We start from the raw sequence: 288,358 nt of genomic DNA on the forward strand, positions 1-288,358 counted from the left end.
TAATACGGAAATAGATATAGATGTGTGTGGATATGTCTGGAACAGGGAAAGATTCAGAAAGTACACACAAAAAAATAATTGTTGCAGACAAGAGTTCTCAATGAATCCTAAAATTAGTAGACAAAAGTTGAATGAGAACAGTATATTTTCATATTTTTAGAATTGTCTCCCTTAGATACTTAATAACTATGAAGGGGAAAATGTAATTTTGAAATGATGAAACCGAGAATACTCCAACTTATGCTAAGGATAAATTCAAAATTACCAGCAATGTGACATATTGGTACCACGTCTCCAGATATGATTTACAAAAAGGACATGTCACTGCTGCTATCTTCTTGCCAAAAATGCATAACCTGAATTAAGTTATGAAGAAATACCAAATACCTAGGCTGAAGGACGTTCTACAAAACAAGTGGCAGGTAATCTTCAAAAGTGTTAAAAACACGAAAGACAATGTAGATTGCAGAACTGCTCCAGAATGGGGCTGGGGGGAACTAAGGACTCACGCCAACTTGTACAATGTGTGACCCTGGATTAGGTGGGAATCAATAGAAAGCACATTAGTGGGATAGTGGGAAACGTTTGTCCAAAGTTTCTTGATTGGCCGTTTGTGTTCCACTGATGATATTTTCCTGGTTATGATTATTGTACTGTGTTTATATAAGATGATAAAATTTACAGAAGCTTTACAAATGTAGTTAGGTAGAAATAATTTCAAAATGAAAAGTTAAAAACCATACAAACTGGTGGAATCAACTTAAACGTGCATCATAATTATGGTCTAAAGACCTACCCAAAAGATACAGTGAACAGTGTTTGGGTGATGGGCTCACTCACAGTCTCGACCGAAGCATTATAAAAACAATCCAAGTAACACCACCACCAACAACAAAAATTATGGTGTATCCACCCTGTGGATATTGCCATGCTTATAAAAAGAATGCAAAAGATCTACATAGATAGACATTAAAAAAATGTTGGTGAAATATATTCAATAACCAAATATAGTTGTGACATGTATAATTTTTCTTGTATAACAAACAAATTATATGTATATGGGCATATAGGAAAAAATTCTTAAATAATTCAAACTATCCACTACTTTTATCTTGATTAGAGTGAGATGTGAGGAAAGTGAAATTATATTGTATGTTTCTATATTCTTCATGCTAATTTCATAACAAGTAGAAAATGCTCTCTTTTAAAAAAAGAACAAGAGAGAAAAATAAATCTTCAATTGATGCTCATCCTAAAATATGTATCCTACCTACTTTATCCTTTAAATTTCAACCTTATATTTCACCATTTGATTATTTCGACTTTAGCTATTTATCGATGTGAAAAATTAATTCATTTGTTGTTTTACTAGAAAATCTGACAAAACTTAAATATCTGTTTATAATAACATTTTTATATGTCATTGTTTGTCTCTCACATTTATAAAATAACAAAGAAGTGTTTTAACTTATTGGGTCGTTTTGTGAACTAGATACTGTAAGAACTTACTTTTCCCTGTCTCTCTCTTCTCCTTGTCCTGCTTTTATCTCCAACTACATCTTCTTGAGCCAGAGAGTGATGATCTGAAGTGATGAAATGCCAGGCTCAAGAGGCCCTGAATGCTTCTACGTGCTCTGTGTTTCTCTCTCTCAGCCTCTGTCCCTACTGACTGAAAATGTCATCTTCCCATCTATGTTAGTGTATTCCATCTGGTCTTTCTGCTGTCTATTCTACTTCAGCACTAAATTAGCTTTTCTGGCATTTATACCAGTGTTCCGTATGTTACCTATTTAAGGTATGTTGGTGAAATGGCATTCCAGCTCACTTGGCCTTCAAAAAATAATTTTTGCTTTTCTCTGGGAGAAAAGGACACATAAATTCTTTCCATTTTCTTTAGGACAAAGTCATCCAGTCTGAAGCGCTGTGAGGCCCTGTGCCATTCAGCATGCCTTTTCACGCTCAGCCTTTAATCTACCATAGAACTTAGCACGGTACCATGCAGGAGTACATAGTGGGTACTGAGTGGCTGTTTATTGAAAGAAATCAAGAGCCCTTTCCTTTAGGAAAGGCGAGAACACGTGGTATAAGGTGGAAGATTCTTATTCACTGTACCTCACATTGTACATGGCTGAGAATTTTGCAGAAAATCTCAGAATGATATTATGGAAAAATACACTGTAGGAACATGTTGGGAATTGAAAAAATTGAATAGAGTCCAGAAAAAAATATGTAAGTATATAAGAAGATTGAGTAGATGTATCAGTTAGCCACTGCTGTTTAAACCTCAGTGGTTTTAAATAATAAGCTTTTATTATTGACCGTGAATATACAAGTTAGCTGGCAGTTCTGGTCTTGGCTGGACTAAGAGGGTTGGCTGCCTGTAAGTTCATTTACAGTGGGGAATGTGAGCTCTGCTCTGTACACTCTCTCATCCATTCATTGTCTTCAAACGATTTAATTTCTTTCTATTATATTTATAAATTGGAAACTTTCACCACAAGGGAAAGAGCTACAAAGACTACATTATCACAATCTTTGGGAGTTGTGATAATTGTGTTCAGTTATTTCTCTAAGACCTTTGATATCTATAATTTCTTGAATAGTGACTGGCAGCTCTTGAGAAAGTGCCTATTTTTAAATGCAATCATTCAGATAGTCTAATTGTCTCAACTCATTATTCTTCTTGATAATGCAAAAAGACCATATGTCAAACCTCTTTTACGGAAAGGCAAAGAGAGTTCCTTCAAACACAGTGCAGGAAAATTCCAAGTGCATATTGATTTCTTGTTTGCAGAAGGATTTATGTTAATATATCACTCAATACAAATAATAAGTTTAGATATAAAAAGCAATTTCAAATTTATTCTCTTTATTTGCTTTTATTGAAGAGACGGTGGTGTTTTTAAATTACAAAATTCCAAAAATCTTAGCATATACAATAAACATCACTTCATCTCATAATTTCAGAAAAAAATAAGAATAAAAAATCGTAAGTGTTTGACGCCAGGTCTGCCTCTTACATCTTAACGAGTTTCTTTTGTAAGAAAGAAGGTGATACATTTTGTACTCTTAAAACACTTCCAGTTTAGAGGTGAAATTTTATCCACGTTCGTTCTGTGACTAATTATATTGCTTATCAATGACATAAATTTTGCTTTGCTACTACATCCAAATCACACACAAATTCTTGAGAGTTAGGACACTGTTACTATCTGCCCCTCTCTTTTCCTTGCTTTCAGACCCAAGAACTCTTTCTAATGCTATGGTTCAAAAATATTAGAAATTTCTCCAACCCTCCCTAAACTTCAACCCTCAGAATAAATTTCACAGTTGTATCCCTAAGGAATTGCCAAAGAAAACAACAGAGGGTTTGACACTTGGCAGAAAGCAAATGAAGTTTCTATTATTAAGACTTTTTTATGTGTAAAATAAAAAATAGGAGAGCAAAATGATTTTCAGTTTATTTGAAAGATTATTGATAAGCTAGAAATAGTTTAAGATGTCTTTCTGAAGCTAAATAAAAACCTCCTTTGTTTATCCCTTTCCATGTCTACATAATTGGTACACGTGAAGATGATAATCTCATTTTGCCCAACAGAAACTGTTTAGTTTCAGAGCGTATGTTACATTGGGTATGTTTCTACTATCAGCGGTAGAAGAAGAGAAGTAATATTAATAATGATGAATTAAAATATCTGAGCTATCTATTTCATCTCTTAACTTGTAGGATACATTTTTAAATAGATTTATTGATGTAAATTTACATACAATAACAGCTTTCTGTTTTTTAGCTAGTGTTCAGTGATTTTTGGACATGTTTACAGTCTTAAAACCACTACCCTAAGAGAAAGACCATTTCAAGCACCCCAGGAAGGTGCCTCAACTCCCTTCCCCCTTTCCCAGTACGAAGCAGCTGTTGAACGTACCTAATCACTGATCTTTTCCACTCCCATGAGTTCATCTTTTTCACAATGTAAGATGGTTGAAATCACATAGTATGTAAGTTTTCAGATTGTCTTCTTTCACTCAGTAACACACACGTAAAGGTCCTCCATATCTTTTCATAGTGTTACAGCTCATTTCTCTTTAGTGCTGAATAATACTCCATCGTCAGGAGGTATCAGAGTCAGTTGATCCTTTTGTCGACAGAGGAATATCTTGGCAAGTTTTGGCAATTATGAATAAAGCTGCCATAAACATTCAAATGTAGGCTTTTATATAAATATAAATTTTCATTTCATTTTCACATCAAACTTCAAGAAGCACAATTGCAGGATCATACGGCAACCGTATGTTTAGCTCTGAAAGCAACTGCCAAATTGTATTCCAAGGAGAATGTGCTACTGTTTGGGACTCCCACCACCTATGAATGAGGTGAAATCCTCATCCTCTCAAAGATGTATTGCTTGTTCCTCTTTTGGTTTTTTGCTTTTTTTTCTGGGACCTGTGGTTTTAACTAACCATTTAATATTCCATTTTCTTTCCTTTGTTAGCAAATCAGTTATACTTTTCTTTACATATTTTAGTGGTTACCAAGAGTTTGCAATATACATTACAGCTAATTCAAATCCACTTTCAAATAACACTATGCCCGCCAGTAAGTTGAAGTGAACGTACCTTATAACAACAAAATGTTCCTAATTCTTCCTTTGTGTCCCTTGTATCTTTGTTGTCATTCATTTCACTCACACATCAGTGTGTGCTTTACATAAACATATATGCTGCATAAACATACATAATTGAATACATTATCTCATGACTGAGATATGAGCTCAGCTCATGAATGAGCTGTTCTCAGCTCCATCAAAGATAAAAAATAAAATGTTTTTACATTATTTTCACTTATTTGTTCACCCCTCCCTCTCTTCCTCTCTCTCTCTCTCTTTTGTCTTTCTTTCCTGACTCTCACTTTGTTGCCCAGGCTATAGTACCATGGCATCAGCCTAGCTCACAGCAGCCTCAAACTCCTGGGCTTAAGTGATCCTCCTGCCTCAGCCTCCTGAGTAGCTAGGAATACAGGCACCTGCCACAACGCCCCACTATTATTTTTTTTTTTTGAGACAGAGTCTCACTCTATTGCCCCAGGTTAGAGTGCAGTGGCATCACAGCTCACAGCAACCTCAAACCCCTGGGCTCAAGAGATCCTCTGTCTCAGTCTCCCAAGAAGCTGGGACTACAAGTGGCTGCCACAATGCCCAGCTAGTTTTTCTATTTTTAATATAGATGGGGTCTCCCTCTTGCTCAGGCTGGTCTTGAACTCCTGAGCTCAAGGCTTCCTCCTCTCTCAGCCTCCCAGAGGGCTAGGAATATGGGCGTGAGTCACCAAATCCGACGTTTTTTCTTTATGCAGATGTGAGTTTCTGACTATATAATTTCCCCTCTTTCTAAAGAACTCCTTTTAACAATTTGGGAAAGCAAGTCTACTGGCCACAATTTCCTCAGTTTCTGTTTGTTTGAGAAAGTCTGTATTTCCTTTTCATTTTTGAGGGATAATGTTACAGGCTACAAATATCTAGGTTGTTGGTGGTGGTTGCTTTTTTCTGTCAACACTTTTGCTTTATTCTTAACTTGCATGGTTTTTGAGAAGATGGGTGTAATTCTTTGATCCTCCAGTTAAGCTGTATTTTTCCTCTGACTGCCTTCTGGATTTTTTTTCTTTAAAATTGATTTTCTGCAGTCTGAATATGACACATTTGGGTGGTTTTTTTTTTCTTCTTTTACTTTATCCCGCTTGGTATTCTCTGAGCTTCCTGGATTTAAAGTTGGGTGTCTGATATTAATTTGGGAAAATTCTCAGTCATTATGGCTTCAAACATTTCTTCTCTTTTTTCTCTTTCTTCTCCTACTCCCATTACTCCTATGTCACACCTGTATAGTTTCTTCCAGGTTCTTGGATATCCTGTTTTAAAGTATGTATATTTTTTTCTCTTTGCTTTTCCATTTTGGATGTTCCTATCGACACATTCTCAAACTCAGAGCTTCTTTCCTCAGCACGTTGTTCTACTAATGAGCCCACAAAGGCATACTTTATTCCTATTACAATATTTTTCATCTCTAACATAGAGATGAAACATTTTCATTTCTAACATAGAAAAAAATTTTTTCTCAAAAAACTTCTACCACATGCTTATCCCCAATATTGCTATTTCCAGGAAGTACTGGCACATCTTCAGGAACAATCAGAATTTTCCATGACTGACTGTGATCACTCTTAAGTCAAAGAATAATAGTCCATTATTTAATGTAAAGCTTTCTAAAGACTGCAAATTTAAAATGACAATTAACAGCTATAAACAAATTATGCACCACATAATAACAGACACTGCAGACTTGGGCGGGGAGAGGAGGAGAGATGAAAAGTCAGCTATTGAGAACAATGTATACTATTCAGGTGATGGGAACCCCAAACACAGACTTCATTATACAACATGTATGTGTAATAGACTTCAAGTTGTACTTCTAAATCTATTGAAATAAGATAAAAAACATACAACGCAAAAACCATTATTTTAGAATTTCATCTCTTTGCTTTCCTATAGTCTACTTTTGCCTTAAAGCCCTTAGTATGTTAATCATAGTTGTCTTAAATTTTCAGCAAAATAATTCCAACATCCATGCCATAGCTGATTGGTTCTTACGCTTGCTCTATTTCTTCATGCCTTTTCATGCTTTTTTTTTTTTTTGCCTTTTAGTGTGCCTTGTATTTTTATCTTGATAGCAACATATGTATTGAGTAAAAGGAAGTGCTATAAATAAGCCTTTAACAATGTTGTGGGAAGAACTTTTAACTCTTGGACTTGTTGACTCTGAGCCTAAAGAAATTAGTCAATTACAGTTCCATGTCTTTTTCCCTACTCCAGCACTAGTTCACTCCAAGGTTTTTGCTGGATGGCTTTTGCTCTAGTAAATTATGTATTTGCTTGTATGTCTCTCCACTTTGAAGGGCGGTGGTTTGCCTTGTGAGTTCCCTTCTCTTATGGCTCTAGGAAGAGTCTTTGGTTTTTCAATTCATTTGGCTCTTCACTTGATTTTAGGAAGGAAGGATGACTTCAAAGCTCTGACCTGAAGGACCAGACACTGAAAATCTCCAATTATGCTTGAAACTTCACTTTATCTGTTGGCCCTTTCACTCTAGGCACAAACAAGTTGCAGCTTTTCTAATGTTCTCTCTCTCCTTTCAACAGTGTGGTTACTGTTGGGGGTCGGGAGTCCCAGTTCCCCAAATCCAGTTGACCTGGTCCTATAACTCCACTGAGCTAGAAAGTTCAACCAAGGCATGGTGATAATGGAAAGCAAAAATTAATGAAAACAGAAAATAAATATGGAGCAGCACAGGCAGCATGAATAGAAAGCAAAAGTAATCTGCACAAGGTTCAGTGTAACAAAGAGAAATTTTATTTAGGAAGAAAAAGAGAAAGCTTAGAACCCTTCCAAAGAGAGTTGTAAGTGGATGTCTCCCATGAAGGAGCAGAGGTGAGAAGATAGAGATGCAAAGGCCCACAGTGGGATAAATACCTTCTACATTTGAAATTGGTTGCAAGTCTTCCACTGGTCTCTCTGGGCCTCCAGGCCACATTGTTCTTTTCTATTGATCACTGGTTATCTGGGTTACTTACCCCCATTCTTACTGACCCTCCAGACTTCCTCATTCAGCAGGGCAGGTTTTCCTCCCAACCCTCCCGCCCCAGCTCCTTCCTTTGTGTCCCTTTTCAGTTACATTAGAAGTGAGAAAACTTGAGAAAATTAAGTATGAAAGAGAAAAAAGAGAGTAGGGAGTAGTGGAAGAATGAACGGGAAGACAGTAGGGACTAGTGAGATCAGAGTCAGGATTGGATGAAGTAAGAATAGGGGGTGTGGTAGAGAAGAGCCTTGGAAGTCACCAGGAGAGAGTCACTAATGGAACAGGACCCAGGAGAAGATTAACTTGATGGAGCTTTCATCAACAGTGGATACAAATTTAAATATTTTATTATTCTTAGATGGGTATTACTAGTTATGATTACGGAGAAAAGGAACCAGAGGGTCAGAGAGGTTAAGTGATTTACTTGAAGTTATAATTGCCAATTTGTGTAAGAAGATACTGATGTACCAAATACACTAGTGACTACTGAGATTCTATTTTTAATATTTTACCACCACACACAGACATTATGCAAAGGAGCTTTCTTCAAGAGAAACTCTGCTCCCTACAGTCACTACTGTTTTTTCCAGCAGTGTAGTTAGTTTTTAAAGTTTTTTTGTTTGTTTGTTTTTTTAAACGAAACTGTCAGAAATATTTTTAAGAAAACCATCAGGCCATCACATATTTATTGCTATGTCTTCCGTTTAGACTTTTATTCTATAAAACCATTTCTTCTGAACATGAAAGGACTTTTGTTTGAAGCAGTATTTCATCTTTATTATACTGGACATGATAAAAATAAATTTATACACAGAAAAATAAGAAATGGTATTATATTTCAAAATTATCATAAATCAAATGAAATAGATATAAATAGTGGGGAATCCTATATTCTAATAATGAAGGAGAAGCTGAAACCATAGCATTTATTCTGTAGATTTCCTTTTGCACAACAATGATGAAATTGTGCAGGCACATGATATAATAAATTAAATAATATATCAACTAAGTACTATTAAATCACATTTAAATATACTATCCTTGATTGCTAAAGTGAAGTTTAGAGTATTCACTGGGGAAATCAAGTTGTTTTGAACTAGTTATATGGTCCTTAAATAAATTACGCTTTGCTAATGCATTTGCATTTGAATAGCATTTTTACTCTAGACAAAAAAAAAAAATGATTCTAATATAAATCTCCAGTCTAAAATAAGATTACCAAAATTTGCTCTTATCACAATGAGAAATGTAATCATTCCCTAGGTCAGAAATATGATCTTGGTAGTACTCAATTAATAAAGGCAGCATTGTTCTAGAGTAAAAAAAGCATTAGATTTTATTAAGAGAAGTGGATTACAGAAAAATCTTAGTTGCTAAGTAATTATATGACTTTGGGCTAGTCATTTAGCTTTGCCAGATTTCAGTTTCCTACTGGGAAGTGAGAGAGTTACATATACTAACTTTAAGATTTCTGGTTCTAATACTTTTGTGAGGAGAGAGCTTACCTTATGCTAAATAATTTATAAACTTCCAAATTTTTATTCACAAAAATATGAACAAATATGACTATTACTAGCTTTTACACATGAAAAGCCAGGCAGTTCTAAAAGATTAAGTAATATACTCACAGTCAGAAGACAGATAATCAGAGGTAGAACAGGGATTTGAATCTGCCTTTCAGTCTGGAACACTTGTGTTTTTCCTCACTACATCATACGCACTGGCTTTGACTAATATTACCTCCTGCCTTTCTCTGAGCTGACAATTTGCTAAACATTTTAAAGAGAAGAAAAAAACAGATGCATATCTTCCTCTTGTCTTTTCTGAGGAAACAACAAAAAAACTTCTACAACATGCAACAGAAGGAAATCATCCCCAAAGGGCTGCCAATGGACACATCCACAAAGGCATAGTCTCTTTTGGTTTCCAAAACAACAAAATAATGCTACTTTCAAAGGTACAAAAACTGCACATCACACATACCTACTTGTAGTGGGACATGCTTGCAGTGATTTTCAGCCATTGTATTATGTCTGCAAATTCTTGTTTACTTCTAGAAGTAATAGTGGAGGGAAAAGGAGATTGAATTGGAGAGGTTCTGGTACTTGCCCAAGGCCACAGCTTTCATAGAAGAGTGAAGAGATTCACAATGAAGCATTTTTTGACCCCGAATTATAGACTGTCTTCAATTAATAAATGGAAGAGCTGAGAGGAAATACAGTTCTATATACAGATACCCTAATTAAAATCGCAGCATGATAATCTACACACATCAACTACACTAGGAGCTGTTCCACGGGTAACAATAGGAACAAAAATAGTATAAAAGGAAAATCAGGATTATAACCATCCTAACATTGAGTTTATTCTAAGTTATATTAAATAAAATAATTTCATTTAGGGCACATTTTGAAAAAAATTCAAGCTCTTTAAAAAAATACAACTAGCACATTAAAAAAAATCATTTCTATGAAAAAGAAAGAAATAACTAAAGGCCCATTGTACTGTCAGTATATTGTTGGCAGTTATTTTAAAATCCAAATTCTAGAACTGAATGTTCAAGTTACTGAAGGGAAATGCTGCCCAGGAGCAATTGGTCTGGGCCTGAACTGCAGCTCAGGCCTCTCCACTGGCAGGGTAGTCAGTGGTGAAATTGCACAGTTGAAGGCATTTGCGGGAAAGCCAAGGTTGGAGGTGAAGGGAAATGAGATGGAGGAAATGAAATGGCTGTATTATTCAAATGTGCTACAGACAAATCTTCAGCTCTGGAAAAATGCACTCTGCATTCCAGGTAAGTGTATTAGCGTAACTGATTCCAGTGTTCTCAAGCATAATTGATTCATTCCATAAACATTTTATAAGATCCTACTGTGCGAAAAACAATGCTATAAAACAAATTATATGAACACCTTCATTTCGGAATTCTTCCCAATTCCAAATCATCAGTCTTTATTTTGTTTTCGTACATTTACAAAATCATCACTTTCTTCAATATAATTGTTTAAGAAACTGTTCTGTATATTTCCAATCTATGCTTTTTATCTCAAAGGTTTTTCTCACTTTCCTCACTACATTGAAATAAATTTATTCAGATGTTGTTTGTGGAAAATTCCATGTCCAAAAATGCTTTTTGACTTCACTGTTCTCTATAGAAAAATATTCAGACTTTGCCTAGAAACTTGTGAGGTAGAGCACATTACAAATACTAAGAGAAAATTTGGTTTCACTACATTGTTCCTGAAGTAGAAAATCCCCCAGTCTGGGGGAAAAAAAAAAATAATACCATACATCATAGTATTACACTTTGTCCTCAATTCTTTGTGACTACGGGAAAATAATTAATACAACCAAAATAGAATACATGGTGCAGGCCCCATATACCAAGGGTGGCGGGTTCAAACCCAGCCCTGGCTGAACTGCAACCAAAAAATAGCCGGGCATTGTGGTGAGCGCCTGTAGTCCCAGCTGCTCGGGAGGCTGAGGCAGGAGAATCGCGGAAGCCCAAGAGCTGGAGGTTGCTGTGAGTCCTGTGACATCATGGCACTCCAGCAAGGGCAGTAAAGTGAGACTCTGTCTCTACAAAAAAAAAAAAAAAAAAATTAAAACAATTAAGGATATTTTGTTATTATTTGCTAATTGCTTAATCATATTGTACTGAAACAAAATTCCTCCACCAGAGAGCATTTATCTTTTAGAATAATAGATTTCATTTTAGTGTGTTGGAAGTGGAACATAGTAGTAGTAAATTCACAGTGGTAATATATCAGATATGAATATCAGTTCTTCCACTTCATATTTTAAAATAGATTTATAAAAGTAGAGTGAATAAATTTAACTCACATCAATATTTAAATATGCAGAAAATTAATGTCATATCATCATTGGGGAGTGGTCTCTAAGCAATTGGACTTTCTCCAATACCACCTGCTTGTGAGTAGTCCAACCTGAGCCTTCCTCTGATCTGATCATTAAAACAGTCCCAGGAAGTTCACTCTCCTAGATGAAATGATCAGCCTCTCTGCCCCTTGACATGCACTGGAAAAAGCCTGAAATATGGCCCCTTCTTATGGATCCAAACAGCAAGTTAGGAAAGGGCCCTTACTGTTTTACTACTATGACTTTCATTTTATTTAGAATGCTCTTCTCTCTGCATTAAACCTCAGGATAAAGCAGGGAAAATACCCTTTTCCTCCCTTCACTTCTCTATCTTGCCATTGCCAATGCCAGGAATGCTGGTGAGACTGTCTTTTTCTCCTTTCTTTCATATCCTCTTAACTACCTTGGAACTAGGCCAGCTGTCACAGACAAAAGACACATCTTCACTATGTGTTAGACCCGCGTTTTCCCACCTTTTTTATCTTGCGGCACACTTAAACCTAAAGTTAAACTTCCATGGCACACTTAAATTATGTTGATCAAAAAAAGTTAAAAAAAAAAGTCTACTTAACTGTGCTTTGAACTTCTTTCAAAAATAATTTCATTAATAATGTTTAAACATTTTCACGACACACTGAAGATCCTCTCCCGGCACACAGGTTGAACACCACTGTGTTAGACTCTAGTGAGTTGTGTCCTGCGGGATTCCCTAGTGATACCCTAAATTGAGAAAAGAAGCAGAGGGGTCATGGGAAATCCTCTTTCCAGACTATGGTCTTGTGGGAGAATTCTATTTTTTATCAAAATCTGAATATAACTTTATTCTTTCCATTGCAAATTCTAAAACTCTCATCCATCTCTCCTCTATTAGGTAGGAGACACTTTTTCTCGAAGGTAAAAGTTATATGTTATATATGTTAACATAAAAATATATGTTAATGTTTTCCAAAATATTACCCATTACAATTAAATGCTTGGGAATATAATGCACTCTGTTAGTATTAGAGAGTCTGTCTGTACATGGCGGCTTCAAACTGTTCTTCACATAGTTTCCACCTTTGAGGACAAATTATTTTTCTACTTTTGCCCTCTTATTTTCCTCCTTCAATCTATCAGTCTTTCCTTTCAGTTTAACATCATTACTTTTAATACACGTTCCATAGGTTCGTTGATTCTCCTTTGAAAATATTAATTTTCTTTTCCACTTGGTTTCAGCTGGATTCAGCCACTGTGAACTTGATTATTCTGTTTCTCACTGTAATAGTCTGTTTGACTTGTGTAAACTAGAAATAAAGGTGAAGATAAGAAGGTATATGGTAGAAATGTATCATTTGTCTTATTCAATCCAACTGCCTTAACGTGGTATCAAAAGGCCTCCTTCATCCTCTGGGGAGGCCCCACCCACCTGCCAATAGCTCTGTGTGTCCATTAACAGAAACTTTTCCTTTTGAGTATACTTTGCTGATATATTTCACACAATTTTCCCACTTCTAAAAATATATTCTTAATTTTTAAAAACACTTGCTTCTCCTTTCAGTCAATCCAAAATCAAGTTTTAAGATATAAGCCAAATTCAGTGTCTTCATAAAATAGTGTTTACCAAAAGCTAGGCTTACCTTTCCCTTCAGCCTCCCTGCAGCATTTCACAACAACTGCAACAAGAACAAACACAGATACGGTACCACTTGGAGCCAGACATCTAACTTGACATTTGGCATATATTCATGCCTCTAATCCTTACAATAATCACAAGAGAAAAGTAATCAAAATTTTCAGAACATACAAATGAAGAAACTTAGGCACAGTGAATTTTAGTAACACATTTACAGTTATATAGCTAGTCTAACATCATTTTTTTCAGGATTGTATAAGCAAGACATACCTTAAATTTAAAGAAAACAATGAATTCCATCAAACTGTATACAAAATTGTGCTTAGGTGGGCAATATATAGATTTTCCTCCAGAGGTCCTACAGACCTCCATGTTCACATTAGATTTTTAAAGTATTCTGTGTTCTAAGAAAAGGGCACATACTATAAGAAAGAGTATTCATTCTGTTCTCTAGCTATCCCAAAGTGTACTTTTCTGGATTCCTTTTGGTGAATGTTAGGAATCCAGTGAATACTTCTGATTTGGCAGAATATTTTTCTTAATTAAGGAGAAGCATTGGAGGTGGCAGTAAGAGCAATTGAATTAACCAAGCAGAAGGAAATAAAACCACAGTTCATGTGTTCATCATCACTGCTAATTTATAATAAACGTAATCTAGAAACATAATAGTATTTATCTCAATATTATAGTAAGTTTGTATTATCAAAGGATACACATAGCAAAAACATTTATTATTAAGTAGTAAATTATAATATGTTATTATAACTTGAGATCGCCTTTTACCTTATAATGAAAGATTTTTCTATAATTTCTATAGAGTAGATATGATATTGAATATAGATAGAGTAGATGTGATATGGAATTACAGAATGCATTTAAATCTGTTCTGTGAAATTACTTAGCACCTTTTCTAACACTCATTTGACCCTATGTTGACATTCCATTAAATATAATTCAGGCACCTGAGGTCATGATGAGCTCTAATCATGCCACATGCAGACATACACATACACATTGCGCACACACACATCTTTAACATCTAATTCATTTAAAAGATGCATTTTATAATATATTCTTTATAATTTACATACACACACACACATATATATACACGTACACACATCAAAATGTGAATTAAAATACCCCATGCCTTTAAAAACATTGCTTTAATTCTTCAAGTTGTCTGAATGGTTCATAAATATTCAAACTTAGCATTGTGTTGCCACGATTTTTTTCAATAAAGTAGATGAGAATGATATTCATTCATTCATTTATTTTAGAAATTGTTGACCTGATAACTTGAGTGGTCAAGAATATCTAAAAACATGAAATGAGTTGTTTAGAACAACTGAAGCCCAGGTGCAACATCTTTGGTGGAAAAAATTATAGTCCTGAGATGGTAATGAGTATAGTTTATGTTTACGATTCTGCATGATATTGCGAGCTTGTCATGAAAACAAATTGCTTGCAGTCCTCTGCCACTTTCTATTTCTGTCTCATCATGATAAGGCATGAGGTTTTTAACATTCAATATATTCTGAAATGGAATTTCATATAAAGATGTGTTGACTTCTAAAATATTTGTCATCTACATTTACTTATAGACTCCACTTACATGCATATTTCTGAAGGCATTGCTTGCTCTGTTTAGTAATAAACAAAAATTAAGCCACAGTTCTGCAATATGAATGACTCATTGAAAATAACATAGTAAATAGTAACTGCCAATCTTGCTTTCATCGAGAAGTGAAAATTTTTCTTCTGAATTTAAAAATGCTCAAAAGTTTATTTTGTAAGCATAAGAAATTCATATAGTGGGATGGGAAAAGGCAGTACATTATCATAGCATATTTTAAAAATAACATGTATACTTGTTGGGTCACTTACTGTCTTATTATTGCTTCCTAAAATAGTCCCACTCACCAAGCCTTGTGTTGAAGTTAACAACTCCATTAATAATAAAGAACACAGTTGCAATAGAGCAAATAGTATTTCTTAGGAATAAGAAACTATGGGGTTCAAAAATTTTAAGATCTTAAAGATCAAGAAGATAGGTTTACCTTTCAGTATATGGTTAGACATTCTGAGACCAGAAAAATGTCAAAAAATGAGTAAAAATCAGAAAAACAATAAATATTTTAAAAACTCTTTAGAATCATAGGAATAAGTACATAAATGTCAGATTAAAACAGTCTTTGGGAGTTTGGATAAGAGCAAAGTTCTTTGACTTTTTCTCTGCATCCTCTGTTATTAAACTTCTAATAATCTAATCGTGTAGTGAATTCTGTTCTACATCCCATCATTAGCTTAGTGAGAACTGAAATCCTGACTGAATCACAGAGCTTCATCTCCAGCCTCTGATACTATGTATGTCTGACACACAGTGAGTACTGAAAAATGTTTGCTAAATTAGTGAGTATTCGTCCTTAATGTCCAATAAAGAAAACTGAGTGGAGACTACAGAAACATTAGTAGGTCGTAAAAGTAAAAATAATGACAGTATTATGGCATCAAATATTTAGGTAACAAGAGAGGAACACAGGATAGTATAATGACAATATAAATATTGACAGCATGATGGCAATACAATATAAACATTATAAATATAATATAATATTAGAAAGTAAAAAATTCAGTATGACATTTGTGACCCCTGCATTATAGCCTCAATATCTTTTGGTTTCTAACTGGAATTATAAAACCTATTTTAATCGTGCTGCTCTATTCTTACTCTAAATTTCCTTTCTTGCTACTGAATCTCAGCCCTTTGTAGTGAAAAAGAAACTTTTCTTACACAGTCAACCCAACACATCACAGTTCACTTCAGGTCACCAGAGTGCATGGAGAGATAACCCCAGTGGATAGCAACTGGATGTTCTACAATTCAATTCAATTCTCACACTCTCTACCCAAAGTTAGAGGCAGATCCTACAAGTTATGGGCTCAGTTCTGCAAGACTGCTCTTATTTCAGACTCCAGTAATGAGTAGTAGTTGTTACCTATACTTCTAACCAACCAGTCCCACATCCCCCTCCTTGGGTTCAATTAATTTGCAAGGGCAGTTCAGTGAACTCAGGGAGACACGTGTACTGGTTTATTATATTAATGAGGATGTAACAAAGGATACTGATGAACAGCAAATGAAGAGGTACAGAGGTGGAGGTCTGGGAAGGTCCCAAGAGCAGGAGCCTCTGACTCTGAGGAGCTGGGGTGCTCTACTTTCTTGGCCTCTCAATGTTCATCATTCTGGAAGCTCTCCACACCCCATAGTTAAGAAATTTTCACAGAGGATTTATCACATAGGCATAATTGATTATTAATTCAATCTCCAGCCATTTCTCTCCTTGCTAGAGGATGAGCAATGGCACTGAAAGTTCCAAGTTTCTAAGCATAAGGTTAATATTTCAGGTGACCAGCTCCCATCCTGAAGCTATGCAGGAGTCCATTGAGAGTAGCTTCATTAAAGCAAAAGTCACCTCTGTTACCCAGGAGCTCTAATCCCTAATCTTCTAATCTCAAGGTATTAGGAGCTCTGTGCTGGGAATCCAAGGCAGAGATCATATAAATATTTCTTATTACATCACAATATCACACCCATTTTCTCCCAACAGGGGCAAATTGGCTTAATCTCTTAGCCAACCATGGTTGATATGTTGACTTCATTGACAAGGATTGCAAAAAATACTTTCTCCAAGTTTAGAGGGCTCTGTTATCAATCCTAAATGGTCAGGTTCTTATGAAATGTCCTATGACAGATGTTTGCTTTATTTTGTTGTTACTATTATCTTTGTATAATTTTATGTCTTTTCTGAACAATAGAATTACAATATTTTTTAAAACAAAGACTATATTTTGTTTTTCCCATATTATTTAGAATATCACAAATTTAAAATCTTGCTATAATCCTATTAAAGAATAGATTTGTATGTGTAGAATTAGAGACAACTTCCCTTGGTTTCTTCTTTTTCTAAATTATCATTAGTGAATTGTAATGAATATATAAATCTGTGAAATTTTATGTAATACCATAATATTCTACTATAAACATGCTTTATTCATAAACTTTTCAAAATTAAAATTTGTTGCTAAATATTATCTGCATCATAATCTTTTCCTCCTTTTGGGACACCTCATTATTTTTAATTTATATTTTTAAATATAACATATGTAAGTAAATTATACCATAATTTCATGATTTTTTTAACATGGTATGATATGATATGTTTAGCTGAATCCTTCACATCCTAAAATATTTTCCCCCTCCCTAATTTTTTCCCTAATTAGGTAGAATTAATTTCTTTCCAATTCACAGAAAGAGTTCTTAATGGACTCTTACCATAAATATACTATATGAAAAATTGTCAGGTAATCAGAAATCAATGACTACTTTCTTCATAATTCATCTTAAAATTAATCCAATTTTGAGGTTTGATATTAAGATGTCCCACCTATGCATCATCTTTGACCTGAAAATCTTTCTCTTGCCCTTATTCCTAGTTTATGCTTCATATCCTCTGGGATATCTTTTGTAATCACCCAGTTCCTAAGCCCCAGGTGAAGGCTGGAACCTTTCCTGTCCACATCTCCACAGCATCTTCTAGTGGTTTTCATTAGAGCCTTCATCATCTGCATTGTGCCTGTTGGTTTACATGTGTATTGTCATCACATAAATCTCTTTTGGAAAACTATACTTTCTTTTACTTATCTTTATATGTATAGAGCTTGGGACCAAACAAATAATGAATAGAATAAAAAAATGAACAGAAAATGGATTCACTAGGTGCCAGCAGAACTTGCAATGATGATTGAGAGTAACCCTAGGGTTAACAGACTGAGGGCTAAATTGTTGCTGACATTTGAGACCTTTGTGAATTATTTAATGTCTCTAAACCTCAGCTCCCTCATTGGAAAATGGATATATTACACCTCAAGGGGCTGTGAAGATTAAATTAGGAAATGTACACAAATTTACACGGCATCATGCTGAACATATAGTATGCTAAAAACAGAATTTTGGGGGTATTTTTTGGTTTTTATATTGTTATTAATGCAATAATTATGATATAAAATTATTATTATAGACTGAGTTTTGTAACATATGTTTAAGAGAAATTCTGGTTAACAGGCAAAGCCAAAACTCTGAATTTCCCAATCTCTCTCCTTGGGTGTGTAGGAGTTGGGGATATGGGAATATGGTGGTGGGCTGCTAAAGGTGTTGCAGTAGGTTTAATAAAGTTTAGGAATGAGCCACTTTTCACTCAATATAGGAGATGAACCCTTATCTTTGGACATATACTGAGACTGAGAAATAAAACCATTCAGCCACCAGTTACTACATTTCTACTGTCTCGGAAGTGAGCATCATGTTTGGAAAGGATACAGGAAATCACAGTTGAAACAAGTTGGCAATTAAAGGAGATGACAAATCACAGAAGCAAAATATGTGCTAAGGAAGCAGGTCAGCTAAAAAGTGGGGCAAGAGTGTCCAATCTTTTTCTTCTTTGCCTTACATCAGAAGAAGAGTTGTCTTGGGCCAGACATTAAATACATAAATACTGACTGGACCCCGTGAGTCATTCCTGTTAACCTAGCACTCTGGTGGCTGAGGTGGATTGTTTGAGCTCAGGAGTTTGAGACCGACCTGAGCAAGAGCAGGACTCTGTCTTTATGAAAAATCGGGGAAAAAACTAGCTATTTGGGAGGCTAAGGCAAGGGATCACCTGAGCCCAGGAGTTTGAGGTTGTTGTGGGTTATGACGTCATGGCACTCTACCCAGGGCAACGAAGTGAAACTCATCTCAAAAACTAAAATGAATAAACAAACAAACTAACTAAAAATACTAACAAGACTGATGAGCAAAAAAGAAAAGGTACATGCAGAATTTTTGTGATGTCCAACAGCACAGATAAGCAAAAAGCTTCTCATATAATCAATATGTGGTCCATGAGCTGCAAGTTGAATAATCCTTGGGTGAAAATTTGAATTGGGCCCAGAGGAATACCAGAGATACAAGGTACAGCTTGCTTGCTGGAGTATTTTTCACCATTGACGTTGATTCAGATCTCTGAGGGAACATTCCTTTAAGAGGGTTGAAGCAGAATAGCGTGTTTGGGTTTTTTCTTTTGATCCAAATACAATTTTTGAATATTTTCAATTCACCTTTGAAGTAATTAGAGCTTTTAATCAGCCCAGAGTGAACAAAATGTATTAATGAGCTAACATGTCTCCAGCTCATGCTGGTCCTCCAGGAGTCTAACAGACATGCTCAGTGGCTTTTCATGTGACCGAGTGAAGAAGACCCATAAAACAGATGGGAAAGATCAAAGTCTGACAGTAGAATTTCAGTTTTTCCTATTATTATTTAAGAAATTTCAATTGGGTTTCTTTCTTAACTGTATTGAATAGTTTCCTTCCTTCATAAACAGAAGATATTTAGTGTAAGGAAAATGTTTTCTCATAATCAACATCATCAACATCGTTGGATATTCTCTGATACAATAATGGGAATAGGCTCGGCGCCTGTGGCTCAAGTAGCTAAGGCGCCAGCCACATACACCTGAGCTGGCGGGTTCCAATCAGCCCGGGCATGCCAAACAACCATGACAGCTACAACCAAAAAATAGCTGGGCGTTGTGGTGGGCACCTGTAGTCCCAGCTACTTGAGAGGCTGAGGCAGGAGAATCGCTTGAGCCAGAGTTGGAGGTTGCTGTGAACTGTGATCCTACAGCACTCTACCCAGGACGACAGCTTGAGCCTCTGTCTCAAAAAGAAAAAAAAAAAAGGTAATAATGTTTTTGATGGCAGAAATAAATCTTACTGATTTTTATTTTTAAAAGTATACAGATACTGGTAAACAAAACAAAACAAAACAAAACCTAACAACTGTTGAAATAAGGACTATCTTCCACTACATTAAAGATCTCTAAGGTGCTGGGAATTTTCTGAGCTCTTAAATAATTTTTCCATCTTTCTGGCTGTCAGCTCTTATACTAATTTTATAGGACCCATCACTTTATCTTCCATCCAAGTCATTTTTCCAAGTTTTGATTCTAATTTTCTGCAGACCAGGAGATTAGACAAATGTGTTTACTAAAATCTACTTGAGTTCATATATTTCCAGTGAGTAAAGTTTGAAAGCAGTAAGTTATTCATTTTACTTTGACTTTAAAAGCCTTTTCTAATTTGGTTTCCAAATAGTTGACATTCAGAGTCTTTTCTTTTTGCCTTTTGGTTTGTTATTATTTGGTTTCCAAATATTTGATATTGTCAGATAGATTTCATGTCTGAAAATGATGTGAATACAATTAAAATGTGTGATTAAGGGCAGCAGTATTTGGTGTAAGCTCTGCAATTCATTGAATTCCAAAAATAGAAAGCTCTGTGAAGTCTGCTTCATGAGAGAAGCCATTCCGAGTCGACAGTTAGTACTCTCTGTGTCTCCTTTATTCAGGTAGATACTGGAAAGAGTCAAAAAAACAATCTAGACGCACAAAATTTCAGGCAGACTGAATTCCACATACAAAGGCACTCAAAAGGCAGCAAGAAATTTGGTGTGATTAGAATAGTGGTTACATGAAGGGAAATAGAAGATAAGGAAGACATGAAATGATGGAGATAGGATGGATCCAAATGGAATACACTGCCTGGATTGTGGCTGTTATTCTTTTTTTTTTTTAATTGTTGGGGATTCATTGAGGGTACAATAAGCCAGGTTACATTGATTGCAATTGTTAGGCAAAGTCCCTCTTGCAATCATGTCTTGCCCCCATAAAGTTATTCTTAAGAGCAATTGTTCTTAAGTATCAGGAGATATGTTTCAAAATCACCTGTGAGTTTGTTAGTAACTGTACCTGCAGTTTTTGTTATGAATTCCCACAATTAAGAGCCACTAGTTTAGAGAATAAGAATTCCAGTGTGAGTTTAAAAGTGATGTAATTAAAGCTTTGTTGATTTGTCTAAGAAAATCACTAAACTATAATGGATGAAGAATTGTTAAGTAGGAAGTATACAAAAGCCAAATCTATATAGGAACAAATTGCTAAATTTTGGCCTGCTTAAATAGGCTGCAGATTATATGAGATGGAAAAAGGGAAAAGCCAAAGGAAAATAACTTCTCAAAAATAAATGATTAAGGAATAACCAGATACAAAATCTTAATTACTGATTGTGTATGATTCCTACCTCTAAAGTAAAACTTTTAATATAAATGTCATGAGTTATGTTATTAACTGATATTTAAAGTGACTACAGGTGATACAACAATAAAATATTATAGGATATGATTTTTAATCTAAAGATTATCAAGTAATCTACTTAATTTTTTTAAATTCTGAAGTATCAAGACATAAACAGAAACTTACTATGAACTTAATAAAGAGGCAAAAAGGTCACAGTTTGGGGGAAAAATTACAATTCTTTTGAGAGGTTAAAGCAACTTTTCTTCCAATGTCCCACAATTCACTGCTAGAATTGAGAACAGACATCAGAGAAAACAAGTACTGTACTTCTGCCCGTGTGAAGAAGTAGCCTGTCATTCATGAATTCATTCAGCTGAAGTTTTTTGAGGAGTTACAATATGCCAGACATTTTACTTAATGTACAAAATTAATGTGAAAAAACAGATATATTTCCTATCCTCTAGTGTTTGTTCTTTATGGCTAAAGATATCACTAAAGGGAGAAAAACTCTGATTAAGGGCTACACTACAACTAGCCTAATCAAACTGATGTGATGTCTTGTGTTCTAAATATCAAATTAAGAAAAAAGACCCATTTGTAAATGAGTGGTATAGTGGCTGGGAGCAGGGGCTCACGCCTGTAATCCTAGCACTTTGGGAGGCCAAGGCAGGTGGATTGCTTGAGCTCAGGAGTTTGAGACCAGCCTGAGTGAGAGTGAGACCCAGTCTCAACTAAAAGTAGAAAAACTAGCTGAGCTGGAGCCTGTAGTCCCAGCTACTTGGTAGGCTGAGGCAAGAGGATCTCTTAATCCCAAGAGTTTGAGATAGCTGTGAGCTATAAGGCTATAGCACTGTACCTGAGTGAGACTCAGTCTAAAAAAAAAAAATATATATATATATATATATGTGGGGGGGATATGTTTATACTAAAGAGAAAGTTAAGTATTTGCAAAACATTTGGAAAAAGAAATCATTTATTTGAGTATAACCTGGTTTTTCCACTGTTGAGTCATGTAACTTTAGTCAATGTACTTAATTCTCTTGACTTACTTACATGTAAAGTGAGAATAAATATAAAATTTTAATTAGGCCTGCCAGATTATGGCAGATAGATAAAATAATGTAAGATAAAATACATGAAAACATTTTGTAAATTATGAAGGACTCTGAGGATATTACTGACATATAAGCAGAGTGCCAAGTGAAAACTGCGTAAACACCACTTGAGCTTAATCTATGAACACTCATTAGTAATGGTCTGTTTGAAGTATTTTATAGAAGCCCAGATCTATAAACTGCCCATTATTTTTGTAATTTAATTATTGCAATAAAATGATCAGTTATTAAAAGATTAAAGTCTGCAAAATGGCTGCACTTTTAGAACTGATCTTTTTGGAGGCTGTTGAAATTTCTCCTACCTGTTAATCTGTCACTGAAGGATTGTACAGTTAGAAATTCCTATCCACATCAACCTACCTTTAATATAGTTACTGTTTCATACCTTAAGTTATGGAGATAAACTCAGGTTTCCAGAAAACGTTCTTCAACCAAAATATAAATATTTAGCCTTTCCAACTTTTATAAAATGGGTCAAAATTAAATTTCGGGAGTGAGATGTTTCCTTAAAGTTTCCTTAAATGAACTGTTGACATGACTTTGGAACCATGCAGAATTAAACTTGGCTTTCCTCATAAGGCTTCTTCTGTACAAATTGTTAAAATCTAGTCACCACACAACCGTAGACCCAGAATTTTCATTTTTGCTACAAAATGTCACTGGAAGGGATTTTTCCCTTGCAAACTACATAAAATTTACAGTAGAATATATGTAAAAAGCAGAATGTTGAAATAGATCTGCTTTGATTCCTTGGTAAAGAGAAAAGAAGGACAAGAAGCTTCAGCTTCTGTTTACCCTGGCATTAACTCAAGAGAAGCCTTAAAATTACTTTTTGGTGTACAAACAGTGTGGTTTCCCCATCAAAAGGTTATTTGTTATAAAAGGGTTTTATTCTGTAAGATATTGAGTACATTCACTTTTAATTAGAGCTGCCAAACGTTAGGCCAGTGTGAGGTCAAAATCATGTCTTTTTACGACGTTCTTTTTCCTGATTATAAAAGTAATAACAAGTGCTGTTGAACCAATTTTTCCCCCAGAGGATTTTCTCAAGTTAACTGTAGCATGAAAAAATTAACCACAGACAGTTGCCCTGATTTTGCCCTTTAAATGTCTTGAAAGGCTCTTCAAACACTACATTGAGGTACAGAGAGACTGTGTGGGGGTGAGAATGGGATTGTGTTGGTGGTGGTGTAGTTCTTTTCCATATTCATCTGGCACTGAATGAATGAATGTGTGTGTGAGTGGATATATGAATAAATAAGAGAATGAACTTTTACATGAGATGGTTTTATTTTCTTTTTCCCTGACAAATGGGTGGATAACAAAATACATGGGCGATGAAACGCAAGTTTTATGCTGCTTCTGTGTTTCTTGCTTAGGATTATGGGGCAATATCAAGAACACAGTGACTAAGAGTAAAAATTTTTACCCCTCAGTCTTAATAATGAACCATTGATTGTCTATCTGACACATTAAATCAATTTTTTTCCACTACACCTTCTGGTTTTCCCTGTGTCTCTCCCTATTTAATTCTTTAATTTTTTATTTCACAGGAGAAATAAGGTGAACAAATTTTCAAAAAAGTGGGTACTGCTCAATTTCAAGTTTTGTATATTAATGTTTTTAAATATATACGTACATAGGGAATGGAAAATTTTGAAATTAGTCTGGGTTGAAAGAAGAAATCTTCTTCCACTTCACAAACCTTCCCACCATAAAGCCTGAGCAAGAGCTTGAGGAGTTTTCCCATAAAAGCCACAACAGAGAGGATGGAGGAGTGTAAGAGCTAATACAGTTCAAAGGGAAGAGACCAACTTTTGACTTTGGATCAGGGTTGGAGAGATTTGGAGGAGAAGGCGTCGGAGTGCAGAAACAACTCCCTCTTCTCTCAACCACTGAAGTCCACTCTGGAAAGGAGATAGTATGGTCCAATGAGAGAGCACGGGCAGGGTGACAGGGGACCTGAATCGAAGCCTCTTATGGGGCCCTGTTTCTTGTTGGGAAAGATAAGAGAAGAATATATCATTGGGTACAGTGTAACCAATGTAAACAGGTTGAGCTGAGGCAGAGCACTAGAAGAGATTTCAAGTTTTGGAGCAGCATGGGACGTCTGATCCACATGGCACACATATAGAAGGGAGGGAAGGCTGTGTGGACTCTGATTTTCAAAGTGGCGTACTGTAGGACATCCAGTGACAGGAGGGCCCCAGCAACACCTCCATAGAGACAGCAAGGACTGAGAAAACAGCAGGTGAAACAGAGGTCCTTGCCTCCCCCATCAGCAGAAATATGATCTCTGCTATGCATCACTGTTGTACCATCTTTAGAAAGAAAGGGGAAAAGAGAAGACCCTTCCAGAAGTTTGAAACGATGAAGAAAATATTAACAATAGGAATAAATCCTGGCTTACCAAGATTAAGTTCATATTTTTTTCTTTTTTTTCTCTTCTTATTCACTGAGAAAAGTGCTTGAGATCAAGATAAGATTAATTATAGGAAATAAATCATGTCGCAGTTTAACCTGAGTCATAGGGGATAAATTCTGACCACATTAAAGAGGCATTACCTAGACATTTCATGGCACCCTACCCCTCCATCCAAGCTTTAGAAAGTAACAGTGTGGTTAATATACATTATGTAAATATTTCTAAGTATCAATTATATGAATACTTGACTGCCTAGGCACAATGGTGTGCTTATAGTCCCAGCTACTTGGCCGGCTGAGGCAGAAGGATTGCTTGAGCCCAGGAGTTTGAGGTTGCTGCAATGATACCACTGAACTCTGGTGTGGACAGCAGAGCAAGACTCAGTCTCAAAAAACTGAAAGCTTTAGATTACCGTTAATTTTGCCTCATTTCCCTTCTAAATGCACTGACAGAATTTCCACATTTAGATAAATATAATTCCTTGAATAAATAAGAGAAATTAACCTCTTGTTTTTTATCCAGACAGTAGTTTTACAGGCAGTTTTGATGTCTCTTCTCAACTGTGTATTTGAATAATCTGGATAATGCGTATAGACTTTATTTTTCAGTGAAGATAAGCCCCCCCAAATGGAGAAGTGCCTGTCTTTCAGTTCTCAAGTTTCTAACCTGTAAAACTATGAGTTTGAACTAAAATATAGGTAAATATTTCAATATTCTAAAGTTCTGTGATGTGGGGATTCCTTAAAATTTATGCATGTTAGTCTTCATTACTTACATTAAAATTACAGAGAATAATTATTCCCACACACACACATATATAACCCTGAATTAAGATCCACTATATCCTTATACTTCAGTTATTTCAAAACTTCATAAAAATTATATAAGCTATTGCTTAAATCTTTAGTTCCACAAGGAAGGAGAAAACAAGCTAAACTAAATTTCAATTCAAGAAAGGGCCCATATAGCCATCTGGTGGCTCTTGGGAGAAATGCATCTGAATCTTTCCACTGTTATTACTGAAATTGGTGCACAGTATTTAAAAAAAATAAATAAGTCATCTTACATTAATTTAATATTTAAATAATTCTAAAATATCATCCAAAACATTTTAATTTCATATAGGTATATATTTTCTTTCAGATTTTTTAAAGCATAAAGCTTTCTCTCTTATATACTAATTACTAATATACACATCATTGTTCTTGCTATTCATTACAAATTATCCCATCATTACATTTTCAAAATCAGGGGCCCTTTAAAATATTAGATAGTAAACAGAATGAATGATATTTTATAGCACAACAAAGTAACTATGATAAAAAGAAATTTAGCATAGACCTTAAAATAACTAAAAGAGTGAAAATGTAATATTTCCTACACAATGAAATGATAAAAGCTTGAAGTGATGTATACCCCCAATCACCCTGATTTCATTAACACGTTTTGTATGGCTGTATCAAAATAGCACAGACACCCTAAAAAGATACACAACTATTATGTGCTCATAATAATCATCTACACTGGTAAGTGTTGGGTTTCACAATCATATGAAAAAGCATAGCCCAGGTTTAAATATTTAAAATAACATAAAGCAATATCTGAGTAGTAACATATAACCTAGCACTGTTATACTTAACTAAAGTATAAAAACATCAAAATGGGACAGTGCCTGTGGCTCAAAGGGGTAGAGCGCTGGCCCACATGCCGGAGGTGGTGGGTTCAAATCCAGCCCTGGCCAAAAACTGCAAAATAAATAAATAAATAAAAATAAAAACATAAAAATGAAAGGTTATATGTTGTCTAAAGGAAGGTAATTGTGGGGGGCGGGAGGAGGGAAGATACCTAAGGATTATTTTCAGAAAATATAGCTTATTCAGAGAATTTTACAAATACTCTAAATATGTCTTTTAGAAAAATAAACATTTTTTTCAATGTGAAATAAGATCAAATATATAATTTAATATTACCATTGTGAACTGAAAACATTATTACAGATATTCTTAGAGAGGTTTTGTAGGCAGAGGCAAAATAATTGTGTCAATTTACCAGAGGAAATGTTTCACTGTCTATGTTTATGTTTTTAAAAATAGGAAATAGTTTTAATAGAAAAACTATGAAAAATGATCCATGTCACTTTTTTCCCCCAAAAGGCAATGATATCATCAATATATTAAAATGTAAGAATGTTCAAAAAGTAAATTAAGGCCAGGAGAGGTGACTCATGCCTGTGATCCTAGGCACTTTGGGAGGCTTAGGAGGGTGAATTACCTAAGTCCAGTTCAAGGTTGAGTTCAAGGTTGCAGTGAGCTATGATAACACTGCTGTAACCTAGCCAGGGCAACAACAGAGCTAGATTCTATATCAAAAAAAGACAAAAATAGAAGAAAGAAAGAAAACAGAAAATGATGACATTAGCAGTATATTTGCATAACACAATAATTTTTTTGTTAGTAGAGTATTTTGGTAGGCATTGGACATTAAATCTCATTATACATGAGATTTGATGGATTATTTATTTAGTTAGTTATTTGTAATAGAGTCTTGTTATGTTGACACCAGCCTAGCCTTAACCTCCCAGGCTCAAGAGATCTTCCCACCTCAGCCTCCCTAGTATCTGGGACTAAAGTTGTACATCACCACACCCAGTTCTAACTCAATGTTTATTAAAATATGGAGGCTGGTCTACACATACTGCTCTGATAAAACTCATGCTCAGAATTGATTTACAAAGGTGTGATATTTTTCCTCTGTGTAATTTCATTGTCAACATTATTAGTGGTGAATGCTTCAGTCAATAAAGTGTATAGAAGCAATATACAGTTTTAGTAAGGTGATGATGGAAATTTAGCAATCAGTCAATCTGATAACCAAAGGAAACATTAAAATAATTAACACTAACTTATCAATTTCAACATTTCAATATAGAAATATTAATGTGAATAATAAGTTATAATTAAAACAAATAACTTTTATAATCATTTAGTAGAATAACTCATAATGTCCTGCACAGTGGTTTACACCTGTAATCCCAGCCCTCTGGAGGACTGAGTCAGAAGGATCTCTCTAAACTAAGGAGTTGGAGATCAGCCTGAGCAAGAGCAAGATCCTTCTCTACTAAAAATAAGAAAAATTGGTCAGACATTGTAGCAGGCGCCTGTAGTCCCAGCAACTTGGGAGGCTGGGACAGGAGGATCACTTGAACTCTCAGACATGCTTGAGGTTGCTGTAAGCTAGACTGACACTTGGGCAACTATAAAATTTTAACTATAAAAAAATAAGCAAATATTTATGGGAAGAACTATAACCACATGTATGAAACTGAGATTTATTAGCTACACCTACTTAAGTTTTTTAGTCCAAAATGTTGGTATGAATATTCTACACCAAGAGTTTTGTCCCCTTAGTACTATCCTCAGAACCATAAGGTATTTGCACACGCACGCACATGTCTATGTGTGGTTTTTAAATATTTTCTTATTTTTATTTTTTAGGATACACAATAGTTATACGTCTGTGTCTTGGTCATGTGTGTTTCAGTGAATGAATAACATTAAGATGTTAAGATATTCCTAGTCATTAAGATATTCCTGGTCTTGATGTCAGCGCCATTGCTTAATACCTATCTTTTGAAAATATTAAGAAAATATTGGTAATTCTTTTTTTATTGTGAAATTAGAGATTACATCGCATATATTCATTGTATCTAAATGAATAACTATAAAATGAACCATAAAATAGCTACCACTCAAGAAATAGAGTTTTGCCTATAACCAGAATCCCACCATTTGCCCCTTTCATATTATTTTCTTGCTTTTCTTGTTAGCTCTACCACCTCAGCAGGAACATTTCACAATATATTGTAAGTTTTCCTGGATTTTGATTTTCATATAAGTGAAATCATACATATGAATTTATTTATAACTGGATTTTATTCCCTCGACATTATATTAATAAAATTAATATAATGCCTCTCTTCCCTTTCTCTCCCCACCCCTCTCCTCCCTCTCCTCTCCTCTCATATTGCTCATATATTTATTATTTCTCTTCCTGTACTTACTTTGGAATTAATTTTTTTATTCCTAGAAAGTTTTTAAACCTTTTATATTTTCCAATGTAATCTTTAAACCCACACATTTTCCTCTAAGCATGGCTCCAGCCACATCCTCTAATTTCTGACATGTTGTAGACTATTACCTTCTAGTCTGAGATATTTTCCAGTTTCCATTGTCATTTCTTTTTGGATCCTTATATTCTTCAAAATTATATTGTTTAACTTTCAAATTTTGTGCATATCAGTTGTCCTTTCCTTATTGATTTTTAATGCAATTTTGTTGGGTTCAGAGAACATATGTAAAGTCAATCTTTTTTATTAATTAGTTATTTCATTTTTTTGAGGCAGAGTCTTACTTTGTACCCGTCAGTAGAGTGCTGTAGTATCATAGCTCACAGCAACCTCAAAGTCTTGGGCTTAAGAGATCCTCTTGCCTCAGCCTCTTGAGTAGCTGGGACTACAGGTGCCTGCCACATTTAACTAGCTTTTTTCTATTTTTAGTAGAGAAGGGATCTCACTCTTGCTCAGGCTGGTCTTGAATGCCTGAGCTCAAGCAATCCACCTGCCTTGGCTTCGTAGAGTGCTAGGATCACAAGTGTGGCCCTACCACATGTGTATTATCTTACAGATCAATAGATCAGATGTGCAGCACAGGTCTCACTGGGCTAAAATGAAGGTGCAGCAAGACAGCAATCCTTTTTGCCTTTTCCAGCTTTCAGAGGCTGCTTACGTTCCTTGGTTCTTCTCATTCTTCCACCTTCAAACCAGCAGAATGGAATCCTTTTAATCTTGCTTATGTTATCACAACTCTTTCTCTGACCACCTCTGGGAAAGATGATCTGTTTCTATGGACTAATAAGATGAGAGAGAAGCCTCTCAGATAATGCAACATAATCTCCCCATCTCAAGGTTCTTAACTTAATCACATTTACAAAGTCTCTCTTTTTTTTTTTTTTTTTGCAGTTTTTGGCCGGGGCTGGGCTTGAACCCGCCACGTCTGGCATATGGGGTCGGTGCCCTACTCCTTTGAGCCACAGGCGCCACCCCTACAAAGTCTCTTTTGATAGAAATGAATGTATTCATAGGTTCCAGGTTAAGGCATGGAAATCGTCAGGGGATATTATTTAGCTTACCACAGCATCCAAATGTACTGTAATACCCTACCAGTTCATAGATAGGCTTCCACAAAGACTCGTGATTTGACAGTCTCATAATTACATATTTATAAATGATAACAAATATTACAGAAAAGCATTACAAGAGTCAAGACAACATATAGCAGAAAAAATTTCCTCAAAGAAGTGTGAGCTACAACGGAAGGATGGGTAAAAGATAAATAAGCCAATACTCTTGACCACATAGACCAGGCATCCTCAAACTTTTTAAACAGGGGGCCAGTTCACTGTCCCTCAGACCGTTGGAGGGCCGGACTATAGTTTTTAAAAAAAAACTATAAATAAATTCCTATGCACACTGCACATATCTTATTTTGAAGTAAAAAGCAAAACGAGGGCAAATACAATTCACCACTTCATGTGGCCCGCGGGCCGCAGTTTGAGGACGCCTGACATAGATTATAGAATGTGCTGTTTTTAAGAAGGGAAAAGAAGGAAGGCCAAAGTCACATGCAAGGGGAAGAGTAATATAATCTACTACAAGCCAAAGGACCAGGGATCGTATCAAGCAGGCTTTTCAGATTTGGTTAACATTTTTTAGAAAACTGTCTTAAAGGCAGTGAGAAATTATTTAAGGTTTTTAAGCAGGAGAAAAAAGTATTAAATTAAAACTAAGGGTTTTAGAAGATGATTCTGGCATCACTGTGGATAATGGATCAAAAGGGACAAGAACTAAAAGAGTTGACATAAGATGATGTAGATTCATCTACTCTTAGAGGTCTCAAAGTCACCTTGATATATCCCAGGTCTTCCACACAGCCTGCTTTTCTTTAGTGTCTGCCATATGAGTGAATAACCACCTAGCTCCATAAGCTAAGACATGAGAGTCATCGATGACCTTCCCTTTCCTCATTTCCCAATACCCACGTCTCATCAGTCCCCAAAGGGCACTTGCACCTGTATTTCGATCCCCACTGCTCCCACTCCTGACACTCTAGGACAGACCACTCTCATTTTTTGCCTAACATTGCAATAGGCTTTTAAATGATTACCCAAGTAGATTTTTGTCCTCTCTGTAATCCACACTGTAGCCAGTGATCTTTCAAAAGTATACATTTTGTTAAAACCCTCTACTGTTCTTTATATCCCACAGCTTCCCCACTCCATACACACACACTTGGGACCCGTGGGTGGCTTCCTATGGCTCGGAACACAGAGCCCTGCAACCTGACACAGCTCTGGGTCCTCCAGGGCCTGATGACTGTCTACCTCCCCAGCCTACGTACCCCACAAAGACCCCCTCACCCTCAAGCTTTATCCCCAAGGTCTTTTATCTCTTTGGGTGTGTTGGGCTCTCTCTCTAGTGACAGAGCCTTACTAGGTGCCGATTTCTTAGTCTCTCTGACTAGTTTGTTTCTCCCTTGGGCCTTGTTAACTGATTCCCATTCTTATCACAAATAACAAAGTATTTACTCCAGGATGTATTCACTAATACGCCAATTCTTATTTATGTTTTTATATCTTTTAATGTGGTCAGGTAATGTTGACACCCAGATCCCAATCCAACTGAACTTTATTTCCTAGCCAGGCTTTTAATCAGGAAAATAACTGCTACTCTCCAGCTTAAGAGTGTCCCTCTCCAATGTCCCATATTTCAAGAAAGGCTACATCATTGAATAGATAATCTATTTTCAATTTTATTTTCAGCAAGAATATGAACCTAAAGAACAAAAACTTGACCAAGGTTGAATACAAAAATGAATTTTCTATAAAAATAATTTGAAGTTTAATAGTCTTTGGTTACACTACAGGTAGACACTTAATAAGTGAGGATTCCATGATAAGAATTCCCGAAGTTGTGCTTTGAGAAAAATATACCAAGTGTACTTGTTAGCTTGAGTATTGTCTGGGAGCCAGGAAACAAACAAACCTGGGTTTGGCATTGGGACAACTCTCACAGCCATTAACCTTCATGGGAAAAATTGCAAACACAATAGATAATTTTATAAGTCATCTCAGCAAGTAAAGGAATAAGTAAGAAATCTTCTGTTCTTAGAGAAAAGACATGCTAATGAGGCTACTTGGAGAGGTTTGCATTTTCACTATTTGTGCAATGCATTAAATTAAAAAGGGTCCAGTCTCCAAGGCGGTCACTCCATCACCCTTCACAATACTAAATTCACTTATTTTTTTCCTCACATTAACAGCTGAGGATGTTATCACTTATGCTGAGGTCACGGAGAGGGTAATCCTACTCTTGGTGATGCTAGTGAAAAGGTACAGTGGTGACATGAGTTAATTGCATAGTTAGCACACAATTGCCAATTTATTTTCCACTGACATTAACAGGGAAGGAAGAGAGCTCCCATTATTTGTACTGAGCACTGCATGATATGATAATACAATATGATATAACAACTGTGCTTGGTAGTATGTGACATTTTCATAGGCCACTCATATAAATAAAGGGAATTATAAAAATGTATACTTTCTCATATTTACTGTTCTAGTGCTGTTTAAACATGAACCTTATGACAATGATGTTTCTTTCACTCGTCCCTCTTAATCATTCAAGTCTCAAGAACCTGGCTGATAGACTTTTTTAAAAAAATAAATTTAATGTTTGTCTACAAAAAAGTGATTTTACTTGGCTCAGTGCCCGTAGCTCAGTGGTTAGGTACCTGTAGTCCCTGCCACTTCGGAGGCTGAGGCAAGAAAAGCAACCAAGTCCTGCTTTTCACTGAAACCATACTTCAGAGAGTCACTAAATAAGACTTGTTTCATCTTATAAAAATAATAATAATAAATTATTATTTTAAATAATAAAATGAATAAATTAATACATATATTAATTTTATGTAATTAATACATCACATTAATTATTATATTATAATTGTCATATTATAACTATTAAATATATTAATATAATTAATAAATATATTAATATAATTAATAAATTATATATGTGATTATAATATAATGATAATAAATAAATTATTTATTATAAATAATAAAAAAGTCTATCAGCCAGGTTTTTGAGACTTCAATGATTAAGAGGGATGAGTGAAGGAAACATCATTGTCATAAGGTTCATGTTTAAACAGCACTAGAACAGTAAATAACGAAAAAGTGTACATTTTCATAATTCCCTTTGTTTATGTGAGTAGCCTATGAAAATGTCACATACTACCAAGCACAGTTGTTATATCATATTGTATTATTTTATCATGCAGTGCTCAGTACAAATAAATTATTATTTATTATTATAATTATAATGAATAATAAAGTGAAACAAGTCTTAAGCCCAAGAGTTTGAGGTTGCTGTGAGTTGTGATGCCATGACACTCTACCAAGGATGACATAGTGATATTCTGTCTCAAAAAAAAAAAAGTGATTTTACTCCTGAACACGAACTTCAATTTGACTTTTTTTTCTGTAAGTGACATATAGTAAGTACAGAGGGAAGAAATATATTAGGTTGTGTACTTGGTTGAAAATAATTTCTAATATAATTTCATTTAGAAAGATTTTATTAGACTGAATCGGTGTTTTAGTTCAGTGTTTGGTTAGTTCTTTACTTCTACGTAATTTTCAGAATCTTTGAATGTGTTTTATGTTAATTCCTAGAAAAGTAAAAAGAACTTTTTTTTTTGCTTTTCAAATCAAATACTTGAAGTATAAGTACATATGATAGAATTAAGTGTACAGTTCAATGAAAGAATGCCCACTTTAGAACAAGGCTTATTGTCTGGGAACAGTGGCTTATGCCTGTTATCCCAGCACTCTAGGTGGCCGAGGCAGGCGGATTGCTTGAGCTCAGGAGTTCAAAACCAGCCTGAACAAGAAGGAGACCCCATCTCTACTAAAAATTGAAAAAACTAGCCAGCTGTGGTGGGTGTCCCAGCTACTAAGAAGGCTGAGGCAAGATGATTTCTGTGAGCTATGATGATGCCACAGCACTCTATCCAGGGTAATAGAGTGAGACTCTGTCTCAAAATAAATAATAATAATAATAAAATGAAACAAGTCTTATTTAGTGACTCTCAGAAGGATGGTTTCAGTGAAAAGTAGGAATTGGTTCCTTCTATAAAATTATATATAGCATCTCTATTCATAAATCTTACTGTTAACACCAAGCAGAGACCTTATCTTACTTATTTTTTTTTTGCCCACACAGATGTAGAATGATGTAAGGGTAAACTTTTGCCAGAATAATTTAAACAGTTTTAAGTTATACCCAACTATAACATTTGCTGGTAATGAGTTACAATGAGCAGAGTGAAAGAAACTGGAATACAATTTATTAATTCTTTGGCATTAACCAACCAAAATCGTATTAAGTACAAGGTACTTATAGATACTAGAAACACACTAGTAAACAGGATAGACATAGTCCCTAAAATTTGTTTCTTTATCCTTCCTAATATGTTTGTAATCTATTTAACACTGCATACTAAATCAATTCCTGCTTAAACTAGCCAGAGTAGACTCTGTTCTCTGAAAGCTGATCAATGCTTTATAGCTATTAATGCTTTCTTTTCAGTTGCTTGGTCCAAAATTATTATCTTTACCTGAATCTGCCTTTACTGATGACTCAGTATAATTTCTATGCTGGAGAGTTCATATGGGAAAAGAAGTTTTGCAATTGTTCAGGGGCTGAATAGCATCCCTATTGTGCAGAAAAGTACCCTTAACTGCTTCGTGCTCATAGTTACGTAGGCTGCAAAATAATGTTAAGGTTAATACTTGTATACATTGGGATTGTTAGTTCTGATTCTCAAAGTGTGGTCATTAGACCAGCAGCAAGAGCATCATCTGGGAACTTCTTAGAAATGCAGATATTGGGGTCTCATCTACTGCATTAGAAACCCAGAAGGTGGGGCCCCGAATCTGTATTATAACCAACCCTTCTACGCCTATAATCCTACCACTCTGGGAAGCCAAGACTGGTGGATTGCTTGAGCTCAGAAGTTCAAGACCGGCCTGAGCAAGAGTGAGACCTTATCTCTACTAAAAGTAGAAAAACTAGCTGGGCACCTATAGTCCCAGCTACTCGGGAGGCTGAGGTAGGAGGATCTCTAGAAACCCAAGAGTTTGAGGTTGCTGTGAGATATGACACCACAGAAATCTGCCCATGGTGACAAAGTGAGACTTTGTCTCAAAAGACAATAAAAAATGAAACAAATAAAACAAACCCTCCAGGTAATTCTGATTCACATTTAGTTTGAGAAACTCTGGGCTGAATTATGCTCAGATAAAAACTTCCTAAAGCTTGAGACACCAAAGGTTTGTCACCCACGAAGGATACATTTTGTGTGTCATCTGGCTGCTGTCTTTTGTGATGTCCTCACTTCACAATACAGGCTGAAGTAACATTGTGCCACCATTTTCGAGTGAAAAAGATATTTGGCAATTACCCTGGCCTAGAAATGTACATTGCACTTTCACTTACAACTTAATAGCTAGATCTGGTAACTTGGGCCCACACAGTTAGAGGAGGGCAAGGAAATTCTATGAAACATTTCTGGAAGGCAGAGATAAGAAACAGTGAAGAGCTTTTATGACCATGACCATGCATAAATCTGGTAAGCAAATATAGTAGAGCCTCCATAGTTAACCATCTATCTACATCAACCACCTTCTTCAGTTGAACGAATTTTCATAGACTGGACAGGCACCACATGGATTTAATGGAAGTTCTTTATGTTGACCACTTCCATATGTTGACCAGTTTGTTATAGTCCCTTAATGGTCAACTTACAGAGGTTCTAATGTATTTGATTTATTCTCTCTTCTTTATAAAAAAATGTACTCACTCACTAATCAAGAGAAATAAAACAGAAGTCTCATTCAACATGTTACTGACCTTAAAAGCTCATATTTTTGAGATTGAGCATTTTAGTATTAAAAGTTGAGGGTGATGTATGATAGTCTTCATACAAGGTCTTGATGTAGCTCTTTCTGATCCAAATAACTGTGAAGAAAGGACAAGTTACTTTCACCCTACCAACAAAGATGGAAAAGAACAGTTTATCCACAATGAGAAAGGATAAGTTACTTTCACCCTAGCAACAAAGATAGAAAAGAACAGTTTATCCACAATGAACACTCTCATCTTATAAAGGGAAGAGTGAGAGTCACCAGCCATTCCTAGTTGATAACAATTCTGAAATCCTGTGGATCATATTTTGCAAGGTCTCCTACCCTAAGAATACTATGTTCCTTCAGATCCTTCAAGAAGCAGATATCAAAGTGGGAATAAACATTATCTCCTCCTGCTGATCAGAAATCACTCAGCACGGTAATTTCCTTTTCTTATCTGTTGGTCTCTGGGCACATACAATTCAAATTGTCCTGGTTAGCAGCTATACATTCTAGTTCAATGGCAACTTTGCTGTGTTGCCTTCAAGGACCACACTTCTTTGGGGATCAGGACTTCTAAACCAGGAGAGCCCAGATTTTGTGGGACAGGAAGCACAGTATTTCCCAGTGTGCCACTGAGAGTGGTAATATAGACCCCACTTCCGCTTCCACCTCTTGATTCTCAGATCCAGGTATCTCTCCTCTTATAGGCACAAGCATCGTGCAGAGGTTGGCACCCTACAATTTCAGGTGTGTCCTCCAATGTGGTGCTTCAATTATACCTCTGGAAGGTTGATGTAGAGTTCGGTGAAGCTGTCTGCCTCTGGATCATGTAGTCTGTTACATGACCACTAGATTCCAGGTTCCTGCGTCTGCTCCCATATCCTTAATTAGATACACTGTTGTGTGGGTTATGCTAGAAGATAACTCTACTTATTAATATCAACCTGGCATGCAGTCAAGAAAGTGTGAGCAGCTCCTAAGTGGGCAGGGATGTACCTGTTCCCTTGAGTATGAGAGTTTTCTGCTATATCTTCTAGCACAGAGGAAAGAAGAGCCACCCACTTCTGTAACCCCAGAAAGTCCAAAGAAGTTTCAAAGACAACATTCTTAAGGTCACCAATTTGGTTAACTGTGAACCAAGACTCAGGATTCAAAACTTTCCCTACCAGTGCCCTGACTTCTGATAACAGATCAGCCATGGCTGAGCATTCAAATACCTCTGAAGTTCTGTGATTCTGACTAATTAGATCCTCAGTCTACCCTTAACTTTTTCTGCCTTTCCACTCCAGGTGTAAGAGCATTTTTGTAAACCAAGATAGTGCTTTCTGGCTTTCACAGGTATTTACTGCAAATTAAATTTGAGCCCATACTTGCTCAGGTGAATGCAATTTAGACGTCATCAATGAGCTCAGCTGTGCTCACAGGCATTGTTAACTGCAATTTTTTTCAAAGGCTTATATTATTTTTGTACCTTCCATAATATTCCATAATATTCCCCTCCCCTGGGAGATTTTCCCAGGTCACCTCTGCTAAAATCTTTAGCAATTACTCTTTCATCTTTAGGGACTATCTGTACTCTACCTGCCAATCAGGATGGTGTTCTCCTCACCTGCCAGGTGCTGGGCAGGGTATGTTTATCCTTAACTTGGAGTTAATTCCAACTTTACAATTTGCTGAATTTTTTTTATTCCTTTTCACCTCTGCTCATAAATCATCCAAAACATTTTTTCTTATTATACACATATTTTGACAGACATAGCCAACAACAGTTGACATTGTGGCTAACATCTATTTTCAAACCATGTTTTCTGAAGCTCAAGTTCGTTAGGTATATAATATGAATCCCAAGTTAATGCATTCAAGAGTTTATCAAATGCTTCACTGACACATTTTCTGGATTTCAGTTTTTGAAACCGTTTTCTCACCACCTGCGTATGCCTAATCCTTTAACTACTGCCATACACTTTGGGTGTCAGCATCTCTGTAAAGTAGTGCCCTACTTCTGGTACAAAATTCTGTTTCAGTTAAATTGGCTAGTGTACACAACATTATCGGAAAAACCCATAAATATAGCTTAAAACAAGAGTTTTTTTTTTGTTTGTTTGTTTTTTTACTTCCAAAAATATGTCTAGTGGAGCAACTGGAGACTCTTTTTCATGTTGTGCTTGTTTTTTCAACCCAGACTGATGAAGCATCCACTATCTATTTGTTGTTTGTTTTGTTTATTTGATACAGTATCTCATTCTGTTGCCTTGGGTAGAGTGCCATGGGCAACTCTAGTAGCTCACAGCAACATCATAGTAGCTCACAGAAACCTCAAACTCCTGGGTTCAAGCAATCCTCTTGCATTAGCCTCCCAAGTAACTGACACTACACACATGCACAACCATGACCAGCTAATTTTTTTCTATTTTTAGTAAAGATTGGGTCTCACTTTTGCTCAGGCTGGCCTTGAATCCCTGAGCTCAAGCTATCCACCCTCCTTGGCCTCCCAGAGTGCTAGGATTACCGATGTGAGCCACTGTGCCTGGCCTCTAGCATCCTCTATCTAGATCATGACTATCTGGTTCAGTCTTTCTCATCACTATGGTGGCTAATTCCACAAGGGCGCCCCTCAGGTCATAACTAAGGCTACCAAATGTAAATGGGACTTATTCCAGTCCACACAGGGATACACTTAGGCCTCCTGAGACAACCACTGAGTTTGTAATTCTTTCTATCACTATTAGACCTGAATAATATAGCTTACCCAAAAGCTCCTGAAGGAAATAAGAGACACTGCACAGATATATGGAGGTACTCCCCATGAGCTAAACAGTGGATGTTGAGAATTTTAACCAATGGGAAACAATAATCAGAAGAAAACTCACAAATAAATCTCTCCTCTGCCTTTCCCTGTACTAACTTCTTTTATATCTGTCAGAACCTACTCATGGGATTGAAACTTCAGCTGCTATTTTAACTAAAGAAAAACTTAACATAAAGAATTCTTAATTAGATAAAAAGTAGATTTATTAGTCTGCTTGAGCTGCTATAACAAAATACTAGGTACCTTAAACACCAGAAATTTATATTCTCCCAAAATCAAGGCTTCCGCCACACCGGTTGCTGGTGGTGGCACTCTTCCTGGCTTGCAGATGGCTGTCTTTTCAACAGGCCTTCCTGTGACCTTTCCTCAGTGTGTGTACATGGAGAAAGAGAGAAGGAACTCTCTACTCTTTTCTTAGAAGAAACTAATTCTGTCTTTGAAAGAGCCTTACTCTTATGACCTCATTTAACCTTACCAACCTTCTTAAAAGGCCCATCTCTAAATACAGCCACCCCAGGAGTTAGGAAGTCGACATATGAACTTGGGAGGACGCAGACATTCAGTTTATAACACACCATAACTTTGATCAGATTTTTGAAGTGACTCAATCCTAAGAAAATTTAACAATAACTGATGTGGAAGTTAGGAAGTTATGAGGATGCTCAGACTGCACAGACTTTTTTTTTTTTTAAGTACAGGTTATCCCTGGATTATGGACAAGAAACATTCCTGAGCCCATCTTTAGGCCAGATTGGTATGTGACTCAAATCCTTAATGAACAACACAAATATAACATCAACAACAATGATAATAATTATTATTATATAATGGCTCATATGTGGTCATAATAATACAGTGTAATACTATAATGTCAATATTGCTGTACTGTAATAACAAGTTACAGAAACTGGAACTCTCTGCTTTTTCTTTTAATTCAAACCAACATAACATAAAAACAAAGTCCCACGAAAAGTTTAGATAGGAAAAATTTCAAAAAAGAATATTATAGTTTAACATTCATGAAATATTGCATTAAAGTCTTGCTTACTAGAATGGGCATTTTTGAAGCTAGAAAGTCAGCTCATATTCAGCAAATGGTGATGATGAAGATGGTGCTGGAGAGGATGGAGAGAGCGCAAAGTGTTAAGAAACGTAGAATCAGGATTTGATTTTCTTGCTAGAGGAGGGGAGGTCACCACTGAAGTTGATTTCCTGAAAAAGGTATCAAGGGTTTTGGGCACAACCTTTTTCTTTTTATCATCATAAATGGCCTTATAGCAGCTGATGTTCTCACTAACTGTGCCATAAACCTTTGTAAACAGCTCCATGTTTGCATCTTGCTCTTCAAGCTTAGCAAATCCTCCTTCAATGAGAGGAAAGCCTTCAGGTAACTTTTTTTTTTTTTTTTTAAAGACAGAGTCTCACTCTATTGCCCTGGAGTTGAGTGACATGATGTCATCATAGCTCATAGCAACCTCAGACTATTGGACTTAAGAGATCCTCATGCCTTAGCTTTCCAAGTAGTTGGTGGCACTACAGGCTCTGGCCACAATACTGGGCTTTTTGTTGTTTGTTTTTAGTAGAGATGGTGTCTGTCTGTTGCTCAGGCTGGTCTCGAGCTCCTGAGCTAAGCATATATCCATCTAAGCCTCCCAGAGTGCTAGGATTACAGGTGTGAGCCAATGCACCTGGCCCAGTTAATTCTTTTGTTGTAAACTTTCTTGGATCGTGGCCAGGTGCAGTGGCTCATGCCTGTAATCCTAGAACTTTGGGAGGTTTAGGAGGGAGGATTGCTTGAGGCCAGAAGTTTGAAACCAGCCTGAGCAACATAGTTAGACCCCCATCTCTAAAAAAAAGTAAAAAAATTAGCTGGCATGGTGGCGTGCACCTGTATTCCCAGCTATTTGTGAGGCTGAAGCAACAGGATTGCTTGGGCCCAGGAGCTTGAGGTTGCTGTAAGCTATGATGGCATCACTTCACTTTATTCAGGGCAATAGAGCAAGAATCTTTCTCAAAAAAAAAAAAGTCAATTCCCCCATCTCCCCAAAAATAAAACCCAGAAACAACTTTCTTGGCTGTACATCTTCTGATTCTTTTTGTTCTTGTGTTTCTGTTAGCTGCTTTTCTATCTGGGAGACTGGCCACTAACATAGAGATTTGTATAAATGAACTATTTCCATTATATGGATTTGTTTACCTGTGCAGAAGAAACTAGTTTCTGAATTATTAATTCAATTATTTCATTATAAAGTATCCGTTGGAGAGCCTGTTTGTAAGTATGGAAGGCAGTAAGCAGGGTTGTCCATAACCCAGGAACTGCTTGTAGTGTGAAGGTATTGAAGTTAAGGAGGTTGAAATATGAAAAGGGGAAGGTCATTAGTTTTTTCTATCCAATATCTATTTTCCTATAGTTTCTTATTGTGGTGGATTGGGAAAAAATGTCCATAAATTCTTCCCATTTCGATAATCATTGTGACTTTTCCATCTTCCCATTATCTATCCACCTCTTGGCTTGGCCATCTAATTTGGTCAATGGGACGTTAATAAACATGACATAAAACAATGCTTAAGAAGTACTAGTACATTGGGACTTGCTCTCTTGCTTCTGGGAGCTCTGAGACCATCATGGCAAAGACCACTACCTTCCTGGATAATGAGGGGAAACATGAAGAGAGGGGGTGGCACTACAGGCTCTGGCCACCCATCCCCACCTGAGGTCTTTGACACAAATTTGAGAGCATTGCATATAATCCAACCTCAGCCAAGCTCTCTCAGTACTGCCCTGCCAACCCCCCAAATTGTGAGATATACAAACTGTAACAATTAAGTTCATAAACTCATTCTAGAAAAAGTGCTACATGCCTTGTTGCTGAATATCACTAAAGTCACTTTCCAAGTACTCCCCTTTGAAAGCTCTGGACCAATGCCAGCTCCTAGTCCACGCTTCAAAGCAATTTTGGAACTCTTTTTCTAGAATGGCCATCAAAACTATCCTTATACAAGTATTACCCTTGATGTCCTTCATGTCATCAAAATGTCTTCCTTTCAACATTTCTTTTGTCTTTGGATAAAGGAAGAAGTCACTGGGGGCCAGAATAGGTGAGCAGGGAGGGTGTTCTAATACAGTTATTTGTTTACTGTCTAAAAACTCCCTCACAGATAGTGCCATGTGAGCTGGAGTATTGTCACGATACAAGATATACCTTTCTTCTGCCAAGATTTTCAGTGAAAATTTTCCTGTTTCCTATTTATGCTTTTCACAATCAGCTGGTGATTTTGATGCACAATTCAATGAATTTTTGCAATGTTTTCATCCCCTCTGCTCGTTACTGACTACCCTGACCTCTCTTTATCAGTAACTGTCTCCCCTTAGAAAAAAATGTTTACTCCATTGTACACTGCTGTTTTCTTCATGGCATTATCTTCATAAACTTGGACTAACATGTCCCTGATTTCATGTCCACTCTTGCCAAAGTGAACAAGAAATTTACTAATGTTTGTTGTTGCTCTAATTCAAGCTCTGACATTGTCAGGACCATACACAAAAACACTCAACTACCATAATGAATGCCATTCAGCAAGACACCATTACATATCAACACTAACAAAACTATGCAACGCTGATAGAACAAGGTTATAAAACTTTACCAAGCTGTTTGTACAGTGCTGCCAACATAAATGCACAGTGGCAAATTTGCAAACTTAATTGTTGTATACACCACTGAGTTCTAAGGTGGCTTGTTATACAGCAATGTCCTATTTACTTATATTTAACAAAACCCCAAATATATTTGGTTTAGCCATCTGGCTACTAAGAATACCTTTGATGTGGGCGGCGCCTGTGGCTCAGTTGGTAAGGCGCCGGCCCCATATACCGAGGGTGGCGGGTTCAAACCCGGCCCCGGCCAAAACTGCAACCAAAAAATAGCTGGGCGTTGTGGCAGGCGCCTGTAGTCCCAGCTACTCGGGAGGCTGAGGCAAGAGAATCGCTTAAGCCCAGGAGTTGGAGGTTGCTGTGAGCTGTGTGAGGCCACGGCACTCTACCGAGGGCCATAAAGTGAGACTCTGTCTCTACAAAAAAAAAAAAAAAATACCTTTGATGTGGTTTGGATGTTTGTCCCTTCCAAATCTCATGTTAAAATTTGATCCCCAGTGTCAGAGGTGGGGCTAAATGGGAGGTGTTGGGTCATGGGGATGGATCCCTCATGGGTGGTTTGGTGCCCTCCCTATTATAATGGGTGAGTCCTCACTTTATTAGTTCAGGCTACAGCTAGTTTTTAAAAGAGCCTAGCAACACCTCCTCCCTCTCTTGCTTCTTTTCTCACCATGTCACTTTGCTGCTTTCTCTTTAACTTCCACTTTGGCAGCTCCCTGAAGCCCTCACCAAAAGCAGATGGTGGCTTGATGCTTCCTGCACAGCCTGCAGAACCATGAGCTGAATAAATCTCACTTCTTTATAAATTACCCAGCCTCAAGTATTCCTTGATAGCAGCACAAAATGGACTAACACACCTTGCTATAATCTACGGTTGTAAATGGTATCTTTGTAATCTGGTTCTGGCCAATGAGGCATAAACATACACTGCTGATTGGTGTCTAGTAGTGAAGCCACCTAAAGGACTGGTGTCTAGTTGGCATGAGTCTTTAACCTTTGCTCTTCCTCTTCCTTCTTGTCTGAAATACAGGTAAAATGAAAGAAGCATATTGTAACCGTGAGATGAAAGATCTACCTAAGAATGGTAGGACACTGGAAACTTTTTCTTCCATTCTACTCAATACTATTATGAAACCAATATATAATCACCTGTACATTCATATGAATGATAAAACACAACTATAGTTCAGAAAGAAGGAGAGAACAGGAGGCAGATGAGAGGAGATGGAGGGAGGTTGGGAGGAGGGAGCCTTACGTAATATGCACAATGCAATAGTACATTTCAAAACTATTAAGAGTAGAGTGTAAATGTCTTACTACAACAAATAAGCGAGGAGATGCTTACCTTAACCAGTTTGATGTAAGCATACAGTTTGGTTTGATATAGCAAATCAGCACTTTGTATACCATAAATGCATTAATGTACACAGTTATGATTTAATAATAAAATAAAATATGACCTGGTGCTGAACAGGCATGATTAAAAAAAAAAAAAAAGAATGGTAAGACAGAAAAATAGAACATGTGTGAATCCTGATGGTGCTGTTTACCTGCTTTACCAGGCTGAGACTACTTACCTTCAGATTTTTGGTTATGTGAGAAAAATGAAATCTTTAATCCACTGGAGTTGATGATGCAAATACTAACTTAAAAAGTAAGAGAAGGGTGGCACATGTGGCTCAAAGGAGTAGGGCGCCAGCCCCATATACTGGAGGTGGTGGGTTCAAACCCATCCCAGGCCAAAAAAAAACTGCAAAAAAAAAAAAGTAAGAGAGAAGATGAAGTCACTCTTCATATTTTGCTGGCTTTGCTAACTGGGTGGATAATGGTCCTATTAATTAATCCTAAGAAAAAACAAGTTTGGAAGAAGATAACCTTTGGAAACACTGAGCTTGAAGTGGCTGTGACAGGTATGGGAATCACCATTTAGAAGGAGATTAGTAAGCCAAAGGTTTTATAATACTTATGCTTCAGAGACAGTTCTTCGTTTGAATATAATTTCAACAGCAAATTTAGTGGTAGGTAAAATTATTAGAGTGCATAGGACTGCCCAGGAAGAGTGAGAAGGAAAAGAGTCTAAAGGAAGAATCTGCGGAAATACCAGTTGTTAAAGGATGGTTGGAGCAAGGTGTTAAGAAACGCAGATAAAAGAACATTAAGAGGTTTAGACATAGACTCTGGTGAGCTTAATATAAGGATTGAACATGTCCTGATTGGATTTACCAATCAGGAGTCCACTAAGGCCCTTTCCGAGAGCAGAGTCCTTGTAGTGGAACCAGCTAAAGCTGGATTATGGTGGGTGGAGGAGTGACTGGAAGGTCTTGATAAGGAAACCATAAATCGCCTTGGCTAGTGAATGTTGTCTGCAAAGGACAAAAACTAGGGCAACTTCAGATGGGGACGGAGTAGAGAGAGCAAATTTTGTTTTCACTTTTTAAAATTTTTTTGGTTTGTAGGTAAGATTTGAAGACTACGGGGGAAGAGGCCATTGGAGAGGGAGAGTTTGAAGATAGAAGAAAACGAAATACTGTAATTGCTAAAACAAGGCCAGGCATAGGCAGGGATAGGATCAAGAACACAGGTGTGGGGATCAACCTTAAACAGAAGAATCTCCTCTTCCTGTGAGAGCATCAGTATTTCTTCTTGAGAAGGGGAAGGAGCACTTAGATCTACATGGATACATAGGAGAGACGCAAAGGGCCTGATTGCTGTAGTTTCAGCTTTTATCTACTGTCTGATCTTGATTGGAGGCATGTGAGAGATCAGGAAGGCAGAACTGGCGACTTCTCCTGTGAGTATTAAACCATGGCAGGAATTCCAAGCCAGCTGCTGTCAGCTTTTGAAAATATTCACTATTCTCAAATTAATACCTACATACTACAGTGCTACTTAATCATTAATATTTCAAATGCTATGGATTAAAACCAAACAAAATATCTTGTGACACCAACTGATCATTAACCTATAGTTTCTAAAATGATCAATCTTCTCCCAGAAGATAAATCTTATTCTCATAGCACAGAGTTATAGAAGAACTGGAATACGTTTAACTAGCTCATATTTATAAAGTAATTGTTCTGAAAAGGATAAAATATTTTGTGTTAATAGAGAATAGAAAAACATGTTCAGAACATATTGACATTTTGTTTAGGAACAAAATATGAAATTAGAATGAGGCAGGGTGGGAAGAAAATTGAGCTGACAGGGCCAGCTGACTTCAGGGACAAATCTTTGGCATCATGTTAGAGGACTTTTCCAATGCCTGAGCACTAGTAACTTTATCACTTCAAATTAAAGTACAGGTGGGCATAGACTGTTGGATAAAGCTAAAATAAAGGTATATTCAATCTACAATAAAGGTAGATTTGCAAGGTATCTGTCAAAAATTATACTAACATGGGATAAATGAACATATTATTTGCATTTTGCAACATAGTTTTCTCAGTACTTGATTTTTACAATGAGTAGTAATAAAATGATTGTTTTTTTCTTTTCATTGGGGTGTCTGATATGTTACAGACCATGTGCCATCTGGCAAATACTTCTTTTAGATGTATATTCTATTTTATCCCACAAGATGAACTGCAGTGGTTTCTTTCTTCCTCTTTTCTATCTGGAGGATGGATACTTGCTTGGCCCTGGCACCATCTGACCTCTGCACTTACCAGCTTCATGATTCCTTGATTCCTCAAGCTTTTGTGATCATCTATCAAATGGTGTTAATGATACCAATCTTCTAGGGTTGTTGTAAGTATTCAATGTGTTAACTAATTTAAATTCCTTCCAACAATGCCTGTCACATTGTAGGCACTTTCCCAAAAGGAAAGCAAGAAAGTCAAGTAACATTAAATATGGTGATAATGTTTTAGTATTTAGTTTAGTAAACTTTAATAAATATTCTAAATATTTTATAATGCAGACCTCCACAAAACATAGTTGTAAGTTGCCACACCTTGGAAATTCTATCCCGGTTTTTGATACTGTCCTCTCTCAGTATCCATGGTAGATTGGTTCTAGGACCTCCTGAGGATCCCAAAATCTGTAAATGCTCAAGTCCCTGATATAAAATGGTGCAGTATTGGGTGGTGCCTGTGGCTCAAGGAGTAGGGTGCCAGCCCCATTTACCAGAGGTGGCAGGTTCAAACCCAGCCCTGGCCAAAAACAAACAAACAGACAAACAAAAACTGCAAAAAAAAAAAAAAAAAAAAGGTGCAGTATACAGTCTATACATATCATTCTACCTATTTTAAATCATCTCTAGATTACTTGTAAAACTTAATGCAAAGTAATTGTTACATAAATGATTATTATACTGCATTGTTTAGGAAATAATGGCAAGAAAAAAGTCTATGCATTTTAAGGACAAATATAGCCATCCTTTTCTTCCCTGAATATTTTGACTGAGCTCGGTTGAATCCATGTAGACTCCACCGTTAGAAAGGGCCAACTATATTTGATGAAGTCAAATTTTGGAGTCTAAAACTTACAACAGGCATCAAAAGCAAGCATATAAGTGTAATCAACCCCAACTTTCTTTTTTTCTTCTTTACTTTCTTTCTCACTCTGTTTCTTTTGTTTTTCACAAATGTTGGTGATGGTTTTGTGTGCACATTTTAAGTGTCCAAACAAAGGGAATACTTCTTAGCTGCTTTTGAGTTTTTAAAATTTACATATTAACTGGATCCAAAGCTGATAGTAAATTTCATCCAAAAAGAAGGCAAATAGCATATATTCTACATGAAAAAGATATGCGAAAGAAAGACTAATGTATAAAAACTAATGTAATAATAAATTGATTATCTGAGCACAGATCAATACCCTTAATGATTACTAAATGCAAAGGAAATGAAGTGAAATTGAATGATTATGTTATAAAACTCCCTAATGCAATTATTTATTTCCTTTCCTTTAGCTTTCAAGCTACATTTTTCTTTCATGTCTTAGACTTATTTTGGTTTGTAAAGAAGAAAACAATCTTTTGAGGATGCCTTGAATAGGCATTTTCTCTATATGTCCACTAGATGGCAGGTAGAGGATTCTGAAAGCCTTTCAGAAACCATCACTTTTTTTTTTTTTTAAGCATACTATAATAGCATTTATATAAAGTTCAAAAATAGTCAAAACTAATTGGGTCAGAAGTTATGCCAGTGACTGCCTATGGGAGAAGGTAGTGACTGGATAGTTTTCTGAAGTCCTAGGAATATCCTATTTATTCTTTAAGTTGATTTATTTTTTTAAATTGACATAAAAATTTTTATGTATTTATTGTGCACAAGATAATGTTTTGAAATACATATACATCATGGAATTGTTAGCTTTATTTAATTAAAAATGAACTACCTCAAATAATTATAATTTTGTGAGGATACTTACACTTAGCACTTTTCAAAAACGTACTATATTGTCTTTAACTAAAGTCACCAAAGTCACCATGCCATATACAATAGTTCTTTTGAAGTTATTATGTCACCCATTTTTCTTTGCAGTACTAGAAAAGAAAACAGATTTGGTTTTAAGTGTGAAATATTAGAAATGAGACTCTCCCTTCCCCAAAGTCTCCTACACAGAGCTGAAAAAAAGAAAAAAGAAAAAAAAAAAAGGACTGGTAAAACTGGTAGTGGGATATAGAGTTTCTAATAAGACTTTTCATGTTTTATCTGTTAGAGATTAAAACAGCCTTTTGTGTATTCATTTTCTTTATTGTAAATTTGTTAAATTAAAATGCAGCAACGTGTTTGTACTTCATCATGTATTTTGATGTAAAATATTCAATTTTTTCCCGCTCCTTTAGACATGTACAATCCAAAATTGTGTGTTTTTGTATATATTCTCAATCATTTTATTTCCTCACAATGGAAACTTCTGTGGATCTAACTGCAAGGGGCAGTTAGTTAGATATTACATTGCAAATTGCAATCAATTTCTTTCTTTTTTTTAATAATAAAAAGAGACAATAGGAAACTAAAGAATTTTAAAGAAATTCTTTTTTGGTTTTCCACAGTTTTGTTTAGCAGTTTTTTTCCCTGGCCCTAAGTCAAGTTGAATTAACTGAATTTTCTGCTTTGAACATTTGTATCTTCCCCCTGAAGGACCAAGGCTCTGGAACATGCAAAGGGCCAATCTCTGTCACAGAGGGGTTCATTGCAGTGAAGGGCGTGTTCTGCGAAGACAAACAGGTCTCACAGATAGTTGCCAAGGGCACCGAATACATCTTTGCATTACACGTTGAACTAACGTGCTCATATCACCTGTTTTTATTGCCTGCCTCATAAATGACTGTAAAAGTTTGCAAATCTTGCAGAGACCTGGGCAATCAATACTTCAGCAGGAAATCTACAAGGGTGGGGAATCTGGGGAAAAGAAGAGATCCAGCCTAGTAGTTTGCCTATTGGCACAAGAACCATACCTTGACACTGGAAATCGTGAAGTGTTCGATTTTCACAGTGCTCAATTACATGCGTAACAAAGGCAGAGCGGTTTTCAATTTAGACGCTCAATTTGAAATCTTGGCTTTGCTTTTTTATTAACAGGTTAAGGGAGACTGGGAACATTTCCGTGGCCTTACTTACATGAATTTACTGTGGTGTTTTTGATCTGTAACTTGAGCGCAAAATAAAGACTAATTTTTATCTGGGTCAATTTGGGGCCAACTGGAGTGGTCAGTACCAAAGGCCATGCCTGCAGCTTTACTGTTTTCAAACTCCTGACCCTCAGTGGGCAAGGCAAATGTCTGGACCAGCCTTCCTCTCTCCTTCCCTCCTTCCAACCCTCCCTCCCTCTCTCCTTTCCTCCCTCCCTCTTTCCTTCTCTCCCTCCCTCTCTCCTTACTCCCCCTCTCTCCTATTTAGGATCTACACAGTGATGATAGGGTTGGAAGAACAAACCAATCCTCGTGCCACGTTCGATAGGCTTGTTCTATTCATCTATTTTCTTGTTTTAGCATGTTAAATTCAAGTCTTTAAAATGTGAGAGCCCCACGGAATGTCCAGCAAATCGTATAACAGAGGATGGTTCCAAAGGCCCAGGATCCGAGTCAGTCTGCTATTGCTCCAGGCCCAGTGTGGAGAGACCTCGCTGGAGGGGACTGTGCAGGCTCTGAGGAGATGAAACGGGCCCTCATCCCCTCTCCCCGGCGCTGGAGTCGGCAGCTTTACAGCTCGGGCGATCTGCGCCCTCGCTTTGGGTTGCGCCAGGGAGCTAAAGGACTGTGCTCTCCCAGAAAGAGGCGGGGCAACCAAGACAGCGGCCACCAGAAACAGCCCGCAGCCCTGCGGGAGGCCTGGATGGCTTAGGGCTGAAATTGCCCCCATACCCACCCCCACCCTCGCCTTTACTCTCAGCCCGCCCGCCAGCTTTCTCACCCACCCCTGCCCCCCAGTGCCCGGAATCCCCGGCCTTCCCTTCTGATGCATAAAACATTCAGTGGCCTCCAGGGAGTTTTGGAAATTCTGGCGGAGGTAGTTTTTTCAGTCGTTTCGCTCCCCGAGTCAAACAAGATTCGGTAGGTTGGGTTGGGCGCGCGTTTAGCACAGCTCCAGACTCAATTTCATCAGAGTCCCTGCGACCCCTTACCGTTCGCGGTGTTTTATATATAGGTGGCTTTGAAGGTATCACTGGGCTTTGCGCAAATTTAGAAAAGAACAGAATGAGAACTCTGTTAGCTTTCAATTTTTTTTTTTTACTTTTATTTCTCCCCTCCTGCGGGTAAGTGTAAGCAAGAGTGGGTAGTTACGCCTATTGGCTGAGTTGGCGCGCGGCTGTGCAGGACCCTGACACCGCTGCCACCGCCGTTCTGGACCAGGGATGGGTTCCGAACGTGGTCAGCAGAGGTGGCAGCGGTTCCAGCAATGCCTCGGCAGGAAGAGGACACTTCCCATTCGTGTGCAGCGATGGTTTTAAGTACAGAACGAGGGGCGGGCAATTGCCCTCGGAAACAGGGTCTCTGGAGGCTTAAGTCAGAAGGACCTTTTTCCGGAGTTGGCGCGCGTCTACCCGCGCGCTCAGAGTCCTGAGTTTTCTGCCCAAGGCCACACTACCTTTAATTAATAGTATTGCAACGTTCGGGGGGGAGAACCCTGAGTTCTTATCAAGACAATCTAGGTGGCGTTGGGAAGCAGAAGAAAGGTGTAAAAGAAGATTAATTACCAAAGTGAAAAGGAAAAACACAGGATAAACGAGATATTTAATAGAAAAGTGGAGGAAAGGATTTTTTATAACACACTTTGTGTTTAGTTTTACCTTAAATGAGCAGATGCAACATAAATACATGTTTATAATGTTCCTCTAACCACTAAGTAGCAAAATGTGTACCTTCTATCTCCTGAGAACGTTGTCCTGAGAAATCATCCCGATCTCCTCCCACTCCCAAGCATCAGGGAACAACTCTCCATAGAGCACATTTTTCATCTTCAGCAGCTTAAAGGCATGCCATGGAGAATCGTAATAAATTAGGTTCAAGAACAATATCAGTGATGCTCTACAACTTGGTCGTTTGGCATTGGTGTATGTAGTGAAAACTGCCACGCTCCATAGTGGACCCAACTCCTTGTACCTTTCTCTGAGTTCTCGAAGTAGCTCCTTCGTTCATGCATCTGAAACCACTCTATTTTTGCTCCTGATACAGGAGGACTGGCCGCATTACATAAACTCTCCTCACGGATTTTTTTTTTGAATTGAACAAATGCAATGCCTCTCTTTGATAATAGCTAAGACTTCACAGAGTTTAATTCCTTGACTGCACGACCGTTTCATAATTATCCCATTGTTCGTGCTGATAAAATTCTCTCACAAAGGTTCTGCATATTGTGTCAAAATAATTTTGAGCACAGAAAATGTGGTTATTTCCTGGCAGATTAGAGATTCTATCACCCATCAGTAATGAATTGATCACCACTGACCTTGCGGATTAACAGTGAAATAAACCTAGATTATTGAATTAAAAAGATTTTTCCTCCATTGAAAACAAGAGATGTTAAGTGTCAGTGAAATGTCAGTGACGGGGATGGAGGTTTTTATCTCCAGACTGTCACTGTGTTGTGGAATCTATACGTTTACATTCTGGCATGGCAGAAGACAACCTTCACTATTCAAATATCTGGAAATACTTTAAAAGACAATGTCCACAGGTGATCTGTCAGCAACACACCGATGAACGATTTACATAATAATAACAGCCCATTCATTGTAACTGCTTCACATCAGCTGTGTCTGGGCGGTTTCCCGGGAGCGACGTGAACTGAGGCCACTTTCTGGACTCGGTTTGCCCATCCCGTGGGCGGCGATGACCCAAAGAATGTGTTTTGCTCAAGAAAGTGAATTTAAAGAAAATAGTATATGATCTCTTTCCTTTGTTCTTATTTCTAAAACATCCAACTACTTGTTTTTAAAAGAGCCTTTCAGCAAGATATCCAGGAGGAAACTGAGAAAGTTAAGTAAATCCTATCTAAAAAGAAAAAACACCTAGCCCTTTGATCTCCTGGCATCGTTATTACAGTCTTAAAATAACAGCCAACCCTCTGGTCGGAAAAGAAAAACCTTATGGATTAAGTAACTATTTATCTCATGAGGATAATTACTTGTTTGACCTGAAGTTATTCATTCCTGAAACCACTAAGTTAAATTGTTGAGATATTTTTAAAAGCCACAGCTCTGCCTATATTGCTGGGGAACAGACGCCTGATGGAGATGAGCAGAGCTGCTGGGGAGGGGTGGGGAAGGTCAGGGCAGCATGTTTTCAAGTCGCAAGGAGCCTGGAGTAGGGGAAGAAGAAAAGGGAAGTTCCCCGCAGATACATATGTAACGAGGTACTTAAACTGAGATCACCCGCAGGTGGAACGGCCCGCAGCGGAAAATCAGTCTTCCCAGAACTCTCAAAGCAAGGCGGTCAGGGGCATCGGGGTAAATGGAAGCCCAGCGGCCCGCGGTGCGGACTGAAGAAGTGGTTACAGCCTCCCCTGGCGGTGTGGCTTCAGCTGTGCCCCTGGAAACCCATTTATTCCCTTTTAAGATACTTCCGGCCCTTTTCTGGACCTCATTGGCTCAGAATTGGACCCGCATTCTGGGGTCAGCAGGCTTCTCCAGCCAGAGTTGACACCGCCCAAGACCAGGCGTGACCTGGGGCTGGAGAGGGGGACAGCGCCCGCGTCCCAGTAGGGGCGCTTTGGCCCCGGGCTGCGGACGCGGAGCCCCGCGGGGCGGCTCTGCCGCTGGAAGCGGCTCCCCGGGCTGTGCGCCTCTCTCGGGTGTGGGAATGTTGGTTTGTGGCCGGTGGCAGGTACCTCTGGGCGGCCTCGCGGAGGCCCCGAGGGCCGCTGTGGTCCAAGGAGACCGGGGTTTGGTTCTAGCTGGCCCGCCCGCCGGTCGCCCTGGGGCCTTGGGAACAGGGAAATTAGCACGCCGGGGCAGTGGCCTCGCTGCTTTCAGTTTTCATTGAGACTGCTGGTTACTGTTTAACATCCCCACCCACGTTTCAGTTTGTTTAGTAAATCGATCAGACTGTGTGTGAGAGTCAGGCCGCTGCCCTGTCGCCATTGAGCAAAGCTAATATTCTCCCAGCATATGGTCTAAAGTCTTTGCTAGAGACCGGGGAAAACAAACAAACAAACAAACAACAAAACCCTTAAGCCTGCTCTCCCAGATCACCTAGCCCCACCCCCATTTCCCACCTCCCAACTTTCAGCAAACTTCCCAGGCTCGGAAAAGTGCGGCGCAGGACACTGCTGCTGGGCTGGGTGGGGGGACCCGCCGCCGGGAGATGCGGCGCCTGCAGCGCAGCTGATTGCGACGCGGGAGTTCCGGGAGCCGCTCGGCGCAGGTAAGTTCCTCTGCCCGCGCCCGGCGCCCGGGGCTGACCGCGGTCCGCCCGCCCCGCCAGGCGGGGGTCTGGCTGGAGGAGTCTCGGTTCCCCTCGGGCGGCTGGAGGAGGAGCGGCCGCGCGGGAGGGGCTGCGCCTTAGGACCCCTAGGCCAGGCAGTGTTGAAAGCAGATACCCCGAGGCCTCTGCAGCCCTGCGGTGGAGAGAAGAAGAAAAGGCTGGAGGGGAGGAAGTGGAAGTGGGTGCAGGGAGAGTTGTGCAAGTCGTTCACTCTGGAAAAGGAAAAAAAAATTGTATCTGTTTGGGTGCAGAGAAAGCTTTCCTAGTTGTAGCTGGTCACGTGAGCCCCAGGTTACTGGAGGATGGGGGTTTAGTGGAGTTATTTTGTGGCCTGGGGCAAGGCCAGGGCACGTGGATGTCCGTGAATCCTGTAGGTTTGGGGGTGGGGGTGGTTGGATGGTGTTTGGTCCTGCAGCATCACCCAATGGCTTTTTTGCTCAGGTCTCAGCTTGAGTTTCCTCCCATAGAGACATTTTGGGACAGGGCATCTTCGGTGATGCTGTGCTGTTGGGAGAGATTTGATAGTATTTGACTCATCTTAGTTCCTTTGGGATGGACTGTCCTTTGGAAGCTCAGTTAACGCGTACCAGCTAAGTAATAATGATTCTGTGTATAACGGAGTGTAGTTTGCGCTTCATCCCTGATGCGCGTACTCAGAACTGAGGCCGGGCGGCCTCGCCAACGTGCAAGGCCGGCTTCACCAGCTCGCACTTGAGGCCAAGAGCTGGCACAGGCAGAAGACAGAAGCTGAGAACGTCATGGGGTGTCCTCAAAACCGAACACTTCATTGATACCCACACTTCCTGTTTTAGTTTTTACTTTTCCCGCACTTTCCCGTTCATTTTGCAGGTTTCTTCTCTCTTCGAAAGCATTTATTCATCGTAAAAATATTCTTCCTCTCCAGCTATCAACATTTTTCCATTATAGTCCTCCTGTCCCCACCCTCTCACCACACCTCACTGTTTTCATGTCCTGTGTAGACTCTCAGTCAAGCCACCTGATCTGCTGTGAGTTTGAAATAGGTGACCAAGTAGTGCTGGGCTCCTTCCTGGTACGTCCTGGGGCGTGGAGCAGGAAAGGGAGGAGGTGGTGAGTGCTGGTAAACTACTCATTTTTCACTTTTCTAAGTGGAGTGGAAATTGAGAACCATTTGTCTTCTGGTTTCTCCTTCCTCCTAAGTTCCATCATGGGCCTACAAATAGGGATATGTTCCCAACATGCTTTATTAAGGGACAACCCTTTATTAAAGCATGTCTATTGAAATCTCATGCATGTTTTATTCTGTAAAACATGGTTATACGGAAATCTCATGCATGTTTTGTTCTATAAAACATGTGGTTGTACGCATATGGCATAGCACAAATTAATTTTAATGAATATTAAGATTTTGTAGTACTTCTCATGCAAACAACTATTTTTGAGTGCCTTCTTTCTTTTGAAAATTCTTATTTCTATGAATTCTAAAAGTTATACTCATAAAGCAACATAAAAATTATTGTAAGATATGAAGTAATTCCCCCCTCTGTATTCCACACCATGTGTTCATTTGTACAACCTCTGTGGATGTTTGGGTTTGTGCCTCTCCAGTTTCTATGTGTATAATAAAATTTTTTCTTTCATTGTTTTAAAAATTGAGTAATGGTTCATATACAAGTATTCTGAAATTTATTTTTTATTTATTGTTTTTCAAATACTTCTCTGTCAATATATAGAGATCCTTTTTAATGTAACTGTTCAATGTAACCAGCCAATATCCTCCAGAAAATACACTTGGATATTTTAGTTTCTTAGTATTACAAACAAAGATGTAGTAAAAGTCTTTATACATTATCTTGCATGGGTATGGCTGAGGATTTGTTCTGAGAAGAGAGTGCTGGCTCCAGGGAGATGTTCACTTTAAATTTGATAGATACTGCAAAGAGCCTTCTCAGGTACCCACAGTGTATTTACCATGCTTGTGGTAAGTGGATAATGATGATCTGCTTAAAATGTTGCCAATCCATTGTTGAAAGATTAATTCCTCGTTGTTGGAATTTAATATTTGGAAATCGTGTAAATTAATCCTGGAATATCTGAATTGAGGAGTTTGAAAATTTTGCTTTAAAAATATACTAAGATGGGAAGATCATTAAATGCATTTCAAAATACTATCTTACTTTGCATTTGTAGAAGACACTACTTCATTTGTTATTTTTACTAAATTATTTGTATATATTTGCCCCAGGAGTAGAGTGTCATAGCATCCGAGCTATGAGATACTAGTACATGCTAACTAAGAATTTCTGTATTGCAAACATGTGAATCATGGTTGGTCAGTGGTTACTGTTGTGATTTTATGGTTCTTTTGTTTGTTTTTGAGATAGAGTTTCTCTTTGTCACCTAGGGTAGAGTGCATCATAGCTCACTGAAGTCATCATAGCTCATTGAATCCTCAAACACCTGGGCTCAAAGAATCCTCCTTCCTCAGCTTCCCAAGTAGCCGGGACTATAGATGTGCACCACTGTGCCCAGCTGATTTTTCTATTTTTTGTAGAGGCAGGCTCTTGCTTTTACTTAGGCTGGTCTCGAACTCTGAGCTCAAAGGATCCCTCTGCCTCAGCCTCCCAGAGTGCTAGGATTACAGGTATGAGCCACCGTGCCCTGCCCAATTTTATCGTTCTTGGCTAAATGTTTGTCACCTTTATAAAAGAGGATTCACAACCCTGGGACAGTACCATTTAATAAGGTACCATAGCTTTGGGTCCTTTAAAAACTATAGATACAAAAGAAACAGCTAGGTCTACAATGATGCATCCTTGCAGAGTTACTTCTGTCTTCTCTCTTCATTGGAATTTACACCTGTTGTACCTGTTGTTATTAGTCCTGTACATAAAGAATGCTTCAAATATGGCTCATACTCATACTATTATATTTATAAGAATCAAAAAAAAAAATGGCAAAGAATGGTGGCTCACATATGTAATTTTAGTATTCCAGGAGATTGCAGTGGTTGGATGGCTTGAGCTCAGGAGTATAAGACTACCCTGAGCAAGAGTGAGACCCCATATCTTTAAAAAAAAAAAAAAAGGTAGAAAGAAAAAGAAAAGAAAAATTAACTGGGCATTGTGGCACACACCTGTAGTGCTAGCTACTCGGGAGGCTGAGGCGAGAGGATTGCTTGAGCCCAGGAGTTTGAGGTTGCTGTGAGCTCTGATGCTATGGCACTTTACTCCTGGGGCAACAGAGTAAGACTTTTCTTTTAAAAAAAGAGAGATAGAGGGCAGTGCCTGTGGCTCAGTCGGTAAGGCGCCAACCCCATATACCGAGGGTGGCGGGTTCAAACCCTGCCCCAGCTGAACTGCAACCAAAAAGTAGCCGGGCGTTGTGGCGGGCGCCTGTAGTCCCAGCTACTTGGGAGGCTAAGGCAAGAGAATCGCTTAAGCCCAGGAGTTGGAGGTTGCTGTGAGCTGTGTGAGGCCACGGCACTTTACTGAGGGCCATAAAGTGAGACTCTGTCTCTACAAAAAAAAGAGAGAGATAGAGAGAATTAAAAACTATGTATTTTAGCTAATTCTTATTGGATACTTAATATGTGTGAGATACTATTCTAAGCAATTTACATGCATTTTCTTTTTTAGATTCTTGAAGCAATAAATGAAATTCATATTAATATTATTCCCATTTTACACATGGGAAAAATGAAGTAGAGAGAGAAATTAAATAATTTAATTAAGGTCACACATCTACAAGACAGAGTAGGGATTTCAAGTGCAAGTGCTCTTGCTCTAGGTCATGAGAAAAGGCTATTTCACATAGACCTTGGGTTGCTCACTGCACAGAGATGCTTAATTCATAGAAAGTGAGGCCTGTAACCCAGACCCTACTCTACAGACCAAGCCTTGTATCTTTGCCCTTGGCTAAGTATTCCTTGCGGAAGGTACTTTTCTGAGTCACAAAATATCTGTAAGTGATAGCAGCACCCTTTTACAGCTGCTATTGTGTCATTTGTCGGAGCCACATGTCTACATTTTGTTTGCTTATGTGTCTTTGTAACTCAATACTATCTTGCCCACTCTTTACACCTTAGAGAACACACATGCCTTGCTGGTCAAACTTCCTGCCTTGTATTAATATGCAGTGACAGAGTATGCTCTTTATATGGTAGAACTAGCTGATGGCATCTGATGAAATGGTCCTGTGAAAACTTCATTTTATCAAGATTGTTTTCTGGAAAATGCATAGGAAGTTCATTTTTTCCTCCATTTTTGTGACTCTCTTAACAAAAATTCATTTTATCAAGATTGTGTTCTGGAAAATGCATGGGGAGTTCATTTTTTCCTCCATTTTTGTGACTCTCTTAACATTTTGAGGAACACGAAGGTCTTTGAGGATCACCAACATCACGGCTAGATGCACAGCATAAAATGAAGCGAGCAGGCTTGGTTGTCAGATGGCAAAGTTTATATCCCTGTTCCATTCTTTATTAAAAGGACAGGGAGTGCTGCTTGGGAAAGTCATTCCTTTGAGACACTATTTCCTCATTTTTGAAATGATTTAAATTATAATATGTATGTCATAGAATTAGTGGGATAATTATATATTTTAATCCATAGGAAACATTTAGAATAGAAGCTGGCATATTGAGTATCCAATATGTGCTCTGTGTTGTTCTTGTTATAACAGAGTGAGTTGATGGTTCTAAAACACTGCTTGATTTGCAGTAAGTTTTTGGTGTTCTGTCTGTTCTTACTGACCCTCTTTCTAGAGATTATTATACTTATAGACATAAAGTACATGAGATTTCCAGAATTTTTGGACCCCTAGAAACATGGCCAAACCCTCTGATAGAGAGTTCCTAACTTCATGGAGCTCTAAGCTAAGCTGTGCACACAAATATCAACCTACGTATAGTCCAATGAGTACAACGTGGGCTGTGGGACCTTTGGGACCTGTGTGCAAATCTCAGTTCTGTCCCCTGCCAGTGGCCTATCCCAGAGCAAGTGACTTAGTGTTTCTTTGCTTCAGTTTAAAAGCAGGTTACTCTCTCTCAAAGTGTATATGGTTAAGTCTTGTATTATTTAAATAAAAGTTTCTTTTTGTTGAATATTTCACATTTTTCCCAATACATTTTTCCACATAGAAGAATCACTTTTGTATTCGATAATAAAAAGTTAGCGTAGAAATTTAGGCAGTGTTTCCCTCTCTCATTTAAAAGTATCAGCTGATGGCTCAGCGCCTGTAGCTCAGTGAGTAGGGCGCCCACCACATACATGAGGCTGGCAGGTTCGAGCCTGACCAGGGCCTGCTAAACAACAATGACAACTGCAACCAAAAAAGAAAAATAGCTGGGCATTCTGGCGGGCGCCTGTAGTCCCAGCTACTTGGGAGGCTGAGGCAAAAGAATTGCTTAAGCCTAGGAGTTGGAGGTTGCTGTGAGCTGTGACTCCACGGACCTCTACCAAGGGCAACAAAGTGAGACGCTGTCTCTTAAAAAAAAAAGTATCAGTTGATAAAATCAAGACATGGTAATTTAATTTTTAAAGATCTTGTGAATCTTTGAGTATTGTTTTTCTAGACTTGCACACTGTGCTATGTTTATGCTTGTGGCTGACTGACTGAAGGTGGGGATGTCTATCCTAGTTTTTTCTTTTTTCTTTTTTGCGTTTTCTTATTTTAGTTGTCGTGACTATAGGCTACAAATGAATTTAGTATATATTCATCTGGCAGGAATTAAGTTACAGGGACTATACAAGATGCCTGGAATGTAAATACAAATAAAGCAGTGTCTCTGCCCTCAAACACGTATAATCTATTGGGAAAGCAGGCATATACAGTCATACAGAATATAACTACTATATTAGCATAATACATAATTGGCATTAACATCATACCATGGAAAATGGAAACAAAAAGCACACATTCAGCTTGAGTATCCTGGAGAGATTTCACAGAGGAGTTAAGAATTTTTGGGTTAGAACTTGCTGAAGAGAAGAATCAGGAAAGTATTTGGGGCAGAAGGGCTTACACTTGGGGTAGGAATAATGGCAAGAGATAAAGTGGAATAGGAACTCGGGGCCAGGTTCTGACAGTCGTGGCTGGAGCTATGTCCCTTAGGCTGTGGGAAGCCACCTAAAGTTTTCAGTAGCTTGGCTGTGAATTTTTGTGTGTGTATGATTGGCAGCATTTTTGAGGATGAATGAAAGACGGAGAGACACGAGACAGGGAAATGGTAGGGACCATCCACAATAGTCCAGTGGCCATGAAGATGAGGACAGATTCTAGAAATGGTCTGAAGGTCTTTAAATTCAATTTCATGACTATAGAAATGGGAGATATGGGAGAGGGAGGTGTTGAAGTTAACCTACATTTCTGTATTTCTAAGCAATGACTAAAACAGTTCTCTCCTAAGGTTCCCCGTGAGCATATAACAGAATTATAATTCCCTGTTGTAAATACTGTTTAATTGTTGTGTACGGGAGAAGTATTATAGAAACCCCTTTTCCTGGAGTAAGTTACATAAGAGAAGATTATGTTCTCTTCTCTGTGTTCACTACAGTCTTTTTTCATGCAGATGCATCAATGAGTTTTGACAAATGTACATGCTTGTGTAAACATGGTCACGATTTAGCCCTAGAACACGTCTGCACCCACTCCCCCAAATGCCCTGTGCTCTTCTTTCGCAGTCAGCCTCCTCCATCAAGCCCTAGAGAGCCAGCAATCTGATTGCTGTCTCTACTGGTGCCTTTTCCAGAATGATATATAGATGGAATCATGTAGGATGTAGTCTTTCGTGTCTTTTTCATTTAGATTTATTATTCTGAGATTTTTCATTTTATATGTATCAGAAGTTTATCCTTTGAGGTGGAAATCTTTTAGGTTTATACGGTGCAAATGGTGTACAATCACTTGCATATGCTGTATTTAAAGTATACAACTTGATGTTTTGAGCTGTGTGTACATCCGTGAAACCCTCACCACAGTAATGACAGTGAATCATGCCAACACCTCCAAACATTTTATAACCCCTCCCCTCTTTTCCTGTCCTCAGGCAAATATTGATCTGCTTTCTGGCCTGTAAAATACTTCTCACTTTCTTCTTTCACTTCTGGCACATTTCATTGAGCATGATTATTTTCAGATTTATTCATTTTGTTGCATATGTTTCATTTTTCCAAACTTTTTCTTTCTGCTGAATAGTATGACATTGTATGGCTATCCACAGACTGTTTGTCTATTCACCTGCTCTTGAACATTTGGAACATTTGGGTTATTTCTAGTTTGGGTGTTACAAATAAAGCTGTTGTGAACATTTTTTGACCGAGTCTCGGTATGGACATACGCTTTCATTTGTCTCATATAGTTCCTAGGAGTAGAATGGCTGGGTCATTTCTTCTATAGAAGAAATTGTCCAACTGGTTTCCAGAGCAGTTGTTCCATTTTACCTTCCCACATGTAGTCCTTGAGTGTTCTGGTTTCTTCATGCTCTTACCAACACTTAGTGTGGTCAGTCTTTTAATTAAATTAGATCAATTAATTAATTTATTGCTGAGGTTCTTGCTTTGTCACCCAGGCTGGAATGCAGTGGCACGATCGATCGCAGCTCAGTAGCTCACTGCAGCCTTAAATTCCTTAGCTCACGTGATTCTTCTGCCTCAGCCTCTGGAGTAGCTGGGACTACAAGCATATGCTTTTGTAGAGATGAGGGTCTTGCTGTCTTGCTCAGGCCTGTCTCAGACTCTTGGTCTCAAGTGATCCTCCTGACTTGACATTCCAAAATGCTAGGATTACATGCCTGAGCCACCATGCTGGGCCCGTCTTTTTAATTGAGACATTTCTAATGAGATGACATCTCATTGTGATTTTAATTTGTATCCCTAATGCCTAATGATGCTGAGCATCTTTTCATGAGTTTATGTGGCATCTGTGTATTTTCTTTAGTAAAGTTTTGTTCATAACCTATACATTCCCCCTTTTTAAAATTGAGCTTTTTTTTTTATCAAATTGTAAGTATTCTGTTATAGACATAAGTCCTTTATGAGATATGGGTTTGGAAAATATTTTCTCTCCACGTGCATTTATTTTTGTACAAAGGGTAGGACTTGTTCAAGAAAGTAAAGGGTGTTCCATTCATACACAGGAATAACATGTGCAAATGAAAAATAAAGTTGGAACCCCAATATGTAGAAAAATAGGAGAACATAGTAGCAAGTGATTTTACAAAAACAAGAAGACTGAGGATTAAGACCATTTTGTGTCATGTTGTGGAACTTAATCTCTTTTTGTGTGAGCACTGATACTCAACAGTTATAATGTTGTTATAATAATTGAGCTTTATAGTTTATAGAATTCTTTCACATGCATGATATATAGTGTTTCCTTTTATGTTATTTTCTTTAAGTCCTGTGATAACCATGGGAATATTAAATACAGGTTTTGGGGGTTTTGAACTATGTCTTTGCAACTTGTATGTGTGTGCGTGTGTGTAAGTTTAATGGAGTGTGAGGATAGAGTGACAGCTGGAGTGGTCTGCAAGGGCTCAGGAGGGCACTTTCCCAGTAGGGCAGGGAACAGTGTCCTGCTGAGCCCTGGCAGATGGTACAATAGGCTCTGATAAAGGTTTGGATGCATAGCTGTACTCTGAAAATGACAATTCACAGTTATTATAGAACTAACTGTTCACAAAAATCCCCAAATCTCAGAGGACAATCTAGATTCTGTGAATTTTCTTTTAGTTGACCTTTATTTATAAACTGACTCTAGACAAAAAAAGTGAAATTATTGTATTGATTAGCTAATTTGTTAAGAGAAAAAAATAGTATAACCAAGTTCTTTTTGTTTTTTTTTTTAGTTTTAATTTTTTTTTGGGGGGGGGCTTCTTAATATAGGTTCAAGGAATTTATTTGTGCAATTCTTTGGCTCAACATATTCTGTTTTTATTGGCCTACATAGGGCCCTGACTTCTTTTTTCCATACCACTGAGATGCAATTTGTACTTCAGATCAACTTTAGATACATGTATAAAATTCCATGCTAAACAAACTCATGATTGGGATTTCTCTCCTTCCTTCCTTCCTTCCATTCTTACCCATCTATCCCTACCTTTCCTTTCTTCCTTTCCTTTTTTCCCTTCTTTCTTGAACTCACTTGGGAGTTTTGAAATGTCCTCATTAGCTCCTTTTTTGAAATTTTCACCCATTTTTAACTACTGTGGATTCTTGTCATGATAAAGAAACAGGCTTACAATCCAGGAGAATTGAAATATACCTGCAGCTGTGGAGTTATCCTTTATCAAAATACTCTACTATTACCAAGAAGGTAAAAATGAACTCATAAGGAATTATGTTGAATGTGTTCATACACTTACTGTATGTTATTTATAGATCTTTTGTGTAATCATTTCAAAACCACTTTAAGAACTTTGCTCAAATATTGTGCAGTACGTCCATGTAGACTTAGCCTGGGATCTGTTATTTTCTCATAGGTTAATGTGGAACGCTTGAGCGTCTTTTAAAACACGTTGCAAAACCCTTCTGGTTTGCTGCAATGGAAAAACATGCAGGCTTACCTGAGCCCTGCCTTGCTCAACACACAGTGTGCTGTGAGACTTGAACAGGATGGCATCTAAAGAATTCAGCATAGAGTTTGAAACAAGGCAACTGCACTGGCCGGCATGGTAGCTCAGGCCCACAATCCTAGCACCCAGGGAGGCCAAGCCGGGTGGATTGCTTGAGCTCAGGACTTGAGACCAGCCTGAGCAAGAGTGAGATCCTATGTCTACTAAAAATAGAAAAACTAGCTGGGTGTTGTGGCAGGAGCCTGTAGTCCCAGCTACTTGGGAAGCTGAAGTAAGAGGATTGTTTGAGCCTAAGAGTTTGAGGTTGCTGTGAGTTATGATGATGTCATGGTGACTCTGTCTCATACAAAAAACAAACAAAAAAAATCAAGGCAAATGTACTTAATAAATCTTGCAGTTGCTTGCTATCTTGACTCCTCTGTATATAAAGTTAATATTTCTATATATCTGTCCCTACACACACACAGAGTGGTACTATTATCATTAACTACCATGAGTAGTTAATGTTTATTAAGTACTGCTTTCTGTGTGCTAGGCACCAGCTGCTTAACATATATTAAACCATTTCATTCTTACAATAACTCTATAAGATATAAACTGTTGTTATCTCTGTTGTACAGTTGAGAAACTGAGGCAATGAAAGGTTAAAAACCCACTTGGGACTTTACAACTAGGGTCAGCATTAACTATGGGCCAAGGCCATTTGACCCCAGAGTCCATATGATTTCTTCTTCTAATGACTTTAATTCCTGGCTCGGCACAATATCTCATGCCTGTTATCCCATCACTCCTGGAGGCCTAGGTGGGTGGATTGCTTGGGCTCAGGAGTTTAAGACCAGCCTGAGCAAGAGCAAGACCCCATCTCTACTAAAAAAAAAAAAAAAAATAGCTGGGCATTGTGGCAGGTGCCTGCAGTCCCAGCTACTCAGAAGATTGAGGCAAGAGGCATGAACTCAAGAATTTGAGGTTGCTGTGAGCTATGAAACCATTGCACTCCATCTAGGGAGGCAGAGTAAGACTCTGTCTCATAACAAAAAACAAAACAAACAAACAATAAAAACATTTAATTCCTAAAATGTTAAGCTATTAATCACGTCTAAATTTTCATAGTATCTTTTAAAGCTGAAGATGAGATAAGGCATTTTATTTTCCTCATTCTAGGTGTCCTGTCACTTATAAGAAGCATGAGAGTGATTTCATTAGATTTATTTGATCACCTGTTAGATTCAATTTATCTGATATTCTTGCATAAACAGAAAATGGCAGATTGACTTCTGAAATATGTTACAATAGATTTTTTCAAACACTGAATTTGAGTTTTTAATTGAAATTAATTTTTTTTTTTTTTTTTGCAGTTTTGGCTGGGGGTGGGATTGAACCCCCTACCTTCAGCATATGGGGCCGGCATCCTACTCCTTTGAGCCACAGGTGCTGCACAATTAAAATTAACTTATTAAGTCAGTTATAAAAATCATAGTTACACGTTTGGTCAAATAAAACATAATGCACATGGTATCAATTTTTAACTTATCTAGTTTTTTACAACAAATTGAAGCATTTTGAATATTAGGTTCATTATAAATGTGTCTACATTATGGTGTTCTCTGCAGGAATCATAAAAAAGCATAAGTTTCTTGATTAACAGGTAATAAAACTTGGGAAATAAGGCTTCAAATTTGAAAATTCTGGTGTGTTTTAAAAGCTGATTTTTATTTTATTTTTTTTGGTTAACTCCTTTTTGGACAAAAAATCCTGGTACCTCACACTATCCTAATTAAACAGGAAACATGAGTAATATTTGCATCTAGGAAACAGGAAACATGAGTAATATTTGCATCTAGCATCTGTAATACATGTTAAACTACTTTTTATTACCACATGGCTTATGCATTTTAATGGTTATACTTTTCTTCTATTTATGTATAGATCTCAGAAAGTTAAAATTTATTTAACTTGCAAAGTAATTGTTGTCTAAGTAGAGAGTATTTTTTATGTGTTTTCTCAGACATTCAAATTGTAATGAGGAACAAACAGTGCACTCATGACATGGAGTTTTATTATTTAAGCCAATTTTGAATAACATTGTGCCTTTTCACCTGCATAAAGCTCATATTCTTTTTCTTATAAATAAATTCAAAACCAAAGGCTTCTTTTTGCTATTTGAAATAAGTAGCTGTGATGAAAATGTACCATTTATTAAAAAGGGTTACAGTTCATTTAGACAAGAGTTTTTGAATGGGTATTATGTGCAAAACATGTAGTGGTTTCAGTGATTTAAAAATAAAGATGATCCCTAGAGTTTAGGAACTTGCAAAGTAGTTGGGAAATAATTACAGAAAAAATTCTTATTCAAGTTGGCTTATGGTAAATGAGCAATGTACAAATACCAGGATATTAAGGATATTAATACCTTATACCAGGATATTAAGATACATACATGTATAGAAACATGTATTATGTACATTCATATAATATGTATGTTTTGAGATGATTCATTCCAAGTTCAATGGAACTATATAAAAAAAGTAAGTGTTCTTAATCATTCACTGTATTTTCCATTACCTGTGATATGTTCTTATAGTTATTATTTCTTGAATAATTTGTCAATTTAAAAAAAATAAAAAGCAAAAGGAGGGTAACTATTAAAACTAGTGAAGATGGGCGGTGCCTGTGGCTCAAAGGAGTAGGGCGCTAGCCCCATATGCTGGAGGTGGTGGGTTCAAACCCAGCCTAGCCCAGGCCAAAAAAAACTTCAAAAAAAAAAAAATAGTGAAGAGAATTTTGGCAAAAGAAGACAATGGGGCAAAGTGTGGGAATTAATGTAAATTCCTTTCTTTTTTTTTATTAAGTCATATACACATAGATCATGAATACATTTATGCATATGTGGGGTACAATGTGTTGATTTTTTTATACAATCTGATGTGCTTACATCAAACCAATCAACATAGCTTTTGCCTCATTTACTTGATTATTGTGTTAAGACATTTATGTTCCACACTTGACAGATTTGACTTGTACCCTTGCAATATGCTGCATAGGTGTGGTTGTATCGTTTGCCCTCCCTCTCTCAAACCTCCCCCCTCCCTCCCCTCCCCACTCCATTTCTCTCCTTCATCCTGGGCTATAGTTGTGTTCTATCTTTCAGAAGAAAGTGTGAGTAAATATAAGTTGGTTTCATAGAAGTACTGAGTACATCGGATACTTTTTCCTCCCTTCTTGAGATACTTTACTCAGGAGAATATGTTCTAGGTCCCTCCATGTAAACATAAAAGAGGTAAAGTCTTCATCTTTTTTTAAGGCTGCATAGTATGTATATATAAAAATATGTACACTATGCCAGGCGTGGTGATTTATTTATGCCTGTAATCCTAGCACTCTGGGAGGCTGAGGCAGGTGGGTAGCTTGAACTTACAGATTTGAGACCAACCTGAGCAAGAGCGAGACCCAGTCTCTACTAAAAATAGAAAAACTGAGGCAAGAGGATCGCTTGAGGGCAGAGCCTGTGTCTCAAGGAGTAGGGTGCTGTCCCAATATACCCAGAGTTGGCCGGTTCAAACCTGGCCCCAGCCAAAATAAATAAATTAATTAATAAATGGATAAATAAATAAATAAGAGGATTGCTTGAGCCCAAGAGTTGGAGGTTGCTGTGAGCTATGACACATGACACTCTACCTAGAGTGACAGTTTGAGATTCTGTCTAAAAAAAAAAAAATGTACACTAAAGATAGTGTATATCACCTTTTTTGGCTATATTTTATTGCAGATATAGGGAAAATATACAGAACTTATTTTGAAAATACTTTTTTTCCCTATGTGAAGAAAAAGAATGAAGAAATTTTTATTTTAGGTAGATGTAGTAGTTTTCTAGGGTTACCATAACAAAATACCACAGACTCAGTGGCCTAAACGACAGAAATTTACTTTCTCACAGATCTGCAGGCTAGGACCCTATGATGGAGTTTTCGCAGCTTTGTTTCTTCAGAAGCCTCTTTCCCTGGCTGGCAGATGGCTGCTTTCTCCTGTGTCATCACATGTTGCCTCTATGTCCTAATGGCCTTCCATGAGGGCACTAATCCTAGTGGATTAGGGTCCACCCATATGATCTCATTTTAAGTTAGTTTTTCTCTTTAAAGGACCTATCTCTAAAAACACTAACATTCTGAAATCCTGTGGGCTAAGATTTCAACATATGAATTTTGTGGAAGGGGACACACAATCCAGCCCATAATAACAAGGCAGCCATAAACTGATTTAGTCTTTACATACAACCTTGGATGTTCCACACCTTTCTTACGGTTCATATGCATGTTTGTTTTAGACTATAAATGAAATCAACCCAATCCAAATAGAAATGGTTTAGAACCCAAACCACTTACGATGAGATCTAGAAAGCCTTCCTCTCTCTGAAGGCCCATCCCCATCCACATTTTCCCTGCTGTGTTGGCTTAGTACTTTCTTCCTTTTGACCAGCTGCTCTGGCAAGGACAAATGGCAAAATTGATGTGGCTGTGGATAATATCTGGAGTCATTGAATAATATCTAGACAGAAGAGTCTCCATAAATAACCTATAGATAAGTCTGTTATTTTTCAAAACATGCTTCTTTTGCAGGTTACTTATGTACGAATTACTATTTCCCCATCTTGACCTTTGAGTAAATGGTGCAGTGTTTTGATTAAGTAGCAGCAGAGGGAAGCTCTGTGGGCATGTACACGGATGTTTGTGTCCCTGAAACGATCAGAAGTTAAAAATCAATGCCTAAGTAAGCTGGACTCCAAGCAAGACAGAAAAGACTGTGTTTGCATTTTGGAGAAACAATTTAAATATGTCTTTCCTTTCAGGCTTCTCCACTCCATTGGATCCAGGTTTTCCTACTATTTATGCATTACTTTCATTTATAAATGTGGAGTTTGAGTAAGAAGTGTTGAATTTGTGCATATGGTAATCCAGATACTGCTGAACTGTATTCCTCTTGAATTAATGGGAAAGAGACATGCAGAGTAAAGAAAGCAGCCTTTATATTAAAGTTCTAAGATGTCAGACCAGTTACAAGGGACGCTATCTATGGTGGCATCCCTCTGCCCTGGTTGGGGGAGAAACATCCACAAGACTTTATGGCACAAAGGATGGTTTCTGTATTTGAAGTTATGCATTAAACAGATTGTTTCAGTTCTTTGGGGTAGAATCCTAACGACTTAGATTGCTATAAAAGCTCCACAATTCATTCTTGCAAACACTTTTGTTAGGTAATTGCCCCAGAGAAAGCCCCTTCCCCAGAAAAGCCCCTTCCTATTTTCTACAGACCAAGATTAGCTGTCTCACTCTTAAAATTACAGCTACCCTGATGATTAAAGATGATGAGCATTTTTCATATGTGTGTAGGCTGTGCGCCTGTCTTCTTCAGAGAAGTTTTTCTTCAAGTCCCTTGCCCAGCCTGTGATGGGATCACTTGTTCTTTTCTTGCTTATATGTTTGAGTTCTCTGTGGATTCTGCTTATTAAAACTTTGTCGGAGACATAACCTGCAAATATCTTCTCCCATTCTGATGGCTGTTTGCTTGCTTTACTTACCGTGTTCTTGGCTGTGCAGAAGCTTTTTAGTTTGATCAGGTCCCAGTAGTGTATTTTTGAAGCAGCTTCAATTTCCTGGGGGGGGGGGTCCTCCTCATAAAATACTCGCCCAGACCAATTTCTTAAAGGGTTTTCCCTGCACTCTCTTCTAGTATTTTTATAGTCTCATGTATTAAGTTTAAATCTTTAATCCACTGAGAGTATATCTTAGTTAATGGTGAAAGGTGTGGGTCCAGTTTCAGTCTTTTACAGGTTGCCAGCCAGTTCACCCAGCACCATTTGTTAAATAGGGAATCTTTTCTCGACTGAATTTTTTTTTAAATGGCTTGTCAAAGATCAAATAACAGTAAGTAGCTGGATTCATCTCTTGCTTCTCTATTCTGTTCCAGACATCTACTTCTCTGTTTTTGTGCTAGTACCATGCTGTTTTGATCACTACCGATTTATAGTATAGTCTGAGGTCTGGTAGCATGATTCCTCCTGCTTTGTTTTTATTTCTGAGTTATGTCTTGGCTATTCTAGGTTTTGTCTGATTCCATATAAAATGAAGTATTATTTTTTCAAGATCTTTAAAGTTTGATAGTGGAGCTTTAATAGGGATTGCATTAAAATTGTATATTGCTTTGGGTAGTATGGACATTTTAACAATGTTGATTCTTCCCAGCCATGAGCATGGTATGTTTTTCCATATGTTAAAATTTTCAGCTATTTCTTAGAGTTTCATAGTTCTCTTTATAGAGATCTTTCACATCCTTTGTTAGATAAACTTCCAAATATTTCATCTTCTTTGGCACTATTGTGAATGGAATAGAGTCCTTAACTGTTTATTCAATTGACTATTGTTGGTATATTTGAGATACCATCTAATTCCAGTAAGATTAGCCTATATCACAAAATCCCAAGACCAGAGATGTTGGCATGGATGTGGAGAAAAGGGAACACTTCTACACTGCTGGTGGGAATGCAAATTAATACATTCCTTTTGGAAAGATGTTTGGAGAACACTTTGAGATCTCAAAATAGATCTGCCATTCAATCCTATAATTCCTCTACTAGGTATATACCCAGAAGACCAAAAATCACATTATAACAAAGATATTTGTACCAGAATGTTTATTGCAGCCCAATTCATAATTGCTAAGTCATGGAAAAAGCCCAAGTGCCCATTGGTCCACGAATGGATTAATAAATTGTGGTATATGTACAGCATGGAATATTATGCAGCCTTAAAGAAAGATGGAGACTTCTTTCATGTTTACATGGATGGAGCTGGAACATATTCTTCTTAGTAAAGTATCTCAAGAATGGAAGAAAAAGTATCCATTGTATTCAGCCCTACTATGAAACTAATTTATGGCTTTCACATGAAAGCTATAACCCAGTTATAACCTAAGAATAGGGAGAAAGGGAGGGGAGGGAGGGTGATTGGTGGGATTACATCTGCGGTGCATCTCACAATGGTATATGTGAAACTTAGTAAATGTAGAGTGTAAATATCTTAACACAATAACTAAGAAAATGCCAGGAAGGCTATGTTAACCAGTATGATGAAAATGTGTCAAATGGTCTATAAAACCAGTGTATGGTGCCCCATGATCGCATTAATGTACACAGCTATAAGTTAATAATAAAAAAAAAAATTACAGCTACCCACTGAAAATTTCAAACTTATGGCCTGCCCCTGATAGCTCTTCTGGCCAGAGCAGTAACTCCTTATTATCTATTCTACCATCCCGTCACCATTCTAAGACTCCCCCTAACTAAACTTATATAAAGGTGTGTGCTCTCTCCCCTTCTCTCTTGGTCTCTCCTCTCTCCCCCTCCTCCCTTTCCTCTCTCTCTCTTTTCTCCTCTCTCTCTCTCCTTTTCTCTCTCTTTTCTCTCTTCCTTGGTGCTGCTCTGCAGCATCCCCCTTCACCAATAAAAACCTTTCGTATAAGCCTTGGTGGTCTGTGAGATCTTTGCTGGTCGAGTGCCACCCTTTCAACTTTAATTTCACTAAGAGTTTAACTGTGAATCATGGGTGTGTGGAAGAGTGCGCTCACTCTGTGAATCTGTTTTAAAACACTGGATAATTAATCACGTCTTTTTAGCCATCTTGCAATAAATATCTCAGGAACAGTAGTTCGTTGATTGAGAGAAAATTATCAGGTCCTGGTACAGGGTGGTATGGGTAAGGCATTTCAATCAAAGGGAATTAGACTCTTCTTTTTTTTTTTTTTTTAAGACAAAGTCTTACTCTCACCCAGGCATCAGCATCAGCCTAGCTCACAGCAAGCTCAAACTCCTGGGATCAAGAGATCCTTCTGCCTCAGCCTCCCAACTAGCTGGGACCAGACATGCACTACGTGTACATATCAGGTAGGCCTATGTACCGTAGGCCTAGTTTCTTATCTTGATCACCTCTGTATGTTGACCAGTTTGTTACAGTCCCTTGAGCTTACTTAGAGGCTCTTCTACATTACCTTTAAGTGAGCCTTCTGTTTTCCACTTATTGTTACCTTTACTGCTATTACATCATCCAAGCCATAATTATCACATACATGAATGACTGCAACAGTCTGCTGACTGCTCCCTCAGTTTTCATATTGCTCCTTTTAAGGATGATATTTTGGGGTTTTTTTTGAGACAGAGGGCTAGAGTGCCATAGCCGTCAGCTTAGCTCACAGTAATGTCAAACTCCTGAGCTCAAGTGATCCTCCTGTCAGAGCCTCCTAAGTAACTAGGAATGCAGGTGTTCCCCCCCACCCCCAAGCCCAGCTAATTTTTATGTTTTTAGTAGAGAAGAAGTCTTGCTTTGCTCAGGCTGGTCTCCAGTGCCTGACCTCAATCCTCCCACTTCAGCTTCCCAAATCGCTAGGTATTACAGGTGTGAGCCATTGCGCCTAGCCCTAGACATTCTTAAAACATAAATAACAACTCATCCTTTTACTGCTTAAAACTGCTTCCAGCTAGTTTTCCATAGTACTACAGATTAGGTTCAGACCCTTCAGATGCCTATGAGGCCTTTATGTTCGGGCCTAGGCCTTCTCTTCTTCCCTCCTGCAACTCTTGTTATTCCAGAAGTTTTAGTCACATTGAGTTTTCTCAATTCCCCCCAACAAGCCCAGTTATTTTTCATCGCAGAGACTTCTCCCTTTGCCTTTGATAGTCTTTCCAAACTCACAGCCACCTGCCACACATAGACATCACGTGAGAATATTTCATCCTTTAGTTATCAGTTTCTATGAGTTTTAATTTTTGCAGGTGTCTTCCTCATATTTATTGATAATGGGAGATAATTGAATAGACCCAGCTGGTCGGGAGGTCTCAGCAGAAGTTTGATTGGATGTTTCCAAAAAGAAAAACAATACAACCAGGGAAGGCTGGGGAGCAAGAGGAGAAAAGAAATGAGGATAGTAAGTAATAAAACAAAAATAAAAACAAAAAGTTTGACACATTCTTTTTTCTATATGTAAGTTGAAATTTATATATATATGTATTTTTTTAGAGATAGAGTCTCACTTTGTCCCCCTCGGTAGGGTAGAGTGCTGTGGTGTCACAGCTCACATAAATCTCCAGCTCTTGAGCTTAGGCGATTTTCTTGCCTCAGCCTCCTGAGTAGCCAGGACCACAGGTGCCCGCCACAACACCTGGCTATTTTTTTGTTGCAGTTTGGCCGGGGCTGGGTTTGAACCTGCCACCCTCAGTATATGGGGCCAGTGCGCCACCCACTGAGCCACAGGTGCCACCCAATTTATATGACCTTTTTATTTGGATTAAGAAATAATTATTAAAAAGGACTAGCTGAGTACTCAGTAGCAGCACTGTGCAATAGAAATCTAATTCAACCCCATGTGTGCTTCAAAATTTTCTCATAGCCACATTGTCTCTGAATAGAAACAAGGGAAAGTCATTTGAAGAACCTCTTTTAGTGGCCATTGTGTTGGCTCACAGGCACTTATGTCTGTGATCCTAGCACTCTGGGAGGCCAAAACAGGAGGATTGTGTGAGATTAGGAGTTTGGGACCAACTTTATCAAGAATGAGACCTTGTCTCTACTAAAAATAGAAAAATTAACTGAGCATGGTGGTGGGTGCCTGTAGTCCCAACTATCTGGGAGGCTGAGGAAGGAGGATTGCTTGAGTCCAGGAATTTGAGGTTGCTGTGACTTAGGCTGAGGCCATGTTACTTTAAGAAAAAAAAAAGAATTATTCATTTTATTAACCCAATATATCAAAAATATAATCATTTCTTATATAATTAAGATAAATGTAAAAATTATTAATGAGATATTTTACATTGTTTTTTACATAGTAACTTTTAAAAATCTGGCATATTTTACACCTGCAGTGCATCTCAACTTCTCCTCGTCACAGCTCCTCATGTGGCTATTGGCTCCCTTTTTGGTCGTTCCGGGTCTATAGGTTTAATGTATACCCCTCTTTCATTGTCGGGATGATTTTTGATTGAATTTTGTGACAATTTAACTTTGAATTGTTTTTTTTTTTCATTAGCTATATCAGCTTTCTCTTTTCAATGGCTTTTAAATAGATTTATGGGAAAAATATTTTCTTACATTTATGAAGAACCCATTATCTCTACCTTAATTATGTTCGAAGATAAATAAAGTTGATAGGGATTAGTTTACATTGGAGAGTTGATCATACTGCTAGGCCTTCCACTACATTTAAGATTTAATTATGAGTCATTTAATTTTTTTATTTTATTTTATTTTTATTTTTTATTTTTTGCAGTTTTTGGCTGGGGCTGGGTTTGAATCCGTCACCTATGGCATATGGGGCCGGTGCCCTACTCCTTTGAGCCACAGGCGCTGCCTCGTATGAGGCATTTTATACAGAAATGGCACATTCAGGTGGTTCTCAGACTTGAGTGTGGATGAGAATCATGAAGAAGGGTGGGCTGCATCCCCAGAGATTTTGATTCAGGAGTTATGGGATGGAGCCGAACACCTGCATTTCTACCAAGCTTCCAGGTGCTGCTGCTGCTTCTGCTGGGAGGGAGCAGATGGTGACTGCAGACCATCCCATCTCCCTACATGCACGGTGCATGTGGAGATTCCCTAAGCAATACCTTTCTCCTTTCTTCATATGGTTAATGGCGTAGATCCTGGAAACCTCTCTTCCTTTGTTTCTATGTGGGTGTATGTGGGAAGTGGGGACAAAGTTGCCTATCCATTCATTACTGTGTTGGGTTCCACTTGAAGAAAAGAAGAACAAAAGAAACTTACAGAAGCACAAGAACAAAATAAATATCAGAAAAATAATCTGAGGTCAGTTGACGATACGGGCTCCCTAGTGACAATTCCTTATTTCTCACCACTTAGGGTATATGGGGTGGGGAAATAGTAAGGTATTTTACCTGAACAATATCTATTTTCTAGGTCCAGATGAAAGGCTAAAGTAATAAGATACCTGTTGAATACTCAGCCTAAAAGCTAATATTTCCCGCACTGTGATTGATCAGTTTTTCCAGCCCCTATGACACCTACTAATTTCCAAGTCTTAAATTTGTTTTGAGGCTCACCTGGACATAAGTTCTATTGTTTATATGAAGAGGGCAGCGTCCACGCAGCTACTATATCATGCGGAATTCCTACAAAGCTTTAATGTGGCAATCAGACCTTATTGAATACTAGGTTCAATTTCTGAGTGATGAGAAAAATCATTATCAAATTAACTATATTAATTTTGAGAAAGCTATGAATTTTGAACATTTTTTAAAAGGCTTATTTAGGAAAAAATCAAGTGAAATTAATCTTTCATTTTCTCTGAAAACTTTGAATTTCCTGTTGCATTATCTAATATTTACTGAGCATGTGTTATGGGCAGGCACTGTTTGAAATGCTTTACCTGCCTTAATTCATTTAGTCCTCCAACAAGCTGATGACTCTGTTATTATCAGTGTGATTTTGCAGATGTGTGTCACACAGCCAGTTAGCAGGAGGGATGGTATTCTGGAAGGCTTGACTTCTACAGTATATCCTCCTCCATGACATTTAGCTACCTTAATTTTTTTTTTTTTTAATACCTGCTCTTTTTCTTGACCTCCTTGTAGTCTATAATTTTTTTTTTTTTTTGAGACACAGTCTCTGTTGCCTTGGGTAGAGTGCCATGGAGCCATAGCTCACAGCAACCTCAAACTCTTTGGCTTGAGCAATCTTCTTGCCTCAGCCTTCTGATTAGCTACAACTGCAGGCACTGGCCACAATGCCCTGCTAGTTTTTTTATTTTTAATAGACCAGCTTAGGCTGGTCTTGAACTCCTGAGCTCAAGCAATCCACCTACCTCGGCCTCTCAGAGTGCTGGGATTACAGGCGTGAGCCACTGTGTCTGGCTCTAGTGTACAAATTTATACCCAACTACATATCCATTTAAATTTTTGTTTGGTCTGGAATTCGTCCTCTTTTTCATAATTTCATGCTCTTACCTCCGTCCATGTTTTCTCTAAACCATTTTCTTTATCCGAAAGTATAATCTTTCTTCTTTTTTGCTTAGATCTCCCCTTAATAACATTTTACATTTATTAGTTCTTATAACTTTCAATATATTTATTCATATTTCTAATTTTAAAAATACATTTTTTATAAAAACAAAATAGAAATTAAATCATCTAGTACACACTTTTTGCACATACCTGTCCAGTTTCTATTTGTGTGTTTTTGTGGGCCAGGTGTATGTTTTATATTTATTTACCGTGAGTAATTTGTATTTGGATTTTTTCCACTAATTATTGAATTAGTTTTTTTCTTCTTTGAGTAATCTTTAGGATTATCTTTTTTTAAAATTATACTTTTATTTATTTTATTTTTATTTTTTTACAGTTTTTGGCTGGGGCCGGGTTTGAACCCGCCACCTCCAGTATATGGGGCTGGTGCCCTACTCCTTTGAGCCATAGGTGCTGCCCAGGATTATCTTTTTAATATTAAATTAAGTGTCTGTTAAACTGACATAATACAATCTACCTGTGTTTATTGTTGAACACATTTATTTTAATTGTTTTCTGTTCATAATTTTGTAATGAACACAGCTTTTTAAAAATACATTTATCTGTTGTTAATTTAGTAAATCAACAAGTTAGTCTTTTTATGTGTTTGACATTTTTATACTGCTTTTGCTTTTAACTAAAGACTTTGTTGAGTTGTAGCAAATCTTAAACACTCAAATTTGAATCTGCAATATACTATGTAACCATTGTGATGTGTGACCCTCAGTCAAAAATTTCCAGTGCACTAAAAGTATCATCGGACTCTTACTATGATGTGGATTAATTTTGCCCATTTTAGTGATACACTGATTGTAACTGTAGCTCATTTTTTTTTCTTGTTCTGTGTTATGCCTTTGGATGAATATACAACGAATAATTTACCAAATCTGTTGACACCCAGTTGAGTTGTTTCTAGTCTTCAGCTATTACAAATAAAGCTGTCTCGAGCATGATTTATGTGTCTTTTATTAAACCTGAGCTCTCATTTCTGATGAATATATTCCTATGAGTAGAATTACTGGGCTTCAGGGGATATGTATTTTTTTAAGTTACAAAATCTATTTAAAATACTGTTAGATATCTTTCTATCCTGTAAATATGTAAGACATATTATCATTCAGAAGGGGAGACACTCTAGAAACTCAACATGTTCTACCCATTTTTGCTCATTTCTTTCCCAATGAGTGTAGCACACATTCAGTTCTGTAACTATTCATTCACATAAGTGTATTCCTAAATTGTTAAACTTTTATTGTCATTACTGTTTTGTTATACGTACTCTTCATTTCCATTTCTGATGGATTTGGTTTATGCCATTGTGTCTTCCCAGAAGTACATTTTCATTGTTTTTGTTTTTTTTTTACATTTTCCTATTACACTTTTTTGTATCACTTCTCACTTAATAAATACTGAAAACACGCTATTCACTGACATATAGGTATTTCTTTATGACAATAAACCTAATAAAACATTACCCCACACTATGCTTAACATTGAGTTCATGTAAATAGTTCAGATGAGCAGGCCCACACAGCATAATCCTGTGTTTTACTGTGTTAGTGACCATCATTTTGCAAACATACTTTTTATTTAAGTAAGGTTATAAGAACAGTAAGTTTCAGAAAACAAACTAAACATAAACATAAACTATCTCTTCTGGTCATTATATAGCATAATTTTCTCTAAATTAATCAGACACTTCTTTTATATTCTCTTTTATATCTTGGAACCGGGAAGTGAGCTTTAAAAAAAAAAGAAAAAAAAAAATCCTTCAGCCCAGGCTTTTATATGTAGTCAGTAAGCAGCTCTTATTTGTTAGGGTGTGCCAGCAATAAATATTTTCTCTCTGGGACACCTAAATTGTGGCCACCATTTGAACCTTAATAATACGGTTGAGGTGCAGACTAGACAATGTTTCCATTATTGCAAATCTTATTTATTGGAGGATAAAAGGTTGTTAGTGAACCGAGTAGATGGGACTAGATAATGATTGGCTAAGTACTGTGGAACTCCCTGACACTGATCGAACTATGTTAATGTTTAGTTTAGTATCTGAGAGTGTTATAGTCACTTGTGAAAAACTTCATCATGTAATACCATTTCCAGGCCTGGGGATGAGGATGAAGTTAGAAACAAATGCAATGATTAATTTTTAATGAAAGACAAAAATCCAATTTAAACATTTCAAATCTGTGTGTCCTTTTCTATGTTGTTATTTAAGTGATTCTTGTTTTGAAAAAATAAAATTAGAGTGAAAGCTCAAAGGTATCGCTATTACATGAGAAATAGGCAACGGTAAATAATCTTTTTAGAATAGTTTAATCAACAATTTACAACGTAGCATGTTCTGGATATTTGCATAGATTTTTAACTTACAATGTCCCTGAGATTCTTAGTTTCAGAATGAACTGAAGATCAGTGAGTAGGCTGTGGTGTCGGACGTCTAACAGGCATGTCACAGGCCACCGCTGCCACCGCTTGTCAGTGCCCGGGACTGGCCAGCATTCTGCAGGCAGGAGAGGAGACAGAGTCAGAGTGAGTCTGTGACAGAATGCGCATGCTCCCGACTGCCTTCTCCTCCAGCCTAACATAAGGCTGATCTCATGCCGCTCAACACCACAGGTGTAGAGACTGCCAGTTCACCAATGCTCTCATCTCGTGAGCTCTCATGCTTGTTAGGAGCACTAGATCCCTCTCCTTGTCCTTTTCACCAAGGTGTTCCATTATTCTGCTATACAGGTATTTCTTATAACTCTCACTCCTCCTAGCCATAGGCTATAGGAGCTGCTACACAGGCATCTAGACTAATTAACTATTGGAGTGATGGTATTAAAAATAAGAGTATCTTGGCTTGGCATCTGTGGCTCAAGCAGCTAAGACGCCAGCCACATACACCTGAGCTGGCGGGTTCGAATCCAGCCTGGGCTCGCCAAACAACAATGACGGCTGCAACCAAAAAATAGCTGGGTATTGTGATGGGTACCTGTAGTCCCAGCTACTTGGGAGGTGGAGGCAGAAGAATCACTTTAGCCCAGGAGCTGGAGGTTGTGAGCTGTGATGCCACGGTACTCTACCCAGGGCGACAGCTTGAGGCTCTATCTCAAATAAAAAAAAAAAAAAAAATTAAAAAAAATAAGAATATCTTGGCATCTCTTACAGTATCTGACTCATAGTGGATGCCTTGATAGATAATTGTGGAATGAATGAACATATGAATGAAATGGGTTAATTTTTAAAAGCGTATGCTTCTTTGATTAGATGATAGCAGGTTTGTTGAAGAAAGTTTAGAAAGTAAATGAAATTTATAAAATAGTCCTATAGATGCATATATATGTTCTATATAGCATGTAAAAAATAGCTTGTATTTTAATAATTTAAATGAAAACTGAAGATTTGTGTAGCACTTTCTTAGGTTTATCCCCTCGACAAGGTCTTACAATGAGAAGGAGGAGGCATGTGCAGTGATACCAGTCAGTGCAACATGGTTTTTAATAATAGACATCAACAAACAACCCCAGCGTCCATCAATATAGGAATACATAAAACAGTGTGTATATAGAGGATTATTCTTTGCTGTTCACTGTGGTTAAAATTATACTGTCTCTCATGATAAAGCTGGAAATATCTCATGGAAGTCTTGTTCCTGGATTAGTGAAGATCTTGAGATTTCATAAATGTATGGTGGTTTAAAGGGTAGTTCTGTATTTCACTCCCTTTGAAGAGAGAAAAGCTTATCAGAGCCAAAAGTCTGAGTTTAAGAAAGAAGGGTAGAATCGTAGCATTTCAAGATATCTTTCAATAAGAAATCCCAGGCTCTTTTTAACCTTTCCCTTCTCTCTCTCTCTCTTTTTTTTTAAACAGCCCCTGGCTAGGGTGCCTTGGAGTCATAGCTCACAGCAACCTCAAATCACTGGGCTCAAATGATCCTTTTGCCTCAGCCTCCCAAGTAGCAGCAACTATTGCCCACCCCAACACCCAGCTAATTTTTCTATTTTTAATAGAGATAGGATCTCACTCTTATTCAGGCTGGTCTTGAACTCCTAAGCTCACGCTATCTACCTGCCTTGGCCTCCCTGAGTGCTAGGATTACAGGTGTGAGCCCCTGCTCCCAGCCTAACCTTTCCTTTAATTTTTGGCAATATGGTGGATTCTATGACTACAGAAGTCTTGCCACTGGAAAAACATAAAAATGCAGACAAAATATATTTTTAAAAAATTTATTTAATTGTGTAGGTGAGTTGGTGGAAAGTAAGGGGAATTCTTAGAGTTCATAAACAGCATGAAATCAAAAATCAAGGAAAGTAAGCAAGCGTTGAATCAGACATTTCCCCTCAAGAAACCTGGCAGTTCTTCGTTGTATATAGTCCAGTATTTAAGGGACCACTTTGATTAACAAATTCAGTTTTGGCTGGCAAAAGTTGGCAGGTTTTACTAGAAACCCATCTGCATAAATAGGATTTATAAAAGGCAACACCTATTGAGAATTAAATAAGCAAATAAAAGTGTGTGTGTGACACAGAGAGAGAGAGGAGAGTTGGGGAGATAAAAAAAGAGACTGTTCTTGAAGGAGATACTTTTCCTAACTTCACCTTCATGTAAGCTGGATTCATAGCACATACATAAATTGGAAACATCTTAAAGCTTCAATTTCAGCTTTAAGTGTTTCTTGATTAATAGTATCCCCCAAGTACTTCACAGAAGCAAGCAAAAGTTCTGTGAAAAGAAAAACACTTTAAGGTCTCAAATAATTCTCCCTGATAAAATTTAAAAGGGCACAAGATTACATTACCAAAATAATCACTAAATACAGGCAGAATAAGGCAGCATCATGAGAGTCATCAAGAAAAACAAGGTGTGGGCATGAATTTAAAAAGATGGTAGCCATTAGAATTTTCATTTATAGAATGCAAATTAAGTGTGCTTATTTTGTTTAAAACAATGTAGATTATCAAAAAAAACCACAAAAATGTAGATTATTAAAGATATAGTAAAAGACAAAATACCGTAAAAATAAGCATATGTTTGAAAAAGAAACAAAAAGGATTTTGAAAGATAAAGAACAATTAACAAATGAAGGTTGATTTACATTTATTTATTGTATGGACTATCTAGCAGAATAGACATAGGTGAGAAAGGATTTTTTTAGTTTATTTTTTTTGAAACAGGGTCTCTGTTGTCTGAACGAGAGTGGTGGCATCCTCATAGTTCACAGCCAACTCAAACTCTGGAGCTCAAGAGATCCTCCTGCCTCAGTACCTCCTGGGTACTACGGGAGTGTACAAACATGCTTGGCTAATTTTTTTTTTCTGTTTTCTCCTAGAAATGGGGCCATGTTGTGTTTCCCAGGCTGGTCTCAACCTCTTGGCCTCAAGTGATCCTCCTTTGACTTCCCAAAGTGCTAGGATTATAGGCATGAACTTCACGCCTAGCCTGAAGCGAGGATTTTTGGAATACAAGATAAGTCTAAAGAAATTACAGTAGAGCAGGGAGACAGTAGAGCAGGGAGACAGAGCTAGAAAATATAGGGAGGAGAAAGAGAAAGTGTAACATGCACCTACTTGGAGAGCCAGGAAGAGAGAGAGCAAAGCAAGGTGAGACAACATTGAAAGAGATAATTGCTGAACTATTTTAGAATTGATGAAAGAAAGACAATGATCTTCATCGCCTTCTGGTGTTCATGGTTTTTTTTTTTTAGTCTTGTCTGAAAATAAAAAGGCATGGCTGTTTTAAGCAATGAAATATTTAGAAATGACCATGCGTGACTTCTTACATTACACTGTGAAACCCAACATAGCCTTGAACTTACTCTCTTGAAGCACTGCTCTGGGGGATGTCAGAGCAGTGCTACGTGGACACTTAGGCAGTTCTCTGGAGAGGTACGTATTAAATAAATTGAAGCCTCTTGCCAATAGACACTATCAATTTACCAGCTATTTGGGTGAGACGTTTGTAAAGAATCCTCTGCCCCAGTCAAGTCTTTGCAGATCTGTGCCCTGGCCAATATCTTGAATGTAACCATACGAGAGAATCACCCAGCTAAACTGCTCTCAAATTCTGAACCCATAGGAAGTGTAAGATAATACATTTTTTTTGTGGTTTTAAGTCATAGTTCTTGAGGCAATTTGTTATTTAGCAATAGATAACTGATATATGCATAGAATTTCAACTCAGTAAGAAGGTGTAATTTTGAAACTTTACACATGCTAGTGTGACTTCAAAATAAACTAGGTGATAATTTATAAAATTTTAGTATATCATAACAGCGGGAGACTTTAACACAACTACACCAAAAATTCTAATATAAACCAGCCAAAACATAGTAACTATATAGAAGATTTCATAAATTTTGAAAGACTAGAGTCATACAACTATATTCTCTGACCAGCGCATTTAAGATGGAATTCATTATGAATGTAAGAACCCCTAATTTGGAAATTAAAAACATACACCTATAAATAAATAATATTTCTAAGGAGAAATCATAGTTAAAATTATAAATTATTTAGAAATAACGATCATGAAAATGCCACGTATCAAAACATTTGGAATACCACTGAGATAGAAACAAAAGGGAAATTTAAAGTTTTAATGTGATTTCAGATCAAAACAAAACAAGGCTATCCTAACCTTTGAAAACATATAAGGTAAATGTCAGACTAAAGAAGTTAGAAGCAGAACAATGGAATAAATCCAAATAAACAGGAGGAAAGAAGTCATGGTGATAGGACTATAGTGAATGGGGAAAGAATAATACCGTAAAGCAAGAATAACAGTGAAAAACAATCTTAGAAATTTGAAAACCCTTAACAAAAGAACTCAAGAAAACATAAAACAATATGAACACACACATACACAAATTAATAAATGGGGGATATAATTAGGATATAGCAGAGATTACAGCGATAATACTAGGCTGTCATAAATATAGATTTATACCTATACTCTTAAGAAATTAAGGCAAAAGATTCAGGCAATCTGAAGAGAAACTAGAGTATACTCTTAAGAAATTAGAAAAGTAGTTATGTCCACAAAGGTATAACTTATCTAAAATGGCATACAAAGAAGTAGAAAATCTTGAGGTCCAATAAGAACTTGAATCCATCCATAGTCAAACATCTCTCCATAAAAAAATTAAGTCAGGATAAATAATTTTACAGGTACAACTACCTAAAAGTTAAGGAACCCATAATTTCAATCTTAATTAAACTCTGTAAAAGAATAAGAACACTTGAAACGCTGTACAGCTTATTTCATGAGGCTAGCATGCCTTTCATAACCAATCACCTACATGTACAAGAGTAAAACCGCAGGATGCTCCGAATCATGACCTCATATACAAGAGTCCTACACAAAATAGTAGTAAACAAAACCAAATATGCTTTAAAAAGATAATGTAAGTTAATTATAGCAGTGCAAAGTTGATTCAGCATTAGAAATCTACTGATGTATTTACTATATTCATAGATTAAAAGTAAAATTTATATGATTATCTTATAAATATAGAAAACCATTTATAAAATTCAGCATCTATTCATGTATATCCTTTAAAAAAATTAACAATCTAATTTTACGAGACACCATTTTTAACATGATAAATGTAGTGCCAATTGTTTTTAATAAACATCTGATTCCGTGGTGAAACAATAAAATCCAGAATAAATCAATGATGCCTGTTTTCACTATGCCAGTTCAACATTATAGTATATTAATTTTTAGTAATTTTTGACTATAAAATCCAATTATACAATGAATGTATATTTATTAGTTAATCTTTTAATACGAAATGTCTTTTATTATAATAGCAACATAATTTATAAGGTATCTCAAGTTTTTTTTATGTGTGAGATTAGAAAATTGTATTGATAAACATTGGAAGACAACTAAATAAATGGAAAATCATACTATATTATACTTACGAAGATACTGTTTTTATAATTACAGTTTTCCTCAAATTAGCTTATGATTTAATGCAATTCCATTTAAGGCTTACCAAGACTTTTCATGAAAACTGACTAGCTCATTTGAACATTTATATGATGGATCAAATGGGTAAGAATTGTGGATTCACTCCTGAAAAGGTAGAAAAAAGGAAAGACTTCTTACCTTATCAGATATTAATATCTATTTAAACCTTTTATTATTATTACAGTGCATTGTTAGTTTAGGAATAGATTGCTGGAACAGAATGCTTAGCTCACTTATGTGTAAACTCATTCTCTGAGCCAGTGTTGCAAGTCAGTGGGGAAAGGGTAGTTTTCCTAAACACAAGGTATTGGGAAAATTGGCAATTAATATAGAACAAAGAAAATTTCATATTTAACACAAAATTCCATTCCAAGTAGATTAATAAGTTGAGTCTGAAAGGGGACATACAAGAAAATCTTTCTGATCTCTTTGCATGAAAGAATTACTTTTAAAAAGAAGCACAGTGGTAAAGAGAGAGATTGAAACATTTTCTCATTTAAATTAAGAATTTTGTCTGTGGAGAGGCACTATACTGTAATTGCATGCCAAAAGTTGGGAGAAAGTATTTTCACTGCCTATGACCAACAGAGTTTAGAATCTAGAATGTGTAAAAAGTTGGTATCAGTAAAGAAAAAAGGCAAAGGAGCAGAAGCCGGGGTAATGCATGAATAGGTATTTAATAGAAAAGATATCAAAATAGCCAAGAATTATATGTAAACATACTTGCACTAATTTCTAATAAGGGAAAGGCAAATTTAAAATATTATGTTACATTTATATTTCCAAGAATCGGATGTGTGACAATAGCAGCATTTGTGAGCCATAAGAACGGGCACACATTGCAGGCAAAATTGAATCTTTGTACAATCCCTTCAGGAATCTATTTTTTTGTTTTGTTTTAAGACAGAGTCTCTCTGGGCTAGAGTGCAGTGGTATCATCACAGCTCACAGCGACCTCAAACTCCTGGGCTCAGGGATGTTCTTGCCTCAGCCTCCCAAGTAGCTGGGACTACAGGTGCCAGCCAGAACACCTGGCTAGTTTTTCCATTTTTAGTAGAGATGGGATCTTTTTCTTTCTCAGGCTGATCTAGAACTCCTAAACTAAAGCAATCCTTCTTTGGCCTCCCAGAGTGTTAGGATTATAGGTGTGAGCCGCAGCACCTGGCCTAATACTTGAGAGTTTTCTCACCTAATGTGCACAGTGCAAGGTACATTTCAAAACAACTAAGAGTATATTATGAATGTCTTACGACAAAGTAAGTAAGTGAGGTGATGGTTATGTTAATCAGTTTGATTTAAGCATTCCACATTGTATATCAAATCATCACATTGTACCTCATAAATGTATACAGTTATGATTTAACAAAAAAGCAAAAAGAAAAAGAAAAATGTGAATCTTCAAAAATAGAATAAGAAATAAACATGTACATATATATAAAAAAAGTTTTTGATGTGACAAATTAGCTTTGTTAATTACGTCATATACATATACTGATGCATATAAATAAACATATGCAAACATTTAGGGAATTGAGAATTCTTTCTGATATTTTAAATTCTGCTTCATCCTCACATGATTTTTCTTGCCTTTCTCCATTCTCTACCTGCCCCCTTTTTTACAGACAGAACCTTGGCTCCCAACAACTTTAAACATTAATTCCTTTGCTTAGTCCTATATTAAAATCTAACATTGTTTCAGAATTGCTTTCTCTCTACCACTATAAAATCTAAAACAGGTTCAGGTTATGATTGCACTTTGTCCTTCCCAACACCCTACCCTGCTCCAGACTGAGGGAATGCAGATAAACAGGGAGTTCATGAGAAACCTGGGTTGGTTCCGCCTGCCTTGCTGCCTTCCGTCTGCCCCGCTCTACCCCTCTCATTTGCTATACAATTTAGCTCCATTTGTTTCACCTTGCTTTCAGTTTTCATTTCCCCCCATTTCCATTCTTATTTAAGTAAATTTTAGAATATATATATTGTGCTTTCAAAAGTAAAAAACTATATATAAAAAGGGATTCCCACAAAGTCACACTCTCTCTTGTTTCTTTCCTGTACCACCCTCATATGTAAACAATTTCATCGGGATATATTTTTTTTGCAAAGATACTTCATATATGTATAGTAATTTTTCTTTCTTATGGATAGGGTTAATATATATGCTTTCTGTACTTTTTTTTTTTTTTTTGAGACAGAGTTTCACTATGTCGCCCTTGGTAGAGAGCTGTGGTGTCACAGCTCACAGCAACCTCAAACTATTGGGTGGGTTTAAGTGATTCTGTTGCCTCAGTCTCCCAAGTAGCTGAGACAACAGGTGTCTCCACAATGCACAGCTGCTTTTTTGTTGTAGTTGTCATTGTTGTTTGGCAGGCCCAGGCTGGGTTCGAACTGGCCAGCTCCCGTGTTATGTGGCTGGCGCCCTATCCGCTGACCTATGGGTACTGAGCCTGCTTTCTGCACTTTAATTTCTCCCTCAATCATATCTCTTGACACTTATTCTATAAGGTTGGACAATTAACTTCTCTAACTCGTCCCAGAAAAGTGGTTCATTGCTGATTATCACTTGAACTTCTCCTTGTGGGAAGCTGTGCATTGATACCAGTGCCTAGTCTACCTTTCAAAGCAATTTTGGAACCCTTTTTCGGGAATGGCCATCAGTGCTGTGTCATATGAGATCTGCCAATAAAGTTTGTGAACTGTTTTCCTAGCAAAAGTGCTGCATACCTCATCATTGAATATCCCTATAGTCACCAGAAGGTTGGGGCGAGCACTGTAAGGTGATCATAGTAATATTCAACAACGAGATATGTTGCACTTCTTTACAATGAGTTCTAGAACCTCAAATGGGTGAATGTTAGCACATAGATTTTTTAACTTTTATAACAATGAACCTAGTCATTTAATATTTTCAAAACTCTTTCCAAACACCCATCAATGACCTGCTTTAATTTAACCAATTTTCAATTAATTTCTTATATGTATGTTTTTGATAAAAAAAATCTAGAGTATTTTATCAAATTCTTAAGACCTACTGACAACTTTTTGCTAATATACAATCTCAAGATCTTCACTTCTTTACTAATCATTTTGTTACATTATAGGACATGCAATAATAATTTGGAGACTTTTCTCTTTTAGGTTTCTTTCATTTGTCTTTATCTGACATTGAGAACATACTGCATTCCTTTCTTACATAGAAGGATAAATAGCATTAAATATACCAAAGATAATTAAACATATCAGACAGTCTCAATCATATCTTTAAGTGATTTAGATCAAAATGGATTAATAAATTGAAGAAACACTAAGATTATATATATTAAATTTATGTAGAACTTCATACATTCTTTACAGAAAAATTTCCCTTATAAAAAACATTGTATCTCCACAGGAAATAAGGAATTTTTCTTAAAGATTATGCTGGTATATTATATCATAATAAAATAATCTTTCATTATTACATTAAAACTCTATTCTTTAGGGAATTTATAAATTTTTCCTACCTCACTAAGGCTTTTTCTTTTCTTAGTGAGCCTTTTTTCAGTGAAAAAAATCAACATCTTGATCTATATTCTAGTGAAAGCTTCTTATTCTGTACAACATTTCCCCATTATTTTCTTGTTATTGCAACTGTGCCAGCAGAACATCCTCTTAATGAAGCTGGAACACTAAACTATTGTTTTCTCAATGTAATGCTTTATAGCTTTGCAAACCCAGAGCTGGTTTGTTGTAATCAATAAAGTTGAAAAAAATATTTCTCTGTATCAATATTCTGTACAGTTTGTACATGTATTAAAATAGTTGCCAAGCTAGTGATATCTTTGCATCCATCAACTTCCTAGATGTTATTTGTTCTGTGATTCATAGAGTGTTGAGCTGTGTTGTCATTGAAAAGTGGTACTTGAGATACCTTCTTTAGATGGAACATGTCATTTATAAGCACACACTATTTTTTTTTTTTTTAATGGAGACAGACTCTCACTTTGTTACCTGGACTAGAACGTGGTGGTATTAGCCTAGCTCATAACAGCCTCAAACTCTTAGGTTCAGGCCATCCTCCTGCCTCAGCCTCCAGAATAGCTGAGACCACAGGTACCCACTACAACACCCAGCTAATTTTTCCATTTTTAGTAGAAATGTGGTCTCACTCTTGCTCAGGCTTGCCTCCAACTCCTCAGCTCAAGGGATCCAACCACCTTGGCCTCCCAGAGTGCTAGGATTACAGGCAAGAGCTATTGTGCCAGGCCCTAAGCCCATACTTTTTTGTCTCAGTAACTGTTTATAGATTTTTAGTCTTTTTATTTATTTATTTTTTTTTGTAGAGACACAGTCTCACTGTACTGCCCTCGGGTAGAGTGCCGTGGCATCACACATCTCACAGCAACCTCTAACTCTTGGGCTTACGCGATTCTCTTGCCTCAGCCTCCCGAGCAGCTGGGACTACAGGCGCCCACCACAACGCCCAGCTATTTTTTGTTGCAGTTTGGCTGGGGCTGGGTTTGAACCCTCCACCCTCGGCATATGGGGCCAGCGCCCTACTCACTGAGCCACAGGCGCCGCCCGATTTTTAGTCTTTTTAAAAAGTATCTAAATATGAAGTGTTAGTGTTTAGATAGGAATTATTGAATATGTATAGTGTCACATATTACCAACAACTAAAGCTAAAATTCTAAATCATATAAATGAGAGGTAATATCCTAGGTAAAACTTAATGTCCCCGTAATCTTCATTTGTTTGAAATGACTTCTTTTTTGTTCTGTTGTTTAGTGCTATTTCTACATTCTGAACAGGTGTGTCTTGTCCTGACCAGAAATAAATAAATAAATAGGAAAAAAATCCAGTAAAGCTTATATTGCTATCAATAAAAATAAATTCACAGATTTTGCTACCCTAACTTAGCTAAAACACTAAATTATAAACTTTAAAAATAGCCTTCATTATAAGTTAAAAGATTATACAGATCTTTATAAATATATACTCATATTTTATCCATTTTTATATGCTTTCATAGCTACCAACCTGATCTTAAATATTATATTGTCTTATTATGCATGACTGGCATGTGTCTTTTTTAAAATTTTTATTTCATTATCGTAAGAATAGTTAACGTGAGGTCTATTCTATAACAAAATTTCAAGTATTATTAACTATGGGCACAATGTTGTACAGCAGTTCTTGAGAACTGGTTTTTATCATATTATGAGTCACCCCATCCACATTATCAAACTTGTAAAGCCCTGTAAATAATACGAGTTTGCTCATTCTGTGCAGCATTTACTGCAAATATTGCAGAAAAGTTGAAATACCGTTAAAGCTTCTGAATATATGTACTTACCCTCCATTTCTGTGAATACTCCATCACAATCTCAGAGCAAACTATCTAAGAACTGGCTCAGGTTCACAGACCACACGTCAGTAATGTGCACCTGGAAACAGATATCAGAATATTCACAGAAGCATATTTTTCAAAGCAAAAATTGGGAACACTCCAATGTCCACTGATAGAATGGACAAAGGAATTATGGTATATTCATGTGATGATTTACTATAAAACAGAGAGAATAAAGTATTCCTGTATCCATTAATATAAACACAATATTCAGTGAAAAGAAGTCAGGGAAGAATGTACCATATTTTGCTTTGTAAAATGTGCTACTGGGTATAACGCACCCCCATGTTTTTTGCCCGAACTTTCAGGAAAATGCCCCTTGAGAAAGTGGTCAACTCTTGGCCACGAGAGACACATCTGGGTAGGGCGAACATCTTTCCCCTGATGTGCTGATTACACCACCTTCCTGCAGCCCACTGCTCTGTGAAGAATGCCCCTTCCCTCTCTCCAGTGAGCCCTTCCTTCCCTGCCAAATTGGGGACTGCAGCTGAGGTGGCCTCACGTGTGGCCAGTGTCGGAGGTCCTAAGGCCACTCTGTCCACAGGCAGCCAGGCGGGTCCCTGGGCTTGCCCGTGTGGAGCTCCTTGTCCCCTTTACAAGGCCAGTCTTAACTCCAACCCCCACAGCCATAGCCTTCTCCACTAGGCCCTAGATGATCGCAGTGATTGCAGAAGGCTGCTTGGGCCCACTCCGAGATCCCTAACCTTCCTGTACTATAACCCTGGTGGGCCTGGCAGGTCCAGGTGGGAGGACATGGTGGCCCCAGGAGGCCTGCTGGGCTCCCCCATCCCAAGTAGTACCATTCGTGTTTAATGTGTGTCCATATCAGAAATGTATGCATTATACATGGCTAAATACAGTATTAAAGTAATTACTAAAAGACCCCAAAGAGAAACAACTAAATAGTGTAGTAATTCATAGATAAGCAGTAAAACCCAATGGAAGGAGTTATTATTGCAGGTTACAAGTTTAGTCTGAGAGTGTAGATTCAATCAAGGAAGGGTGCCCAGGGCTCTTCAAAGTTCTTGTTCACATTCTCCATGTCCTCTGCAACCCTTAATTATCTTGTATTGTTAGTCATAATAGCTATTGTGACAGATGGAAAGTGAAATCTCATTGTGGTTGTAATTTGCATTTCCTGATGGTTGGTGTTAGGGTTTGAGTGTGTCCCTCAAAGTGCTGGAAACTTAATCCTCAATGCAACAATGCCGACAGGTGGAACCTGTAAGAGTCTATGGGTCATGAAGCCCGTGCTTCATGAATGGACTCAAGGAATGGACTAACTTCACTCTCACGGACTGGGTTTATCATCTCTAGAGTGGCTTGTTGGAAAAATGAGTCTGGCCCTCTCTCTCTTGCATATTCCCTTGTCCTTTCACTCTTTTCCACAGGATGACATAGCAAGTCCCATTTGTCTGTGTTTGCTTTTGTTACTTTTTGCCTTTGGAATCATATGTAGGAGCTTTAAAATGGGACTTTCCAGCCTCCAGCGTTTTGAGAAATAAATTTATTTTCCCTATAAACTACCCGGGCTGTGCTATTCTTTTACAGTAATATAAAATGGACTAAGACAATTAGTGATACTGAGTATTTTTTATGTAACTGTTGGCCATATGTATGTCTTGTTTTGAGAAATGGCTGTTTTGGTACTTTGGCCATTTTTTAATTGGGTTGCTTTTGAGTTGAGTTCTTTATATATTTTGGATATTAATCCCTTGTCAGACATTATGATTTGCAAATATTTTCTCCCCCTTTTTTGGTTGTTTCTTTAATCTATTGGTTGTGTCCTTGGCTGTGCAGAAGCTTTTCAGTTTGATGTTGTCTCATTGGTCTATATTTGCTTTAGGAATCATCTAAAAAACAAATTGTTGCCCAGACCAATATTATGGAGTTTTTCCCTATGCTTTCTTCTAGTCATTTTATACTTTCAGGTCTTACATTTAAGTTTTAATCCAGGTTGAGTTGATTTTCTTGTGTGATGTGACATGGGATTCCAATTTCACTGTTTTGAATGTTGATATCTAGTTTCCCCAGCACCATTTATCAAAGATACCCTCCTTTCTTGTTTTTTTTTTTTTTTTAATTTGTTTGTTTGCTTGTTTTGTTTTGTTTTGTTTGTTTTCTTCCTGGCAGCTTTGTTCAACATCAGTTGATCCTAATTGCATTGCTTTAGTACCGGGCTCTCTATTTTGTTGTGTTGGTCTATGTGTTTGTATTTATGCCACTACCATGCCATTTTGATTACTATAGCTTTGTCATAGATTTTGAGATCAGGAACTGTTGACTCCTTCAACTTTGTGTTTTTCTAATAAAACTTTATTTACAAAACAAAACAACTTCGAATTTTTATGCCCTTTGTGCTAGCTAGGCTGTCAACTTTTTTTCTCCTTTTCTGCACAGTAGAAGAGTTGTTTTTGGTTACACATTAAATGTGCAAACACTAACAAAAGCTGATAAGTCAAAAAAGAAAGGTCCATACATAATTTTCGTGGTATCCAACATTGCAAATAAGCGACACAGACCTCAAATAATCCACATGTTGCCTGGAGGTAGCAGGTTGGACACTCTGGCTCTGTCCTTGTCTTGTTTTGCTTAATTGAGGCTCAATCCACAGGCAGATCTGTATTCCAGCTTGTAGGAAAAAGTGAACATGGAGGATTTCATGCAGGAGTCTGAAGGTGCAGGCATATCTGATCACACGATCACATTCCATTGATTAAAACTTAGTTCCACAGCTATGCTGAGCTGCAAGAGTGGGTGGGGATGTGGTCTCCAGTCCAAAATGCCTAATTATAAGTCTTTTGTTGTAGAAGGAAGGAGAACATATGTTAGGGAACTGCTGGTTTCTCTACCAAACTAGTATCAAGTAAATTAAACATAACTTTACAATAATAAATGATATAAATAAACATTACCAAAGAGCAAAAATTATAATATCCAATGTTGGCATTATGTCTTTACTGGTGTTTGTAGTAATATTTACAATGACAAATAACTGTTGCTATGTTAATATGGGTCAAACGCTATGGTAAGTGATTTATATATTTATCTTCTTCATCCTTTATGCAACCTTAAAAGTTGAACATGTTTATTGTCACCAATTTCCAAATGAATATTTTAAAATGTTTAAAGACTAACATATGCAATTAGCAAGTGTTTGAGCCATGATTCCATCCCAAGCACTCCTGTTTTAAAGCTTATGTTCTTCTCTAGTGGATAATCAAAATAAGAACACTTTTGTGCAGAATGGATATGTTTGTTTTTCCACTTGAATGAAGGATTGTTGATAGCACACCCTGTTAACATTCATTTTGGTTCTTGAGCACATTGCTTGGTCTATATCTGGCCTTTAATAGATATATTTAGAACAAATTAATGAGGAAATAAATGATTATATAAATTTAAAGAGTTTAAGTGATTGCTAAAGTTCACCTAGTGAATAACAATAATGTCAGGGCTTCTCAAATTCAGCTTTCTTCATTTGTTTTTTTTGTTTGTTTGTTTGTTTCTTCTTTGAGACTAGGTCTCACTTTGACATCTCACCTAGAGTACAGTGGCGTCATCACAACTCACCTCAAACTCCTGAGTTCAAGCAATCCTCCTGCCCTAGCCTCTCAAAGTGCTAGGATTACAGTCGGGAGCCACTGCTAAACTTGACCCTTTTATTTCCGACCCAGGCTGTTATCCCTGCAGCCAGGCTCTTTGTTTCAGCGCTGCAGGGGTGTGTCTGTGCTGCTCCTTGCTGAAAGCAGGATAAGAGGGAGAATGATAATATTGACTGGGGCCTCCTGATATCAGGCCCTAGATCTGCTTCCATCATGGGCAAGTTATTTCATATCTCTGATCGTCATGCTTTTTGCTTTGTTTTCTAAAATGAGAAAAGTAATATAGAGCACACAGAGTTGGTGCTATGGGCTCAATGTACCCAAGTTTATATGTTAAAACCCTCCCCCCCAGTATGATGCATTTGGAGTTGGGACATTTAGGAGATATTTGGGATTCCATTAGATGGTAAGAGTAGAGCCCTCCTTTAGGGATTAGTGGCTATATAAGAGGAGGATGAGATCTCTCTTTCTCTATCTGTCTCTGTCTCTCTGTCTCCTCATATATACAGAGGAAAGGCCATGTGAACGGAGGTGTCAGCAAGTCAGCAAGAGAGTCCTCTGTAGAATTCAGCCCTGCCTTTGGCCTAACATCAGACATTTAGCATCCAGATTCATGAGAAATAAATTTTGGTTGTTTAAGCAACTCAGGCTGTGGTATTTTGTCAGGGTAGCCCAAGTTAGGACAGGTAGTACTGAAGATTAAATAAGATAAATATATAACACTAGTACGTTTCCTAGTAAATCACGGGAACTCAATACATGCACTTATTATCCAAAGTTTCTAGTAGAGTGCCTGGCACATGGTGGGTCTTCACTAATAGTGACCCCCCAATAGGTCACTTATTACCCTTCTACCTCATTTCTATTTATCACCCTGTTCTCCAAACACACTGGCCTGCCTGAAGGTTCCAGAAGACATAGAGATTGTTGCTGCGTCAGTACTGAGCTTGCTGTGCTCTCCACAGAAGCTCTCTTTTCTGTAATTATTTGCTCAGGTCTCCTCGTAAATGGCATGTGATCTTGTAGAGGTCTTCTTGAGGAAACCTATCAAAAATAGCCCTGATTACCCTACCACCTCATCTTTTCATTTCTCACCTCATCTAGCTTCATTTCTTTTTATTTAACTTGCAGTCATTGACATTTTGATATATAAGTTTAATTATTTTCCTAAAGTTCCATTCGCTCACAAGAATAAGGCCCAGGAGGGCAGGAACCCCCCCAGTGCTGAGAAGAGTATCTGGCCGATAGCATCATTAAATCTATTTTTCACTGATTGAATGAAAAGAATTGTGGGAAAAAAATGCTGCTAGTCAAGAATCAAACTACATAGGAACGTGTGTTTACATATATATCACCATAAATGTTGGCATTTTGGAAGGAATGGTTGAATCTATACATAAAAAATGAAATACAGGAGGCGGCACCTGTGGCTCAAAGGAGTAGGGCGCTGGCCCCATATGCCCGAGGTGGCAGGTTCAAACCCGGCCCTGGCCAAAAAAAAAAAAAAAAAGAGAGATACAGGTTTTGGGTCTCTCCTTTCCTCTTGCTCTCGAATCCATCCCCTTTGTGTAAAACACATTGCATAAGTGTATTTTTCTATTTCATCAAAAAACAAGCAAATAACTCATATTCCAAATTAACTATGTCAGTCTCCAGAGCAATGACACATTTACTGCAAGTTTTTAGAGACAGATTTCCTGAGAAATTAAAACTGGATCACTGTGTTCTTTTTTTCTGAGAAAACACAATGCATTTTCTGAACACAAAATTTATGAAACTTTTTCTTAATCTAAATGTTATATTCCACATAACTCTTCCAACTGTCTTTATACAGAGAGATTTTATTTATTTGTATTTAATCGTATTGCTTTTAGATGGAGAGGATGTGATAAATAATTCAAAATTAAGTTTACTAAGGTGTTGGCATCTTTTGTTACACATGCATCCAACAATGACAATCAATGTGGCCGTATAAAATTTATGCTCTAGAAGCAATTAATCAATTGCTACAACCTGGTGTTTCCTGTTATGCATAAACTTGAAGAAATCATTTTCTGGATAATTCAACTTAAAGTAAAAGGAAAAAGAAACTATCATTTTCTGAATAATTCAATTTAAAGTGGTAGTAAAGAAAATGTTCTTCTGCTAACATTTACCTTGATAACTTATTTCAGTCCTGTGTCTGATTTTACAGACACCTCTATGTCATTGAATTACTAAAATACAATAACTCTGAAAAAGCTCAGGAAGTGATAATTACCTCTATGTTTTTCAGTAGGATGTTAAAAATTTTTTTTAAAAAAATAACAAGGGTGAGAAAGTGAGACTCTGTCTCAAAATAAATAAATAACATAAAATAAAACAAAACAAAACAAAAATCCTATGGAGCACTGTGAAGATAATTTCTATTCTATAAGTTACTTTTGCTGCTTTTAAAAATATTAGCACTCTAAATGTTTGCAAACTTTCTACAAAGAGATTGATTTAATTTCATCTCTTGATCTCATTTTAAAAAACGAAAAAAGCCTTAATTGAATAAACTAATGGAATTATTACTTTTTCTATGGAATTAAGTGTTGTAAGTCAGAAAGGGTCGCAAAAAGTTGTGTGAAGTTTTCCATCTTATGAATATAATTGACTAAGTGGTTATGGGAGGTATAAAACATGTTTCTTAATTGGGTATTGCTGAGGACTTCTTTGTTCAAAAGTATACAAAATTTTAGGGTAGCACCTGTGACTCAAAGGAGTACGGCGCTGGCGCCATATGCCGAAGGTGGTGGGTTCAACCCTGCCCCGGCCAAAAACTGCAAAAAAAAAAAAAAAAAACCTGCAGAAGTATACAAAATTTTATATGCCTATCTAGAGTTCATATATCTAGTAGGCTAATTTTATACATATCTGAGGTCTTATTTTCTGTATAAGATCTTAAGTGGGTTATTTGAAATTCAACATAATATTTATATCATTACTGAAGAAATAAATAGAAAAGTATAAGATTAATCTCAAATGCATTGAGTAACTAGTAAGAATTAAAATAAAAGTATTTGAAGTGTATGGGGCCTGAATATGACACAATTCAAGAAGAGATTTTTGGGAATATTACAAGAATTTGATGACTCATATACTTGAGATATTGTGTTAGAAAATCCTTTTCCTATTTCCCCGAAAGTGCAGCCTTCTAAACAATATATAACTTTCTCTCTGTATATTGGGTTACCTGGTTTTCATTTCAAGTTATTATTTAATGTTGTATCTTGTCTGGGCCATATTTAGGCATGCATTCTTTTATTTTGAAATAGAACATAAAGAAATGACTTGGAGATATTTTTCCTTAGAAAAGGTAGAAATGACAGTCTTTTCAGGATGGTAACTACTTCTAGTCTTCAAAAGATGATAAATCTTCAAATCTACTTCTAGTCTTCAAAAGATGATAAAATTAACATTCTATATAAAACCCACAAAAATAATATTTTAACTAGTTAGTTGATTTGTTTAAATATTTCCAAAGTTTCTATAATATCCAGAACACATCTGTTGACTGATTAATTAATTAATTCAGTCATTTACCAAGCATCTCAAGTATTCAGAACAGATTCTAAGACTTCATGTTACAGTCACAGATAGTTCTGCAGTCCACTTGTAAGAAGGCTCATGTATATTGGTTCCCTTCCCTTCCTTTCCCTCCCCTCCCCTCCTTCCCCTTCCCTTCCCTTCCTTTTTCTTTCTTTATTTTTTGAGACAGAGTTCTCACTCAGTTGCCCTGGGGTTGAGTGTGCCGTGGCGTCATAGCTCACAGCAACCTTGGGCTTCAGTGATTCTCTTGCCTTAGCCTCCCCAGGAGGCTCTTCTGCAGTGGGGACTACAGGCGCCAGGCACAATGCCTGCCTATTTTTAGGGATGGGCTGGTCTGCAACTCCTGAGCTCAAACAATCCACCTGCCTCTGCCTCCCTGAGTGCTGGAATTACAGGCGTGAGCCACCACACCTGGTCTTGTACATTGGTTTTCATAATGAAGACCCGCATCTCTTACATGCTACATCGTCTAAGAAAAAGTGAGAAAATGAGGATATGTATTACCACCTTGGTTCCTCTTCCTTATGTGACACCATCAGGCAGTGCTTTGTCAGGTGGCTTTATAGGATTCTTTGGCTTGGCCTTAAGATAAAAGAGAGGTTGATACCCACCAGGCTGCACACTTTATATCTTTCCTTTCTATACCTCTGTGATAATTTTTTTTTAGCATCATTATTTAAATAAACAAGCTGAAGTTGTTCAGAATGAGATAGCAAGTAATAAAGGCAGAATTAAAATCTGACTGTAATGCCAGTCCCTTAGATTTTAGTCTGGATTATTTGAGTGGAGAGGTAGTATCTTTTTTTTTTTTTTTTTTTTTTTGTAGAGATAGAGTCTCACTTTATGGCCCTTGGTAGAGTGCCGTGGCATCACACAGCTGACAGCAACCTCCAGCTCCTGGGCTTAAGCGATTCTCTTGCCTCAGCCTCCCGAGTAGCTGGGACTACAAGCGCCCGCCACAGCACCTGGCTAGAGAGGTAGTATCTTAAAGAGGTTGAAACTTCCTTGGGGCCTGCCATGTTGCGCTGAATGGAATAGGAGGCTCTTCTGCAGTCAGCTATAGAGAATGCCTCTGAACATGCCTGGGAACATGGAGGATCAGGATGTGGGTGGGGGGTGGTGACTGGTCTCAGCTATCTCTGCAAGGGGTAAAGACCAAGTCTTGGTTTAAGGATGGGAGGAAAATATGAAACCCAACTAGGAAAAAGGGGAAGGAAGAAATAATCTAAGAAAGGAGACCATAGTTTGTTTATATTTAGTGATTTTACCTTTATTATGAGTAATAGTCATGAAAATGGGGGAAACCCAGGAAACAGGGAGATAATCAGACAGATCTTCAAAGACTTCATTTTCCCAAAGGAAGGAAGGATCAAATTTTCAAACAAAAACCTGTTTTGTCTTCAAAGATTCAAAAAAAGAAATGTAAGAATGTCCCCTTTATCATGAAAACTCCTTGAAGACAGGAATTTTATCTTCTTAATTTCTTTGTTTTCTAAATGCATGGTGCATGTGGTACATTGATTGAGTTGAATTTATACCTTTGTAAGAAGAAGCCAAAACCTCTGCGTACAGGTCAGGTTGGCATTTGGGGGCATAGTTCATGTTGCTTCAACGCAACATTGTAATTAGGTCAAAGTTGAAAACAGTTTCCATCCGTGTACGCTTTTTAAAAGTGAAAACTAAAGAGAATAATGCTCTGTTTTTCTAATGACTTTTTGATATTTTAACCACTATTTATTGGATAGGCTATTAATGAAAACATACTGGCTATCCTTAGAAACGGATATGATTAAGAGTCGATAATGATCTTCATCTCAGATGATAGATATTACGAAACAAGTTATTGTAATTGTATTCAAAATAGAACAATATAAAATATCAGGTATCTTAATTTGCATTCACTTTTTATTCGCTTATAATGAATGACTGGATTCAATCAGCGAATGTCTTGCTGTCTGTTTATCCATCTGTCTTTCTATCATCTCTTTGTACATCATCTTTCTGCCCTTTCAGACAGTGGATTTTGTGAACAGAGGGCTTTCTATTGGTGAAGTGATAGAAACATATTTATAAAATTGAATAGAATGCAAGCTAATGTGTTGATCTACAATGTGTCTCCTAGCAGTATATGACTGCATCCCTAGTCAGAATAATACTTTCAAGAGATCATGAGTTCTTAGGAAAAAGAGATCATTGTCCTACTGGGAATATGAAGCCTAAAGTATTTGCAGAATTTCCATTATTATGTGCTGAACAAATAAACTATACAAAATATGATCAATATATCATTAGGGTCTTAAAAAAATAGTTGATTTGTTGGGTGATAAAATTCTGGATAATAATAGATGTCTTCTGGTCTTGATGTTTTAAGTCTTGACTTCATATTGGTTTGTGTAGTGATGTTTGTAAATGACCTATGGTGCTTTGACTTCATTATTAGCAAAGAGAAGTAAACTCTACTATATCCTCATGTGAAACCCAGGAACTACTCATATATATGTTCATTTTAGAACTGTTTGTTCGTTTACACATTTACTCATATACACATTTACTCTCACTTCTTGTCCATTGACATGAGCAGGGCACTGATGGGCAGGCCAGCACTAGTCTTCAGAATGCCAGCTGTCTGGAAACACTCTCCGTGACTGTGCACAGAGTCCAAAGCCATTGTTCTCAAATAACACAAATTGTGTCTAAAGTAACTCATATACCAATGAAAATTTGCACATCATAGAATAGAGCAAGCTGTTTAGTAAATCATTTTTCTTTTTTTTTTTTGTAGAGACAGAGTCTCACTTTATGGCCCTCAGTAGAGAGCCGTGGCCTCACATAGCTCACAGCGACCTCCAACTCCTGGGCTTAAGCGATTCTCTTGCCTCAGCCTCCCAAGTAGCTGGGACTACAGGCGCCCACCACAACGCCTGGCTAAATTATTTTTCTATAGTCATTGTTTATACTTTTTAGAATGAACATGGTTTTCCATGAGATTTCACTTGGTTATGGGGCTGTGTGGATACTGATTAACTCTTGTTGTGTTATAAAAGCTTAAATCAACACATTGCTTCTGAAAGAAAAAAAAATTTTTAAATACGGTGTACAGGAAGAGTATCTGAAAATGACTGGTAACTCAGTGGTTTGAAAGAACTGGTATTGTTCCCTACAGGCCTAATTAGTGAAGACTGTATCTAACCCTATATTGAAAAGATGGGTGTGATTTTCATTCAACTTCAGGCCTATTTATGTGGGGAGACTGTGGTGACAATAAATGTTCCTTTTTTAAAAATTCAGTTTACCACTTAATCTGTAAATGCGAATCATGTTAAAAGAAGCTTGGAAAAAAATGTGAAAAGTGAATTAAACTCCCAAAGTAGCTGGTAGTGCTCAAATGACAATAAGGGGAAAATTTCTTTATACACAGTTCAAGTGGGTTCTTAAAAAAATCTGTAGCCTTTCCAGCTAAAATGATGAATGCTGTTCTGATTCTAATTGACAAGTGTTATATATAAAAAAGTTCTTGTCTTCATTCTTATCAAAACTATGGGGATTTCCAATGATAGGACAATATTATGTGGGTGGAAACTTCTCTGAAGAATAGAGGACTTATCAGTATTTACTTAGGTTCTGTAACATTCAAAGCCATAAAAGCAACTACACTCATAAATTTATAGACAGTCAAGGATATTGCCTCTTCCCCAAAGAGGCTGGATATTAAGGGAGTGGAGTGAATGAGCTTGAATCATGAAGTGGTTTCAATATTGGAGCAGTTTTCCTCCTTCATATTTCAACTTGTAGCCAATATGTTATGAAGAATCACTGGCAAGCTGAATTTGGGCATTTGGAAGTGAAGAGCAATCTTCACTATTTTTTCTTAGAAATTTTATTTTCTCTTCCTTCTATAATTAGCACTTAATAACTAATGATATCTACCTCTTACTGTAAGTTAATGATCACCACCCTTGTTCAAATAAAGATTTTTATCATTTCAGCTTTGCAGATAAAGAAACCAAGTTTTATAGAGGTTAAGAATCGTGCCCAAAATCATACAGCAAGGACAAGACTTAAGCCTGGGTCCTTCTTAGCTTCCTTTTTCTCCTGTAACAAATTTCCACAGAGGGTTGTAAAGCAACATACTTTTGTGTGTGTGTGTGTGTTTTATTAAATCATAGCTGTGTACATCAATATGATAATGGGGCACCATACACTTGTTTCATAGGCTATTTGACACATTTTCATCTCATTAGTTGACATAGCCCTCCTGGCATTTTCCTAGTTACTTTGCCAAGATATTTACATTCCACATTTGCCAAGGCTCACATGTAAGATGAACCACAGACATTCAATCCTGTGTGTGTTTTTTATAGTTCTGGAGGTCAGAAATACAAAAGAGGTTTTATTAGGCAACATCTAAGGTGTTAGCAAGGCTGCACTCCTCTGGAACACTCTGAGAGCGGATCCTTGCCTTTTTCAGCTTCGAGGGCCTTTCTCCATGTGGCCCCTTCTATGTTACAGCTTCAAAGTTAACAGTTCCATCCCTCCAACTTCTGCTTCTGTTGTTACATCTCCTACTCCATTTGGATTTGAAGGACCTTGTGATTAGCTGAGGCTCACTTGGCTAATGCAAGACAGTCTCTAGTTTAGGATCCTTATTCACCTACAAAATCACTTTTGATATGTAGTCACAGCTTTTAGGCTTATTGGGTCGTCTTTGGGAAGCCATTATTCCTCTTGCCATAGAATTTAAAGAAGATCTAGGTATGTACAGTGTAACTGAGTGTATCTAGCAGCTCCCCCTCATCCACGGGGCATGTGATTGTGAGAACCTCAGTGGCTGCCTGAAATCATGGGTAGTACCGAATTCTGCCTGTCTTTGTTTTATCCTATACACAAACACGTACTCTGAGATTTGATTTATAAATTGGGCAAAGTAAGAGATTAACAACAATAGCAAATAATAAAATAGAAAAATTATAACAAAATACTGCAATAAAAGTAATGTGCATGTGGTCTCTCTCTCTCAAAATATCTTGCACTGTATTCACCCTTCTTATTCCTTGGCATATTCCGAATTGCCAGCATCACTCCTGTTGCACTTGGGGCTGTTAGTAAGTAAAGTAAGGGTTACTGGAATGAAGCCACTGGGAGACCCCCGAAGCTGATCTGATAACTGAGAGGGCTACTAAGTGACTAATGGATACGGTGTGGGGACGATGACAAGGGGATGTTTCACACATCCCAGGTGGGACAAAATAAGAAGTTGTGAGATTTCATGACACTATTCAGAATGACACTCGATTTAAAACTTATAAATTGTTTATTTCTGGAACTCACAGTTGACCACGTGTTACTAAAACCCTGGAAAATGAACTCCTGTAAAAAAGAGAATTGCTGGACGGCACCTGTGGCTCAAAGGAGTAGGGCACTGGCCCCATATACCTGAGGTTGTGGGTTCAAACCCAGCCCAGGCGAAAAACTGCAAAAAAAAAAAAAAAAAAAAGAGAGAGAATTGCTGTATTTTAATGTTAATATTTAGGTATGATCATTTAGTAGACTAAAAATATAATTGTGGATATTAATGGTCATAAAATGGCTATAGTAGTATTATATTCTAGAACTTGTTGAATCCAGAAAAATTCTTGCTCCATCATTTTACTAACTGTAACCTAAGGTAAATCTGTTAGTGCCATCACTTTAGAGTTGATGTGGAGGTGATTTACAGCAAATTTTATTCCTCAGAACAAATGGAAACGTATTTAAACACTTCACTGGTGGGTGTTCTGCAAATGCTTGTTCTTTCTTCCTCAGTTTTAGAAAATAATAGAAAAAAGCAATATGTAGTACATGAATGTTGTAAGCAATGTCCAATAATCCAATAATAATTAAACTTTAAAAACAGTTTATTTCTAAATGTGTTCAATATTTTTTAGCCCTTATTTATATTTAACAAATAATATTCTGCTGTTCAATATTCTTTTTCTTTTTTCTCTTTTGGTATTCAAAGTCTGCTTTTTTTTTTTTTTTCTGTAATGTCCCCTAAATTTGGACATTTGAATTAAATCTGTTAGTCTGATTATGGCTTTTTCTCATTCCATTTTATGTACGTAATGTTTTTTTTTTGTTTGTTTGTTTGTTTTTTTTTGGTTATGATAGTGTACAAGTAGTAGCTTTATGGGAAAAAAAACCTAGGACGAGCCTCTCAAAAATCATGTTTTATAATAAATCACAGTCTCATAGGAGAGTTACAGTACAATCTCTGCCTCATCTTTCCCTCACTCTGATCTGATTCACAGAAGAAAATCTTAGCTGTTGGTTTTTAATTTTTTTCTTTGGGATGTTACTCCGTAATTCTTGATCACATGCATGTCAATATGAAAGTCCAGGATCTGTCCCACTTAACTACTTCATCTTTCCCTGGGCCTCTTTTCAATATTTGACATTTATATTTTTAGTTTTGTTCTTCTATTGATTGCTTTTTTATTTATTTGTTTATTGATTATGAGACAGAGTCTCAAACTGTTGCCCTGGGTAGAGTGCCATAGCATCAAAGCTCACAGCAACCTCCAATTTTGGCTCAAGTGATCTTCTAGCCTTAGTTTTTTTTTTTTTTTTTTTCTTCTATTTTTAGTAGAGATAAGGTCTCACTTTTACTCAGGTTGGTCTTGAACTCCTGAGCTCAAGCAATCCACCTGCCTCAGTCTCCCCGAGTGCTAGGATTACAGGCGTGAGCCACTCTATTGATTACTTTTACAACTTAAAATAATATGGTTAAAAGTTCATTTCTTCTTTTCAATAGGATCTATAGTATTCCCTTTGTAAGATAAGATATTAATACTCATACTCATTTCTTCAAGTTTTTCTTTGCCCTATAGCTTATTTTGGTCAGCTAAATTCTTATGTTGTAAAGCTTGTTTATATTTACACTTCATTATATAATCACCACCAACTCTTTTTAAAAAATATGTTGCCTCTAAAGTTAGAAATGTATAAACAACACTGGCACTCTGCCCGTACCTGCAAGGGGGAGTCATGTAGTGTGCTGTAGTCTTTGTCATGGGTTCACTCTGAGGAAACTGATCACAAGCTTTGGACAAAGTTCACCATGTTCAAATGGATCCTCTTTTTTTTTTTTTTTTATTTTAACTCAATGGCTTGAAATCATTTCAAATTTGCATTTGCTTTAAATTTATATTTGCTTTATATAAAACCATTACAAAACATTTTATTTCTTTTTTTGGTCTTTATGTTTTTAAATTTGTTTTTATCTTGAAATTCCAAATTTATCTTTCTTTTTGTTTCTTGCACTAGATTTGCCATTACCTCATTCTCAATTTTTATACCCTCAAAGTCTTATATTGTCTCAGATTCTGTCTACCCCCCAACCCCCCCCACCCCTGAAATTTTCCTTGGGGATCTCTATGTATTTTTCCGTGTCAGCCAGAATCAGTAGCCTCTCTGATCCTCCTATACGGAGGCCATTCTACAATCCCTTCATTCTGTTTCTTAGTGAAGTCCTCTGCTTCTTTGAGCCCAAGAAATTTTGTCTATTATTGCTTTAATTTTCTGGAGTCCAGCAAATTGTACATTAGTAATTTGAGATGTTAGCCATTGATTTATCTTTTACTCATGACTGCTATCCAACACCTCCTATTTTGATCATGGGGGATAAGACTGCTCTTGTGTCTGAAGGTGTTTTGGGGAAAATACGAGGAAACAATATTTGACTGCTAGGTTCAAAAAGCATCATCCAAATGCACTATGGAGGATTCATTAATAGCACACAAATAACAAGCACAGGAGAACAGGTTGGGAAAGGAAAAGGGATGAGGCATAGTGTAAGGGTGATAACCTTTGTTTCCCTCATCCCTGTCTTGATTAGGTAGAATAGAGGCACAGCACAGTTTCACTGAATTTTCCAAGGCATCTCTGACTAGAGGCAATAGTCACCTTGTCTGTGCTAACTGGAACTCTGGTATTTGGTTGAAGTCTAATGATGATGATGAGCAGTAACCTGGTATCCCGAGAGCCCACAGATAGCCTCATATGAGACCCTGCAGATGACCTCGTATACCCTCCTTACAGAAAGTCCCAACATTGAAGATGATAAAACTATATGGAGGGATAGATTATGTTCATGAATTAGGTGACTCAATAAATTAAAGTTGTCAACTCTTTGCAAATTAGTCTATAAATGTATAGTATTTTCAATAAAAAATCTAAGCATGATTTTTAGTGGCTATTAATAAAACCTGTATGCCCATTAATAAACACCTGTATGCTAATCAAAAGGGTAAGGAGAGCCAAGAAAATATTGAAGACAATGTTGTATTTGCTCTTACGCATGTATGGATAGAGACATAAGTTTAAAAATTAAAAATAAATAAGAAATAATTCTAAAACTGGAAATACTTTTAGAAATTAAGTATCCAATAAAACAAACATAAAATGCACTAGAAGACTAAAAAATGAACAGTGAAAATATTTGTTATGCTAAGGAGCAAAAGTAGAAAAGATAACAAAAATCTGAAATAAAAAAAAAAACAAAAAAACAAGGAATAAAGAAAATGAAGTCTAGGAGATACAATCAGTAGAAATGAAAACCAGAAAGTGAAAACAAGAAACTGGGAAAGAAGAAATAATCAAAGAAAAGGAAAACTAGAACATACCCCTAAACTAACAAGCAAGACATAAGTTTCAAAATTTAGCTTTCTCTCCTAAATCAACCCTCTATTTCCTTACTGCTCTTTATACCTCTTCTGGAATCTTTATTCTGTTGGAAGCAAAGGAAGGAGTCTGGGATAATAGAAAGAGATAATTCACTTTATATCATGTTTCTTCCTAGTTATGGTGTGTGCTTTTTCATCTGATGAAATATTGTACACAAAGTATACATTTTTAATGTATATACACATTTTTTATATAATGCATATATAAATATACATTAAATACAATATATAATGTATACATAAATTTAATTAAAATTTAAAATTTTAAATTGCTGTGACTTTAAATACCAAATTATCTGGCTTCATAACTCTAGACTTCTGTTCTGCATACCAAAATTTTCCTTTATGAGGATTATTTTTAATATAGTCTTCTTTCCTCATGTCTGCCACCAAGCAATTACTTCTTCTCTGGCCTCCAACTTTTTTCTGAAATAGCTTTTTCTCAAATTACTAATGTCTAAGTATCACATCTATTTTTATGGATTTTATTTATCAAATTAATTTTATTAGATTGTTGTGCTGAATTTTCCCTTGTAAGGAATTCTTTCTGTGAAAATTCCCTTCCTTAATTTTGTTTGACTTTGTTGGCCATTACTTCTTCTTCTTCTTTTTTTTTTTCCTTAAACTAGAAGGTGCAGTTTTCTTTCACTTCCTTAGAATATTTTTAGTCTTATATAATCCATAATCTCCTGATACATTCCCCATTTTCCTTCCTCCCTTCCTTCGTTCCTTCTTTTCATTCTTTTTTTTTTTTTTTTTTGACTCAGTCTCATTCTGTTGCCTAGGCTAGAGTGCTATGGGGTCAGCCCAGCTCACAGCAACCTCCGACTCCTGGGTTCAATCAACCCTCCTGCCTAAGCCTCCTGAGTTGCTAAGACTACAGGCACCTGCCACAACACCCGGCTAATTTTTCTGTTTTTAGTGGCGATGGGGTATCACTTTTGCTTAGGCTGGTCTCACACTCCTGAGCTAAAGGGATCCTCCTGCCTTGGCCTCTCAGACTGCTAGGATTACAGGAGTGAGCCCCAGGGCTGCCCACCCCCCTTTGCTTTCTCCACTGAGGATGATTTCTAGGTCTATGACCAGCTCACACATCTCTCTGAAAAAAGCTTCTCTACTAAAACATTAACTATTTATTCAAGAGATATGTGAGTGCTCATTATGTGCTAAGCATTATACCAAAACATTCTCTCCGCCACTGTCCTTTGCCTGTGCTCTGTTTCACTGCGATGGCCGTGTCCTGAACATGTTCTCATTCAGAAATCACTGGGTCACCTCAGAAATTGTATACAAAGAAATGGGACATTGAGATCACAAATTTTTATCTTTCCACATTTTTTGTTTTATACATCAGAAAATTATATTTTTTTGAAAAGCCATTCCTAGATCATTTTCATCAGATACACCTCTGTGTGTTGTTAAAATTGAGAATCTGGAATCCTAATCTGGACCTTGGAAATTAAGTTACTGGGGTGGGCTTGTGGAATCTGTATTAGTAGATGATTTGTATTCACATTAAATTTTAAAAATCCCTGATGCAGGTTAGTTATTTTTCTAATTATTATACATAATGTCATCATACACAAATGCACACCCCGGGGTAGGAAACCTGCTGCTTTAAGGCCACATGTGGACTTCTTAGTCCTTAATGTAGCATTTTCACAAGTCCATGTTTTCCAAAACAAATCTTTTTTTATTAATATATATTGTTCATATTTTTATTTTTATTTTATTTAAAAAATGAATGTATTTAAAAAAATCAAAGAATAAGTTTCAACAAAATAATCCTCCCATATTTACTAGCACAATTAGAACATTAATAAGCCGTAAGGGTAAAATTGATGGCTAACGCATGATTTCGTTCTAACTTTCCCTTTTGACTGGTGCCACTACTGTATGAGGCTGATTATGAGAGTTTATGGGGGTTGGTTATGCCATTCTTTTATCTGCTTTTGACAATGGTGTGCTGTGTTTCTGTTTGAAGTGGAATTTGTAATAGTTGCACAGCTCAATAGTATTTCAAACTCTGTCTGCTAAACAACTCATCTGTCATATATATTTTTTTTTAATGAGGATTGGGAATTGCAATATTATCTTGTTTCTGCTAAAAGAAAAGGGAAAAGATGATTTGCTTTGTTTATGATACTGCAACGTTGACATTAAAGAAATTTCATGCTCATCAGCATTATAACACTCATAAGGACCACAAATATTTTAGATTAGAGAGACAGGCATGAAAGTTTGTACTACAGAAATTAAAAGATGGAAAGCAAAGCAGAGGCATTTCTTTCAAGCAGAAATAATATTTGGAAATAATGCTAATGAAGCAACTTATAAAGTAGCTCATATATTCAGGAAAAAAAGGAAGTCATTCAGTGATTTAGAATTGGGAAGCTGGGTGTAGTGGCTCACACCTGTAATCCTAGCAATTTGGGAGGCTGTGGTGAGTGGATTTCTTGAGCTCAGGAGCTCAAGACCAACCTGAACAAGAGCAAGACCCTCTCTCTACTAAAAAATACAGAAAAACTAACCAGGCATTGTGGTAGATACCTATAGTCCCACATACTTGGGAGGCTGAAGAAAGAGGATTTCTTGAGCCCAAGAGTTTGAGGTTGCTATAAGCTATGATGCTGTGGCACTCTACCCAGGGTGACAGAACAAGACTCTGTCTCAAACAAACAAACAATTATGAAAGTGTGAATTGTCAAAGTTGAAAGATGCTTAGGTCCCAATAATGGTTCAAAGCACCAAATAACTGTCTCAAGGAGAACTATAACTGATCAGCAGCATGAACTAACTTTCAACTTAACAGAAGAACTTTATGCAATACTTCAGAAAGAAAATATATATTATTCAGTCACTTTGGATGAATCAATTGATACTACTGACTCAGCACAGGTTTTATATTTAATTTTAGTCATAATACTTCTATGACTTTTTATATTTAAATTTAGTCACAATACTTCTGATTTTCTTTGCTACAAAGAGTTTCTCACTTTGGGTACTCTTGGGAACAGAACACCGAGAATTGATATCTTCAGTGACTTTCAAGGTGAATGACATGGTGTTGGACTGAATTTGGTAAATTTAGTGAGTGTATGTGCAGATGGTTTACCTTACATGACAGGAAAATATGAAGGGTTTATTGCACAGAAAAAAGTATTAACAGATACACAGATGTTCTCATTTCTTTTCATTGTATCTTGCATCAGCAAAACCTCTGTGCTAAAGCTACTATTTTAAGTGACACTTTGCAACATGTTATAAGTGTTGTTAACTGTATTTGTGCACATACAACATGGCATTATCAGTTTTGTAATATGTTAACTTGAACAGGAAGATATTTTATTGTGGATTTACCATACCATTCTATAGTATGTTGATTATCACAGGGACAGGTGCTAGCCAAAATTTTATCTTTGATAGAACAGATGGTTAAGGTTCATGAAAAACATAATCAGCAATGTGAATTATTAAAAGGAGATTTCTATAGGAATGCAGCATTTCTGTGTGATAGCATGTCAAATCAAAATGACTTCGATATTTGTTCTCAAGGTAAAACTAAGTCTAAATATATGTGGCAAAAAATCTAAGCATTTTGAGAAAAGCTCCCCAGATAGCAAAGGTCCTTCATGAACAGATGCATGCAAATCTGAGCAAGAGTACATAGCTGTTATAGTCCTATTAATTGGAGAATACAATAAAAGTTTCACTGACTTTGAGAATCATGACATCACACTCAAATTAGCATTTCAGCCTCACCTAGATGATATCACCAGGAACTACAGTAAAGGACTACTAATTGAATTGGTGGAGCTCTCAGTATGTGAAATGTTAAAGTCACTGTTTGATGCTATGAAAGATCCAATTGAAATATGGAAAAATGCATAGAATAGCCACACATTAGTAACATGCCTGAAAAATGCTTTCTTGCTTTTCAACCCTTTATTGCTGTGAATCTACATTCTCCTATCAAGCTCAAATCAAGACACTCTTCAGGTCACAAATGATTGATACCCATCTAGAAGATCAACTAAAACTGTGGACCTCTGTGCTGCAACCAAATATTTAAATGCTTTCCAACAAAAGGCAGACATAACAAAGTCATTAAAACATTATTTAACTTTAAAATTAACAATAGTTTACATTGTTTGAAATTATTAAGTATATAGTAGTTATATTTTTTCAAAACAATGTACATTTGAAATTATATTTAATTGAAGTTCCTTTAATATAGCCTTATTTGATTACAGCTGAATTAATGCAGCCGGCTGGGTGTGGTAGCTCACACCTGCAATTCTACCACTCTGGGAGGCCAAGGCTGGTGGATCACTTGAGCTCAGGAGTTGGAGACAAGCCTGAAAAAGAGGCAGACCCATCCCCTCTCTACTAAAAATAGAAAAACTAGCTAGTGTCATGGAAGACACCTGTAGTCCCAGCTACTCGGGAGGCTGAGGCAAGAGGATCTCTTGAGCCCAAGACATTGAGGTTGCCATGAGCTATGATGACACCAGGGCACTGTACTCAGGGTAACAGAGTGAGGCTCCATCTCTAAAAATAAAAGAAATATATATATAATTAATTAATACAGCCTTTCAATATGAATGTTCCCCACCCCTGATATATATACATTGTATATATGAAGTATATATATATATATATATCTACACACACATATACATACATATAGGTATAATTATATATTTGCAGTAGAAGCCTGAGAGAGGAAATTATAGTTAAAAAGAAATAACATTTTAATATTCATCTATTATTCTAATCTCTTCTACTCTTTCCTCCCTTTAATTGTATAGTATTGTTTTCCTGGTTGTGTAGCTGCCACTTTGTGACCATTTCTTTCCAGTCGTTCTCACTGGCTTTCTTTCAACCAGCCAGTTACCTGCTGGTGCTCCCCAGGGAGAGCTCCTCCTTGAGCTTCCTCATCATTTCTTCCACACTCAAAGTTCTGAAGAGGTGACTTAGGAATTTCTCACAAACCTGCTTTACTCTGTATCTTCCAGTTTAGGTTCACTTTATGAATTGGAAGTAAATACAAAATATCTTTAAAGTGTTTAAATACTAAACAGTATAATTTACTCATTGAGTCTTCTTTAATATGAGAATATCACCTCTCTATCTCAAACAAGTTGAGACATAATATCTAAAAATTATGATTTTATAGGTAATTACATTTGAGAAAAAAAAAAAAACAACTCTGTTCTCCACTCTGAGGTAAAGGAAAAGCTGTATCAGTCAGCTATTGCTACAGTAATGCTGCATAACAACAACAAAAAAAGACAAAACTTTCAGTAGCTTATGGATATTTTAGCTGTTTTTATACTCACAGAGCTGTAATTTGGCTGACCTATGATTATAGGCTTCTGATTAGGTTTCCAGTTTTCCCAACTCCTCAGTAAAGAATTTATTTCATAGATTTCTTTACATTTGATTACAAAAGTTTTAAGAGATCCTTATAAAATCCCATGACATACAAAGAAAGCCTTATTGTAATGACTGTTCTCCACTTAAGAGAATATTGACAAGATTTTATGGTGGTGGTTGGTTGTTCTTAAGGCAAGACTATTTCATTTTACAATATGGCATAGGCATTTCTCAATTATTTTCTACTGTAAAAATTAATTCAGCTGTTTCATTCCCTCTCTAGATCATACATTTCCTCCAAGGAACATCTTTTCTTAGCGTATGCCCTATTTCCAGTGCTCAGTGAAATGCCTGGCAAATAGAAAGCTTTTAATTAACAGTTTTGTGAATGTTAAATGAATTAGGAATATATTTCTAACTCCAAAATAACTCAATGAACCAAAAAGGTGTAACTATATTCAGTGAAATTACAAAATAGATAATATTTACTGTCTGGGCATCTTGATATATTCCATATTATTTTTGGAATCTTCACGCAGTGTCAGGAGATAGTCACACTATTATTCTGTGTTGATTCTGTTTTCCACTGTTTTGACCTTTGAAAGTTATTTGATATAAGGAATTCTGTTACATATGGCTTTACATATTGATCAAGTAATGCTGCAGCTTTAGCGCTGGTAAGAGATGCAAGAGGTTAAATCACTCTAGTCCTATGCTTCTTTAAAGACACCAGTATGCAACTCCTCTGTCTAATCTCCTTATGGTGCTTGTCACAACGGTATGGCTTTTAATCACTCATACATTCGGTGAGTTACTGCACTGCTGGAACCTTAATAATGGTCTAGTTTGTTTGGATGATCTTCCTGATAAAGTCCTGACAATCTCTCAGCGTAATGGGAAGACAATCAAAATAAAAAATGCTTTAGGAGTTCAGGTAGTGGAGCATACTGTTATTTTTCACATGGTGCCAGGATATTAAAATACTGACTTTCATGCATTTGATTGAGTTTGTGATGAAATCCAAGAAAAATTGAAAATTTGAATTATTCTGCTGCCAGTAGGGACTGTATATCACGAACAGAAAGCAGGCATTTGTAACCAACTCTTGTATCATGATCTCGGGAGTGTCAGATTGCCCGTCTTTTATATGAGTTTTCACAGTTTGTGTGAGCAATTAATTCATGATATAGCTCTTTTATATTTGTAATTACCACACAGAATTAAAAAAAATAAAATGTCATTTTCAAGTCACACAGTTTGAATAGTTAATGGCAATGCCTTACCTTGATACAATGTTTTGAATTTTTCAAGGTGCTTTCCATTAAATTATCTCATTTGACTCAATAGTCCTCTGAAGTAAGCAGTGGGATTCTTCTAATTTTCCAACCTGTCCCATAATTTTCTGTATCTTTCCTTTTTAAGGTTTCTGTATGTCTCTTGTCTTTGTTTTAAAGGAGGCAGTTTGGTAGAAGGAGCACAGACTATGAATTCAGGTATTTAATTCTGTATTTGCTTCATCAATTACTTTGGAGAGATCACTTCCACTTTTCTGAACCTTATTTCCTGGCAACATACGAATAAATACTGAATCATACTTCCTAAAGTTGTCACGGTTAAGTCGGGTGAAAATATGGGGAAAATGGAAAAACCCAGTGTAGTATCTATGTTAGCTTCTTTTAGGCAGCTTGGGATAATGGAAACAGAACAGACCTTGGCCTCACTGCTTCTCAACGAGAGTGCTTGAGCAAGTTATCTATCCTCTCTGAGCTTCATTTTCCTTTATATAATATGGGCATAATACTTGTCTTTTGAAGCTGCTGAAAAATAAGATAACATGTATAATAACTCTACCTTAGCTCCTCACACACAGGAGTATTTTCTATTAAAAGTACAATCCTGGCTCTCTTTTTCCTTCTCCCTCCTGCCATGTCTTTTTCCATATCTTTTCTTCCCACTGTATTTTTCTTCCTTCCACCTCTACTTTGTGTGGCACAAAAGGTGGGGAGCATGGTTGCAGAACCTTGGGATTTAATGATTTAAAAACCTTTAGCATTAAGGTTCTTCTTTCCTTTGAACAAAATTGTAAGCTTCAGTTGAGGCAAAGGCAAGGATCCAAGCTTCCCTCTTTCCCAGCTTTTGAGGGAAGACCTCCATGTTGGCATGTTTGAAACCTCCAGTGAATCTTGAAAACTGCACTGTAGAATTTGAAACTGCTCATGTAGCCTAACCCTCTCATTTTACCTATGAAGAACTTGAATTTGAGAGTTGAGTGTTACCCAAGCTTGCAAAGCTGGTAAGTCGTAAGCTAAAACTAGAACTCAGTTGTTTTTTGCCTTTACCCTATTGTTTGATTAAGTAAAGGTAGAAAGTACAGACATTTATAGTGAAGATTCTTCTCTTACAGGATGTTACAGTCTCTTTGTGTACGTGAAACTAATGTATAGAAGGTGAGGAGATATAAAATACCATGATATGGGTGTGAAATTGGTAAACACATCAAGAAGAGAGGACCATAGATGATCACTGACTCTGGGGAATGGGAAAACTTCATGAAGATGGCATTATTTGCTTTGATCATGGTTATTTTACTCCTACTCTTTTGATAGTGCTTGACTTTCAATAGGGAATTAATACTTTTTAAAAAATATTAAGTAAATTGATGAATGGCTAAATGAGATACATAATTGAACCAGTTTTAGAAAAAGAACAAGGATTTAGAAAATCTAGATCTGAGTGTTTATACTGTTCATTATTGGACAATGAAATAGATGTAAGCATAAATTGTTGAGTATCATTATGTCATGAAAATTGTTTAGATTTGTATGTGATATAGACATAAACAAAACACATATGGATCAATATACTTATGTGTATATTTAGTCACAAATTCAAACATAAATCTCACTATAGGTTATTATTAAAAATGCTTGAAAAATACTGTTTTAGACAGAAGAAATACTCAAGTTTGAGGCAGACATGTGAATGCTTTGAGGAAAAATAGTGAGCTTAATGGTTTTACTAAACTGGTGGTGAAGAGAACAGTGAAGTCAAATTAAAGTCTATCCAAAGGAAGAGGAACCCATTTGTTCTTCAGCTAGTGAAGAATCGTTAGGAATCCTTCACGCTCCCACTGCTCTACCCTGCACACTAAGGAGATCTAAGAAAAACTACACATTGAAGAGATGAGAAAGGATAATCTGGCAGAAGTGGATAAATTAGATCAGAACAAAGGAGATCAGATAGAGAACTATGCAGAAGGGGCAGCATAGGGTAAGAAAGTTGTGGCTTTAACTGATAACAACTGGTTAGGAAAACCAGTTTTGGGGGGCATAATTGGGCAGACAAGGGTAAAAAAGTAGTGAGTGGATGATGGTGGAATAGAGACCAAATTATAAACAATTTTTCAGAACTACTTTCTGAGAAGAAAAAAAAACATTTAGAAAAAAGTCAGAGTTAGAAAAAGGTTTTTGTAAGATGAGGTAAGAATCTTTGTGGTCAACTTCGAAGAGTCAATAGAGGTTTCTAGACATTGACTAGAAATGAATCTAAGGAAGACTTCAAGGTCCTACTTAAAAGCTTCCTTTGTGAGAGATTTCTATTCTTTAAAGTCTAGCAATTAAGAGCAGGGAGGAGGAGAGGGATACTGGGTGGAGATAACAGAAACTTAAATATACTAGAAAAACCATAGTTGCCCACCTCCCTGCATTGGCTACCTCCTAATTGACCTAATTTTCATAAATTGGATGTGCACCACATGTACGTATCAGTATAGGAGACCTAGTCCCTTATGGTGACAACCTCCATATGTGGACCAGCTCGTTACAGTCTCTTGGTGGCCAGTTTACAGAGGTTCTATTACAGTTTGTCAGCATGTCTTTCTTTAAATTGAAGATTGACTGGAACAACAGTTTTAATCAACAATGTGGCACTAGCCTACTACTGTTGTGTTAGTAACAGGAGACAATTTTTAACTTTGTAAAAATATGTACTGCATAAGAAATATATTCTTTATTTACCCTAAATCTGTTTAACACACTTCTGTCACATGAGAAACTATGTATCTCTGAAATTATATATTCTTCACATTATGTATAAATTAGAAACTTAGAAAGAAAATCGAGTGTGAAAGTTTGGGATTTTATGTCCTTACTACTTAAAATGAATTTGATACTGACAAAACAAGTTGAGAAAGCTAGAAGCTTAATTATAAAGGGCTGAATATAGGTTAAGCCTTTTTTGGGGTTTCAGTTTATCTGACATTCAGAGAAAATTCAGAAATCAAGCATTATAAATAATCATGATTTTTTTTTAAAGCCATGGCTTAAGTTAATTATTTTTTAAAAGGAGACCAAATAGCACTCCTTTGTTGTTAAAGGAAATCTATGACTGCGTTATAGATGCTGTGCCATAAACGTGTGCATGCGAGTTCATATAATTGAGAGCGAGCATGAGCCTAAGTGTTTCTATGTTTTTGTGTGTCTATATGTGTGTGTGTGTAATGAAACTCTGTCTCCAGGCATGGTCAGGTACAAAGGTCCATCATTTAAGTCTCAGAACTAAATAAACACATAGGTTATGATTATTTTATTGAGCTTTCTTATTTTATGACCCACTAATGGCTCGTAGATCAGTTATATTGATGAGCACTGAAAACCTACAGCTTCAATGGGGTTTTTTATTTATTCATTTATTGCTTTTATTTTAAAGTGCCAGGGAAAAAATGCCTAGTCCCCAGCCTTATTTTTCATTTTCAATAAACCCTATGTTGCAATTTTTATTACAGAGAAAGAACAAAAATACGTGTGCACTGTATCTAACTGACTTTCTCATTTGTTTTCATTTTCTAATGTAAATTGTAGGAACTTCCGAGTTTGAATATATTCCTAATGCCAACTATTCAATATCAGGCTTACCTATCTTTTTTGCACATTTTTTGGTTGAACTTAATGGCAAAGTTAACCCTGTTCCGACATTTGGCATTTGTGAGGAGATAATGTAATTTAGGAATAGTTTTTTAAATTTGTAATTTTATTTTTGCCTATACTGTACGTTATTCATGTCATACTTCATCAAGAGTTCAGATGATAGGAACTCTTTTCTGTGTAATTGCCTGTGGGAACTTGCATGTGGCTTGCTCCCCAAAGAGGGGCTGGGTGGGGCTACACTTCCCAGTTTAATCTTCCCAGATTGGCCAACCAGATAAATCCCTTTACCTCCTCAAGGGCCAGGTGAGTGAAACAGGTAGAGTTAAGTTGGGAGATGGCTCCACTTCTATGGAAAGAAACATCACGACTGGGTGCAGTGGGCACATGCCTGTGTTCCCAGCTCCTCGGAGGTGGAGGTAGGAAGATGACTTAAGATCAAGAGTTGGCATCCAGCCTGGGAAACATAGCAAGACCCCTCTAAAAGGAAAACAAGAATGAGGAGTAAGTGCCTGTTCCCCTGATACTGATGATTTCTAATTTTCACGGATAGATTCAGTTGGAAAACTAATCGTAAAAGTTTTATTTAATGTAGTGTTTGATAATCCGGCTTACTTGTCTATTTTCAAAGTAAAACCAAAGACTGAGTATTTAACTTCAGAATTAACTGGACCCTCTCAAACTCCTTGTTTCATCAACATCTTGTCAATTTTAATTGATAGCACTTTTAGTGGAGTTTGGTGTGGTGAAATAGGAGAAGCATTTTTTAGTTTCACCTCAATAATCTTAAATATTTTGGTTATCTAGACTAGTCTGGAATTAAAAAGGAAACTGCTTGACTTGTATACATGTGTTCTCTAAGATCAGAGCCTATCATTACATTTTGAAAATTATTTTAGGTATTTTTTTTGAAACTGTAGACTTTTAGTGCTCAAATATTTATTGAAATAATACCATGAAGAATGAGGAAATAATTGACCTTATCAATACCATCATCAGTATGACGGACTCTAAATTTGGGATCAAATTCATCAAGTCTCTGTATGTGTATGGAAGTTGAAGAACAGTTAATTTCTAGGTGATCAAATCTGAAGACAAAGTCTAGGGAGCAATGGATAACGGAATCCCATGCAAGAGGAAAACACCTATGTTCTGAGTATGTAAATATTTAAAATAGAATTCATATTTAAGTTAAATAAATTCAAGGTACATGATTCTGTTAGACCTTACATTTCTTTGTATTACTATTTGTTCCATTATTAAAAAATATGTTAAAACAAGTTCTCATGATTTACGAGCTTACATAAATATATATTGAAATTTAAGTGATTCTGGGAGCAAAGGGATGAAAATTTTAAGGGAACTCCAGCATAGTAGAACTCTATAATAGACATGTAAAGTCCTTGAACTAGTTACTAAGTGGATTCTAAAATCTAGGTCTTTCGTACAGTAGATTTCTGAACAATTTTTTTTCTTTCATTGAAGACTGGGCAATTTATAACAAAGCAATAGATAGTTGAGTCTGGGAACATAGATGCTGAGGTACCCTAAAAATTAAAAAGTAGCCAGGGGCTGGGCGCGGTGGCTAACTCCTATAATCCTTGCACTCTGGGAGGCTGAGGAGGGTGGATAGCTTGAGTTCACAGGTTTGAGACCAGTCTGAGCAAAGAGAAAGGCCCTGTCTCTTAAAAATAGAAAAACTGAGGCAAGAGGTTCGCTTGAGCCCAAGAGTTGGAGGTTGCTATGAGCTGTGACTCCATGGCACTCTACCCAGGGCAACAACTTGAGATTCTATCTCAAAGAAAAAAAAAAAAAAAGTGGCCAGGTCTGGGTGGCTTATACCTATAATCTCTCTTTGGGGGACCAAAGTGGGAGAGTAGCTTGAGTCTAGGAGTTAGAGTCCAGCGTTGGCAACAATAAAGAAACCCCATCTCTACAAAAAATTAAAAAAAAAAAAAAGAATTATCTGGGTGTGGTGGTGTGTTCCTGTAGTATTAGCTACTTGGGAGGCTGATGCAGGATGATCTCTGAGCCCAGGACTTCCTAACTGCTGTGAGCTATAAAAGGAAATTGTCTTGTTAGTCTCTGGAGTTCCATAGTATGATGTGGTGATACAAGAAAGCATATTTTGGTACAAAGTAAATTTAGATTAGAATCTTTGTCAATAGTACATATCTTTCCCAAGTTACTGTACTTTTTGAATGTCCGCTTTTTTTCACCTATAAAACTGGAGCAAGTAACACATATTGTATAAGATGTGCATAAAATGAGAAAAGGGGTATAATGGGCCTTGCAAAATGCCTGGCACAGAATTGGCTTTCGGCATGTTTTATACACAGTATTCTCCTCTCAAATGGAACTCTCTAAATCTTCTCTGACCAGTCTACCACCATTATTAGTAAGAGATAGACTGATTTATATGGCTTAGCTTTGCTCTTGAATGAAGGAAAATGCTCGTTTTGTTTAAAAAAAAAATAGAAACGATTGCCCTTCAATAGTCAGTGGGTTCTTGCACCTAAAAAAGGGTCTAGATGTGGGACAAATCAACCCTTTTTTTTTTTTGTAGAGACAGAGTCTACTGTACCGCCCTCGGGTAGAGTGCCGTGGCGTCACACGGCTCACAGCAACCTCTAACTCTTGGGCTTAAGCGATTCTCTTGCCTCAGCCTCCCGAGCAGCTGGGACTACAGGCGCCCGCCACAACGTCCGGCTATTTTTTGGTTGCAGTTTGGCCGGGGCTGGGTCCGAACCCGCCACCCTCGGCATATGGGGCCTGCGCCCTACTCACTGAGCCACAGGCGCCGCCCTCAACCCTTTTATTTCTTGCATATTTTGCAGATAATGTGATTTTCAAAAGTTGATTACATGAAATCAAGTGCTTGATCTTTAGGAGATGACTGACTTTTAGCAATATCTGTGAAGACTGTTCTGGAGAACCAGGATTTGAACTAGATAGGGGAGACTAGACTGCTTTAGAGCCATCCATGCACATACTCAGGACACAGGAAATAATTAGAGGTAAAGACAATCTCAAAATTAATATCCAGGCTATGTCATCAACCAGATTCTGTCACTTTAATTGAAATTTTTTTTTTTTTGGTGTGTCTATTTGTCTTATATAAATAACTATGCTGTGTATGACTACTTATTTGTTAAACAAATATTTTGTTTATTAGAAGCTAGATAACAAGAAGGAATAAGACATTTATTTAACTAGTGTGAACATGAAGAAAGCTGCAAAAATATTCTTTTAAATTTCTGTATCTTCTGTAATTAGTTTTGAGAAATAAAATATTTCTAGAAGATTATCCATTTTATCAGTGTTTTCAAATTTGAGGAAAATAGTCTTTCATGATACTTTAATTGATTAGATGACACCATATTACCTGAAAGAAGAAAAACACATGACAAAGGCTCATGATTTACATAGCAGAAAAAGCCCTACTATTTTGGTTTTTTGGTATTTAGGTTCAGAATTTTGTTTTTGGAAAAATTCCATGCAATTTAGGAACAATGCAATGCTTACTGAATACTGTCTTAATTGCCTAATAGGTAATATTTTTGCTTTTTATGTGTTATATAAAGTAGCTTTTAGATTGTTAATCTAAATATCAATAATAAGAAGTTTACCAAGAATGAACATAAAATGAAACTTTAATAAGGCTAACTAGTTTGTAAGTAGCGTGTGCAGTACAATTAAATCAAAATTTGAGAAAATTCATTCTCATTTCTTTGAACAGGACATAGCGTTTACTTTTAAAATTTCAGACTATTATGGGGGGACAGATGAGCAAAGGACACTGTTTTGATTGCACAGTGTTGCAGCCAGAATGGAGTCCCACATATTGAATGTCGAAAATATCAAAAATAGCAAAGCTGGTGGCTTACGCCAATTCTGCAGCAGGGCTGCGCTCTGATAAGTGATTACAGTTCTTCTTTCTGACTTTTAGTTTTATATTAAAAAGTAATTTTTATCAATAAAACTAAGAGTAAAGGATAAAGAAAACAGCTGAAACAAAATTCCAGGAGACGTTGAAAAAAGTCCAACATTATTAATTTTTTCATATTGAAGTGTGATATCTGAATAATATTTTACCTTATTTTCCATGAACCTTACCAGGAAGTAAAGAACTCCTCATTTTTCAACCTAGTAAATGACCTTGAACAAGTAACTTCAGTTTTCAAACATTGTTCTCTCTCGTGAATCCTATGGGCTGGCAATGCTTCAGTCTCCCATACAATTTTGACTTTGAATTTACCTTTGGTTGCATGCTTGAAATTTCTTTAGAAGGTACTTCCATCTAGTAAAGCTTTGAAAAGCCCTGGGCTACAATACATCTGAAATTCCTTCACTTTTAACATTTTAGGATTTATCCCTTCTTTCCTAATTTCTATGCTTGAGTCAGACACATGAATTATCATATGAGTTTTGTGTTTTTCCATTTATAGAGCTGCCTTATGCTTCCAAATTTCCCTGGAATATCCATCTGCCCATTTCTACTAGTCAAAATTCCACTTGTTTTTCAAGGTCCAGCTCTAAGACCATCTCTAACATGAATAGAATTATCAGCAAGGAAAAAACTTTCCTCTCCTGGAATTTCAATAACAGCATATTACTATTGTTTATGAGGCACTTAACCTGTTCTTCAGTAGATCGTGGTTGTTATCTATTTGCAAAGTTGCCAGTTCTCTTTCTTGTAGAATATTGGCACTGCACTTAAGCCAGAGTAAGGAGATGAATAGAAGATAATGGTGGGAAGCGAGGGTACTCCCTGGAGCATATACATTCCGCCAAAAGAGGGGGGTTGTCACAGCCTCAGTGGGATTTCTGAAGACATCAATATGGCCTAATTCTATTTCAATAAGAATTGTATATCCAAATTTCTAATAAATTTTTTAAATTTTGAAACATAAAAAAAAAAAAAACAGCCCAGGTGCAGTGGTTCACACCTATAATCCTAGCACTCTGGGAGGATCCCTTAAACTCAGGAGTTCGAGACCAGCCTGTAGAAAAGTGATACATGGTCTCTACTAGTAATAGAAAAACTAGCTGGGCATCCTGCCGCTGGTGGGCACCTGCAGTCCCAACTACTAGGATGGCTTGAGCTCAAGAGTTTGAGGTTGCTGTGAACTGTGATGATCTACAGCACTCTACCCAGGGTGAAAGAGAGAGACTCTGTCTCTAAATAAATAAATAATACAAAAAAATTAAAAATCATGAACTATCAAAAAAATGGGAGACGGCCATTTGTATACACACCTCAGGACTGCACGTGCAGTGAGTGTCTTCACCCTTTAACATGAACATTATTTACCTATACCTTTGTGGAGCAACATTTAGCAGATTTTATCAGCTTGGATAAAACATTGATATTGGTTGAAAAAAACAACTAGTCTAAATTTGACTGTCAAGAGCAATTTGATAAAGTCCTCAAGAAGATCAAATTGTTAAGTGGATCTGTTAAGTGGCTCCTCTTCAAAGGTACAATCTTTTTTTTTTTAATTTTTTTTTATTAAATCATAACTGTATACATTGATATGATCATGGGGCATCATACACTCGATTCATAGACCATTTGACACATTTTCATCACAATGGTTAACATAGCCTTCCTGGCATTATCTCAGTTACTGTGCTTTTGCGTTATAGTCCAAAACCTCAAGCAGGATACACTCTGAGGTTAAGAACAAGAGTGTTTCCTGCTTGAGGTTTTGGACTATAACGCAAAAGCCTTCTAGAATAAGAATAAGGTTAAAAAACATTTCACAGTTCTGCGGTTATGTTAAGTAGCAGAAAGATTAGCTGGTTACTAAAAGAAGTCAAAACTTTCATTGGGAAATTTGGGAGGATTTTAATAGTGTGCTGGTCTTGAAAGAGATAGTTTATATTAAATTCTGGTTTACTTTTAGATACTTTCCTTAAGCACACAAAGTTTACATTCTTTTAAATATTGCTCGGGCTGGTCATATGCTTTCTTTTCCCCTAAGAACGTGTTTGAATTTTAAACAGTACAAACAGAATTTGAAACAGTCATATCTTGATTCACATAACGGTGGTAGTGTTTATGACATATTTACACCATCATGTTATTATTGTTGGCTGTTTTAAGTAATCCCTAACTAACTTTTCACATTCTGTTTAAAATTTTATTCTAAACTCTTCGTCTACTTATCATTCAATAACAGAATATTCAATAGTGACTGGACATGAAGAAGAACAATTAGACACTTCTAAACTCAATGACATGTGAACTGAAAATGTACAGGCATCAAAAAATAAAATTTGAAATGATTTGTTGATGATAAAACAACAGTGTCTTCAATGATGAAGAAATAGACAATAGTTTATGTGTTACATTTTACGAAAATAAATATAGAATTGATCACATTTAAAGAATAATGAGTATAGATATATTAAAATGCTTTTTCATTTATTTCAAATAAATCAGATAAAATTGTTCCTGACTTTATCTTAATAAGTCAGTCAAAAAGTGGTCACTTTCTCTCTTCAACACAAAACATAATTCCTTAAGTGTTTTGATGGCCCAGAGCAGGTCCGCACTCCCAGCTTCTTTTCTCTTTAACAAGAAGCCCAAAGAAGTGTTCTCTTGTTAAAAAAGAACAATTCACCTGTTTCCCCGGAGGAATTTCCCACTGGTACCTAACTCCTCCGTGCCCTGACTCCTGCAGTTCAGGCATTTCTTTTCTCAGCCTTTGTTACACTGCCCCCTACATCTCACCAAGTGGCCTCACATCTGCATTGCTCCGCTTACTCAGCCTTTTTTCTCCCTTAAAAGTATGTCATCTATGCAACCTTTCTTTGAAGTTTAACATCATTCATCTAAAACTGGGCTAATGTAAAGATAGGTTTACTCTCTTCAAAACTAAGAGAAATTATGTATTGAACAGAATATATATATATATACTATGTTTTAAACTAAGTGTGTGTATGTATCAGATTTTCTTTTAAAAACATATTATAATATGAAGCCATGTAGGCCTTTAGAAAAAAATGTTTTATAAAAATGCCCATTATATTATTAAACAAGTTTATATCTTAATAAGTATCATTAGTTATAGTTCCTCAGAAATATTATCCCTGTGTTAATATGTTTTGGTGACTAATAAATAGCATTGATAGAAATAGCAGGCCTTTAATATAATTTTTCTGGACACATGGACACTTTCACATGAAGTACCTTACTGGAGTATCACAACATTACGATTATCATCATTATTATTATTACAGATTCAAAATTATAGCTAAGGAAAATGCAAGGTAAGAAGTACAAGTAGGGGCAGGGCCTGTGGTTCAAGGAGTAGGGTGCTGGCCCCATATACCCAGGGTGGCAGGTTCAAACCCAGCCCTGGCAAAAAAAATAAATAAAAAGAAGTACAAGTGGATGGCTGTTTTTCCCCGTGTAAATTTGTACTCTTTTAATGAAATGAAATTTAATAAAATTTACCATATTTCTTTTTTGACCTATTGTATCATTATGAGGAATTAAAGTAAATCTGAATATTTATGCCAGCATTTATTAAAATAGAAATGATTTAGAACAAACCAAGTCACTACATAGGAAAATAGTTATATATATATTATGGTACATCTTCCTGGTAAGTGTTAAACACTCATTACGTATCATGATTTTTAATAACATGAAAAAATGCTCACAGGTTACTGATAAATGCAAAGAACAGGATATACAAATATATGGTGCATATGATTGTGACTGTGGAGGCCCATGTGAGTCCTGAGCCTGAGAACTCCATTGCGCAAAGCTACTGTCCATCTCAGGGCCCTCCCTAGAATTCACTGTTTGGAATTTGGGTCCACCTCTTTGATGGGCTAGTTCTATTTCAGGCTCAGATTAAATGATACTTTGTAAAGAAAGTCTTTGCTAATCTCCTGGGTCGCTTCAGATCAGGTTATGGTCCCCACTTGTATGTTCTCATAACACCTTAATTTTTTATGGTATTGATTGTGATTATGATGAATTGCCTTATGTGTTCTGTTTCATGTCTGTCTTCCCCAGTAAACGATCAACTTCATTAGACCAGTAATTGTGTCTTTGCTCAGTGCCGGTCACAGTGACGGGGACATAAAGTGAGTGCAGTAAACATTTGATGAAGAAATGAACCAATGAATAAATGAAAGGGACAATTTGAGCACTTTCTATGTTATCTCTTTGAGACCCCACTAAAAACTTACAAAGTGGGAACCATATTTATCACATTTTATGGATAAGAAATCTAAACCTTAAAGAAAGGAAATTGTCTGAAGTTATATAGCAAGTCACAAAGTCAGTATAGACGGCCCAAACTTATACCTGATGTCTCCAAATACATTCAGTGCCTAGACTCTTAGCCGCCAATTATGTAAGTGGTTGTACTGAATGTAACTAATAAAACAATAATATCTCGTTGAACTACATTAAATGTTCATGTTTTAATATAAATGTGCACAAATATCATAAACTATATTAAGCATTTATTAATAATGAATTTATAAACATGTTAAATTCAGAAGAAAATATGTGAAAATGGAAACAGTGATTAACTAAAACATCCAGAAGCCAATGAAAGTTTTGTCTTTAAAAGATGGTGAAACTTAAAAACCCCAGTTTGTTTTCTCTTTGGCGAATGACAAATGATTTCAAACTCATTTTCACAGTCTTTAATTTCTATGACAATAGTATTTATCTTGGGATTGGTTTCTTTTGTCAACTTGCAGACAGATTGTTCTTTTGCATATAATTGTACGTGTGGACCAGTTCTCTTGCCTCAGCCTCCCAAGTAACTGGGACTACAGGTGCCCATCATGGCACCTAGCTGGTTAGTTTTTTGGTTTATTTTTTAGTAGAAATCGGGTCTCGCTCTTGTTTAGGCTGGTCTCCAGCTCTTCAGCTCAAGTGATCCACCTTCCTCGGCTTCCCAGGGTGCTAGAACGAACGCCTGAACCTGGCCTATTTTTTTAAACTTATTTTATTATATTTTTAAAATGTATAAGATGGCCTTGATTCTGGAACCTGTCAGTTTTCAGACTTTCAGAGCAGATACACATTTGATCTTTTGTTATGTTATTGAGTTTGTACACATTGGATCACCCATCTATTCAAAAACCTTTAATGGGTTCTAATCATTACTATAAACAAATCTCAAATTTTCTGCCTAGTTCTCTATAGGCAGAAGGGTTCTCTCTAAACCCTCCATGAAATAGGCCCTCTCTTACTGTTCAATAACACATTCTACACATCCTTCAAACACCAATGGCAGTAGAACCTCCGTAGTCAACCACCTCCCTGCATTGACCAGCTCCTAATTAGTGACTTAATTTTCATAGACCGGACATGCGCCATGTGTACAGATCAGTGCCATAGGCCCAGTCCCTTATGTTGATACCTCTGTATGTTGGCCAACTTCTTACAGTCCCTTGGGTGGTTAATTTACCAAGAGTCTACTTTATTTGCTTTTCTTCACCCCAAACATCTTCTTTACTTTTGCCCACCAATCAAAATCTGCCCATTCTCTAACCCCCTGCTTAGACCTAATCGCCTAATTACCCCAGTTCTCAATTATAAATTTTCCTCTGAATTTAAACAGTAACTAGAATTAGCATGATTATTTTCCCTACTCATTCATGCTTATTAACCTCACCAATATTTCTCTCCACAAAGAGATCGACTTTTTAAGGATAGGAACCATGTTTTATATAGACTTTTATGTTCTCAGGCTCTACTATTAAGAACCACTCAATAGAAAATATAAAACTTGCTGCTGTTAAATACAGTTTGAAATGTTTGACTTTTGGACAATAATCTTAGAATCATGCAATCTTAAGACTTCACAACATTTGAGACTTTAGAAATTAATATAACAAATTCTTCATTTTACAAATTAGAAAACTCAGGTTTAAATGGAGGCAGAATGAATTAGTCTTGTTTTATGGTTTTTACCTCAATATCTTTGCTATCCTTTTTCTTTCTTTTAAAAATGAAGTATCTGTGGTGTGATGTTTTCTGTCTATTAAAATATGTGAAAAGGCACCATCTCGTCCACGCTTGGTCAGAAAAGCAGAAAACACTTTAGGAATTTGAAGTAGAAGTTGCTTAATTTCAGGAACAAAGTGCTTGCAAAACCATTGAAAGGCCTGGAGAAGCAAAACTCAGCCAAGGCCCCTGTCGGTTTTCAGGTTCACCACTGAAAAGTCAGGGAACCATCCAGTGTGATCAAACAGCCTCCAACATTAAGGTGGAAAATACCCAAAAGCCACTATAGAATCCTGTGTGGAGGAGAGCCCAAGCATTTATTTGGCTTCTAAATTTTGTGTGAGTGCATCTAAATGGCAGAATCTGTACTGGAAAGGAAACTAATTCTTATATGTATTTGCACCTTAAATTTTTATTCCAGAAGTTTGATGCCTTTGGCCACACACCTCAATAGCTCCTAAATTATCAGTGTCCTGTAACACTAGATTAATGCTTATAATAATAGAATCGTTAAGTGCTTTAAGGGACTAGAGCTAAATTGAGCCCTATCTCCGAATTTGAAGTCACATAGCAATGTGGACTTCATTGCTTCATTCCAACTTTTTAAACCTTCCTCCATGGCTAAAATGAAGTGCTTTCCTGTTGTGTTTGCCTCTGAAGCTGCCCTCTGCTTTATACTTACATTCAATTTAATTCCATAGCTTTCTGATTTAATGAGATAAGGATGTGTTATACTTAATTATTTAGTGCTAAGACTGTATCTGCATTTTATGACATGCTTAAAGTTTTTTTTTACATGGGTACATACACATAAGTACAAGTTAAAAGGGAGCTAGGATTGCTCATTGCCGTTCCAAAATCAAATCGCCATTTTATCTAATGACTTTCGAATGGAAAAGTTGACCAATAAATCTACTTAGTCAGATCTCTCAATATGGTGAGAGAATCTCCCAGTAGGCACACATGATAAGTCTATCGTGACCACTTATTTCCACTTGTTCTGTCTGTTAACTTGCTGTGGCAAGAGAGTTTTCTTAAGTATAAACCATTCCAAACTCACACTGTTGTTACGGGTTGCTTCATCCTCAGGCTCTCTACTATTCCTTTTGGGCCATGGGTCTTTCAACATGCAGTTAGGGGATTAAAGTAAATCATTTAATCCACGCAGCTTGTCACTCAATAGAATGCTTTTGGAAATTGTTTCTACAGGAGTACCAGGGAAAGCAGCCAGTCTTGAGATATTGACACTATAGAAAAAACTGACAGCTTACTCCTTGTATTGATTCTACTCTTCTCTACAAATATAGACTCCGTTCCCTACCACAACCTTGTAAGTGGTGCCTGCTGAGGTTGCTAAATTGCTTTGTAAATTATTTATTACTTGGACACCTTGTAAAGCTCTCTTTGTTGCTTGTCTGTCTTGGTTGTGCTTTCCAGGGGCACGTGTATATGTATTGAAAGGTCTCAAAGTGTATACTGACCACAATGTCCTCATGGAATCCTTTCTGCCCTATTTTATATCACAAATGTGACTTGTCCTGCACATTTAGTATGATGCCTTTTGTCACTGGTTCTTACTTCCTACATAGGACTTAACAAAAGATTCTAAATGTTTATATTATAGGCCAGATTGAGCACCAGACAGGTTGGCAATATGGAACCCAGTACTAGGCAATTAATTAGCACATCTTCAAACCAAAAAGCTTAAAGTATTTGAAGAATATCGATTTAATGATGGGGAAAAAGTTTACATTAATAAAAATTGTTTGCCAGAGCCAATGCACATATTTAATTTACTTGCACTGATGGAGTTGTGTCAGTGATCTGGAAAAAAAAATTGTAAATGCTTTCTCTCTCTTCTAGATAATTTTCTTCTCATTTAGGTTTTCTTTTTTAATTTTCTGAAGCAGAATTATTTTAATGTTTGATATTAAAAATACATTTTTTTAATATCCGGTAAACAGAGCAGACTGTAATGGACTACTGTTAGCTAGCTGAAATTACACACGCATATGCGAATACTTAGTAGAAAGAGGCCTATGCTTGGCAATTTTCATTTTCCTCTTCCCTCTTCTGACTTCCTGAAGTAGGAGGCTCAAGACAAGGATAATTTAGTGAATTTGGTCCAGAGTTATGCCCTTGGCAGTTTAGAAACCCGAGAAGCTACTCTTCTCATCCTTCCCTTAATAATTCATTTGATTATTTTTGAAGAATCTGGGCTTTTTAATACCATCTGTGCCATTTATGAGCTCTGTGACTTTAGACAAGTAACTCAGTTCTTGTAAACATCAGTTTCTTTTACTATAATAAGAAATAATGGGCTAGGCACCTGTAGCTAAAAGGTTAGAGCGCCGGCCCCATGCACTGGGGCTGGCAGGTTTGAACGCAGCCCGGCCTGCTAAACAAAAATCAATCAATCAATCAATCAATATAAAACAATAATAATAAGTCTCCAATTATTATTGAGGATAATATATTTGGAGTGTTAGCGCAGGTATCTATTAATTGTCAGTGAACATGTTAGAACATGCTACTGATAAATTTTTTACTTACAGATTCAATTTTATAATAATTATATTTTTATATAACACCATTAGATGTATGTTGACAGTAAAAAATGCAAAAGTAGAAAAAATAGTCAGGTGTTGTGGTAGGCGCTTATAGCCCCAGCTACTCAGGAGCCTGAGGCAGGAGGATCACTTCAGCTCAGAAATTCGAGACCAGCTAGAGCAAGAGCTAGACCGACTCTCTCTACTAAAAACAGAAAAAGTTAGCTGGGTGTTGTGGTGAGCACCTGTAGTCCCTCAGGGAGCTGAGATAAGAGGATCTCTTGAATCAAGGAGTTTGAGGTTGCTGTGAGCTAGGCTGATGCCACAGCATGCTAGCCTGGGCAACAGTGACACTGTCTCCAAAAAACCCTCCCCCCCAAAACAAAAAAACCCTGCAGTTTAGTAATTACATATTAATATTGTAGCATTCTATGGAGTTTTTTTTAATTGTAGAAGTTTGAGGAGTATAAAGACACAGTTCTAAGATCACTATCACTCTTAATGAAAGGGGGAATGCAAATCTATTAGAGGACAAAGGATTAGATCATAAAGATTATGAACAAAGGAAGTCAGCTACTTCTTGACAGGCCAGTGTGGTAAGAGTTGAGCACAGGAATGGCAAAGCTGGAAACCAGCTAGAGGATTTAGACGGTTTGTCCCTCAGGGCCACACACTTCCAGCCTATTTCTCAGATCCCCTGGGCCGACAAGGTTGGTTCCAGCACAGGGCTGCTTTTCTTGTCCGCTGCTTTGTGCCAGAGTGCATTGTGTGACCTCATTTCATCCTTTCCCTGCAGATTGAAAGCAATCTCCTTTAATATAAGTTTTCTTCAGCTATTTTCATACTCCACTCCAGCTTGAAATGCTTTTCTTAACATTATTCCAAAGTTTCCAAGGCCTACCTCAGAAACATAAATAGAATAAGCATAAATTTATTTTGTTCCAAAATCACTGCCATTTTTCCTTTTCTATGACATTCATCTCATTCTGTCCTCAATTTTACTTGGTGAGATACACTAGCTTATTTTTGGCATAATTACTTATTGATGGAGACCAAACTATATAGTTTCCTTAACACCAAATTACCTTGCTCAGAGCTGGAAGGACATAATTGTCAGTCAATTTAAATAAAATTGCTATTAATATCTTTTTACAGTAGATGTTTATTGTTAAAGTAAAATACATTTTTCTATGATTTTGAGTTTTAGAGCACATTTATTCCTACACATGATGTGTTAATGGCATTATCTAAAATTTGATTCTTTCAAACATTACGTTTCACCACCATTCATTCATCCAAAAAAAAATGACCACTTATTATGTTCGAGGAACTAATCTAGGTAATAACATCAAGAATTAATAAACGTCAGTACCTACACTTGATAAGATTGTTTCTAAATGCACGTGATTCATAATATTTTAATGTGTAATCATTATTTATTGCATTCAATAAAAACAAATTTAATCTCTAGTCAGGAGCAGTATTCTCAATGGTCACAAATTAAAGCCCAATTTATGCAGGTATAATAAAAGATCTTATTAATGTTCATCTCATTATTTCAGACAATAAAAATGACTTAAATTTTCACTTATCTACCACACGAGTTTCTCTTAATCTCCTGCGTTGTCAGCCCAGCGTATGTGTGTGTTGGAGAGGAGGAAGAATACTTTTTTCTCCTTCTCTGCAAAAATAACATTTTATCTGATTCTTTTATGTCTTTTATTTCTTGCTGCTCATTAATTTATAGAATACATCTTTATAAACCCATTTCACTGTCTTCTTTTTGGAGAAAGGTTCACTGTTTCAGATAACTTAGATTATTTTACAATTTTTCAACAAAGTATAGACTCAGTGAATTTCATGAGTGGACTCTAACTATAATCATTTAGAATTCCTAATATATACGTATAATTATTCAAATAACAATATAATGCTGCTCAGAGATTTCAGGTTTTAAAAATATTAGTATGTAGAGAGATTAATAGGGATTCTACTATTTAACATTGATGTCTATGTTTGCATGTTTGCCTGAATTAGGAAAAGTAGCAAGAGAGAATCAGAGAAAATTTTTGCCCAATTGCTTGGGACCAATTTTTAATTATTATTTTTAAAAATCACAATGAAACATCAGATTTAAAGAAATTAATAGGCACAGCAAAGAAATTTTCTTTTATGCAGGGTGTCCATAAAGTTACTTTAAATTGCACATGAACTTCATGGCCATCCTCTATAATCAATGGAAATTACATATGCTTATCAGATCTTGATTAAACAGGTAAAAAAACAAGGTGAAGACAGGGCCTATGGCTCAAACGAGTAGGGCGCTGGCCCCATATTGCGGAGGTGGTTGATTCAAACCTAGGCCTGGCCAAAAAACTGTAAAAAAAAAAAAACAAAAACACTGTGAAACTTAAGTTGATTTAAAACATGTTAAAAGCGATAAAACAGAAAAGTTAAGAATATAATATTTTTTAAAAAAATGCAGTTAGGGAAGAAATACATAGAAAATGTGCCTCCTAAATTGAACATTATAAAGAATACTCTTTTTCCATTTCGAACTTTAAATGTCATTACCCAGTACTGATAAAGATGCGGAGAATGGATATCTTACATGTTTATTGGAAATTCTTTTGGTACAATCATTGTGCAAAGCTATTTGCAATACATCCTTTTAAAAACTTTCCCCTCAATGATTCATCTGTGAGAAAGCAAGGCTTTTCCTAGGAACTCTTCAGGATGGAGAAGTTTGTGTCCAAAAATCCTCATGTCTTCCCAGGACATGAAACTCAATATCCTTAGTATAGTTTAGTCTAATCATTCCTTTCCCCAGATATTTGCCTTGTTTTCTCCTCTATAATAATTTAACATAAATTTGGCTAATACCAATGTTGAGATTTCCTATTTTATCCCCAATTTTTCTAAATGTATATAAATAGAGGCTCCGTGCTTGTAGGTCAGCTGCTAGGAAGCCAGACACATACCCCAGGGCTGGCGGGTTTGAACCCTCCCCGGGCCTGCCAAACAATAATGACAACTGCAACAAGAAAATAGCTGGGCGTTGTGGTGCCTGTAGTCCCAGCTACTTGGGAGGCTGAGGAAAGAGAATGGCTTAAGCCGAAGAGTTTGAGGTTGCTGTGAGCTGTGACGCTACCGCACTCTACCTAGGGTGTCATAGTGAGCCTCTGTCTCAAAAAAAAAAAGGTATATAAACAGAGATAGATAAACATGTTTTCAATACATATTTTCACATATATTTTAATACTGTATGATTCATACATAAAAATATATGTGTTAATATGTGCGTATATTTCTTTTTTTATAGAATTTATGTTCCAACTCTGTTCCCTCATGAATCTCTTACAGGATGTCTACAGACTCCACTTGTTTTTTTGTGTCAAACTAATCTTATTGTGCAGAGAACTGCACTCTCTCTGCCCTCCAAAAGGGAGAGACTGCCTGATGAGTGGCTCTTCTCTCACTTGTTCTTAAGAGAAATCAGCCTTGTTGCTTATAAATCAAGACGAAAAGCTTTCTGGCCTTCCTCATGTGGTTCTGGCAAGGATGAAGTGAGCCCTTGTGTGAGGTCAGCTGGGATGGATAACAAAGAAAAGTAATGGACTTTAATGTGACTCAGGACAAATCACGGTTAGAGATTTTGGTTTTTCTCTACAAAATGAATATAATAAGACTCTCTCATAGAATAGCTTTGAGGAATAAATGAAATAAAACGATGTGAAAGTTGGGACTGCGCCTGTGGTTGAGTGGGTAGGGCGCCGGCCCCATATACGCAGGGTGGTGGGTTTGAACCTGGCCCCAGTCAAACTGCAACAAAATAATAGCTGGGCATTGTGGCAGGTGTCTGTAGTTCCAGCTACTCGGGAGGCTGAAGAAAAAGAATCACCTAAGCCTAGGAGTTTGAGGTAGCTGTGAGCTGTGATGCCACTGCACTCTAGCAAGGGCAATAAAGTGAGGCTTTGTCTCTAAAAACAAACCAAAAAAAAAACTATGTGAAAGTTTTATATGATCTACTAAGCAGTGTGGTAAAGTCAGTTATTGTTGGTGAGAACGGGGCCCTTAGGTAAAATATGCACAAACATAGGATGGGGCTGGGTCATGCATTTTATCTGCTTCAACCAGCCTTTGGCTTCTCCTTTAATCTTTCAATATGTCGCTACTGAAAAGACAGCAAAAGAATCTTTCCCCTTCATGTTTCTAGCTGAATAGGTAATTTTATGTTAAGTAATTATTAAATCAGATAGCACTGTTTCTAATCTTAGATACTAGGGAGGGTAATTCATATTATCAATGCTGAAAGAATTTAGAAAGAGAGAGGAAAAAGTAGGCAGTAACAATAAAAATAGAGCAGGTTGGGGAGGTGGGCCTGGATTAGTTCCTTGAACATAATAAGTGGTTGTTGTTTGTTTTGGATGAATGTTTTTTGGTGGTGAAATATAATGTTAGAATCAAATTTTAGATAATGCCATTAACACATCATATGTAGGAATAAATATACTCTAAAACTCAAAATCATAGAAAAATGTATTTTACTTTAACAATAAACATCTACTTTAAAAAGATAGTACCCTGTTTCCCCGAAAATAAGACATACTTACAGGAAAGATAAGACATCCCTTGAAAATAAGACCTAGCGCATCTTTGGGAGCACACCTTAAAATAAGACACTGTCTTATTTTCGGGGAAACAGGGTAATAGCATTTTTTATTTAAGTTTGACTGACAATTATGACCTGCCAGCTCTGTGCAAGGTAATGTTTTTGGTGTTAAGGAAACTATATAGTTTTGTCTCCACCAATAAGTAATTATGCCCATAATAAGCTAGTTTAAATCATCAAATAACAAAATTGAAGACAGAATGAGATGAATGTCATAGAAAAGGAAAAATGGCAGTGATTTTGGAACAAAATGAATTTATGCTTATTCTATTTATGCTTCTGCCACTGATGTACACATCATGTTTTAAGATTTAAAGAATAAATAGCATCTTCCTACCTTTTTCATCATGTTCTCTTCTTTGAAATCACCAACAATTGTATTTCATACATGCGAAGTCACAGAAAAAAACTTTAATACAGTTTTAATATCTCAGAAGTCTCCGTTTTAATATTGCCATGTGATAGCATTCAGGATTATCACTTTTATTTCAGTTATTAAGGATGGGAGATTTTATTAAACAGGACTTCAAGGTATTAACCAGTAATGTTACTACAGGCCTCACAATTCACTGTGCTCAGGAGCTCGTATGATCCTGATATTTAAGTGTCTGCCTCTGGTTGCTGTGACTTTTGGAACTTGTTTTTATAAATTGAGTGACAAGAACAGATGCAAGATTCTTTAAGAATTCTAACATTTGACAGTAAATTCTCTCTGTGTGTTAAGAGATGGGGAATTTTGGTACAAGCCATCCAAAATAACTAGAAGACTGATAATGGCCTAAGAAAAACTATAGTAACATCAACACTTCATCTGAGTAAGAGTTGAAGACTATAAACATAAAACAGAAATATCTCAGTGTTTTAAAGTTAATGTAACATCAACTGAGTTGAAAAGAAATTACAATTTATAGATATATTCAGGAAGGTACTAGAACCCTGCCAGTAGGTGTCAGGTGGAGTTCATTACAAGAAGAGAATAAAGAATCACAGTGGTCAGTATAGTCCTTTTAAAAAATTCTGAAATGTTTAGCCTTGTTATGGAATAATTGTATTATCCTAATTTGTGCATAATAATTGATCAATTTGATATTAAAATTTGATTTAAATATAAAATTACATTTGAAGAAATAACTTTAGGATATTAGTTTTAATATTATGTTATTTTTCCATGGATATTTTATGACCTTCAATTATTAATTATTAGTAGTATATGGTCAGAAATCTAATACAATAACTTACAAGAGAATCTCCCAGCAAAGCTTCAAGATGTATAAGTGGTTGTCATGAAAGAACTTTTTATCACACTTGATTTTTACTTCTTGCAAATCAACAGAATCAATGTTGCTATAACCAAAAAGGGAGGGAGATATAGAAAACACAAAAGTAATGTCATATGGACAAATATCAAGCATTGAATGTTGTTATTAATACTATATGTATAGGCAGTGTAAGTCAAGGAAGGTTGAAATAGTATAAACGTATATAATTATGAGAATTATAGTTGTATAGTTGAGAATTATACATATATAATACTATATGTATAGGCAGTAAAGTAAGTCAAGGAAGGTTGAAATAGTATAAACGTTTATAATTATGAGAATTATAGTCTACTAGATTTAGAAACGTTATCCTATCAATGAAGTGCAAATTTTGTTCTAGAAGGGGCACATCCTAAGTGCTAGTGTCCGAAATTCAGAAAAGCCTGGTTTGGCAGGGTCTATAGCTTGCTGCTCACTAAATTTGACAGGGTGGGTAATGCTGTATAGATGAGAAGTATTTAATGGCTCAGAACTAAATCAGACAGCATATTTGTATCTGAATCATTTTATTTTATTTTTGTATTTTTTAATTAACTCATAAAGAGGTAGATATGTATACGTTAATGCATTTAGGAGTACAAAGTGCTGATTTCATATATAATTTGGAATGCTTACATCATACTGATTAATATATCCCTCACCTCATTTACTTAATTAATGTGTTAAGACATTTATACTCTATACTTAATAGATCTGACATGTACCTTTGCAATATGCACCATAGGTGTGATCCCACCATTCACAGTCCGTCAATCAAACCTACCCTCTCCCCTCCCAACTCCCCTCCCTCCTGGGTCATAGTTGTGATGTATTTTCATAAGCTATTGAAAGGTCCATAGGCTCATAGAATAGCTATTTTAAAACAAATTCTGCTCTTTCTATTGGCGGAAAAACATGTGTTTGTGTGTCATTAAAACATACTTATTTATTTATTATTTTTTTGAGACAGAGTCCGACTATGTAGCCCTCGGTAGAGTGCTGTGGCATCACAGCTCACAGCAATCTCTAACTCTTGGGCTTAAGTGATTCTCTTGCCTCAACCTCCCAAGTAGCTGGGATTACATGTGCCCGCTACAACACCTGGCAATGCAGATGTCATTGTTGTTTTAGCTGGCCCGGGGTTGGGTTCAAACCCACCATCTTCTGTGTATGTGGCTGACGCCATAACCACTGTGCTACGGACGCCAAGCCAAAGCATATTTATCTTTGTCAGGCAGAGCCTGATTCCTTGTAGAAGTAAGTCCTAAATCCTGCATGTAAAAGAGACTAGGAGAGGGCTAGGCATAACAAAAGAAATTAAGAGAGAGATGAAGCTTAGTAAATAATACATCTATGAAATTACTCCCAAAGAAATGATAACATAATTCCGTTAATCTATTGAAGAGGAGCAAATCATTATAACTTCAGGGCAGAAAAATTTCATTTCACCTTAAACTTTCTTCTAGGCTGCTCCCTGATCTTTTCTAGACATCATAATTTTTTTACAGTATTAAAATAGTCTGTCTAGATATTTCTGGTTTCTGGCTTTTGTTACTCTAGGATAGAGTTTGTTTATAGGATTCCTTGAATTTTGTTTTAGTTAAAGGAAGATTCTTACAAGACTAAGTCAATTTAGGAACTAAAGTTAAATTGTATTAATATTGTCCCCGTGTTTTTGATTTTCAGGTATAACACTTTTCAAAAAAAAGTACAGATATTTCTTAAAATGCACTATAATATTATTAATATAGTATACTTACTAATAGAGACCCCACTGGAAATTTAAAAAGAAATTTATTCTCACTGTAGGCAAATATTAGGACATTTGAGAACCAAGTAGGATCTTTAAGTTTTATTATAGAATCCTTATATCATCACACAACACATGAAAAGGGCATGCTTAATACGAGAGATACACATGTTCCTATTTCAACAGCATTTTATGTGAATGGGATTTCATTAAAAATAGTATTTTCTCCATTATTACTTTTTATTTGGGAGCATATTATTCAAAATGCATACCCAATTCTTGGGTCTTCTACTAACTTGTGTAAAGTTAACATTTAACAGAAAAACATTGAAACTCCATAAGGAACAATTGTGTGCCAACAAATTTGACAACCTAGATGAAATGAACATATTTCTAGAACAACACAAAGTATCAAAACTGACATAAGAAATAGTGGACTGAAGAAGAATAGCAATAGTAAAAGAATAGTGATAATACGTAAAATGATTGAATTAGTAATTTTAAATATTCTCACAAAAATTTAAATTTTAAAATATTAAATTTAAATTTCAAATATTCTCACAAACATTTCCCACTGGGAATTCTAGCAAGTATTTAAAGAGAAATTAATGTGAATCTTTTGAAAACATCTTTAAAAGTGGAGAAGGAAGGATTTCTTAAGGTAAATGAGTCCAGTACCTTGACACCCAAACCAAACACATTAAAAGGTAAGACAACTAAAGACAAGTAACCCTCTGAACAAGATGCTTTACTAGCAAACCACATAGAAAAACAAAAAAGGATTATGTAGTACATACCATAACCAAGTGGGATTTATCTCAGAAATGAAAGGGTGATATAACATAAAAAAAAAAAAAACAGTATTTACGAAACTAATAAAAAACACATGATCATCTCCGTAGACACACAAAGAGCATTTTACAAAGTCCAACACAGTTTTAAGATAAAAATATTGAATAAGCTAGAAACAGAAGTAAGCTAAGTTAACCAAATAAAGTGGATCTATAAAAATTATACATTCACATCACATAAATGAAGAAAGAATGAGAATTTCCTCCAAAATATCAGGAATAAGACAAGAACATCCATTTTGTGCTAATTCTTTTAATATATATTTTTTGAGATTCTAGCCAGGGCAATTAGGCTAAAAAGAAAAAGAAAAGGCATTAGGATCGGAAAGGAAGAAGTAAAATTATTTCAGTTTAAAAACACCATGATGTTGGACATAGAAAGTCCCAAGAAATTCCACAGGAGCTATTAGAGTTAACATTGGGTTCAATAGGTTTTCAGGATATAAAGTCAACATACGAAAATCATTTTTATTTCTATAAATGAAATTAATAAATTGAAATTGAAATTAAGAAATTGATTTTATTAAAAGAGCATTAAGAAGAATAAAATACTAATAATAAATTTAACAAAGGAAGCACTAGACTTGTACACTAAAAACTACAAACATTTTTGGAAGAAATCGGCTAATATCTAAATAATTAAGACATCCTATGTTTGTGCATTGGAAGATTTAATATTGTTGACAATACTCCTCAAATTAATTTATAGATTTGATAATTCTGCCAAAATGCCTGCTCTCTCTCTCTCATTTTCTTTTTGCAAACACTGCAAGATGATCCTAAAGTTTATATGGAAATATATGAAATTCCAAATAGGTACAAAAGAAAAGAAGAAGAACACAGCTGAAGGACTGACATTTCTCAATATCAAAATTTCCTACAAAGGTGCAGTAATTAAAACCATAGAACTAATATTAGAATAGGTAGATTTAACAGAATTGAAACCCAAACATTTATGGCCAGCTGATTTGACAAAGACACTGTGATAATTCAATGAAGAAAAAATATGTTGCTGAGACAATGGGAAATTTACACCAAAAAGAATGAAATTGAACCCTTCTCTAACAGTACATACAAAAAGTAATTCAAAGTGATCCGTGACCCATATGGAACAGCTGAAACTATCAAATGCTCAGAAGAAAACATACCACATCTTCTTCACCTGGATTAGGCAATGAGTGCTTAAGTATGACACTAAAAGTACACAGATAAGAAAACATAAATTAGATTTCATTAAAATTAAAACCTTTGTGCTTCAAAGAACATTATGAAGAAAGTAGAGAGAAAATTCATTTGTCTGGGAGATGATATTTTCAAATCATTTCTGATAAGGGTCTAGTGTGTAATAAATATAAAGAACTCTTACACTGCAACAAAGTTATTCATTTATTTTTTAATTGACAAATAAAAATTATATATATTTGTGGTGTACAACATGATGCATTGCAATATTGTATGCATGATGGATTGGCTGAATTGAGCTAATTAGCACATGCACTACCTAAATACTTAAGTTTTTGTGGGGAGCATGCCTAAAATCTCAATGATTTTCAAGTATATATTAAATGTTTTTAGCTACAGTTCACCATGTTTACAGTAGGTTGCTTTGACTTATTCCAAGCAAAGTTTTAAATATAAAATAGTGAATATGTAAAAGTTGTATGAAAGAAAAAGTAAGAGAAATTAAGAGAATTTTTTCCTCTAACCTTCGTGAGAATATCTGCATAAATACAGTAAAATGTAAAGAGACAAAATATAATAAAGATTGGCTATGTGATAGTTTTAAAAGTCTGCATAATAAAAATAGTTTATAACCTATTTTAGATAACTATTAATTTTAATATATAAAGAGTATCAATAAGAAAATATCAACCAGCCTGATGAGCAAAGGACATAAACATGTAGCTTAAAATTAAAAAAAAAGTTTTTAAAAATAATAATGAAATTCCTAGTCCACAAATAAAGACACTTAAGTGTGAATAGCAATGTAATGTACTTTCTATTATTGGCATTAGGAAAAGTAAAAATCTGTTTTGATATTTGGTATTGGTGTGGTTGTGGAAAAGCAAGTATTTTGTTATCATATATTGGTGTGTGTGTAAATTATTATCATTGCTTTGAAGTAATCTTAACTCAAGGAGAAAAAACATCTGTATCCTTTGACTTAGAGATTCTATCTCTAGAAAGAGTCAGACATTGCTAGCAAAGATGTTTGTAGGCTACTCATATCATTGTATGTAATAGCAAAAGTCCAAAGATAACTCAATTGTCTGTTAGTAGAGTGGGCCAGTATTCACTGATATGTATATATTTCCTGGATATATTTTCAAACAGAGAAATATGCAGAATGGCAAGTATATTATGAAATATTTGTATTTTAAAAGTATACAAGCACATTTAAACACAGGTAGTTTTTACATGGATAAACTTTTTTTCTCAACAGAATGTAAGATCTCCAAACTAGGGAGGTAGCCACCAGGAAGGGCAGTCGGGGATATGGAAAGAAAAGATTGCTTTTCATATTGTAGAATTCTCAAATACTTAGAGAAATTTCCTGTGGTTAAAGAAAGCACTGGTTACAGGGACAGACTTTGACTTTAGGGAACCCTGTACTTATGCTTAGTTTTGTTGCTTACTATGTTTGGCTAATTGTTAAACTCTCTAAGCCTCAGTTTCCCTTCTGTAAAATAAGGACAAAGAAAAAAGGTCACCTACAGCACTATTGTAAGTATGAAATAAGACAAAACATGTAAAATAACACAAGGCCTGGGATATATTGATTATATGATTAATGTTGTATGTTCTTTTTATTAATAGTAGCTGTGATGATGCAATATAGCTGGGTATATAGCATAGTGTTTTTGGCTTTCATTGAGAAACGTGGTCAAGATACTCTGTCAGTAGCTGCTGGTCTAGATTAGAGCTTCCTAGCTGTGGTGTCATGACATGCTACTGTGTCACAATCATTGTTTGTTTTGTGAGTAATTTGTTACTCCCAATTTTGAAGTTTATGCTAGAGCTGAATCAGTGTTGTACTTATAAAATCTCTCTTACTTTCTTGAATTATGGAATGATTTTTTTCAATGGGAGAGAAAGTGGCGTTACTTATAACTATAGTTCTGAGAGTTGATGACATCCCGGGTGTGCCAATGGGAGTGTACCACGTATGGCAAAATCATATAGTTGTAAGCCATAATCCTTTTCTGTGGATGAGAATCAATTTAAAGTTAGTAAATAGGAAGCTCTGGGTCATTTAAGGGCAAGGACTCATTGTAGACTATTTTCAGAATATAGGAGTATAAGTTGCCTCCACAATCCTAAAAGCCAATAAAATTCTGGGCACGGTCAGGAAAGAAAACAGAAAATGTAACCTACCCTACATAATAACCACAGTTTTTCTGCCTTAAAATTACGAAGTGCGGTTCTGGTGATTAAATCTCAAGAAAGATGTCATCTTAGAACTGGAATTACGAGGTCAAAGTTAGGAATGTTTTAATACTTCTAGGTTTATGCATGTATTATATAGATAATATACATACACACACAACTATAGGTATATGTTAGATGGAAGGCAGTTTACATTATTAGATGGAAGGCAGTTTACATTATTAGTGTTGTATTAGTGATAACAATCACACCTGTGGTGCATCTTACAGGGGTATTTGCGAAACTTGGTAGATGTAGAATGTAAAGGTTTTGGCACAGTAACTGAGATAACGCCGGAAAGGCTATGTTAACCACTGTGATAAAAATGTGTCAAATGGTCTATGAAGCGAGTGTATGATGCCCCATGATCATATCAATGTATACAGTTATGATTTAATAAAAAAAAAAAACAATTGTCTGTAGCATAGGTTGTCATTTAAAAAATGAGCTAATTTTCTAAGTATAAAATTATATTTTGAAGTTAATATACTGTAATTATTACCAAATTTGAACATTTCCCCTGTTTGGTGTTTTCTGTTTATATTTTCCTTTGTTTAAATTGCATATATATATATATATTCTGCTGATGACAGGTTTTTTTTGTTTGTTTGTTTGTTTTTTTGTGGTTTTTGGCCTGGGCTGGGTTTGAACCTGCCACCTACGGCATATGAGACTGGCACCCTACTCCTTGAGCCACAGGCGCCGCCCTCTCCTGCTGATGACAGTTTTTTAATTAGTTTTGATAGGTATTTTGTTGTTTTGTTGTTGTTGTTGTTGTTGTTTGAGACAGAGTCTTGCTGCCTGGGCTAGATTGCCATGGCATCAACCCAGCTCAGAGTTGGGTTTAAGCAATCCTTCTTCTTCAGCCTCCCAAGTAGCTGAGACTACTGGCATGTGCCACAAAGCCCAGTTAATTTTTCCATTTTTAGTAGAGGCCAATTTTGTTCTTTTTCAAACTGGTCTTAGACTGTTGAGCTCCAGGGATCTCTTGTCTGAGCCTCCCAGAGTGCTAGGATTATAGGCATGAGCCATGGCAGCCCACCAGTTTCAATGTTTTATTATAAATTAAAATGATCTTTCATTCCTTATCTATAAGTAATCCTGGGATTTTTTTGCAGTCAATTGTGAATTTGGAAAGCTAGTGTGACTCTACTAATCTGATTCCATAATACTGTACTTTTGAATTATACCTGTTATATTTGGTGGTACAGAGTGGAAAGGAGAATGGGTATTTCTTAATTCTGCTCATTAATTCAGGTAATTATAAAAATTTTACCAGAATCTGCGATATACTCATCTTTTAGCACTCATTCTATCATTGAGAAATTTTCTTTTCAGTGGAGTTTTGAATAATTTATTAGGGTTTTGAGAGAAAAAAGGTCTCTGTTTTTCTATGACAACCTTTTCTAAAAATGTGTTAGTTTTTGAGTGCAGGTGTTGGTTTTGCTCACTGAATATCTGATAGTTACTGATTTCTAAACTCGATTCTTCTGCTAACTGGTTGGTGGACTTTTGACAAGTCACTTAACCTCTTGTTTCCACAACTGCAAAATGAACCATTAGTCTGAGATATCTCTAAGCTTCTTGCTAGCTGTGCCTTCCTGATTCATTTGTATTACGAACTTTTTGTCTCCCAAAACATTTTTGGAATATGCAAATGAATTTGGGAGAGTTTATGGCCTACCATAAGTTGGTTTCTCTCTCTATCCCATTTTTTAGCCCTTTTCCTAGCCCAAGATAAACAGTACAAAGGTTTCAAAATTCTGGGAACTCACAACCAGACTGTTTTGAATTTTTTTTGATTCACTAAAATATGGACAAAGTTAAAGCAAAGTATGGGAAAAAATTAAAGCAAAATATGTGAAAACATTTTTTTAATCTTCTCATCTTTTTGCTTCAATTTCACTGTCTTGTTATTCATAAACAAATATACATGTCCCCTAAAATAGGGTTATTTTGCAAACTCTATAAGAGTTCAAAAAAGTACATCATACAAGAGTGGCAAATATACATATTTGGACATTCTGTTTTTTAACTCTAGTTTGAAAGTCCTCTGAAGAAGGATGTAATGAATCCATTTAACTGTCAGTTGCATTTTAAATATTTTGTAGAGGCATGAACCCTGAATAATTAACTGTTTACTACTCTATAATTTTAAGTGGAATGACCTTTGATAGTCTATGTGTAATAACTAACAGTGCATTTTAATTCATTTTTTTTTTTAATTAGGAAGAGACAGCTCTAGAGTTTGGGGGGCAACATTGAACTTTTAAAATTGGTTAGTTTAATTTTATTTTGTAATGAAAATAAATGGTTTTGCCTTTTAAAAATTTGGATACACTTAAAAATGATTACGTAAATAATTGAAGATTGGGCATACACATAGTACAGAGAATTGTATCTTATATTTCTACCACTTCATACCAATCTTTTAGTGTATTAGACACTATGTAACCTAGAAGTTAAATAATAGATATGAAAAGTAGGAGATTTCGTTCACTTTAAGAATCTTAACATGAAAGTTTAGTCTCTATAACTGCAAGGATAAAATCTATCATAAAATTTACAAGCACCTTCAGTAATAATTAAATGCTAGGTTTAACAAGCAGGAAATGCATCCCTCATTTTCTCTGGCTATATATCTTACACTTGACCTCTTCCCTCATTTTATCCTCTTTGAATAACATTGTACTAAAGTGAATCTCTGATTAATATTTAAATGTGCATGGGAGAAATAGGTAACCTAATCAGAGAGAATAATTAACAAGCCATCTCATTCTCGTATCCCTTGATTCCTACAAGGAAGCATATATTTTTATTACTACAATATCATTCCCTTTGACCTTCTTTCTAATTTAAAGCTTAATAGATTCATGATTGACCTGACTCACTAACATTTAATTGTAGTTTCTAAATATTTTTTCAATGTGTTGCTTATGTGATGGTTTTTCCTAGATTCCATTTTTCTCCTCTCATACAATACTAAAAGGCAAACTTTAAGGATTATTTTCCATTTCAGACAACCTTGTGATAGGAACCAAGGCAAATTCCTATTGCCTGGGTGGGTGAATGTTTTTATGCAGTTGCTAAAAACTAAAATGTGACTTCATGTGCTAATGTAGAATGATATTCATGTTTTGATAGTCGAACTCTATAATTTTATCTGGGCTAAAAATTCTATGTGTATCTGGAAAGAATATATATATATGAATATATATTTAAATTCTAATATGTATATGTATGTTTATGGGTGAGTGTCCGTTTATGAAATATATGTTTTGCCTTTTCTATATAGATTATATAGCAGAGTTACAGATGAATAATTATCTATTTATTTATATAGTCTGTATACTTACATTTCTACTTATTGTCTTACAATCTCTTTCTCTCTTACTGATAAGTGGCATTGGAAGGGAAACTATTGACTTTTAAATTTTAACTTCCATATATTGTAAGGCTTGCTCTTATGTTTTATTTACAATCAAGCTTATATGACTTCTATAATTAAAGACATAAATGAACAGGTAATGATGAGCATTATTATTCTTTTTACAAATAATACATTTTATAAAACTATTTGATATATAATAAAATTAGAAACCTAGTTCAACAAGTACGAACTATGTCCATCCAAATTCAACTAGTTACGTGTTTTAAAACTATATGTGTCTGGAAGTAATTGTAAACAGATGTGTTGAGTTTAAGACAATTTTACATTTATTAGGTAATTTAAAAGAAAAGATTTTTTTAAAATTAGAATTACTAGGTCTTTGAGTAAGAAAACTAAAACATGTAGAGGAGTTAGAAGTTTCAAAACTAATTTACGGTTCAAACAAAACTTGTCAAAAGGATTCAAAAGTTAATTTATCGTGATTAAACAGACTGTAGTAGTAAATTTGAAAAAGGATAAAAAAAGTGAAGGGAAACTAATCATATCATTTTTTAAACAATATTATAAGGATATGATGATGGTATTGGGGCAGGAATACACAGAGAGAATATTGTAACAAATAGAGATTAGACAGAAACCCTTTTCCATATGCAGGAAAAGCTCATCATTCCGGGATAAGTGGGGAGATTTTGCAGACGCTCCCCTCTTCTACTCCTGACCTGGACAAGAAGTTTCCCTCATCCTATTTGCAAAGGATGGGCTAGCCTGAAGTCTTGAGCCATTTACTCATCTTGCAATATAGAAATAAAATATGTTTTTATGAGGATTTACTACATATCTATATAAAATTAACATATGTGGGTACAAAAGTTTTTCAAAAAAATAAAAGGAAGTTAGACCTTCATCATACCATGGCCCCAGATAAATTTTCATTAAGGAGTTAAATACAAAACTATGCCTTAATAACTATAAGAAAGCTTATTAGATCTCTTGAGGAAGATTTTTCTAGGTTGGAAATCATTCACCTATTCAGAAACTATTTATTGAAACCTCATTTTTCAGCCAGTAGGCATAAAGGAGCAGGAATACAGAAGTACCAATTTTCAAATGGTTTAGAGTCTAGCTGAAAGCACAACGCAAGGAATAACAATAATGTCTGTCTTTATACTGTGGGGAGAACAAAGTAAGATAAGAGGGGAAAGAGGAAAGCTGTAACCATGCCTACAGACACAGAGGCCAGAGAGAAGAGTGGCAGAGGAAGGTCATTTATCCCGATTCTTACAGGGGAAGGGAGAAATGACAGAGATTACCCTGAAGAGGAAGGCCAGAACTCACTTTGAAATGTCCCCTAATCCATATTGAGGAATTTGAGCTAAGAGCAGTGGAAAGTTATTGAAAAGTTTTAAGTGAATGATATTGTCTGAACTGAAGTTTAGAAAATGCAGTTTGATTGACTTGTAAGATTGAATAGAAGCAACTGTTGGGCTGAAACTACAGTCGAGAAGACACTTAAATAGAAAATTCAAAAAAAGTATGTGCTGAGTGTAAGTATGAGGTACCATGGATGCTGGCCCATCTATAGGACTCTGCACACTTATAAGTCACTTGAAGCCGATAAGCAGAGAAAGAGAACAAGGATTGGATGGAGCAGGGGGTAGTATTTGTAGCTAGACTTGAAATTGTTTTCCCAGTTCTGGTGAATCCTAGATGGCTAACTTGTGATGGGGCAGTTTTCATTTGGAAGAGGCAAGCCCTGAGCCAATGTGAGAAAGAATGTGCAAAAGTTTAGGAGTCACAGAGGTCCATATTTGGCCTCTTGGAGTTAAGATTTGTCTGAGGGGAGCTGAGGTTAAGAGGAAATGTGTGTAAAGATTGGACAGAGGTGGAGGGAGGGTAATGGGTGGGGCCACACCTATGGCGCATCTTAGAATGGGTACAGGCGAAACTTACTAAATGCAGAATACAAATGCCTACATACAGTAACTAAGAAAATGCCACGAAGGCTATGTTGAACAGTTTGATGAGAATATTTCAGATTGTATATGAAACCAGCACATTGTACCCCTTGATTGCACTAATGTACACAGCTATGATTCAACAATAAAAAAAAATAAAAAATAAAAAAAAAGATTGGACAGACCAACAGGAATTCAGCAACTGGGGTTGGCTGTGAGAAGCCTGAACATTCTAATGCCTGTCATGTGGTGCGGTATGGAAGACTCATACAGTTTGACAGTCATTGTTATGATGCATTTGGAAATTGTGGCAAGTTAAGACTTTCAGATAGAGATCATAATGGAACTTAATTCTCTCTCTCTCCCTACCACCTATGTGTGTGTGTGTATGTCTTTATGCATATGTTTACACACATATATACCCAGTTATGTGCCACATTTAGGTCAACAATATAGGATAATGGTCCCATAAGATTATAATGGAGCTAAAACTTACTATTGGCAGGCAGGTATGGTGGCTCATGCCTGTAATCCTAGTACTTTGGGAGGCTAAGGTGGGAGGATCCCTTGAGGTTAGGCTTTGAGACTAGCCTGAGCAACATACTGAGACCCCATTGCTATAAAAAATTAAGATAAAATAAATAATCAGGGCGTGGTGGTACACATCTATAGGCCCAGCTACCTGAAAAGATGAGGCAGGAGGATTGCTCGAGCCAAGAAGTTTGAGGGTTTAATAAGCTAAGATGATACCACTTCATTGTAGCCTAAACAGAGGGAGATCCTGTCTCAAAAAAACAACCAAATTCCTGTTGACTCATAGCCATTGTAATTTCATGGGACAATGCATTGCTCACTTTGTAGTGATGCCGGTGTAAACAAACCTACTGTGTTACCACTCATATAAGCAATACTGGAACTCTTTTTCTGGAATGACCCTCAAGAGCTATTGTTGTACACACAATTAAGTTCATGAACTCATCGGAGAAAAAGTGCTTTGAAGGGTGGACTGGGTGCTGGCATCAGTGCGTAGGTTCCCAAGTGGAGAACTTCGAAACTGACTGTGGTGATACTAAGCAATGACGTATGTAGCACTTTTATTAGGGTTGAGTTCACGAACTTAATTGTGAGACTTTGTATAGACACTTTATATAGCTGAATTTTATGTAATTAGAAATCAATATTTTGTTTTTTTCTATATTTCTAATCACATCAAATGTTTGCCTCTAGTTCATACAGTTACCACTTTTTCTTTTTGTTGATGGTGTCTTTTGATGCACGAAGTATTTTTTTTAAATTTAATATAATCAGATGTGTCGACGTTTTCTGTATGGCTTGTGTTTTTTCACTTTTTATTGTGATTCCTTTCCTTTTCTGAGACAACAAATATATTTAGTATTACTGATTATAATTCTTTCTAAATGCTTCACTTTTTTACATTTAAGTCATTAAGTATATGTATGTTTTGGATTTTAGTATATGATTCTGTATGTATAATCAATCAGGATTGTTTTCCCACTGGCCTAGAATGCCATCCAGAGATCAACTTTTTGCCCAGACGTAGCTATATTTTGAGCTCTTTCTTCTGTTCTACTTATATCCTTGTGACAATGTCATACTCCCTTTATAATGTGCACATTGCTTTAATACGTAATTAAGAAGTCCTTCCACCTTCAGAATTGGCTTCCTTAGGTTTTCTTCTCTTCTACATCTATCATAGAATTACCTGTTAAAATGCAATTAAAACACCACTGTTTGAATTGTAGGTTAAAGTTGAATTAAAGTTGCAGATTAACTTGAGCAGTGTTGACATCCACGAACATTGTGTATGTCTCCGTGTATTTAGATTGACTTTAAATTTCAATAAAGTTTTATAATACCCTTCATTGTTCCCAAGCATTCTTCAATTTCTGTTCCTTTGGTGCATGAAAAAGATTTTTTTCTCTTCAAATATAATTATTTTTATTAGGTTATTATCAGTGTATAGGAATACAATAGATTATTGTTCTTTGATTTTATATCCAGTAAATTTGTTGAATGATTCTTTTAATACTAATCATATATTTATAAATTCTTTCTGGTTTCTCTTTGGACAATGAATTGAAAATAATGATAGTTTTCTCTCTTTCCAATCTTTAAGTTTTTAAAAATTTAATGACTTTATATTATACTCTTGATTAAGGCCTCTAGCCAAATTTTAAATAAAAGCAATGATAGTAGCCATAATATATTTTTCATGACATTAAAGGGAATGGTTCCAATGCTGCAGTATAAAGAATAATAAGTGATGTAAATTTGTACTGAAGAAGTTTGCTCTTACTTGTGGTTTGCTAAAAGTTTTTGTTATGAGAGAATATTGAATATTCTACATGATGTTAGCTTAATATCTTTATTATTTTCATGTAGTGATTTACATGAATAGATTTTCAAATACTAAGCTATTCTAACATTCTTACAACTTTGTTATGTTATATTATGTTTTTATATATTGCTGGATTTAATTTGCCAATTTTTATTTAAGAATGGCATCTTCTGGATTGTCTTTGCTTGATATTGGGTTTAACAATATATTAGTATAGAGTTTGGTTTATGTTCTAAAAGGTTGTATATAGGACTGAGTTTATGTGTTTTTTGAATGTCTAATATAATTTGCTTATAAAACTTCCTCAGCCTGGAGTTGCATTATTGGGTAGGTTTTAAGGAACAGACATAGTTTTAAAAATAATGATGGCTTCATTCACATTTTCCATTTCCATTTCTTCTGATTAAGTGTGTCATGTTAAATATATTTAGAAATATGCCCATATTGTCCAGATTTACTATACATTGCTGTAAAGTTGTTCATAATGTTTACTACTATTATTTAAATATTTGCAATCATTTCTGTGTTTTCTTTTAATTCTAATATTCTTTGGGTCGTTTTCTGTTTTTTTTTCTTCTTTGGTAAGACTTTCCAGATGCTTATGCCAATTTTTATCTTCTGAAAGAACAAATTTGACCTTGCTGAATCTTTTTATTTAGTTTTTGCTTTTGCATATGTTTACTTATATGCAACAGTATGTGTGTATAATGCAAGAAACAAGTTAATGTGTCACATCAAAAACTTTAAGTCTTAGGCTGGGCACAGTGGCTCCCTCTTGTAATCCTAGCACCCTGGGAAGTCAAGGAGGATGTTTGAGCTCAGGAGTTTGAGACCAGCCTGAGCAAAGTGAGATCCTGTCTCTACTAAAAATAGAAAAATTAGCTTGGTGTTGTAGCAGGCGCCTGCTGTCCCAGCTACTGGGAGGCTGAGGTAAGAGGATCGCTTGAGGCCATAACTCAAAGTGCTATGAGTTATGATATCATGGTACTCTAGCCTCGGTGACAGAGACTGGTCTCAAAAAGAAAAAAAATTAAGAAGAAAAAAATTATGTACCATGCCCTCAGTAAGTGAAATAAAGCTGGAGTAGCTATATTAATTTCTGACAAAGGAGACTTCAGAATAAAGAATATCAAGAATAAAAAGTGATTTATATAATTATAAAGGGGTCAATTCTTTAAAGAGACTTAAGGATCCTGACTATGTATTCATTTAATGAAAGAACTACAGAACAGTGAAGGTGTAGTTGACCCAGTCAACACAAACAGGCAACTTTACCTAATTGACGTTTATAGAATACTCCGTCCAGTGCCAACAGAATAAACATTCTATTGAAATGCAAAGGGGACACTCATCCAGATGGACTATATTCTGGATCATAAAATAAATGCTGAAAAATAAAAATTAAGAATAAATGCAAAAAGTGTGATTTTTGGACCATAAGAAGACAACTGGACAGAATTTGCTGTATTTGTTAAGACTATATATAACTTAATATATCTTATGTATATATGCAGTATGTGGGTTACTGGAAGAATGATTATATTAAGATAAAATTAGGGAAATCAGGAAGAAGAGCTTTGCATTAGCAGTGAGCAGCAGAGTTCCAGTTTATATATGTGCATAAGTGCAGTTTATATATGTGCATAGCGTGTTTGTGTGTGGGATATATAATAAAACTTGTAATAATATGTATTATAGTTTGGAGCCAACTGCCCACAATGATAAGTGTGGGCAGTTGGCTCCCATCCTTTCTATAACTCCCATTCTCAAAATACAAGTGAAGATAAGAAGATAGGGGAAGTCAATGGAAGTTTGAAAATACTGAGAAGTACATCAGAAAATAAGGAGACAAACAGTTGTCACTGTTTTGACAGTTCTAACCAATCACACCTTCTAGAATCTGCCCATTAATATATTCATCCTTAATGAGCAAATGTTTCCCTGTCCGTACCACCTTTGGGGCGTGGATAGCGTTAGACTATGCCACCTGCCAACTCACCTTTAATTCAGGTAGTTCCATAGGCTCCCCTGTGATTTTTTATCAACCTCATAGTAACAAGATTGAATTTTTTGGCCTGAACTTACATTATTGTGGTGACGTTTTCCTGTATGTGATGAGAAAAGCATTCTAGACAAAAAAGGTAATCAACAACAGAGGATTTAAATTTATACTTTGCAATGGTATAATACAAATTTGAAATCATATTTCTATATAGTGATGGTCAATTCAAATGTCTGAGATTCCAAAAGAAAAGAGAATGGTAGCAAATGAATGAACATTGGAAGATGTCTGTATTTATGATGTGTCTGAGGAAGTGGAATAAATAGGGAGCTGCCAATAAGGAAGAAGAGGAATCAGGATAATATTAGTTTAAATAAAAACAGTTATTGTACTTTGTAGGTTGAAGGGAGATTTCAAAGGAAACTAATAACTCTGAAATTTCAGGGCCATCAGGTGGGTTCATGAACCCCTGTGAGTCTCCAGTTGGCAACGTGTCTCTTGTAATTCATTTCTTTTCAAGAAGCTCCTCAAACTGTACAAGCATCAGACTTAAAAGAACTGAATATGCAACTGTAAGCAGCTTTTTCCCACCTGGTATTAATTTTTACTGATCTTTATTTGAAAATTGGAATATCATGAAAATTATTTTGATATGCTCTTAACATTTAGGTAACACATAAAATTATTTTTACTGACAGCATATTGACATAAATGCATATTGAATTTATTTAAATTCTATATATTCATGGCCTACTTAAACTTTTCCAGAAGTTCCATATTTGTGACCTAAGTTGCTTTTTTTCTTTTTCTTCCTTTATTTCTCCTTTTTTTTTAAATCTTTCTCTCTTGTTTGCTGTCTTTCTTTCTTCCTTTCTACCACAACTGAAGAAAAACAGAAGAATATGATATCTGTCATGAAAATGCATATATATCATTAAAAGATTAGATTGCCCTAACAGAATGTGGATGGAAATGCATGGCTGAACATGTATTCCATTTACTGTCACAATCCACAATCCACAATATCACAGTGATATTACTGGATGAAGTTTTTGCTTGTTTATTTTTAATTTCAAATTTAGTAATAGAGTTTTTACTCTTAGGGTTCAGGAAGTGAAAAGTCCTTGTTTTGTTTCCCAAATCAAACAAAATTACTTTGAACTTTTGAAGTTTAATTTAATAAAAAATGGAGAAACCTAAAAGGAAGTGGATTTGTTAATAGATATCAATTTTTCTTTCCATTTAAAATCCAAGTACTACTCACAAAAATGTATTCATGTAGCTTTTTTAGTTTCCTAATCTCTCAACAAATTAAACAATTTTTAAATATTGGTATTTGAAAGGTTTTTGCAATTCTCAGGAAGTTTTCTTTGTCTCAAGATGTATTTAATATGTTCCACAGCCCAACGAATAGCTTTCTTTTTATTACACATGTAAAACTTTAGTTATAATGTATATGTATAAATAGAGTTGATCTTCATTATTTGAAGATTCTGAATTTATGAATTTGCCTACTTATTAATTAAATTGACTTATTATGTTATTTTTTTTAATTGACTTTTATTCCCCAAATCAATACCTAGGACACTCTGGCAACCATTTCTGGACATGTGCTGTGTGGTAAAAAGTTCGAGTTACTCAATATGCACATGCCCAGGTGAAACCAAATCAGGCAATAGTCTGTCCCTTTTTGTTTCAGCATTAATGCAAAAAAAAAAGTGTCCATTTTGTAATATATTTAGTGCCATGTTTTCCTCATTTTTGTGTTTGTGTTGGTGTTTTTGCTGCTTAAGATGGTCCCCAAGCATACAGCTGTCGACTGTTCATCAGAGCAAGAGGGCTATGATGTGCTTTACAGCGAAAATATTGGGGTATATAAGCTTTATTCAGGGATGAGTTATATAATAGTGCTGTTAGCTGTGAGTTAATGAATCAATGATATGTGTTAAATAGGTGTCCTAAGGGGAAACATATACAAAAGGAAGGTTATATATTGACTAGTCTATGAAAATATTGTGACCAAGAGCTCCCAGGGCTGAAACCTTCATTTTTCCTGGGAGCAATGATTCAGCATTTGCTAATTCAGTGTTCATGGTGACTGTATAGAAAATAATTACTGTGGATAAAGAGAATTGACATATATACACATATACACACACAAGTACATACAGAGAAGTATATCTTTGTTTTGTGTTTAAGAAGTTAAAATACAGAATTATAATATACCAATATTAGTTAATAGTCTCCAAGAATACAACTGTGAAAAACATATTTTGACCCTTAGGAAATTAATTAAATGGTAACTGTTTTTTATTATATCACTCATAATCTGAATTTAAATAATTTTATTTAATATTTACTTCTGAAATTGGTGCACTACTTAGCTGTTTTGCTAATACGAATGTTTATTTCATAAACAGACACTAAATACATTTTACAAATATTGGTATATATTGGTCACTACAAAATTTGAGACAGACTATGTCATGGTCCATTATTCCCAGAAATACAGTCGATAGTGTTCTTTCTGATTCATCTGTTCAAATTTCAGCTTGCTCGGCTTATTGGTGCTGCTGGGAGGGCTTCGTTTGTTTTTGTCCACGACTTTACATTTCCTGATTTTTGTTTATCTCAAAACTTTCGTAATAACCCACCGTAAGTTCTTTATATATTATTTCTGATTCTTATTTATAAAATGTATTTTAAGTGAGCCTAGATTAGGATTTCTACCTTTCTTTGTAAACTAGATGAAATTCATTACTTGCTTTTCTAACTTTACTTTTAAAATGTATCTTGAGCTCTCTGTCTTTTGGTGTGAATTAAGTAGTTCAGAGAAATCAACTCTTCTACTTAACTTTTTTCTTTGTGAAATCTTCAATAAAGGCTTTAAACCTGATGTCAATACATTTATCTTTAACCCTGTTCATGTGAGAAGGCATAACTGTGCATTTTGCAATTTCCTTGTCTAATTTGTTCTTTTGTGTGTTATTTACCTGCTCAGTCTTACACCTGGGAAGAAGGATGGTATGTGAGCCGCACTCATAGTAAGTGAGAGGCGTGGGTGAGTCCTGGGGTATCTTATTTATGTTTGGGTTCTATGGGCGTGGTATAGTACTGGCCTACCAAGGCTCTCAGATGATTTTTTTCAGCTTTAAAGTACTTTGTCAGATACCAAATATAATATGAGACTAAGCTATAGGAAAGATTATGGTGTGGGAAAATGTAAGAATGATTACATTCAGATGTAGCTATTTACAGCCTTAAACTTAATGTAAAACCTTGGTGAAACATATTTCCTCTACTTTTAAAATAAAAATTACCACCACTCGATCCAACTCTCTCACACCATTACTGTGATTATTAAATGAGCTGAAGACACTTTTATCAGTCTGTATTTTCTTCTATAAAATATTTTACTTTCTGTATAAAACGTGGAGTCCTGGGTGGTGCCTGTGGCTCAAAGGAGTGGGGTGCCGGCCCATATACCAGAGGTGGTGGGTTCAAACCTGGCCCCAGCCAAAAACTGCAAAAAAAAAAAAAAAATTGAGTCCTTCATGGAATAGGCCAATATTATGGGGAAATGATTCTTTTAATTCTAAGTTCTAATCCCTATATTACAATAATTTGTCTTAAATGATGAGTTCAGGTTGGTCTGCACAGGAAAATTCATAAGGAACTTTGTTATCCCTAAGTTTGGAGATTGTTACCCAGTGATGACTGGAGCTTAAAGAACCTAAACTTCTTCCTCTATTTTCTTCATGTTTTTCTCAGCAATCAGCAAAAGTTGGAGTGTCAGTAATACTACATGCAGACATATCCTTCTTCTTGTACTTTTTTTTTTATAGGAATACCATCCTATTAAATATGGAGGTTGGGTACCATTTTCTCCTGTAGTGGACATGGGAATGCTTATTCATTCTAGTAAACTTCTGCAGGAAATGGACAATAATCATGTAAACAAACTTAATTACATAACTGAAAATTGGACTATAGAGAAGAAAAGGGTGCTAGGAGAGAGAACTATACTCACCTAGCAAGGGATATTCATTTTAAAGTAGATGCAAATTTCTTTTCATAAATTTTTATTAGAATCTATTTAGGCACTCAGAACTCCCATTTTTTTTTTAAATGTTTCTGAGTTTGGATCATCTGTCTCTTCAATATTTATCTTCTATTTTTTGAAATATTTAATTTTCTCACCTCCCAACTTTAATCTAGTCACCATCTACTTTTTCTCAAGAGGAAAAGTGCTAAGGTAACTGGCAATAAAGCCAGGAGGGTGTGAGCAAGTCAGATAGAGTGAGTGGGTAAGAGCCATTGTCCCCTTGTTCTAGATATGAACCTAGAGTAAGTGAGAAATATGTGTGAGTTTCTTGGATATCTTATTTATGTCCCTGGAGCAAGAATAAGAGTTCCAACTAAGAAATCTAGAACAACCCTATTGCCTTCAAGGATAGGTGTGCCAGACTGAATGTGTTATCATTAGAAGAGCTTCTGGTGTTCTAGGTTTCTGTGGAAAATAGGAAAGCTGTGCTATTAATCTAAATTCCCCTATCTCTAATTCTCAAAACAGTGGTCTTTGTAACTGGAGACATTACCTCTCACCTTGCAATGGAACTGTCTGTCACCTTCGTACCTGATCTGTCACCTACAGGTGTAGGTATAGACTACTGTACCTTCTGTTTCTGTGTGCTTGTTCCATTTACCATACTCAAGGAGGCTGATCTGGGACTTGAGGGTGAATGAAACTACAAGTAATCAAAAAAAAAAAAAAAATTCACCTAAGGAATTCCAACAGCCAGAGAAAAGGAAAGATGAGAAAATGTTTAGAACAAGTAACCTGCGTTTAGGCAGAACTTCTGGAGCTGACTGATGATGCTTAGAACAAAAATAATGAATATGTAAAGCAGCTTTAGATTTACATAATTTTCTTCCATCCAAGTACTAACCTGGCTCAACCCTGCTTAGCTTCCAAGATCAGGGTGGGTTCCAGGCAATATGACTATACGTGGTCTAAAACTAACATGTATCATTTAAAGAGTTAGAAGAGGTATTCTGTGAGAATGTGGTCCTTATGGGGATCTAAATTAGTGGTTCAAAATAAATATCTGAACAAAAACCAAGCCACAAAGAGATGGTAATGATAATGGAAATAATAAAGGGAAAAAATAAAGAAGAAATACAGTAAAATATAAATTAAAAAATAATACAAGAAAACATATGGGACTTGGAGGATGGATAACATAAACATATTTTTGGAAGTCAACAATGTGGCAGGTATTGTTTAATATGTTTTCCAGCTTTTAATTTAGTTAATCCTCTTGTGAATCCTTTGAGATAGAACCTTTATAACATTCAAGTAATGGGAGGTTTTGGGAAAAGAATAAAGAAAGAAAAGATGATACAAATGTAATAGAAGGGTTCTCTCTTGACAAATAAGTGTTAAGTAGAGATAAAAAGAATTTATCAAGTCGATGAAAGATTGATGAAAAGATATAATTAAAAGAGGCACTTCTAGAAATACTGTAAAATTTCTGAATTCTGAATATAAATAGTCAAATTTTGTAGTTCAATATAAGAAGTTCTAATTGCTAAGAATTATTTACAGAAGTTTGAGATTAAAGGTCTTTAACATCTAATTTTCTCATCCAAGATATTATTTATCTATTGAGTAAAGGAAAGATATTTTCTTTTCATTTATATATTTTTATGCATTATATTCTTATGTCATTTTTATATAAATGTATAGAGTTTTTTTATATGTAGTGTGGCATATAAGTCCCACTACTTTTATCTAGAAGATTAAAATATCCAAATAATTATTTGAATGAAATATCCTTTTACATACTGAACTTAAATAAATAAATATATAAATGTCTTTATAATACACAGTCAGCCCTTCCTATCGGTGGGTTCCACATCCACAGGTTCAATCAATCATGAATTGAATGTATTTTTTGAAAACAACAAAAATAACAATATAACAAAAAAAATAAAATTATAACAACTATTTGCATAGCATTTACATGTATTCAGTATTATAAGTAATCTAAAAATGATTTAAAGTATATAGTAGGATGTATGTAGGTTATATTAAAATATTATGCCTTTTTTATTATGTGGGGCATGAGCATCCTTAGATTTTGGTGTCTACAGGGGTCCTAGAGCAAATAATCTCTGGATAAAGAGAGATGACTATATTAATTTGCCACATATATCAGATAATTTAGAATTTTTCTTTTGTCTCTTGATTTATCTATTCTTAAAGACTATCATACTGTTTTTATTCTAATGGCTTTGTATTGTTTTTTCATATCAAATTAGATTACCCTCACTATAATTTAAATTTCTGGCTATTTGCAAAATTTTCTTCTTAATATGAATTTGAACTCATGTCATCTAAAAACTTGTACCCCATCAAAAATAAATAAAAATCACACCTATAACTAGCTTCCTACTTGGACTTACATATGTTATTTTGAGAGAATAGTTATTTTATGACATTAGTTTTATAGTGACTAGGTATTAGGTTCACCAACTCATCCTGGAAAAACTCTTTTTCTGGAATGGCCATCAGATCTGTTGTAGGAGGCCTGACAATTAACTTTGAGAACTCATCGTATTACCCTTGATGTTCTGAATGTCATCAAAATGTGTTCCTTTCAATATTTAGTTTATCTTCAGGTAAAGAAAACAATTATTTGGATCCAGATCAGGGGAGGAGGAAGTGAATTTCAATACAGTCTTTAGTTTACTGGTAAAAGCTCCCTCACAGACAGTGCCATGTGAGCTGCTGCCTTGTCATGATGCAAGAGCCACACATTTCTCATGCCACGATTTTCAGTTAAGATTTTCCGGTTTCTCTATCAATATTTCCTTGATCTGCTGTGCTTCTCACAGTCAACCAATGATTTTGGCACATAATTCGAAGAACTTCTGTAATTTTTTTTGTCAGTTCTGCTTGTTACTGGCCACCCTGACCCCTCTTCATCAGTAATGCTTTCTCTCCCATCAGAAATCCATTTGCACGCTGTCATTTTCTTCAAGGCTTTGTCCCCATAAACTTAGACTAACACGTCCCTGATTTCACTTCCTCTTTTGCCAAGTTTAATGACAAATTTATGAATCTTTGTTCATTGCTCTAATTTAAGCTCTGATATTCTTACAAAAGCACACATAAACACACAATAATGAACAATAATGAACACCACTCAGCAAGAAATAGCCACCTGTCAACACCAGCACAGCTCTAGAGTGCTGACATATCAAGGTTATGAAACCCTTCTGAGTTGTTTGGACAGTGCTGTCAAGTTACACAAACAGTGCCAAGTTCGTGAACTTAATTGTCAGATCTCATTTAAGGAAAATGAATTTCTATTATTGCCTTCATTTCAGGATGATTATTTTCTAAAGACCATTTTCATATACTGTCACTGTACAAATTATTTTATTTATTTATTTTTCTTTCCCTGTTACAAGTTTTAGAACCTAAAAACAATGTTGATTAGCGCTGGTGAGATTACACACTCATGTAGTATCCCTGGGTTAAGAGAAATGGCTTTCGTGTTTCACCATTTACAAACATGTTTAATGTTCAATGTGGTAAGCATTTTTGTAATATTTACATAGGCACTTCCAGTGCTTGCTCTTTATACCACACTGCTTCATGTTTCCCAAATATTACTTCTGATATTTAACCCCATAGTGGAAATGAATGGGGCAATTGAAGAATGTTCATGGCACTCTGAGAAATCAGAATTGATATCATGATGTAGAAACACAACAGCATAATAAATTAAGATGAACTTTCCTTTTGATTTAAACTAGTTTCAGGTTAGTAATTCAGTATGCACAATTAGTTACTTCACACTGAACTACCTACAAATTAACTACAGTGCAAATTAAGACAGGCTCTCAGAAGTCAGTATGAGAGCTTACCCTCCTCTCTGTCGGCAAACTCATAAATTTGCTCTGCTTCAGAAGTCTAAATGTGTAGAATATTAATTATCTTTCTCAGTCTGCCTTCATGGATCCTGGGGGAAGATAGTGGTTCAGCTATCCATCTCTTTATACAGATGTAAATCATCACCATCGCCATCATCCATCATTGTTATTTTTGTAATAATTGGTTGATTGTAAGATCCATGAGGGCAAGGGTTTTCTCTATTTGTTCATGTTGAAATATCCGATAACTAGCAAACTGCTTGACACATAAAATGTACTCAGGCACTCAAATAAAAGCTATACTTTGTCAAAGTTAATTATTTGCATATGTATCTTTTTACTCACTCATTTCAGTGAGTATTTGTGGTGTGTTTAGAGCCAGTGTTGTAGGCATTAGTAACATAATCATAAATAGAAAATATTAATAGAAATTCTTTGCCTTCATAGAACTTACATCTTAAAAAGCATGCATTACTATACCCTAAAATCACCTAAAGACTTTTTAAAACAATGGTATCCAGACTTTCTTTCTTTTTTCTTTTTTCTTTTTTTTTTTTTTTGAGACAGAGTCTCAAGCTGTTGTCCTAGGTAGAGTGCCATGGTGTCAGGTCATAGCAACCTACAACTCTTGGGCTCAAGCAATCCTCTTGCCTCAGTTTTTCTATTTTTAGAAGAGACATGGTCTTGCTTTTGCTCAGGCTGGTCTCGAACTCCTGAGCTCAAGCTATCCACCTGCCTCGGCCGTGCAAAGTACTAGGATTATAGGTGTGAGCCACCATACCCAGCCTAGATTTTCTTCTTTAATTAGTATCTGATTTATGTTGGACTTTGGGCTTTTATAAGTTCCCCAGATGATTCTAATATGTAGAGAATTTTAAATCACTGGCCTAATATGTAAGTTAGGCATTAAGCAGTTCCAAATTACTTATTTGACAGGGATAATGGCTTAGGCACAAAGTGTAGTTCATGTTAGATTCATGTTTTCTATTAGTAGTATTTTATTATGTCTTATATTTTACCCTAAAAATACTTCACTGTAATCTATAATTAAAAAATAAAAATCAACAGTCTTTAAGAAGTTATTTTTTAAAAAGGGGGTGAAATAGTCCAAATTTCAATTGTGTCCACTGTGTACCTGCCTTCAGTAAATGGAGATGCAAAATTTTTTAGTTTTATCCAATTTTAGCTTTATAAATTAAAATGTTGACCTCTGTTATCGAAAAAGCTTGAAGGAGGAATGTTAAGCAGTTCTTGACTGAATAACTGTACATGTAATCTATTATTACATTTTAAATGGGGAAACTATAACTGCTACTTATTTATTTATTTACTTGGCTTCCAAAGACTAAAACGTATGCTCATTGTGGCACATTTGTATAACATGTTCAAGCCTAAATTGCAGTGAGCAAGTAAAACTGCTGCTATTTTTCTTAAACATTATACCTTTTTAGAACGTATTTGAAATAGGTACTGGCCCAACCTGATAACTTCCTTCCCTTCATTCTGCATAATGCAGCAACTTTGGTATTGAAATGACACCACAATCTTAAATATTCCGGTTGGTTTTGCTGAGTTTGCAGTAGCAACCAGTGATAATACCCGTTATAAAAAAAGAAATGCAGAAATTGTGGCTGTCACATCCTAATATGTTCCTTATGTCCACACTTTCTTATTTTCCTTACCAGTATAATCTATATTCCAGTTAATAATTTAGTACTAATCAGCTCTTTATCTTTTGAAAAGGAGAGTCTGTTTTGAATCACAAGGCAACTGACCTTGAAGTGGGTTTAACGTATGCAGATTTCTTATATTACCTCTAAGCTTTTGCTCAGAGTATTTTCTTGGTTACATTCAGAGCACAGCTACACAAAGCTCATTTTGTCTGCCTTCACAGTAACTGATTTAATTATGATGCAGTATTTACTCTTCTGCTGTTTTGGATTTTACATTTTTATATATATATATAACTAGTTTTAAATAATAATCTAATATGTTAATGAGCAAATGAAGTAAATATGAATAGTTAGGGTAAATTATAAATATTAGAATAGTAGGGTGGCACCTGTGGCTCAAGGAGTAGGGCGCTGGTCCCATATGCCAGAGGTGGTGGGTTCAAACCCAGCCCTGGCCAAAAAAAAAAAAAAAAAAAAAATATTAGAATAGTAGCATCTTTCTAAACTAATTCAGCTATTCACAAGGTGCTGTGTATCTCTGTTCACTTTATTTAAATTTTATTATCAAATGACATTTTCTACTAGTAATGTGATAAGGATTTAAAATTGATTTCTTGAATAAGTTTTATAAACAAAATATTATTTGAGAAGTGAGCTCTGGAATAATCATCATTCTTTGAGGGAGATTATAAAACAATGTAACAAAGCCATAGAAGTTCAATTTAAAATTTCAACAACCACAGGAAAATGGTATGTTCAGAAATAACTTTAAAAATAGACCTTTTTTTAAAAAGTGGGACTGCCTTTGGTTTAAATGCCTTAATGAGTTAATGTGATTCTGTTGCCACTGCATAGATTGAAGAACAAACAAAAAGATTTAAGATAAAATTATTTTTGTTTATATAAAAATTGTATATAATCTGGATCTTAAGACATTTATGAAACTCTTTGAAACAGAATATATCATTTCAGGCAATTTCAAACTTCTTTATGTATCAGTGATAGTGACTTGCTTTGGAGAATGAAATGTCAGTCTTTGGTTGCTGTAATTTTTAATTTGCTTGTTTTCTCTCATCAAAATTAGAATGAAAGACAAAATTTCTATTTCAAAAGAACAATGATGTTTCGGTTAGGGCAGTGGCAGCAAGGAAACACAATGATTTTTTTTTTTTAATTGAGTTTTTTTTTTTGTGTGTGAGGATGAAAGGTGACTTTGCTTTAAATTTATAAATGATTTTGTTAGGTAGAGCTCTTCACATCATGGTTTCCTGTTTATCCTGAAAAATACATTAAGTTGATTTGGATTGTTATTCTTCTTCATCTGGCTTTTAATGATCATATTTGTATAATCATCAACTTAAAAGATAGAATATGAAAACAATAAAAACTACAGAATGCTTTTGGAATTAATTCATAGTACTTTTGGTAATGAAAAATAATCTTAAAGGATAAGTTTAGAGGACAAATTTTATTAACTATGCTTTAAAATAAGATTTTTTATATTGGTATTAGCATTCCAATAAAAGAATTTTCATGAAAATAACCTTGATTTTTATTAGCCTGTTTTCTATTTTAAATCATGCAATGAAGGAATGATTAAATCAAATACATAGAACAATTTAACAGGCTTAATAGTCTTACAGATAAGATAGAAATGTTTCTGCTATTACCTTGAATAGTCAATAGCGAATTGAGATGCTGTTTTCTTTAAACATCATGCTGTTTTCCTGTTATGTTGCTCTAAAGAAATTTAAATATTACATTTCACATTCCAGTTTAGAGAACCATTACTCTGAAAGAAACATTTTTCTAGATCATTAGCTGTATTTTTAAAATTTACCTTTTATCTACAAATAATGTTGTCATTTTCACTGGAGTATTTGATCTGACTAGGGCTAAAATGACACATCAGTCTATAAAACATGAGATTACACTAAATAATAATATTTTTGCTCATCTAAAGAACAACTTTTGGGAAAGTGATGTCTGTTAAGAGATTTTTTTTTTTTTTTTTTACCAGATCACAGTTTGTCATATGTAGTTGTATTTCTGGATATGGATTATTTTATGTATTTTATTTTAGAAAATGTGTGATACTTATTATAAATTAGTTTTAAGTTTAGCATGCATTTTGATGTTTTTCCCAATTAAGGCTTTAGAAGTAAATTTAAAAAAAAATCATAAATTTACATTGACTCCAGGGCTTAGGAACATACATTCCATTTTTTTAAGGATAATTGCTTATGTATCACCTGAGCATAAAATTAATACAGTGTTATTATTACTATTTTTTTTTTAACTACTTAAACTCTTAATCTAATCTAATCTTGATGTGGCCTTAATGAGTTTACCCACCAGAAGTACTTGAAGCTATAATGAAAGGCTGCTCGGCTGATAGCCATCTGTCCCCTTCTTGACAATAACTGAATTTTAATGCAGAAGAAAAGCAAACACCCTAACTGTTTCATGTATCCAAGGTTTATGCAATTTAATTTTATATATATATTTTTTGTTCATCTGTGCCATTGATATGTTTCTTGAATTGTGAAAACTCCACAATCACAACACAGGAATTCTAAAGACTTACTACTCCTTTTGATTATGATGCCTGCTTAAAAATCCAAAATGGACTGTAACTAAAATTGCTTGTACGTGACTTGTTTTCTTATTTTTCTCCTCTCTTTCTTTTCTTCCTCATTCTTCCTCTTCATTTTCTTCTTATTCTACATGTATTAAAACAAATGAAAAGATTTTGAATATAAATTAATTGGTTTCAGAAGTAGAGAGGTGGAATAAAGAGGAATATAAGTTAATTTATAAATCCTGGTTATCTCAAGTTCAAATCAATACAAGAGATACTCTAAGTAATCTCCAAATAGCCATCTCCTGGGATTCATTCAAGATCTCAGTTTCCTTTGAGGGTCAGACTTTTAGTTTCCAGGGACGGCACATATCACCAAGTTTGTACACCTCTCAAGAGTAACTTGGATTTGTTATCTGGCTTGTTATTGCCTTTGTTCTTGTTATTTCATTTTACAATTTAGTTAAATATTGTACACTATAATGCAACTTAAGTGTTAAAAGAGTTTTACTTTTTCTCTCTCATAAAAACCAAGGGGAATACTTTGGACACGAATAAAAGCAAATCAACTGAAATATATAAAATGTTTTTAAAAACGCTAAGATTCTAGAAGTCTTTTTCACTCAGATTGCTTTACAAGTAGCTTTGACTTTTTTGTTCATTAAAAATAAATAATAGAAATCAAAGTGAATGAGATTTATGCAAAAAAAGTTAGTAAAATATTCCAATCAGTGAATTCTTGCTCAAAGAGAAGGTCTTGATTTTACAGTACAGTAGTATTTATAGCTACTTAAGTTAAATAAGCTATTAAGTAAGCATATTTCCATTTTTATGATCCTCTGCTTTAATTATTTTATTTGCTTAATCAGTTCAATAAACTACAAATCCTAGAATTTAAGAAAAGAAGGTTTTCACTATACTTTGTAATCTCTTTGAAAAAAAATCTAGAGAATCATTCTTTTGCTAGTCTGAGCTGGCTGAATTCTGTGGGTGTTTCTACATCTGAATATCATTAGAAAGACTAACTGCCCCATTGAGGAGACAGGCCTGCTATTCGAATCTAACATATCTTCTGGAATCCTCAAGTTCTTATTCTATACAATGAACAAAATAATTCACAGTAACATGGACGAGAAACAGATTTCATCTTGAAAGCCATCTTTGATTAATTGCTAATGGCAACTTGTAGATCTGTGCTGAGATGAATCTGTATCCCCCTTCACCCTGTTGTGGTTCTCAACCTTCCTAATGCCGTGGCCCTTTATACAGTTCCTGTGGGTCGCGACCCACAGGTTAAGAACCGCTGCAGAGCGGAATGCCCTGATTTGATTGTGATGTCAGCTGTAAAACGCAATGGGTTAGGACAATAAAACCGTGATCTGTAGCAGCATTGTTCTCCGAAGCTATAGCCACATTTCTTTTAGTGTTTTGCAGACCTATAAATGAGCAGTTCCCTTTCTTTTTCTTTTCTCTTTTTCCTTCTGTTGAGACACTCCCTCAGTGACATCCCTCAGTTACCACACAGATGAGAAAGATTGTGGGCTATGTACAATACGATTCAGCCCTTTGCTTCCCACAGAAAACACATTTGCTACCTCAGTTCAAATGAGAACTCCTTTACGTAAGTGAAAAACACAGGATTTACCTGACACTGACTTCTCCCCAAACTGAGTAACTCTGTTTATCCTTTATTACAGAAAATCAGTCAAAAAAGAAAATTTATCCCAAAATATCAGCCTCATAATTATGAGAATACAGAATATGAGGGCAAGAGGATGATTCCAATGGTCACTGTTTGATTTAGGGAATCTGGCCACCAAAATGACTCTGCTATTTTCTTTACAGTTTGTCAAATGGTTTAAAGTATTTTAAGAGGCCAGCTTTCCTGCGTGAAAATTGTAATAATTTCTAAGTAGAATATTCACAAGTTTTATAGTATCAAGAAATATTTCTTTGCTATCATCTTTAACAAATGTGAAAAATGAAATTCTGAATTCATATTGTAAGTGGGGTTGGAGTTTTCTTGGAAAATAAAATCAATAAACATATTCTCAGAAGTAACATATGCTCATTAAATACTATCATCTAAAAATTTCCAAAGTCTAATTGTTTGTCATCACATATACATATAAAAGTTACACTGTGCTCTATAAGTGAAGGTTGATGATCGCAGGGTGTTAAGATCCACACCCTAGGGATGGCTTAACCTCAATATCATGCCTAGAATGTAATAAGCATCAGCACTCAAAATAAACTTTATTCATGGAACAAAGAATTATTAATTGATCATCTACAATATGCTAGCAACTCTACTGAGTCTGCCCTCGAGAAGTATACAAACATGGAAGAAACACAGACCTTTACATTGATAATTAAAAAGAACACGGTAGCCACGCATGTTGGCTTACACCTGTAATCCTGACACTCTGGGAGGCTGAGGCTGGTGAATCGCCTGAGTTCCAGGAGCTGGAGACCAGCCTGAGCAAGGGGAGACCCCCGTCTCAATTAAAAACAGAAAAACTAGCCAGGTGTTGTAGACTCCTGTAGTTCCAGCTCCTCGGGAGGCTGAAGCAAGAGGATCTCCTGAGCCTAAGAGTTTGAGGTTGCTGTGAGCTATGATACCACAATACTCTACCCAGGGTGACAGGTGAGACTCAGTCTCAAAAAAAATAAAAATTTAAATAAAAAATATTTTTTAAAAGACCATGTTAAATGCCACAGTAGGGTCATACCCAGGGTGCTACTGGAATATATCATAATCCCCCACTCCAAATTATAAATTTTATTTCAAAATAAAGGTAGCGTTATCGTCCACGTAAGAAAACTTGAAATTGTTAAGTGCTTATGTTAAACATTCATGGTTGTCTTATATTTTAGAAAATCTAGTAATGTGACTTCAGCCCTTAAGTAGGATACTTGACATTATGATTTCAGTTTAAAATCTAAGAGATTTTCTGTTCTATTTTTAATCCTTCTCCTAATGACATCACTTACAGTCTACTGGAAAATCAATTTAGGAAATCAGGTTAGTCCACTAAGCACTTCAGATAAGGTGATTCCATGAAGCATTCCAAGATTATCACAAGGAATTGCTTTCTGGTGCCATAAAAGAAGATATAAGCATAATATGTCCTGCTGAGGAAGGTTACAGTTTTACAGCCCCTCCCACTGCAGCACTTAAGTCACTCAGTTACAGTTAACTTTGGATTATCACTCACAGATTGAAAGCAAAACTCACACTCTGGGCTTGTGGTGCGGCTCGTATGTGTGGTTCTAAATCAATGATGAGGGTATCGGAACCAATACTGGATATGGAGATGGCAAATTACAGTGAAGTTTTGGACCCAACTTACACGACTTTGGAGTTTGAAACCATGCAGATTCTGTATAATTCAAATGGTGAGTTCTCATCCGTTTACAGATGTAAAGAAAAATAAGTGCTATGGGAGAAGCAAGACTGAGCTTCCAGGGTAGCGGCTCCATGTTTACTGCTGGGGAGTTTAGGGCTTGCTCTTTAAGGCCACAAGTCCAAGCTTTGGCACTTCATCAAAAAATTTGAATTAACAGTAGTATGGTTATTTGATATTAGAGATAGAAAAACCCTGGTTATACGTTAAAGTAACCTCAGAATTCTATTGTGAGCCAGTTACCGAAGTAAAAAGAGTAATTTCAGCAATTAATTTTATTTGCTGTAAATCATAATAATAAGTACTCTTATCAGATAGGCTGTGAAAGTATGTTTTCTATTCCATATTGAAAATGACTTCTGGAACAAAGTTTCCATAAAACACTAGGGAGTTTTGCTGATGGCCTACTCCTTTCGTTATTTTAGTTTTCAATTGCTGTTGATGAGAAACTGCATTTAAAAGTACTATCGAGTTTTGCATTGAGCACAAATATGAAGGGAAATAAGGTTTATATGGTAACCTCACTTGAGGAGCTAATGTTTAGCCTCACAAAGCTCTTGGTGTTTATCTACTGTAACATTTTAACTTTAAATAAGACATGAGTTGTTGAGGGTTGTGTCTTTATATAATGCAGTTTACTATCGACTTTGAATGTTGAGTTTTTTCCCAAGTAAAAATCTTGCCCCAAATGTAACTGTTAGAACATCTAATATCTAGTAATTATACATGCTTTGGAAAATGTGTGTGTGTGTGTCTGTGTGTCTGTGGGTTAGTTGAGAATACATCTTATACTGAGGATATCTAATATTCTACTGTACTATATAATTTATATGACCTATGTTCTGGTTATATTTCTAATACACAATAGCTTATTAGTAAGAAGATTTTAAAAACTGCCAAAAGATGAATTCTGAAATTTTAGCAGCGTTAAAATGAACCCATAGTGTAATGGAAAGTCACTATTTTGATTCATTATGTTTAGATTTGTCTAGAGACATTTAATATTTATTTTAGTGTAATAATGACATTAAAAGAAAGACTCATGATTAATAAAAGGTAGCGACAGATTTGCCATAAATATTTACCAAAATATACTAAAAATCTTTTTCATATGGCTATTTCCAAAGTGTTGCTTATTTCCTTGTATGTTAATATTATATAAATATGGATTAAACTTGAAGCCAGAGTAGAACTTTTCATACTTCCATCTAATTTCCCAGAAAACAGTTTCCAAGATCTTCAGTTTTAATATTGCCAATATCAATTTTGTTAATGTTACTCAAAGAAAAATTTGTAGCATTTAAATTCTATAATGCCTTGACTAATCTAAGAATATTCTGATTAACACTTTTTTACAAATTAATGAAATTATGTATAACACATTATTTACTCAGAAGTATTAGTAAGTACAATGTAAGTAACATTACATAATTAATTGGGGCATGACAACCTTTAATTTTATCCTTTTGTTATATTAGAAATATAATAATGATTTGTCATATTATAATACATTTGTTGATAATTAAATTTTTCATACATTGCATATTCAGTATCTTTTGAGAACATACATATTTTTAGATATAATCAACAGTGATAACTCATTTAAAAAATATTTAGTAAAAATATATGTTTTTTTAAATGATCTTTTCTTCATAAGTGTCTATTAGATGCCCACTATATGCTGGGCATAATTCTAAGAGCTGTAAAACAGAAGGAATAAATAAAATATATAAATTATCTGACATCATGGAGTTATATTCTATGTATAAAAATGAATAATGACTGACAAACCAGTAATAATATAATTTTAGGTAATGAAGTTATTAAAAAGAATAAGCAGGGCTCTATTTTCGACGTGAGGGGCAGATGGGAGGTGTGTTCAGAGAAGCTTTCATACAAAATCTGAGATTTGAACATAAACCTGATAGCCAGCTAAAAGAAAAATTTGGAGAACTGTCCTTCAGGCAGAAGGAACAGTAAGTATGTAAGTACTGAGATGTGGATAGGGGTCGGTGGAGAAAAAAAGACAATATTCTGGAGAATAGTAAATTGGCTGAAAAGTGACACCAGCTATGGGGCTCAGAGAGGTGGGGGTGGTGCTTCCTCAGCAGACCATCGCAGGCCTATGTCAGTAAAGTAGACTTTACCCTGTGTCTAGTGACGAGTCACAGCAGGGTTAGGGGACGTGATGTACAGGATAGGTCCTCCTCACACCAACATCCCTTTGGTGGCCTGAAGTAAGGAATAAACAATAAGGTTTCTTGTTTAGAGAGGATGCTATTACAGTAATCTAGGAGAAAAATAATGGCCAATTGAATAAGGGTTGTCATGGTGAAAGGGCTAAAAGTTGTATATTAAATATGTATTTTATGTGTGGACAAAGTCATGGATTGGCAATGAAGGCTGACCGTGAGAATGCAAGGAAGACAACTCCTTCTGGGTGCTGGATGGGACCACTGACTGACACCGGGGAGGCTGAAGGAAGACCGAGTACTAGGGGAAAGGTCAAAGAGTTCTGTTTATGACACATTAGTTTTCAGCTCTTACTAGACTTTAAAGTGAAGTTCTTCAATAGTACTCAGGCATTTCAGACTGATTTCCGTGGGGGACATTTAGGCTACAGAGAAAATACTGAGATTTTTCATCCTACAAATGATATTTAATGTCATGGGGCTGGATGAGCTTCCCTAGGGAAAGCTAGTTGCAGGACTGAGCCTGGCCATGTCCTAAAGTTTAATGGTCCTAAATACGAAAGGGGAGCTTGGAGTGAAAGCAGCCAGAGGTTAAAAGGAGAGCAATGGTGTGAGGACCCCAGGAAGTCAAGGACATAAACAAATAATTGATAGGATGATTTAATCAGAGGGTAGTGCTAACTCCACTCTTCTCTTTAACAGATAGTTCTGCCCCAGAGACGACAAGCATGAGCACCACTGACAATGGTGTCAACTGTCTGTGCGCCATATGTGGGGACAGAGCAACGGGAAAGCACTACGGAGCCTCGAGCTGTGATGGGTGCAAGGGCTTCTTCAGACGCAGCATACGCAAGAGTCACATTTATTCCTGCAGGTACTTTTAGGAGTCTCTTTAGAGATGATTCAAAGTGGCATGCAAGAAATTAGGGTTGAAAATTGAGAGACTTTTTATATCTATAACTCAATGAATAAAATCTCCTAGCTGTAATGCAAGTGAGGAGGTGTGGGTCTGCAGGATGTATTCATATATGTAGTTTTTTTTTATGATACATTTTAGACTTATAAAAGATCTATAGAAAAAAAGATCTACCATCCATCTTAGATAGGTATCGTTGAACCCGCAGTGGACACCTCGCCTAGCATTTTCTCTCTCTCTTGTGTCCTAGAGGTAACAGCCAGCAGGAACTTGACGTTGATATTTTCCTTGTGTTTCCTTATTGTGTGCCTCATGTTCATATAGAATGTACTTTTACACATTTTAAAATCTTAATTTCATTCTTTTTTTCAGTATGCGTCTTTTTCTGTACGTTGATTTTTTTTTGGGTGCATTTTCATCCCAAGTCTGTTTAAAAAAATATAAAAGGGCGGATAATTCTCATGCCCATCTTTGCCGTTGAATTTAAATGTTTCTTCTAATGTTTGCTTAGCTATTTTATGTGTCAAACATTTCTAGCAAGGTGTCTTTTTCGTTTTTAAATAATTGATGTCCAGTTAACGTCATAGCACAGTTTAAGTATAAATATTGAACCTTAATTGATCAGGAGCACAGTTTTCAGATGAAGATTACATCCAAGTGGAACATGGCCTATTAACAAAACTGGTGGGTTTAAACAAAAACAAATCTGTGTTTTCTCTATCAATGAAAAAGCATGTATAGGATTACATTGTTTTAAGAACAGGTTGGACATTTGAAAAGTTAACACTCTTAAAACATTGCTATTTGATTTCTCAGGGTATAATAAAAGTTAATATATAACTTTCCAAATACCTCCCTAGTGTTCTCTAGCAATTTTTCCAGGACAGTTTGAGGTAGGTTAAAAGAAATGTAAATCACCCACTTTAAAACTACTTGGTAAATAAAAAAGAGTTTTTAGATAGTTTTGCTTACATAGCCATCAAAACTCTAGAGGTAAAAAATATATCAATTTCCTTCATGAAACATGTTTTCTCTGTGATTACATTACATGGTGAGTGCTCCTTAAAATTCACAACTAAAATAAATACAAAACAATAAGCAAACCAAGCTTTCTGGAGTCGCATGTTCTGTTAAAAGTGAAATACAGGGTGGTGCCTGTGGCTCAAGGGGTAGGGCGCCGGTCCCATATGCCGGAGGTGGCGGGTTCAAACCCAGCCCCGGCCAAAAAACAAAACAAAACAAAACAAAAAAAAAAAAAAAAAAAAAAGAAAAGTGAAATACAAATACGCTAAAAAAAAAAAAAAAAAAAATTCAAAGAACTAAAAGCAATTACCTGTAAGCATCAGAGAATCCCTGCTACCAGGGCTTCCACACTCCCTACTCAGGAAGAGGCAAAAAGCAGAGCAGCTTTCAGATCTTTAAAAAAATGTTCTGGCAACACGTACAATTTACCTCCCCGCACCACTGTGAATGCTGTCAACCTAGCTTTCTTTATATATTTTGGTATTAAGCAAGTGGTATGGTTTTCCATATCATTTTTTTTGGAAAACAGTTATTTTATTTGTGGAAGTTAAAGAGCACCAAGATTTTTTTAAGCTCAGGTTCTTCTGGTTTCAAATTTATCCATTTCTTTAACTTTACAAATTGCATTTTCACTCTAAGTGCTCCATCAAACTGAAATGAGGCTTTCCCTCCCAAAGCACTTTTAATTACCGTTTCAATAGTTGTCACATTATACTTTTTTAAATGACTATTTTAAAATTAGTACACCTTTGTGTCCTCTAGCAGATTGTAATTTCCTTGCATGGAGGAGACAGGTAGTATTCATCTTGTACAATGAAGGTGCTTAATAATGTTTATTTAATTTTTGTCATTAATTTAATGTTAATTGGATAGATTCTCCTTGTTGTTTTTTTTCTGGTAATCTAGTCTCCTCTCCTGATCTCCTTGACCATGCCTTCAAATGTGTTAATTATAAAGCACATTTTTCTTTTACCTCTATTTATTTATAGTAGGCTTTACTTCTCATTCAGTTTTAAGTGGCCACCCATACTTTTTAGAAGAAATATTTTGATAGGTCATAAAATAAACATATTTCTTTATTCTTAAACTTAATCAACTACAACTTACCAGGGATATATTAATAGATATGAGTAGTTTTATGGCAGAATCCTAAAGAAATGATGTTGTTTACTATGTGCTCAATATCCACCTCCAACTGTTTAAAGTGCATCCTACAACCACCGCAGCAAGTCTTTCTCCTATTAATGTTATTTAACATCTCCAAGTTCTACTGAGAATGAATGGTGGACCTGGGAATCAAGCTTAGACCTAATTTCAGAGATTGTACTCTTTGTTTAAGTGTACAGGTCAGTTTTTAGTGTATTCACAGAGTGGTGCAACCATCACTACAATTAATTTAGAATATTTTTATCACCATATAAAGAAACCCTTAAATAGTTATTTCCCATTCCCCCCCCCACCCCCGACTCCCTTCCCAACAATGTGAGGCAAATGAGAGAATCTACTTTTTGTTTTTATAGATTTGCTTCTTCTGGACATTTCTTGTAAATAAAATCACGCAATCTGTGGCCTTTCATATCTGACTTCCTTCATTTAGAATAGAAGAGTAATCTCAAAGTTCATCCATGTTGTAGCAGTTATCAGGACTTCATTCCTTTCTTTGGCAAATACTATTTCATTGGGCAGGTATCCATTCTATTTATCTTTTCATCAGTTGATAGGCATTTGGGCTGTCTCCATTTTTGGACTAATAGGACGCTGCTATGGACATTTAGGTACAAGTTTTCATATGGACAAATATTTCCATATCCTTGGAATATGGGCCCAGCATGGAATTTTTAGGTCATATGGTAACTCTCTGGAGACTGTCTTTTTGAGACTTTCTTTGGGTAGAGCCAGTCTTTTTGATAGACTGCCAGACATACTTCCAAGGCATCTTTTAATAATCTAACCAGCCAATGTATGAGGGCTACAATTTTTCTACATCCTCACCAAGATTGGTATTGTCTCTGTTTTCAAGTATAGCCATCCTAGTGGGTGAACTGCTTCTGAGAATGGCATTGATACTCTCAATGCCATTCTCAGCAGCCTTTTGATAAGTAATTGAGCATGTAGAATACATTTTAGCTGGATATGAAGTACACATAACATTAATAGAATAACTGAACAGAGACAGACATCTGAGTATGTGAATCAAGCTCTCCTATATTCCCTATCACACTGAAATCATTTAACAATGAGCAACAAGAATTTATATACGAAAGGTTTTTAAAGCTAGATTTGGCTCTCATGACTCATGACGGAAATGGTAATGCGTGCTGGCCAAAAACAAGACGGTCATCCTATAAACACTGCGTGGAAGGAGAGGCCCGTATTTCCATGAACATGTTGATCATGGACTAGAAAGGTCATCGTTAATTGTTCCTACTCATTCTTTCTCTTGAATCAAAGTTGACCTTATTTATTTCAAGTCCATTTTCCTATTTGATTTGTCGATAAATAATAGTTTTCAGAAAACTAACATATCTTTGTTTGGTATTATAGGTTCAGTCGGCAATGTGTTGTTGACAAGGACAAAAGGAATCAATGTAGATATTGTCGATTAAGAAAGTGTTTTAGAGCAGGAATGAAGAAAGAAGGTAATAGTAATAATGATGATGATAATTAACATTATTAATGAAAAGTGATAAGCATACACACACATCCTCATTAATCACAATAACCTTTTCCCATGCATTCTCATCTTCCTCAATACATTAATGAAGATTCTATGGCAAAGAATTTAGCCCCAAAACATTCAGCTAGTAATTGATGGAGCCAATCTTTATTGGGTGACTATCTGATTACGGACCATTGTCTCCATCGCTGTTATTTCTGGCAACAAAATTATTATCTAAGTAACATTCAAATGCCCTGTTTAAAATACAAATGGAAAAATCAACTATTAAGTTGAAATTATAAGTATATTTTAAACACATTTTATTCCTAATGAAAATTAAGTCTTTATTCATTTCTTGAATATTAAGTGAACATCTACTTTTCATGCATTAATTTAAAAAATAGTTATTGAGCACTGCTACTTTCTAAACACTGTTCTAGGGCTGAAGTTTCAATGGAGAACATCATAGGCAAAATAATCCTCTCTTTCACAGAGTTTACATTCTATTGAGTGACAGACACAATAGACTAGCTGTGCTATCTTAGTGTGCTAACTTTATTTTGAACAAATTAAATAATCTGATTATATTTTCCTACATTCTAAATACGGATTAATTTAGAAACAAATGTGTGGAACACAGTCTAAACATTTGGCAGGATGTAGAAGCTGTAAGATTTTATACTTGTCAGATTGGCAGCATTCCCCATCATGTGCAAAGAGGTATTTTTCACAACAAGTTCACAAACTATTAAAAATCAAATTAAATCAAATCAATATGTTATAGAAATTTAAAACATATCAAACTCATCTTGAATGTAGTTTTTTACTTTGTCATTCTATATATATGTTTTTCTTTCTTTTTTTAAATTTCAGATTAATATAAGGGTACATGTGATTAGGATACATGATTTGTATTTGTTATCAATATTTTAAAGATGCAGAAATTCCATTAGTTTTGCTCAGGTTGCTAGTTTCAAAGAAGAGTAACAAAATATAAAGTTCACAAAATTAATGGAGGAGCACTTTCCTATTTGAAAAATGACTTATTTCTAATGTCATAAAAAGCTCTGGTTAGCAGTTGATGGGGCTAATTACACGCTTTGTCAGAGTCTTCACGCATTTCTGCTTGAATCCTCTCTTTACCTCTATAAAGTGCAAGCAAATCACAATCTCACATTTTCTTGATGAGATTTACAATTTGCGCAACACAATTATTTTTTAGAATAGTGAAATTATACCTTTTATGAACTAATACATTAATTTTCTTAAATAGAATAGAAACTAACTTTAGAATTTTAAAGTTGATGTATTCTTCTTTACAATCATAGCATAGTAGTGAGATCAATTAAGATAGAAACAACTATGAATATGGTTTTATGTAAAGAATGAAAGCACTCAAAATATAAATTTTCAAAATATCTTTTGACACTTTTCTAAAAAATGAGCATGTAAATGAAATTCATAAAAAGCATAGCTAACAGCTTATTGCTTTATCTCCACACATGCTTTACCAAATGGGTTAGTTTAGGTTGAAAATCAATAACAATTTATGTTAAAAAAAAAAAAAAAGTAAGGTACTAGTAAGTAGGATTTTAAAATAAAATATTAATGCCTCACTCTGGATTAAAGACTACTGACTCTTTCTTTAAGGCCAAAAGTGTATGATTTTATCTTCTAATTTAATGGAGTTGAGAGTCAATAGTAACTTTTGTGTCTTTTTTGCAAGATTTTCGTGTTTAAATTGGGGATTCACTTAATAAAAGAATAAACAAATGAGATAGTTTAATGCTTTATTGTTCTAGAAAAACACATTAAATAATTTAAGGCATATAGGCCTTTGTCTGTTTTTGGGGGGTTTTTTTTTGGTGGGGGGAGGTTAATGGAAGCTAATTTTACCTCTTGAAATTTGAAATCTAATTATAATATCTGAGTTATTTTATTTTCTGTATGACAAATATACAAGTTAATACACCCCTCTCATTCTTCTTTATATTAAAAATGTAGCTGTGAATAAGGGGTTTGGGAATATACATTATTCTTTTATTCCTTTCTGTAATAAAAAAGGAGAGATAGATCTTCTTAGACATTTTACATGTAATATGTAGGATTTCGTCACCTTTCCAAAATCCTGGTAGTCAAACTTTAATCTTCTCAGAAGAGACCTCTGCCTACGATAACTTTTGCTTTATTAATGTTTGTGAACTGTCCCAATGATGGTGTTTTATAAGATAACATAATACTGCAATCTTAAAATCAACATAACTAAAATAAATTTACTTTCTATTTTTGCTAGTGTTTTACAGGAAAAAGAAAATGGGAGTTTTGAAATCTCTGAGTCATATTTTCTGAGCATGAATTCACTCTTATCTTTGACCGGGTCAGTGTCACAGGCAATGCTCTTCCTCTAACTATCTCATAGTTTTACTAACTTTGAGAGAATAGAAACTCAAGCTATTAAAATACAGTGTAGTCGATACAGCTGACCCAACAGTTTCTAGCATGCATGCCTTCATGCGGTCCCAAACAACAATGTTTTCTGAGTTCTAGTGACAGAGTGGTACAGAATGAAAATACTTGTGGTCTTACTTTTTCCCACCAAGGTCTTTTAGAAAGATTTTTTTCTTGCTTTACATATATATATATTTTAATTTCAAACTGTATATTCTGATACACATATATGTGTGTGTGTGTGTGTGTAAAAGAGAATTTACCAATAAACACTGGGATTTTCTCCCCAGCGGTGCAGAACGAACGTGATAGAATAAGCACCAGAAGAAGCACGTTTGATGGCAGCAACATCCCCTCCATTAACACACTGGCACAAGCAGAAGTTCGGTCTCGTCAGGTACCCCCTACACACCAGCGTCCAGCCCTGTGTAGAAGAATCAAATGACCACTTATACATAATGCTAAAATAATCCTAGTTTATTCAAAGTGCTCATTTCTGGAATAAATTACACCTATACCAATTCAAGAGCTTTACTTTAAAAGTATTAGTGGGACTACTGAATTAATTTTCTCTTTTTTGGATAAGACTATTTTTAAAAGGAAAAGATTAAAATTAATTTAAGTGTCAGATTATTAGAAAAAAGTTTGCTTACAAAATCAATAAAAATACTTAATGCATAGCACAGTGCTCTGGGAGCAGCATTTTATTTTATTGTTTGAATCTGTAAAATCAGTTACTGCAACTTCTGGGGAGTTTGGTTGAGTCATGTCATCAGAATTTCTTTCTTTGAAAACAGACTTCTGAACTCAGGAAGTCTTCTAGGCATCTGTTTTAGGAACAGATTTTTTTTTTTTTTTTTTTATAATGAAGAGTGAGAATTTAGAAAACACAGGAGAAATAAAGCTTTATTATTTTAAACTTATAACATGAGAATATCATTCTAAAGCTAAAAAGAATGTTGTCAGTTAGAGTCAAATAAAGAATTCTTTTAAAAACAGGTTCACCTGGCAGCGCCTGTAGCTCAGTGGGTAGGGTGCCAGCCACATACACCGAGGCTGGCGAGTTGGAACCCTGCTCAGGCCAGCTAAAACAATCAAGGCAAAAAAAAAAAATAGCCAGGCGTTGTGGCAGGCACCTGTAGTCCCAGCTACTTGGGAGGCTGAGGCAAGAGAATCTCTTAAGCCCAAGAGTTTGGAGGTGTGTGAGCTGTGATGCCATGGGACTCTACGCAGGGGGACAGCTTGAGACTCTGTCTCAAAAACAGAACAAAACAAAACAGGTTCACCTTAGCTTTACCCCTATTAGACATGGTAATAATACTCTTCGATTATAAAGCAAATTATGAAATAGCCAAGTAGTTATTCATGTCCCATAATGAGTCAGTGTGATGACTGGTTTAGTTTTGAGGGGTTGTTTGGGGGTCACAGTTGTCTGTGTTGCCCTAGGTGGAGGGCAATGGCACCATCAATCATAGCTTGCTGAAACATCAAACTCCAAGGTTCAGGCAGACCTCCTACTTCAGCCTCCTGAGTAGCTGAAAGTACAGTTGCCTTCCGTGACACCTAGCTAATACTTGTATTTTTTGTAGGGACAAGGTTTTGCTCTTGCTCAGGTGGGTCTAGAACTCCTAAGCTCAAATGATCCTCCTGCATGAGCCTCCCAGGGAGCTAGGATTGCAGGCGTGAGCCACTCCACCTGGCCTGGCTTTCCTTTTTGATAATGCGAGGGCAATATGATGATGTGGACATCACAGTTATCATCATCGTTACTTGCAGATTGCTTGATGGTCCAATAAAGCATTTAGAAACTGCCTTCAAGGGGGGGGTGTGAGGAAGTAGCCAGATACTTATAAAGACACACATGAACATTCAAAAGCTAAGGGTATAAAAACTTTAAGACTGTGTTTTCAGTAGAACAACTTTCTAATCCAATTGTATTTTATGTAGTACATAGTTGAAAATTATATATAGTTTTTAAAATGTATCATTATATATTAAGTCTTTCAACATGCTGAGTTGTCTAAATCTTTTCTTCCTCGTTTGGAAAACTTTATCCCCTGCAAACATTTCTCCATAAACTTCAACAAATTGAAAATGGACTTCCTTAATGAAAATATAATTTTTAATTAAAAAGAAAGTCATAGCATATTTTATGTGGCTACTACCTTTTTATGTAGCCATTTGAATTGTGAAACTCTCCAGAAGTTGTGGTAACTTAGTTTACAGATCACTACTCGTGACATTATGTGTTGGAAGTTTTTCATCTAACTTCTCAATGAAAAAATGTTTAGTATGTTTTAAGATACTGTGACAGTGATACCATTTGCTTTAATTGTGTTTTCTTATTGCGTTGCAAGAAAAAATAGAATAGTGGCCATGTGTCATTTTAAATGATAAGTTAATATAATGTTCTTCTTAATGCCAGATCTCAGTCTCAAGCCCTGGGGCAAGCAGTGATATAAATGTTAAGAAAATCGCGAGTATCGGCGATGTATGTGAATCTATGAAACAGCAGCTATTAGTCTTGGTGGAATGGGCTAAATATATCCCTGCCTTCTGTGAGTTACCATTGGACGATCAGGTAAAAGTTTAAAAAAAAAAAAAATTACGAACGTTTTAAAAATGTTTTCTAAACTTTGCTAAGTTCTTGTATTCTTTCGATTCTATGTATAATGCTTATACTATGTCATTATGTTTGACAAAGGATTAATTATCTGATGAGAAAAGAATTTGGTGTTCTTGTTCATTGATTTTGTTTTATCAAGAGGCACAGCTCTTCGACTTCTAGTTTAGGGGTCTAGCAACTTCATTGATTAGACAAGTGTTTTCACTCTTCAGTCCTCTTGAAGTTTAAAAAGCGTATGTGAGGGAGAAAGACAGCAAGTGACCAACACTGTGAGATAAAATAATGTAAGAATGAGTGTCTGAGAGGGAAACGGTGCCCTGGTGAGTCTTGGTGATTACTGAAGATGCCATATAAAATCCCTCGGAAATACCAGGCCGTTCGTAGGTGGAAACCATACAGGATTTGTTGTTAGTAGTGTCTTTGTGGGCACCTCATTCAACTAACATAGAAAGTTTGGTCTTTCATGCTGTCCATTTTATTCTAACCTTTATTATATAAAAATTATACTTCTGACAAAGTCTGTAGAAGCATTATCTGAAATGTACAGAGAAACAGAGAATTCAGAGATAGTGATCTTTTCCTAATACATCTTCATAATTTGTCATATGTACATTAAGAAGTTTTAATTAATAGGAGCATGAATTTCATAATTAGTTTGTGAGGGATTAGCTTGTTGACATACATTTTGACCTATTCTTACTAAGTAGTGTATAATTTTTTGTAGATGAAAATCATTTGAAAATTTCCATTTTTCTCACATTGAATTAGCTGTTAAGTGTTATACCCAGTGTGTATTTAAACACCCTTAGGTTAGTGATCTCTGTCATTGATACATAAAAAGAAAGGAACAATCTAAGGGGATAGGACATAATTTTGTAAAAATCAAAGAAGGTCAAAAGAGTTCCACAACCAAGAAAAAAACTCATCATACGAAGTTAGCAGTTATATTTTAAGAAAGCATTTCACCTGGTGACAGAAAAAAAATACTGTGAAATCTGAAATCATTTTTAAATGTTCTACAACTGCCTTCCTGGTATGAGTCACAGTCATTGACATATCATAAAGATAGCTTGGCTCAGAAGGTTATGCCAGAGTGAACTATGCTAAATTGCTAAAACCTACCAGTCTCACCCCAAGCAATATAAGTAGGATTATGTTTTTATCAGTTTTATATGTTTATTATCACTTTTCTTTAGAAGTAGTGATTTGTGTATGCAGACAATAACTTTAAAATTGGGGAATTGAAATCCAGTAGGCAGCCAAAAATTATTTTTATTTGCTAACCGGTAGTATATTATCAGCAGTGTAACATGAGTCCATGAATATCTAGTTTGGATAAAGTCCTGAGAAAGTAGCTTTTATTTGCATTATAAATTAAATTTTTATTTAATTCACCTGTGGCATAGGTGTTATCTACTCCATTTTATAGTTTATAAAATTGAACCTTACATCAGCTAAATTTATTCAAACAATTATCTACTGGGAGGCTACTGTTCAGTTTTAGGAACTATGGGTGTTTAGCGTAAAGTACAGGTTGCCTTACTATTCTCATCAAGTTTGCATTCTATTTGGGAGACACAGACAATAAAAATATGTACAGATTATGAGTAAGATAGTTCTAGACAGGGATAAGGTCTATAAAGTGGAATACGATGAGTTCTTGGCAAATGAATGGGAGTGGGATGCTAAGAGATGCTTCAATGTGGGGATCAGGGGGTGTCTTCTGGGACCTGATGAGGAGGGGCCAGGCACACCACGATCTCAGAAGAAAGCACTGAGGGTACAGGAACAGCAGGTTCCTGCCTAGGTTCTGAGTCAGGCGGGAACCGTGTGGACAAAGGGTGTTGCAAATGAAGTCAGAGATGAGAGAGCTGGTGGCAAGCACTGACCCTCCTCCACCACTCACCTCACCCTGGAGACCAGAATTGAGGAGTTGAGATTTTGTGCCAAGGACCCTAGGAAACCATTGAAAAATTTTAGCAGAGGAGTGATAGTAAGTGATTTCTCTTTTACAAATATCATCTTAGAAGTTCTTTTCAGAAGGATTTAGGATGGAGGAACCAGAAAGGAAGCAGGATACCTGTTGGATGTATCACAGTAGTCCTGGTAATAAATGGTACAGGCCTGAACTGGAGTAATAGCAATGGAGATGGAAAGAAGTGGATCAGTTTGACTTATATTTTGAGAAGCAACCCTAGGACCAGCTAGCTAAACTCTAATTTTGAAGGGAACAAATGCTTGAAGTTTATAGTACCATTTGCTAAGATGATGAAGTTATCAAGAAAGCATTACTTTGACATATGTTAAACACGAAATATTTTCTGTACTTTCCTAGTGATGATGTCCAGCAGGTAACTGAGTACAGGGATGAAGCTCAATTGAGAGATCATTGTAAAGAGTTACTGATTCAGTCTAGACAGTGGCAGAACTCAGCCCTGAATTTTCTTTTCACTACTTGTCCTCTCTTGCTCTTGTCTATTCAGCTTACTTTGTCTAGGAGATTATGTTTAACATACATTCTGTCATTTAGTCCTTGCACACCTATCATATACTTTGAGATTTTTTTTATTACTAATCCCATTTTTTCTTTTTTTTTTGAGACAGAGTATCTGTTGCCCAGGCTAGATTGCTGTGGCATCAGCCTAGCTCACAGCTACCTCAAACTCCTGAGTGTAAGTGGTCCTCCTGCCTCAGTTTCCTAAGTAGGTGGGCGTATAGGTGCTTGCCACCATGCCAAGCTGATTTTTTAATTTTTAGTAAAGATTGGATCTCACTCTTTCTCAAGCTGGTTTTGTACTCCTGAACACAAGCAATCGCCCCCACTTTGGCCTCCCAGAATGCTAGGATTACAAGGTTGACCACCACATCCGGCCAATAACCCCATTTTATAGATGAAAACATATGAGTCCCAAGCACACCAGGTAACTTGCCTGAGATTAAACAGGTAGCAAGTGGACAAGCTGGAATTGGAGCTCTGTCTGGTCTTGATTCTGTTCCTTTCACAACAGTTAACTGACTGCTTTTGTCCACTGCCATTATACTGACTCGTTGGATAGTTTTAGAAATTCTGAAAAGTAAACTCTATTGACATGCTAAGATAGAAATCTAGAAGGCTTGATGATGAAGGCTTGCTCATTCAAGTATCTGTGAATATTATAGTTTGCTAAAAATTGAAAAAAAATTCCAGTCTTAAGAACACTGCAAGTTAATCAGACTTCTATTATGCCACCTTTTAATCGTAATATTTTATAATTAATTGTCAAACTTGGAATTTTTATTAAGGTGGCACTATTGAGAGCTCATGCCGGGGAACACTTATTGCTTGGAGCTACAAAGAGATCCATGATGTATAAAGATATTTTGCTTTTGGGTAAGTTTTTTTTAATTTAAAAAGAAATTATGCATATTTTATCTTTACAGTAATATGCAGGATCTATTCTGTACGTACAAAGCATTTACAGACACCATCAAATGCTGCTCTTGCTTCACAGATTGAACTTAATTATCTTCTCACTGGGCCTGATTTTTTCCTTGCCTTGATTACATGTACGTTCAGAGTGCATGAGATTATCAGACAGCATTAAGATTTAAAAATAAAAAACAGATGTTGCTCAATAAACATAGTATTGAGGGCTGTTTAAATCTTGTCAGGACAAAGAATTAGTGATTTTTATAACTGTTCTAGTGTTTTTGAAAACTCTCTCGGTGGCTTCTTAATGTTTTATGCACTTTTAAGAAATATGTTTATCTCCTATGATCTCATTACTTAGGATATGCTACAAAATAATCAAGTAAAAATAAGGGGACAAAATTGGAGAACTTCTGATAGGCGTGCTAGAAGTGGGAAATGGAGGCTGACAGGTGGCCGAGGGCGTGTGGGGACACAAAGGAGAAGCTTTTGTCCTCAGGGACTGCTCCAATCTCCCCACCTTATTTAACTGATAGAGTTAGGTTTTCAGGGTTGAGATCTTCTAATACTAGCTTTGCCTTTCTCTGTCTTGTGTGAAATGATGACTGGATTATTTAATTTTTGCGACAGATGTTTTGGCCCAAATATAAATGTATTGAATGTATGTAATAATAGTTAACATTTATTGAGGGCATATTTTGTAAATGCACTGTTGTAAGTTGCCGGATCCTCCAGCAGTCTCAGTTGAGGGAAGATCAGGGCCAGCCCCATCTCGTCCCAGGGGCTGAGCGGGATGGCCAGTGTCGGCGGCTGGAACAGGAACACACGGAGCCGGGAGTCTGTCGAAGCAGGAACTCAACTTTATTGTAACATGCTGCAATTTTTATAGACTTCAGCTAGAGGGCAAGAGGTGGGAGCAGGAAGGAGGGGGTACGTAAAATGGGGTGACAGGCTTCAAGCCAATAAAATCTAACCCCATCACCTGTATCCAGGCAGAGGCCGTTTCAGGTTGGGTCTTACCGAGTCACTCCTATGCGGAAGTGCTCGGATAGCACCAACTCTACTCAGGCTTAGGAAATTCCTCTAGGCCTCAAGTAGGCCTTGTCCACGCGAGAAGGCCCAACACTAAGTGATTTCCACATACATACCTACTTTCTCACTTAATTCTTGAAATCACCCTAAGCGATAAGTACTATTATTTTCAGTCCATTTTGCAGGTGAAGAAATAGAGGCAGAGAAAATTTGCCAAAGGTTAAAAACCCAGAAAAGGAGAGAGCCAGGCCTATAAACTACATAATGTGACCATGTGCTCTAAAGTGCTGTTAAATATTGTTTTGCATTTCTAGAAAATGCCTAGAATACTATTCTTATTATGGAATTGAATCCAATACGCCTAGAAAATAAAATGTATACTATAAATTTCTAATTTGTTTTACCTGAATAATTAGGTAAGCTAACTTTTCACAAGAAAGAGTGAGGCTCAAAATTAAAAAAAAAAAAGGTAACTATGTGAAGTGATGGATATGTTAATCAGCTTGACTGTGGTAACCATTTTTTAAGTGTATATGTATACTAAAACATCACCTTATCTACCTCAAATATATGTAATTTTTTTGTCCTTCATACTCCGGTAAAGCTGGAGAAAAATGAAAGAAAGAGGCTATATTTGTACACGTTGTTACCTTGAAGATTGTCTTTGCCTACAGTTGAAAGAATCCAAAATACTTTGCTTTTTTGTAAAATCAGAAAATAGCAATTTAGCTGTTATTGTAGATGTTATAATAAATTTCATAGGCAGAGGATTTCTAAATTATTAGAAAGAAAGATTTTTCAGGGTTAGGTGGTCTAGGTCTTTATACGATTTCTGAACTCCCTGGAGTTAGGCCTCACAATGGTCATCTCACCTCTAGTTAAAGAAACCAGGAAGAGGGACTGTACTGAGAGGCAACTTACAAGAATACATGTGCTAAATTTTTTTTTTTTTTTTTTTTAGAGACAGATTCTCACTTTATTGCTCTCGGTAGAGTGCCGTGGCGTTACAGCTCACAGCAACCTCCAACTCCTGGGCTTAGGCAATTCTCTTGCCTCAGCCTGCCAAGTAGCTGGGACTACAGGTGCCTGCTACAACACCCGGCAAATTTCATAAATTTGCTCCATATTTATTTTTTGTTGCAGTTTGGCCGGGGTTGGGTTTGAACCACCACCCTCAGTATATGGTGCCGGCGCCCTACCCACTGAGCCACAGGCACTGCCCTACATGTGCTAATTTTTAAAAACAGTCTTTACTTAGGCTTGTTAAAACTGTGTTTCCATGATATTTGCCCCTTCACATGCCCACAGCATCAAAGGAGGGCTGCTTTCAATCAGCTGTAAAGAAGAAAGATTCTTTAGGATTTGTGTTATGTTCATTAATGAATAGGACCGTCATGGAGACTGACACAGAAGAAAACTAATCATTAGGTTTTCATGTCCCCTTGTCAATTATTAGTCTGTACTTTTGTGTTATCAACCAGTGACCAAGGCTATTAAAATGCATGTAATCATATTATCAATGTTACTCACATTGATAAAAATGTATTCTTATTTTTTTCTGACATAACTAATTTAACGTCACTGAGAGAGAGAGAAAGTACTATCACTGTTCCTTCGGGAGAATACCATTCTAAATATATTTTGCAAAATCTAAAAACAATGTCTGCCAGTTTCCAGGGGAGATGGTTAATTTTTCTTTCCCCCACAGGGAACAACTATGTTATTCACCGCAACAGCTGTGAGGTTGAGATAAGTCGAGTGGCTAATCGGGTTCTAGACGAGCTGGTTCGACCATTTCAAGAAATCCAGATTGATGACAACGAGTATGCTTGTTTGAAGGCAATTGTATTTTTTGACCCAGGTCCGTTTTCAGAATTCCATTTAAGAATGAATGTGACAAAAATTAAACTACTTTTTAATATGGGAATGTTTATTTCCACACTCTAGGCAGATGAAATGCTCAGGTGTCCCTTTTTATTTCCTTTATTAGATGCAAAGGGGCTAAGTGACCCAGTAAAAATCAAGAACATGCGGTTCCAGGTGCAGATCAGCCTGGAGGACTATATCAACGACAGACAGTATGACTCCCGCGGGCGCTTCGGGGAGTTGCTGCTGCTTTTGCCCACGCTGCAGAGCATCACGTGGCAAATGATTGAGCAAATACAGTTTGTCAAACTTTTTGGGATGGTTAAAATTGACAACCTACTTCAGGAAATGTTACTAGGTGGTGAGTACATGTAAGAATTGCTGTTTCATCAATTAGCTTCATGCTGTGTCCAGTAGAGCAGGTTTGACCTATTCATTTTTTGCTCCATATTTATTTCAACTTTTGAAGTTGATGTGTCTGCCTGTCTTTTTTCCTTTCACCATGACAAAATGCACTCAATTTCTTTCATTTAGAATGTCTGCAAAACCCACCGGTGGAAGGTGGAAATACTTGAATAGGTTAAAAATCCCCATTCTTTTTAACCTCTAACCATCTTCCCTCCACACAGTCCTGATGTCAACTTTCAAAACCTTCCAAATGTGGTAACTAGAAATATATTTCCTGTTTTTAGGACTTTTGGAAGCATATTATGTTTTTTCTCGTTTAAGACCCTAAGAATACTGGAATCACAGCATAATTTAAAAATATATATAGTGCATAGCTTAAAAATGAACATTGTATTCTTGGAATAATTAATTGACATAAACAGTATGTCTTATGGCTGGAATTTATGTCAGTAATAAGTTAAAAATCATTTATTTTGTGCTCTGATGTAGATTAAATTTCCTTATAAAATCACCATATTTATTTTTAGTTTCCTGTTTCATAATGTGTTCATAATGATATCTTTCTGATATAAAAGTTGTTCTTGCTCTTAGGGCGATCCCAGATACCATAAACTTGAGGTAAGTGATTCTTGGAATTGCCTTAACAACAGGCAGCAAACCTAATGATTCCAGGAAATGGCACACAAGGTCCATTATTAATATACAACATAATATAATGCAACATTAATCTAGCCAATGTACAGTGAACGCTGACATTATCCTCAATATGGTAGTGGTTCCATCAATTTATTTTTGAATTCCCAAAAAGCACTTTGCAAGAATGGCAGTATTTAAGCTGTCAATCTAAACATTTTTCCCAGTGTAAACTTGCCATCACTGATGAAATATTACTAACACAGCATGATTTTCTTTTTGTTCCGTAGGTGCTTCCAGTGATGGGAGTCATCTCCATCATCCAATGCATCCACATTTGTCTCAAGATCCACTCACTGGACAAACTATCCTTTTCAGTCCTATGTCAACACTGGTTCACACAGACCAGATTTGTAAGTGTTTGGGCTATTTTTTCACCATAATAGTTCTTAATTACCAGAGGAAAAAAGTAGAATTGGGAGAAGAATTTCTTAGGACCCAGAAATTGCAAAAATCAAGTAGAATTTCCTCTCCCAGACACACGACAGGAGATTGTGAACTCAGTCACTTACTCTTCCTAAGTATTAGTTTGCTTTCTAAAATGAAGATGTGAGAAATTAAATCTTTCTACTTCATAGGTTTGGAGAATAAAAAAGAGAGTACAGGTAGTCCTAGCTTAGTATGTAGTGTGGGACCTTCAAAATGTCAATGTAAAGTCAAACCACACAAAACTATCTTAATGAACAGTAGGAAAATTATTTTCTGCCTATGATCTTTGAAAATGTTTGTCAAAACATTAACCTAAGATTGTAAATATAGAGAGAAATTTTTAAAATATAGTAATCCTATTTCTTTTTTGAAGTAGACTGTTAAGTTTAAACATTACATTTAGTACACTATAATTTAAAATATTAGGAAAATTGAGAACCCAAACATTTTATTTCATTGTAAAAATAATTGTGCAAAAGCATTTTGAACAGTGTTTGCTGCCTTCTTCTCTAACTTAGAAAAGGAAATTAACATCTTTTCCGTGCCCTGAGGAGTTTTACTTCCGAAGTTTGGATCAAATTTCAACATGTTTTCCTTTGTGCTTTGAATGTCCTGAAATATCCTGAGAATTCATTTCATGTGAAGTTTTTTACAGTTTCCCTTCTTTTGGGATAACTTCTTCCTCCTGGTCACATCAAGTTTCCTCATTTATGTGGACACGTTTACCTTCCCTAAGTTCCAGGTGGCATATTTAGAAACCCAACCAGCAGCAGCATCAATGTTGCTACCCTCAGCTACTTCTTCTATGACTCCATTTTTGTTCTATATAGTAAACATTTCTATAAAAAAAAGTCAATGCAAACTCAAACCACGTAAAAATATCTTAATAATTAAAATTAATATTTTAATTATCACCTTTGGTTTCTTTTCTGCACTTTCATCTTTGTTGGTTAGTTCTTGCTCAATTATCCATTTTTGTAAAATGTTATGTGGATTTATCACTAGGACACAAGGAGGCAACCCAACAGTGTATGCACTTTGTTGCCCGTGCCTGAACTGAACTCACCGTGTTTACGGAGCAATCACAGATGAAAAACTATGATGTAAACATTTATCACAAGGGCTTGTTTCTTTTTTTGGTAGTTGTATATAGATTGAAGAGTTGGCAGTGAAGTTTGTATGTATGCACTTACTCACAGTTAATTGTAAATCACTGTGGTTGCTGAAATTGGAACTGTGTTGTTGCCAAACTGGTGCTATTTAACTAAGCCATGAGAACTAGAATTCATGCAGGTCAGAATCGTGCAGAGTTCTGGCTGCTTATGAAAATTCTTTGGAACTCCTTTGATCATGGAAACACTTGGGGTTGTTAGTAGCTGAGTTAATCTGATATTATTGTACCCTTAATGCAAATTCTATTTTTATAAGCTACTTCAGTGATAAAAATGTAGACTTTTTTTAAAAGGTAGACTTTAAAAAAAATGGATGTTTATTTAAGAAGACATTTAGAATTAATTGAGTGATTGCTTCTGACTTTACACTAATTAATCCCAGCTTTACCTTTGTTCTATTACCTCCGAACACCAAACCAGCCAGTTCATTGGGATGACTTGAGTTATGGTGATGTAATTACTGTACATACCTTCAGTGCCTCCTGAATTTATAATAGTCTATAGTAACTAGTTCTAATGCTGTTCTACCCAAATGTTCAATGCAATGCAGCCACAATTCAGTGAGCACCGCCTGACTGCCAGGTAGTGGTCAGGAAAGTCAAGGCCACAGATCTGCACATTAGCATCCTGTCCTTTAGATACAGCATTGGGAGACTTTTGTGCAGATAGTGTCTGAAACACAAAATTCTTTGCGTATACGAGAGGCAGAAATGAAATTGTTAGGAAAAAATACAAATGGTGGAAATAATATGACATATCAAATTTGTGGGTCACAAATTGAAAAACATTATTTGGGTCCATCCTTCAGGGTAGATGTTACTCTTTTATTAAATAAATAGTTAAGAAGAGAAATAAGGGCAAGCTCTATGCCATACTAGAATGTCTGTGAGGTTGTGTCTTTTAAAGATCATTTATTCATAAATAACCTAGAAAATAAAACACTTTAACAGCAGGCAAGAGAGTCTAATAACTCTGCTGGTGATTGAATCCTACTTTTTTTTTTTTTCCTAAATTTATTTATTTATATATTTGTTGTAGTTTGGCCGAGGCTGGGTTCAAACCCGCCATCCTCAGTATATGGGGCCAGCGCCCTACCCACTGAGCCACAAGCGCCGCCCTGAATTCTACTTTTTAAGTCTAGGGTTTTTAAAAACATCATCACCGATTGTAATCTTGTAAGAGTCACAGCATCACACTTTTCATTTTTATTCTTCCTCTCATAATACTTCTAAGAATCATTTGAAAAGAAAAACTTGGTTTGGCTGTACTTTTTTGGAAAAGTTTCATGGAATGCAAGATATTAAACACATACAATAAAAAACTTAAACTCATGAATATTTTCTTGGCATTTTAGAGAAGGCCACTGCAGTTTTAGGTCAATTCCACGTATTTTAAAAGCATATTTGAGGGTGGTGCCTGTGGCTCAAAGGAGTAGGGCACTGGCCCCATATACTGGAGGTGGCAGGTTCAAACCCAGCCCCGGCCAAAAACTGCAAAAACTACAAAAAAACAAAAGCATTTTTGGATAATGTTTCGTTGATTAAATTGCATTTTAAAATGTTATTTCTAAGCAATTGCTAATTCATACTTAACAATAATATAAAATTAATGTATTAAAGAACACCAAGCAACAGATTGCTCTTTGTTATAGAATTTTAGAAACCTGTTTAAGAAAAAAATAATAAAGTTAACATTGTCTCAACCTGATCATCAAACATTTCCTTTTAGTTCTGTCAAATATATAGAATAATACAGTACAATTAAGTGTGAATACTAAAATATTTCAAATATTTTCAAATTATAGAATAATTCTTACATTATTTTATAATATGGTTGAATTTTATAATAAGATGAAATACTACTCTAGACAATGAGGTGTTCAAACTATAACTCTTTTATATCTAGTTCAATTTTTTATATTCAATTACTGAGGTTTGCTCTTTGCATCAAGGAGGAAGGGACAGGCAAACTCAATTGTAATACAATAATTTTGAAGCAACAAAGCCAGTATTTTTGGATGCTTTTGACTATAGCTTATATTTCAAAACATTTATAAAGCATCTTAACATTAATTTATTCTGTCATCTAATACATCTAAATTAGTGGAATCCAAACAAAATGTATTTTTATTTTCTGTGAATTTTGATTGCAAAAATAATGAAGATTTTCTAATATATGAAAAATTGTCATTCTATTCTTTTCACTAACATGTTTTTCTGCTGGAATTTTTAGAGGATCCAATGCTTATAGATGCTATTAAGAAAAGCAGAAAACTTAAAGCAACGACGAAGATTTTTTACCTTGACATATTCCTATGTAATTGCTATTTGGAGGAGGTAGGGTGAGGGTGCCCTCCATTTAGGATGTCAATGGGAAGATACTGCAATCTACAAATCACTACTTTTTATATGATTGTTTAAAAGGGTTTCAAAAATATGCTAATGTATTAATGCTGTGTAGGGGTTCATGGGGCAAGGCAGGTTACGACCATCATCGCATAACAATTCTATGATTCTTTTTCAGCAACTCCTGAAACCCCACTGCCTTCCCCACCACAAGGTTCTGGACAAGAACAGTACAAAATAGCTGCAAACCAAGCTTCGGTCATTTCACATCAGCCTCTTTCCAAACAAAAACAGTTGTAAAACGTGTTTACTTTTGAATGGTACTGCTTCACTGTGAAAAGTTCTTGGCCTTGAAATAACTCAGGATGGTACTTTTGGCCAACTCGTAGCCAAGGCTTCGTCTTGGTGCTGTAATAAGATGGTATCCTATTTTATTGCTTATCTGTTCGTCTTGTTTGTTGTTGTTACTGTGTAAAACTTTCCCATCAACTGATGTATGTCTGAGTTTGAATATGTTTGTATGGGGCCTTTTTTCCAGTTGCCTCTGTATTGTGTCTGAGCGAGTTGAATCTTATGTCCCCCTTCATTTGTTTTCTTAATTTAAATCTGTAAATACTTGCTTTATTGTGATGTGATACAGAACTAAGTGCTCTTTTTTGGCTGAGAATAGTAAATCAGAAATCCCAGGTTAATATAAAATTAAGTTTTTTTATAAATTATAAACTTGCAGGTTAGGAAAACAAAGCAGTTTCTGTAGAACAGAGTGCATTTCACTGAAGAAGAATCATGGATGAGCATTCTGTGGCAGTGAAGCATCTTTTAAATATTTCTATCTTAAGTCAAGAAAATTACAAAAAGCCATTCAAAGGATGACTCTTGATTCTGTTTTTGAAGATGTGTGTCAAAATAAAACACATTAGTGATATCAGTTAGAATACAAGCTAAACCATGATAAAGAAACCCCTGAAACAGTGGCTCAACCAATAGAGATATTTATTTCTGTCTCTTAAAACAGTCTAGAAACAAGCCTTCATTGCTGGAAATTAGCATGGCTAGTTCCCAGGGCAGGCAGGACAGTCTCATTTAGGTGGAAAACTTGTGTCAGCTAAAGTCATTCTACTCTGAAAGGGCAAACCCCCAGGACAAACTAGCCGTCTACCTGACATGTGCCTTATTTAGCCCTCACCACAACCCTGTAAGAGAGGTATTATTATCTCTCTTTTATAAATAAACCTTTAGCTTAAAGCTTTAAAGAATATAATGAAAATTCATAAACCTAAACAGTGAGAGACCCACATTCAAAACCAAGTCTGGTTGACTTCAATGAAAATAAATCTTTGGTGTGAAAGGAAAAAATGTGAGCTTTTTTCTTTTAAATATATGCAGCTGAGTGAGGATTGAATACTATCCGTCATGTTGCCTGTAACATGCCTTACATGTTCATGTAAGCAATGTGTGCAAAATAGTTGCAGCTTGAATAAGAATCACATTTGTACTTTAATAGGCATCTCCGCCTAAAAATATTAAAGAAAATAAAAGGTACATGAGATAGATTTTTCGGACAATAGAAATAAATTCAAATAAATGACATAGCAGATTTTTTAAAATCTGGCAGCCCAGGAGTACACCAAATGTCTATTTCTAGACTGAGAAGTTAATGGGAGCTCCAAATTATTTGATATCATCAAAAACTTCAGCTTATTTTGAAGCAGTTAGTTATAGGCTACCTCAGGAAGCAATGGCTCCTCTCTGGTTGAGGAGAAGGAAAACTGGTTGAGTAATTATCAATAAGATTTTTTTAAGTATCCAAAGCTGTGAAAGATTGAATTAAAACTTTTTTTCAGAACTTTTCAAAATTTCTTAGATTATGATTTCATAACTCCCACATACCCTACAAATAAAAAGGCTACATTAACATCAACTAACTTACTGGCTCTTATAGTGAAATTGAAACTCTTGGAATACAAAAAGGATTACCTAAAAACTGTCATTGATTTAATAGAATCAATACAAGTTTTTCAAGAACTAGTACCCTTGTAAAACTGTTAAATGTGGGGGGGATGTTTAACTCTTATTTTTGGAAATTTTACTGTTGTGTCTATTTCATGAATAAGAATGTTTGATTTTTATAAGTACAAATATCTTTTGTAGGTTTCCCTTTACTTTCTTGGGGTTTTCTCTTAGAAGATATAAAAACATACTCTAGTTCATTTGGGCTGCTATACCAAAAATACCATAAACTTTACAGCTTTAAACAGAAATTTATTTCTTATAATTCACAAGGCTGGGAAGTTCAATATCAAGATGTCAGCTGATTTGGTCTCTGGTCCATGGATGGTGCCTTCCCACTGTGCCCTCGTATGTGGAAGGTGCCAGGCAGCTCTCTGGGGCCTATTTCACAAAGGTACTAATTCTTGCAACCTACTCTCCTCCCAGTACCATGACACTGGGAATTAGGCTTCAAAATAAAAATTTTGAGGACACAAACATTCAAACCATAGCAAATGCCTTAAAAATATAAAACATAAAATTTGTTTTTAGTTAATCCTCTAATTTATCCACATGTATTTACTAAATAGCTATGTCATAGAAGTTATTATTAATGATTTTGCCTTAATAACTATGGTCAGGGAATTTGTAATATAATAGTTTTATATACTGAACTGCCAAAAATGCTGAATAAAGAGGAACTGATATTTTAAGCATATTTTCAAAATGTTGGTAAGGAAAAGTTATTGCTTCTATATAGTATACAACTTTTTTTCAGGTATAGAAATGAATAATTTATTGTGAAATAAGAATTCATTTTATAAGTGTATAATTATTTTTATAAATTTCATTGTTGAAAATCAAAAATTAGTAGATTTTTTAAAATGTTAAATTATAGTGAGATTAAAATATGTCTAAACTGTGATGCCATGTTGCTCCAATGAACTTTCTAAATAAAAACCTAGGAAAAAATAAAAAATGGGGTGCTTCATTAGTGTTTAAAATGATCTCATAATTTTAGAGATAATGTCTCTTATATAGTCATGTGATTAAATTTATATAGAACCTGTTAATACTTGTGTTAGAGGCGAGAGGAAAATTATTTAGCACATCTCCAAACAATCATAGAATTGGACACTGACTGCAGGGAGGATCCTCACATTTACACTTTATCTAGTTTTACTTGCTTTTTACTGTTGTCACCCTAATTTAAATATTTGACCTAGACAGGCATAATATGCATGAGTATCTTTTGGCATAGATTTTTTTTTTTTTTTTTTTTATTGTTGGGGATTCATTGAGGGTACAATAAGCCAGGTTACACTGATTGTATTTGTTAGGTAAAGTCCCTCTTGCAAACATGTCTTGCCCCCAGAAGGTGTGGCACACACCAAGGCCCCACCCTCTCCCTCCTTCCCTCGCTCTGATTTTCTTTCCCCCTCTCATGACCTTAATTGTCATTAATTGTCCTCATATCAAAATTGAGTACATAGGATTCATGCTTCTCCATTCTTGTGATGCTTTACTAAGAATAATGTCTTCCACTTCCATCCAGGTTAATACGAAGGATGTAAAGTCTCCATTTTTTTTAATAGCTGGATAGTATTCCGTGGTATACATATACCACAGCTTGTTAATCCATTCCTAGGTTGGTGGGCATTTAGGCTGTTTCCACATTTTGGTGATTGTAAATTGAGCTGCAATAAACAGTCTAGTGCAAGTGTCCTTATGATAAAAGGATTTTTTTCCTTCTGGGTAGATGCCCAGTAATGGGATTGCAGGATCAAATAGGAGGTTTAGCTTGAGTGCTTTGAGGTTTCTCCATACTTCCTTCCAGAAGGGTTGTACTAGCTTGTAGTCCCACCAGCAGTGTAAACGTGTTGCCTTCTCTCCACATCCACGCCAGTATCTGCAGTTTTGAGATTTTGTGATGTGGGCCATTCTCACTGGAGTTAGATGGTATCTCAGGGTGGTTTTGATTTGCATTTCTCTAATAGATAGGGATGATGAACATTTTTTCATACGTTTGCTAGCCATTCATTTGTCTTCTTTAGAGAAGGTTCTATTCATGTCTCTTGCCACCCATTGATACATGGGATTGTTGGCTTTTTTCATGTGGATTAATTTGAGTTCTTTATAGATCCTAGTTATCAAGCTTTTGTCTCATTGAAAATATGCAAATATCCTTTCCCATTGTGTAGGTTGTCTCTTTGCTTTGGTTATGGTCTCCTTAGCTGTACAGAAGCTTTTCAGTTTAATGAAGTCCCATTTGTTTATTTTTGTTGTTGTTGCAATTGCCATGGCAGTCTTCTTCATGAAGTCTTTCCCCAGGCCAATATCTTCCAGTGTTTTTCCTATGGCTTTCTTTGAGGATTTTTATTGTTTCATGCCTTAAATTTAAGTCCTTTATCCATCTTGAATCAATTTTTGTGAGTGGGGAAAGGTGTGGGTCCAGTTTCAGTCTTTTACATGTAGACATCCAGTTCTCCCAACACCATTGATTGAATAGGGAGTCTTTCCCCCAAGGTATGTTCTTGTTTGGTTTATCGAAGATTAGGTGGTTGTAAGATGTTAGTTTCATTTCTTGGTTTTCTATTCGATTCCAAGTGTCTGTGTCTCTATTTTTGTGCCAGTACGATGCTGTCTTGAGCACTATGGCTTTGTAGTACAGACTAAAATCTGGTATGCTGATGCCCCCAGCTTTATTTTTATTACTAAGAACTGCCTTAGCTATACGGGTTTTTTTCCGGTTCCATACAAAACGCAGAATCATTTTTTCCAAATCTTGAAAGTACAATGTTGTTATTTTGATAGGAATGGCATTGAGTAGGAAGATTGCTTTGGGAAGTATTGACATTTTAACAATGTTGATTCTGCCCATCCATGAGCATGGTATGTTCTTCCATTTGTTAAAATCCTCCGCTATTTCCTTTCTGAGGATTTCACAATTTTATTTATAGAGGTCCTTCACCTCCTTCGTTAGGTATATTCCTAGGTATTTCGTTTTCTTTGAAACTATGGTGAAGGGAGTTGTGTCCTTAATTAGCTTCTCATCTTGACTGTTATTGGCGTATACAAAGGCTACTGACTTGTGGACATTGATTTTATATCCTGAAATATTACTGTATTTTTTGATGACTTCTAGGAGTCTTGTGGTTGAGTCTTTGGGATTCTCTAAGTATAAGATCATGTCATCAGCAAAGTGGGAGAGTTTGAGATCTCATCTGGCTTCCATTTGGATTCCCTTTATTTCCTTGTCTTGCCTAATTGTATTGGCTAGAACTTCCAGCACTATGTTGAATAGTAAAGGTGATAGAGGACAACCTTGTCTGGTTCCAGTTCTAAGAGGAAAAGCTTTCAGTTTTACCCATTTAGTAAAATGTTACCTGTGGGTTTGTCATAGATAGCTTCAATCAGTTCTAGAAATGTGCCACCTATGCCTATACTCTTCAGTGTTCTAATTGGAAAAGGATGCTGGATTTTATCAAATGCTTTTTCTGCATCTATTGAGAGGATCATATGATCTTTATTTTTGCCTCTGTTAATATGGTGGATAACGTTTATGGACTTGCATATGTTAAACCAGCCTTGCATCCCTGGGATGAAAAATACTTGATCGTGATGTATGACTTTTTTGATGATAAGCTGTAATCTATTGGCTAGGATTTTGTTGAGAATTTTTGCATCTATATTCATGAGTGAGATTGGTCTGAAATTCTCCTTTTTGGTTGGGGATTTGGTATCAGGGTGATGGTATCAGGGTATCAGGGTGATGTTTGCTTCATAGAATGTGTTGGGGAAGATTCCTTCTTCCTCGATTTTTTGGAATAATTTCTGCAATAGAGGAATAAGCTCTTCCTTGAAGGTTTGATAGAATTCTAGTGTGAACCCATCTGGACCAGGGCATTTTTTGGTTGGAAGATTTTTTATTGTTTCTTTAATCTCAGTGCTAGAAATTGGTCTGTTCAGGAGCTCTATTTCTTCCTGGTTATGTCTAGAGAGAGGGTGTGATTCCAAGTATTGATTCATTTCCTTCACATTGTGAAATTTCTGGGCATAGAGTCTCTGGTAGTATTCAGAGATGATCTCTTGTATCTCTGTGGGGTCAGTTGTTATTTCCTCTTTATCATTTCTGATTGAGGTTACTAGAGATTTTAATTTTCTATTTCTCATTAGTCTGGCCAATGTTTTATCTATTTTATTAATTTTTTCAAAAAACCAACTCCTTGTTTCATTAATTTTCTGAATGATTCTTTTGTTTTCAATTTCATTGATCTCTGATTTGCTTTTGGAGATTTCTTTTCTTCTACTGAGTTTAGGCTTAGATTGTTCTTCTTTTTCCAACTCCATAAGATGGCTTGTGAGATTGTTTATGCGCTCTCTTTCTGTTTTTCGAATGTAAGCATCTAAAGCGATAAATTTTCCTCTCAAAACTGCTTTTGCAGTATCCCACAGGTTTTGGTAGCTTGTGTCCTCATTGTTGTTATGCTTAAGGAAGTTAATGATTTCCTGTTTTATTTCTTCCTTCACCCATCTGTTATTCAACAGAAGATTGTTTAATTTCCATGTCTTTGTGTGGGGTCGAACGTTTTTGTTAGAGTTGAGTTCCACCCTTAGTGCCTTATGGTCTGAGAAGATACAAGGCAATATTTCAATACTTTTGATTCTGTTGATATTTGTTTTGTGTCCCAGGATATGATCAATTTTGGAGAATGTTCCAAGGGGTGATGAGAAGAATGTATATTCTTTATCTTTGGGATGGAGTGTTCTATATGCGTCTATCAAGCACAGTTGTTCTAGGGTCTCATTTAAATCTCTTATATCTTTGTTTAACTTCTGATTAGAGGATCTGTCCAGCTCTGTAAGAGGAGTGTTAAGGTCCCCTGTTATTATGGTCTTATCAGATATCATATTGCTCAGACTGAGTAAGGTCTGTTTCAAGAATCTGGGAGCATTTAAATTGGGTGCATAAACATTTAGAATTAAAACATCTTCTTCTTGTATTTTTCCCTTGAGCAATATAAAGTGACCATCTTTGTCCTTTTTGACTTCAGTTGCTTTAAATCCACATGTATCTGAAAATAAGATTGCAACTCCTCTTTTTTTCTGAATTCCATTTGCCTGAAAAATTGTCTTCCAACCCTTGACTCGGAGCTTTAATTTGTGTTTTGAAGCCAGGTGTGTTTCTTGCAGACAGAAGATGGATGGCTTGTGTTTTTTAATCCAGTCAGCCAATCTATGTCTCTTCAGTGGGGAATTCAAGCCATTAACATTTATTGAGATAATTGATAAGTGTGGTAGTGTTCTATTCATCTTATTTTGTGAGAGTCCAATGCTTAGTTTTATCTTTTGCATCAGTGTGGAGGTTAGGTTCTGTCCTTTAATTTCTGAGTTTTTACTTTGCTGCTGATCCATTGTGATGGTCAGTGTGTCGAACAGGTTGAAGTATTTCCTGTAGAGCTGGTCTTGTTGTGGCGAATTTCCTCAATGTTTGTATATCCGTAAATGATTTGTTTTCTCCATCAATTTTAAAGCTTAGTTTAGCAGGATACAAAATTCTGGGCTGGAAATTGTTCTTTTTAAGTAGATTAAAGGTAGATGACCATTGTCTTCTTGCTTGGAAAGTTTCATTGGAGAAATCTGCAGTCATCCTGATGGACTTGCCCCTATAGGTCAATTGGCGATTACTTCTGGCAGCTCGCAGAATCTTTTCTTTTGTCTTGACTTTGGATAGGTTCATCACAATGTGTCTTGGAGAAGCTCGGTTAGAGTTGAGGCGACCTGGGGTCCAATATCCCTCTGAAAGCAGTGTGTCAAGAATCTTTGGTGATATTTGGGAAATTTTCTTTTATAATATTCTCTAGTATGGCTTCCATTCCTCTGGGGCATTCTTCTTCCCCTTCTGGAATTCCTGTAACTCGTATGTTGGAACGCATCATAAGATCCCATAATTCTGACAGTGAACGTTCTGCTTTCTCTCTCTTCTTTTCTGCCTCTTTCACTATCTGAGTTATCTCAAGAACTTTGTCTTCTACCTCTGAAATTCTTTCTTCTGCATGGTCTAACCTGTTGCTGATACTTTCCATTGCATCTTTAAGTTCTCTAATTGACTGTTTTAGTTCCTTCAGCTCTGCTATATCCTTTCTATATTCTTCATATCGTTCATCTCTTATTTGATTCTGTTTTTGGATTTCCTTTTGGTTATTTTCCACTTTATTAGCAGTTGCCTTCATTGTTTCCATCATTTCCTTCATTGTTTTCATCATGTGTATTCTAAATTCCCTTTCTGTTATTCCAGACATTTCTTTATTGGTGGAATCCTCTGTAGTAGCTACCTCATGGTCCCTTGGAGGGGTTGTTCTGGACTGGTTCTTCATGTTGCCTGGAATTTTCTGCTGATTCTTCCTCATGAGTGATTTCTTTTATCTGTTTCCTTGCCCTAATTTTCCATTCACTTCCTCTTGCTCTTTACGTTCCCGTGCCTGTGGACTAATGTTCGATGAGTCCTTTTGGTATAGGACCAGAAAGATGAGAAGGTTGAAAAGCAAGAAGGGATGAAAGAAAGAAGGGAACAACGAAAAGACAACAGAGAAAGGAGAAGGGGTGGGTAAAAGGAATATTGACAAAAAGAAGAGAGGCACAGAAAGAGGGAGACAGAGCAATATAGGTGTACAGTAGGGTACTTTGACACAACCTAAAAAAAATCCCAATCTCTGGGGGTGCCCGGTTGGGTGGTCCCTTGAAGTCAGCAACCTGATGAGACACCGTACCCCACCTCCACCAAGTAGAAAGGAAAGACAAAAATGCTATAAATCAAACCAAAACAAGCAAACAGAAAACTTTACACGATAAAATTGGATGAAAAACCAAATAATAGGGGTAGAAACACTAGCAAAAATGAAGTTCTAGTTATTGGAAAAGGCAGCAATGATAAATTGTATTTGTACTAGAAAACTGGAGAAATCAAAGAAAAAATCTGTACTGAAAAGGTTGATATTAAAAAACAAAACAACAATAGCAACATCAAAAAAACAAAAAACAAACAAAACAAAATAAAAAACAACCAAAAACAAAGCAGTATATATATCTTGTTGAATATTGTCTGGGCAATAGGTGGTCTTCTGGGGTATGAGATGGTAATTACAATGCTGATACAACTGGAGGCCTCTGTTGATTTCTCAAACCCCACAGGGTAGACATCCTAAGTCTCTCTTCAGCCCTCTTAAAAAACACTTTAAGCTTCTAAACTTGCTAAGCAGGAGCTTTCCCAGGAAAGTGTTTGTCGCTGGAATCACTGCGGAAGTGGCTATCCATTTACCCAGTGTGCCAAAACCAGTCTCACTCTGCCCCTGAGTGAGAGCTGTAAGAGCTGTAAGGCAGCTCAGACCCCGCCTTTAGGCTGCTCAGTCACTAGGTTACTAGGTCCCGCCCGATCCTTGCTCTGCAACCCCTAGGGCAAACCTTGTTGGGGCAGTTCTCTCACAATGGCTCCCTGCAGCCTTCAGCCAAACACTATTAGCTCCGTCCGTCCAGTACAGCGGCTCAGTCTGGGGTCCCAGACAACACCCGAAATTCTCCGCACTCACGCTCAAGCTCTCCCCAAGGCAGTTCAACTGAGTGCCAAGTCCTAAAACACCAAAACAGTTCACAGGTAAGGCCTTTCCGGTTTGCAGTCTCGCTGCTACTGCACTTACAGCTGTTGGCAGGATAAGACGGATGGAACGCACATGATTACTTGCCAGTTTTCCACTGTTTTTGTCCTCCTCTTGGGGTCCAGAAGTCTTTTGCTGACTCCCTGTATCCTCAAAGGGATGATTATAGGCAGATCCCACCAGCCAGAGATGCCTGGAGTCTTATCTCCCCAGACTCATGGTGCCCAGATGCAAGGAAGCTGTTACTCGACCACTATCTTGCTCTCCACCTGGCATAAACATTTTTAACATAGATGTTTCTATTGCTGGTATCCTCTGTTCATTTGTAAAATTTCTTAAGTAAATCTTATTTTTATGGAATTCTATGAATAAATTATATTTATTTTTTACTCTTATTAAGGTAATATGTGTCCATCACTTAACGGAAAGAAGATGCACTTCAGATTTATATTAAAAACCTGTAATCTCCTTCCCAATACTGTCTTTTCCCCCAAGTTCTTTTCTGCAGCAACAGCACCCAAATAGCTGCTTTATTTGATATTTTTTTTGTATAATTTGAAAACATGTTTAAATCATACTTTTTCTTTTAGTTTTAGATATTACCCCATTGTCTTCCAAATGTGAGAAAAGCACATTTTTTAGCACATTTACCTTGATACAGGTAAATAACACCATATTTTCCCAATTTCTCAACGCACCATTTTTATTTACATTGGTAGTTACCATTTAAATGATTTCAAATCATCTTTCAAAATACAAAACAGGCAATTTTCATATCTTAGTGGAGAACAGAAGTGACATAGAAAGTGAGAAAAGGAGGAAGTCTCCACGCTCTGGGTCACAGGAGGAACATGTCTTAGAATTTAAAAAACCATACATGAATTATATTACTACCCTGTTTCCCTGAAAATAAGACATCCTCCAAAAATAAGATCTACTTACAGGAAAGGTAAGACGTCCTCTGAAAATAAGACCTAGCGCCTCTTTGGGAGCACACCTTAAAATAAGACACTGTCTTATTTTTGGGGAAACAGGGTAATATGGTTTATTAGAACATTGTACTTGACTTCAGTTAGGCATCCATTTCATCTCACCTTGGCTATTGGAACTGACGGTCTTAAATTTTTCTTTCTTTTTCTAAACTTTAACTAAAGCCAGAGAAAGATTTTTTAAAAGTAACTATAATCTATACATGAACAGAAACTTTAATTTTTAAAGTTATTTCTTCAAAACATAGGGAAGATGACATCAGAGTGAGGGAAATACATACTAGCCTGAGATTTAGCAAAGAATGCTGCTGGAAAAGTAATATGAAATTTGGCAAGGAGAGCCTTCAAAAATGTGAGCATTGTAGAACATGGGCAGAGCAAGGGAGAGCAACAAGATCAAAACAGCAAAGGTCAAGGGGATACAGCAGCCACCCAACATGGAGGGCTCATAATGAGATGCAGCTGTTTCTCCTGGAGGAAGGCAGGCTGGAAAGTGAAGGGCGGGGGCCAGGGCCAAACAATTCCCAAATTAGAAGAGTTGCATTAAGTTAGAGCAGGGACAGAGAGCCTCTAACTGCAGAGTACCATAGTAATCATATGGAAAAAAGGACCCAAGCCAAAGTGGACTTCCTTCCTACTCTGTTCTCCCCTGGGGCATATTCCTGATTGGCCACAGATAATCAGAATTGTGAAATGATGGTGAGCATCTCCCGTGCCCAGTGCCTTGGATGTAAAGGACACTGCTGAGCAGGATAAATGATGACAGTCTTTGAACCAACTTACCCAGACAAGCAAGCTCTGCAAATAAACAAATAAACACTGAACTAATAAGTAAACTTTTCTGCCATGAGCATCTTTCAAATTCAGCTAGCACCATAGTTTTAATGGCCCTTTGATCCCTCATCTGGCAAAATAATAATTTAGAAAATACAAATTTTGCTCTATGGGATTAAAAAATAGTGGACATTCACGGGGTGGCTGGGGTTCATGGGAAGAAAGAAGAAAGATGAAATTGTATACTAAAACTAATTTTACAGATGCCCAAATAAAGCAGTAGAAAGTAATATACAAACACAAAAACAAAAATATATTTAAGAAATAGGAAGAAAGGTTTATTTGTAACAATTTCAATTATTAGTACTCTGAAATAAAAAATAAATTAGATGAAATATTTTATTAAGTTCAAGAAAACTAACAAAAAATCATCGGTTAATAGTTCATGAATACAAATGTAAAATATCTGAGCAAAATATTGGTAAGTTAAATTCAGGGTTTTATCGAAAGGATAAACTGGACTTTATTCCAGAAATGCAAGATTAATTTAACATTTAAAACTCAGAATAATGTGTCATAATAATAGAAGGATCAATCATCATCCCCTCTTGATAACATATAACATCAATTGAAAAGAAAATCCTCAGCAAACTAGAAATAGAAGAAAACCTCCTTAAATTCTATAACTGACATCCTACTTACTTGGTATGATATTGAATGTTTTTCTCTTAAGTCGAAGAGAAAAACACTCACCAGTCCTAGTAATACTGTACAGGAAGTTCTAACCAGTGCTAATACAGAAGAAAGATACCGGGCAGCGCCTGTGGCTCAAAGGAGTAGGGCGCCAGCCCCATATGCCGGAGGTGACGGGTTCAAACCCAGCCCCGGCCAGAAACTGCAAAAAAAGAAGAAGAAAGATACTAAATGTCTACATATTAAAAATACGTGGTGAATATTATCAATTTTTAAAGATAATAAAAATGTATACATAAAATATTTTAAATCTAGAAACAAATATTAAAATCTAGAAGTGAATTTAAGAGTAGCACTGCGTACAAAGTACAAGGCCAACATATGTAGTGAATATTGTGATGGACTGAAGAAGTCATCAGGGGTCCTCAAACTTTTTAAACAGGGGGCCAGTTCACGGTCCCTCAGACCATTGGAGGGCCAGACTATAGTTTAAAAGAAGAAACTATGAACAAATTCCTATGCGTACCGCACATATTTTGAAGTAAAAAAACAAAACGGGAACAAATACAATCACACCGCCTCACGTGGCCCACGGGCCCCAGTTTGAGGACCCCTGCTTAGCTGCTGGAGGTACTTCCAGGTGAAGGTCCTCTATAGATTTCTGAGAATTTCTCTTGTCTGTAAAAAGCTTACTTATGCAAGGTCAAACTCTTTTCACATGGACAGCTTGCACTGATGACATAAAATTATAAAGGCTTGGCTTTATTATCTCAGGTTGAGATAATTTTGACACGCTATCTAGCTTTAGATTCTCCTGTGAGGTTGGCTAAATTTGATAAGAAGGCAGTGCAACCTAACATCTCTCTTTATCTGGTCCTGCACCCTTCCTTTCCCTTGTATGTGTTAATCTCAAGATCACTCCTTGATAAGTGTGATGTGTGCATGCCAATCTCAAACTCATAGTCTGCTTCCCAGGGAACTTCATCTGCAAGCCTTGTAGAAGGAATGTTTCAAGAAAGAAGAAATTATGGGATTCTGAAACAGGATTATCCAACAGTCAGCTCCCAGTGGGAAACCTGTCCCTGGTAGTAGGTAAAGAAAGGATAGCTTTTGGTGCAAAGTAGCTGTGCAATTATTTAAATTTCCTCATACTTTGAAAATGAAAGTTTGTCTATGAGATTGAACTACTTATGCTTGGAAATAAATAGTTAAAGTATAAAGGCTGGTGAGATCTGAGTTTGGGTTATGAAAAAATAAGGTAGCAAAAGATTTCATAATGGAAGAGTTCCAGGTGACAAATTGCTAGCTTTCACGAAAACATGGGCTATTTCTTCTGAGTGGTGTTTTCTTCTTTTCTTTGAGTTCTTGTTTTTTTTCCTACTTGTCCTTTAAAATTCAATTACCATATTACTCTCACCCCTCCAGGAACATTTTTGCAACATTTTATAGTAAAATTAAGGAATTCCCTTATGTGTTTCACCATTTGTTGTATGTATGTATGGAGTAACATGTAACTAATAATTTAGAAAATATTATTTAAATATTTTAATTGTTATTCATTGTCAATAACAGTGAATGCCAGAAAAGTAGGGACAATGTTGGTCATATTTTTGGACTGCCAAGATTCAACAGAATTCTCAATAATTACAAAGTTATAAATACTTATTTTTATATTTATTTATTTATTTATTTTTGCAGTTTTTGGCCAGGGCCGGGTGTGAACCCGCCACCTCTGGTATATGGGGCTGGTGCCCTACTCCTTTGAGTCACAGGTGCCGCCCAATACTTATTTTTAAATGAAACCAAAGATTAGTCTTAACTATTAATTTTTGTTAATAAAGTTTAGGAAGGAAATATGCTGAAGAAAGAATAACACATATACTTATTCAATGTGTTATATTTGGACAATCCATTTACCATTAATTTTTTTAATAAAAATAGTAAAAAGTGATTCAAATTTTTAGTAAGTGAAACATTATTATTTAATCCTTATCTATATTATTAACATAATTTTTTCTTATAGATGTTTTTAAAACAGATGCCACCTTATTTATTTTAAAATACAAACTTTGTAAAAGGATATTTTGTAAAAATGTATTTCATATGGCAAAAGTATGTAGTAGCATCAATATGTAGATATTTTTTCTCATGATAGGTTTGGTCGTTTGTGTTGTTTAATAGTTATTATAATCATGTAATCAGTTTTGTTAGACATTGGGTCACAGGCAACTTGGTAGATATGTTTATAGTCTTGTCTGTTTATCTATTTAGTTATGAAATAACATGTATATTTGTATGGAATAGCATGTAACTAATCATTTAGAAAATAATTGTAAAGCCAATTCACCTAAAATGAAAGCAGTAAAAGACAGAAATGAAGTAAGGTTATATTTATTAATGTTTCTTTTATTTATGAATCATCATTGTTCTTACATTAGATAATAATTCGATCTAAATACAAATGTAAAGATATAACGTGCAGATAGCTGACAGATAAATAAGATCAGAAGTGCAAATTAAGACATATAGTGGTGTTTGTTTAGAAAAACATTAATCTTAGTCTAGAACTGAACTGCTTTGTCTAAAGAAGGAAATTCAACAACGCCTTTTAGTGGCATAACTTGATGGTATTTTAGCAGCATAATTAAAGTATTGTGCTACTGAATTTCTATAGAACTATCTCTACATTTCTCTACCAAGATGTGGAAAAGATTCATAAAAGATGTCCTGGTGAATTTAGAATAAAAATGACATTAAGAGTAATCTTAATTTAAGCATGTTTAATATGTTACAAAATGTTATTTTGTACATGCCAGAATAAACAAGCAGGATGAAATACAAATATGAATGAAATGTATTTTTGTTCTCAAGGAGCTTGAAATCTAGTGAGCAAGATCGAAAAGTTATTAATATTTATGACAAAGAATACAAGAAATATTTGAATACAATTCACCATGCAGATTAAGAGTTTAGGGTCAGCCTAGTTTCAAATATAAGCTCTAGTCTGTGATAGCAAGTTCTGTCAGCTCACCTCACTTTGCAGGCTGTGTACTCACCCTGAAAACTGTGAGTGCTTCCACCCAGCCAGCGTGCAACCCTCAGACACCATGGCACTCACACTGGAACCCCTGTCACATTCCCAGTGCCTCAGCCCCTCTGGAAACACCCCTCATCATGTGGAGTTGCTCCTACTTCTCCCACCCTTGCCCAACACCTCCCAAGCACTGGAACCTTGGGCCAGAACACCCAGTGGGACAGCAACTATTTCACAACCTTCCTGTCAGCCCAAGGGTTTCATTCCCTTCCAGCCTTCAGAGTCTCTGCCTGGCACCTTGTGCTCAATGACCTCTAGTTCCCTGGGTGAGGCCCCTCCTCTCTTTCCCGCTAGACAGCCTGGAGCTGGAGCCCACCTACAACCCCTTGCAGGTTTGGAGCCACCTCTATTCACATTTGAGTAGCACCTTTGTCAAGCCTCAGCAATAAATCTCTGAGTATTAATTTACAAACAAAGCAAAAAACCCAAATAAACAAATAAAATAATAATTTTAGTACTAATTTTGGTTACACTATTTTTAGGGTGAATGATGAAAGTTTGTAAAACATGTTAGTATAATGGAAACTGAGAATAAGTAAACATTAAAAATGAATGCTAGCAACTATTATTCAAGGTACAATGAAGGCTGGCAGCATAAAGATTAATTTATTATGAATATTGGGAATGTTTAATAGAGGACATAATATTTGAGATGAGCTCGTAAGCAGGATTTAGACATAGACAATATGAAAAGGTATTGTGGTGTATATTTTTGGCTGAGGGAACACAATGATCAAATATATGAAATTTGAGGAAAATTATAAATAGGCCATGCAGTCAAATCCTGAGGGAGAATATAGTTGAAAATAAAGCAATAATTAAGAGGCAAATTGCAAAACCAGGAGAATAGAGCTGGAATAATTAGGGATACACCTCACAAATGGAAAGATGGTTTGGTTTAGGAAAGAATACAGAAAGATGCTGAAATTAATTTTTGATTTTGAAAATCCATTGGAAAAACTGGTATATTCTATGTAGAAATAATACCCTAAACTTTTTTTTTTTTTTATTGTTGGGGATTCATTGAGGGTACAATAAGCCAGGTTACACTGATTGCAATTGTTAGGTAAAGTCCCTCTTGCAATCATGTCTTGCCCCCATAAAGTGTGACACCACCAAGGCCCCACCCCCCTCCCTCCGTCCCTCTTTCTGCTTCCCCCCCCCCATAACCTTAATTGCCATTAAAAAAAATGGAGACTTTACATCCTTCATATTAACCTGGATGGACATGGAAGACATTATTCTTAGTAAAGCATCACAAGAATGGAGAAGCATGAATCCTATGTACTCAATTTTGATATGAGGACAATTAATGACAACTTTATTTAAAAATTTCATGGTCAGGATTATCTTCATGAATATATTTGATTAAATTTTGGTTTTAAAATCACGATTTAACATAGATACTAGATATTTTTCTTAAGTGTACTTTGACTTATACATATCCCTTCTATTAGTTCCTTAAAACACATTTTACAGGAATTTCTCTGTAAAATAACATTTTGAAAATTAATGCAGTTCTTTTCATACTATTCATGATACATAATCTTAATAATACTATCAGGTGAATTTTATAAGCTTAGATAAATAAACTCACTTTTAAAAAACCAGTTAAATAAATTTTCAAACTGTAGTCCTTGTTTAAAAAGTAATCCACAAAACTAGGTGTTGATCACATCTTGAGTCTATACAAGGAATCCTCAACATATTGCATATTACTTTATTATGGAAATCTAACATGACAATGCTATCTTCTTATTTTGGTAAAGCACTGCAATAGTTACATAAACAACCCAAAGACCTACTGACCAACAGGTTATAAACATGATCAGAAACATTGTAATTATTGAACTATAAAATGAGAAACAAATAGCTGTAACATTGTGTAGCATAAAGCTTTTTTTAAAATTTATCAATAATAATTCAAAAGGGATATGTAATATCTACTCCCATACATTTTTTAATTATGCAAAATATGCCTGGCTGGAAAGGGGATGGTAGAGATGTAAGAAAGCACTTGGTTAATCCTTGTTCAGGAACTGGTGCTATACCTGAAATGAATAGCTAGAATGACCTCAGGGACACAATCCAGGGGCTCAAGTTTTATGTGGCAACACGTTAGATCCAGACAGCCTGGGTCACATAATCTGTGCTCTTGCTGCTCTATGCACCATAAATAACTACACAGGTGCAATTCCAAGAGTGCTATAAATGAAACTCAGTCTAATTCCTATAGGTTGAGAATTTTCTGTAGGTACAGAAAGCTCAAAGTGCTCATCTCACATGAATTTTGACATCTGGCCAAGTATTCACAGCAATTCACTCTGGGGCCAGGACTATCTCCTGACTCCCAGGTACATTCAGATAAGATCAGGTACAGGAAATGACTTTCCTAGGAAACCATTTGAGAAACAGCAAAATGATTTGCTTAAGAAGTGCATTTCATCAGCTAAAAAAATCACGAAATATTACTAGCAAGAAATATTAAATGGGAAATATTTCTTAAACTTAACCTTTTATCTTACGATTTGTAAAAGTGAAAAATATTTGATTTAAACTGCATTTTGAATGAAGTAGTTGTTTCTTTCCTTAATTATTTAGCACAGCAAGATGCTGTTGCAAATTTACAAAATTGTACTAAGATGTTAAGATAGAATAGTTGTTCCAGGGCGGCGCCTGTGGCTCAGTCGGTAAGGCGCCGGCCCCATATACCGAGGGTGGGGGGTTCAAACCTGGCCCCGGCCAAACTGCAACCAAAAAATAGCCGGGCGTTGTGGCGGGTGCCTGTAGTCCCAGCTACTCGGGAGGCTGAGGCAAGAGAATTGCTTAAACCCAGGAGCTGGAGGTTGCTGTGAGCTGTGTGAGGCCACCGCACTCTACCGAGGGCCATAAAGTGAGACTCTGTCTCTACAAAAAAAAAAAAAAAAAAAAAAGAATAGTTGTTCCATTAGAAACAATGATCACGGCATTCCTCCTTTTAAAGCTCTTTAATGGCTTCCCCTTATTCAGAGTAAACTGGAACAGACTTAGAAAGGATCCAGATATTGGAACCGTTAGACTAGTAGAAAAAGAATGTAACATAACCACAATACATATGTAAAAGAATTTATAAGAAAAAAATGTATATACTGAAAGAAGAAATAGGGGATTGTAGTAGAGAAACAAAAGTTCTGAAACACAATCAAGTGGATAAAACGGACAAGTACGTAGACTAAATTTGTAACAAATGAACAGAGCTTTGTTATCAGTAGAGCAGTACTGATTAAATTAACATATATGTAACTAGAATTCAGATATAAATAAAACTCAAGCTATTTATTCCAAACAGAATACACACACACACACACACACACACACACAAAAAAAAAAAAAAACCACACACACAAAAACAGACCCCATACACCTAGGCATATCATAGGCAAATTGCTAAAAATCAAAGTTTAAAAAAACTCAAAGAAAAAAACCACACAGAAAATCACACAAGTGATAAAGTATACCAATGATATGAACGGCGATTATTATTAGAAAACAATGGAATAGCAGAACATGATGTGAATTTTGAAGTCCTCAAAGAAATATATTGTCAACTTAGAATTTTTATCCAGTGAAAATATTCTACAAAAGTGAAGGCAAATAAACTTATTTAAATAAATAAAAACATAATTAATTTCCAGTACACCCAAAATACTGAAAGGACCAAGGGACACGCTTCTGCCTAATTGTAGATAATACCAACTTGAACTTTGGATCTCCAAGAAGAAAAAATAAAATTTCTAGAAATGGTAAACATATAAATAAACACTAAATTTATATATATATATATATATATATTACATACAGGACAATTTGACAATTTAAAACAAAAACAGTAATGCATTATGGTGTTTTTAGCATATGTAAAAGTAAATTATATCAAAATAGTACAAAATATGGGAAGTAGAAATGGAATTATATTACTGTCATGTTCTTAAAAGGGAGATGATATGATATTATTTCAAAGTAGAATGTGATAAGTTCAACTATACATTGTTGTCTCTAGAGTAACCATTAAAGAGTATTAACAAAGGTGATAAATAAAATCATAACATTAAAGTGTAATACTTAAAAAAAACTAAATTAAATTTTAAGAAATTTTCAAGAAGTTGAAAATAAGAAAAAACAGGAAGAAGGAACACACGAGACAAACAGAAAACATTTTCCATATAGTAAAGACAGCAAACTTTACAAGACAATAAAGTTAAACTCAAATCTATCGAAAATAGGAGACCACTTGCTTTAGGCTTTTGGGTCATGGCTCCAGACCAAGGTCTTCAAACTTGGCTCAGAATAAACATCTTTAAATTATTTTTTAATATATCAATAATATAATTAAAGATTAATTAACTAAACATTTAAAGTTAGAGTACTAAATATAAAGCAAGACCTATATTGTTTATATTTTAAATATAAAACATACAGAGACTAAAAACGAAGTCTAGAAATCATCTATGATAGAGCAGGAGTGGCCATGTTAACGTGAGAATTGTCATAATACTGATAATCAACTTAACAATAACACATAATGAAAATATATGTGTATGTATATAATATCAGATCTAAAAGGTATATGTAATTGATAAATGGGAAAACAGACAAATTCACAATCAGAGGTATAGAAATTTTAGACTTTTAAATTGACAGACAGCAATGTATTGAGCATAAAGTAAGCATATAGAAGATTTAAACAAAATCATCATCCAGATACATACAATTGTGACATGCTACACCTAACAACTTTCAAACAGGTACTTTTTCAAAAGCAGAGGGACCAGTAACAAAAATAAACTATATATTGGGCAGTGCCTGTGGCTCAAAGGAGTAGGGCTCCAGCCCCATATGCTGGAGGTGACGGGTTCAAATCTAGCCCTGAACAGAAACTGCAAAAAAAAAAAAAAAAGATAAATAAATAAAATAAACCATATATTAAACCATAAATATGCCATGTTAAGTTTTGAATTTCAAAAATAAGAGAATAAGATTTCTGACCAGAAACAAATTAAATTGTATAATTCAGAACATTAACAAAATTAAAGAGAAAATCACCAGATTATCTCAATACAAATTTGAAAAAAATTATTATTAACTCTCTCGGTAAATTAGAGCTGTCATGGAACTCCTTCAATCTGTAAAAGCATGATGAAATATTGATCATTTTCTTTTTGAAATAAGGAACTAATAAAAAAAATATGCTCAGCTCATTTCTTCAAAATTGTATTGGATGTTCAATCGAGCACTAAAATAAGAAAAAGAAATAAGTGATATGAAAACTATAAAAAAAAGAAAAATTATTTATGATTGTGTTATTGTATATATTGAAATCACCAAAATCACCAGGCAAAGTGCTAAAAATCAAAGTTTAAAACTAAGTACTTTTAGCAATATCTCAGTATAAAAAAAATAAAATGTGTGCTCATAATGCCAAGTAACAACAAGAAAATAAAAGAAGAAATACCATTTACAACATTATCAAATCATAATTTAGAAGGCTTGGACCTGTTCCATTGGGTCCTCACTTCAGAAGTCCAAAGCTGCCACCCAAAATATCCACTTATTTACATCTCCAGATTTCTGGAGAGGCCTGTAACTAGTGTCTTGTCAAAAATCCCAGCTGAGCCTAGCCTTTTAGCTATTCCTAGTCATAGCACGAGTCAATCAAGTAAAAGCCATTCTGAATCCTACAGATCATCCCACTTGATAGACGAAGACCACCTTGTGACTTCAGTCAACCCAATGGGGTATAAAAGAAGCCAAGCAGAGCCCTGCAAATTGTGAGATATAATTATACACAAATTATATCTTTATTTTAAACCACAAAGTTTGATGATACTTCGTAGTGCAAAAACATGTCAATAATAAATAAATTGAAAATACAAGTTATCATTTCTTCTTTGCAATTTCTTCATACAACCAGGGCAACCTAACCAGAAATAATTGTTGATAATTCTAATAGGTATACTTAAAAAAAAACTATGATAATAATGGTATGTATGTTTTTGCAACATTTTGTTTAGAATCTCACTTTAGAAGATATACTAGTTCTCCCATTCCTAATTATATATTTATCAAACAAAATTTCAAAAATAACAGACTTTTAAAAAGTAAAAATGTATAAGGCTTCTAGTTTCCTGTCCAGTATATAAGGAGCTTAGAAGCTGTATACTAACATTCTAACAAGTAAAAAGCTTAGCAAAAATGAAAAATCAACTTTTCTCAATCTGTCAGTTAAATGAGATCACAGGGCAAACTACGGCCCTTTAAGTTGGAAAGACAGATACACAAAGGATTACAAAAGCAGAAACTTTGAGCAGAAACTTCTCCAGGAACCACTAAAGAGATAGGAAAATCAAAACCATAATTTATGGATTGCTGGAGCCAATTGTGAACAAGTCTGAGAGATAAAAATTCCAGGGAAAACATAGTAATGAGGAGGCCCTCATACTGCTGTGAGGTTTATTTCCAACACCTTTAGGTTCTCACAGTGAAGATAGAAAAGCAATTCCCTCAGTTTTCCAGAAAATGTTAGATAAAAGTAGCCATTTTAAAATACACCTGAATATTTTGTTCTTCTTAACACGACCTGCTCCTAAGAAAATCAATTTTTAAGAAAGAAAATTTGTTAGGTAAAACAAAACAAACAACAAAAAAAATTAATCTAATCTATTAGAATTTTATCAGAATTAGAAAGAAATACTCAATTGTGGTCTCCTCTCACGTTTCCTCTTATGGGAAGGTAAATACCCATCTTGTATTGACATCTTGTACCATCTAAGGATGGGGGAGACTGAGAAGTGCTTGTGAAATTCACAGAGGACATATGCTCACTGAAAGGCAGAGACCTAATCTTAGAGCTACAGAAAGCTTCCAATCCCACATCTTTCCACCTCATTACTAAAAGACTATATACTGTAGTTATGTTTTTCCCAGTAAATCATGATCCTGAAGAAGGAAAGGTATGCCACCCCCAGAGATGCCACATTACTGCATTGATCATTTGAGTTGAAAACAGTGGAGATAATTCCAGTTTCTGAAAGAGCTAGCTGGGCTGTCTTTCTTTCCATGCATAAAGCCATAAAGATTCCACTTGGAGGAGTACCCTTGCTGTACCAGGGTGGGACAATAGCCCTTATCACCGAGACTTGAAGTTGGAGGCTGCAGTGAACCAGAATAAATATACTTAAAGTAAGTCTTATCTTCCACTAAGTTTTATACTCACCATATATCTCCTAGTGACTTCCCTAGAAAATTTACTGCCCTTAGCCAGGTTTTCTTTGTCCTGACATTTCTTTTAAAACTTATCCTTCTATGTCCAAAAAGTAAAAAAAAAAAAAAAGAAAAGAAAAATCTTAGTTTGACCACTTCTTTGTATTTTAGTCTATTTAGAAGATCCCCATGTACATGTAAAACTAATAAAATTTGTTGTTTGTTAATCTGTCTCATGTCAGTTTGGTTTCTAGAGCCATCTGAAGAGTCCATTAAGCTAAATGTGGGCTCACGGGTGATCCTGGGTTTTTCTTTATTTCCTTTACAATGAGAAATTCGAGGCATAGAGGATAAAACACAGTTTGAGAAGCAAACATCAGAATAAGAACTAGATATGTCAGAAACATAAATAATAGCATGTGAACTACTATGATTAATATGCTTAGAGTTCTAACGTAAAAAGTAGACAACATACAAGAACGGATGAATAATGTAAGGAGAGAGATAGGAGTTCTAAGAGAAAATGAAAAAGAAATACTGGAGATCAAAAAGAATGTAAAGAAATGGAAATTTCCTTTGAGGGACTTAGTAAATTGGACAAAGCTGAGGGAAGAATCTGGAGATATGTCAACAGCAACTTCCTAAACTGAAAAGCAAAGAGAAAAAAGATGGATAAGCAAAACATCAAACAGAATATCCAAGAACTGTGGAATTACTTCAGAAAGTGTACCACACATGTAATAGGAGTACCAGAAAGAGAAAAGAAAAAAACAAAAGATATGTATGAAAAAAATAATAACTGAGAATTTGCCCCTAATTAATGTAATTCATCAAACCACAGTCCCAGGTAGCTCAGAGAATAACCACCAGAGTAAATACCAAAAACCCTACACCTAGACATATCATATTTAACCTGAAAAAATTAAATATGAAGAAAATATTCTTGAAGGAAGCCAGAAAATAAATCTTATCCATAAAAAGGAAAAGTAAAAATTACACTGAACTTCTCCCCAGAAACTATGAAAATATGAAGAGAGTAGAGCAAAATATAATGTTGACAGAAAAAGATAGAAACCAACTCCACCAACCTAAAATTCTGTATCCTGCAAAATTACCCCTCAAAAGTAAAGGAGAAATAAAAAAAACTCTCAGAAAAACAAAATTTAATAAATTTGTTGCAAGAAATACTAAAATAAGTTTTTCAGAGGGAGGTAAAATGATATGGGTCTAAAATGGAGATCTAAACGAAGAAAGGAAGAGCATTAGACAAGGAATAAATGAAGGTAAAATAAAAGCTTTCTTTTTTTATTGTGAAGTTGAAACATATCAAAGTTAATGTAAACTAACATTTTGTTTAGAAAATAGAGAGAGATATACTAATTTTAGCATGGGAGATTTGCCTGCCTTACATTAGGTGAAGTTCTTGGAGAAAGCATGATAGGGGAGTAATTCATTTGCTCTCCCCTCTGTCCAAAAAATATCTCAGAGTGTATCTGACAGTTTTTGGTGTGATTCCAATGCTTAAAGGGAAATTCTTAAAAAGTAAATTTTCAACTTCCTTCTTATTTTAAAACTCCATTTTTACACAAGCTGTAACTGGACTATATAATTCATAAAATATTCTATATTAATTTTTCTTCTTCCATAATACCTAATTTTACATGACTTAGAGAAATGAGCTGCTGTTTTCTATATTTAGGTCAAACTCTTGGTAGGCAGAAATGGTTTCCCATTCATTCTTGTATAACTACAACTGATTTTAGTACTTAGCACATAGTAGGTACTCAATAAATATTTACTGAATGAGTAAAATGCCTGCTAGTATGCATGATAAACTTTGAACAAATGTTACATTTTAAAGTATTTAAAATTTCATATCCTCTTACTTTATAAGAATATTCTCGGGTAAAAGACAACACAGTGAGCTTTATTTCCAAATTCTGTGCCTGATTGGGTAGAAGTTGTCCTAATCATGGCTGAAAAGAACACTAGGAAAATCAGTTTGAGAAAAATTGAAAACCAAACTTTCATTAATGTAGGGGGAGAAATGGGTGGATATTCAGGAGTGGAACCAAGTGACAGTATCTAATGCAATATAGATTTTCACAACAGGAATATTAGAAACAAATATGAATAGTGCCTAGAGGCTGATGCTGTTTGGCCCATGAGATGTGTTGCAGCAGTGGTGACAGTAGGGAACATGAGACTCTTTCTATATTCCTTTCTTTAGTCCAAGAATAGGTTGACAATAAGAAAACAGTTCTGAAGACTAGAAGTCTGAGATCAGGATGCCAGCATTGTTGGGTTCTGCTGAGAACTCACTTTTGGGTTTCAGATGACTGACTTTTCATTGTAGCCTTAATCAACCTAATATATAACAGTTTGTTAAATATTAACAGCAATATAGTTTGTAAATTTAGTATATAGGCAAGTGATATAATTGATGCAATGAAATGAGAGACAGGAGAGAAGAATTGAACATTTTGTTACTATTGGGTACTTACAATAATAAGTTGTAAAGTGGTATAGTGCTATTTGTAGTGGATCTGGATTTGATATAAATGTATATTACAAATTATAGGGTAACTATTACAAAAAGCAAAAAAAAAAAACAAAACTACAGTTGATAAGCTAATATAGAAGAGAAAATGAAAAGTGTGGAAGTCAAAAACAGGAAAAAATCCATAGAAAACAGTATCAACCATAGTAGATATTAAACTAACTATATTAATAATCATTTTAAACTTCTATGGCCTAACTACACCCATTAAAAGAGAGACTGTCAAACTAATAAGCAAAACAAGACTCAGGTATATGTTGTCTATAAGAAAACAACTTTAAATATAACGTCTCACATAGATCAAAAACAAAAGGATAAGAAATTCATATCATATTAACATTAATGAAAAGAAAGCCCAAAGGAGTCAAATTTCCATGAAGATATACCAACTCTTAACATGTATGCACCTAACAACAAGCATCAAAACACATAAGACAAAAATTGATAACATTGGAAAAGGAGATAGATAAATCCACAATTATAATTAGAGACTTTAATATCACTCTGTCAGAAGTGGACAGATACAGCAGATGAAAACCAGTAAGAACTTAGTTGAACTTGACAGCACCATCAACCAACTGGATATTACAGACACATATATAGAGTATTTCATCTAACAACAGAAAATACATTCTTCTCAACTTCACATGAAACATTCACCAAGATAGACCACATTCTGGACTAAAATATGTACCCAAACAAATTAAAATAGATGAAAATTTCATAATGTCTGTTCTCAGACTGCAATAAAATTAGAGATCAAAAAAGTAAAATAATTTCTGAAAATATCAAAATACTTGGAGATAACCAATAGACTTCTAAATAAAACATGTGTCAAAGAAGAAATATCAAAAGAAAATTTAAAATATTTTGAAATATATTAAAAGACAACTTACCAAATTTGACAGATACACCCAAACAGGGCTGAGATGGAAATTTATAGAATTAAAAGCATATATTAGGAAAGAAGAAAGAGCTTCCATCTTAGAAAATGAGGGAAAAAATAGTAAATTAAATCCATAATGAGTAAAAAAAAAGAAATAATAAAAATTAGAACATTATTAAAAGAAATTGAAACAGGAAATCAAAAGAGACAATATTAATAAAATTGATTAACTTTTAACCATACTTAGAAAAAAAAAACAGAGGAGGGATACAAATTATTAATTCAGTAATGAAGGAAGAAACATCTCTAGAGATCCTATGGAAATTAAAAGAATAATAATGAAATAATTCTACACTCACAAATTTGATCAAGTGTGTAAAATGAACCAATTCCATGAAAGATAGTCTTCCAAAACTTACCACCAAAAAAATCTATTTATTAGATTATTAATATGAATAGGCCTATGATTATTAGATGAATTGACTAATTAATTAATAACCATCTAAAACAGAAGCAACATGCTCAGAAGTGTTCAGTGATGAGTTCTACCCAACATTTAAGGAAGACATCATACAAATTCTCCCCCTTTATTCCAGAAAATGGAAACACAGGGGGCTGGGGTAGAGCAAGATGGACGAATAGACAACTGCAGTAATTATCTTCTCCACATAAGCACCAAATTCAACAACTATCCATGCAAGTAAGCATCTTCAGAAGAACCAAAAATCAGGTGAGTGATCATACTGCCTGTTTTCTTTCTTTTGCTTGTTTGTTTGTTGTCAAGCTGTTGCCCTGGGTAGAGTTGCTGTGGCGTCACAGCTCACAGCAACCTCAAACTCTTGAGCTTGAGCGATTCTCTTGTCCCGGCCATACTGCCTAATTTTTAACATTACTTCTGTGAAAGAGGCTTTGAAGAAGGCAGAAAAGGCAATATTACATTACCTACCCTACACCTCCCCCAGCCTTGGGAAGTTTCACACCAGCGTGCTAAGTGGAAATAGAATCTTCGTCCCTTGGGGAGAAAGAGTGAAGTCATTGTGGGGCATTCATTGAAACTCAGGGCCGCCCTGGCACAGGGCAGCACAGCACGCAGCAGAATGCTGCCGGTGCAGTTAGATGGAACATCTGGACCAGATCAATGGAGGCAAATCCTCCACCACCAAATCCACGTTCTGGCTGGCACCAGCACTGGCTGACAAGAAGCAGACAGAAGCCTGAACTAAATTCATAAGGCAGTTAAGCCAAAAGGCTGCAATTCCTGGGCTCGTACTGTAGGTGCGCTTACCCGAGCCAGTGGAATCTGCGTGTGTCTAGAGACACCAGCAGCAGTGGCCAAGCCCGTGGCACTACTCCTCCAAAACTAGGCAGTGCAACACAGGGAAAGTCTTCCTCCACTTGGGAAGAGTTCAGAGGACTTTCCCAACATGGGCTCCAGCTCAATGACAGTAAAATAAAGTACCAGAGGGCAGCGCCTGTGGCTCAAAGGAGTAGGGCGCTGGCCCCATATGTCGGAGGTGGTGGGTTCAAACCCAGCCCCGGCCAAAAACTGCAAAAAAAAAAAAAGAAAGAAAATAAATAAATAAAGTACCAAGTAGATTACTTAAGACCCTGAGTCCAGGCCTTAGCTGCCAGACAGCATTTTTGAAGAATCCTCCCTGGGCCACAAGAAAACATGCTACTCTTAAGAGAGGGACCCAGCTCTGGCAGGAGTCACTATCTACTGAATAAAGACTCCTTAAGCTTTGAATAAACATAAGAGGTAGCCAGAGAATAGTCACCACAGGCTTTGGGAGAAACTGAGTTCACTTCAGGTGTGACCTGGTATCCATCGCCTAGGTGAGTGCCCACATCACTCCTCCTTAACTCCAGCATCCCAAGGGAGAGTGAAGCTAGGGAAATAAGTTAAGTGAGATAAGTCAGGCACAAAATGAAAACTTTTTGTGTTCTTGCTCATTTACGGGAGGTAATTATTAAAAAACAATGTAGCTAATGTAGACAGAATAAAATAAATGTAAGTTACCAAAGGCTGGGATGGAGTATAGATGGTTAATAATGCAAAAATATAGTTAAGATAGTTATTAGAATGAACAATATTTGATAGCACAACAAAATGACTATAATCAACAGTAAGTGAGGTCACACTTTAAAATAACTGAAAGAGTGAAATTGGAATGTTGCTAACACAAAGAAATGATATATGCCTGAGGTGATGAATACTCCAATTATCTTTATTTGATGAACTCATATTGTATGTTTGTATTAGAACATTACATGTATCCTAAAAAAAGTAACTATTATGTATGCATAATAATTAAAAATAAAAAACAGAAAAAAATTATAACCCCCCAAAGAAAATACAGTGGAAGCACAGGAAATATTTCCTCATTGCAGGAGGCCAGCATTTCTCTATTATCAAAATGAGACAAAGACATTTCAGGGGGAAAAAAAAACAGCTATAGACTAATGACTTTCATAAACAAAGATGCAAAAATTTTCAATAAATTATTAGCTAGTCAAATCTAATAATATATAAAAGGAATGATATATTATGGCCAAGTGGGTTAAATCCCAAATACACATATATTACTTGTTTAATATTTGAAAATCAATTAATGTAATTCATCACCTTAATAGGCCAAAGAAGAAAAAGCACATGATCATATAAATAGGCATAGGAAAAAGCACTTGACAAGATACAACACCTGTTTATGATTAAAAACCCTAAGCAAACTAAGAGAGAAGAAATTTCCTTTTGCTTAATAACGAACATATACGAAAGAACCTGCACTAACCTCATACTTAATGGTGAGTAACTATAAGGTTCTCTGCTACCCTCAGAACAATATCATACTAAGAGTCCTAGCTAGTACAACAACACAAGAAAAGGAAATTAAAGGTATACAAATGGGTAAGAAAGAAACAAAACTTTTTGTTCACAGATGGATTAAACTATGGACAGAAACTCCTGGAACTAATAAGCAATTACAGTAGAAGTTCCATAGTTGACCACTTCCCTACATTGACCATCTCTTAAGTTGACCAAATTTGCATAATTCCTAAAGCTTGGAGGCAACCAAGATGCCTTTCAGTGGGTGAAGAGAAAAATAAACTGTGTTCCACTCAGTGGAATATTATTTGGCACTATAAAGAAATGAGCTATGAAACCGTGAAAAAACATAGTGGAACCTCAAATGCATGCTACTAAGTGAAAGAAGTCAGGCTGTAAAGGCTAGATATTGTGTGATTTCCACGATATGGCATTTCTGAAAAGGCATAACAGTGGCAATAGATCAGTAATTGCCAGAGGGGTTAGAAGGAAGAAAGGGAAGAAAGGGATGAATATGAAGAGTGCAATGAATTTCTAGAGTGAAACTATTCTGTGTAATACTACAATTGTGGGTACCTGTCACACATTTGTGAAAACCCATAGACTGTACCTTACCAAGGGTTACCTGAATGTAAACTATGGCCTTTGAGTGATAATGATGTATCAGGGAAGGTTCACTCACTGTAACAAATGTTATCATTGTGGTAGGAATGTGGGTAGTCCCTGAAGGAATGAGTGCGTAGAGTTAGGAGGTATGCGGGAACTCCTTGTGCTTCCTGTTCAATTTTGCTGTGAGCCATTTCTATAATAATGTTCACTTAATCCTGCCTTAAAATAAAAACTTTAAAAAAATGTTTAATAAGTGGTTTCTATGACAACCTGTTCACATAAGTTTGGGCTAATTTTTCTGCCAATTTACTTACATAACTCAGCACAAGACCACAGTAAGTTACTATCTTTATTTCCGTTATATGTATTTCTAATTACAGGTTGAATGGCATTCTCATATTTTGTGTGATATTATTGACAATCCAGTTTTAAAGAAAATTAAGTGAAGTAAATGTAAAATCATGTTCAATTTTGTGGTCTACATCGTTTATGGTAATGCATAATGATAAGATCGTAGTTTTAAAAGTTTATTGACATAAATTGTGTTTTAACATGTCATTTTGTCAATTTTTTCTAATAAATATTGCTTTTAAATATGTGACAACATAACTTTGACATTATGGATTTTTTCACCTCTGACCTCCATCTTTATTTAAATACTTAATATTTATTTAAGTATTTATATAATTTAAATTTTTTAATATTAATATTTAATATTTAATTTATTAATTTATTTAATATTTAAATTGCACTTACATTTAATTTTAAGAATATACACTCATTTGTTTTATTATGGCAGTACACACAGACAAGAAATCTTGTTATTTCAAATGTGAAAATTTCAGAAACTTCTTAAATCAAGCTGATGAAGACAGATATTGGAAATCAGATTAATATTCCATGAATCTTTGTTTTTGTATTAATTGCATGGAAAAGGTACTCTAATAAATCTGGGAATGTACTAGTAAATGTAAGCCTGGTTTTCCAAGAATTGCATTAATAATTACTTACTCCTGTCCTGGCATAGAATTGCATTCCTGAAATGAACATACTTCAAAGAAGCATAATGCTCAAAACAGCATTCAGGTCACCTTCCTTTCAAACAGTCTCATCTCATCTGGGTAATGCGCTCATAACACTATTTTAGTGTTGGCAGCCATAGAAGTTGCATAGAAGATGCACCAAGAATCTTGGAGGCAAGCACTTGAACTATTAAACCCTGGAAGCCTCTAAAAAGTAGAATAAAATTTGCCGTTAAGCATGAAGAAAAATAGCATAACTATATTCTTTGAATTGTAGTCTTTCAATTTGAAAATGCTTTGACACCTCCAAATTCAATGTGTTACATAATGCAAAATACAGTAATGCAAAAAGAAATTAGAAAAAAATGTCACTGTATTGTTTGAATTAACCCAAACTTTGAAGTAGTTTAACCATATCTGACTGGTAAAATTAGGGATGTACAATGAAAAAGAATAATTATTTTTAGTAGTGTATTCTAACATACACTGTCAATACCTGAAGTTCTTGCCTATTAGAAGTTCTTTAAAAATTTGCTAAGTATTATCCTTTTATTTTTCCAAGCCTAGTTCTTAGATCTTATACAAATCTTTGTCATTTATTAAGGTTTAGTTTTTACTTCCATATTTATCTTATAATTTCATCAGTAAATAACGTACAGAGTTATACACTGTTATTTTATTGACTGTTAGCATATTCTAGCTCTTCTATAGCATGAGATATTTACAAGTTCTTAAATAAGAAATTTTATGACTTTGAAAGATATATATACACACATTGCAAGATATACTGTGTGTATGTGTGTGTGTATGTACATGCATGTATTTTAAATTGCATGTGAACTTTATGGACACTCTGTGTGTGTATATATATTTATATATGTATGTATATCTTGAGATTAAACTTTTCATAGAAATAGCGTGATTCAATAAGTTGTCAAAATGTTTGTTTTTAAAATAGTGCTGAAAGAATTTCCATCAGAACATTATTTCCCAAAGGAGATTTTCAGTTTGGGGAGTAAAAATATGAGCATAGTTGGAACCATAAACAGGAAGGGAAATGAACTGAGACAGGTGGGAGGGTTCTCACAGAAGGGATTAGATAGGTAATTGGAGAACTAATTAAAGTACAAAACAAAGACAATCACTGCAGCTATTCAACCTCATAAGTGAATTTGTTGAAAATATTTACATAAATAAATCAAGAAGATTGTTATGTTTATTAGCCATATACTTGCTATAGTTTCTTTAATATGTAGCCATAATCATCTTTACAAGTGTATTTAATCCTTAAGAATAAAAACAGGAGCACTAACTTATTTATAATCAACCTTTCATTGATAGCACTTGGTGTTCAGTTGTGACTCATTTGTCTGATTTGGACTTTGGACTTGGGAGTGTACAATCATGAAACCTTTGTGTTACATAGTGTTCAGTTAAGGTAAGGGTGTACTTACAACACTAAATAACTGTGATATCTATAATCCAAACATACATGATTACACAAATAATTATGTATTTATAATATTATATTCAATAAATTTTGTAAACATTATTTTATATAACCATATAGATATGATTATTTACATAACAACTCCGCAGTTAGTGCTCCAAACTCTGAGGTAATGTATATACCTGAAAAGCAAGAAAAAACGAATTGAAGCCAGTTTCTGGACACTGTAGGGTAAAGGGAGAGTTTATGGAGTTGAAATGATCTCCAAATAGAGACCTGGATTTATCAAATTCAACTTTCTAACATTTTCTTCCATAAACTCTGTTAGGCAGTTAGGTCCCACTAATAAAATCTTGCAACGTAGTTAATCTTTAAGCTTTGTACCAGTGTTTTGCAAAATTCTGTTTATTTGAGATATATAAGGGCGAATATAACTGAAAGCAAAATATAACAAAGTCAGCTGCATAGTAATCATACTTTCAAAATCCCTGTGTGATGAAACCTTTTCTATTTTTGTATATTAAAAATAAGTCATGGTTGTATTACAACTTCGTGGGATTCCTCATCCCTGTAGTAATAACCTGCCTTATTATTGGCTTCCTCACACATTTCAATGATCTTTTAATTTCGTATTTTTCATGCAGAAATAAGTAGAAGTTAAGAAGCCTATCAATGTAAAACCAAAAGATAAATAAATGATGCTTTAAGTTGTAATATGAATTTACAAACCTAGTGCTCTAAGTTTATAAAAAATGGAACTTTTCATATATAGCCAATTTTGTAAAAAAACAATTATTCCCTGAAGCAAATTATTATAGTAATAATACCACATGTATAACATTATTTAAAATTTCAATGTGCTTTTTCAATAATGGAAATTCCCAGTCAGATTAATTTGTCTAAGGTCACTCACCTGTTAAGTAGAGTACTGGGATGTGAACCCAGACTTACTTTAAACAAAATTCCATTCATGTTAATTTCACCCATTATCTTAAATACTATCTTAAACAGCAAAATTAAAAACACAGCAGGAAGACTTCAGTTTCAGCTGTTGTATACAAAGAGCCTTGAAGTCATCATTCCCATTTTTACAGTAAGAAAATGGTTTACAAACTAAAATACTACAGATTTTGTTGGACTCATCAGAAGCTTCTTCTAGAGAACCATAAACTGGTAGAAATACTGGAATGGTAATTTGACGCATTGCTGACAGCTGATTATAGGTTAACATGAAAGAGAAACATTTCTAGAGGTATTGGTTTTGCAAAAATCCCCTATACTTTCGTACACTTTAGAGCCCTACTAGTTTCTCAAGGCAAGAATCCAGTAAAGTGAAGTCTAAATATAGCACTGAAATTTGGTCTTAATTTTTTTTCCATTCTGCCACTAGATTTTTTTTTTTTTTGAGAATGAAAAACGTGGATTTGCAAGTAAGCTCAATGGGATCAATAAGAAAGTTGAAAACCATACAAATAAATGAACAAACAAAAAATTAATGAAATGAAAGAAAAGTTCACTAAAGAAATGGATTTTCATTAAAATAATATCACAATAAGGGTGGTGCATGTGACTCAATGGGTAGGGTGCCGACCCCATACACTGAGGGCCAAACTGCAACAACAACAACAAAAATAGCCGGGCATTGTGGCGGGCACCTGTAGTCCCAGTTACTTGGGAGGCTGAGGCAAGAGAATCGCCCAAGCCCAGGAGTTGCAGGTTGCTGTGAGTTGTGTGATGCCACGGCACTCTACCCAGAGCAATAATGTGAGACTCTGTCTCTACAAAAAAAAAAAAATATATATATATATATATTTATACATATATGTGTGTGTATATATATATATGTATGTATCACAATGGAACTTCTGGAAATGAAAGAGTCATATAGGGAATTTTAAAATGCAGTGGAAAATATTTTAACAACAATTTAGACCAAGCATAAAAGAAAACTTCACATCTCAAAGACAAGCACATTTATTAACTGAGTCAAAAGTAGTGAAAAAAGAACCAATCACACTCTCTCTGGAGCATAATATTATTCAGATATGAAAAGATTTTTCTGTTATTACTTAAATATAACAAAAATTATAAGGAATGACCTACAAATATATGGAGGAAATTTTAAAAATGACATCAGGGATGATTCAGATATTGAACTTCACAGATCAATAGTTAATCATGGCTAAAATATATATATATTTTTTTTGTAGAGACAGAGTCTCACTCTATGGCCCTTGGTAGAGTGCCGTGGCATCACACAGCTCACAGCAACCTCCACCTCCTGGGCTTAAGCGATTCTCTTGCCTCAGCCTCCCGAGTAGCTGGGACTACAGGCGCCCGCCACAACGCCCGGCTATTTTTTTGTTGCAGTTTGGCCGGGGCTGGGTTTGAACCCGCCACCCTTGGCATATGGGGCAGGCGCCCTACTCACTGAGCCACAGGCACTGCCCCCGGCTAAAATATTTTTTAAAATATTGGAAAAGGTAGAAAACTACTAATAAATTGTAAAATTTACAATTGTAAAATTTACAATTACAAAATATTTAAAAATATTTTTTAAAATATTGGAAAAGGTAGAAAACTACTAATAAATTGTAAAATTTACCATATATTTGGAACTATTTTTTAAAAATTAAATCAACGTGCTATTACTGATTTTTAACAAAATGAAATAAAAATCCTATGGATCAGTTTAAGAGACATGTATGAAATGCTTGAGTTTAATTTATGTGTAAGAGGCATTACAGACAAGGAGAAGCAGAGCAATACTTTAACAACATTAATGAAAACCATTATCCAACATACTATAGATTGGGAAAGCCAGGAAAGGGAAATACACAAAGAAAACACCAAAACAACAATAATAATATAATGATGTGTAAGTATGTCATGATAGAACTTTACAAATGAAATACATAAAATAAATCTTAAAAATATAAAGGGAAAATCAATATATTGCATTCCAAAGCTAAATATAAGACTGAAATTTGGCTTCTCAATAAAAATTATTGAAGGTAGGGAGTGATAAAAATGATGTCTTTAAATACACACACACATGCACATGCACACACACTCACAGACCTATCTATCCTTGATTCTATATTTAGTATAATTTCTATAAATACATCAGTGATAGAAAGTTATCTGCCTGAGGCAAAACTAAGAAAATTTAATACTAGCACATTTACTTTAACATACATAACATACATGAAAAGTAGTAACAAGAATAATTTGTATTATGCTATAAAAATCAATAATACATATTTTAACTCTTTGGATAACAAAAATATAATGATGTGCTTAATTTAAAAATAGAGAAATAAAATTATTTGATTGATCTAAATGAATAAAAGGAATGATTATCAAAAAGGTAGTGTGCTTGGTCCAGTGGCTCACGCCTGCAATCCAAGTTAAATTTTTTTTTTTTTTTTTTGAAAGAGAGTCTCACTTTGTCACCCTCAGTAGAGTGCTGTGGTGTCACAACACACAGCAACCTCCAACTCTTGGGCTTAAGTGATTCTCTTGTGTCAGTCTCCCAAGTAGCTAGGACTAGAGGCACCCGCCACAATGCCCAGGATTTTTGTTGTTGTTGTTGTTATTGCAGTTGTCATTGCTGTTTTTAGCTGGCAGGGGCCAGGTTAGAACCCGCCACCCTCGGTAAATAGGGCCAGCACCCTACCCATTGACCTATTGGCAATGCCCAATCCTAGGACTTTGGGAGACAAAATTAAGAGGATTGCTTGAGATCAGGAGTTTGAGGCTAGCCTGAGCTACAGTGAGACCCTGTCTCTACAATAAAAATTAGAAAGGCTGGGCACGGTGGCTCATGCCTGTAATCCTAGAACCCTGGGAGGTCAAGGTAAGTGGATTGCTTGAGTTCGTGAACTTGAGACCAGCCTGAGCAAAAAAGGTGAGACCTGGTCTTTACTAAAAATGGGAAAACTGAGGCAAGAGGATCGCTTGAGCCCAAGAATTGTAGGTTGCTGTGAGCTATGATGCCATAGCACTCTATTCAAGGTGACAGCTTGAGACTCTGCCTTAAAAAAAAAAATAGAAAAATTTGCTGCCAGCGGTGGTACATGCCTACAGTTCTAGCTACTTGGGAGGCTGAGGCAGGAGGATCCTCTGAGCCAAGAAGTTTGAGGTCTCAGTGAACTCAGTGAGCTATGATGAGGTCACTGAATTCTAGCTAGACAGCAGAGTGAGACCCTGTCTCAAAAAAAGGGGTTTGCTAGAAAACTAGTAAAATGATTCCTATTAAAATTAAATGTTCAAATATATATACTATATATAAATAGAAAATATTCTCTAATTAAGGCACTATATTTTCTGATTGGTAAATAAAGAACAGCAAACAAAAAAGTAAACGAACTACATACTACTTACAAGAAATGCATTTTATATGAAAGATAAACAGATTTTGAGAAAGAAAAATTAAAAGATATTATGCAAATAAAAAGGCAAAGAGTTCATGTTTATTTTATAATTTTAAACTAGGTACAATTTAAGTCAGTAAGCATTATTAGAGATAGCAAGAGACATTTTAAATTGAAAAAATGGTTAATTATCAGGTTGATTAAGCCTAAATTGTTATGAGCCATTAATGTAACTTCAAATGTATAAAAGAATTTAGGCAAAATAATTGATGAAAAAGATTAATCTGCGATCATGCTGGCAGACTTTTGCACATTTGTCTCAACAATTTATAAAACTGAGAAAATAATCAGTAATGAAAGAGAAAATCTAAGCTCAAAATTTCATAAGAAATTACTTATTGACATACAAAGAATAATGAAATCAGCAATAAGACGTGGAACACTTAGCAAAAGTGACTAGCCAGGCCATAATGAATGATTCAACAAATTTCCGAAGATTGAAATGAGTCTGAATATCTTTGCATTCACTTAGAAATCAATAATAAAAAGATAATTGAAAAAATACAACTGCCTAGATACTAAGCAAAACCCTTGTATATAATTATGAGTAAAATAAGAATTGATATAAAAATGAATTTGTGTTTTTAATTGAATAGTAACGGAAATATGATACACACACACACACATGAGACATGGATAAAATTTGTACCTTTAAGTGTATTTATTTAAAGAAAGTGTTGGAAAATATATGACCTATGCTTTAATTATAAGTTAAAAAAGAAAAATATGAAACTGAGCAAAAGTGTAGCTCATGGATAATAAAGACAACAGATAAAAACAGAAATGCCTGAGAGAAATACGCTGCAGCTAAAAATTGTTTCCTTAAGAAGATTAGCGAAATTACCGAAACGTTTATTTTTTATATAAAATAAATTTGTTCTAGTTCCTAAATGGCAGTACAGGGGCAAGTTGGCTTCACTGCCCGCCCCCCCCCCCAAATAAACGTAAAGTATTAAGATTTTTTTGCCAGCAAAAACCCAAGTATCGGGGTGATACATTTCTTGGGATCACAAATAAGTTCAAAAACTGCCAGCAGACAGTACAAGAATCAGACAGCCACGTCCACGACGCCCTTCTGCCCCTTCTACCCAGCACCAAGCGCTGGGAAATTCTTTCCCCAACTTGCAGTTTCTGTATTAGAAAAAGTGAAATTGAGGTGGTCAACCAGCTTCCTTACCTTTTTGAGCTCCCTGGCAGGAGACCTATCCTCCCTTAACTCAGGAGGCATCATGACTGCCTAACGGAAAAAATATCCCCTAAGACTGAGACAGACAAAGGGAAGAGCCCAGACTACAATCCCAGCACTGGTAGTTCTGTAAACAGCCAGAGGGGACACCAAGTTCAGGGTGGCTGTTCAGGAGCACCAGGCTGTGGGAAGGGCGTGTTCAGGAGCACGGTGTTGTAGGAGGGGAGTGTTCAGGAGCACCAGGCTGTGGGACGGGAGCATTCAGGAGCACCGTATTGTGGGAGGGGAGTGTTCAGGAGCACCGTATTGTGGGAGGGGAGTGTTCAGGAGCACCGTATTGTGGGAGGGGAGTGTTCAGGAGCATCAGGCTGTGGGAGGGGAGTGTTCAGGAGCACCAGGCTGTGGGAGAGGAGTGTTCAGGAGCATCATGCTGAGGGAGGGGAGTGTTCAGGAGCACCAGGCTGTGAGAGGGGTGTGTTCAGGAGCACCAGGCTGTGAGAGGGGTGTGTTCAGGAGCACCGTGCTGTCGGAGGGGAGTGTTTAGGAGCACCAGGCTGTGAGAGGGGTGTGTTCAGGAGCATCATGTTGTAGGAGGGGAGTGTTCAGGAGCACCAGGCTGTGGGAGGGGAGTGTTCAGGAGCACCAGGCTGTGTGACGGGTGTGTTCAGGAGCATCATGTTGTAGCAGGGGAGTGTTCAGGATCACCAGGATGTGGGAGGGGAGTGTTCAGGAGCACCAGGCTGTGGGAGGGGTGTGTTCAGGAGCACCGTGCTGTCAGAGGGGAGCGTTTAGGAGCACCAGGCTGTGTGACAGGTGTGTTCAGGAGCAGCATGTTGTAGGAGGGGAGTGTTCAGGAGCACCAGGCTGTGGAGGGGAGTGTTTAGGAGCATCATGTTGTAGGAGGGGAGTGTTCAGGAGCACCAGGCTGTGGATGGGAGTGTTCAGGAGCACCGTGTTATAGGAGGGGAATGTTCAGGAGCACCAGGCTGTGGGAGGGGAGTGTTCAGGAGCACCAGGATGTGGGAGGGGAGTGTTCAGGAGCACCGTGCTGTCAGAGGGGAGTATTTAGGAGCACCAGGCTGTGAGAGTAGTGTGTTCAGGAGTATCATGTTGTAGGAGTGGAGTGTTCAGGAGCAACAGGGTATGGGAGGGGTGTGTTCAGGAGCACCGTGTTGTAGGAGGGGAGTGTTCAGGAGCACCAGGCTGTGGGAGGGGAGTGTTCAGGAGCACCGTGTTGTAGGAGGGGAGTGTTCAGGAGCACCAGGCTGTGGAGGGGAGTGTTTAGGAGCATCATGTTGTAGGAGGGGAGTGTTCAGGAGCACCAGGCTGTGGATGGGAGTGTTCAGGAGCACCGTGTTATAGGAGGGGAATGTTCAGGAGCACCAGGCTGTGGGAGGGGAGTGTTCAGGAGCACCAGGATGTGGGAGGGGAGTGTTCAGGAGCACCGTGCTGTAGGAGGGGGGTCCACAGTTCCCCTAAGTACAGACCCCTAGGCAGCCTTCCCACACTGCTGGTATAATTTTTTGGAACCTTTCCCTTTTGGAACAGGCAATGTTATGACAATTTACTTGAGCTAAGATGAACCTGAGCTTAAGGTACTGCCTAGAGCCGAATAGGAATTAGTGACCTAGCAGTAAAGATTTGCTTAGCAAATATATTCAATAAAAACCAAAAAAAGCTGGGCAGAGAAAACTGGAATAAACAACTTATTCCTAATGCAAAGCTATAGACATAGACTCACAAGAAACAACAGCAAACAGGGGACCATGATCTCCCTGTATGGACAAAGCAACAATTTAGTGACTGACACTAACGGATGGTGACTTGTGAGGTCTCTGATCAAGAATTCAAAATAGTTTTAAGAAAGTTCAGTGATCTTCAAGATAGCACAGAAAATCAATTCAGAAATTTATCAGAGAAATTTAACAAAGACCTAAAAATAATTTTTAAAAGTAAATAGAAATCTTGGAATTGAGAAATTAATTTACTGATTTGAAGAACTATTTAGGTGTTCTCAACAACAGAATGAACCAAGAAAAGAAAAGAACCAATTATCTCAAAGTCTAGCTATTTGACAATATACAGAGGAGAAAGAGAGAAAAGAGGGAAAAAGAATAAAGACTGCTTACAAGATGCAAAAAATTACCTCAAAAGATCAAGTCTAGGAATCTTTGGTGTTTAGAGGGAGGTGAGCAGGAGTAAGGGATAGACAGCGCATAAAAATAATAACAGAAAATGTTCTAACACTTGGGAAAGATACAAATATTCAGGTATAGGAAGGTCACAGAACACCAATCAGATTCAACTCAAGTAAGACTACCTTAAGATATATAATAGTCAAATCCTCAAAGGAATAAGACAAAATAAGGATCCTCAAAGCAGTAAGAGAAAAGAAACAAACATGTAAAGGAACAGCAGTTCATATAGCAACAGACTTCTCAATGGAAACCATACAGACTTTATCTTCGATGTCGGAGATCCTTTCTTCTGCTTGGTCCATTCTGTTGCTAAGGGATTCTACTGTATTTTTCATATCTGTGAGGGCTGCAAATTCTTGTTTCAGTGTGTCTATGATCATACTAATGTACACAGCTACGATTTAATAAAAATAAATAAATAAATAAATAAAAAGAAACCATACAGACCAAGAGGCAGTGGAACATCATTTCAAAGTACTCAAAGAAAAAAGAAAAACTGCCATCCAATAATACTGAATGACAAAAAAGTCATTCATATATCAAAGAGAGATGAAGTCTTTCTCTGACAAAAAAAAAAAAAAAACTTGAAAGGATTTACCACCATTTTTCAAGAAATGCTAAAGAAAGTTCCTCAATCAGAAAAAAAAAAAAAAAAAACGTAAAAGAAAACTTTTCATGGAGTAAAATACACTAGTATGATTAAGCACATGGACAAACTCAGAATACTCTATTACTGCATTTGTGGTGTACAATCCACTCCTAACTCTAACATGAAACTCTAAAGACAAATCTATTAAACACAGTAATAGCTGCAGCAACCTGTTAGAGATAGAAAATATAAAATATGTAAATTGAGGCTACTAAAAGTCAAAATAAGGGGGGAGTAGAGATAAAAAATGGAATTTGTTTTTTGCCTGTGTTTATTACTATTCTTTTGTTTGTGAGCTAAGATAAGTTATTATCCATGTAAGGCATTTTTTGTAAGCTTCCTGATAACTACAGCATAAAAATCTATCAGAGTCACTTAAAATAAAAAGCAACAAATTGAAACATTCTACCAGAAATAATCAATTAAACACAAAGGAAGGCAGTAAGAAAGGAAGAAAGGAATTACAAAACAATCCGGAAACAAACAAAACAATGCCAAAAGTAAGTCCTTACTTAGCAATAAAAACAATGAATGTACGTGGTCACAATTTTCCAATTAAAAAGTTATCAAATGTGGTTCATCCCAGAAATGCAAGTATGGTTCAACATATGCAAATCAATAAATGCGACACCTCATATTAACACATTAAAAATAAAAACATGTGATGATTTCAATATATGCCAAAAAGCAGTTTTTAAATTCAATATTCTTTCATGATAAAAGCCCTCATTAAAATGGGTGTAGAAGGAATATAACTCAAAATCCTAAAGGCTGTACATGACAAGCCAGCCCATGGCTAACATTGTACCAAATGGGAAAAAAATTGAAGCTTCCCTCTGACTGGAACAGGACAAAGATGCCCCCTTTCTCCACTGTTTTACAATATATGACTTGAAGTCCTGATCAGAGCAATAGTCAAGAGAAAGAAATAAAGGGTATTCAAATAGGAAAGGAAGAAGTCAAATAAGCCAAAGACTCAGCCCCAAAACTGTCAGAACTGATTAAAAAAAAAAAGCAGTAAAGTTGCAGGAATCAATGTCAACATACAAAAATCATTAGCACTTATATATGCCAACAGCAAACTCTCTGAAAAAGAAACCAAGAAAGAAATCACATTTATAATAACTACAAAGTGTAAATTACCTGGGAATCAAACTGACCAAATTATGGAAAGATCTCTGCAAATAAAACTATAAAATTCTGATGAAAGAACTAGAAAGGGATATAAAATAATGGAAAGATATTCCACTTTCATGCACTGGAAGAATTAATATTGTTAAAATATTCATGTTTCCCCACATTTACAAATTCAATACAATCCCTATCAAAATACCAATAATATTCTTCACATAAATAGAAAAATAAACTTAAATTTTATGTAAACCATAGAAGACCCCCCAAAGCACAAACAATCCTGAGCAAAAAGAACAAAGCCGGAGACTCCACACGATCTCAAAATCTGCTACAAAACTATTGTATCATAGCTACAGTACTAAACAGCATGGTACTGGCATAAAAACAGGCATATAAACCAGTGGACAATATAGAGAGATATAAATCCACACATGTAAATCCACACTTGATAAAGGCACCTAGAAAATACAATGACAAAAGGACAGCAGCAGAAGAATAAAAGTAGACCTCTACCTCATCATCAACAAAAATAAAATCAAAATGGATTAAATACTTAAATCTAATGCTTGAAACTATTAAACTACTACAAGAAAACATTGTGAGGAGCATTGAGGGGAGCAATCCAGAACATTAGTCTGGGCAAAGATTTTTTTTGTGTGTAAGATTTCTAAAATAAAGGCCACCAAAGCAAAAGTTGACAACTGGGATTATATCAAATTAAAAAAACTTCTACATAGCAAAGGAAACAGTCAACAAACTGAAGTGATGAGCCACAGGATGGGAGGAGGTATTTGTAAACTATCCATCTGCCCAGGAATTACAAAACAAAATATATAAGGAGCTCAAAAAATAATTAGCACAAAATCAAACATTTCAGTTACAAAATGGGCAAAAGACCTGAACAGACATTTTTAAAAAATAAGACATACAAATGGGCATTAGGTATATATAAAAAATGCTCAAGTCATTATTATCAGAGAAATGCTCATCAAAACCATAATGAGATATCATCTCACCCCAGACGAAATGGCTTGCATGAAAAAGGCAGGTGATAACTGATACTGATGAGGGTGTGGAGAAAAGGAATCCCGTACACTGTGGGAACATACATTAGTGCAACTACTATAGAGAACAGTGTGGAGGTTCCTCAAAAAACTAAAAATAGAACTATGATATAATTAAAAAATTTCACTTTTGAGCATATATTAAAAAGAAAGGAATTCAACATGTAAAAGAGATATGTGCACTCTCTTGTTTATTGCAGTACTATTTGTAATAGCTAAAATACAGAATCAACCCAAGTGCCCATCAATGGATGAATGGATAAAGAATTTGTGGTACATATGTGCTTATACAATGAAGGCTGTTATTCAGCCATCGTAAAGAATTAAACCCTGTCATTTGTAGCAACATGGATGGAACTGGAGACCCTTATGTTAAGTGAAATAAGCCAAGCACAGAAAGACAATTATAACACATTCTCCCTCATATGTGGGAGCCAACAAAAAGTGGATCTCACGAAAATGGAGAGTAGACTGGTGGTTGCCACAGTGTGGAAATGAGAGGAAGGAGGGGGAATTAAGGGGGAAAAAAAGAGTATAAATATATTTACTACCACTGAATTATATGCTTAAAAACGGTAAAGATGATAAATTAAATATGTATATTTTAACTCAATAAAAAAAGAGCAATGCTATGTTATAGCAGAGGGACATGACTGTAGAATCTATAGGCATCAAAATGAAGATTAGGATATCCATGCTCATAAATTAGAAGTGTTTATTATTGTAAAGATAGCAATTCTTTGCAGAGTAGTGTATAATTTCAATGCAATCCAAAATCCAAATTCCAAGGCTGGGTGCCATGGCTCATGCCTGTAATCCTAGCACTCTGGGAGGCCAAGGTGCATGGATTGTCTGAGCTCACAGGTTCAAGACCAACCTGAGCAAAAGCCAGACCCTGTCTCTAGAAATAGCCAAACATTATGGCAGGCGCCTGTGGTTCCAGCTACTCGGGAGGCCGAGACAGAGAATCGCTTCAACCCAAGAGTTGGAGGTTGCTGTGAGCTATGATGCCATCGCACTCATAGTACTCTACTAAGATTGACAAAATCAAACTGTGTCTCAAAAAAAAAGCCAAATTCTAGAATTTTCTGATAGAAGTTGGCAAGTTAATTCTGAAAGTTAAATAAAATATAAAGTGCTTGCCTTAGTCAATTTGCATTGCTTTAAAGGCATACTTAAGTATGGGTCATTTACAAGGAAAAGAGGTTTGTGTGATGCATAGTCTTGTACAAGAAACACGGTGCCAGCATCTGCTTCTTATGAATGAATGTCTCAGGAGACTCACTGCAGAAAGCAAAGGGGAGCAGGCATCACATGACCAGGGATGAGGAAAGAAAGGGAGGGGAAGGTGGTACCAGGCTTAAAAAAGAAAACCAACAGTTCTCTTCTTGTGGGAAATAACAGAGAACTCAGTCATTACTGCGAAGATGGCACCACACCCTTAATGAGGTATGTGCCCTCACGAGCCAATTACCTCCCACTAGGCCCCACCTCCAACACCAGGGATCACATTTCAACATGAAATTTCCTGGGAACAAATAACCTAACTATATCAGTACCAAATATAGCCAGTGAATTCTTACAGAGGAAAATAAAGATGATGAATGCATATTGCCATATCACCAACCTGTTGTGAAGGTTAAAAAATTAGAAGTGCAGAAATGATGCAAAGATAGGAAAGAAAACGAGAGAACAGAATAGTGAATGGAAACAGACTGATGTATCTACATATTCCATCTTTACAGTGTGCTGAAGTGTTTCCTGGTGATATATATCATTTATATATAAACAGCACCCTATACAGAAGATAATCTTTTCAACAAATTACGCTAAGCGAATTGGATATCCATACTGATAAAATGAATCAAGAACCTTATTTCACCCATGTTAAAAATCAAATTCAGAATACAAAAGTACCATAAGAAAACATTTTAGGAAAAAAATGGCAGTATCAATATTGGCTTGGGTTAGGCGAAGCTTAAAAAAGATACAAAAATCCCAACCAGTAGAAAAAATATATTAAGCAACTCATGCTGAATTAAAATTTTTTTATTATCAAAATGTCATTAAAATGGTCAGAAAATAATTAACCATGTAATAGAATACATTAGTAATACATATATCTACATAATATTTTTACATGAATGATACATGTAAAAATATTAATGGATTTCCAAAAAATCAGTGCCATAAATAGAAGACAAGAAAATACAAAATTTATATAGTCACTTCACTTCAGAGAATATGGTCAATAAACATGTGAAACATATGCTCTACTTTAATAGCTGTCAGGTAAATGAATTTAAAACCATCCTACAACACTAACATGCACTGATCCAAATATCCAAAATTCTAAAAGACTGAAAATACTCGTGTTGCTGAAGATGTGGATCAAAGGGTAATGGACTTGTAGAAAACTCATTTTAAAAATTTACTTTGCAGTATGACTTGTCTTAAATGAACATGTACTTTATAACAATTTAATTTCTAAATAGATACCTAGCAGAATAGGTACATGTGCTCTTGAAACAAGCATATAGTGATGTTTATGGCTGCACCATTAGTAATAGCTACAAACCAGGGACTGCTAGACTGTGGTGTGTATACACAACGGAGTACACTAGAATGTTCTGCAATAATAAAATTAATGAACCGCATGCAACAACACAGTTATCAAAAAAACATAATGTTGAACGAAAGAAGTTAGGCGCTAGCAAGTGTGGACTATATATAAAGTTCAAAACAGGCAAAACTCATCAGTGCTTTTAGATGCCAAATTAGAAGAGGTTACAGAAGTTGTAAAGTGGCTTTTAGGGGGCTATGCTGTGTTGTTAAGCTGTCACATCCAAATGAGATCAGAGACTTACCCCTCCGGATGGTTTTTGTAGTACGTTTGTTTATGCAGGACAAAAGAACATACAAAAAACATCAGTGGGGTTCAGTCCCTGAAGCCCTGTTGGTATGCTATTTCATTTTTTAATATGGGTGCTATATATGTGAGCATTTTTGTTGAATAAAAACTAAGCCATTCATTAATGATTTGTGGTCTTTTCTGTATAATGGTGGTAATTTGCTTTAAAAGTTTCCAATCTGGAGATATTACTGTATTTTTTGATGACTTCCAGGAGTCTTGTGGTTGAGTCTTTGGAGTTCTCTAAGTATAAGATCATATTGTCAGCAAAGAGAAGAACTTGACCTACTCTTCTCCCAATTGGATGCTCTTTATTTCCTTCTCTTACCTAATTGCATTGGCTAGAATACATTTCCAGCACTATGCTGAATAGTAATGGCGACAGAGGAAAACCTGGTTTGGTTCCAGTTCTAAGTGGAAAAGCTTTCAGTTTTACTCCATTCAGTAAAACATTATCTGTGGGTCTGTCATAGATAGCTTCGATTAGTTTTAAGAAATGTGCCACCTATGCCTGTACTCTTCAATCAGTAGCCTTTGTATATCGCCAATAACAGCCAAGATGAGAGGCTAATTAAGGACAAAACTCCCTTCACCATAGCTTCGAAGAAAATGAAATACCTAGGAATATACCTTACAAAAGAGGTGAAGGACCTCTATAAAGAAAAGTATGAAACCTTAAGAAAGGAAATAGCAGAGGATATTAACAAATGGAAGAACATACCATGCTCATGGCTGGGAAGAATCAACACTGTTAAAATGTCTATACTTCCCAAAGCAATCTACAGATTCAATGCCATCCCTATTAAAATACCAACATTGTATTTTCAAGACTTAGAAAAAAATTATTCTTTGTTTCGTATGGAAATCAGAAAAAAAAACCATATAGCTAAGGCAGTTCTTAGTAATAAAAATAAAGCCAGGGGCATCAGCATACGAGATTTTAGGCTGTACTGTAGGGCCATAGTGGTCAAGAAACCATGGTACTGGCATAAAAATAGAGACATAGACATTTGGAATCAAATAGAAAACCAGGAAATAAAACTAACATCTTACAACCACCTAATCTTTGATAAACCAAATAAGAACATACACTGGGGAAAAGACTCCCTATTCAATAAATGGTGCTGGGAGAACTGGATATCCACATGTAAAAGACTGAAATTGGACCTGCACCTTTCTCCACTTATAAAAATTGATTAAAGATGGATAAAAGACTTAAATTTAAATGATAAAAATCCTCAAAGAAAGCATAGGAAAAACACTGGAAGATATTGGCCTGGGGGAAGACTTCATGAAGACTGCCGTGGCAATAGAAACAATAACAACAAATATAAACAAGTGGGACCTAAACTGAAAAGCTTCTGTACAGCTAAGGAGACAATAACCAAAGCAAGTAGACAACCTACACAATGGGAAAGGATGTTTGCATATTTTGAATCAGACAAAAGCTTGATAACTAGGATCTATAGAGAACTCAAATTAATCCACATGAAAAAAGCCAACAATCCCATATATCAATGGGCAAGAGAGATGAATAGAACCTTCTCTAAATACAGATGAATGGCTAACAAACATATGAAAAAATGCTCATCATCCCTATCTATTAGAGATATGCAAATCAAAACCACCCTGAGATACCATCTAACCCCAGCGAGAATGGCCCACATCACAAAATCTCAAAACTGTAGATGCTGGTGTGGATGTGGAGAAAAGGGAACACTTTTACACTGCTGGTGGGACTGCAAACTAGTACAACCTTTTTGGAAGGAAGTATGGAGAACCCTGAAAGAATTCAAGCTAGACCTCCCATTTGACCCTGAAATCTCATTATTGGGCATCTACCCAGAAGGAAAAAAAAATCCTTTTATCATAAGGACACTTGCACTAGACTGTTTATCACAGCTCAATTTACAATCGCCAAAATGTGAAAACAGCCCACCAACCCAGGAATGGATTAACAAGCTGTGGTATATGCATTCAGCCATTAAAAAAGATGGAGACTGTGCGGCACCTGTGGCTCAAAGGAGCAGGGTGCCGGCCCCATATGCCGGAGGTGGCAGGTTCCAACCCAGCCCAGCCAAAAACTGCAAAAACAAAACAAAACAAAAAAAAGGATGGAGACTTTACATTCTTTGTATTAACCTGGATGGAAGTGGAATGCTATTCTTAGTAAAGCATCACAAGAATGGAGAAGCATGACTCCTATGTGTTCAGTTTTGATATGAGGACAATTAATGACCTAGTACATGGTGGCGGGTGGGGGAAGGGTTAGCAGAGAGAGGAGGAAGGAGGAATGGGGGCTCGGTGTGTGACACACCTCTTGGGGGCAAGACACAATTGTAAGAGGGACTTTACTTAACAAATGCAATCAGTGTAACCTGCTTTCTTGTACCGTCAATGAATCCCCAACAATAAAAAATAATAATAATAAAAAATAAACGTTTCCACCCAAAAATGAAGGTAAGAATTTCTGCTTCTTGTCATAAGAGACTCAATAGGAATGGATTTCTGTAGCCATTGTAAACAAATAGAAAACTGGACAAAATATATTAAACTACTCTTTTTAGACAGTAGAGGGCAGGAAGTGCAGGACTATGGTCCTTAAAAAGAAAATCAAGTGTTGGGAGACTTGAAAGCTCCCCAGCTTTGGCATAGAGGAGCAGTCCGGCCTTTAAGACATGATGTAGGGGGGAAAATGCAAGGTCGAGCAGAGTGGTGTCACTGAGGTGCACCCTCCAGGAGACTGATCAGAGCTCAAGGTGGCTGACATGGCTGAAATTTGCTAATTAGTCTGCCCCATGTTCCCATGCATCTGAGAAAAAAAAAAAAAAAGCCTTGATTTCTTTTTTTATTACTTCTTCTGTAGGACAGTTTCAATGCTTAGCACTTCTAAGCATTGGATATTTAAATTATATATAGCAAAGAACAATATTTTTGTCAAGAAATAAAATAATTTAACAGGGATAAACAGAATCTATTGCATTTTGGACTAAAAGAAGAATGCTTTTTAAGGTATCTGCAACTGGATTGAGTTTAGTAAGGATTTTCTCTTTAGCTCTAAGAAGCCGTAGACCAGACAATCCCTCCCCACCCCCACTCTCCCACCTGCCACATACCGTGGGCATTAGAAAGCAAAGGTTTTCATTTAGTCTGAAGGGATCAGCGTCACCTGTAACATATGAATTAGCTGAGCCTCTGAGAAGCCCTATATTGACCTCAGTCATTTTGTTCAGTAATTTTTCAAAAGCAGGCCAGGGGCTCACTGGTGAACATGACTGCAATACTGATGTTTGTGCGATGGAAAATTTTAGGAAGGGAATTCTATTTCCCCAAGCAAGTTTTCAAGCACTAAACTCTCTTTCAAATAATAAAAGAGGTTAGAGACTAACTTAGGGAACAGATTCAATTTTTCAATGTGGCATTAATAGGGGCAAAGCAGAGAGACAGATTGCATTGACAAGGAAAGAACAATGGATAATGGATTTAATAGCTTGAGTTCTAATGGAAAAAATAACATTTTCTATGAGATTGTCGTATTTTTAAAAAATGTGGCTACCATTAATAGTTCATATGTGGACAGAAAAAACCTTCCATAGTAGTATAGAAATGATTAAAAAGTTTTCAGCAAGATCAAACCAACAAGCATTCCTGTTTCTTTCTGTATATTATCTTCATTATTCAGATAAGGGGGAAGATAATTTTTATGTACTCAATATCATTGATAATAATATTTGCCACCTTGAGTATTAACCTATGATTTTCAGCTTTTATCTAATTATAACAAGAAATACCAACAAAAAGACACATGGAGCTAATTTGAGCGTTAGAATTATTTTTAGGCTTTTGGGGTGGGATAATTGTATATAATGAAAATTATGAGATTCAGGATATTCTCAGTTGGCTACTAAAAGGAAATTTTAGTCCATGATTTGGTTAATTGTCCCTACCATCTCTCTACTACTATGTAGAAATTCAGAGATCAACCGACCGACAGCTTTGAAAAAATCTCTTGAAATTGATGAACCCTATAATAATGCACACATGACCATAATCCAACATTTTTCATGTAATTTAGGTGATAAAAAGAACCTCAAAAATATCTGATTAAGAATCCATTATTTAAACTGCGAAGTAATTATTAAGTAACTAGATGAAATGATAAGAATAGGGTGAAAGATCAAGTTAAAATTTTATTTCTAAATGCAAGGAGAAAAATACCTGTAAGTGATCTTAGCACACAAAAAGGCATGAGGATGCAAAGGGATAGGATCTAATGAAAAGTTGATACATAGAAATAAAGTCAGTTTTGCAGTGTACATGCAGTTACTGTGTGTGATTATTATTAACATATATAAGGCGGGGACAGAGAGAGGTGTGTGTGGGAGGTAGAGAATAATAGATGTTGACAAAGGGAAAGGGAAGAAAAAATAATGTTAAAATGACAAAGAAGAAAAGACAGACAAAGAAAAATTACAAATTAGCAAATTACGTTCTATCCTACTTCACACAATATCAGGTGCTTGATGAGCTGTATCAACTCTAGAATGTTGTCTGCCAGGGTCAATGCAGTACTGCCTGGTGTTATTATTCCTTCAGAAGCAGTTAAGTAAATTGGTAAGCATACCAAACAAACAATAATCCAGTTAAACATGGAAACAAGTCAAGCATAAGAAATAGGTGAAAAAAATCTTTCAGGTGTTAGCTTTGTCTCACATCTTAATGAGTGAATGTTACTGTATTTGATTCTAATTTTCCATTGTTAGGGTTTGTGTTAGTTCACTATCATTAGATCTTATAAACACCCCATTAAAGACTTGCATCCAGAAAGCACTATCCAAAGAAATGTCAAAAATGTTTAAAACTTCATTTTAGAACACTCTTTGAGAAACAAATAAAAAGCATTTTACATGACTTTGTCATAAAACCCTATTACATCATAATGTAGATGTGCTTAAGGGTTTGGGGTACATCTTCTGAAACCTTAAAGATGCAGCTGCTATATTTGGTATTAGCTTGTGAGATTAGGTGCCTATCTTTTCAGAAATACCTCACAGATATCCGAAACTTTGTCAAGACAAATAAACAAAATCCTTTTAGCAGTTGTGCTTCTACACAAGAGGAAATGCCCTAAGAATATTAAATGACTTATTGAGAGCTTAACTGAAACTTTTGGATGGAAACAGAAGACGATTAGAAGGAATGTGAAGCTATTAAAATTTTTTGTATCGTTTTTTCAGCAGAGTATATGTGATAAAAATTACTAAATTTAATGTGTGATCAACTGGCTATGCAAGGGATTTTTCAGTACACAATTGTGTCAGCTGTCTCTACCTGTTACGTAAAATAAGACATCAACCAGCTGAAAGGCTTTTTGTTTTTTTAGTAATCAAATGTATCCCAATTTTTGCTATTGAAAATTACCTATAAGTATGTATTTTTCCTTTATTCTAAAGTCTTGCACCCAGGCATTTTTTGATACATGACTTTACAAAATTTAGATGTAATTACCTGTCTTTTGTGTTCTGTCATTTCTTAAGATAGAAATGGCCATCAGAAATAGTTTTTAATTACAAATATTTATTTTTATTAGTTCCAAATTTGTTCATTTGTATGTATGTAATCCTTTTAGCTAATTTAGAAAAACTTGACCCTTAAAGAATGGGAACTAATGAATGAGGCTTAGGGTGAAGTGAAATAAATGAAGGTCATGTTGTTGAATGGTGTCTAGCAAGGACGAAGGAGCTCAATGTAGTGACAGAAGAAGGCTGTCAACCATTACAACTGTGGTCTCCCATGAGTTTTACAGAGGTGACATAAGAATTTTTTTTTTTTTTTTGAGACAGAGTCTCACTATATCTCCCTTGGTAGAGTGCTGTGATATCACAGCTCACAGCAACCTCAAACTCTAGGGCTTAAGAAATTCTCTTGCCTCAGCCTCCCAAGTAGCTGGGACTATAGGCACCTGCCACAACACCCAGCTATTTTTTGGTTGCAGTTGTCATTGTTGTTTTAGCAGGCCCGGGCCAGGCTGGAACTCGCCAGCTTCAGTGTATGTACTCACTGAGCTACGGGCACCAAGCCAATGACATAAGGATTTTGATGGTAAGTTTGATAACTACAAAAGTTAAAGCTTTTTTTCCCACTTCATATATGACCAATCACGTCAGCTAACTGCTACATCCCCAGCCACCCTTAGGCCAAACCATGCAGAGGAAACTCTACTAACATTACACAAATACAGAGTTGTATAATACGAACTCTGCTTTGGACCTTACAGCTTTCACTCCTGAGGGGACATGATCAATACTCCACCTGGTAGCTATTTGCTGCTTTCTCTGTTGCTGTGTCTTGGCCTTGGTTGTCACTCGTCCCCCAAAGCGCAATCCCTAAATGTTGGGAATTCACTGTTATTGTCTTCCATCACTTGGCTACGGCCTGAACACAACAGACCAATACGCAACAGCCCAACTTCACCCCAGGCTTTCTCTCCTGAAGGACACAAAGCTCCCTGTAGTATCTTAGTTATTTCTCGTCCAGACTCCTGCCTGTCTCTCACCAATAAATGACTGTGATGAGGATTTCCAAATTTTTGCTTTCATTTTACATTCTTCAAACTAGATCAGCTTCTGCTTCTTTTCTCTCTACATTTTGCACAGCTTCAAAAATACATTTTATCTTTTGAAGTGAAATAAATGAGCGCTGCTGCAGGGCAGCCATGCAGTGCAGCAGGTGTTAAGGTCTGCCATTACCTATTTTGAAAGCAAACTTCCCAGATACATGTTCAAACACTTTGTTAAAATTAATAATGAATAAGTAGTAGGAAGAATTGTATCATCTTCTATATATTCATTTGTAAAAGTGAATTTAGTGTCATAATACTAAGGATCATAATACTACAGACACGATCAAGGCTATTATAAAAAACAAAAAAATTACTTTTTAGAACAGTACCCGTGCTTTTGCTCTAAAGAGAGAGGGGAAGGCATTAGGTATTAGGCATTAGGCCAAGGGCGGTGGTTCACACTTGTAATCCTAGCACTCTGGGAGGCCAAGGCGCGGCGATCACCTGAGGTTGAGACCAGCCTGAGCAAGAGCGAGACGCTATCTCTACCAAACATAGAAAAACTAGCTGGATGTTATGGAGCATGCCTGTAATCCCAGCTATTCAGGAGACTAAGGCAGGAGAACTGCTTGAAAACCCAGGAGTTTGACGTTGCAATAAGCTATGATAAAGCCATTGCATTCTAGCCAGGACAGCAGAGCAAAACTCTCTCTCTTCTCTTAAAGAAAAAAAAAAGAAAGAAAGAAAGAAAAGAAAAGAAATTACTTTTTGCTTAGCCATCTCTTTGAAACGAGAGTGTATTACCTGGGTTTGAGTTACTGCATATTCTGGATATTTGTTCTATGTGGCAAACAAAATTATCTGATTTAATAGTGCCGCAATATCTTCTAATGATTTGACTGAAAAAATCATATGTAAGAAAAATGATTAAAAATTTCTTTTTGTTATAAGTTTAAAGGATGCATGACACTACGGTTTTGCCATATTTTATTGCAAGACCAATTAATAAATAATTAAAAATTAATCTTATTCCAAAAATTCTGCATTAGAGTATATGGGACACTATATTCCATATTTCTATTAATGCATGACAGGCAATAAACCCTGAAGTATAGACTACGTATTTCAAATTAGTCTGCTGGACATGGAATAAATATCAAGCAAATACTTTGCTTTGGTTTTGTCTTTTCCATTTCTTTTCTGAGAGAATTAGTCAAAAGTAGCCAAAAAAGTTCTGGAGAAATTCTTGAAAGGGCTATTAGTGTAACTAATTCATGCCAAATCATCAGAATATATAAAAAGCTTTTTTAGTTTTTTGTTTCAATCCAAATAATACCACACACCTCAGCAATTATTATAACGACAGATCATCTCGTTGAATTTGCATTTAAAATTGTTATACATGCTATAATGTTTATTTGGACTGATACATTTTCATTAGGATAATTACCTTATCGTTGAGTATCAAACAAATTGTAGAGTACATCATGCATGCCCCTGCATAAAAACGACGGAATATTAATATGGAAACCACAGAGCACAGCGGATAACAGCTTTTTTTCCATTACTACATTTTATTGCCGTTGGGAGCAGTGTGAAGATGTGGGTTTTTAGAGAAGCGTCTGCGTACAGAAAGGAGAGGTGAAAAGCATAGGAGTATAAAGCTCACAATCTCTGAAAAGCGAAACGTGACAGAACTTTGAAGTCAAGAATGAATACAGAAATGCTATAAGGTCTGACTTATACACAAAACAAATCTGAAACTACCTACGAACAATTTTCTTCTTCTAATTTTCCTGCATATTTTTATGCGTGCCTTTGCATGTACATCCACATCCGCAAATATGTAAAAACAGTAATGCTGTGGAACTGCTGGCGGCTGGATGTGCATTTGAGGTAAATGTAAAGAAGAGAATTAGAGCTACCAAAAGTCAGCTTACCATCCTTCAAGTTACCAAATATTTTCCACCTCATTTATTACTAAAGCTACTTAAAAGAGAATTATACTAGAACACAAATGTGTTTCCATAGTAATTTTTCCATCTCAGAGAAAACAAAGTTTCAGATTATAAATTGGTTTTAAATTGTCTTTCGACTTTTAGCAAGACTTTTCAAAATGTAAGGAGAAGCTTAGATAAGTTGTGTTTGGTGAGTGGGACAAGGACTCTTCTCAGTAAACTTCATGATTGCAAAAATTAGTCTGGGTTGATGGAGTTGGAATTAATAGCAAACCATGCCGAACTAGGGATTAGGATAGCTGTGCCTGTGGTGTTATAGATATGACTAAGTTAATTATAGTCTTCAGTGCAGTTTTCTCATACCTGTAAAATAAGAGGATTATGCTATATATTCTCTAAAATATACTTTTAGCAGTCTACCTGACTTTTTGTAAATTTATCTTTAAAAAATTTTCGCCACATCTATAAAATCTTAGCTGACTTAACTTATATCTACATTGCTCATAATCTGTAACTTACTTGAATTTCTAGGCCCATTAGTAATTGGCTATTCTGTAGCATTTACACCTTGGATAGACTATATGAAACTATAAATAATGCTCTTACATAAATCAAAATGTATAAAACACAATTACTAATGTCATTCATTATTTTTTAGGAAAAAGATGTATTCTAAAAGTTTTGTTTGTTTAGAAAGCTACTACATTCTATTAATATAATCTATAAAACCATTTGGTAATGTACACAGGATTTGAAATAAAATATTTAAAACTGACATAAAATTAACACCTAGTTTACTTTTATTTATTTCCTCTCGCTGGACCAAGAACTCTCTAGTTGATCATGCTAAGCCAAGTGACAGTCATGCTCAAATATGACATATACCCAAGTGAATGGTGGGAATAAGTGAATTGACATAACTTTTGTTGAACCATATTTTCATTGCCATTCTACAAACAAGCTTTTCTTGCTAATATAACAGCTTGACAATTCTCAGAAACTCAGACCATCTGAGTGAAAATTCAATAAGTATGTTAGGAATACCAAATGGTAACAGGCCTTGGGGAAGCTATAGAATTGAAACACAACTTTTTTTTTTTTTTTTTGACAGTTTGTAGTGTAGCTCTGGTGGTCTGTTTCAAAATCTGTCAAAAGGATGATAACTGGACTTAGGAGTTTAGTTTTTTTTTTTTTTTTGTAGAGACAGAGTCTCACTGTACCGCCCTCGGGTAGAGTGCTGTGGCGTCACACGGCTCACAGCAACCTCCAACTCTTGGGCTTACGCGATTCTCTTGCCTTTGCCTCCCGAGCAGCTGGGACTACAGGCGCCCACCACAACGCCCGGCTATTTTTTAGTTGCAGTTTGGCCAGGGCTGGGTTTGAACCCGGCACCCTCGGCATATGGGGCTGGCGCCCTACTCACTGAGCCACGAGTTTAGTTTGATTCGTAAACCAAATAATCAGACTGGCTGTCTGGCATTATGGTTTTTGGCTATTTAGACAAAAAAAAAAAATCCGAGTTTTGAAAGAGCAAAAACATTAAAATCATCAAATGGCTGCTATGTACTGGCAGAGGCACCTTCAACATTTCACTACATGGACATCCAGTCAGGGCCAGCAGATAACGAAGGCATCTTCACTGATGTCAATAGTACTCAACAGCAAACACATCCCCAAAGAAATGCTATTTAGCAATTATGTCTTCTAAAGTGATGGGAGAGCATCAACCTCCATTTGTTTCATTGGCAATTTTACTTTCACTTTCTTAACATCAATAAAACAGTTGCCCCAACATATATTGTATTAGAAACGCAAGTAAAACTAAGGAAATTTCATTGCTTTTGCATTTCACCAGGTTGCTGTTAGAGATCAACAAACAAAAAGGAAAAATTGAAAATTACATTAGTATTGGACTTAGGATTGTTTGTGACTGCGTACTTGTTGAGTAGTATAATTTATAATTGCAAGAATCATAGAGTCCTTGGACCCCAGGGTTTGAAAGTACCTCAAAAGTAACCTAAAATTCAATTCTCCTTTAATTTGTTTAAAATGTTTGTTTCCTGTGATATTTAAATATAGAATATGTTAAATTCAGCCATTTAAGCCAACAGAATTCTATTTTAATGATTACTTTGGAAGAATAATACCAACAATAATAGATAACATGCCTTCCATTTCCCACATATTATAGTAAGTACTTCACCTGCAATTTTTTTTTTTTTTGAGACAGAGTCTCACGCTGTCTTGGGTAGAGTGCTGTGCCATCATCGCTCACAGCAACCTCCAACTCTTGGGCTCAAGCGATCCTCTTGCCTCAATTTTTCTATTTTAGTAGAGATGGGGGGGCTCGCTTTTTGCTCAGGCTGGTTTCAAACTCCTGAGCTCAAGCAATCCACCCTCCCTAGCCTCCCAGAGTGCCAGGATGACAGGTGTGAGCCACCACGTCTGGCCATTATATGTGATATTTATTTGACTCTCAAAACCCCCATATGAAGAAGGTGGTATTAATATCTATATGTTACAAGAATATTGAGACTGAAACAGGCTTCATGATTTCTCCAGAGCACTAAGACAGTGAATGACATTCCTATGTGACTCTAAATTATGGCCAACCTGGATTTATACAGAAATCTTTTATAGAAGAGGTTTAACTTCATTGCTTAAAGAAATAGTTATAGGTCTCTTACCTGATGTTATATAAAGGATTGCAGATGGACAAGACCTTGGGAAAAAACTCACTGTTGGCCCTGTCCAAAATGTATAACATTTTAAACAGCAATGCATAAAAATTACAAAGAACTCACCTGCTTCTCACTGTGTTATCATTTATCAGAGCCATTACTATCATTTTGAAGAAATATGGCACCAAAAGAATAAATTACAATAGAGTAGCCACAGCTGTGTCAAATCTTAGTTGAAGCGATTAACACGTGAAAATGAGCCAGAAAAAGCAGTTCTGCTGTGGGGCTCTGTGTGAAGAAAAAGAGAAGGATTGATGAAAGAGTGTTGAGGGTTGACTTTCCTTGTATCTCCACTCAATTCCTAAATTTTTAAATTCCAGTTTATATATTGGAATTATACAGATAGCATAATTTATATAATGCTTAGAAGACATAGAAATCATAATTGAAAAGCAAGCATCCAATGTACTCAATACTATTATGAAACTAGTAGATGAACAATTACACTCCCCTACACAAGAAACAAACACAATTAAATTCAAATAGAGGGGTGCGGTGGGGGAGACTGAGGGGATAAGGTAAGCTTATACCTAACCCATACAACATACGGGTATATATGCACACCTCTTGGATGAAGGACTTAACTACAACTTGGACTTTACCTAACAAATGCAAACAACGCAACTTCATCATTTGTGCCCATATATTAGTCTGAAATTAAAAAAAATCTCAAAATTCAAACAACTATGATTAATGCTAAAATTATCAGAACTTGATTAAAGAGAAAACTAGTACAGAAATTGATCAATATTCTCTAAGCAGTTAAACACCAGCAGTAATGTAAGAGGAGGAAAAAATTGCATTGCCTAGAATTCTCTTCATAGAAAGTTCTGTGAATAGTTTGAAGATGGAATGAAGAAATTCACTTTAATGTGAACTTTTGGTCCCCAATCCCACTTGTCATTATAAACTCTCTTCCAAGGCAATTCTCATCTTCTGCTAAGGGGAAAATGGAAGTTTGAAGGTTGGAGTTTGGAGATGAGTTCCTCATGACAATATAGTTTTGCCATGTACAACTCTTTCTTTTCCATTTTTTTTTTTTTTTTGGCTTTTATAAAGTCAAGGAAATTTATTTCCTGAGGTCATGACACAGGAAGTCGACTCCTAGCCACACTGCGGAGTTCTCGTGGTGAAGGTCAGTGTGCTGACATACTGGGTGGACAAGGATCTTTCTTTTCCTTTTTACCCCCTTTAGACTGCATCATCTTCTCTGTGAAAAATGTATAACCACAGTTTGGCAATACTTGTTTGAAGAGGTATTAGATTATGAGGCTTCTTAGGATAACCCTGTGTCTTAGTTTAACTGTGATTATTGCTTACTGGAGAAGACAAAGATCAAGCCATTGTTTTGTTGTCACTGTTGTTTTTAGAAAGTGTCTTGTTCTGTAGCCTAAGCTAGAGTTCAGGGACATGGTCACAGCTTTCGGCAGCCCCAAACTCCTGGGTCCTCCTGCATCAGCCTCTCAAAAGTGCTGGGGTTCCAAGTTGCCCTTGCCACTGTTTCAGATAATAACTTACATTATAATAAAATGAAGAAAATCATGAAACCCCAAACCAATGAGAGGAAACCAACAAAATAGCCTTAAAATAGGTCAGTCCTTCTCTATTTTGTTTTATCATTTCTACCTTTTAGTATTAGAAAAACATTCCCTAAACCATTTTGCCTCTGCCATGCTACATCTAGAAAAAGTTTTTCATCACTTACAGTGACCTAGTATCTGAGAAAAGATTGATTACTGTTCATATGTGACTACTTCTAATTTTTTCTGGATAAAGGTGGGTATACCCTTCGGGATGGGGAACCTGTGACCTTAGGACCACATATGGCCATCTGGATCTGTGAATGCCACCTTTTGACTGAATCTAAATTTTAGAGAACAAATTCTTTTATTAAAAGTGGTGCAGCAGAGAAAGACGAAGCTACTCCTGACTCTGTTAGTGATTAAAAAAAAAATCTTGACATCAGAAGGCCACAAGTTTCCAACTCAAATTCCATAGTAATAATTTGACTATTTGTCAGGAATCATTATAGCCACTGGGAAGCATACTGGTTATACAACATAAGATGTAAGTGTAGGATGTCCAAGTTTTAAAAACATATTTTTTCCTGACGACACTGGTAGTAGAAAATATTTGCGTCCTACCAAGTGGCAAAACAGACCGTGAAATCTTGTCATAACTGCAGTACCTTAAAAAGGGGCTTTACTTAGCATTCCTGCCCAACCACAATAGGTACATTGGACTTTTTGAACTTCTCAGATGTGTATAGTAGCAAATAGAAATTGAAATAGCTACAGCTTTGCAAACACTATACAAAAAGTATTTTAACCAATAGTTATAAGACAAATGTTTTACTTTAAAAATTACCTTTAAATGTTTATAAATATAGAAAATAATCCATTGCAAATTTGTTTTACCAGTATTGTTGACTGGTGAGGCAGGTAGAAATCAGTTAGTAGATTATTGAGTGCTGAATAATAGACTACTTCAACCTAGCCCAGAATCAGAACAGAGACATTTTCCAGAACCACAATTGACTGAAGATTTTATCAATTTTCATTAGAAAGATTTAGCACTAAACATCAGAGTGCTAAATAGAGTCTTCAGTTCATATACTTATATGTGTGTTGTATATGTAAAATTGTTTTCTATATTTATAGTCAAATCAACCCATTATATTAAGAGATTTATGTGTAATAATTAAATTTTTTATTAAGAAACTGAGTTTAAAAAATGAATACCTTTACAAGTCAGTATGGAATGTTTAGAAATTTAAAGTGATCATTTGAAATAAATTTGGAAACAGGAAAATATTTAAGACAGTGTAAAGTGAAAAAACAGGTTTAAGTCACATGTGTGATAAAGTAGAAAATATTAAATATGTCTAACTAAAACATTAAAAGATATTGTGATATTTGCTAATTTTCGAATGGTATCAAAATTTTCATTTCTGTGAGGATCCGGTTTAGAGATTATGTTCTCATGACTAGAGGGCCAAACAATTATTTCAGTTTCTATTGTAATATCTAGAGTGAGAAGCCAGGTCAATAGCACCACCTGCAGAATAGTGACAAAATGAGATTTATTTCATTTTGCTGTACTTATTTTTTGATTTAGAAAATGAGAGCAAGAACATAAAGTTTTGCCATATCTAAGTATAATGTGCCTTTGTTGCTATTGTTACTGAAAAAAGTTGGCGTCGACAGTGATTGTGAGCTAAATGATAAGATTCTTTTTTTCCTTTTCTCCTCCATCCTGCTCCTTGCGTTTCTGCTTTCAATTTTCAATGGCATTGTAGATTTGTACTTGCCAGAGATAGCCATAGTAAGTTATTTAAGTTTTATATTCTTTGTAAAGATAGATGTATGATTTTATTTTATTTATTTCAAGAATATTATTGTCACAGTAGTCTTCTGAATATTGTTTTCTTGGGAATCATAAAATATTACAGATAAAAGCAACAACTCTCATCACAATATTTGAGTTTTTAAAGGTAGAGTCCTCAAAGTGGTGTCCCACACTCAAAAGGTATGATATATACCCTTAAGTTGTGCCTCTTAAGTGAAAGCACATAACCCCACTCCTCTTCTCTTTTCCTCCATCGATTCTTCCTTCTTCTCCCAACTTATATTGAATTGAATTTTTCTCTTATGGGCATGTATATTAAATAATCTACTGGCTTAACAGTAGTATTGAATACCTTGGATACCTGCTTTTCCATTCTTGTGATATTTTACTAAGGAGAATGTGTTTCAACTCCATTCAGGTTAATATAAAAAATGGAAGGTCACCATCTCCATATTTTTATAGCTGAATACCCTGTTTACCCGAAAATAAGACAGTGTCTTATTTTAAGGTGTGCTTCCAAAGATGCGCTAGGTCTTATTTTCAGGGATGTCTTATCTTTCCTGTAAATAGGTCTTATTTTCAGAGGATGTCTTATTTTCAGGGAAATGGGGTAGTATTTCATATATATATACCAAAGCTTGTTAATTCATGGGTTGACGGGCATTTAAGTTGTTTCCACATGTTGGTGGCTGTAAATTGAGATGCAATAAACAATCTACTGCAGATCTCCTTATGATAAAATGAGTTTTTTCTTCTGGGTAGAAGCCTAGTAATGAAATTGTGGAATTAAATGGGAGTTCTAATTTGAGTTCCTTGAGGATTCTCCATACTTCCTTTCCAAAGAGGCTGTATTAGTTTGCAGTAGCACCAACAATGTCAAAGTGTTCTCTTCTCTCCATATCCATACCAACATCTGCAAATGTGGAACTTTGTGATGTGGGCTATTCTCATGGGGGTTAGGTGATATCTCAGGGTGGTTTTGATTTGTTTCTCTGATGATTACATACGATGAGATTTTTTTTATATGTTTATTAGCCATTCATCCATCTGTCTTCCTCAGAGAAGGTTCTGTGCATGTCTCTTGCCCTGTGATAGATGGGATTATTTGCTCTTTTTTTGTTGATTAATTTGAATTCTCTGTAGATTCTAGTTATAAACCCTTTGTCAGATTCGTACCTTGCAAATATCTTTTCCAATTCTAATTGTTGTCTTCTTGCTTTACTTATTGTGTTCTTAGCTGTGCAGAAGCTTTTCACTTAATTAAGTCCTGTTTATTTTTGTTGTTATTGTGATTGCCACTGAAGTCTTCTTCATAAAATATTTCCCGAGACCAACATCCTCAAGAGTTTTCTCCACACTTTCTTCTAGGATTTTTATCATTTCATGTCTTAGATTTAAATCTTTTTAGTAAATGGTGAAAGGTGTGGGTTCAGTTTGAGTCACTTACATGTGGTTATCCAGTTCTCCTAGCCCCATTTATTAAATAGGGATGTTTTCCCCCAAGTGTATGCTTTTATTTGGTTTATCAAAGATCAAATGGAAATAAGGGACTGATTTTATGTCTTGATTTTCTATTTAGTTCCATATGTCTATGTCTCTGTTTTAGTGCCAATACCATACTATTCTGATCACTGTTGACTTGTAATATAACCTAAATCTGGTAGAGTGATTCCTCTGGATTTTTTTTTATTGCTAAAAATTACCTTAGCCCATACAGATTTTTTTTCTGGTTTCATGCAAAATGAAGAATTATTTTTTCCATTTCTTCAAAGTATGATATTGGTATTTTAATGGGAATTGCATTTAATCCATGGTGTGCTTTGGGTACTATAGACTTTTTAACAATCTTGACTCTTCCCAGGCAAGACCATGGTATGTTCTTCTATGTGCCTGTCTTCTTCAGAGAAGCTTCTGTTCATGTCTCTTGCCCACTATGAAATGGGATCACTTGTTCCTTTCTTATTAGTAAGTTTGAGTTCTCTGTGGATTCTGGTTATTAGACTTTGTTGGAAATATAACCTGCAAAAATCCTTTCCTATTCTGAGGGCTGTCTACTTGCTTTACTTACTGTGTTCTTGGAAGTGCAGAAGCTTTTTAGTTTGATCAGATCCAGCAATGTATTTTTGAAGTTGCTTTGATTGCCTTGGGGGGTCCTCCTCATAAAGTACTCTCCCAGGTCAATTTTTTCAAGTGTTTCCCCTGCACTCTCTCCAAGAATTTTTATAGTTTCATGCCTTAAATTTAAGTCTTTTAACCAGTGAGAATCAATTTTTGTTAGAGGAGAAAGGTGTTGGTCCACTTTCAGTCTTCTACAAGTCGTCAGCCAATTCACCCAGCACCATTTGTTAAAAAGGAAATCTTTCCCCCAATTTATATTTTTGATAGGCTTATCAAAGATCAAATGAGGATAAGTGTCTGGGTTCATCTCTTGGTTTTCAATTCTGTTTCATATATCTACCTCTCTATTTTTGTGCCAGTGCCATGCTTTTTTGATCACTATAGATTTATAGTATAGTCTGAAGTCTGGTAGTGTGATTCCTCCTGCTTTGTTTTTATTTATGAATAATGTCTTAGCTATTCAAGGTTTTATCTGTTTCCATATAAAACGAAGTACTAATTTTTCCAGATCTTTAAAGTATGACTGAGGTGATTTAATAGGGATTCAATTAAATCTGTAGATTGCTTTGGGTAGTATAGACATTTTAACAATGTTGATTCTTCCAGCTATGAACAAGGTATATTTTTCCATTTGTTAACATCTTCAGCTATTTATTTTCTTAGAATTTCATAGTTCTCTTTGTAGAGATCTTTTACATCCTTTGTTAGGTACACTCCCAGATATTTCATCTTCTTTGGCACTGTTGTAAAGGGACTAGAGTCCTTGATTATTTTTTCACTTTGACTATTGTTGGTATATATAAAGGCTACAGATTTGTGAGTATTGATTTTGTATCCTGAGACGCTGCTGTATTCCTTGATCACTTCTAGGAGTTTTGTAGTTGAGTCCCTGGGGTTTTCAGATATAAAATCATATCCTCTGTGAAGAGTGAAAGTTTGATCTCCTCTGATCCTATTTGGATTCCCTCGATTGCCTTCTCTTACTTGATTGCGATGGCTAAGACTTCCATTAAAATGTTAAAAAGCACTGGAGACAATAGGTAACCATTCCTGATTCCTGATCTGAGTGGAAATGATTTCAATTTAACTCCATTCAATACAATATTGGCTGTGAGTTGGCTATAGATGGCCTCTATCATTTTAAGAAATGTCCCTTCTATACCAATTTTCTTAAGCGTTCTGATCAAGAAAGGATACTGGATATTATCAAAAGCTTTTTCTGCATCATTTGAGAGACTCATGTGGTCTTTGTTTTTTATTTTGTTTATATGCTGTATTATATTTATAGATTTACGTATATTGAACTTTCCCTGTGACCCTGGGATGAAACCCACCTGGTCATGATGTATAATTTGTTTGATGTGTTGCTGCATTCTGTTTGCTAAGATGTTGTTGAATATTTTTGCATCTATATTCATTAGAGATATTGGTCTATAATTTTCTTGTTGGGTATTTTTATTGTTTGTGGATCAGGGTGATATTTGCTTCATAGAATGTGTTGGGAAGAATTCCTTCTTTTTTGTGTTTTGGGAAAGGTTAAGTAATATAGGTACTAGTTCCTCTGTAAAGGTTTGGTAGAATTCTGATGTGAAGCCATCTGGTCCCAGGCTTTTCTTTTTGGGGAGATTTCTTGTGGTTGATGCTATTTCAGAACTTGATATAGGCCTGTTCAACATTTCCACTTCTTTCAGGCTAAGTCTAGGAAGGTGGCATGTTTCCATGTATTCGTCTATTTCCTTCAGATTTTCATACTTCTGAGAATAGAATTTTTTGTAATATTCATTAAGGATTTTTTGAATTTCTGAAGAATCTGTTGTTATTTGGCCTTTATCATTTCTGTTTGATGAAATTAGGGATTTTACTCTTTTATTTCTGGTTAGGTTAGACACAGGTTTATCTATTTTATTGACCTTTCAAAAAACCAACTTTTTGATTGACTGATGTTTTGTATAATTTTTTTGTTTTCAATTTCATTTAGTTCTGCTCTAATTTTAGTTATTTCTTTTCTTCTGCTGGGTTTGGGGTTGGAATGTTCTTCTTTTTCCAGTTGCTCGAGATGTCCCATTAAGTTGTTGACTTCCTCTCTTTCCGTTCTTTTGAAGAAAGCTTTCCATGCTATAAACTTCCCTCTTACGATTTCTTTCGTGGTATCCCAGAGGTTCTGATTATTTGTGTCTTCATTACCATTTTGTTTCAAAAATTTGGTAATTTCCTTCTTAATCTCATCTAAGACCCAGCTATCATTCAGCATGAGGTTATTTAGTTTGCATGATTTTGTATGAGTATGCAGATTCTTATTGTTACTGAGTTCAACTATTATTTCAATATGGTCTGAGAAAATAAAAGGAATAATTTCTATTCTTTTAAATTTGCAGCAGTTAGACTTGTGGACTAAGATGTGATCAATTTTGGAGGATGTTTCATGGGCTGATGAGAATAATGAGTGTTCTGTTTTGTTAGGATGAAATGTTCTGTAGATGTCTTTTAAATTCAATTGTTTAATGGTTAAGTCAAAATTTTCTTTGCTTAATTTCTTATTGGATGATCTATCCAACACTGCCAAAGGAGTGTTAGAATCTCTGACTATTATGGTGCTGGAGGAAATCAAGTTGCTTATGTCTGTTAGAGTCTCTCTTATAAATTGAGGCACATTCTGGTTGGGTGCATAAATGTTAATAATTGAAATCTCATCATGTTGAGTGTTGCCCTTAACTAATATGAAGTGACCATCCTTATCTTTCCTTACTTTTGTTGGTTTAAAGCCTATTGTATCTGCAAATAAAATTGTAACACCTGCTTTTTCTGATTTTCATTTGCCTGAATTATAGATGACCATCCCTTCACCCTGAGTCTATATTTATCTTTTAAGGTAAGATGAGATTCTTGTATGCAGCAGATATCTGGCCTGAGTTTTTGTATCCAATCAGCCATCCTGTGCGTCTTTAGAGGATATTTTAAGCCATTCACATTAATTGAGAATATTGATAAGCCTGGTAATATTTTAGGTATCAAGTTTTTAAAATTCCAGTGGACATGGGTGGTGCCTGTGGCTCAAAGGAGTAGGGTGCTGGCCCCATATACCAGAGGTGAAGGGTTCAAATCCAGCCTTGGCCAAAAAATGCAAAAAAAATTAAAATAAAGTAAAGAAGTCCAGCGTACATTTTTCATTCTTTTGCCACTGTGGGAGTTGGAGTTCGATGAGAAGTTTCTGAGTAGTTTACTTTGGTGTTAGAGCATGGTGCTTGTCATTGTGGAGGATAGATCTAAGAATATCCTGGACAGCTGGTTTAGTTATGACAAATTTCTTCAACATGTGAATGTCATTGAAGTATTTCATTTCTCCTGCATAAATGAAATTTAGTTTTACTGGGTACAGGATTCTGAGTTGAAAGCTATTTTGTTTTAAGACATTAAAGGTCAACGACCATCCTCTTCTAGCTTGAAAAGTTTCAGCAGAGAGGTATACAGTTATTCTAATAGTCTTCCCCTTGTAGGTTATGGTTTTCTTACATCTGGCTGCTTGCAAAATTTTCTGCATCATATTAACTTTGGTGAAGTTAATTATAATGTGTCTAGGAAACGTTTTATTTGGATTGAGTCATACTGGGGTTCTGAAACTGTCTGCTATCTGGATTTCAGAATCTCTTGCCATGTTTGGGAACTTCTCTTTCATTATCTCTTCAAGTAGAGCATCTGGGATTTTTGAAGCAACTTCTTCTCCTTCATGGATTCCTATAAGGCGAATGTTTGCTCTTTTGGAGTGGTCCCACAATTCTCTCAAGGAATGGACCGGTTTTGCTCTCCACTTCTCTTTCTCTTTGAGCATTTGGGAGTGTTCAAAAGCTTTGTCTCCAATGTCAGAGATCCTTTCCTCTGCCTGATTCATTCTGTTACTGAGCGATTCTACTGCATTTCTCAGAGCTTTGAGGGTTGCAAGTCCTTGCCTCAATGTGTCATAATTTTTGGTGATTTTGTCTTTGAATTCTTGAGACAACATTTGAATTACTCCTTGAAATTATAATTCCATCTTTACCTCCATTCCATTGATTTTATTTGCCATCCAAATTCTGAACTCAATTTCCAGCATTTGAGCCATTTGTTTATGAATGGGATCATCTTGTTTGTTTGTTTTGTCATTCCATGTCATTCCAGAGTTGATCTACTCTGATTATTTATGTTGCCAATTTTTTTCTGCTGATTCTGCCCCATGATTATTTTTCACTGTTTGGCTAGATGGGCAGGTCAGGGGGAATTGGATTGGGGGCTCCTGGAGTCGTGGTTAACAAGATCCTTTGACAAGGATCTGAGACTGGTGACTGTAGCTTTTTTCCCTACAGCTTTGCAAAGGACCCATACAGTACTATAGTCTGAGGCTCCAGGGAGGCTGCTTAGTGTTGTGAGGTTAGGTGGCTCTGTATTGTATTCAGCTGGTCTTTGTCAGATCTTTGTGGCTTAGTGACTCTGGGCTGAAATCTCAGCTGTTGCGAAATACAAGTAAATAAGACACCCCACCCACTCTGGGCAACAACTGGAAGAGGAAAATCAATCCTTCATGTTACCACACAACCAGTGAACCACCCGAGAGGGTTCTTGGGTTATTGGCCCTGGTTAGGAGTTCCAAAGCAATTGACACAGTCAGTACCAACTTTCAAGTGGGAGAGTTTGAAAGGTCTCCAGTCAAAAGGTTTCCAGCCGCTAGGCCTCCAGCAGTTGGACCAGGGAGCTGGTGTCTCTTTCCCCACCTTGCACCTCTTTCACACCCAGTCACTGATAACTCCATGCGGCTGTGGTCCTGCTCCTTTTGATAAGCAGATGTGCCAGGGCTTTGTGCCTGCCAGAGTCAAAGGAAAATCAGCCCTCATCCTGGCCACCACCCTCTGCCACCAGCCAGCTGGGAAAGCTAAGGTCTGCCTGCCTCAGGTACTCAATGGCAACTGGTGAGTGTTCCACCTGAGCTCAGTCTGAACCTGAGGATAACAAGTCAGCAAATGATTTTCTCTCTCATCCCCAAGCCTTTGCCCCAACCATTCTGCAGCACTGGTATCACTATAGGGTGAGGTCTGGCTTCCTCTGGCAGTCTTCAGAGTTGAGGAGGTGTCTCTCCAAGATGAGATCCCAGTGGGATCACTCTACTGTTGCTGAATCTTCATGGGAGATGTCCCTGCACTGCTCCCAGGTGGCTCCCATAATAGGGAGGCGACTGTAGCAGTGGCTCTGGGAGCGTGGTTTAACAGCTCCAGCAGCACGGCGGGGCACAGAACATGGCTCCGGCACAGTGGAGTGCAGAGCATGAAGCTCTGGCAGGATGGAGCATAGGGTGCTAGGTTCTGGCAGGGCGAAGCATGTGGCTTGCAAGCCTCCTCCCACAGCTGGTTTGCACTTTTGCAGAGCCAAGTCCAGTAGCCTCCCCCACACCTTTTGTCTGCAGTACTGCTGGGATCACTGTTACAGTGCATGGCCATTTCTACCATTGCCCTTGCAGTGTCCAGAACTGGCAATGCACTGCAGACATTCTGATCTCTGCAGGGGTTAGGCTTCTGGACCATCAGGCGAGGGGGGAGGGTGGACTGGAAGTTCAAAATGGTAGGCAAAATGTTAGTTCAACTTTCATGCGTGGCAAGAGAGTGCTCAGGGTTACAGCAGGTTCCCTCTGGAGAAGTAGTCTCCACTTCTTGCCACTCTCTCTCATGGGGTGAGACAAGAGGTCCTCAGTTCACTGCTCACCTGTAGAAAACTGACATTGAGCAAAAACAAAAACAAAAAAATCTCTTGGGGGAGGGGATGGACACTTTTCCTTTGGGATGAGTTTTGTACCTGAAGTTTGCTTTCTTGGAGTTGCAGCTTCCTCAGCAGTGGTGATGTGCAGTTATCACTCTTCTCTCTCAGCTCAGCTCCCAGTCTTCAGCTTTATTGGGTACTTTCTGGTCATTATCTTTCCCTCTGGATGGACCTGTTGAAAGCTGTCTCCAGTCAGCCATCTTGCCCTTCTCCTGACTATTTGGTTTTGATGTAAATTTTTTTAAATGTGTAACTGTAATCTATTAGCTAATAGTTTATTGAATATTATTTCATTGATATTCATACATAAAATTGGTCTATAGTTCTTCTTAGTCAGATATTTCCAGATTTTCATATTAGGGTAATGTTTGCTTCATAGAATGTGTTGGGGAAGGTTCCTTCCTTCTCAGTGTTTAGGAATAGGTATAGGTTCTGTGGTATATAGATACAAACACTCCTTTGAAGTTTTGACAGAATTCTGGTGTGAAGCTAACTGGTCCAGGGCTTTTGGTGGTTGTTGTTGTTATTGTTTTTGGAAGCTTTTTTATTGTTTCTGTAATCCCATTGCTTATTACTGTTCTGTTCAAGAGATCTATTTTTTATTGGTTAAGTCTAGAGAGATGGTATGATAAGATGTAATGGTCCATTTCCTCCATGTTGTCAAATTTCTGGGCATAGAGTTTCTTGTAGTAGTCAGAAATAATCTCTTGTATCTCTGTGGTGTCTGTGGTTCTTTTCTCCCCTTTTAGTTTTCTGATTGAGGTTATTGGAGATTTTACTTTTCTGTTTCTAGTTAATCTGGCCTATTGATTTTATTTATCTTTTTGAGAAACCAACTTTTTGTTTCATTGATTTTATTTATCTTTTTGAGAAACCAACTTTTTGTTTCATTAATTTCTGAATGATTCTTTTGTTTTCAATTTCATTTATTGGTGTTTTGATTTTGGTTATTTCTTTTATAAGGAGGACTGCCTGGGGAGTCCTCCTTATGAAATATTCACCCAGGCCGATTCCTTCAAGAGTTTTTAATTGGCTTGTCAAAGATCAAATAATGGTAAGTAGCTGGATTCATTTCTTGGTTCTCTATTCTATTCCAGATATCTTCTTCTCTGTTTTTGTGCCAGTACCATGCTGTTTTGATCACTATCGATTTATAGTACAGTCTGAGGTCTGGTAGCGTGATTCCTCCTGCTTTGTTTTTATTTCTAAGTAATGTTTTGGCTATTTGAGTTTTTTTCTGATTCCATATAAAACGAAGTATTATTTTTTCAAGATCTTTAAAATATGACTATGGAGCTTTGATAGGAATTGCATTAAAATTATATATTGCTTTGGTAGTATAGACATTTTAACAATGTTGATTCTTCCCAGCCATGAGCATGGTATGTTTTTCCATTTGTTAACATCTTCAGCTATTTCTTTTCTTAGAGTTTCATAGTTCTTTTTATAGAGATCTTTCACATCCTTTGTTAGATAAACTCAGAATATTTCATCTTCTTTGGCACTACTGTGAAAGGAATAGAGTCCTTGACTGTTTTTTCGGCTTGGCTATTGTTGGTATATATAAAGGCTATAGATTTGTGGGTGTTGATTTTGTAGCCTGAGACATTGCTGTATTCCTTGATCACTTCTAAAAGTTTTGTAGTATAATCCCTAGTGTTTTCCAGATATACGATCATATCATCTGCGAAGAGTGAAAGTTTGATCTCTTCTGACCCTATGTGTATACCCTTGATCAGCTATTCTTCCCAAATTGCCATGGCTCAAACTTCCATTACAATGTTAAAGAGCAATGGAGACAATGGGCAACCTTGCCTGGTTCCTGATCTAAGTGGAAATGATTTCAATTTAACTCCATTCAATACGATATTGGCTGTGGGTTTGCTGTAGATGGTCTCTTTTAGTTTAAGAAATATCCCTTCTATACCAAATTTCTTAAGTGTTCTGATCATGAAGGGATGCTGGATATTATCAAAAGATTTTTCTGCATTATTTGAGAGAATCATACGGTCTTTATTTTTTAGTTTGTTTATGTGCTGAATTACATTTATAGATTTACGTATATTGAACCAGCCTTGAGAGCCTGGGATAAATCCCAGTTGGTCATGGTGTGTAATTTTTTGATGTGTTGTTGGATTCTGTTTGTTAGGATTTTATTGAGTATTTTAGCATCAATATTCATTAGTGATATTGGTCTATAATTTTCTTTTCTTGTTGGGTCTTTCCCTGGTTTTGGGATCAAGGTGATGTTTACTTCGTAGAATGTGTTGGGTAATAGTCCTTCTTTTTCTATATTTTGGAAGAGGTTTAGTAATATAGGTACTAGTTCTTCTTTAAAGGTTTGGTAGAATTCTGATGTAAAGCCACCTGGTCCTGATCTTTTCTTTTTAGAGAGATTTTGTGTGGTTGATGCTGTTTCAGAACTTGATATAGGTCTGTTCAACATTTCCACTTCGTGGGCTGATGAGAATAATTTGTATTCAGTATTGTTGGGATGAAATGTTCTGTAGGTGTCTGTTAAGTCCAGATGTTGAATAGTTAAGTTTAAATCTAAAATTTTTTTGCTTAGCTTCTTTTTGGAGGATCTATCCAGCACTGCTAAATGGGTGTTAAAATCTCCAACTACTATGGAACTGGAGAAAATCAAGTTGCTCATATCTATTAGAGTTTCTCTTATAAATTGAGGTGCATTCTGGTTGGGTGCATAAATATTAATAATTGAAATCCTTTAACAAATATGAAGTGTCCATCCTTATCCTTCCTAATTTTGGTTGGTTTAAACCTATTGCATCTGCGAATAAGAGTGCAACACCAGCTTTTTTCTGTTTTCCATTTGCCTGGTATATAGATGACCATCCCTTCACCTTGAGTCTATATATGTCTTTTAATGTAAGGTGATATTCACGTATGCAGCAGATATCTGGCTTGAGTTTTTGTATCCAGTCAGCCAACCTGTGCCTCTTTAGAGGACAATTTAAAACATTCACATTAATTGAGTATATTGATAAGCCTTTCGAGAGTCCAGTGGATATTTTTAATCCTTTTGCGACCGTCGAAGTTGGAATTTGATCAAAATTTTCTTGGTGGGTTTACTTTTGTGGTGGAGGATTATGCTGGTCTTTATGGAGGATAGGTCTGAGAATATCCTGGAGAGCTGGTTTAGTTGTGGCAAATATCTTCAACATGTGAATGTCATTAAAGTATTTAATTTCTCCATCATAAATGAAACTCAGTTTAGCTGGGTTCAGGATCCTGGGTTGAAAGTTATTTTGTTTTAGGAGATTAAAAGTCGATGACCATCCTCTTCTAGTTTGAAAGGTTTCAGGAGAGAGATCTGCAGTTATTCTAATATTCTTCCCCTTATAGGTAATGGTTTTCTTTCATCTGGCTGCTTTCAGAATTTTCACCTTCATATTAACGTTAGTGAAATTGATTATGATGTGTCTAGGGGATGTCTTATTTGGGTTAAGTCATGCTGGAGTTCTAAAACTGTCTGCTATCTGAATTTCAGAATCTCTTGGCATGTCTGAAAAGTTCTCTTTCATAATCTCATGGAGAAGAGACTATGCTTGTGAAGACACTTCATTGCTTTCAGGGATCCCTATAAGATGAATATTGGTTTTCTTCGAATTATCCCAGAGCTCTCTGAGAGAGTGATTTGTTTTTGCCCTCCATTTCTCTTCCTCTCTGAGAGTTCGGGAGCATTCGAAAGCATTGTCTTCATTGTCAAAAATCCTTTCTTCTGCTTGCTCCATTCTGTTACTGAGGGATTCTACTGTGTTTCTCAGACCTTTGAGGGCTGCAACTTCTTGTCTCCATGTGTCAAAATCTTTGCTCTTTGAAATTGTTGAATTCTTGAGACATCTTTTGGGTTACTGCTTGAAATTCTAATTCAATCTTATTTGTTATCCAGATTCTGAATTTGATTTCTGACATCTCAGCTATTTGTTTGTGCATGGGATCTTGTGCTGTGTCTGTCCCATTTTTCCTTGGGGGAGTTGATCTACTCTGATTATTCATATTGCCAGAGTTTTTCCCTATATTTCACCTCATGATTGTTTTTCCCCATTGCCTCTGGCCTTCCTCAGAGTTGGGGAGGTATATCTCCAATATTAGACTGCAGCGGGGTCTCTCTATTGTTGCTGGATCATTGTAGGGAGTGACCCTGTGTAGCTCCTCTGCAGCTGCCCCAGCTAGGGAGTTCTGGTCATGGGAGTAGCTCCAGAGTGTGACTCACCTGGATCCAGCAACGGGGGTGGGTGGGTGGTGGTGCACATGGTTCACCTCTGGAAGACCTGCTCCTTGACCAGCCATCGGCACATGCCTGAACCTCTGGAAGAGCCATGCTGGGACCTGCGATCTGCACCCTCCCACCTTCGGAAGCGCTGGACTGGGACCCGTGTTTGCCACTCTCCTGGACCTCCAGAAGAGCTGTGCCTGGATCTGTGATCAACACCCTTTCAGACCTCTGGAAGAGCTGCTCCAGGACCCGCAATTGTCACCCTCCCACCTCTAGAGGATCTGTCCCTTTAAGTGCCATCAGCATCCCCTAGACCTTCGGAAGTGCCATGCCGGTACCCATGATTGGCAGTCTCCTGGACCTCTAGAAGACCCATGCTGGGACCCTCCATCAACACCCTCCCGGACTTCTGGAAGAGTCCCACCAGGACCCACCATTGGCAACCTTCCAGACTCGGGTAAGAGCTGCTCTGGACCCACTATAAACACCCTCCCGGACCTCCGGAAGAGCTGTGCCAAGACCCGTGATTGGCACCCTCCCAGACCTCTGGAAGAGGTGCGCCAGACCCACAATCGGCACTCTCCCGGACCTCCGTAATAGCTGCGCCCTCCCGGACCGATGTAAGTGCTGTGCCAGGACTCGCTATGCCTCCCACTGGGTCTCCTCATGCCCTGACCAGGAACTCTGGGAGCCATGAAATCCCTGTCCTCCCTCCCGTACCCTCCTTGCCTCCACACCTGCCCACTTGTCTGGCCCGGGACTCTGGTAGCTGCATGCCCTCTGGAGCCCTCCCTGCTCTGCACAGAGCCCTTCTCCTGGCCAGAGATTGCTGGAGCCTTGGGCCCTCTGTGCCAAAGTCACTGGGTGCCAGGCACTCCCAGAACCTTTATGTCTTCTTTGACTCAACTGTCATTCAGCATAAGGTTGTTTAATTTCCATGCCTTTGTGTGGGAATAGAAACTTTTATTGGGTTGAATTTCACCTGTGTTGTTTTATCCCCTGAAAAGATACAAGGTTAATTTCATTTCTTTTAATTTTGTTGAGGTTTCGTTTATGTCCTAGGAGATGATCTATTTTGGAGTATGTTCCATGGGCTGTTGAGAAGAACATATATTCCTTAATTTGGGATAGTGTGCTTATATATGTCTATTAAGGCCACTTATTCCAGGGTCATATTTGAGTCTCATGTATCTTTGTTTAATTTCTGTCTAGGGATCTGTCCAGTTCTGTCAGAGGGGTGTCAAAGCCATAGTTATTATGTTATTATAGGACATCATCCTGCTCAGACCATTATGAATCTGTTTCATAAATCTGGGAGCATTTAAATTGGGTGCATAAATATTTAGAATTGAAATGTCCTCTTGTGTATTATTCATTTGATAAGAATGAAATGACCATCTTGTCTTTTTTAACTTTAGTTGCTTTAAATCCATTTGTATCTGAAAATAAGATTGTTACCCTTCCTTTCTTTTGCTTTCCATTTGTCTGAAATATTGTTTTCCATCCCTTTACCCTGAGTCTTGTTTTTCTTTCAAGATTAGGTATGTTTCCTGTAGATATAATGTAAATGGCTTATGGTTTTTTACCCAATCAGCCAGCCCATGTCAAGTCAGTGGAGAATTCAAGCCATTTAAGTTAATTGAGAAATTATTAAGTGTGGTGGAGTTCTATTAATTTTATTTTTTGAAAGTCCTTTTGATAGTTTTTATCCTTTTGCATCATTGTGCAAGCTAGGTTTTGTACTTTAGTTTCTGGTAGTTTACTTTGTTGGTGATCCAGTGGTCCATTGTAATGGTCAGTGTGGATAACAGGTCTAAGATTTTCCTGTAGAGCTGGTCTTCTTGTGGAGAATTTCCTCAATGTTTTCATATCATTAAAAGATTTGACTTTCCCACCAATTTTGAGGCTTACAGGATACAGAATTCTGGGTTGAACATTGTTTTGTTTAAGAAGCATACAGGTAGATGACCATTCTCTTCTGGCCTAGAAAATTTTAACAGGAGTTCCAGCAGGGGACCCTAGAACCAGGCAAAAGCATATAGCAATGGGAGAAGCCTGTAGTTAAAGTGGAGACCACACATAGCCAGAAGAACGCAGAGTTGAATACAACATCCAAGCCTGAGAGTGAAGGCAAGTTAATAAAGGAAGAAACTGAGTCCACAGGCATGAGAACTTAAAGAGCAAGAGGAAGTAAAAGGAAAATTAGGGCAAGGAAACAGATAAAAGACATCACTCATGAGGAAGAATCAGCAGAAAACTCCAGGCAACATAAAGAACCAGTCCAGAACAACCCCGCCAAGGGACCATGAGGTAGCTACTGCAGATGATTCCACCTATAAAGAAATGTTAGGAATGACAGAAAGGGAATTTAGAATACACATGTTGAAAACAATGAAAGAAATGATGGAAACAATGAAGGAAACTGCTAATAAAGTGGAAAATAACCAAAAGGAAATCCAAAAACAGAATCAAAAAAGAGATGAACGATATGAAGAATATAAAAAGGATATAGCAGAGCTGAAGGAACTGAAACAGTCAATTAGGGAACTTAAAGATGCAATGGAAAGTATCAGCAACAGGTTAGACCATGCAGAAGAAAGAATTTCAGAGGTAGAAGACAAAGTTCTTGAGATAACTCAGATAGTAAAAGAGGCAGAAAAGAAGAGAGAGAAAGCAGAACGTTCACTGTCAGAATTATGGGACCTTATGAAGTGTTCCAACATACGAGTTATAGGAATCCCAGAAGGGGAAGAAGAATGCCCCAGAGGAATGGAAGCCATACTAGAGAATATTATAAAAGAAAATTTCCCAAATATCACCAAAGATTCTGACACACTGCTTTCAGAGGTCTATCGGACCCCAGGTCGCCTCAACTCTAACCGAGCTTCTCCAAGACACATTGTGATGAACCTGTCCAAAGTCAAGACAAAACAAAAGATTCTGCAAGCTGCCAGGAGTAAGCGCCAGTTGACCTACAGGGGCAAATCCATCAGAGTGACCGCAGACTTCTCTAATGAAACTTTCCAAGCAAGAAGAAAATGGTCATCTACCTTTAATCTACTTAAACAGAACAATTTCCAGCCCAGAATTCTGTACCCTGCTAAACTAAGCTTCAAAATTGACAGAGAAATCAAATCATTTACGGATATACAAACATTGAGGAAATTCGCCACAACAAGACCAGCTCTACAGGAAATACTTCAACCTGTTCTGCACACTGACCACCACAATGGATCAGCAGCAAAGTAAGAACTCAGAAATTAAAGGACAGAACCTAACCTCCACACTGATGCAAAAGATAAAACTAAGCAATGGACTCTCACAAAATAAGACGAATAGAATACTACCACACTTATCAATTATCTCAATAAATGTTAATGGCTTGAATTCCCCACTGAAGAGACATAGATTGGCTGACTGGATTAAAAAACACAAGCCATCCATTTGCTGTCTGCAAGAAAAACACTTGGCTTCACAAGACAAATTAAAGCTCCGAGTCAAGGGTTGGAAGACAATTTTTCAGGCAAATGTAATTCAGAAGAAAAGAGGAGTTGCAATCTTATTTTCAGATACATGTGGATTTAAAGCAACTAAAGTCAAAAAAGACAAAGATGGTCACTTTATATTGGTCAAGGGAAAAATACAACAAGAAGACGTTTCAATTCTAAGTATTTATGCACCCAATTTAAATGCTCCCAGATTCTTGAAACAGACCTTACTCAGTCTGAGCAATATGATATCTCATAATACCATCATAACAGGAGACTTTAACACTCCTCTTACAGAGCTGGACAGATCCTCTAAACAGAAATTAAAGAAAGATAAAAGAGATTTAAATGAGACCCTAAAACAACTGTGCTTGATAGGCGCATATAGAACACTACACCCCAAAGATAAAGAATATACATTCTTCTCATCACCCCATGGAACATTCTCCAAAATTGATCATATCCTGGGACACAAAACAAATATCAACAGAATCAAAAGAATTGAAATTTACCTTGTATCTTCTCAGACCATAGGCACGAAAGGTGGAATTCAACTAACAAAAATGCTTGACCCCACCCAAAGGCGTGGAAATTAAACAATCTTCTGTTGAATAAAAGATGGGTGCAGGAAGAAATAAAACAGGAAATCATTAACTTCCTTGAGCATAACAATGAAGACATAAGCTACCAAAACCTATGGGATACTGCAAAAGCAGTATTGAGAGGAAAATTCATCGCTTTAGATGCCTACATTCGAAAAACAGAAAGAGAGCGCATCAACAATCTCACAAGAGATTTTATGGAATTGGAAAAAGAAGAACAATCTAAACCTAAACTCAGTACAAAAAAAGAAATATCCAAAGTCAAATCAGAGATCAATGAAATTGAAAACAAAAGAATCATTCAGAAAATTAGTGAAACAAAGAGTTGGTTTTTTGAAAAAATAAATAAAATATATAAACCATTGGCCAGTTTAACGAGGAGTAGAAAAGTAAAATCTCTAGTAACCTCAATCAGAAATGATAAAGTGGAAATAAAAATGATCCCACAGAGATACAAGAGATCATCTCTGAATACTACCAGAAACTCTATGCCCAGATATTTGACAATGTGAAGGAAATGGATAAATATTTGGAATCACACCCTCTCCCTAGACTCAGCCAGGAAGAAAGAGAGCTCCTGAACAGACCAATTTCAAGCACTGAGATCAAAGAAACAATAAAAAATCGTCCAACCAAAAAATGCCCTGGTCCAGATGGCTTCACTCCAGAATTCTATCAAACTTTCAAGGAAGAGCTTATTCCTGTACTGCAGAAATTATTCCAAAAAATTGAGGAAGAAGGTATCTTCCCCAACACATTCTATGAAGCAAACATCACCCTGATACCAAAACCAGAAAAAGACCCAAACAAAAAGGAGAATTTCAGACCAATCTCACTCATGAATATAGATGCAAAAATTCTCAACAAAATCCTAGCCAATAGATTACATCTTATCATCAAAAAAGTCATTCATCATGATCAAGTAGGCTTCATCCCAGGGATGCAAGGCTGGTTTAACATACGCAAGTCCGTAAACATTATCCACCATATTAACAGAGGCAAAAATAAAGATCACATGATCCTTTCAATAGATGCAGAAAAAGCATTTGATAAAATCCAGCATCCTTTTCTAATTAGAACACTGAAGAGTATAGGCATAGGTGGCACATTTCTAAAACTGATTGAAGCTATCTATGACAAACCCACAGCCAATATTTTACTGAATGGAGTAAAACTGAAAGCTTTTCCTCTTAGAACTGGAACCAGACAAGGTTGTCCTCTGTCACCTTTACTATTCAACATAGTGCTGGAAGTTCTAGCCAATACAATTAGGCAAGACAAGGAAATAAAGGGAATCCAAATGGGAGCAGAGGAGGACAAACTCTCCCTCTTTGCTGATGACATGATCTTATACTTAGAGAACCCCCAAAGACTCAACCACAAGACTCCTAGAAGTCATCAAAAAATACAGTAATGTTTCAGGATATAAAATCAATGTCCATGAATCAGTAGCCTTTGTATACACCAATAACAGTCAAGATGAGAAGCTAATTAAGGACACAACTCCCTTCACCATAGTTTCAAAGAAAATGAAATACCTAGGAATATACCTAACGAAGGAGGTGAAGGACCTTTATAAAGAAAATTATGAAATCCTCAGAAAGGAAATAGCAAAGGATATTAACAAAAGGAAGAACATACCATGCTCATGGACGGGAAAAATCAACATTGTTAAAATGTCTATACTTCCCAAAGCAATCTACCTATTCAATGCCATTCATATCAAAATACCAACATCGTAGTTTCAAGATTTGGAGAAAATGATTCTGCGTTTTGTATGGAACAGGAAAAAACCCCGTATAGCTAAGGCAGTTCTTAGTAATAAAAATAAAGCTGGGGGCATCAGCATACCAGATATTAGTCTGTACTACAAAGCCATAGTGGTCAAGACAGCATGGTACTGGCATAAAAACAGAGACATAGACACTTGGAATCAAATTGGAAACCAAGAAATGAAACTAACATCTTACAACCACCTAATCTTCGATAAACCAAACAAGAACATACCTTGGGGGAAAGACTCCCTATTCAATAAATGGTGTTGGGAGAACTGGATGTCTACATGTAAAAGACTGAAACTGGACCCACACCTTTCCCCACTCACAAAAATTGATTCAAAATAGATAAAGAACTTAAATTTAAGGCATGAAACAATAAAAGTCCTCCAAGAAAGCATAGGAAAAACACTGGAAGATATTGGCCTGGGCAAAGACTTCATGAAGAAGACTGCCATGGCAATTGCAACAACAACAAAAATAAACAAATGGGACTTCATTAAATTGAAAAGCTTCTGTACAGCTAAGGAGACAATAACCAAAGCAAAGAGAAAACCTATACAATGGGAAAGGATATTTGCATATTTTCAATCAGACAAAAGCGTGATAACTAGGATCTATAGAGAACTCAAATTAATCCACATGAAAAAAGCCAACAATTCCATATATCAATGGGCAAGAGACATGAATAGAACTTTCTCTAAAGATGACAGATGAATTGCTAACAAACACATAAAAAAATGTTCATCATCTCTATATATTAGAGAAATGCAAATCAAAACAACCCTGACATGCCATCTAACCCCAATGAGAATGGCCCACATCACAAAATCTCAAAACTGCAGATGCTGGCGTGGGTGTGGAGAGAAGGGAACACTTTTACACTGCTAGTGGGACTGCAAACTAGTACAACCCTTCTGGAAGGAAGTATGGAGAAACCTCAAAGCACTCAAGCTAGACCTCCCATTTGATCTTGCAATCCCATTACTGGGCATCTACCCAGAAGGAAAAAAATCCTTTTATCATAAGGACACTTGTACTAGACTGTTTATTGCAGCTCAATTTACAATCGCCAAAATGTGGAAACAGCCTAAATGCCCACCAACCCAGGAATGGATTAACAAGCTGTGGTATATGTATACCATGGAATACTATTCAGCCATTAAAAAAAGGGAGACTTTACATCCTTCGTATTAACCTGGATGGAAGTGGAAGACATTATTCTTAGTAAAGCATCACAAGAATGGAGAAGCATGAATCCTATGTACTCAATTTTGATATGAGGACAATTAATGACAATTAAGGTTATGGGGGGGGAAGCAGAAAGAGGGACGGAGGGAGGCGGGTGGGGCCTTGGTGTGTGTCACACTTTATGGGGGCAAGACATGATTGCAAGAGGGACTTTACCTAACAATTGCAATCAGTGTAACCTGGCTATTGTACCCTCAATGAATCCCCAACAATAAAAAAAAGTAGAAAATTTTAACTGTACGTTCTGCTGTCACATTGATGGATCTGCCATTGTAGGCCAATTGATGCTTACTTCTGGCTGCTTGCAGAATTTTCTGTTTTGTCTTGATTTTAAACAGGTTCATTACAATGTGTTTTGGAGATGCTCTGTTTGTATTGAGTTGACCCAGTTTTGATATCCCTCTAAAGTAGTGTTTTGGAATCTTTGGTGATACTTGGGTAATTTCCATTTATGTTATTCTCCCATGTGGCTTCCCTTTGTTTCAGACATTCTTCTTCCCTTTCAGGGATCCCTATAATTTGTATGTTTGAATGCCTTCCAAAGTCCTATAATTCTCTGAGAAACAGTTCTTTTTTTTCTCTTATTTCTTTTTTGTCTTTTTATCTCCCTGGATTGGCTCGAGTGTTTATTTTCTATCTCTGAGAGTCCTTCTTCTCCATAGTCTAATCTGTTATTGATACTTTCTACTGCATCTTTAAGTTCCCTGATTGAGCCTAAATTTCCTTAAGTGCCACCATAGCCTTTCTATATTCTTCGTATCTTTCATTCATTTTTTGGTTCTGTTTTTGGATTTTCTTTTGATTATTTTTCACTTTCTTGTAAGTTCCCTTTATTGTTTTTCCATCCATATTTTAAATTCCCTTCTGTAATTTACATTAATTCTTTGTTGGCAAAATCTTCTGCACTAGTTACCTCATGATTCCCTGGTGTGTTTGTTCTGTTATAGTTTTTCAAGTTGCCAGAATTTTTCTATTAGTTCATGTGTGTTTTCTTTTCGTTCATTTCCTTCCCCTGCATTTCCCTCTCACTATCTCCTTTGTTTTAATTTACCTTGTCTCTGAACCTTGTTATTGAAGTGTTCTTTTGACATAAGGGCAAAAGGAAGAGATGTGTAAAGAGAGAGAAGGAAGAAAGGAAAGAAAAAGGCACACAAAAAAGAAGGGTGCGCGAAAGGAAAGAATTGAAGAAAAGGAGAGAAGGACAGAAAGAGCGAAACAAGAGACATGGTAGTGTTTGGCAGGGTGCTTTGACCCACACCCACAACTCCAAGACTTTGGGGGCCAGGCTGAGTGGGTCCTTTGAGATCAAGAGATCCTTACAAGCCTGGGCAAAGCAAGACCCCACCTCCATCAAATATAGAAAAAAATCATCAGTATGTTGCAGTGGGGACCTACCGGTACTGTCTTTCCAAGGCCAAAGCTAGATGAACAAGCTAGACTATAAGCTCATGGCTTCATTGAACCAGACTAATGTTGTGACACCCAAGCCAGACCAGTTCTGTGACCCCCTCATCTCTGAGAAAAGAAAAAAAGAAATAAAAATAGATAAAATAAATTAAAAATTCAATCATATACAATGAAGGGAAAAAGGAATGTCTTAGTTGTTGTATGAGAAATTTATGTGAGATTGATGAGAAACATAGAAAAATCTCTACCAAAAGAAAAAAAAAAGGAGAGAAATAAAAAAGAAAAATAAAAAAGAGTCAAAAAGCCATAACTTAGATGGAGGAGCTCTTAGTATTGAAGAAATAAGAAGCAAAATAAATAAATAAATAAATAAAACCAGACCCAAACCAAAGAAACAAAAATAACAACAACAGCAGAGAAGAAAAAAACTCGGGAAAAACTGAAAAAAAAGATGAATATCAGGTGGTGCTGTAGTGTGAGGGGATGGGCAATTCACTTGGTGGTTTTGCTGTATAAGATGGGGGCCAGAAGCAACTCTCTAGTTACAGACAAGACCTGATACTCTCTTCCTGACTTATGTGCCCTCAATTAAGGCCTGGTCACTTCACCAGCATTTATTTCCTGCAGAATTGGGATCTTGAAGCTCTCATCAGATTTCTCAGGAGGGATTTCTTGATCTTCCAAACAGTGCCCCCTGTCAATAAACTGGCCTTCCTGGTGGTGCAGGGCCTGTTTAGCTCACCTTAAGGATGGTTTGCCAAGTTCAGTAGGTGTGCCAGAGCTGGCCAAGTACTAGGATCCTGCAGACTGCTCCTCACAAGTGTCCTTCCCACAGTGGGAGAACCCCACTTGTAGCCAAGCCAATGGGAGATCTACCCCACCTGGTATTCAGTCCCAGCTTCTAGAAGCTATTGAGTTTACTCACTCACTTAAGCCCACCCGAGACAACTCCAGTGAGCAGTCCAGTCCAAAAAACAAAAAACTGCAGGACAGCCTTTTGTTTTTCCTATTCTTCGAAGGGAAAATTAGCTAGCTGGCCTCTGCCCATACCAAGGCACTTGCCTTCTGTGTTGGTCTTTCTCAGCTCCTGACTGCCTTGTTGGCGGCTTAGTCTCCTCTGTTTCACAGTGCCTCCAGAATGATGTTCCTGAGTAGGTTCCCTCAGCCACAGGTGGCTGGAGTCCTCTCTCCCATCTCACCCTGAATGGCTGGTAAGATGTTTCTGGCTCCAACCACCTATTTTTTACTTTCTTATTTCATTTTTTCCCAATATTTAAAATGCAATGCTTACCAGGGTTCCTCAAACTAAGGCCTGCGGGCCACATGCAGCTGTGTGATTGTATTTGTTTCCGTTTTCTTTTTTTACTTCAAAATAAGATAATGTGTAGTGTGCATAGAAATTTGTTCATAGTTTTTTTTTTTTTTAAACTATAGTCCAGCCCTCCAATGGTCTGATGGACAGTGAACTGGCCCCCTGTTTAAAAAGTTTGAGGACCCCTGCTTAGACTATTAACTTCTAATCTTTTGTTAGACTTTACTACTAATATTTTGGCCTGTAAATTTTTAATTTTAGCTATTAACACACACACAAATAATATATAGTAATAGTATTATTATTTTTTAGTCATAAGTATTTTGTAGTATTCATTGTGGTATTCTTTTATGTGTTACAAATGTGTTTTAAAAATTCAGAATTCTTTTTAAGAATTTTTTCTAATTTTAAATTCTAATTTTAAATTTTAATTTTAAATTCTAATTTTAAATCACTGTGGCCTTAAAAAACCCTTGTGAATAATATTTGGTATTTGTAAAATTTGCTTGGCAAACTAATACATTTTTAATTTACTTAATTATCAATATTTACTAGAAAAGAATATGTATTTTTTAAAATAAAGTGTTCTAGATTCTCTGTATGTGTTCCTGTTTCTCTCTATCTCTCTTTCTTTCTAGATACATGTACCTATCGTATTTTTACAGCTGTTATGATATTTAACATATTTGGATTCTTTTATTAGCTACTTTTGTATTCTAATTTTCCTCCTACATGTATTAAATTATAAAATAAATAGCAGTATTATTATTTCACAACACAAAGATATGTGCCTATACATAATTATAAAATAAATATCAGTATCATTTCCTCCTATATGTATTAAATTATAATATAATATCAATATCATTATTACACACACATGCACGTGTAATAATGTGTACATACACACACATGCACGTGTAATAAGTGTACATACACACTTTCATTAGCCCAACTTTATTATTCAACTGTCACTTCCAGAATTCCCAGCTTCCTTCCTTCCTTCCTTCCTTCCTTCCTTCCTTCCTTCCTTCCTTCCTTCCTTCCTTCCTTCCTTCCTTCTTCCCTTCTGCCCTTTCTCCATTCCTCCCTTCCTTTCTTCCTTCTCTCTCTCCCCCTCTCTCATTCTTAAATGCATACAAACTCAGAATGGCAATTCTTTTTTATTTTACCATTTTGTTATGTAATAATTCATGTTCCTAATGATACTTCGTTCTTTAAGGTGCATTCAGGACAATGGTAATATTGCTATACACACTAGTCTTTTCTTTATCTCTTTCTCTCCCTCTGTTCTTGTGTCATGTGTGTATTGAAAATATTATTAAACCTTCTAACATAAATTATGCTTTTTCTGTGCTTTCTCCAATGTGGGGATTGTTATTGTTTAAAGAGTAGTATAATATTTTTTTACAGCTATTACAATGTTTAGCATATTTGGATTATTTTATTAATTACTTTTGTATTTTAATTTTCCTCCTACAGGTATTAAAACATAAAATCAATATCAATATCATTATTCCACAACACAAACCTGTGAAAATGACATTGCTTTCATTTTATTAACATCTAGTAATTAGTTCCATTTTGTTTTATTTTTTTACCTCACTAAAAAAATTATTATTAATATTTCTTCTTATGTAGTCACTATTTATTTAGAATTACCAATAAGTTTTCTTAGGACTTCAATTACCTTCTCAAGGAAGTCCATTTTTAATATTTAATTTAGTCAATGTCATAAAAATTCTAATCCTTTAGGCTCTGTGAGAAAAATGTCTTTATTTTCTCATTTTTCATTAATAATTCTTTAGCTGGATATTAAATTCTAGGTCAAGAGTTAGTCCTTTAGCATTGAAATATTAACTAATTTGTCTTCTGGCATCCATTTTTTGTAAGAATGGTGTTTTCATTCATATTGTCATAATTCCTAGTGATAAAATTGGGTGGGGTTTTTCTAGTTGCATTCATCTTTGGTGTTACTATGATATATCTAAGAGTGCATTTATTTATATTTATTTCTCTCAGAATTATGGTGCTCCTGAGATAGAAATCACCAATTCATACTTAGTTTATTTCCTATATTTTTATGTATTTTCATTTTTGCAAAGCCTATTAATTTGAGGGGAAGATATAGCTATATTTTTTAAAGCTATTGCTCTGAGAATTAGAATATACATCTTCCACTTTTTTTTTTTTAATTTCAGGTTAATGTGAGGGTACAAATAACTAGGTTACAATGTTTGTTTGCATTTGTTAGGTAGAGTCTCTCTTATAGTTGTGCCCTCGACCCTAGATCGGTGCCATCCACCCTTATATTGTGCCCATTAAATGGGAACACAACAATTCCCCTCACTCTTCCCTTCTCTCCCCTTCCTCATTCCTTCTCCCCTCACCTGGAACTGAATTGAGTTTTTCTCTTGTGACATTCTCCACTTTTAATAGTCTATTTAGTGTTACTATTGTACTTCATGTATAATGAAATAGCCTTGAAAATGTACAGGTAAATTTGTATTCCCTCATTCCCCACCCCCTGTCGTAGTTGTTTACTTTATGCTGAAGTTGCCTTCTGTATTACATTTACATGTGTTATGAACCCTAGAAGATTTTTTATTTAAAATAAAACCCCTATTTTATTTTAAATAATCATTGAGATAGTTTTCTTCATTCCTGAATTTCATCATACAAGCATTTTCCTTCAGCCTGTAAAGCTACCTTTTGTAACACATTTGTTGGAGATAGAAATTCTCTTAGTTTTTAAAAATTTCATTATTTACAGATATTATACTTTATATTACATCCAGGCTTACATTTTTCCTTCTTTCATCATTCTCTTTAAATATACCATTATGGATATTTTTGTCTTTTAAAATTTGTGTAATTATGTCTTTCATCAAGTTTGGGACATTTTCAGCCATTCTCTCTTCTCCTTTGGGAATTCTAATTGTGTGTGTGTGTGTGACCTTTTGATGATGTCCCACGATCTATAAGTTTCTGTTCCTTCTTTATACGTTTTTTAAATTTTTTTCTTCTGTATAGTATTCTGTTTGGGTAATTTCTAGTGATTTGTCTTCAAATTTATTAACTTTTTCTGTGTAACTCTATTCTGCTATTAAGCCCTCATAGTGAATTTTAAAATTTTCATTATTGTATTTTACAGTTATAAATTTTCCATTTTGTTCTTGTATTAATTTCCTAGGGCTGCAGTAACCTATTACCTCAAATTGGGTGACTTAAAACAATAGAAAATTATTCTTTACATGGTCTAAAAGCTCTAAGTCAGAAATGAAGGGGTTGGAAATGCCATGTTTCCTCCAAAGGCACTAGCAAAGGATCCTTCCTTGCCTTTCTTAGCTTCTGATGGTTGCAGATTTCTTGACTTGTGGCAAGACAAATCTCTGCTCCTTCCTCTTGTGACATTCTTCCCATTTTTTATTTTACATCTCTTAGTCTCTTTGTATAAGGACACCTTTGAATCCACCTTAAACTGGTCAGACTTTGTCTTCATTAATAACATCTGCAAAAGCCCTATTTTCAAATAAGCTAACAGGGTTAAGATTTCAGTGTATCTTTTGGGGGACACTAGTAAATACATAATTCTTGTTACCTTTTCTATTTTCTTCTGAGAATTTAGTATCTTTAATTATAATAAAATAATATATTCATATGCCTTACTGAGCATAGTTACAATACTTTTTTCAAAATTCTTATCTCATACCAACAACTATGTCATCTCACAGTTGCCTCTATTGATTGTCTTTTGCCTCACAATGAATCAGTTTCTAAGTTCTTGGCATACTGAATTTGGGATTGTATGATTTTCATTTTGGATATTAAGTATTTTCTTTGAGTGGCAGATCAGATTCAAGTTTAGTCTGAGGTTTTTCATTAGCTGGACTGATCACAGAATGCTTCTTGCATGTTGGGTCCAGTGGTCTGTCAGGACTTGGACAGTATTTATATAGTGAGCTGGGGCTTCCCCCTTTCCTGAATCTCTTTTGCCTAAATTCTTCCCTCCATTTCTGGCTTCTCTTCTGTGTAGTCTTCTTTCTTCCTTACCTGGAAAGACAGCAGGTATTCTTGAGTCACTGTGCCATGCTGCACCCTCAGTCTGCCCTTAGACCAAAGCCATGGAGACAGGGCATTCACCTCTTGACAGTTTATATTTCACATCTTCTGTTCTTATCCAAAATAGATCTGCTTTGCCCATGCTTCAAACCCCCAAGGTAGCTATTTTATGGTATTTTCCCCAGAGTTTATAACAGTAGATAGCTACAGGAAGGTCAATACCCTAAAACCTATTTTATTATATTAAAAGTGAAACTTATGTCTATCTATTAGATATTTCTAGTACCTTTGTATTCTAGCCTTGATATCTTAAAGTCCTGTTATGTTGCTCAATTTTTTTTTATCTCTATACTATAGTACTTTGTGAATAAACCTATTGAGTTTAGTCTTTTGATTTACAAATTATGTATATCTACTAATTTGTTAATTATTTATTCTGGTTGCAAGTTAAATTAAGGTTTCTGTAACATGATGGGCTGAATTAACATGAGCAACATTCACCTTCTAAACATATAGATATTCTGGATTGTATATGAAACTTTCAGAAAAACATGTAGCTTAACATTCTAAAGCTCATTTTGACTGGTTTGAGATATTTTGTAAAGAAAGTTGTAGAAAATCAAACACAACTTTATTCTAAAACTTAGCTGGACTCTTCTGGATTTTACTTCCTTTTCTTTAAATTCAATTGTGTGTTCTATAAATTATATTTTTATTATTTGATTAATGACCTTTATTATTGTTATGTTTAGAGCAGAATTCTTTCTTCACTTTCCACTTACGTTAGCTAGCTAGTAGAGAATAAAGGAGAAATTTATGAAAAATAATAACTAAAGAAATTAATGAAGAAGACAATAAACCTTTTAAAACAGGTAATAATGGATACCTCTATTTTTAAAATTTCATTATTATATCCCCTTTGTGGAATATTCATTTCATTTTTTTCTTAGAGGATTCCCTTTATTTTTTTCTGTGCTCTAGTCTTGATTTCCTTTGTTCATACCCATATTCCAAACAATGTAAGATAACAAAATTTATCTTTGTAAATTGCTTTCAAGAATCATTATCATCTTATTAATTATATTGTCTGCAAAATTTGCATTGACTCTAGTCACATTTACACAGTTACATTGACCACGAATATAACTCCATTTCCTGTATCCCTGGCCAAACGCCAGTTTCAGCCAAAGTCATCTGCATCTGCCCACATAAATCAGTCCATAAATTAGAGCTAGCATTCCTCACAGAACATGAATTTGTTTTTGAACCCAGACAAAATAAATCATAAAGAAGAGCCATGAAATTGGGATTGCAGCCTAATTTTTATTATGTTCCTTCAATTAATGTAGTTTAAAGCTCTAAATTCATAACTAAAATATTATAAAATTATGTCCATCTTATTTTATTTTTTTCTTCCTCCTGTCTCATTCAAATATACTATTTATCCAGGCATCCAGCTCTTTCTTCCTTTCTTGTCAAAATCTTTGTACTTTTATCTGCAGCTTAATTTTATTTATGATTTTCAGTTTTCTTTATAGGGCCTTGTGGAAAGTTAGCAAGTTTTTTTGATATTTTAGTATTAAAGAGGATGGAGTCTGGATTTGATAACATAATATCAACATTTCAGCTATCACTATATTTATTTATTCTTTTAATATTTATTAATTTATCTAACATTCTTAGAATGTCTACCACAAGTTAAATATTTGAAGTGAAATATTTTTCACTACAAATGAATATTTTTTTCTCTTAATGGCACAGTCAAATGATGGAAACAAATATTTACATATTTGAGAAAAGTGTTGAAAATGAGATATGCACATAGGAAGTATATCTTCATTGGCTATTGCCAGTTATAATTCTGGTGCAAACCTAAATCACATGGAGAGGTATGTCAGGAATCGTTCATGTTACAGAAATTATCACTTTTCTAGCTGCTCAGATTCTTTGTTGTTTTTTCTCTATTGGCAAGAAATTATGTAAATTGTTTTCTCCCCATGTTTGAAATGTAGGGATGATTGTTTCTCATATAAATTATTAAACGTGTCCAAGCATTGTAAGCACTGTAAAAGGTGAAAAGTGGGAATGTCATATGTCACAGTGTATCAGGGTAATGAGATGTCTTACATGGACCCACAGACACACAGCCTGAAAAACACTTCTTCATATCCATATTCTTGATAATTTCACATTTATAATATGGCATAAGCGAGGAAAACTATTTCTTTCAATAGAAGCATGGGTCAACTCAAGGTAAACCATTATTCTATAAAACCGTGGTTCAGAAATAACCTAATTAGGTCTTATAACCACATTTCTAAGGGCTACTGCTCTGTTATTACGTGTAAAATATAGGAACACTTCCCAATAATGTGAAAATGAGGAAAACTGATATGAAATCTACAGTAGTAAGCTAACAATTTTCCAGACAACAGAGTTATATATTTTGCATTATTGTTCTGAAGACCTATAGGCTTTGATTACTCAGGACTGCTTTTTTTCCCCCTCTAAATCTAGCAGAGCTACAGATTTAATTTTATCGGTATGAGAAATATGAAGCTAGGGAATTTAATAATTGTTTCACTAGGTAAGAGATGAAGTAAATTCTATTGCCTTTTGTTTGATTACAATCTTCCCTGCTGGTTTAATTAAAAACATCCATGTGAAGAAGAAGAAACATGGTAGAGGATCTAATTGTTTTATCGTATTGGATGTAGAGTAGGAACAATGAAACCAAAAGGTTTATAGTTGTAAAACTTAAATGTTTCATGTAAATCTAAATTGCAGACACAGGTCAGCTATAGACAAATGTCAGTAGACTAGATTCAAAATGCACCGCAGGCAGAAAAGATGACATTTATCAGTCATCCATACATCAGTAACTAAAACAATTTTAGGGTTGTCTAGACAGGCGTCTATTATTTCTTAAATTTAAATCCCTAGTAGAAAGACCACAGCATGTATAGTATCTATATTCAGTTTCATAAGAAATGAGAAAAAAGGCCTAAAAAGCATTTTAAATTCTTTTCAGGGGTATACGTATAGAAAAGAGTTTCACTGCTCTTCTAACACATTAAAAGCAACTATATGACTAAATTAGCTTTCTCAGATACTATGAATCAAACCTCAAAATTACAAAGTACATGATTCAATTTTCTGATGTTTAGATACTTTGCCAGCAACACTATTTAAACAAAGGAATCTTTGCTAACAGTCTACAAGTTTTTGTTCTTTTCAAAAAATCACTAATATATTAAAATTGTATAAAAAGACTAATTTTCAAAATGGTCGAGTTAGGTAGCAGGAAATTAGATGTGCTAAGATTTTGAAAATATCACTTGACACCTTTTCAAAATACAAGGCCTGTATAGGATTGTGAGAAATAATAAAGAAAAAAAAACAAGATGTGGAATAATAGAGCTATACATTAACATCTCCGCTTTCTATGAGAAAATAAAATTGGATAGCAAATTTTACTTAAAGTATATTTGAAACTATCAATATAAAATTAAGTCAAGGCAAGCTCATTTCTGAAATAACAAATAATATCACAACATTTCTAAATTAAAGGTCAGAAAAATGTCATATTGTAGGCATCTGAGAAATTAAAAACAAAAACAAAGGAGAAATAAAAGCAAACAAATCTTAAAAGCACAAGCAAAATCAATCTTACATCAGTGGCTGGACTATTTTGGAATTTGATGTCTTTTATTTTTCTGCTGACATTCTATTTTATTGTTTTCATGCAACTACAGTTTTTGATGGTGCAATTTTCTTATTGTTGAATAATATTTGCTTAGAACTTTCTCGACATGTAGGAATCTAGTCCATAAATTATAAATCTTTATCCTTGCTTACCACAGGGAATCTATCGGCTTTACTGCTTTTCACTACTTACATTCATTTGAAAATTATTTCCTTTGTATTTTTTAAAAAGTATACAATTTTTAAAGTCATATTTAATTTGAATCCCACAATTTTTGATAAAACTACCCATGATCTTGTTTTTCTAGCAATAATTTATTTCAAAGTACTTTCTTGCATGGAGAAATCATAGCATTTTAATGCCATCTATCCTTTGGCTCTTCAAGAAGTGTATTTTTCACCCTCCCCTCCACATACATCCCATATATACATCTTTATGATGAACATTATTGTGCTAAATATATTACATGGTGCAGACTACTTCAGTCCACTGCTTCTGGATCTTCTGGTCATAAATCTTAGCTTTTAAATATTTATAACAGTCCCTTGAACGCTTAAGTGAGAAAGCCAAAATAAAAATTTTCATCTGGAGTGGCACCTGTGGCTCAGTGAGAAGGGTGCCGGCCCCATACACTGAGGGTGGTGGGTTCAAACCCAGCCCCAGACAAACAGCAACAAAATAATAGCTGGGTGCTGTGGCAGGTGCCTGTAGTCCCAGCTACTCAGGAGGCTGAGGCAAAAGAATTGCCTAAATCCAAGAGCTGGAGGTTGCTGTGAGCTGTGACGCCACAGCACTCTACTGAGGGTAATAAAGTGAGACTCTGTCTCTAAAAAAAAAAAAATTTTTTTTTCATTTACTCTTAGGGTAAAATGTTTGTGCTGGTTAAAAAAATACTACTACTGCTTTCTTTAAAAAATTAAATTATGCTCTATAACCCATAAGTAACCATTGGTATTGAAAGAGTTTACCTGAGTGTCCAGATTTTCCCTCAGAAGCACCAAAATAATTGTTAATAGGCAAGTTATTCATACAATACAAGGATCTCTTTTTATCTATTATTTTTGTTTTATTTGGAATTCTCTTTGGCCCTACGATAATTACCAAACTCTTTATTTTTTTAGAATAAAGTTTAAGATAATGTATTCACCCAAATACATCCTAACCAAATAAATCAATACTAACACCATTTAAAATTCATGTTTTCCTGTCTAGGACCAACTGCAATGTACAGTTCAAATGTGTACATGTAAAGCTGGCTCTCTACTACTGCTTAGTTAAAACATCTTGCCTACAAAGAGGGGCAAAGACCATTTTTATAATATCCAGGGAAAGAACAATCTGATCTTAGATTAAAAGATTGAAGCAGAGGCACCTTAACACTTCCTAGAATTCCTCAAGACATGATAAACCAATCTAGGTTCATTGCCAACATCTTTATGTCAACCCTTCTTTGCTGCTTCTTATTAGATGGAGGAATTTGATAGATTTTACTTCTTATACCTGCTCTGTCATCAGTATCCACTAGGTGGAGTTATTATTTTATTTTTTCTTAGGTTTAGGTTAATTTGAACATTTTATGATGCTCCGTGAAAGGAATATTCATTTTTACAATTTGAGCAATATCTTTTCATTGGCGTTTAATAAATACTCTCATGTCAATCCATATATTTTCTATTATTTTCACATTTCCTTTTTATGTTTTTATGTATTCAAAAATACAGATAATTGATTGAATTGTTTGCATTTTCATAATTTTCGTTCCTATGTTGGAATATACAACTGAATGAATATTCTCAATTCCAGAGTATAGCTAAATGTAATCCCTAGCATTATGTAAAGATGCTTTGAGGCTAAGTACAGGTTGTTGGCAGGGATTTAATTGGAGCAGTTAGAGAGGAAGAAGGAAGAGATTTTCTTTTCTTCTCTAAGCCAGGTAAGAATGTTCCACTTAGCTCTATAGCTGCAGGAAGCAAAGGATATGAAAGCAAATGAAGTGGTTTGCAGATCCTGAGAGAGCCTCTCTTCATAAAATTGTCTCTTCTCTCTCCTCCCCCCAGCCCCTTTCTATTCTCTTTCCTTCCATTCCTTTTATTTCTCTATTTGAAGTCTATCTTATTCTCTCTCTGTCTGTCTCTCTGTGTTGTCTGTTGCTTATCTATCTATCTATCTATCTATCTATCTATCTATCTATCTATCTATCAATCAGACATACACATTCATACACATATACGTTTAAATTAGATTCTTATATGATGCAATTAATGCCACATATCATTATATAAACATGTAAAAAGCAAGAAATAAGAGAAGTATTCACTTTTTAGAGAACTTCTCATTAAATTTCTGTCTGTCATGTGGGTGCTTGTTTCTGGAAAACTATTTGCTGATTACATAATGCTAGAAATGTAACCATTATATTTCTCCTTGCCTTATTTTCGGGAGGAGAAAATGTTTCCTGTGACTCTTGTTTCAAGTATCATCTTGAAAAACTGGGGACTTTAACTCCACAGACAATGTAAGGCAGAAGGATGCTTTTTCATACTTAAGAACAGACTAGATTTAAAACAGTGGACTTAGAAGAACTCTTAAATCTAGGAGTGGCAAAATTTCAAGATCTAGTTTAATGTGAAGTTCAAAATTAACAATCATGGTATCTAACATTTTACAGACAACATCACTCACTCTCTCTGTAAGAAACACAGTCCTAATGCTCAAGGCTAAATATAATAAATGGGGATCTTTGTGATAAGACCAGTTCTCATCTCCTGGTCAATATTCAAACAAGATGTGTTTGCAAATTATAGACATATTTTAAACAAACATGTAAAAGCAAAACCATTAGGCCTAGTTACTACAGTGACCCTAGGGCTTTGAATTTTGAGGACATGTTTTTCTCCTCCCATTCCCTGTGTTTTTCTGTGCCTATGGTCCTTTAACTCTATATGATAAGGTTCAGAGTGACTTTTGTCATATTTCTAGCAGTGAGGTTTTTTGTTTGTTTGTTTGTTTTTTTTACTACAAAATAACATTTTGTGTGTGGAAAATAAATGCATTATGTTCAGTGAAACATCATTTTTTCCAATTTGGGTTTTTGACCAATACATGTTGTTAAAATTAGTGATATAACATCCTTAGATTCTAAATCTTTTTAAGCCTAAAGAATCTAAGACAAATTAACATTTCTCAGAATTTCTGGTTGCTTCCAGTTGGTACTATCATTGCACTAATTATGTTTGATGGTTTTAGACTTTTCATTTAGTCCCTCATTGGAATAGAGACAAATGTCTGATTATAAAACTGTTACATTCTATAACAAAACAAAATAAATCCTAAAAAGGACAAATAGTGTCAACCTTCTCTCTTGCATAAACAAACAACTGACTGCTGCTGTTTTAAAGGGCAAGTACAAAGCTTAATGAAAAATATTTCTTTACCACTTTTTTCCCCCTCAACTTTTAGACGATCTTTTTGAGACATGAATAATAAAAGAAAATGACTGAGTGATGCCTTTTTGCTTTCAGTTTTGATATCTTTTATGTGCTAATGATAATTGCTTTATTGATATGACTACAGGTGTCATTGTTACTGGCTCCCACATTGTAGTTGCCATTGGGATTCAGTATTCCCACAAACAATAAACTCACAAGAATGGCCTTTTCATTTACCTCCTATTGATAAAAATAATCATGAACTTTCAAATAATTTTTCTCAACTCTTTTTTCACGGAATCGGTCTCTCTCCCTTTCATTCTCTTCATGTTGCATTTTAAAATGTGAAAATAATAAACACATTTTAATACTAAATATTCTCCCTGTGATGCTTTCAAATACCTGAATCTAGAGTAATTATTACTGTTAAGTTATGTTTTTGTATTCAACATCTATTAGGAGCTAAGTAGTTTATATTTGTAATCTCTGATTATGAACTGAGCTGTGTGACTCACTAAGTGAGCAAACTATTTAACCTGTTCTGTAATCTCACCTGCAAAATTTTAAAAGGATGGACTTGATTTTAGTATTAATTAAGTTAGGGTATATAGTCATTAGAAAAATATCTGAAACTCAAATTTTAAATGTTATATATTATTCTATGATTATTAGGAATAGATGCAGTCTGGTAATGTTTAAGCATTTCTTGTTATTGGTATTTCTTTTCAAATATTACTGATAGTATTTGGTATACTTCTTTTATTTTTGAATTTATTCCTTTCTCTAAATATAAAGATTTTTGTTTCCTAGAGGTATTGAAAGCTGTTCCTGAAACAGATAATGTCACATTCTCAAAATCTTAAATCTTATGCTTAAAATAGAGCTTAAGCCATAGAAACCAATGTGTGGCAAACCAGGCTTATTTATGACATGATCTGCTTAAACATTACTATTCAATGTGAATGAGAATTCTGTCCATTAATAATTAAGAAATAATTACAATACTATTGCACTATTTGTATGAAATAATTTAAAATTTACAAATATTTTTCACGTACTGTGTTTTCTTTGAACTCCCCCCCCAATATCTGTCTAAAGGAGGCATCATTAGTCCCAAATAAAAACATAAAGCAATGAAGTTTCAAAGACTTAAATAACTTGCCAAGACTCACTTAGCAGGAAATAGTGGAACTATATCTGGGAGGCAGGTTTTCTATCTCCAGAGCTCTCACTCCTAAAGAGATCATTAGGACTTAAATGGACCTTCAAATTTTCTAGTCTAAATCGTTATTTATTCGATGAGAAGATGGAGGACGGAGAAGAAAAGGACCTGGACAATGTGACATAAAGGGCAGATTTAAGACTAAAACTCTTTTTTGGTGATTTCTAGTTCACTCCTTCTCTAACATCATAACATCCTATAATCAGTATTTTAAATAGATGTTTACCCTACACAGTATGAGAATGTCTGAAATCTTAACAGACCTCAAAATTTATAGTAATTATTACACAGTTGATCCAGTCTTCAGACTGAAAGAAAAGAAAGGGGTTTTCATAGGCTTCCATATTAAGGAGGACAGTACCTCTTCATATTCTCAAATTCTGTTATCTGTACAATGGGGTAGTAAACATGGTCGGCATCATCAAACGACGGAAGTTCTTTTATTTGGGCATCTCTCATCGAGTGGGTTAAAATGGTTGTATCCTGCTTTACATGGAAACCAGGTTATTTTTTCCCAAATCTCTGTTGAATTTAGAAACTGAAAACAGTAGAAGGGATGCCAAGAAGGCAAAACATCCCCAAGCTGCGATGAACACCAGGAACAATCCCCACGGAGATGCAGTTGTCCCCAACTACTACACAGAAATTAATCCCTAACCTCAGCAGCATCTTCCTGAGGATGCCAAATTCATGTGAGTAACACTGAACTTGAAGGGATTTCACTTTATCTCAATCTTCTGGCATGTGAAGTACTCTAAAATCTGACTCATTTAACCAAGATTTTTGAAGATTAAAAAGTATCCAGTAGATATTAATACAAAGAGAAAAATCTCAAAGAAGGAGTATACATACCTCTCTTTGATGGAATTAAATGCTGTTCTCTGTGAAATTTTGATTTCCTTTTATTTGCTCATTTACGTATTCATTTTTGTTATTAATGTAACAAACACTTATCAAGAGTCTAATAAACAGCCAGGCTTGTGCTAAACTCGACTATGGAGCATTTGAACATACTGAAAAGGTATAGATTGCCCTCCAAGAACCTAGGAAGAAATTATTATAAGCATTAATACAAATAATGACATTAAAAAGGCGAGACCAGTAAGGGTCATCAAAGTTCACTGTAAACAAGAAGCATTGGAGGTGTTAAGAAACAGGTGTGTCCTTGTAAAATAAATAATTAGAAAGTGTTTCATGAAGGAGAGAGATTTTGGTTAACCAAAAATAAGGCAACTTGAGTTTGTGGATGTAGTGGGAAGGGCATTTAAAGAGACAGTCACAAGACGCATGTTAGCAGAGAAGCAGGCAAATAGAGTATAGTGAGGATTAGAGAGTGGTTCATTTTGACAGGAGCATAGAATCTTTCAGTAACACATGGAGCTGAAAGATTAGAAAGAATTTTATGTGTAGAAATTTATCCTACATATATATGTTCATATGGGCAATGACATATGCATTGTACATCCATTCTATTGGTATTGAAATGTGAAATGTGTGAATCATCTAAGTGTTCATCAACAGGTAAATAAAATATGGTATTCACACTACTGAACAGCTATTAAGACACACAAGAATACAAAGGAAGGAAACCACGCAAAATCAGTTCATTTCATATGTATGAATATTCTGCCTATAAGATATATTGTCGGGTAGAGAAATTAGTACATTGGATACATGAATAGTTATAATCAATTGTATAAAAATATACATGGCAAAAAATAGATATGCTTAAGTACGTTTAGATTATCCCTGGAAGAACACACAGTGATAAAAGCAATTGTGTCTGTGAAAGAAAGTTGGGTTGCTGGTGGAAACTTGAGAGTAAGAGGTATTTCTCATGGAATCCATTTACTCCATTTCAAATTTTGGATACATTCAAGTATTTATAGCATATACAAAACAGGAACAGATCATGAAAAGTTATATTTTAAAAACCTGATAAAAGGAAAAATAAAATACATACAGTTGGAAGCTACAATGTTGAATTTTTGTTTTGTGTTTTGTTTTTCTTTTCATAGTAAATGTCCTGGCTATGCTTGAAGGCAGAAGTGGGGAGATGGATGGATGGAGAGCAAATGAAATAGAAGGTAAGTGAAAATTATAGGATTTAGGGCAGAAGTGGAAAGGCTGGTATCTTAGAAGATAAATGTCTTTTCTATGAGGCGTCTAAGTAGAGCTACTGAATCACATATTTTGGACAAAAGCTGATGGCTCATTCTTTTGTGTTTGTATCAATGCTAGTTATTGGGGGAAATTTGTGAACTGAATGATTTAATTCAGTTCTAGGTAGGGTGCTCATTGTAAGGGCTCCGATCAATGCAGATTGTTTTAAAGTTGCTGAATGGTCGAGACCTATATACTTCCCTAGCTACTAGTTCTATGTAGAAAGACTTGTCTGTAGGCCTCTAGGAAATGGAATATGTAACCAAGGTGGGAGGGTCTGGGATAGAGATTAGAAATGAGTGCGTTTGCCATTCTTAATGAGTATAAACTCCTTCTCATCTATCTACTAAGTCATTGATAAATTGAGTTCAGTGATATAACTTACCCAATTCAGTTTGCTTGTTGTAAATATAAAGTAAGATAATAGAGGGGCAATATTTTGGAAAGAGAATTGTGTGTACAAGGTACTGTTCAAGGCAAAGTAAAAAAACAGAGATGGAGTTTTTGCTTGATTATTTTAGTATTTTCTTTGAAAGAAGTGGCACTGATGGCAAAGTGTGACACTGAGCGGTGGCCTAGTGAGTCCATATGAAATAAATATTTATGTATTTAGTATATAAGTGGACATTTTCTTCATTCACTCCAAAGAGGGGCAAAAAGCAAAATTTAATTTTGTTCTTCAGCAAAAGTCATTTTGTTTTTCTCTGTTAATCATAGTATAATATTCAATTTGTTTTTTGAATGAATGAATAACTCTGCTAACATTCAGAGGCATTCAGAAGGGTGATTAGGAAGCCAGGCACAGTGATGCCTGCCTATAGTTGCAGCCACTTAGAGACGGAGGAGGGAGGATCTCTTGAGCCCAGGCTCCCAGTCCAGCTTGGGCAACATAGGAGATCCCATCTCTAAAAGGAAGCTGTAGTGGCTGTGACCTTCATGCTTTCCTCTCACAAATTTTGGGAACCAATTTAAATATAACTAAAATTATCCTCAAAATGTTAAATAATATTTTTAGTCATGATTTCTAAAATTTGGGGGACAGGAAATAGGATTACCAAATTTAAAAATTAGAGACAAAGCAAAAAGAAAACCTCTTTGAGGTAATACTTAGCCTAGGATTTATTCTCTTTGTTTCAGATCCATAGTATTCTATAGAAGCTGACTTAGAAGAGCATAAAGTATGGCATTTTGAAAGGGGAAATATTGAAGAAAATATAATGAAAGAGCATTGAAGTTTATCTATCTATCCATGTGTGTGCAAATGTATATTAGGCAATATCTAGGGCAGTAGGATTTTCTCCAATAGGATCAATATTAAACTTTTAACAGCTGATGAAACGGAGGGTCACAACTAATTGAAATTAGTATAACAGACCTGATAAAAGAAACTTAACAGTCCAACTGGTAGTAATATATCCTTTTATCATTAAGGACATTTGCACTAGACTATTTATGGCAGCTCAATTTACAATCACCAAAATGTGGAAATAGCCTAAATGCCCACCAATCAGGGAATGGATAAACAAGCTATGCTATATGTATACCATGGAATACTATTATTCAGCCACTAAAAAAGATGGAGACTACATCTTTTGTATTAAGCCAGATGGATGTGGAACATATTCTTCTTAGTAAAGCATCACAAGAATGGAGAAGCCAGAATCCAATGTGCTCTATTCTGACATGAAATCAGTAGATAAGCAAGTGGGGGGAGGGGAGAAGGCGGGATAGGGGGTCACAGTCCATGTCACACCTCTTGGGGGGTGGGAAACAATTATAAGAGGGACTTTATCTGAAAAATGCAATCAGTGTAACCTAATTTTTTGTATACTGAAAGCATTGTTGGAATTCCAAACAATAAAATAAATAAAAAATAAAAAAGACCAAAAAAAAAAAAAAAAGAAATTTATAAAAGTTTGAAAAAAAAATAGAATATCCCCTGAATTGTGATGAACATTCTTTCAGACTTTTGTGGTTAAATACTTCACCATTATGCTACAGAAATATTTTAAAAGTGTCATTCAGTCAATCAAACATCACCTTTATAATTATCATTGTTTTTTTAAGACAAGGTCTCACTTTGTTGCCCTTGGTAGAGTGCCCTCGCAGCAACCTCAAGCCTCAGCCTCCTGAGTAGCTGGGACCACACAATGCCAAGATGTTTTTAGAGACCAGGTCCCGCTCTAACTCAGGCTGGTCTTGAACCTGAGAGCTCAGGAAATCCACCCACCTTAAGCATCTTTGTAATTCTTGTAATGTCTGTTGACCATCCATATCACTGACTTCTTTATAGAGCTTTTTATTAATATCAACCTTAATTGGAATCAATATTTTTAAAAATAATCTCTTCTTGTACAATTTCTTTGAAACTTTGATATTATAGCTATTCTGCTTCTTATACAGATAAACTAAGCTTATAGCTAATTAAATAAGCAACATGCACCTAGCGCATAAAATTGCATTGAACACAACCATTTAACTACATTTATTAATTCTGGCACAATGAATAAGGCTAAGTAAATACAAAAAGCATTAATTTGGTTATTACTTATCTGTTTTGATAAACCGTATATAGTACATGTAAACTAAATGGTACATATATGTAAAGAAGTGACATCAGAATGCTTCTTAAACCAAGAAGAAATTATTTTGCATTGTTTTTAGAGGATATAGTGAAATTTGAAGAGACCAAGGAACAAATTTATTTCTGAAAGACAGAGAGTAAAGAGAGGAGAAAGAGGGGTTGGGCATGAGTATGCTTCAGAGGATGGTTGTGGGTAGCATCCGTTATAGTGGAGATGATAGTTTATGATGCAGAAAATACAGAAGCCAGATAGTACTTTGGTAATGGGTTGCCTGATGCTCTGTGGAAGAACAATGGCTCTCCTTTTGGTTACAAACTATGTCTTACTTTCCAGGCTCCCCAGTTCACTACAAGTCAGCTACACTTAACTGCTAATTAGCCTGAGTGGGAATTCTGAGTGAATTGAAGAGGTGTACATTGAATCGCCATCTCAGAGACAAAGGTGACAATGAGAATGCATATTCTTCCCTGGACATTTCAAAACATTAGAAAAGGACTCTGTCTGCCCTCCAGAGTGAAACTCAGGGAGACGAGAAGATTTCAGGCACAAGTGTCAATCGCATCACAATTATTCTTCTATTACATTTAATGTGGATTCCATTTTCAGTTCTTTTTAAAAAATATTTTTATAATAATCCTCAAAGGCAAATCTTGAAGATTTTTAGGAAAAAAGTAATGGAATCAAGGGGCATTCCTACAGTTGCAGTTATAATTCTAGACTTAAGAGGAAGTTGAGCATGACTCCACCTGCGGACAGATCCCAGCGTGCACCAGCGTTCTCCCATCTGCTCTAAAGTTGAGCATGACTCCACCTGTGGACAGATCCCAGCGTGCACCAGCGTTCTCCCACCTGCTCTAAAGTTGAGCATGACTCCACCTGTGGACAGATCCCAGCGTGCGCCAGCGTTCTCCCACCTGCTCTAAAGCAGGTGCAGGTGTCTCAGGCTGGTTTCCCCTGAGAGGAACCAGGGGAAACCAGTCTTCTAGAACAAGACTTTGAGAAAAAAGACTTCAAGCTTGGATACTTTATTTGGAAAATACAGGGAACAATACAAGGGAAGTAGGCAGGGAGCTTAATCCCCCAGGGAAACTCTGAGAAATATACTCATTTCAGAATTATTCTACCTAAGGGCAAGCCAGCTGGGGGATTTATACTCAACTCTCAAGCTTAATTCCTTGAAGGATCCTGAGGGTTGATACAGATTCCCCCAGACTTCCAGGTGGCTTCACATGGGCTAAGCGGCCAGATGAAAATCTCCGTAGGCACACAGCCCACATGCCACTGGCTGGCAAAGGCAAGTTAGCAAGAGTAACATTGACTCAGTAAGGTTGGTGGGACGCAAGTAGGGAGACGACAGCATCTACCACAGTAACTAAATAGCCAGGCTTTTATCTCTCATTCTTATATAAGGCTAAGAAGGAAAGGGATCAGGAACCCAGTATACTTGTTTGCTAAACCTGTGTTCTATATTAAAATACTTCAAAGTTGTTGTGGGACTATTATAGCAGATAAATGCATGCTAATAACATGCTATGGTTAGTTGGCTTGATTTTCAAGTTTGCTTAAATGATAATCATAATAATAACTTGCCACACACCAAGAGCCTACCACCTATAGGTAATGTTCTATGAATTTTTTATGTAAGGTAACTCATATAAGCATCACACACAGCACTTTAGCAATGCAGTATTACTATAGTCAGTTTTGAAGGAGAATATTAGTGCTCAGGAAAGTTATGGAAATTACTCCAGGATACATAGCAGCAAAACCTGGATGTGAAGACAGCAAGGCCACTGTCCTTTCCCTTTTCAAAAGGCCACGGACT

At 35.8% G+C, this 288,358-nt stretch overlaps 1 protein-coding gene across 2 annotated transcripts; it reads left to right on the forward strand.

The window, feature by feature from the left end:
- Positions 1–52,838: 52,838 nt before the first annotated feature.
- On the forward strand, positions 52,839–190,381 carry HNF4G (hepatocyte nuclear factor 4 gamma). 2 transcript variants are annotated; one of them, XM_053559455.1, is made up of 11 exons: positions 52,839–53,137; positions 164,021–164,199; positions 167,102–167,273; positions 170,883–170,977; positions 173,736–173,842; positions 175,871–176,026; positions 179,354–179,441; positions 182,221–182,373; positions 182,503–182,739; positions 183,710–183,832; positions 187,604–190,381. In XM_053559455.1, the coding sequence occupies exons 2-11, from the start codon at positions 164,064–164,066 to the stop codon at positions 187,723–187,725; spliced, it is 1,389 nt and encodes a 462-aa protein (XP_053415430.1). In that variant the 5' UTR covers positions 52,839–53,137; positions 164,021–164,063; the 3' UTR covers positions 187,726–190,381. The 2 variants fall into 2 exon arrangements, with proteins under 2 accessions (XP_053415430.1, XP_053415431.1); XM_053559456.1 differs by lacking the exon at positions 164,021–164,199.
- Positions 190,382–288,358: the final 97,977 nt, after the last annotated feature.

Source organism: Nycticebus coucang, chromosome 13, assembly GCF_027406575.1.
Source record: "Nycticebus coucang isolate mNycCou1 chromosome 13, mNycCou1.pri, whole genome shotgun sequence".
Classification (NCBI taxonomy): Eukaryota; Metazoa; Chordata; class Mammalia; order Primates; family Lorisidae; genus Nycticebus; species Nycticebus coucang.

Excerpts from the sequence above, each read along its gene's own strand:
- HNF4G (XM_053559455.1), top strand. The coding sequence starts at position 164,064 with ATGTGTGGTTCTAAATCAATGATGAGGGTATCGGAACCAATACTGGAT. Across the intron at positions 164,200-167,101 it reads GATTCTGTATAATTCAAATG|ATAGTTCTGCCCCAGAGACG; the intron begins GTGAGTTCTCAT and ends TCTCTTTAACAG. Across the intron at positions 182,374-182,502 it reads AATTGTATTTTTTGACCCAG|ATGCAAAGGGGCTAAGTGAC; the intron begins GTCCGTTTTCAG and ends TTCCTTTATTAG.